Genomic DNA, 288,358 nt, shown 5'->3' with positions numbered 1-288,358 from the left:
TTGGAAGCAGACCACTGAGTTTTCAGATGCTCTGGAATGCACATCTCTGTGGCTTTGTAAGAAGGAGAATTTGGAGCCAGAGATGGGGAAGTTAGTGGGAGAACAACTAACTGAATACAATGGATTAAGGAATCCCACAAATTTTAAAAAGAGGAAAGATTTTAACTTGGGCAGCCAGACAAGGAAGTATGAAGAGAAAAACAAGCAAAGAGTTAGTGCTCATAGCTCCAGAGACTACAGCATTTGGGGCAGAGCTAAGGAAGTCTTTTTTTTTTTTAGGATATTACTGATTTATTTTGCTTGTTATTGCTCTAGGAGATCTGTAGGGCAGGGCCATTTGGAAGGAAAGAGAGTTAAGTATCTTAAGTACATTGTTGAAGAACTTGCTTTCACCTTCAAAGCTCATTTTCAATTCTGCCTACACTTGAGCATGCACCCTTAGGGTATTCCCCATCTCCTGACCCTCCTTCCTCAACTCTGACTTCATGGGTGGGAGAAAGAGTGGGAGGGGCAATGGCACCAGCAGCACCAGCAGCTGAACTTGGTGCTGTCCCTTTGGGGTGGAGGTTTGGGGATGGAGAAGAGGATTTTGCTTCTTTTTAGCATTTTTTAAAAAAAGATTCCCCATCAATCTATGGGGAAGATACTTTTTTTTTTTTTAAATAAATTTTTATTTACAAGTTATATGCATGGGTAATTTTACAGCATTGACAATTGCCAAACCTTTTGTTCTAATTTTTCCCCTCCTCCCCACCTCCTCCGCGAGATGGCAGGTTGACCAATACATGTTAAATATGTTAAAGTATAAATTAAATACAATATTAGTATACATGTCCAAACAGTTATTTTGCTGTACAAAAAGAATTGGACTTTGAAATAGTGTACAATTAGCCTGTGAAGGAAATAAAAAATGCAGGTGGACAAAAAATAGAGGGATTGGGAATTCTATGTAATGGTTCATAGTCATCTCCCAGAGTTCTTTCACTGGGTATAGCTGATTCAATTCATTACTGCTCCATTGGAAATGATTTGGTTCATCTCATTGCCGAAGATGGCCAGATCCATCAGAATTGATCATCATATAGTATTGTTGAAATATGTAATGATCTCCTGGTCCTGCTCATTTCACAAAGCATCAGTTCCTGTAAGTCTCTCTAGGCCTTTCTGAAATCATCCTATTGGTCATTTCTTACAAAACAATAATATTCCACAATATTCATATACCACAATTTATTTAGCCATTCTCCAATTGATGGACATCCACTCAGTTTCCAGTTTCTGGCCACTACAAAGAGGGCTGCCACAAACATTCTGGCACATACATCCCTTTCCCTTCTTTAAAATCTCTTTGGGATATAAGCCCAGTAGTAACACTGCTGGATCAAAGGGTATGCACAGTTTGATAACTTTTTGAGCATAGTTCCAAATTGCTCTCCAGAATGGCTGGATGTATTCACAATTTCACCAACAATGTATCAATGTCCCTGTTTTCCCACATCCCCTCCAACACTGTGCACTATCTTTCCCTGTCATTCTAGCCAATCTGACAGGTGTATAGTGGTATCTCAGAGTTGTCTTAATTTGCATTTCTCTGATTAATAATGACTTGGAGCATCTTTTCATATGGCTAGAAATAGTTTCAATTTCTTCATCTGAGAATTATCTGTTCATATCCTTTGACCATTTATCAACTGGAGAATGGATTGATTTCTTATAAATTAGAGTCAATTCTCTATATATTTTGGAAATAGGGCCTTTATCAGAACCATTAACTGTAAAAATGTTTTCCCAGTTTATTGCTTCCCTTCTAATCTTGTGTGCATTAGTTTTGTTTGTACAAAAACTTTTCAATTTCATATAATCAAAATTTTCTATTTTGTGATCAATAATGATCTCTAGTTCTTCTTTAGTCATAAATTCCTTCTTCTTCCACAGATCTGAGAGGTAAACTATCCTATGTTCTTCTAATTTGTTTATAATCTCATTCTTTATGCTTAGGTCATGAACCCATTTTGACCTTATCTTGGTGTATGGTAGTAAGTGTGGGTCAATGCCTAGTTTCTCCCATACTAATGGGGAAGAGACATCTTAAAATAGTTAGGAAACAATTAAGGACTTCTACTTTTTAGGCAGGGCTGCTGTAAAAGGCCTGCCAGTACTCTCACCTGTTCCCATTCAATAGAAAATTAATACACAGGTGTGGGTGAAACAGTGTTCCTTAATCAGTGAAAAAATTCAGGCCTATTGATACACACTCCTGAAATGCAATTTGATGATATTTAATTCAGATTTTGACTCCCAACAACAAATAGAGGATCAAGATAAAAAAAAAAGAGGGGGGGGAAGGCACAAATAATCCTAGATAATTTCTAAATTTGATTTTATATATTAATTTTTATTTTTTTTATTTTTGGAGATGCACTGACTCTGGCAGACAGGTTTTATAACCTGCTGGAAGGGCAATGTTCAGTGCAAGCAGCTCCACTATCTTTAGACAATCATCAGGTGATGTAGAGAGATCCAGAAAGCAATGAATGGAAGAGGTCAGATAGGTTAACTGCTTGGAGGAGAGGGTTTGCTTGTATCTCAACAGATGGAGAAGGAACCCTATGGATGCCAACAAACCATATCTGTCTTGTCACTCAAAGAGACAGAAAGTGAGAGGACCCTCGGGGCAAAGGAGAGGACCCGGGAGGTATTGGATGCTTCATTGCTGACTGCCCACCACTGAAACAGCCTATCAGTTAACCCTTTGTGTACTCATGAACATCAAAAATAATTCTCAATAAGACTGATGCAGGATTTCAAAACCTGCAGGAATCATTGGATTCTCTAACACATGAAGTGATAGACAATAGATTGCTTTTGGACTATTTCTTGGCTGCTGAAGAAGGTATATGTGTCATTGTGAATTGATAGTTATTTTTTTAAACCTTCCTTCGGGAACTCATGGAAATCTGTAGAGTATTTTGTTTATTCATATTGTTTGTTATGTTACTACTTACTTATATGATATGACAACTTGCCTATGTGATTCTTCCCGTGGTAACAGATTTAACCACTGATATATATCTGCTTCAATTAAAACAAAAGAAAGGACGGAGATGTAGAGGGTCCCAGTCAGTGGGGAAAATGATTAAAGTAGAAGATCCTTCAGCCCAGAGGGAACCTGCTAATAATGTCTGGTTCGGCTCCCCATCTCCCCTAGGGGCTCTCAGCCTTCCTGAGAAGTCAGGGGGCGGTGACAACCTGTGTTGAGATTGAAGAAGAATGATACCAGGTGGCAAACTATGAACAATAGCAAGTTATTTGTGTAGTCCCACGTCCACAGTGTTGTTTTTGTTACATTACAAAAAGGGGAAAGTCCTTAAAATAAATGGACTCTATTTTTCCACCTTCTTCAGGAGGTGGAAATTCAATCTCTTCTCCACTAGGAAAGTATACTTAATCATTCCAGCGTGGGGCTCTAGAAAGCAATGGTATGTTTAGTCATCCCAACTTGGGGGCTCTAGAAAGCAGGACACAATACATGCTCTTTTTCTTATCCCCTTTTTGGTTTCTATATCTAATGGACTATGCTTGTGTAATTCTTTCCTCTTTAAACTAATTCCAATGAAAGTGAGATTCAAGTGCTTTTCTTCCTCCAATTCCCCTGTCAGTGTAAAAATTCATCCTTTTGTGCCTTTATACATCACATAATTTCCTTCATCCTACCTCTCCTTTACTCCTTCTCCTAAGGAATCCCTTTTCCTCACCTTTTTCTTTTTTGAGATTATCTCAACATTGATATTCTAACTATTGATTCATCCATACTTTCTGTCTATGTAAAGCTTCTTCCAACTGCCCTAGTAAAGATAGCATTTTTAGGAGTTACATTTATCACCTTCCCATATAGAAATATAAATGATTTATTCTTATGATTTTTCTTTCATGTTTATCTTCAGCCATCTGTTTAATGCCAAATTTTCTATTAACCTCTGGTTTTTATATAAAAGTACTCGAAAGTCCCCTCTTTCTGCAGTATTATACTCAGTTTTGCTTGGATAAGTGATTATTAGTTTTAATTTATTTTAAGGCTTCTTTGCCTTGCAGAATAGTCTTTTAACATGGAAGCTGCTAAAGCTGTGTGATTCTGATTGTGGCTTTATGACATTTGAATTTTTGAACATTTTTAAAGTCCTTTGCAATATTTTCTCTTTGATCTGGGAATTTATGTTATTCCTGGGAGATTTCATTTTGGGATGTCTTTTAAGATCTTCCAGGAGGTGATAGTTGGATTATTTCAATTTCTAATCTGCCCCCTATTTCTAAAATAAATGTAGGTAATTTTCCTTGATATATCTTGAAATATGAAGTCTGGACTCTTTCCTTTATTTTGGTCTTCAAGTAGTCTAAAAACTCTTAAATTATCTTTCCTTGATCTATTTCTCAGGTCAGTTTTTTTGATGAGATAGTTAATATTTTCTTCTGTTTTTCATTCTTTTGACTTTGTTTTATTGTTTCTTGATAGCTAATGAACTCACTAGCTTCCATTTATCCAATGTAAAAAAATCTTTGTTATTAGTTGCATCTATTAAGAAATATTTTATGATTTCATCAAATGACTATTTGAATACTTATTGGAGGAGAAATTTTAGAGCTGTTCTTTTTTCTGTTGTTTTTGTTTTCATAATCATTAAACAAAGATACACAGAAGAATTGTGTATTTCTGTCACCATCATGTGACAGTCATGTGAGTGGTTTGCTGTGGAAAAGTTATACAATAAAAATCTCCCAGTTACCTATGATATTTTCATCAAAATTATATTTGACAGCTAAGCATGGGGCCTGCAATCAGAATGGACCTGAATTTAAATCCAGCTTCAGACTTTTATCAGTTGTGTGGTCCCAAGAAGTCACTTAATCTCTACTTGCTTGTTTCTTCATCTGTAAAATGGGGATATTATCCCTTACAGGCATAAAATAAGAGTGCAATTGAAATTCCTTCTATACTTTGAAGTCTTCTTGGACAATCTAGAAAAGTAATAGTATCAAACTCAAAAAAAAAAAAAAAAAAAGGAACCACTAATCCATATATAACCCACCCCTAAAAGCCGTATATTGACTTGGTTTTAAAATGTAATATTAGCTATATATTATTGTGTTTGTATGTGTTTTATTAAATACTTCCCAATTACATTTTAATTGAATTCAGGAATATGTGTCTGCATATCTGACGTATCTATTGTAAAGAACCTATAGAAAAAGGAAGCTGAACATTTGGAACAGTAATTCCTTGATCAATATTGTTGGTCAGCAGCATTCTGGGCCTGATTGATTGATTAGCAATATTCTAGTCCTTTTGTTTTGGTAATAACACCATTCATGATTTTTTTTATTATTCAGGTCAAATGGATTTTACAGACTTAAGATTTTACAAGTTTAAGCACTTACTGTGTTCAAGATGTTGTAACATGGTAGTGACACAAAGACATATACAAAATGTACCCTGTACTCAAGAAGCTGCCATTCTAAAAGGGAATAGTATTGTGCAAGGTAGTGGCCTCATGAAATACACAGATATAAGTAAAAATATCAAGTATATATAAAGTAACACAAAGTAACTTCAAAAGAAAAATACAAGTAAAGAGGGGAGGAGGGAAGCTAAAACAGGAACTCTCCATGTAATATACAATCCCTTCAGTGTTAGATGAAGGAAGATGAGGATGCTAAGGAATAAAGTAAAGAAAGTACATTCCAGACATAGGACAGCCTGTATAAAAACAGAGTGGAAGGACATGGGAACCTTGTACATGAACTAAACAAGTTTAGGTGGAATATAGAATGTGTGATGGGGACCAGTGAGCAAAAAGTCTGGAGTAGTAAACTAGAGGAATATTATGAAGGAATTAAAAAAAAATTATATTAAAGTCAGTTGGAAGCCATTGTAGCTACCTGAGCCAAGAAGTGCCATCTAATTTGTGCTTTAAGAATATCAATTTGTCTACTGTGTGGAGGATGGATTAGAGAGGAATGATAGAGATGAAGGTCTAGGTGGTAGGTATGTAAAAAGAAAGAAAAGGATGAATTGTGTAGATGTTGCAGAATAAAATATTTCTTGATGCCATCAGTTGCTATTCCCCCCTTAACATGAAAAATTACCTTTTATTTATTTTGCATTTGTTTATATATGTCTCTTTAAGGGCAGGGATTATTTAATTTTTGTCTTTGCATTTCTAGCCATCAGCCTAAAAAATGTTTCATAGAGATCTTAAATTAAAGTTGATAAGTAGACTGATTGATTATGGAACTAAATTAATAAAACTTGGCATCTGTTTTAGTATTAAGAAGGTCACAGAGAAGAAAGAGACAAAGATGGCTCCGAAGTTACATTCTTGGGTGGCTTAAAGAATAATGGTGCTCCCTCTCAGATTGGCTAAGATGACAGGAAAAGATAATGACAAATGTTGAGATGTGGGAAAACTGCGACACTGATACATTGTTGATGGAATTGTGAATGCATCCAGCTATTCTGGAGAGCAGTTTGGAACTATGTTAAAAAAGTTATCAAACTATGCATATCCTTTGATCCAGCAATATTACTACTGGGCTTATAACCCAAAGAGATCTTAAAGAAGGGAAAGGGACCTGTATGTGCAAAAATGTTTGTGGCAGCCTTTTTTGTAGTGGCCAGAAATTGGTAATTGAATGGATGTCCATCAATTGGAGAATGACTGAATAAATTGTGGTCTATGAATGTTACGGAATATTATTGTTCTGTAAGAACAATAAGGATGATTTCAAAGAAGCCTGAAGAGACTTACATGAACTGATGCTAAGTGAAATGAGTGCTAATACGTGGCAACAACAATGCTGTATGATGATCAATTCTGATGGACGTGGCTCTCTTCAACAGTGAGAAGATTCAAACCCGTTCCACTTGCTCAGTGATGAAGAGAGAGAACTATGGGAAATGAGTGTGGACCACAACATGGCATTTTCATTCTTTCTGTTATTGTTTGCTTGCATTTTTGTTTTTCTTCTCACTTTTTTTTAACCTTCTTTCTAGATCTGATCTTTCTTGTGCAGCAAAATAACATATAAATATTATATATATTGGATTTAACATATACTTTAACATATTTAACATGTAGTATTGGACTACCTGACATCTAGAGGAGGGGGTGAGGGTAATGAGAGGAAAAGTTGGAACAGAAGGTTTTTCAAGGGTCAATGTTGAAAAATTACCCATGCATATGTTTTGTAAATAAAAATCTATTTAAAAAAAAGAATAATGATGCTTTTAATAGAAATAAAGAAATTTTGAGTTTGGATTGTCCATACACATATGTATCCACATCCACATATTCTCTCTACTTATCCTTATAATGTAATGATTTCTGCTTTAAGCATGCTGAGTCTGTGTGAGTTTTAAATGAAGATTCCAGGAGATAGTTGGTTATATAGGAAATTACTATGAGGGCTCAGTAGGAAGGTATGGGCAATATTACTCCATATGTTGTAATTGGAAAACTAGATGAAAAAAGGATTTAAATTAGAGACTTGGGATATGCCTAAATTTATTCAATGAGAAAAAAGTGATAATATAGTAAAGGAAGTTGATAACTAATTGACTTGTAAAAGGAAAACAAAGAGACCAATATTCTGGAAGCCAGGAATGGAGAGAACATCAGGATAAGAGTGGTAAGTAGAATCAAAAGTTGTGGATAGGTCAAGTAATATATGGACTGGGAAAATTGCATTGAACTTAGCAGCTAAAAAATTATTGGCAAAGTGGAAGTTAACCACTTTCCAGTTGAATTCTAGAGTTGGAATTCAGATTACAAGGAATGGAAAAGCAATTGGGAGATAAGAAAGTGGAGGTGATGAGTCTAAATTTCTCTTTCTGGAGTTAGACTATAAAAAGGAATGAAAACAAATATAGATTGATAATTTAAGGGAATGAGGAAGTATTTGGTATTGGTTTTTTGGTTTGTTAGTTTAAAAAAACATAAGGGAGCATGTTCATGTTTGACAGAGAAGTTAGTGGATAAACAAACAATAGATTGACAATGAAAGAAAGATAATGATAAAGGTATAGTTTCCTTGAGAAAATGGAAGAATTTGAGATTAAGAGAAAAAATGGAGGATTTGGTCTTGGCAAAGAGATGTTTCTTCATCAGAAACTGGAAAAGAAATGGGATTCTAAGGAGTAAGGATAAAGATATTTCGAGTATTGAAAAAGTAAGGGTTCAGATCTAATAGTTTCATTGTTGAAAATTGCTGACAAATATGTTCCATTTCACACATATTGACCCTTTTCCTAGTTTCGTTTATTATCTAGGAACAATTTGCTATAGTTGAGTCTCGTGCCAACTTTCCCTATTAATTGTTACCCCCATGACTCATGTCAGTTTTGTAGCCTACCTTTAATATTTTGATATGGTCCTTTGGATTGGCATAAATAAAACTGTAGCAGTGATATCTAATATTTATATAATGCTTTAAAGTTTGCAGAGTGCTTTATGAATATTTTTGAATTTTATCCTCTCAATAATCCTGAAAGGTGAGTGCTATTATCATTATCCCCATTTTGCAAATGATGAAACAGAGGCAGACAGATTAAATGATTTACCCATAGTCATATACCTAATATGTGTCAATTGTGTCAAATGAGATTTGAATTCATTTTGTTCTGACTCCAGTTCCAGTATTCTATCCACTATGTCATCAAATGTTTGTATTTTGAAGAAGCATTGCTAGCTCTCCCCTTTTCAGGAGGTTATTTGCTGACTGAGAAAGTTTCTGGGCCTTTTTGACCTTTTTATTATGACAATTGCTTTAAATTGGTTAAATTCTCTTCAGAAATGGTGGTTATTAGAGTTGATTTTTACTTTTATCTTTTTCCAGTTTTTCAGTTGACAAGAGTTTGTTTAACGGGTTGAAAGCTATTGTAATTGCATAGTGTTATTGTTATTCTTTCTTCTAATTTGGTATTGAGTTTGAACTTTGCTTGAATTAGTTGATGCCTTGATTACATAAATAAAGGCAGTTCATTTTGAAATGACTTCTACTTTGATAAGTATTGTTTTTCTTTCTCTTAAAACAGTCAATTTCATTTGTTGATCAGTGTTCAATATTTCTAGCACTTTGGATCTCCTTTTAAAAAATTCTAATTTTAATGAAAACAAATATTCAGATAATATGAATAATTTCATTAGTAATTTCAATTTATTTCATTAATGTGGGGAATTATAGTATGTGAGAACTTCAATTCATATAGATAATGACCTTTCTATATCATAGATAGTAGATAAATCTAGGGAAACTACATTCCCCCTTCTACTCTCTCTTACCAGAGGATGTTGTTTCTTACTTTACCAAGAAAATAAAATGCTATGTTAGAAGTCCCTCTTCTCCCCCGTTCAATACCTTTTAACCTCTTGTTATTATTTCTCATTCTCTCATTCTTTGGTTGAGGCTCAATTGAAGGGACAGAGTTTCCTTTTGTCAAGGTCAACACATCTATTTTTATGCTTAATTCTAGTATTTCCCGTCTCCTTCAGGATTGTGCCCTCTCAATCATTTCCTTGATCTCTTTGTATTCTTTAATTTTTTTCTTTTCATTTTTTTTTCATTGACTGTGGTCTATAATTTACTTAGCTTTCCTTTCCTTAAAAACAGTCACCACCCTTTTTACCCTTCCCTGTCCCTCTCACTCCACCTCAACCAGCTATTTGACTCAGACATTTCTACTAGCTATCTCTCTTCCATTCCATAGCATCTATTTTCATTGCATCTGCTTCCTCATCTCTCACCAACTTCCCTGTCTCTTACACTCCAACTTCCAATTTTTATTCCTCAATTTAAATAATTCTCTTCATGTTAAAGTATAATTTTTTAATTATTAAATGAAATTACCATATATGTAAATATGCATAGCATTTATATATTAAAAGCATATAAATATGTGTATATGTATATATATATACATTTACACACTTATGCATATATAACTACATATATAAACACACACATACATGCACACACACACACACACATACACATATATATAGCTGCTATATGTAAATATAGCAATGAGGTGACACAATGGATAATGTACTGGCCTTGGATCCAGGGAATCTTATTCTTTGTGAGTTGAAATCCAGTCTTAGACAATTACTAGTTGTGAGGCTGGGGCAAGTCATTAACCCTGTTTGTCCCAGTTTGTCATCTATAAAATGAGGTGGAGAAGGAAATGGCAAACTACTCCAGCATCTTAGTCAAAAAAAAATCCCCAAAATGGAGTTACAAGGGATTAGACATGACTGAAACAATTCAACAATAATATATACATATATTGTGAATATATTCACATATGAACATATATGTATGCAATATACTCATGAATATATTTATATGCATATATATGTATATGTGTAGTCAGAATGTAGATTGTTAAGAAACATGAGTATAGAGAGATTAAAAAAAAAAGTCCACCCTTGTGAAAAGTTTGAGACATATGATGATTTCAGAAAGAGAACTACAAAGAAGTTGGAAAGGAGGGATAGTATTACAGAATCATGGCAAGTAGATAATATCCAGGAAATGGTTACTGATCAGCAATGTCAAACCATGCTACAAAATAGTAACTGTTAAAAACAATATGGTTCTGATTTAAAAAAAAAATAGAGAGATTAATCCATGCCTATGGAAGCATATATTTCTAAGACCTTACTATTTGATGAATACAGAAATACCAGCTCCTGGAATAAGGATTCAGTTAAAGAGGGAAGAAAAAAGAAATCACCAGAGAGTTGGATAGCAGTATAGTAGAGATTAGTTTTAGATCAACATCTCATACTTTATATACAAAAATAAGATCCAAATGTGTAAATGAGCTAGATATGAAAGGTCATAAATAAAAAATGTTTGAGAAACATAGAAAACAATTACTTATCAGATCTACAAATAGAAGAAAATTTTATGACCAAAAAAGCAACAGATCTCAAAAGATAAAATGACTAATTTTGATTATATAAAATTTAAAAGTTTAAAATCTAACAAAATTAAAATTTATAATATACTTTGCATAGCTATATAAAATATATATAGCAAATAATTTTAAATTGGAGAAACTTGCCTCAAATGTTTTCTCCAGTTAATTGTATTCCTTTGAATATCTATCTGTGGATACATACATAACTATATATCTATATATATCAAATTGGTTCAAATTCATAAAAAAGGAGTCATTTATTAGAACAATCCATAAGAAAAAATAAATGTTCTGAAGATGAACAAGGAGTTCTAAAGAGAAAAAATCTCATGATATTTATAGCTATATGATTAATTATGAGTTATGTAGAATCTTGTTCATCCTTTTTTTTTGTTTGTTTGTTTGTTTGTATGTTTGTTTTGCTGAGGCAATTGGGGTTAAGTGACTTGCCCAGGGTCACACAGTTAGGAAGTGTTAAGTGTCTGAGACTAGATTTGAACTCAGGTCCTTCTGACTTCAGGGCTGGTGCTGCTTTGTATTTTGTTTTGGAAAATCTTTTTGTTGATGGTCTTTGACCATTTATTAATTGAGAAATGACTCAATTATTTATAGATTTTGGATGATTAGATTTTATTAGAGATGATTAATGCAAAGGTTTTTATCCCAATCCATAGCATTTTTTTTTTCATTCTAGCTTCACTAATTTTGTTTATATGATAGCTATTTGATTTTATATAATCCTTTCCTATAAAGAGGATCCAGAGAATCACAGTCCTTGTCCTTTTGCCTCAGGGGAAACATTTTGCCTTTTGAGTAGTATACCTTCATTCTTCTCTCTCCTAGGGAGGCTTCCTTTTATGTGTTGTCCTCCCTCATTACAAAGTAATGTGTAATTTGAGGGTAAGGAGTATGTTTCTTCCTACTTGAATTTGTGTTTTCATGGTTTTGCTTAGTGCTTAACACACAACAGGATTTAACTCTCAGGCTGCCCCATCTCTCCAATAGGTTATGCTACTTTCTGAAATTTATCATACAAATATTATTTGTGACATACATTATGTAATGTGAAAATTGATAAAGAATGGGCAACACCACTGTTATATGAAGGATGCTAACTTATTAATGTCAAAAATATCAGTTTATAAATACACACCATTATAGTTATTTAATCAGACTATCATAAAATTATGGCATGGACAAATTTGGCTTGTATAGAAGCTTCCCAAAATGAGTTTCATTATAACTTCTAAAAAAGATTTCTAATTACGATTTGTTTCACCAAAAAAGAAAAAAAACAAAATGGTGTTAGGTATTTATGACTTTGACAAGATCCAACAAACTTCATTTATGTTTTGTGGTTTTGTGCTTTGTTTTTATTTTTACCATTTTTTTTCTTTTGCTATTTGTGGTTGTTGTTGTTGGATAAAAACAGGATTTTTGTTCTGGTTCTTATAAATATGTGTGTTTGTCCCTCTATCTTAGCAAATTTAAAATAATATAACGATTGAAAAGTTAAAAAATGTGTGAAAAGTTCACATGAAAATCTGAGGGAAAAGTTAATGTCTAATTATATTTGCAAATGTTTTCTTTCATTTTGCTTTAATTCTCCTCTATTAACAATTAAATTTGAGAATATTTAAGGGTAAAAAGAATTGATTTATTCAATTTGTCTAATTGTGGAACATATAACTCAGAGACATAGCTAATACATATGGTTTGTTTCTGTATCTTTTTTGAGCATTTACATCTTTTATTTCCTATGAGAAGAGTTACAGGGATATAGCAATCATCTTACTTGAACACTAGTCATGTACTTTTTTCTTTTTACTTTCTTCACCACCTTGTTTCAAGATTCCCACAGGTGCTGCCATTGACTCCTTTTTGGAAGGAGAGCCAGTTCCCAGCTGCCTGGCAAGCTCTGAGTCTACATAATGATTCGTTTTCCCTATTCATAAGTTCACCAAGAGAAATATTAGGAATTCTTTCATATTTCAGTTGCATACTAACATTTTTATTAAATGCGACAGGATCTAGTACATAGTAAAAACCGAATAAAAGCTTTATCTTTTTGCTATCTCATCAAAAACAGTTCCTAGTAAAAATTCAAGGCTCTTTTTAGTGATGTAATCATTTTGAACTAGTAATATATGTATAGACAATGAATAGCTCGGTCTCCATATGTAGTTTCCCTTATAATTTATTTTTGTTGCCAAGTATTAGAGGGAAGTAGAATTTTACTTCTTAAAGTTCTGATTAAATCAGCGGATGGAAAATTAAAACTTTGCATGTTAAAGAGAGAAACTAGACTAGCACCACTATATTTGATTTTAAAGGGGTGAAAAATTGTATCTAACATTTTTATGTTAAAAGAAAGTCAACAATAAATTCTTGTTTCAAAGTACTTAATACAACTAGCATTCTAGCATTCTTTCTACCTTCAATCTGTCTTTTGATTAAGTTTTAACTCCAGAAATTATCACAGACAGTTTTCAACTGGCTCAATCTCTTCTTCCACATTCTATTCTATTTCCATTATTTTTGAAGCATTCATTCTTTTTATTAGGAAAGTTGTTGCAAGTCACCCACTCTTAACCCTGTCCCATTGAATCCAAGTGTGGTAGGTCATAGTTTTAGGTTTTCCCCAAACCAAGGCTTGAAAAAGGTGTTCTGGATTGGGCTTGATTAAAGTCAGTTCCATGGTAGTTTAGGTGTTGGTAATGAAATAAGATGAGACACTTGTAGGTTATTTAACAAGAAGACATTTCATTAGCCATCACAAGAGAAGAATATTCCACAAAGATGTGCATTGAAGATAACCTCAGTTGATCTAGCGAAACAAATTCCTGTCATCAGCATCATTTATCACAGTGTACTAGTCAAGCATCAAAGAACTTGTAGAGCATGCCATAGTTATTTTGTGCTCCAGGAAGTGACATCAATATCTTGAGTTTCATGAGAATTTTTTCATCCTTTCACTCTTTTTAAAGAAAAACTAGCTTGATCTTAATGGCAAAATAGGGAAGACATTACTCCCACCACAAAAGGCCTTCAAACAATATTTAGATCTCTCCAAAAGAATGGATTAAATGGGTAGAAGAGAGAAGTTGGGTGTGATAAATTGTAGGATGCTGTTCAGCTGAGAAAAAAATTGTTACATAGAAAGATGAGTCTGTGTTGGTGGTAGAGTGCTATCTATATCTATATCTATATCTATATATAGACATATATAGATATATAGATGAGAGAATGATGGGTATTTGGGCAGGCAGAAAAAGGTGACTATGCAATGCTAACTAATGCATTGTTTCCTTATTTTGATAATGCAATTGATTCATCTTGTGTATGAGAGAAATAGCCAGACATCGGTAGGTGGGAGGGAGACTGGAAAAAAAAAAGAAAATTTGAAACTATTTTTAAAAAATTAATTAAGAGAATAAAAAAGAAATGCAACTAAATCATACTTGAACAAATCTGTTTGTTCCAGCCCTAGGTATTTTCTTTTACAATTTAGTTTTATCCAAGTTTTAGGTGCACTTATTTCAAGACACACACACACACACACACACGCACACACTTTTACAGACAGTTAATTTCATGAAAAATTTGAATGTTTAGAAAATCTATTTTTCCTACAAATACAGGGGTGTGGCTGATAAATGTTGAACAAGTAATCTCTCTGGAAAATATGTACATGGCATTTTAAGCTTAATTTTATTTAATTATTAATGTTTCTCCATAAATTTTTTAAGTTTAGACAATCCACAAAACAATAAATATAGTTCTGATTATGACATTTATCTAACTTTCATAAGCTGGTATGAACTGGCTCCAGCACACCTCTACCTAAAATACTTCAACCTAAAAAATGAAAAATATTTCTGTTACTCAATGTAAAAATCAGTTTCCTCTTAGAAAATTGTTATAATCAATTTTCAAAACTATAACATTATGACTCCTCCACTAAAGTTCTATTCAAACATTTCAGTGTGTCAACAGAGTCCTCTGAAGTCCTTAGTTAGTGAATCATAAATTTTAGCAGATCTTTTTCTAGTAATTGGAAAAGATTCAAGAGCTCAAATTATATATCTATAATATAAGGATAAGGTATATGATATCTTATCTGGATAAAATGTTGTAGATTGGGAAAAATGTGGTTACATCAGTCAAAAATGGAAAGGAAGCACTGTGGGTGAGAGAGTTGTTTAAGTAAAACGTGGCTTGGTCCATGAGGACCAAATTGTAATGTCCTAGATGTTATAAATGTTATAGAACTCTCATGGAGGCTGTCCTCTTTGAACAAATCTGAGAGAAATGATTATTAATAACCAATGATTTTGGAAGATTCATGCTTTCCCCTTTTTCTTTTACCCTTTACTATTTACCTTAAACATGATTCATGAGATGAGAAAATGAGAGCCTCTAGTGGATAAAGTGATAGGTTTAAATGGCCACACACATCTTTTTAAGAATTTAAATAAGAAGAAAAAGTACTTTGAGAAAAAGCAACCAACTGACTTTGACAGTATATTATGAATATAATTCAATACAACTGACTTATATTTTTAAAATTATATTACTTTATCTTTCAGAATAATTTCAAAGTTTCTTTTTTATTAAAAAATAGAGAGAGAATTATTCTCTGCATCACATTTATTAAAAATGGAAAGAAAATAAAAAGTCTACTACCCACTCCATAGGAAAACATACACATTGGGAAATATTCATTTTTTCATTTTTATTATTTTATTCAGTTTTTATTTGCTTTTAATTTTTTTAATGAACATGTCCTATTTTTGATGAATTTGTGGCTTCATCAACATGAGTATTCCTTCTTTTCATGCACAGTATCACCCATTCATATTTCTCTACTTATTAGACTTTTGTCATATTTACTAAGTATTCCACAAGTGTTCAGCCAAACTTTGACTTTAATAGCACTTAGGTAGACCCCAGATGATCTCCCTGACTAGTCTTCATTTTTATTGGAAGTCTGGCTTACTTCCTCTTTTTAAATTGATATAAGTCACTCAGCAAGCATTAAGCACTTATAATATAACAGGCACTATGCTAAGCACTGGAGATACTAAAAGAGGCAAAAAAGCAAACAGTTCCTGTTCTCAAGGAACACACAATTTAACAGGGGAGATAATAAGCAAATAAACAAAATTAAATATACTTTGCATAGGGTAAATAAGAAATAATTAAAAGGAGGAAAACACTAGAATTAATAAGGATTATATTAGGCTTCCTAGAAGATGGGCTTTTAGCTAAGAGTTCATCTTCTAGGAAGCTTGTTACAATCAATTGGCAAAAATAAGGATGGAGAACAGGGGACATTCACATGAAATGCCAAGAGATGGGAATATCTTGTTCATAGAATGATCAGGATGCCACTGACATTATATCAGAGTATGTGTTGGGAAATAAGATGTAAGAAAACTGGAGGAGGAGGGGTGGGGTTATAAAGGAATTTGAATGCCAAACTGAGCATTTTGTATTTGTTCCTGGAGCCAACAAGAAGACACTAGAATTAATAGGGATAAATGGGAGGGAAGTGGAGTGGGAGTGACAAGATGGATTGTAGGAAAATTATTTTGATGGTTGAATGGAGAATGGATTGGGGTAGTTAACTTGAGTATGGCCAACCTAGCAATAGGGATATTGCATTAAAGAAAGAGTAAAGTGATCAAGTTCTATATCAGAGTGGTTGCCTGATAAGGCAAGAAAAGAGGGACATATTTGAAAAATGTTGTAAAGGTGAAATTCACAGTCTTAGTAACAACTTGGATATGGGATGTGAAAGATAATGAAGAATCCAGAATGATACCTAAGATGTGAGTCTATGGGACTGAGAAGACAGAGCTGGCCTCTATAGAAGTAGGAAAGATGGGGAAGGGATTGAGGGGGAAAGATAATGAATTCTGTTTTGGACATGTTGAGTTTAAGTCTACTAGATATCCAAAAGGAAATATCTGAAAGGCAATTGACATTTCTACTTTAACTTACTTAAGTCTTTGAAAACTAAATATTTCATGATATCCATGATTTTCTCTATTCTTCCTTCCTCTTTTGTTTTGGCCTTTAGAGAGGCATTAGAGAGAAGGTTAGGATCATCACAAATAACATGCTATTTCTCACATGTTATTCAGCTGAATGATAAAACCCCATTTAGGAGGTTTAAAAAATTCTGTGATTGATGTAATCACTCTACAAATTCTACAAGTCCTACAAATGTAGTCTCTAGAGGGCCTCATCAGATTTAGGTAATGGTTTTCTATTTTACATTTAGAATGTTTCTGAACATCCTCCAAAATGGTAGCAAATATCACCAATGGGTGAACATGTTTGTTTATGATTATTTTGATATACTATTGAACATAGTTGCCACTCTCATTGAAACTTTCAAGGAATCTTGGTTTTAATGTATGCATAGGAGAATTCTTGTCAGAGGAGAGCCTTTAAGAAAGCAATTTGCCCTAATGAATATTTTTCAATAGTTCATAAATAATACACAATGGAATTTGTATTCCTTGTACCCAGTCAATCATGTGACTGTAAAGATACTCTAGAATATCAGTTGGGAAAACTTAGCAGTTCCTTTCTTATACATTTATCAATGATTCTCAATTTTTGTGTAGATTATGAAGATATTTTTAAAGATGCATTCATTCAGTATTGATATTATCCATTATTTTTTCTTTTCTCCAAGCATTAATTTTTCAAACACCCAGATCTTCTTCAGCAGCATCAAAACTATGTTACCTCTAGCATGGATCTCCTCTGTGTACACTTGATTTGATTGAGCTTTCCTTCTTGCCTCCATTTTCTTTAGTACCATTTCTAATCCTTTTGCATCAAATTAAATGTTTTGATATCATATTCTAAATATGCCTTGCCTTTATTATTGTAAAGAATAGTTTATTATATATTCTTGAAATATCTCCTTCATTTCATGGTCCTCTTTCCAGTTTCATCTTGGGATGGTTTTGCTCAATTAGACATTTCATCAAGTTTTCTGTACACTAATTTTTCCCTTTACCACTTTTCAGTATGTTGCCAAACTCTTCATTGCTGCTTCCAGAATGAGGAAGGCAAGACTTTCCCATGAGTATTCTAGGAATACATGAGGAGTTGGGGAATGTCTGTCTCAATTGCTCTCTGTTCAAGGTCCAGGTGGTATGTTCCTTCCAGAGTTGGGCACTAATGGATTTGTGTCTCATTTCCATTTAATCAATTAACATTACAGAGTGGTATTTATTGAAGATATAATAAGATAAAAATTATAAATTCCATTCCTAAAACTTTAGGGCAGTCTTCTCTATGTCACCTTGGTCTCAGAGAAGAGAAGGCTCATTGTTAATGTGGTTTCTATGCAGCATTATAGTTTGTTTCTGGATATAGTGTGGTCAATAGATGGATGAATTCACATCTTTGCCCCTGCAAGTCTAAATCAATTAAGTCAATAGTGCCCCCTCATCATGATTCTGCTTTCCACAAATTGTGGCTTTTCTGTAGCTCTTGAATTCTTTGGTTCAATCTCCTAACCTTTTAAAGTTTCTATCATTGAAAACATGAAAGAAGAAACATAAAGGGGCAAGAAGAGAGTCTCATATTCACAAGCCACATTTTAGTCTCAAATGGGGAAGGACTGATGCTGCTACTTTTTGAGTATTATATCTCTCACTGGAACACAATCAGATAAAGCAATACCTTGACTGAGTAGTACCTTTTGAAAACAGCCCATTTCTGTCCATATAGCCAGACAAAATGGCTATTCTTCATTATGTGGCTAGTAGACTGGAATCATTTACAAAATGTCTACACATGCTCCAAATCAGGAACAAGAACCTTCCATCATACATTATCATACTTTTCAGGAAACAGACTTCTTTAGTTGTTTCCCTGTGGCTAATACTAGATAGAGTAGATAGATGGAGATTCCTGATATCATAGTGGTAGACATAGGAAAACTCAAGTTCAAACTTTCCCTTAATCTAGTCTGTATTACCACTAGCCAAGGTTAGTAACTTAACCACTGTTTGTCTCAGTTTCCTCTTTTGTAAAATGAGTATAATAATAGAACCCACCTCCTAGAGATGTTGTGAGGATAAAATGAGATAATTGCAAAGCAGTTTTCAAACTTCAAAGTCTCATATAAATTCTATCATATACAGAAAAGTATTGCATTAGTTTCCTATTATTCAACTATATTATGAGATAAACTGCTCATAACCTTCTTCCATGTTCCTGCAAAAGACTTTACAAATGAGCTTAAATTTTAAATTGGAATTGCTCTTGGCTGCTACAACCTCTCATATAAAAACCATTCTTATATAAAAGATCAAATGAATACTCATTTTTAAAAAGAAAATATTCATAAATATCTCCCAAGTTTAAGCAGTCATTTTTTGGTCATTAGAATACAATCAAATTCATTTTTTGGAGACACATTATTTGATATTTACTATGTCCAGCATCTCCTGAATCTCTTCTTAAAGACTTGAGTCATGATATATATGAGTAAGGTTTTTGAGTCAATAAAAAATTTGATCCTTTCTTCTCCCTCATCCCCCACTTATGGATATCATTTTCCAATGTAACTTTTGCTGTGTCCCTTTACACTTATATTGTATTTGCATCATAATCATGGTGTATTTAGCTATATCTTAATGTAATTATGAGAGTCTTATCCAGTTCTCTACCTTCTCATTGTCTCTGTACCAAATATTATCAATAAACTCAAATTATTTTCATTTTTAAAAATGCTTATAATAAATCCTGAAATATGAGATTACCAAATGGTCCTTGAAGTGAAGCTATTTGTGTTGCCTTTGGGTTTGCAATCAAGTCAACTTACCAGCTCTTTTTTTTTCTTCTTTACAGAGAATCTTCTGGTCACATAGTAAGATTCAAGTGGTTTTAGTACTAAATACTTATACTGATTCTTGGCAGAGTATAACACAGTAGAGTTCCAACAGTTAAGTTATTTTTATATTTAATTATTTGTATTTATTTATTTTTATATTTAATAAGTTTCTACTATATGTCAAATGCTGGGTGATTGTTATGTACCCAAATAGTCTTGATTCTTTAAACTTTTTTGATCTTTCCTTTCTTCCTTACCTCTCAACTATGCTACTATGGTTACAAAAGCTAGAGATGGTAGCATAAAGCAAAAGTCCTTTTCTGTACTTGGTTTCATAGGTTGCCAGCATTATGTTAGGTACTGAGGATACAAAGTCAAAACAACGAAATAATCTCTGTCCTCTAGGGGTTTACATTTCACTCAGAGTGAAAGAGAATAATAGGAATCAGGGAAACTTTCTGAATTGAGTGTTGAAGGAAGGCAAGATTTATGAGAGTTAGCAATGAAGCCTTTTTTTCTAAGCATTTCCGGAGATATGGAGATGTGTAATGGAATGGAAAGTTCTATTATGAAAGTCATTTTTGCTAATTTCAGAAAACACAAAGGGAAGACATATGTAATAAGCTCAGAAAGACTTTTCTTTCTGTAGAAATATTATAAAGGTTTTAAAATTCCAAACTGAAGGATTTGTATTTTATCTTAGGGAAAAAAAGAGCTGCTCAAGATCCTTAGTCAAGGATGCTTAGACATGTCCTTTATTTTGGTAACTTTTGGAAAAACAAATTGAAGAAGAAAGAGACTGGAATTGGGGAGTCCACATAAAAGGCTGTCCCAATAGATGATGAGAACCTGAATTATCATGTTGGCCTTGTGAGTGAAGAAGTTTGGGCAGATATGACATCTGTTGTGGGGATAGAAGCATTAAGGCTTGGCAACTAACAGAACATAGGTGATGGGGTATGAAAAGGGGAAAAAAAACAGGATGACAATGTGAATACAGACTTAGATGACTAAATGATGAACTCTCAAAAGAAATTGAGAAGTACACAGGAGTGTTGGATTTGGAGGAAAGATAACAAATTAAATTTTGGACATATTTAGTTGTCTTATTACATAGAACCGGGGTTTGAAGAAAAACTGGGTGCTGAATAAATGAGCTTGAAGGTTATGTATATGGAGATAACAAGTTGAATTCAAGAGAGTTAATAAAATCACCCAGACAAAGGGTGAGAGAGAAAAGATAAAAATAAATATACACTCAATTTTTTTTTAGCTTTTTTATTAGCTTATCTATTTTAGTGGGCTGCATCAGTGAATTCAAAAAGATAATTTGACAATGTTGAATGAATAGATTAGATATTGAGCTTCTGTTAAAGCAGCTCTTTATTTTAATGCCATTCAGTAATTCATTAAATTTAGTGATTTATTGATAATCTAATATGTACCCAGTGATGTCCTAGGTACAATAAGGGAAACACAATAAATTTAAGACATAAAACATGCAAGCAATTTATTATGTTATGTCAGAGAGAAAATGCAAAAAGCATAAGAGATTATTAGATGAAATATTTTATGAAAGCTAATAATAGCTAATATTCATACAGCACTTTAATTTTTGCAAAGCACTTTGCATATATCATCCTCTTTCATCCTTATAATAACTCTGTCATGGACATGCTATTATTGTCCTCATTTTACAGATGAAAAAACTGAGTCTGGAAGAGGTTAATTGACTTGCTTAAGAACATATACCTAGAAATAATGGAAGCAAAATATGAATTCAGGTCTTACTGACTCAAAATCTAATTCTCTATTCACATTATTTTGCTTCCTACCTACTGGTATGTCCTAGGCAATAAATTACAATAGAAGTTGAAAGAAAACAGAGCAGATGACATAAGCAAATGACATTGAATGACTTGGACAAAAGTTAGTTCTAAAGGGTGAATAGCATGTGGATTGGGGAGGCACAAGGTAGAGAGAATTAAGGTGAGTGAGAGGAGGTTAACAAAAGCAAAATACTTAAGGTTGAATAGAAATAAAATGAATAGCTATTTTCTTATCCATAAAATATAAATAATATAAGATATAATATTAGAAAAGATAGTATTGGTGAAATTAGGGAACAATTAAAGTCATTTAATTTAAGCTAGTTCCCCCAATCAAGCTCTATTCACTTCTACTGTGTGTGAGAGTGTTGGGCCTAGAGTCAGGAAAACCTGAGTTTAAACTCAGTTTTAAATTTAGCCCCAGCCACTAGCTGTGTGACGTTGGACAAGTCACTTAATCCTGTTTGCCTCGTTTCCTTATCTGTAAAATGAGCTGGAAAAGGATATAGAAGACTACTCCAGTATCTTTATCAAGAAAATCCCAAATAGGGTCACAAAATATCAGATAATACTGAACAACAACATAGTTTTATTTTAAGTGACTTTAGGTTATTTCAATTTTTATAGGGTAATTATTTTTTTTATGAACATCCATCACCTTAATTTCAAATGTATGATCAATTATTGACAACAATGAGTGGGGAAGGAAGACCTGTGGATTCTTGCTTTTTAAAGAAATCGTATTTGTCATATTTGCTAATGGAAATCACCTGCTTGAAAAAGATAATCATCAAGATGGTGCAATGACCATAATCCCCATAGGTACATTTTGGAGAAATGGATTTATGACCTTGAAAAATAATTTAGATTTTCTTGAGTGCCTATATCATTTCCTTTTTTAAGTTTCTAAATGCCAATCTGAAAACAAAATTTTGAATTGTAATTTTAATGATGTTGCTATGATTTTATTTATCATTCATTTCAAGAGAATACAGTAACTCTGGGAATATTTGTGTATTAGATTGCTTTTGTGAAAGGGGGAACAAAGTATCTCTAAGGCTTGAAGCAATCATTTTTAATAATCAGTTTATATCATAGTATACAGATATAAATCAGCTTAAAAAACGACTTTGGTTACTTAGTAATAGCATTCTTTCAAAAACCAATATATTAGATGGTATTTTTTGACTCAGAATCTCAGATTCTCTTCAATATTACAATTTGGATACACTCAAGACATATTATTAAACCTGACCCTTACATAAAAGAAAATGTAAAACCACTTATTTCATTGTTACTAAAGTTTAACATTATGGTGATCTATTTAATATCCTTATTAGCCTTTGCTTATAGATCATCCATTATTCAATGCAAAGATTATCTTTCATTCTTAATAAGTGGCATAATATAAAAAAAATAAAAGTTGACTTTGAAGTCAGAAGAGCTTGACTGTTTCTGACATTATTCTGATACTATTTATGTGAGGCAAGCCATTTAACATCTGGGCCTGACATTTTTCTGTCTGAAAAGTAAGAGATTTTAATGAGATAATCTTTACTTTATGCTTTCTTCCAACTCTAAATCTAGATATGATACTATGATATTAGGATCTCTATAAGTATAATTCTCAAATACCAAATAGATCTGTGAATTCAGTGCTGAGTTATTGCCTCAAATATAACAATAAGTCAATAAACACTTATTAAGAATTTACTAAGTGTGACTTGTCCACAACCTGAAGTAATTTTTCTACTAGGGATCAACCCCCCAAAGGGAGGTCCTTTCCCTCTTTTCCCAACACTGTATCAGTTATACATGAGCTAATTGTTTTTATATCTATCTTGCATATTTAATTGGGGAAATAAATATTTGGGAATTGGACAATTTTCTAAAAAAATATTACTTGTTTTACTGAATGTTAGTATTTCAATCTAAATTAAGAACATATCTGTTTTCAAATCCATGCAGTTTTGACATAGGTGAGAATTACTTGAGATAAGAACTATTTTGACATGGTTTCATTTTCTGACAGGATTGGTCATTCATATGTGTTTCTACTGATACTAGGAAAACTCTGAACGTCTGGCCTTGATCAGGTAAAGTGGAATTGAACCTTCTGGTTAGTTCTTTGTTAAGTTACTGCTGACTAGGAATCTGTGTTTTATTTCACTTTTTGGTTCTGTTTTTCAATCTGTGTTTTTATGTGCACAAAATTCCAAAGTTGTGCAAAAATTGTAGCTCTTAAAGAATGCATATCAAGGACTACTAGGGATATAGCAGTCATTACTGATGTGGGTTTTTTATGAACAATAAAACCCAGAAGCAAGAGAGAGGAAAAGAAATTTCATTTAAAACGACAATAAACAATATAAAATACCTGGAAATCTACCTTTTCCCCTCCCTCAGTTTTTTTAGGAACACAATTACAAAGCACTTCACACAAATAAAGATAGATCTAAATTGGAGAAATTATCAGTTTTATATAATAATAGTTTATATAAAATATAAACTATAAAATTACTGTAAAATGACAATTCTGCCTTATTTTACTTATTCATTGCCACTACCCCAAAAATATCTGATAGAACTAGAAAAAACGATAAAATTCATTTGGAAGAACAAAAGGTCAAGAAAATCAAGAGAATCAAGGAAAAAACAATAGAAGTGTCAGCCGGATGATGCAGTGGATAGAACATCTTGAGTCAAGGGAACCTGAGTTCAAATTAGGGCCTCACTCAACTGCTTTTTGTCTTGACAAAAAAAGTTAAAAATTAGAAAGCAAAGTGACCTAGCAATTCCACACCTCAAACTATATTATAAAGCAGTAATCATTAACTCTATTTGATATGGGCTAAAAAAAAGAGTTAGAACACTGTGTTCAATGACTTTAGTAACCTGTGTTTGATAAAGTTATCAAACTGTGCATACCCTTTGATCCAGCAGTACTACTACTGGGCTTATATCCCAAAGAGATCTTAAAGATGGGAAAGGGCTCTGTATGTGCCAAAATGTTTGTGGCGGCCCTGTTTATAGTGACTAGAAACAGGAAAATGAATGGATGCCCATCAATTGGAGAATGGTTGGGTAAATTGTGGTATATGAATGTTATGGAATATTATTGTTCTGTAAGAAATGACTAGCAGGATAAATACAGAGAGGCTTGGAGAGACTTACATGAATTGATGCTGAGTGAAATGAGCAGAACCAGGAAATCATTATATATTTCAACAATGATATTGTATGAAGATGTATTCTGATGGAAGTGGACTTCTTCAACAAAGAGAAGATCTAACTCAATTTCAGTTGATCAATGATGAAAAGAAGCAGCTACACCCAAAGAAAGAATGTTAGCATTTTAATTTTTCTTCCCGGGTTACTTTTACCTTCTGAATCCAATTCTTCCTGTGCAGCAAGAGAACTGTTTGGTTCTGCACACATATATTGTACCTGTGACATATTTAATATGTATAGGACTGCTTGCCATCTAGGAGAGAGGATGGAGGGAGGGAGGGGAAAAGTTGGAACAGAAGTGAATGCAAGGAATAATGTTGTAAAAAAAAAAAGTACCCAGGCATGAGTTCTGTCAATAAAAAGTTATAATTATTAAATAAATAAATAAAATAAAGATACTTAAAAAAAAAATCTGATAAATCCAATGTCCCTGTCATTTGGGATAAGAATTCACTATTTGACAAAAACTGCTGAGAAAACTAGAAAACAATAGAACACAAATAAAATATGGACCAATAACATAAAATGTAGGTGCATGATTTAACCATAAAAGATAACACCATGAACACAATTAGAATAGCAAGGAATAGTGTCATCACTATCAGACCTATGGGAAAGGGAAACATTCATGACCAAACAAGAGAGAGAGAAAGAGAGAAAAAGAGAGAGAGAGAGAGAGAGAATATCAAAAAATACAAAATAGATAATCTAATTATATTAAAGTTTTTGTCCAAGCAAAACCAATGCAACCAAGATTAGAAGAAAAGCAGAAAGCTGAAAACAATTTTACAGCAAGCGTCTCCAACAAAGGCCTCACTTCTCAAATATATGGAGAATTGAGTCAAATTTATAAGAATACAAGTCCAATTCATAAATGGTTAAAAAAGAAAAACAGGAAGTTTTCAGATGAAGAAATTAAATCTATTTCTAATCATAAGGAAAAAAATCTTCTAAATCACTACTGATTAGAAAAATCCAAATTAAAACAACTCTGATACCATCTCACACTTCTCAGGTTAGTCACCATGATAGAAATAGAAAGTGATAGATGTTCTTTAAAAAATCAAATCTCTAACTCAACTGCAGAACCTGTTTATCTTTAGTCAGTCTCAACTTCTCTCGGTTCCTCAATTCCAAAAGCTTCTTGGTTTCACTGGCTTCTATGTTCTCTGTTATGAATTTTGCTTTTTCAGACAGCTTCCGTGTCTTCTCAGGCTGGTTTTTCAAGTATCCTCTGGCTTGGCTTCTGCTGAGTTAAATCGGGTTTCTACCCGAGGTTGTGGAAGCCTCAAACCATGTTTCTGTCAGATGTAATACAAATAGAATAAGTATGATTTTTTGCCAGTTCTCAACTTCGATATCTTCTCAATAATTTTATGTAAATTAATTTTAGGGGGAAAAATGTCTGTGAAATCTACTCATGTGATAATCTCAATAGATGCAGAAAAAGCTTTTTGACAAAATATAGTGCCTATTCCTATTAAAAATATTAGTGAGCATAGTTAATTCTGAAGTTTTTCACATAGTAGTAAAGAAAGGGAGCTTTTCTTAAAATAATAAACAGTATCTATCTAAAACCTACAGCAAGTATTATTTGTAATAAAGAAAATCTGGGTTCATTCCCAATAATAACAGGGATCAAACAAAGCTGCCCATTATCACCACTATTATTAAACACTGTACTAGAAATGTTGGCTTTAGCAATAAGAAGAGAAAAAGAAATTGAAGGAATTAGTTTCTATAGAGTCTTATGAAAAGGCACTCCAAATCATTATTGATCAGAGAAATGCAAATTAAGACAACTCTGAGATCTCACTATACATTTCTCAGATTGGCTAAAATGATAGGAAAGGAATGATGAATGTTGGAGGGGATGTGAGAAAACTGGGACACTGATACAATCTTGGTGGAATTGTGAATGAATTCAACCATTCTGGAGAGTAATTTGGAACTATGCTCAAAAAGTTATTAAACTGTGCATATCCTTTGATCCAGCAGTGTTACTACTGGTCTTATATCCCAAAGAGATTTTAAAAAAAGGAAAGGGACCTGTATGTGCAAAAATATTTGTGGCAGCCCTTTTTGTAGAGGCTAGAAATTGGAAATTGAATGGATGCCCATCAATTGGAGAATGACTGAATAAATTGTGGTATATGAATGTTATGGATTATTATTGTTCTGCAAGAAATGACCAGCAGGATGATTTCAGAGAAGCCTTGGGAGACTTACATGAACTTATGCTAAGTGAATTGAGCAGAATCAGGAGATCATTATTCACTTCAACAACAATACTATATGATGATCGATTCTGATAGACATGGCTTTCTTCAACAATGAGATGATCCCAACCAGTTCCAATTGTTCGATAATGAAGAGGATTAGCTACACCCAGAGAGAGAACTATGGGAAATGAGTGTGGACCACAACATAGCATTTCCACTCTTTCTGTGATTGTTTGCTTGCATTTGTGTTTTCCTTCTCAGGTTTTTCTCTTTCTTTCTAGATTCGATTTTTCTTGTGCAGCAAGATAACTATATAAATATGTATACATACATTGGATTTAACATATACTTTAACATTTTTAACATGTATTGATCTACCTGCCATCTAGAGGTGGGGGTGAGGGGAAGTAGGGGAGAAGTTGAAACAGAACCTTTTACAATTGTTGAAAAATTACCCATGTATATGTTTTGTAAATAAAAAAGTTATAATAAAATAAAAAAAAAAGGTATGCACAGTTTGATAGCCCTTTGGGCATGGTTCCAAATTGCTGTTTCTTCGATTATTTCTTGTGTTATTGTGTCTTGTAGTGATTTTTGGTGATAGTTTTCAAATAGTCCAATTATTTTCATATTTTTCTTCCTGATGTGTTTTCCAGAGCTTTTGTTTTACTTATGTTTCACATTCTGTTCTATTTTTTCATTCTTTATATTTTGTTTTGTTATTTCTTGGTCTCTTATAGCTTCACTGGCTTCTCCCCTTGTTTAATTTTAATTTTCAAAGTTGGTTAACTTTCTGTTCTCATAATCTTATTTTTCTTGGAAGGTTCTTATTTATTTGATTATTTATTTTTGTTTATTTTTACTTTTTCCTCAATCTCTTGCACTTTATTTTTAAAGTCTTTTTCAAGTTCTATAAATTTCTTCTGGGCATGTAGCCATTTAACATTACTCTTTCGAGTAGGAAAGGCTTTTTTTATTTCACTGTCCTCCTCTGAAGATGAAGCTCATTCTTCCCTATTTCCATAGTTCATTTCTTTCTTCTTTACCTGTTTATTTATTTTGATGGGAAACCTTAGTGTAAGCACTTCTAATCCTCTGTTTGAGGGAATGGTGCCTCTACCTTTACTTAAGCTTTGCCCTCTAACCTAGAACCCCAAATCAAAAGCTCCACCCTCCTGCGAGTGCCCACAGCCAGTAGGTCTCTGCCTCACTTATGCATTCATTGTGTGTGATGGTTCCATCTTGTACAGGTCTATGCAGCACAGCTGAGTCTGGCTTTCCTAATCAGGAGAAGTTCCCTCAGTTTTCCCTCTCTCAGACTCCCAACTCCCTACACTGACCAGAAGGTGAAAGTTCCTGTGCTTTGGACTCAGTCTCCAGCCAAAGCCAGCTAGCTTCTGGGCTCTGATGGATATTTCTGTGGAGTTTGCCTGGAGATGTTTGTACTTTGTACTGGCTAAAATCTATTCTAGGGTCTTTCTTCTGGTGTTTTTGAATTGTTTCAGGAGGACAATTTTTCTAACCCAAACCTCCTTTGTTTTTCACCAGTCTGCATTCATCCTGAGGTGTCAATTAGTTCTGTTTATGGGGGAAATCTGGAGCGCTTGGAAATTTCTGACCTACTCCGCCATCTTTCCAGAATCCTCCTCTACTTCTTTTATCACACAAATATGGTATTGATATTTAAATCAGGAAGAGCAGAAACAGAAAAAAGTTAGACCAATTTCCCCAAGGAATATTGATGCAAAAATTTCAAATAAAATATTAGCAAGATGATCACAGCAAATATCACAAGGATTATACACAATAACCAGAAATGCACATATATCAAGAATGCATGGCTGGTTCAATATTAGGAAAGCCATCAGCATAATTAACCATATTGATAATAAAACCAACAGAAATAATATGATTATTTCAATAGGGTATGAAAAACCTTTTGACAAAATCAGCACTAATTTATATTAAAAAACATTAGAGAACATTTCTGTTTATTCCTATAAAGGGAGCATTCCTTCAATTGATAAGCAGTGTCTATCGAAAACTATCAGAAGGCATTATATATATTGAGGATAAACTAGAAACTTTCCCCCAAAAAATTACTGGTGAAGTAAGTGTGACCATTATCATCTCTATTATTCAACATAATACTAGAAATATTAGCTTTAGAAACAAGAGAAGAAAAAAAGAAATAGGAGCAATTAAAATACGTGATGAAGAAACAAAACTATCACTACTTGTAGATATATAATGATATACTTTAGAGAATCCTAACGATCAGCTAAAATTTGCTTGAAATAATTAACAAGTTAAGCAAAGTTGTAGAACATAAGATAAACCCACAAACATCATCATTTTTTTTTCTATAACAAACAAAGCCCAGCAAGAAGAGATAGAAACATTGCATGTAAAATATTTGGAAGTCTACCTGCCAAGACAAACTCTGGAACCATATGGACACAATTACAAAACACTTTTTACACACAAATAAAGTCAGATCTAAACAACTGGAAAAATGTCACTTGCTCATAGGGTAGGTTGAGACAGTATTTAAAAAATGACAATTCTCCCCAAACTAATTATTCGATTTCATACCAATAAAACTACCAAAAAAATACCTCTAGCTGATAGAGTTAGAAAAAAATAAGAACAAAATTTAAATGGAGCAACAACATATCATGACTATCAAGGGAATTAATAAAAATACAAAGAAAGGTGGTATAGTAATATAGAGAGCCACAGATAGTGAGGGAACTCTGGGTGAGGTATAAGACCCTTCTGCCCAGAGGGAACCTGCTGACAATGTCTGGTTTGGCTCCCCATCTCCCCTAAGGATTCTCAGCCTTCCTGAGAAGTCTAGGGGCTGTGACAACCTGTTTAGTAGTTGAAGCAGAGTGATACCAAGTGGCAAAGAGTCATGTGCATACAACAGAAAGTTGTTTATGTGGTCCCACATGCATAGTATATATTTAGTGCATGCACAATGTTGCTTTGGTTATATAAGGGTATTAGGGTATATAAGGGTGATAGAATTTGGAATAAATGGACTCCATGTTTGACCAGCCAATGTGAGTGTCCTGCCTTCTTCACTCCTCCACTAAGACCAAGGATTTAGGCTGCTCCCAACATCCTCCAGAGAGCTAGTCCAGACAGTATATTTTGGCACCCCAGTGTGGGGGCTCTAGAAAGCACACAACATGTCAATACCAAATCACAGAATATATTATAAAGTAATAATCAATCATTATCACTATCTGGTATCGGCTAAGAAATGGAGTGGTACTCAATGAAATGGACTTGGCATACAAGACACCTGAGTGAAGGATCTTAGTAATCTAGTGTTTGATAAACCTCAAGCCCACAGTATTTGGGATAAGAACTCAATATTTGAAAAAAAAAAACTTCTGGGAAAACAAGAAAACAATAGATTGCAAATGAGGTATATATATCTCACACTGTATACAGTCAAAAGATGATAAAGTCAAAATGGGTGCATGATTTAGACATAAAAGGTGAAAATATAAACAAATTAGAAGAGCAAGGAACAATCTATCTGTCAGACGTATAGGAAGAGGAAAAATTTATGACCAAATGAGAGAGAGAGAGAGAGAGAGAGAGAGCAAGCATTATGAAATGAAAAATAGATAATTTTGATTATATTGAGCTAAAAAACTTTTGCACAAGCAAAACCAATGCAATCAAGGTTAGAAGGAAAGCAGAAATCTAGGAAACAATATTTGTCTCTAACAAAGGCTTCATTTCTCAAATATATAGAGAATTGAATCAAATTTATAAGAATGCAAGCCATTCCCTAAATGATCAAAGGATATTAACAGATAGTGTTCAGATGAAGAAATCAAAGCTATCTATAGAGAAATGAATAAGTGATTTAAATAATTTTTGATTAGAAAAATGCAAATTAAAACAACTCTGAGAATGCTTCCTCATATCTTTCAGATTGACCATTATGACCAAAAAAAGGAAAGTGAAAGATGTTGGAGAGGATATGGAAAAATTGGGACATGAATGCACTGTTGATGAAATTGTCAACTGTTCCAACCATTTTGGGGAGCAATTTGATGCTATGCATAAAGATCAAACAAACTGTGTATACCCTTTGATTCAGCAATACAACTATTATTAGATCTATATACCAAATAGATCATTAGAAAAGGGGGGGAAAGACCTACATGTGCAAAACTACTCTTTTGTGATAGCAAAATACTAAAAATTGAGGGGATGTGTTAAGAGACAGGTCAATTCTCTGAGAGTCTCCACAACTTTGGATCATAACATCTGAAGGAGTTGCCTTTGCTGACACAGTGTTGTTTACTGGGAATGAGATAAATTGGAAGAAAAGGGAAGAGGAGAGAGGTCAGGCAATGCAATGGCCTCTCAGTCAGAGAGGTCAGAAAACAGTAACTGCCTTTTAGTCTCTTTGTATCATTCTCTCACAAGAGGAGATCCATTCTGGGTTGGATCTCCAGTGGCTACTGTTAAGTGGCTCCCATGTGGTCCAACAGCTCTCCCATGTATTCCAACATATGGTTCCTGAACGTGGGGCATGAATTACAAGAACTAGAGCTGTTCATGAGAAAGATCCTTCTAGAGTTAAGAAAGAAGAATCCTGATAAGACTTTGTTAGTTGGGGTAATTAAATGCCCCAACACATCAAAGGACCAAGCCAAGAGTCTGATGAGAGACTTAAATGCCTGTTCTGGCTACAATCCTCTTCTCCATTTGAAAATTTGCCTCAATCAACCCCTGCTACAATCATCCAAAGATGATAGTGCTGCTTGCATTCCTCAGTGTGTGGACCATACTGTGGGTGAAAAATAACAGCAAAAAAACAAAAAATGGGGAATTGTTAAGGGACAGGTCAATTCTTCAAGAGCCTCCATAGCTGTGGATCATAACATCTGAAGGAGTTGCAGGGCAGCCTTTGCTGACACAGGTGTTGCAAACTGGGAATGAGATAAATTGGAGGCAGAGGGAAGAGGAGAGAGGTCAGACAATGCAATAGCCTCTCATTCAGAGAGGTCAGAGAACAGCAACTGTCTCTCAGTCCTTGTATCATCCTCTCATGAGAGGAGATCCATTCTGTGTTGGATCTTCAGCAGCCAATGTCAGGTGGCTCTCGTGTATTCCAATAGCTCTCCCGTGTCTTCCAAAAGGGATGCCCATCAATTGGAAAATGGCTGAACAAGCTGTGATATATTAAAATAATGAATATTATTATGCAATAAGAAATAATGCAATTTAAAAAATCTAGAAAGATTTGTACAAACTGATGCAAAGTGAAAAGAGCAGAATCAGGAAAATATTGTACTCAGTATCAACAATATTGTGTGATGATGAATTATGATTGATTCAAGTCTCCTTAGCAAAGCAATAATCTAAGACACGTACAAAGGATTCATAAAGGAAGATGTTATTCATTACCAGATAAAGAACTGATGAACTCTGAATGCAGATCAAAGCATATTTTTTCACTTAACTTTATTATTTCTCATGTTTTTTTCCCTTTTAATATTTTTTTCTTTAACAACTGTGATTACTATGGAAAAATGTTTTACATGATAACACATCTTTGAAAGCATCTTTGAAAGAAAGGAGGAAAAATAATTTGGAACTCAAAATCCTGTAAAAAATGAATGCTAAAAATTTTCTTGGCATGTAACTAGTTTTAAAAAAGCTATAAAAAAGAAAAGAAAATCCAGAACTTTGAGAGATTATTTCTCTCTCAAACAACCTAAAGCAATAGAAATACAGAACTAAATAAATATAATAGGCAAATTTAGTAGCAGAAATAGTCACAACACACTGTTAAGAGATTATTTTTTTCTAAATGGGACAAAGGCATAAATCTAAAGTGGCCAGAGGACATTATGGACAGAATTTGATAATACCTTGTCTTCAATGTCCCAGAATCACAAAGGTTACAAAACTAAGAAAAATATGGCATTAAAATTGGAATGAAAGATACAAAAAGAAATCATTCTGATTTTTTTCAGGCACATATTATGTGCTAAAATGGCTGAGGAGATTGAAATCATCCAACTCCTTAAGAAACTTCATCTCCTGGCCCAGACAAACGATACTCCAGGGGACTGAATGAGCTTGCAGATAAGATTGATGACCTGTTGCCAGGAGTTGTGAAGAATGTGATAAATACCAAACAACTGGAGATGGTCAGATATTGTCCCAGTTTTCAAACAGGGTGAAAAGGTGGACTTCGCAAAATAAAAACTGATTATCTTGACATAAACCCCAGCAAATACATATATACATACATATACATGTATATATACTTACATGTGGAATTAAATTTAATTGGAGCAGCCTGGGTTCTTCACATATAGATCATGTCAGACTAACCTAAATTTCCATTTGTGACATAGAAAATAGTTCTTTTATCTTTGTGAAAAAGATGAGAAAATATGAACTGTTTAAGAAAATAGTTGTAGTGTTTACAGCTGATTATAGCATGCTATAAGCCTGCCTCCAGGTCAACCTGGGTTAATGTTTTTATTCATTATTTGGAAGAATATTGAGAAAGTTTGCCCATTAAATCTTCAAATAGCAATATTTTTGAAATAAGGTTGAAATGATGGGGATCAGCAGGCACTTAGAGATGTGAATACAATATAGGGAAACTACAACAAGAGGAAATTTGAGTGCACATGTGAGTGCATATGGGAGTTGTGGAGTTGGTATCTAGGTGGCACAGGGACAGTGTTGGATTCAAAGTCAAGATGGACTCTGTTAAACTCTTGTCTCTCACTTGTTAGTTTAACTCTGAACAAGTCACTTAATCTTTCTCAGTCTCAGTTTCCTTCTCTGTAAATTGAGAATAATAATAGCATCTACTTCACAGTTATTTCAAAGATCAAATGGGATATAATGCTTTGCATATTTGAAATCAATATAAAGTGGTAGTAATAGTAGAAAGGAGACAGAGAAGAAGAAAAAGATGAAAAAGAAAGGAGGAGGAGGAGGAAGGAAAGAAGGAAGATAGGAAACAAAGGAAGAAAGGAAACCAAGAAAGAAAGAAGAAAAATAGAGAGGAAAGAGGGAAGGAAGGAAGAGAAGAAGGAAAGAAGCAAAGAAGGGAGGAAATGAAGGAAGGAAGGAAAGGAAGAAGGAAGGAAAGGAAGGAGGAATGAAGGAGTGAATGAAGGAAGGAAGGAAAGATAGAAGGAAGGAAGAGAGGGAGGAAGGAAGGAAACAAGGAAGGAAGGAAAGAAGGAAGGAAAGAAAGGAAAGGAAAGGAGAGGAGAGGAGAGGAAAAGGACAAAGGAAGGAAGAAGGGAAGGAAACAATGAAAGAAAGGAAAGAAAGAATATTAGAAAGGAAGGCAGAAAGAAGAAGAAAAGTAGGAAGGAAGAGAGTAAAGGAGAAAGAAGGATGGAAGGAAGGAAGAAGGGAAGGAAAGGAGGAAGGAAGGAAAAAGAAAGGAAGGAAGAAAAGAAAAAAAAGGAAGGAAGAGTGGAAGGAAGAAAGAGAGGAAGGAAGGAAGGAAAAAAAGAAGGGAAGAAGGAAGGAAGCACCTACTTGAGAAATGCTTGAATGTTGGAATAGCAATAGAGATGGAAGAATAAAAGATGAAATTGAAGTTGTAGACCTGATGGTCTACATTTGAATGATGGTTTTTTAATCAATAGAAATAGGGAAGATTGGAAAAGAAGTAGTATTAGCAGGAAAGGTAATGAATTCTGTTAAACTTGCTTATTTTGAGGACTTTGGGACTGAAACTATCTTTATATTTTTCCTTACTGCTACAGCCTTACGATTGCTCTTCCTGTCTCAGTTCTCTTCTTATTCCAATCTACCTTCCACTCAGCTACCAAAGTGATCTTTCTACATCTTTGGTCTCATCATGGAGTTGTCTTTATTCCAACTCATTTAAGTATATAGCTTCCTATTAATTTTAGGATTAAACATAAATCCTATTTGATACTTAGAACCTTTCACAACTTGAGCCGTACTACCTTTCAAATAGTCTTGTGCTTTCTTATTCCCAAGCACTCTGCAATCAATCTACCTTGGCATTCTTATATTTCCTGACTGCTTTTTTCACTGACTTTCCTCCATATCTGGAATTCTCTTCCTTATAACCCCCACTTTCTGGTTCCCTGATGAAGAATCAATTCAAATCCTTCCCTTACCCACCTTTCAGTGCCTTTCCTCTGAGATTATCTTCTATGTAGTGCATATATCTTGTATGTACTTAGATTTATTTGGAAGGGGGGGAAGGGTTGGCATGTTTTTTCTCCTTTAGAATAGGAGCTCCTTGAGAGTAGAGACCTTGTTTTTGCTTTTCTTTGTATCTTCAGAGCTTAGCACAATGTCTGAAACATATTCAGTACCTGGGAACATAAGGACTGTAGCTCATATCTTTATCTACAGAAAATCTAAAAGATTTCTACTCCAATTCAGTACTTTTATTAACAACTCATCAAAGATAGAACAGAATGGCTTTTGTTTCTGTTTTGAATTCTATAGCCTCCTAGATGAATCCAATAATATTAATCCAATTATCTTTTCATTTCTATTGAGGCTTATTACTTCAGGGACCTATCCAGTCCTTCAGATTTATAACACTACATTTTGACTGAGGATTCCTCTCAACAGGAATCCCTTGGTGAGCCACTTATCCCCAAATCTACCCAATGGCTGAAACTCTCTTGATAGTCAAACACACTTGGAATTACTAGGCTTTTAACCTCTAGATGTACACAGTCCATACAACTCATAATATAGGTGAAAGACAAAACACAACTTTTCTCATCATATTGTGCTTATATTCTTCCCTGCTCTCTGACTCTAGCTCTTAACTGCTATTAGTTTGTCCAGGTTTTGCTTGTCTAAGAATTCTTCTTCTGACCAGAAAGCAGGGTCCTGGAATGGATATTTTTCTTCCAACTTGATCTAAAAACTCCTTTTCTGGATCTGGATAGTTTCCCCCTGCCTTGCTATTTGCTGCCAGTTTATTCAATTTCTTCAGCAATGTTGCTCTCTAGAAAATTTATATATACATACTTTTGTATGTTCCTATTCTAAGAAAGGTCATATACTAATGGAAGAAATAACACAACTAGAAAATTTCATCTAAAGTCAGATGGAAAAGTCCCATGATTCTTAGCAGCAAAGTAGATGGTAACAATTTTTTTTAATCATTTCCACTGATAAACTTATGTGTTTCTGATGTTGACCTATTTGACAGTTCCAAGGACTTTGATGAAAAGGACATTCTTTGTTGGATCTTCAGTAATCACCACTGTAGCACCTCTAGGAGCAGTAGCCATCTGTAGCCACAGAGTTTGCTTCCCAGGATGATGGCTGGAGATTGGAGATATGAGAAACTGGGATGGGAGCTTTGTCCTTGACTATACTCATTGGGCTCTGAGGGGAGATGGTGATCAAGACAGTGATGATGGTGGTTTAATTTCCTTGTCTTTGGCTCTTCCATCAAGGTCTTGATACTTCAGTTTTGCTGGCCTGTCTTGTTGGTGGCATTCAATTGCTAGTCTATGGAGATAACTAATCCTTTCTCCAGAGGAATTGCTTCTCTGATTTTTAAAGATTAAGGTCTATCCATAATTCAATCAGTTATCCTCAACATAATATTGTGATAACATTGTGACTTAGTGGAGAGAGGGCTAAATTTAGAATTAGGAGGGGCTAGGTCCAAATCTATACTTTCAACTATGTGAATATGGACAAGTCAATTAAATTTACAATCTCATTTTCTCATTTGTAAAATAAGTTAATCAACCATTATTTACTTAGCACCTATCATGTGCCAGGTACTGTTGTTAGTCATTGAAAATAATGGGATTGTTTTGAGAATTGAATCAGGTGACAATTATAAAATTTTTTATAAATTGTATAGGATTATGTAAGTAATGGTTCTAACTTCACTATGGAGTTATGATCAAGTCTTGGACAAGATATACATTATCCAAGGAAAGATCTTCAAGGTCAAAACAAAATTTTATTTTCTCTAAAGGTGTCTGTCAAAACTATCCCTTTTCAGAGCTGAGTTTTTGCTTTTCTACTGATTTATGATGTGTTTTAATTAAAAAATGAACCAAAGAGCATTCATTATGCACACATTATGTGCCAGGCACTGTGCAAAATGTTAGAATTAAAGCGCATTTAAGAAAGCAAAATGATATGTTAAAAAAGCAATACTTGTTGTATAATTGAATTATATGTCTTAAAGTAGTATGTTCAATGACATAACACTTTGGTATGAGGCTTTACTTCCTAATAGAAATACCATGTTTTGCCAAATGGCTTTGCAGCTTTTAAAACAGAATTGAAAAATTTCAAATCCATCCAGATAGTGTATGTGGAAGGAATTCACAAAAGTTGTTCTGTCAAGGAGAAAACTAAGTTAATTCAGGGGAGGGTTTGCCAAGAGTAATGAGCATCTCTCAGGAAACTTGATCAACAAATTAGAGCAGAAGAAAAGACTTTAGAAAAATAAGACAGCTCCAATAATTTTTTCATAAAATGACATGCCACAGAGTATCCTGCTTCAAATGAATCATTGTGGAAAAAAAAAAAGATGAATGAGTATTGGAGACACCCTAACCTAAGATGCAGCCTGGGAATAAAGCTCTTTGGTTTGTACCAAGAATCCAAACTGTGCTGACATTTAGTTTCCTCCCAGTATGGGACTAACTGCACACCTGTCCTCTGGAGGTGGGGATAATGGTTGAATTTACATGGGAGCAGATACTCAGGGTAAATGCAGGCTGGGACAGGGCTTTTGACCTTTCCCATCCTTATGCACATAACTATCTTAGTCTAGATAGTTCTCCAAATGACTCCAATTGCTTAGAAGCATGGCTTGGAATTTCCTCCTAGCTTACATACACAAAGTACTTTGACAGCAAACCATTCCCTTCAGCCCACTGCTAAAGCCATCCTTGGTCTGGCAAAGACACCAGGAGTCTAGTAGCCAAGGATTACCTGGAAAGTGTACTTTCAAAACATCACAGAAGCAAAAACCATAGATCTTTCCTTTCTTTTCCAAACAGAAAAGAGTCATTCTAAGAAGCAATCAGATATTTTCATAAATGGAACAATCACCTATAGATAAGAAAAATATAATAGTTGTTAATGTTCTTGCCTTAGATTGGTCAGTATTGATAAAGTAGGGTCTGATTCAAATTTTTCTCTTAGGCAGTGAAGTATGTTACAAGAAAGATCTGGTCTCTTCTGAAAAATCTGGCATTGGCTTCTCTCCAAATCTTGTTTATACAGCCTACTTGTCAGTGCAGGACCACAGCCCTCTGCGGCTTTTAAAGGAGATATTTTGGTGTTCTTTGGTGTCCTATTTATTTATTATTCATGCTAAAGGAAAAGTTGTCCCAGGCCATCTGCTGTTTTCACAGGAAAGCTATAATTTTGACAAGAGGTTATTAAATATAAGGTTTTAGTTATTTATAATATGAAATTTATTCCAAGAAAAGCAGATGTCTATCTAGTGGTTACTGTTTCCTGAATAGGTTTCTCTATAGATAGGAAGATAGAGACAGATGTGTATCTATATACATGCAAATATTATGTGTGTATGTATATTGTATGTATTAGGATCAATCTTTCATTTCAGCTCTAGGTCATATTTGGAAAAAGAAATCTAAGAAGCCCAAAATTAATTTAATATTTTGCATACATGAATACTGGAAAATTCTAGGAGCATATTTTGTTTTTCAACTTAATTTTTCATACGCTATACATTTCTTTTGCAGATATTAAGCAATGTGGGTGTCATCTGGTGACCCAAATTATTCCTTTTACTTCCCATACTTTTCACTGGATATTCTATACTCAATAAAGAATGTAACTTTTTCAAGAGATTTTGGTTCAAAAATGCCTTTTCTTTCCCCTCCAAAAAAAAAAAAATTTGTTGTATTGTTCAACTTAGTATTGTTAAAAAAAAATAAAACAAACAAACAAACAAACAAAAACACTGACTTCCTCTCTTTCAAGATCCTTAAGTAAGCTTTCAGGAAGCTCATTCTGGACCTCATTAATAGATCAAAAGACAACATGAGGGGAAAAGAGTGTTTTCTCCATTTCCAAATTACTCTTCTAGCCAAAAATTAAGTTAAGAAAAAATAAAACAACTCACAATCCTGCTCAATATAATATAAAGGTACAATCATAAAACTAATTTATCACTTGCACTTTTCTAGGAATTCTTCATATTCTCCTGTCTGATCTTTTTTAGGCTGGGATATATAGTGAAAAGTAAACAGGCTGAAGAGTGAGAAAGAACTGGGTCAAAATTTGGTGTCAGACATATGTGAGCTTTATGATTTCAAGTAAGCTGATTAAATAAACTTCCAGTACTTCCATCACTTCTCTAAACTACTGATTCCAGAACAGTTATCAACTATTTTCATTTGTAGAGGGAGTTTCCTCATCGGGAAGTGGCCTATATACATATTCAATTAAAAACATATCATTCTAAGAATTCTCTCTTAAATATGACCTGAGCAATTAGTTCCTCATAATATAGACTGTAGTGGTCACTGAATAAACATTTGAATACATATAATTTATTCTATATTAAATTAGTCCTTGAACCTCATTATTCAATTAGTTACCAATTCAAGACATAATATTTAATAGTTGTTGAAATTTATTTGTAGAATAATACAACTTGACATTTAAAGAGGACTGTTTCTTATGAATTTCTACATTAGAACATTTTGTAATTAGTTTCCTTTATCATGTTATACATAAAGAATGTAAGTAGTAGTTTGTACTTGATAAAAAAAATCATATTTCCTTCACCAGCACACATTTTTCCAGTGACTCCTCTAAGAATGATTTCAAAGCAACAATTTCCTCTCCTATACATGGGAATTTTTTGTTGTTGAATTTTTGATGTGAGACCTGTAAGAGATTCCCCTTTACCCAAGACATTTTTTCATCTCATTCAACATTGTTTCCAACTGAATCCATGTTTCTCATGTCTTGCATTGATTCCTTGCTCGATTGCTCAAAAGATGATTTCATTTACTTTTTTTAATTAAAAAAATCAGGTATAGGATGTAAACACAAGATGTGTTGTAATTGTTGTGAAGTAACTCTATCAATTATACACTTTTTAAAGGACAAAATTCCATTCATATCTAAGTGAGGGGGGGATAAATTATTGCATTATTTAACAAATTAAAAATAACATCAAGCCAGAAATAATTAGTATCTCTCTCTCTCTCTCTCTCTCTCTATTTTTTTTCTCTCTCTCTCTCCCTCCCTCTCTCTCTTTCAATTTGTCTCATGTTTTTAAGTTGCAGAACTATTCCAGGGAGCATAATTAATAATAAAAAAGTAAAGTTTTACTAACTATAGAATGAGAAGCTAAGCTAAAAGGATATATGTACTATATGTTTCTAGAATAATTTTTAAATTATATATATATATTAAATCCCATTCCCTTAAAAAAATGGAAAATAGAAGTCAGGGAAGATGAAACAAGAGAAAGAGAGTGACAGAGATAGACACAAAGAGAGAAATAGAAAGTCAGAGAAAAGTTGAGGGAAAAAAGAGAGGGAAACAAATTCTAGATGTAGAGTGAATAAAGAAAAAGGGATAGGAGAAAGAGACAGACAGATATTGCAGGAAGAGAGGTTCGCCTCATAAGTCAGTGCTGTCACAGTGTAGCTATTGGCAGGAAAGCCATTCCCTGGCTAGCCTCATTCCTTTTACCTACTCAGCTTGTCTTCTGGTATCCCTAGAAATTAGGAGTTAGGGAGATCAGGGTTATCTTTCCCCAGAGGGAAGGAACTTGAGAACTACAAAAACGAAGAGAGGAAGGTCTCCTGAGCCTGCCTGGCCTTCCCTGAGTTGAAGGCACTATGTGTACCTGCAGATGAGTTTAACAGTTGTGTCTGCTCGGCAACAGAGAACTCGCATTCATTGTGGTGCAGCTGGAGGGGTTTGAATGCCTGGGGATTGAATAGGTTTTAGTAATGGAAGCTTACACGGACAAAGAGTTGGCTCAGCACAGCACTTATCTTACAGCTAATCCAGACTGTCATGGACCTATCCTATTGGAATGAGAGTGGCAGGATCATCTGACAAAAGGAAAGCTCAGAGTGGCTCAAGTCTTCAATTCCACTAGTCTCTAGATATATCCAAAAGCCACTTTGTGGTAACTCATCATGCCAGAAGAATCCAGATTCCCTTTAGTTTTCCTAAACTTAATAGCAAGAAATGAGCTATTAACTGAGACTCATAACTAAAATTAATATGGGGTATGGATAAGCAAGACTCTGGGGGAGTCATTATCTGTCTTCCAGATGCAGGGGGTGAGGAAAGTATGGGAGTAACTGTGCATCTTAAAATATTCATATTCTTTTGGCCTTGGGCCAGGTCCTGACTAATAATTTTGAAATGCTGAGGACAGAAGTTAAACAGGCATCTAAGTCCAGGTCCACCAGGGAGCCCTTGATCAGCAAGCTGCAGATCAGTAGTGAAGAAAGCTATGAAACTTGAAGCCAGTCCAGTCGAGGGAAACCCAGTGGGTGCTCACCTATCATAGGCATTAATGTAGGAAGATAGTACAAAGGAGGGTAGAGAAGAACAAAGCTTATGAAATGATGGTGAATAGAGAAACAAGGCATTCTCCCTGGGAGAAAACCAGTGGTGTAGGAACTTCACAGAGGAATCTTCTGGATAATGACTCAGGTACCACATGAAGCAGTAGACACATATTTGAAATCTGTAGATGAGTTAAATACTTTGGTAGTTTGAGAAATTAATGAGAGAGTGATGGTAGGGCTAAGTTAAGTATACCAGAAAGCAAAAATGGTAGTATAAAAATGATTCCTAATAGAAATATTTTGGAATTTGAAGGTAGTTGAAGATCATTAACAATTTTACCCTATAATTATTATAGGATCACCTATTTAGAGCTGGATGGGGCCTCAGAAGCTAATCCTCTCATTTTACACAGGCAAATAAGATTCAGTGATTAGCTCACACAGCTAGTAAGAGTCTGAGGCCATATTTGAATTTAGGAAGATGAGTTTTTCTCACTCCAGGCCTAGTACTTTTTCCATTGCATCACTAGCTGCCTTTTCCTATTATACTACACAGTTATACAATTAATTTTCAAGGAGAACTAAAAAGCATGTTTTATTTTCAAAACTTGCAAAAGCTTATTTTGTGATCAATTATATTTTATTTTCCAAAGGAAAGATGACTTTTAAAAAATGTAAGCATATTGACTAACATCAAGAAAATATATCAGAATTTTAGATTTTGAGTTACAGATTTCAATGATTTACAAATGGAAGAAGGTATGCTGAGATGCTTTCAGGCTATGGTGTCTGAGTATTGCCACATTTAAAAAGTGTCTCCGCCATAGCGATAATGAAGATCATGCATAAAATTCAAAGATTGAATTTCCTATCCTATGAGACACAGGGATGTGAGGAGATCATGGCAATATACTTGGGAAAAACACTATTAGACACCAGTCACAGCTGGAAGCACATGAGTGAAGGGAGACATTAAGAACATATAGCTTCACCTATGGATGAAAGTGAGATGGAGGCAGTGGTCTAAAATGATGCTGAGTATGCTGTTTGGACAGGCATTTGCTGCAAAGGAGGAATCTTTAATATTTTGTTCACCGAGACTAGAAACCAAAACAGCTGCTCACCAGAATGAAGGCCTATCCAAGCAAGGAAATAAATCAAAATGCCACAGGATTAAATAAAAGAAAGAGGACCAATCAGTCACTCCTGACCTAAAATAAAAATAGACCAATTTTCTAAACAGCTCTGCTCTTCTGTGGGCTGGGGAGTCAGGGCTCTGGTTTCAGCTTTGGCCCTTCCCCTGTACATTCTGGTTTGAAAATTTACATTTCAATTCCCAAATCATTGGAGGGAGATCTGAAGAAAAAATTTCTCATCTTGAGCCTTGCCATCCATCTCTTTTCTCTTTCTTTCTCCACTACTTTTCCCCAGTCAGTTGGTAGCTGAAAAGACCAGTTTCAAAGCCATTGATATAATGGCAAACCTTTGTCCCCATATAGGAAGGGCACTATTATGTCAGATAATTCAAAGAGAAAAATACATATAGAAATTAAAAAGAGAATGAATATTTATTAAACAATCACTATGTTCTAGGCTATGTGCTAAGCCCTTTACGGTTATTTTCTCATTTGAAACCTGAAGGATGATCCAAATAATTTAGGTAGAACAGAATTTTGCCTGACATTTCCATATAATTGTTTCCATACATTCTTCCATCCTTAGTGAATGATTCTATCCCATCATACTCCAATATGTGAATTTCAATTCCACAAATATTGTAGTGACTACTACATACAATCTACTGATGATTCTGGGGGAAAATTCATATAAATAAGTTTTTTAATCATATTAAGTATTTGTAAACTGAGAGAAAGTTTATAAAGTGCTTTTTAAACTGTAAAGAACTATATAAATTCTAGTTAAAATAATATTGATAATAATACAATTTTCATATAATGGATTATCATAATAATAAATTATCATTATTATTATACAAGGATTCTGTCCTCAGAAATGTTTCATTCTAGGAGGTTAAAATTGAATGCAGTGAAAAATGTGAGAATTGGATGGGAGTTTAGTTTCCACAGTTGTGAGAATTAAATTAAGAAAAATGAAACTTCAATTAGAAAAATAAAATTGAAACTTAAGAAATGGAGGCAGAACAAGGAAACAAAATTAATAAAATGAAAAATGTAATTGAGGTAGGAGACTCATAAACAATTTTAAAATGTAATCAGAAGTGGACATTTAGAATAAGAAATATAAAATATAATTAGAAGTGAGGATTTGAAAGGAAGGTGTAGTGATCAGAGGAAGAAACTATACTTATTCTTTAGTTAGGATAGTACTCAGTCAATAGAGAATCAGGAGAAATACTGAACTATATTGATATAAGGTGGTACTCACCTGTGGTACTCAGGCCTGTGGTACTCAGCCAGTGGGCACTAGGGGAGGGACTTGTGTTTTAGGTATCGAAAAAGATAAGTATAGAATCCAGGGGTTCCTATTCTATAGGCTACTCTCCTCTGCAGTTGTGTAATTAAAGCCCTTTAATTTTATCCCTTCTGTGTGGGACAGTGCACACAAATTAAAATTGGAGACTTTCAGAGTAAGAAAAGCAAAAAGGGACTCATTACAATCTCTTGAGAAGACAAATTCCATTTGACAATGTGTTTGTCAGTAAAAGAATGCGAAGCACAAACTTCAAAAAATAAAAGTAAACAGAAGTCCTGCCTCCTCCCTTGATCTTTTCTGTCATTGTCTGGGGGAGTCCAGCTTATACACTAAACTCAAAAATCTATCTCAGGAACAAAAGCATAAATTGCCTTTAAAAGAAGTACTTAAATGCTAATTAGAGGTAGTGGAAAACAGGAGAATATTTATTCAAGACAATCAAAGCTTTTTAGCTATAGCTTAACTTGTTATTGCAAAGTCTCAAATCAGAATTAAGGCAGTGGTCAAAGCTCTCAATACAGTTGTAAAAATCGAGTAAGACTTCACCAACCCAGAGTTGGTGTAGGCCTGAATTGTAAAGATCACAGATGGTTGGGAAACTCTGGGTGAGGTATAAGACCCTCCACCCCAGCTAGGTAACCTGCTGATATGTCTGGTTTGGCTCTCCATCCCCACCTAGGGGTGTCTTGACCTTTCTGAGAAGTCAGGGGGTATGATAATCTGTGTTGTAATTAAAGCAGGATTATACTAAGTGGCAAGGAAACATCTACACACAATAACAAGTTGTTTATGTGGTCCTGCATACACAGTACATAGTTAGTACATGAGTAGTGTATTATAGTTATCTAAGAGTATTAGGAGATACAAGGTGGAGGGAAATTTGAATAAATGAAATCCTGTTTTGACTATCTTCATGAGTTCTATCCCTTCCCCCCTCACCATGATCAGGCTACCAAATTTTCAAAATACTCTAGTGAGCAGGTCCAGACACTGACCCAACACCCATTAAGACATACCTACTTCCCTTTCTGGCTATTCTTCTATGACATCATTTGCTTCCTACCTCAACCTAAACCAAATATGGGCAGCTATGCTCTTATTGACCAAAGTTCAATTTCCTGGGGTAGATTTTAGAATGTAAGAACTTCAACCAATGAGGATGAGGGTCAGTGGTGGGAGAGATTTTTGTGTTAGAGACTATTTAATCTGCTATTCTGTCTCTATGGCGCCTCCTCCCTTTGATTGCTTGTTTGACTGGAATGATGCCTGCTTCTCATGAGAACATATAATAAAACTTCATTTTGCTCCTAGAGATATCACCACTTTTTTTTTATTATATGGTAGTCACTCACCTCTGTTTGAGCCATATAAATGGAACATGAATCTAGATTACTAGAAAAAATAATGAAGGTGGAAGGTCTTACTAAAGGAACAAAAAAGTGAGATCCATAAGACATGAGAATAAATAAACAGGAGGAATAGGATTTCTGAGAGAAGAATATTAATTTTAAAAAATGATAATAACTAGGAAAAAAATCCAGAATTCAGTGAGAGGGGAAATACTGAGAAGCAATGTATTACAAGAATAATAAAAAAGAAGTTATGCACTAACATCCTAGATTAAAGTTAGTAGATGTGCATTCAATTATTTAATAAGTTAAAACATTTTCCCAAACTGCTAATATTTATTTTTTCTTATTGCTTAAAAGTTCTGGCTATTGTTAGAGTTAGGGAGATTGCTAGCATGGTGCAGTAACCGCAAAACTTCTGAGCTAGAAGATGGCATTATTTTAATGCTTCTTCCTTATGTGACTTCAGGCAAGTTCTTATCTATGAAATACATAGGCATGCTCTAGATAATTTCTGAAGTAGTTAGATTCTAACAATCTAGAATTCAAATCAAGGTTATTCTTCAGTGAACTTAATATTATTTGATTTCCAGAATTATAAAAAAAAAAAAAAAAAAAAACTTGTCTTATCCCCAATATTATGGACATGTATTAAATTAAAAATATTAAATTTATACCTAGCATTGCATATCAATATGTATCTAAAATGTATTGTAATAAAAATTAAACTCAAACTATGATTATTGGTAGAGAATATTAAAACTAAATCCTCACTTAGGAAAAAAATCATATTTTATTCATTTCAGTGTTGAATTAAAGCAGCTTAACTTAAAGTAAGCTTCACACAATTTATAAAAAACACAAGTTTCTAACTTTAAATATTGTTTTTTAAGGTTTAAAACTCTTTTCTAATGAACAATGGTTGTTCCAGTGTTCCAAATTGTGTTTTTTCATAGCCAAAGTAGCCAGAATATTTATAAATAATTTGCCATTTTTTGTTGATGTTTTGTCCTTACAATCAGGTTTAACTTTTTGTGAAGCCTTTTGGAATTTTCTTGGCAAAGATATTGGAGTATTTTGTCATTTCCTTCTCCAATTCATTTTATAAATGAAGCAGAGTTAAGTGTCATACAGAGTCATATAGCTAATACACTCCCTGAATTCAGATTTGAAATCAACAGTATAAGTCTTCCTGACTCTAGACCTGCCTCTTTATCTACTGTGTTATCTAGCTGCCCATTTGCTTCTCTTTATTTTCCAGGAATGGCCCTAGAAAGGAGATAAAGTCTATTTGGACCCTTGTGACCACTGAGTTAGCACCCTGGATGCCTTAGAATCAGCTGGAGTCAGGATAAGCAAAAGTCCTCGGTCTTTATTCTTGGTCTTTAGGGGCAGAAGTGAACAGGATGAACGCAGGATCTCCATGACTTTCCTTCTCTTCGTCTACCACCAAAGTGACTCTGGCTTGTTTTACTCCACCCCCTTAATCCTTCCCACAATTCTCTGTATACATCAAAAGATTGAACCAGCATAGAATAGTGGGAAGGGCCATTTTCCAAGAATATGCTAATAGAGTATTGTCCAATCAGTAGTTAGCCTTAAGTGCTGGGACTTCAGTGCATGACCTCAAGAGTTTTAGCCCTTTACAGACCCTAGTGTGATAGTGATGAGGTCTTCAATGTTAGGTATGATTAGCAGAGGAATTGATAAAAATTAATCCCTTAGGCAAAAAGGAAGGAGGCTCTGATAATGGAGATCAGTTTAGTTCTTTGATCCCACCCTCTAAAGGTAGTCCAGTCAGAAATCCAAGTTATGTCAAGACCCTGAGGCTAAATTTTCCCTATAAAATAACTTATGGCTCATGGCTTTGCAGCTGTCTTCCTTTGGGTCAGCCCACCTTAGCCCTCCCCTTATTGTATCTCTCCCTTACTCCTTCCCCTTCCCTCGTGGCAGGGAGAGCATCTCATGGGATGCTCTCTTTCTATCTAGTAATTGTGAGTTCCAATGAGGAATTTGTCTTTCTTATGCTCTCCCAACTCTATTTCATATTTACCATTCTCACTGTTTACAGTATCCCTTCATTTGGTCTATAACCTATTCCCCTAAATAAATTTCCCTTTTGCCAAAGAAAATGGCCATTGTGAATGACCAAATCCCAAATTTTGGTGCCTGCCATCATTTGGTTTCAAACCCCATATCATAGATCACATCATTAAGACTTCATCTTTGTTGACACTGTTTTCCAAAGCTAAGAATCACTTTATAATGTTATGCCACAGTTTCTTTTAATTGTTCTGCCTTAGTTTCCTTGAATTGTTCTTCCTCGGTCTCCTTGTGGCAACTCTCCTTTCTGGCCATTAGGACAGAGATAATTAGGGCTGAGAGCCCTGACTACTAGCATTCCAAAGAGTTATAAAATGCAGATGGTTTACCTAAAGATACATGGGCATATCTTCTATCTCAGACATCCTGACTCCTTGTCTTCCCAACTTCTCAGAATTTATGATCTTTACCCCCCAACCTGTCATCCCTGGAAGTTCCCACTCACTAGTGCTCTACCCCCACCTTGCCTTTGTATCCCTTATCGCTGAAGCCCTGTAAGAATTCCTGGAATCCTTGGTGGATACTTTGAGACAATAGTCCAATCCTGCCAACTGGTCAAGCTCTCCATTAAAAAATATTGAAAACTTTCTAATCTCTATTTTGCCTCGGTTTCTCTGGCATTAAAATAATAGGAGACAAATTTTTGTGTGTGATTTTGTGAAAATGTCCTTAGATAGCCCACATTTTTATCTCTATAAAACTAAACTAAGAGGAAGAAAATGGCACATTGGTTAATACTAGAGACCATAATAATGGGGTCCAGGGATAAGTGTTTGCTTAGTAGAAAAGTTCACAATAGAAAAATGCTTAGAATGTCCCATGAAGACAACTTTTCTTTATAAGCCTTCTGCTTTATGGTGGAGTCCAAAAGAGACAGACAGAGACAAGAACAGGACAACTAGCATTTTTTAAGTGCTTATTAAATGTTTGCAAGATGCTAAGCACTGGGAATTCATACAGAAACTAAATGAAAGATAATTCCTACCCTCAGGGAGTTTACATTCTAATGGTGGAATTTACACATTTAAAAAAAAAAAGAAAGAAAAAGGTTGGGGAAAGGGAAGGCACTCTTTTAAAGAACTTCCAGAGCTGGTCCAAGAGGAGAGAACTTATGTTCCGGGAAGAATTGACTAGAGAAAAGTTCCATTGGAATGGAAAAATCTTTCAGGGTGAAAAAATAGAGAAAGAAAATGATAAAGAGACAGAGATAAGCAGAGGGAGAAAGAGGCACAGAAAGATAAATACTGGTCTAATGGAAAAGACAGTTATAGAAACAAAACTCAATAAATGTTTCTTGACTACCTATATATTTCCTATATCTATGTATGTGCCTAGGTTTTTCCTTTGATAAAATGAACAATTCTTAAAAGACAGAACCTATTTCATTTCTTCCTTTGTTTCACTAGCTTTTGAAGGGCTTGGAATTTAGGAGTATAAGAAATGCTTCTTGATTAATTAAGCACCTATTGTGTGTCCACTGTGATAAGTTGGGGAGGGGGAGAAGGAAGTTACAAACAAAGACAAAGGACAATCCCTGACCTCAAGGAGAAATAGGGTAGATTCAGAATGAAAGGGGATAGCGTCAGAGGAAAGGCATTAAGATTAAAGTGGATTGGGAGAGACTTTTAACTGAGACTTGGGCAAAAAAACTAGTGAAGTCAGGAGTTGTTAAAAAGTTTGTTCTTCCATTAAGGCAAAATCTTTCTCTCTTTCACCACCTTTCTTCCCTTGGCCACCCATCTTTGCAACTTAATCTCCTAGTTCTACTCTCTCTGGACTTTTGCACAAGAATAGTTGAAGATAATCCTTATATTCCTCATTCCAATTTACTGCTTCTTTTCCTTCATCAGACTAAACATTCCAAATTGCTCCAACTCTTTCTCATACAGCATTTTTCTCCAGGCCTCTACCAAATTCGTCTCCCTCTTCTGGATGCATTTCAGCTTATCTCAGTTTTCCCTAAAATGCCTAGAATGAAGGACACTTGTTCAGATGAAGCATGAACAGTGCAGAACATGATGAAGTGATCATCTTCCACAACCTGGAATGACTTCTTTAATGACTTCTTTAATGAAGGCTCTGATAGCAATAGTTTTATTGACAGCTTGTTAACTGTTGACTCAATTTGAACTTGAAAATCACAACCTCCTGATCTTTTTTTACAGGAATTGTCAAAGTCAAATCTCTTCTACCTTGTCCTTATGATTTTGAATTTTTGAATGTTTGATCTTGATACGTTTCTTCTTTTCAGATATGGTCAATTTTTGAAACCTCCTTGAAATCTTTTGTCAAATTGAGCTAATATGATTTTTTGAATACGAGATTCTAGAAATGTTGCTGATTGATTAAATGCTTTTTCACAGAATGAGAAAAATCATTGAAAGCGATTTCCATCTTGTCAAGCATCCATTTAAAAATATAGTCCCCATCTTTCTTTTTTCTCCCTTCTGACCTGAAACTATCCTGCAAGAATAATAATTCCATCTAGTTTAATCATCTTAGCATCTGGAAATACCATCTGCATACTGCTGTTCAAATATGTATCCTTGACAAATTATGTTGTAATTGATTCTTCCTCACTCCCCAGTCTTGTTAACTTTTTAGCACATATGTGTAAAGAATCAGAAAGTCAATAGCACAAAATTTTTTGTCTCAGAAACATGATTAAGAATTTTTGGTCTGCCATCTAATTTGTAAAGACCTACAAATATTCTTTTTCAGGGACAAAACATTGCTCTTTCATGATCAATATAAGATCATAGTATATGTAGAAGATAGCCATGACATCCACAAGAAGAAAGCTATACATTATTAATTTATATCACACCATTCAAAGGAGTAGCAGTTTCTTTTTCAAAAAACTATAGCCTTACTTAGCTCAGGGACAATCCTTAATTTTAGAGTAAGCTTACAAGCTCTTTAACCATTTTCTTTCCAATGTGACAATTAATTTTTCTCCTACATTTCTTACATTTTGTCTCTAAAAAGTCCCTATCCTATGTCCTTTGTCTCTAACCATAAACATTTCCCCTGATTATTTCTTTCTCTATGTTCTAAATTTTTCAATTAATGGGGGGAAACGCCTCAATTTACTCCTTCATTGTGTTGCACAAGAGAAAGAGTATAATGCTTTTTATGGCAATCTTATGGCTCAATTTGTAAAATTATGTCGTTGTGTAGGATATTGCAGGTAAATCAAAGAGATTCTTATTTCAATGCATTGTTTGATTTAGATTGAGTATTCTTAATTCTCTGGATTGGTCAATTACCTCATCTGTGATTTGAGGGAATTAACTATGATCACTTTTAGTTCTGAATCTTACGAATTAGTATTTGGACTACTGTATCCAAATTGTGGATTTGTATAGGGTCTTTGAATATAATTTTCCCTTCATCTGGAACATTTCCATTTTGTTGAAATTCCATTATTTAAAACCAACTCAAAAGAAGTCACCTCTTACAAGAAGCCCTCCCTAATTCCCAGTTTGTAACAATTTTCTCTTTCAGACTCACATAATATTTTGCACACATTTTTTGAATGCATTAATAATGTTTTATTTTATATTTGTTTATGAACAACATATTCCTCCTTCCTCCCCTCATTAGATTCTAAATTTCATGAGGACAAAACTGGCTTATTTAGAGCCTAGTTTCTCAAACTGTGGTTCACAATTCTATCTGGGGTTGTGTAAACTGAATGTGGGACTCATGAAATTATGATTTATTGTTAGTAAATGTTTTATTTGTATAACTATTTAATATGCTTCCATATCTGAGGTCCACATAAAAATTTTTCAGGTGAAAAGTGGTTGTGAGTGGAAAAAAGTTTAAGAAGCTCGGATCTGGACATCATAATTCCTCTGAGCAATTATCTAATATAAAACCCTGTGTACAAAAAGAGATTTATATATGCTAGATTTGAAGTTAAATGAGTGATTGTCACATCTTCTACAAGATGAAAGGTGGATTATTTACATGGAGATACAGTTTTAAATATGGACTTCAAAATAGAAAGCTATGCTTCATGTTATTTGTTCTTTACAATCTTGTTGACCTTGACAAAATATAGAGTAAACTAGGGTAGGAAAAAGGGAAAGGGAGAAGGGAGTAAGCATTTATATAGTGCATGACTGGGAACTGTGCTAATTACTTTTTTAAAATATTAACTCATTTTAACTTTACAACAAGTAGATGCTATTATTATCCCTTTTACAATTAAGGAAACTAAGATTTATTTTGTATTTAATTAATACTTTTACATATTTAACATATATTGGTCAACCTGCCATCTGGGGGTGGGAATTGGGGGAAGGAAGGGAAAAATTGGAACAAAAAGTTTGGCAATTGTCAATGCTATAAAATTACCCATGCATATAACTTCTAAATAAAAAGCTATAATAATTATAAAAAAGAAATTAAGATTAAGTGATTTGCTTATGGTTACATAGCTAATAAGTGTCTGAGGGCACATTTGAACCCAGGTCTTCCTGCCTCCAATGCCACTAGGTACTAGTTAGTAAGACATTCAGTTAGCAGCAGAAAAGAAATTTAAACTGTGGAGTTAGGGATGCCAATAAGAAAAAAAAAAAAAAAAAGGAATGAGACAAACAAACAAAAACAGACAGAAGCAGAAGCAGAAAAAGAGATGAGAAAGATGGTGGGGTGGGAGAAGTGATGTGACTAAAGTCTACTCCTATAGAAAGAACAATGACAACATATTTTCACTGACTATGACTTTAGTGTAAAATACATAGAAACACACATTTAAAATGAAATGAGAACCTGACTACTCATTTGTCCCCAACAGAATAAAATAATTTCTTTGAATAAGTTTGCTGTATTCTTTAAAATGTCTGAAAACAGTTAAAATTTCCAGTCCTTGAAATACCTTGTAAACATCAAAGTATAATGTACTTACTCATGCTCATGCTCAGGAAGAAATGACAGAGGAAGAGAAATATAAAGAAAACAACCCTGAATTGGAAATATGTAGAAGTGAATTTTCATCTTAACCCTCTTAGGGATTTAGGATTATAGACACAAAATCACAGGATCTGAGAGGTAGAAGGACCTCAGGAACAATCTGCTCCAACTTGCTTTTGGGTACAAGTCTCATGTAGCACAATGGCTAGAGCTCTGGATCTAGAGTCAGGAAGCTTAAATCTGAGTTCAGATATTTAAAATGTGACTCTGGGCACTGTCCACCTCAGTTTCCTCATCTGTAAAATGAGCTGGAAAAGGAAATAAAAAATGACTCTGGTATGTTAGCAAAAAAAACCCAAAACAAAACAACCAACAAAAAACCTGAAATGGGGATTATGAAACATTAGACAGAGACACAATCACAAGGACAACTATTTCTATTCCCCATCTGGGACCAAACAGATTGTCTATTCTTTTTTCCCCATTCCTATTCTTTTTCCCAAAAAAGACTGTGTTTCTCAGTCTTCTCCAAGTCAATTCTCAATACCTTTCATTTGGTCCTCATATGGTATAGTATCTAGTCCCTTCATCATCCAGGTCATTTTTGGATAAATAGACTCCAGACTCTCAAAAGTTCTTCCTGAAATGTGTCAGCCAGAACTGAACATAGTCCTTTCTAATTAGGGCTCAAAATAGGAGGTCTTGAATCAAATTCTTTCTGGAAGTCTTTGTTCCTCAATCACATAGTGAAATAGTTGGAGATGATATCTTAAGTCCTTTCTGTATTCTCTCTTCCATGTTCTACCAGTCTGCCTTAGAACAATAAGTTCAAAGAAGTATTCCTATATTAGTGGATTTCTTATGATGAAAAATAAGAAAAAAGAAGATTAAAGTACAAGAAAACAAAAAAAAAAAACAGGGGAATAAACAAATTGTGCAAGGGCTGGTGTTTAATCAACTTTTCCTGGAATAACTTGGGGTTGACTGTAAATTGCATGTGGGTGGCCAAACCACAAATAAAGAATGCAATTAATGATTAAAAGTATATATAAGATCTCATATGATTTTCAGAATACTTATCTTGGAGTCTGTCTTCTGTATTTCTTACAGCTTATAATAACATTTCCTTCTTTTTTCCATGAAGTACAAAACTTATCCTGAGAACAATGATATCATTTACAAAGATGAAATTTTATGAAATGCAATATAAAATTAGTATTAGTATCAGTTGTATTAAAAATTGAATATTCATTTATATATTCATTTATCTATATGTTCCTTTAATCTTCAATATCTGTATAGTCACTCATCCTTCAATATATATCAAAACCTTTATCTTCTTCATGAAAGTATGATCTACAGCTCCTTAATAAAATGTCTCATTAATGACCTTTTTATATGACAAACACTTTCTGACATATCTCAGTCCTTATGAAATCTTCCTTGAAACAAAGAAAAACAGTGAAACAAAACTAACACTGACAAAGCCCTACCTCTCAATTTGTTTTTTAAAAAATTGAAAAAATCCATTTTCTGACATTTATTACCTTTGTAACTTTTTAAATATATAATATATTATATATTTACAAAACATATGCATGGGAAATTTTTCAATATTGACCCTTTGCAAAATCCTCTGTTCCAACTTTTCCCCTCCTTCCCCCTACCCCCACCCCTAGATGGCAGGTAATCCAATACATGTTAAAGTATATGTTAAATATAATATATGTATACATATTTGTATACATATTTACATAGTTATCTTGCTGCACAAGAAAAATCAGATTTATACTCCTGATATTCATGAGTTCTGACAGTCCAGCACCAATTCAGAGGCTGAATTTCATAAATAGTTTGAGGGTAGTAGGGAAGCTCATAATGAAGCATATGTCCTCTCTGCCATCTTGGCTCTGCCCCCTACCTCTCCCTTTAGAAGAGAATTCTATACAATCATTTGTTCTCTGGGTCCAAGATTTTTATTGGCTGTTCCCTCAGCTTGGAACTTCTTGCTCCTCATATCCACCTTCTCATTTCCTTCAACTCTTTTACCTTCTGCAAGAAGTTTTTCCCAAGCTTCTCTCCATGCTCATGCCTTGTCTCTGAAGTTCCATTAATTTATCCTAGTTATCTAGTTTCTATTTGCCTAGTTTTTAGATAGTTTGTATGTTGTCTCTCCTGTTAGATTGTGAACTTCTTGAAGTAGAGAAATATTTTTGTCTTTCTTTGTATCCATAGTTATGAGCAAAGTGCCTAACAAGTGGTAGATATTCAGTAAATATTGACTTGAAATGAATATGATTACTCAGAGACTCAATGTATATTGACACGATTATATCATAAGACAGCTTGTTTTTCTGTTTCTGCTAACTGCATTCTGCCTCTGGTCATACAAATTGTTCTAGATATTACTGAATTCTTCATTCTTATCTTTTATTAAAGTGCAGCAATATTTAATTTCATACAAATTCCATAATTTATCTAGCCATCCCCCAAACAATAGACATTCTTTTTGCCCATGTTTGAGTATCGCATATAAAATATCCTCGTATGAATATTTTGATACATATTGGGCCTTTTCTATGTCACATGCCCAGTATTGAGTATGACAAATTATTCTTTAAAGGAAATTTTAATTAATTTTTATGTCTTATTCATTTTTTAATATATCTTTGCTCTACCCACCTCCCACCTATCCAGTCATCCCTTGTAGCAAAGAGTAAAAATAAAAACAGTTCAGAAAGCAACAGCAAAAGTGAATCAGCTATTTCTGAAAGCATATATAATAATGTTACATTCATATAGTTTCCTTTTACAGAAAAGGAAAGGAGGGAAGTTCATTTTCTTAGCCCTTTTCTGGGGCCAGGCTTGGTCTTTGTAATTACATAGTAGACATAGGAAATAAATTAAGAAAGAATTGCATTGATTGTGTGTTTGTTTAAATCATAATTCTCTTTAGCATACTTATAATAAGAACATTATAACAATTTCAGGTTGTTAGAAATGCTTGTTATATTCAAACAGATAGATTAAGAGTTTGGCCCTTTCCCACAATCTCTTGGACTTGACTGCCCAAAGCCCAGCCATGCTCACTAGGAGAGATGTGAAAGGGGGAAAGAATAGGGTTAGAGATGCAGAAAGCTGAACTCCATGCTGAGAAGCTATCAACCTCCTTGATTGACTGGAGATCTGAAGGCTTTTCAGAAGGTGATACCTATTTCTTTGCAGTCCCTAGCACAGGCAAGCAAAATTTCCTTACATTATAGTCCTTAGTTGGTCAGTTTCCATAAAGCAGCCTCTCCAGACTTCTACAAAATATGCTTGAAAGGTTCATTCAATTAGTTTGGATGGCTACACCACTGTCTTTACACTTCAGAGTTCTAGGGTCACTATTATTCCTTCCTAATAATTATGCCTCTAGGGATCTTAGAAAATCTTATCCACACATCCACATTTAAGTATCCCCTACTATGTTATAGTCTAACATCTTCATAGTACTTGAATCTTTGCAAAACAATATTATTTAATGTCCACAAAAGTCCTGGAAGGTAGGTGTTATTATTATTTCTATCTTATAGATAAGAAAACTGGAGGTTAAGTCACATACCTAGTGTCACAGAGCTAGTGTTTGAGGCCTAAGTTGAATTAAGGTCTTTCTGATAGCAGGAACCTCTCTAAAGTACAACCTAGCTCTCTCGGAACATAGGATTTAAGAACTAGAAAGAACCTTGGAGATCATCTAAAATATCTGATGTTTGCTGTCCTAATTAGCAACTTCCATTTCAGGAAAGCCTTAGCCATGCATAATTTTGTCTTCTGACTTTTGGCACAGATCTCTAGCCTTTGTTCCTCTCCTTTCTCCCTCTGGTTTCAGAACTAAGATCAAATTAAATGCCATTTTTCCAGGATGAGGTGTAAACTCTATCTGTCCCTTTCCATCTCCCCACCTTTCCCACACTCTTAGGATTCCATTAATCCCCTCTAAAAAGTCTATTGGAATTGGCCTGAATCACCTCATTGTTGCAAAGAGCCACATCCATCAGAATTGATTATCCCAGAATTTTGTTGTTGCTGTGCACAATGTTCTCTTGGTTCTACTCACTTCACTCCATCATCAGTTCATATATGTCTTTACAGGTCTTTCTGAAATCATCCTGCTCATCATTTCTTATAGAACAATGATATCCCATAAAATTCATATATCATAACTTATTCAATCATTCCCCAACTGATGGGCATCCACTCAGGTTCCAGTTCCTTGTCACTACAAAAAGACTTACTACAAACATTTTTGCACATGTGGATCTTTGGAATACAGGCCCAGTAGAGACAGTTGGATTAAAGGGTATGCACAATTTGATAGCCCTTTGGATATAGTTCCAAATTGTTCTCTTGAAGAGATGGATCAGTCCACAACTCCATCAACAATGTTATTAGTGTCCCAGTTTTCCCACATCTCCTCCAACATTTATCATTATCCTTTCCTATTATCTTAGCAAATCTAAGTGGTACCTTAGAGTTGTCTTAGTTTGCATTTCTCTGATCAATAATGATTTGTCTCTAAAATATTCAAAACAAAAATTCCCCTTCCTGATAATATTCCTTGCTTTTAAATATATTTCCAACACTCATTACTGAACTTGGCTCTTAATAAGTGCTTGACAAATGCTTTTCCATTCACTTATTCATCCATTTGTCCATACATACATCCATTTTTTCTATCCATTTACTACAGTTGTTCTATTTCATATTTACCAATCAGTATTTAGAAACCAGACAGATTATTTATCTCTTTGCTCCCTTCAAGGCTTAACTCATGAGTTATACATTCAACAAGACCTTTCCTGATTATTCCTGGTTTAGTGTCCCTCATCACTGAACTTATCTTATAGATATCTGATATAGTACATGCTTAACTGTGAGCACATTATATTTTCTAATAGAAATTGTCTCCTAAAGGGCAAAGAGCTGGAATAAACAAATAAGTCCAAATTCCTCATTTTTACAAATGAGGAAATTGAGGCCCAGGGAGGTTAAAGTGTTGGGCTAGAGACAGGATTTATATCTAGGATCTATGAATTTAGAGATAGGGCTTCTTCCACTGGAATTTCTTAAGAGTTGGTGCTTAATGAATGCTAGATAAATGATAAATAAATGATAAATGAAGAGCTCTTTGATAAATATCTGTTGATAGGCAGCTAGGTGAACAAGGAACTTGGAGACAGTAATCTTGGGGAAAGCATTTAATCTCTCTGTGCCTCAATTTCTTCATTTGTAAAATGGGGATAATATTAGCATTTACCTGAAAGAGTTGTGAGGATCAAGTGGGTTAATCAATGTAAAATATTATGCAAACTTTAAGGAGCCAGACAAATGCCAGGTATCATTATTTTTGTTGCTCTTAGGAGTAGCAGTTGTAGTTCAATCATTTTCAGTTGATCCAACTCTTCATGACCCCATTTGGGATTTTCTTGACAAAGATACCACCTTGGTTTGTCATTTCCTTCTCCAGATTTTTATAAGTGAAGAAACTGAAGCAAACAGGTTTAAGTGATTTGTCTGGACTCACACAACTCGAGTCTGAAGCCAGATTTGAACTCAGAAGGATAAGTCTTCCTGGCATATTTAGTTATTCCAAAGATTGTTGTTGTTTAGTCATGTCTGATTTTTCTTGACTCTGTGGACCATGACAAAGCAATATTGTTCATGAAGTTTTCTTAGCAAAGGTATTTGAAAGGTTTGACATTTGTTTTTCCATTGGATTAAGGTAAACTGAAATTAAGTGACATGCCCAGGGTCACATAGCTAGTGTCTGAGGTCAAATTTGAACTTAGTTCTTTTTCTTCTCAGGCCCAGTGCTTTATCCACTGTGTGACCTAGCTACCCTCAGTATTAGCAGTAATAGAATAAATTCTCTGAGTATTTGAGGAATTTTAGGATTTGGGTAAGGTACAACTTAATTCAAAAACAACTCCTTACAACAACTCTGGAAAGTAGTTATTATTATTTTTCCTATTTTATAACTGAGATCAGTCAGTAAAATTAGAAAATTTGACCAGGATCATATAGCTACTAAGTGTTTGAGGCTTGTCTTCCTAAATGACTGACTCCAGGTCCAGATCTCTATTCACTGCACCATCAACTTGGCTAATAATAGAGATATTATTTGCCAATTAAAATCCTCCTCCTTTTTCCAGCTACATATATATCTTTATGAGGTCAGATTTTCTTGATATATTTCAACCAAACATATAGAAACAGATTGAATGCAGAAGCAGCTATGAGAATCCATCTGTCTTCTATTAAGCTAGACATTAAAGAGATTTGCAGAAATATGTAAAGCAATATCAGTCTTCTTGTTAAAATTATTTTGTTTTTGAAAAATATATATTTTTTATTAAAACATTTCATTTATGTTAATATATAAAGAGTTTATTATTTTAAATGAATTAATGAATAAATATTTTTAAATGTATCTGTTTTAATTTCTAGTATGGTCAATATTGATAGATATAATCATCTATATTGATAGATATAACTAGGTATGCTCCTCAACAGAGATTTTTAGTGTGAGCAGTTACACCTCAGAAAATACTACAAATAAAGATTTGATTTATTGTTTTGTTGATTGTTTAGAATTATTAAAATATTGAAGAAAACCTTGACAATGCAGATTAAACTTAAAAATAAATTGTGACCACATTTTTTCTTTTGGAAGACTAGGTGTTAACATTTACCAGGATATCCTTAGATATAACCCACATAAACAAAAAGCTTTTGTGTATCTCCAAAAAATTTTAAGAGCATAAAGGAGCCCAAAGAACAAAAAATTTTAGAACTGTGGTTCTAGAGTATTTACTGTCTTTCACAAATTTATTTTCCAACTGTATATTGTTTGTGAGCTGTGTGTGACTTTATTCTAATTGTATTGTGGATTCTGAACATATACTATTGCCCTCTGCTGGACAATCATAAGTTACACTTAATTCTGGCTAGACATATTCTTCTTAATTTGCATGAACAAAAAGTAGTATATTCATAAATGATCATTATGAATATCTTGTGTTTTTCTTCTCTGAGAGCTAAATGTAAATTGAGTGAATGATAAGACTTTCTTAATTCTCTACTTTAAAGGACCAGAGAGTGACAAGCATTATGGACACTGTATGGTTAGGTCTTTTAAATACACAAATGCAAATGTAGATTATTTCAGAGTTTCCAGTCTGTGACTGGTTGTAGCTGATGATTTTTCATTTTTATAAAGTAAAAAGTTCTGGAATATTCTCCCTCAAAAAAAAAAAAAAAAGTCAACCACAGTAGCAGACCTGCTTCCTTTTAGTCTAAATTTTTATTTCCTTCATCTTGTATTATAATTAAAATATTATTTCCTTTATCTCTGTCAACTCCTTCAATCTACCTAATCCTCTAGTTTTCCAAAACAGTGATTACTTTTTCATCATGGAAGGTAGCTACACTAATCTGAAATTTTCCTTAATAGTAATGGGATTCCATGAGTTGGGCAACTGGATTGTTTTCCAGGTAAATCACATTTTATTAAAAACAACAACAACAACAAAACCAAACAGGTGACAAACTATTTAAGGGAAAGAAGTTTGAAAATAATTTTAATGATTATAGTGCTAAATCCGCATCTTGACTATCTGGTACAATGGTTAGAATGCTAATCTTAGAATCAGGGTTAGGCCTTCCTAAGTTCAAGTCTGGTTTCAATCATTTCTAGCTATGTGACACTGTATAAGTCACTTACCTCTGTTTACCTCAATTTTCTCATCTGTAAAATGAACTAAAGAAGGAAATGGAAAACCAAGTATCTTTGCCAAGAAAACCCCAAATGGGTTCATGAAGAATCAGACGCGACCGAAGTGATTGAATAACAATAAAGCTTTGGTTTCCTCATGTTTACAAATTAGGGAATATGAGACTAATAATGACAAATAGGGATAATAACAACTATTTAATAGGTTTTTATGAAGAAAAAGCATGATACAATATGTAAAATGCTTTGTAATCCTTAATAGGCAGCATAAATACCAGTTATTTATTATTTTGTATTGACTTACCATAAAGATTATCAATATAGAAATGTTAATTTTATTATCTTTTATTTTGAAGAATTTAACTGAAACATATCTGCATTTTATTACACTACAAGGATTTTTCTCCCAGTGGCTTATTTTGGAATGTCACATGCCAATGAAAATCCTTACCACATTCAGTCAGTTCAGTTCTATTAAAAAATAAATGATAATTAAAATGGACATTTTGAGCCTACAGCTTTGTTGATGAGTCAGGAAGCGATTAATGGATTTTATTATAGATGAGTAATATTCCATATAATCTGCCACCCTGTTTCTCACAATGTCAGAAGCTATAAATCTTAAGAGAAAAGTCCTCTTACATTAAAGATGAAGGCAGAGAGACCCCAAAAGGCCTCTAAGGGAAAAGGTAATGACTGCTTTCAAGTTTGCAGGGAAAAATAATGCCATAGGGAATGGAGAACAGTTGTTTCCACAGAAGGAGGGCAGGATACAAAGAAAGTTCTGCAACTGTTGTAGGAAGCAGTTATCAATCAATCAATCAATCAACAGGCATTTATTTATTAAATTCCTACTATTTGCCAGGCACTGTGCTAAATTATGAGGAATAAGAAACAAAGTGAATTAGATTGCTTACAATCTAAATGTCTTCAAATATTTGAAAACTTGACTTCTGGCCAAGATGGCAGAGAAAATGCACACATCTACTTAAGCTCTGCGTTTTTTTTTTTTTTTTTTTCCCAGAATTTATTTCATGACAAGCCTCAGAATTAGTGCTTGATTAAAAAAAAAAAAAACCCAAATAAATACCTACAGAAGACATCTTTGAAATTCATCAGAAAACGTCTGTTTTTTCTCGAGGGCAGGGATGGTTAGATGGGGCACAGGGTGAGGGCAAATGCAGCAGCAAGAGCACAGCAGGCAGTTCACACTGAGCAGAATGGAGGGTGGTGGGGTGTGATCTCAGCTGTCTCTGCAGGGAGAGTTTTACTACAGTATTGGCTACTTTACTCTGGCAGCAAGCCAGTAGACAAGCAGAGAAGCTAAAAACGCAGAAGACTATAACCCTGAAAAGCTAGGATCTCTCAGGACCTGGTCACATCCACCGGCAATGTCTCAGCATGCTCTCAGAGTCTCAGAGTGTAGATGCAGCAGCGCAGCCATTGCTGCCCTGCTAGTGCCTCACTGCTGCCCCCTGAAGTCAGTAGAGGAAGCTCAATAACACCATCTCTCTCCCTCCCTCCCCCCCCCAAAAAAAAGCACATTACATTTGTTTTTTGTTTTTTTTTGCTAGTTTGTCTTCTTTGATTCTTCTCTGACAAAAAAAGCAAAAAATTTAAATGGACCTTAACCATTGATTGCTTTTATATGGATAGAGAGCAGACTTTAAATCCTGAGGAAACTAAAAACAGACTGTCTCCAGATGAATTCGCAAGGGAAATATGATCTGGTCCTCAAAAGATAAGACTCTCAGAGAAGGAATTTAAAAGGTTCTCACAAGAGAGCTAGAAGAAAAATAGGAAAAAGAAAGGGAAGCTTGGCAAGAGAGTCTGGATAAGTCATCCCACTCATTTAAAGATAGAGTGGATAAAGAAATCAAATCCTTGAAAAGCAGAATTAGTGAGTTGGAAAAAAAAATAGCTCTCTAAAAAATAAAATTGGCGAAATGGAAAACAATTCCATAGGACAAAAACAACTCATTTAAAAACTCAATTGGACAATTAGAAAAAGATATTTAAAAAGTGAGTAAAGAAAATACTTCCTTGAAAATCAGAATCAAACAAATGAAATTGAATGACTCGAGGACATACCAAGAATCAGTCAAGCAAAACCAAAAATAAATGAAACAATGGAAAAAAAAATGTCAAATACGTTCTTGGGAAAACAACAGACCTGGAAAATAGATCTAGGAGAGACAATCTGAGAATTATTGGACTCCCTGAAAAATATAATGAAAAAAAGAGCCTAGATACTATCTTCCAGGAAATTATCAAAGGGAACTGCCCAGAAGTTATAGAAACAGAGGGTAAAATAGAAATTGAAATAATTCGTTGATTACCTACTGAAAGGGATCCTAAAATCAAAACACCAAGAAATATAGTGGCCAAATTCCAGAACTATCAGACGAATGGAAAAATACTGCAAGCTGCTAGAAAAAATCAATTCAAATATAGAGGAGCCACAATAAGGATTACCCAGGATCTAGCAGCATTCACATTAAAGGATCGAAGGGCCTGGAATATGATATTCCAAAAAGCTAAGGAACTTGGTATGCAGCCAAAAATAACTTACCCAGCCAAAATGAGCATCTTTTTCCAGGGAAGAAGATGGACATTCAACAAAATAAGTGAGTTTCATCTATTTTTGATGAAAAAAACTGGAACTAAACAAAAAGTTTGATCTACAAATATAGAACTCAAGAGAAATCTAAAAAGGTAAAAAGAAATCTTGGGAACTATATTTCTGCTATAAAGATATATAAAGAACACATGTATACTTTGTTCTAGAAACTAGATGTGGAAAGGAAATTGTACCTGGAAAAGGGTAAAGTGGGGGTACTACATCTCACGAAGAGGCAAAGGAAACCTATTATATCTGAGAGAAAGAATGGAGGGGGATAAACATAGTGTGTATCTTACTGCCATGAGAACTGGCTTAAAGAGAAAAATAATAGACATATTTGATTTATGGTGAAACTTCTCCCACCTCATTGAAAAGTGGGAGGGGAACAGTGAAAAGGGAAGGAGTAAGCTAAGCAGAAGGGAATACAGAAATTGTGAAGAAAAGGGGTAAGATAGGATGAGGAACTCTAAGATGGGAGAGGGATACTAAAAAGGGAGGATTATGAGAAGTAAATGGTGCTCACAAGTTTAATTCTGAGGAGGGAGATAAAGGGGAAGGAAAGGAGAAAAGCATAAATAGGGGTTAACAAAATGGCAAGTAATACAGAATTGGTAATTTTAACCATAAATGTGAATGGGATACACTACCCCATAAAGAGAAAGCGGTTAGCAGACTGGATTAAAAGCCAGAATCCTACAATGCATTGTTTACAGGAATCACATCTGTAACAGGGTGATACATACAGAGTAAAGGTAAAAGGTTGGAGCAGAATCTACTATGCTTCAGGTGAAGTAAAAAAAAAAAAAAGCAGGGGTAGCCATCCTCATCTTAGATCAAGCAAAAGCAAAAATTGATCTAATTAAAAGAGATAAGGAAGGGCACTATATCTTGCTAAGGGATAGCATAGATAATGAAGCAATATCAATATTAAACATATATGCACCAAGTGGTATAGCATTTACATTCTTAAAAGAGAAATTAAGAGAGCTGCAAGAAGAAATAGACAGCAAAACTATAATAATGAGAGATCGCAAACTTACACTCTCAGAATTAGATAAATCAAACCACAAAATAAATAAGAAGTCAAAGAGATAAATAGAATAGTAGAAAAGTTAGATATGATAGCTCTTTGGAGAAAACTAAATGGAGACAGAAAGGAGTACACTTTCTTCTCAGTAGTTCATGGAACCGGTACAAAAATTGACCATATATTAGGACATAAAAAACCTCAAACTCAAATGCAGTAAGGCAGAAATAGTAAATGCATCCTTTTCAGACCACGATGCAATGAAAATTACATTCAATAAAAAGCCAGAGGAAACTAGACCAAAAATAACTGGAAACCAAATAATCTCATCCTAAAGAATGATTGAGTGAAACAGCAAATCATAGACATAATTAATAACTTTACCCAAGAAAACGACAATAATGAGACATCATATCAAAATGTGTAGGATGCAGCCAAAGCAGTAATAAGGGGAAATTTCATATCTCTGAAAGCCTACTTGCATAAAATAGAGAAAGAGAAGGTCAATGAATTGGGCTTGCAATTAAAAATGCTAGAAAAGGAACAAATTAAAAACCCCCAGTCAAACACTAAACTTGAAATTCTAAAAATAAAAGGAGAGATCAATAAAATTGAAAGTAAAAAAAAAATTGAATTAATAAAACTAAGAGTTGGTTCTATGAAAAAAACAACAAAATAGACAAATCCTTAGTAAATCTGATTAAAAAAAGGAAAGAGGAAAATCAAATTGTTAGTCTTAAAATTGAAAAGGGAGAACTCGCCACTAATGAAGAGGAAATTAGAACAACAATTAATAGTTACTTTGCCCAACTTTATGCCAATAAATTCGACAACTTAAATGAAATGGAAGAATACCTTCAAAAATATAGCTTGCCCAGATTAACAGAGGAGGAAGTAAATAGATAAACAGTCCCATTTTAGAAAAAGAAATAGAACAAGCTATTAATCAACTCCCTAAGAAAAAATCCCCAGGACCAGATGGATTTACATGTGAATTCTACCACACATTTAAAGAACAATTAACTCCAGTGCTATATAAATTATTTGAAAAAATAGGCATTGAATAGTCCTATCAACTTCCTTTTATGACATAGACAGGGTGCTGATATCTACACCAGGTAGGTTGAAAACAGCAAAAGAATATTATAAACCAATCTCCCTAATGAATATTGATGCTAAAATCTTAAATAAAATATTAGCAAAAAGATTACAGAAAATCATCCCCAGGATAATACACTATGACCAAGGAGGATTTATACCAGGAATGCAGGGCTGGTTCAATATCATGAAAACTATTAGCATAATTTACTATATCAATAACCAAATGAACAAAAACCATATGATCATCTCAATAGATGCAGAAAAAGCATCTGATAAAATCCAACATCCATTCCTATTAAAAACACTTGAGAGTAAAGGAATGAATGGACTTTTCCTTAAAATAATCAGTAGCATCTATTTAAAACTATCAGTAAGCATTCTATGTAATGGGGAAAAACACGAACCTTTCCCAGTAAAATCAGGAGTGAAAACAAGATTGCCCACTATCACCATTATTATTCAATATTTTATTAGAAATGCTAGCCTCGGCAATAAGAATCAAGAAAGGGATGAAAGGAATTAGAGTAGGTAATGATGAAACTAAACTATCACTCTTTGTAGATGATATGATGGCATACCTAGAGAACCCCAGAGATTCTACTAAAAGGCTATTAGAAATAATCCACACCTTTAGCAAAGTTGCAGTATATGAAATAAACCCACATAAGTCATCAGCATTCTTATATATCACCAACAAAATCCAACAGCAAGATATGCAAAGAGAAATTCCATTCAAAATACCTGTTGATAGCATAAAATATTTAGAAATCTATCTACCAAAGGAAAGTCAGTAATTATATGAACAAAATTACAGAGCACTTTCCACACAAATGAAGTCAGATTTAAATAATTGAAGAAATTTTAAATGCTCTTGGATAGGCCGAGCAAATATAATAAAGATGACAATACTCCCTAAACTAATCTATTTATTTAGTGCTATACCAATCAGACTCCCAAGATACTATTTTAATGACCTAGAAAAAATAACAACAAAATTCATATGGAAGAACAAAAGGTTGAGAATTTCAAGGGAATTTGTTGGAATCCTTACAAAGTGCTAATTTAGCATGGTACTTAGCAAATCCTCTAGCTCACTAACGTATTTAAGTTCTCATTGGAGTTCACACGTTTGGGAGATTTCAGGGTTTAGTATGAGATATCTGAATTCACACTTCCCTTAATCCCTGCCTCCAGAAGGAGGAGTCCACCTTTGGGAGATCACATATAAAGAGGCTCTTAGCTTTGGGTTAGTGAATTACTTTGGAACATTGCAAGGGATCGGAGAGGAGCACTCTGGGAGGAAGCCCACAAGCCCTTTCTCGGAGGCAAGAGAGATTCATTCCATTTTCCACCTTTGTGTTGGCTGGAGGCTGAAGAAAGCATAGGCAGAAGCAAAGGACAAAGCTCAAGAGCTCTTGGAACAAAACAGAGAGATAGGCCGCTAAGAAAACTAACCAGGCTATTTTGGAAGGAGAAAACAAACATTTGGATTTTAATCAGCTGGCTGCATTTTGAGATGATTTTTACTTTTAAGTGAAACTAAGGCTGCCTCCAGAAAACCTCCCCAAGAAACCTGCTCCCAGAGAGAACCATTATATATTAAAGAAGACAAATACCACAGGAATTAATTAAAAAAAAAATCAAATGAAGGTGGCCTAGCTGTACCTGATCTAAAACTATATTATAAAGGAGCAGTCACCAAAACCATTTGTATTGGCTAAGAAATCGATTAGTTGATCAGTGAAATAGGTTAGGTTCATAAGACAAAATAGTCAATAACTATAGCAATCTAGTGTTTCACAAATCCAAGGTCCCAACTTTTGGGATAAGAATTCATTATTTGACAAAAGCTACTGGGAAAACTGGAAATTAATACGGCAGAAATTAGACATGGACCCACACTTAACACCATATACCAAGATAAGATCAAAATGGGTCCATGATTTAGGCATAGAACAAGATTATAAATAAATCAGAGGAACATAGGGCAGTTTACCTCTCAGACTTATGGAGGAGGAAGGAATTTGTGACCAAAGAAGAACTAGAGATCATCATTGATCACAAAATAGAAAATTTCGATTATATCAAATTAAAAAGCCTTTGTACAAACAAAACTAATGCAAACAAAATTATAAAGGAAGCAACAAAGTGGGAAAACATTTTTACAGTTAAAGGTTCCGATAAAGGCCTCATTTCCAAAATATATAGAGAATTGACTCTAATTTATAAGAAATCAAGCAATTCTTCAATTGATAAATGGTCAAAGGATATGAACAGACAATTCTCAGACGAAGAAATTGAAACTATTTCTAGCCATATGAAAAGATGCTCCAAGACATTATTAATCAGAGAAATGCAAATTAAGACAACTCTGAGATACCACCACACAACTGCCAGACTGGCTAGAATGACAGGGAAAGATAATGCAGAATGTTGAAGGGGATGTGGGAAAACAGGGACAGTAATACATTGTTGGTGGAATTGTGAATACATCCAACCATTCTGAAGAGCAATTTGGAACTATGCTCAAAAAGTTATCAAACTGTGCATACTCTTTGATCCAGCAGTGTTACTACCGGGCTTATATCCCAAAGAGATCATAAAGAAGGGAAAGGGTTAGATGCCCATCAATTGGAGAATGGCTGAATAAATTGTGGTATATGAATATTATGGAATATTATTGTTCAATAAGAAATGACCAACAGGATGATTTCAGAAAGGTCTGGAGAGACTTACATGAACTAATGCTGAGTGAAACGAGCAAGGCCAGAAGATCATTATATACTTCAACAACAATACTATATGATAATCAATTCTGATGGACCTGGCCATCTTCAGCAATGAGATGAACCAAATCAGTTCCAATGGAGCAGTAATGAACTGAACCAGCTATGCCCAGCAAAAGAATTCTGGGAGATGACTAAGAATCATTACAGTGAATTCCCAATCCCTATATTTTTGCCTGCCTGCATTTTGGATTTCCTTCACAGGCTATTTGTACAATATTTCTGATTCTTTTTGTACAGCAAAATAACACTTTGGTCATGTATACTTATTGTATATCTAATTTATACTTTAATATATTTAACATCTACTGGTTATCCTGCCATCTAGGGGAGGGGGTGGGGGAAAGGAGGGGAAAAATTGGAACAAAAGGTTTGGCAATTGCCAGTGCTGTAAAATTACCCATACATATAACTTGTAAATAAAAAGCTATTAAAAGAAAAAGAAAAGTTAGGCATGATAGACATTTGGAGAAAATTGAATGGGAATAGAAAGGAATATATTGGTTTTTCAGCAATACATGGAACCTACACAAAAATTGACTATATATTAGGGCATAAAAATATCACAATCAAATGCAGAAAGGCAGAAATAGAAAATAAGAGATACACACAAGCATACCAATAATGATCAGGGGCCCAATTTATTAGGGAAAAAAAGCAGAGGGAGTAGTCATTGTTTTCAAAGTTAAAACTAAAATAGATTAATTAAAAGAAAAAAAGGAACTTTACACTATGTCAAACATATCAATCAACATTGTTTTAGATTATTTAAAATAACTAAACAGTATTAAGTTGGAATAATATGTGGTATAGGAAATGATGAGTTGGTAGATGTAGAAAAATATGGAAAGACTTGGACTTATGAAGGCCGATGTTATTCATTTTCAGATAAACAGAGGACAAACAAGCATAGTACTGCCTGAAATACATGTATATGAATATAAAAGCATATATATGTATATAATTATAGAAATAAATGTATATGTATATGAATATATGTATGTATGTTTATATTACATATATGAACATATATGTATCGGCAGGTATATATATATGTATGTGACATGTATATATACATTTATGTGCATAAATGTGTATGTAATATCCCACATATAAATGTGTATACGCACATATATATATTTCACACATATATCCATTCTTAATTGTAGCATTCTTTGAGGAGCTAGGAGGAAGAAAGGAAAAAAAAATCAAGTAAGCATTTTGGAAAGCATGAAAAAATGGACATCTCTGAACACAGGTTATAGTGTTTATCATATAGGTTTTCTGGAAATGGATATTTATTGTTTCATATTTTGAATCCTCTTTTACAGTCTGCTGTGCACTTGGGATTTTTTTTTTCTATTTTGTATCTAAGTTTTTAATCAAGTTGGACATTCCATTTGCTTTTTTCAAACTCTCACATGGCTTGTCTTCTTCCTTTTCCAATTATATATTCTCTTGAACCTGCTATTTCTTGTACAGAAGTCAACATTATTAATATGCTTATGTCTACCATGCATCATTCCATTTCCATTTGAATTGCCTACAATTGTGCTTCTTTAGAGACTATTCCTTGATTCTCAGAATTACTGAGAAATTATTGGTGTACACTGGAATAATCTCAAAAGTGGTTTATTCTTATTTCTATATATTTTTTTGGTCCAGATGACTGTCCATACATGTCCATGACAGTACCTGTCAAAGACATACGTATTAATATATAAAATCAAGGGATCACATTGAATGATTTTCTTCACTGATTTTCTTTTTTTTGTTTTCATGTTATACTTAGACACATTCCCTGTGCCTATCGTTGGGAAAGCTCTATGGTTTGATGTAATCACTAGAGTGCCACAAATTGGAACATTTATATAAATTTTTTCAATAGTTTCTTTATCATTTGAACTTTTTATGGGATATTCTTCATAAAACTAATAAGTAAAATTGGTAAACTTGTCTGCTTGTTTGATGCCTTATTTGATCTGAATGTTCAATGGATTATTGAAAAAAGTTAGTTCCAGAGGGAGCTAGGCAGTGCAATCCTGAAGTCAGGAGGACCTGAGTTCAAATCTGGCCTCTGACATGTAACACTTCCTAGCTGTGTGACACTGGGCAAGTCACTTAATTCCATTTGCCTCAGGAAAAAAAAGAAAAAAAAATTAGTTCCATGATCACACTAGTCATGAAACTTATTGTGTGAATGTGCTACATTTTGTTTCAGGAGAGATTTTGTTTCAGGAGAGACTACGTTTTGCTTTACAGAGTCAAATGCAATTTGAAAATCCAATAAAAAACGAACTTGACAGTATATTATTATATCTAGTAGAGAATAATCTATAAAAGGCATCCAATATATCTGTCAGCTCAATATCTATTCTTATTCCCTTCTTTTATATATATATATATGTATAAAATATATATATATATAAAATATAATATATATATATGTATATATATATATGTATGTGACATGTATATATACATTTATGTGCATAAATGTGTATGTAATATCCCACATATAAATGTGTATACGCACATATATATATTTCACACATATATCCATTCTTAATTGTAGCATTCTTTGAGGAGCTAGGAGGAAGAAAGGAAAAAAAAATCAAGTAAGCATTTTGGAAAGCATGAAAAAATGGACATCTCTGAACACAGGTTATAGTGTTTATCATATAGGTTTTCTGGAAATGGATATTTATTGTTTCATATTTTGAATCCTCTTTTACAGTCTGCTGTGCACTTGGGATTTTTTTTTTCTATTTTGTATCTAAGTTTTTAATCAAGTTGGACATTCCATTTGCTTTTTTCAAACTCTCACATGGCTTGTCTTCTTCCTTTTCCAATTATATATTCTCTTGAACCTGCTATTTCTTGTACAGAAGTCAACATTATTAATATGCTTATGTCTACCATGCATCATTCCATTTCCATTTGAATTGCCTACAATTGTGCTTCTTTAGAGACTATTCCTTGATTCTCAGAATTACTGAGAAATTATTGGTGTACACTGGAATAATCTCAAAAGTGGTTTATTCTTATTTCTATATATTTTTTTGGTCCAGATGACTGTCCATACATGTCCATGACAGTACCTGTCAAAGACATACGTATTAATATATAAAATCAAGGGATCACATTGAATGATTTTCTTCACTGATTTTCTTTTTTTTGTTTTCATGTTATACTTAGACACATTCCCTGTGCCTATCGTTGGGAAAGCTCTATGGTTTGATGTAATCACTAGAGTGCCACAAATTGGAACATTTATATAAATTTTTTCAATAGTTTCTTTATCATTTGAACTTTTTATGGGATATTCTTCATAAAACTAATAAGTAAAATTGGTAAACTTGTCTGCTTGTTTGATGCCTTATTTGATCTGAATGTTCAATGGATTATTGAAAAAAGTTAGTTCCAGAGGGAGCTAGGCAGTGCAATCCTGAAGTCAGGAGGACCTGAGTTCAAATCTGGCCTCTGACATGTAACACTTCCTAGCTGTGTGACACTGGGCAAGTCACTTAATTCCATTTGCCTCAGGAAAAAAAAGAAAAAAAAATTAGTTCCATGATCACACTAGTCATGAAACTTATTGTGTGAATGTGCTACATTTTGTTTCAGGAGAGATTTTGTTTCAGGAGAGACTACGTTTTGCTTTACAGAGTCAAATGCAATTTGAAAATCCAATAAAAAACGAACTTGACAGTATATTATTATATCTAGTAGAGAATAATCTATAAAAGGCATCCAATATATCTGTCAGCTCAATATCTATTCTTATTCCCTTCTTTTATATATATATATATGTATAAAATATATATATATATAAAATATAATATATATATATGTATATATATATATTATCAAGGATGTATGCATTAGCCATAGTCATAAGAATGTTATAATAGATATGAGAAAGTAAGTATATGGTCAGTCAGTCAATAAATAATTATTAAATACCTACTACTTGTATCCTTGAAGCAGCTAGATAACTTGGTAAATAAAACACTGGGCTTGGATTCAGAAAGGATAGTAGTTCAAATCCAGTCTCAGCCACTTACTAACTTTGTGACCCTGGGCAAGTTACTTAATCCCATTTGCCTCAGGAAAAAAAAAGAAAAAGAAAAAAGTTAGTTCCATGATCACACTGATCATGAAACTTAATGTGTGAATGTGCTACATATTGTTTCAGGAGAGACTTGGTTTCAGGAGAGCCTATGTTTTGCTTTACAGAGTCAAATGCAATTTTATAACCAATCAAAAGTGAACTTGACAGTATATTATTATGTCTAGTATAAATCTCAAGTAATCATTGTGCAACTAAAGGTGTGGCTTGTTGTAGAGAATAATCTATAAAAGGCATCCAATATATCTGTCAGCTCAATATCTATTCTTATTTCTTTCTCATATATTTTTTTTTTACCAAGGATGTAAGCATTAGCCATAGTCATCAGAATGTTATAATAGATATGAGAAAGCAAGTAAATGTTCAGTCAGTCAATAAACAATTATTAAATACTTACTACTTGTATCCCTGAAGCAGCTAGATAACTTGGTAGATAAAAACACTGGGCCTGGATTCAGAAAGGATAATAGTTCAGATTCAGTCTCAGTCACTTACTAACTTTGTGACCCTGGGCAAGTCATTTAATCCTATTTGCTTCAGTTTCCCCATCTGTCAAATGAACTGGAAAAGGAAATGGTAAATGACTTCAGGACCTTTGCCAAGAAAATCCCAAAGGGGTCATGAAGAATTGGACAAGACTGAACTGATGAACTCTCCTATATATCTTATCCAGTCAGAGGAAGGGAGAGACCTAAGGGCAGGAGGTACAGAGGAGATATGAATTTTGGAACTGATGTGATCTTGCAGAATGATGAGATTTTAGATAATGAGGAGTCTAAATGTCTAAATGGAGGAGTGCAGTGTCCTGAGGAGTGCAGCCAGGTAGAAAACAATGAATATGGGTCAGTAATAACATATATTTTAATGATTTAATAATTTTTTGTAATAACCCATGATCTTCCCCCCCCCCATTTTTTTAGGAAAAGAAAGGCTTTATGATATTTTGAAAATTAACACCTGAATGTTTTTAAACTTATGTCACCCCAAGGTAGATTTCCTCTGTACATATTTGGTCCAGTTCCAGCTACTTTTTCCTGACTTTCTTTTCTTCAATGCCATTTCCATTTTCTTCTCTACTATGAATGGTGAATGACAAAGATACCATCAAGGAATTATTGATGGATCTGTTCCATTTTATATTTGTCTATTGGCTTCCTTCAACAGCCAATTGGCAAAGTAAATAGAGTACTGAACCTGGAGACAGGAAGTTCTGAGACAAATTCCTGCCTCAGATCCATGTAGCTGTGTGACCCTAAGCACATCATTTCACTGCTATCTGCCTCAGTTTCCTTGATTTATAAAATAGGAATAATGATGGCACTTATTTCCCAGAGTTGTCATGCAGTTCAAACAACATAATATTTATAAAGTGCTTTGTTAACCTGAAAATGTTATATAAATAATAGTTATTCAAATATATGCTTTAATGATCATTTCAGTTGGCAGTGATTCATTCCAAATTATGTAATTGTTTTTTTTTAATTAATTTTTTAGGTTATATAGGTGCAATCATATTAAACATATTTCCCCATTAGTCATGTTCTGAAAAAAAGAAATAGAAGAAAAAGGAAAAAACATGAAAAACAAAACAAAAGTGAAAATGATTTGCTTAAATCTGCATTCATATTCAATAATCTTTTCTCCGGATGTGGATAGCATTTTCATAGCATTTTCCATCAGGAGTTTTTTGGGATTGACTTAGATCATTTTAATGCTGAGAAGAGTTAAAGTTGTCATAAATGACTACCACACAATGTTATATGTACAATGTTCTCTTGGTTCTACTCACCACACTTAGCACCAATTCTTATAAATTTTTCCAGGTTTTTCTGAAATCTGCCTGATTATTGCATTTACATCAATGTTCCACCATATGTTTAGGCATTCCCCAATTAAAGGGTATCCCCTTGATTTCTATTTCTCTGCCACCATAAAAGAGCAGTTATAAATATTTTGCATTTAGGTTCTTTTCCTTTTTTTATGATCTCTTTGGGATCCAGACCTAGTAGTTATATTGCTGGATCAAAGGGTATATATAGTTTTATAACTTTTTTTGGGAATAGCTTCAAATTGATCTCAGAAATGGTTGAGTCTGTTCACATCTCCATATCTAATCCACGAGTGTCCTGATTTTCCCATATCTCCTCCAATATTTATTATTTTTCTTTTCTGTCATATTAGCCAATTTGATAGGTGTGAAGAATTATCTCAGAGTTATTTTAATTTGCATTTCTCTAATCAATAGTCATTTAGAGGATTTTTTTATATGACTATAGATAGCTTTAGTTTTTCTTATCTAAAACTGCCTGCTCATATATCCCTTGATCATATTTGAGTTGAGGAATGACTTGTATTCTTATAAATTTGACTCTGTTCTCTGTATATTTGAGAAATGAGATTTTTATCAGAGACACTTGCTATAAAAATTATTTCCCAGCTTTCTGCTTTCCTTCTAATCTGGATTACATTGTTTTTGTTTGTGTAATGTATTAACTTAATGTAATCAAAATTAGCCATTTCTCTATGCCTAGAATTTGACCAATGTTAGGGGAGTAGGTTGCCATTTCCTTCGCCAGCTCCTTTTAAAGATGAGGAAATTGAGGCAAACACAGCTAATCAACTTGTTCAGGTCACATAGATAGTAAGTACCAGAGGCTGAATTTGAAATCAGAAATCAGAAATCTTGATTCTAGCCCTGGAATTCTATATACTGTGTCACATATTAATGTGCATTCTGGAATAATAATGGTGAGAATGTTAGTGAAAATTGTAGCATAAGAGAATTAGATCTTAAAGATACCCTTAACATCATCTACTTTTACCTTTTTTTTTTTTTAATAAAGAAACAGAGGCACATAAACTTGCTTAAGAACTCACAAATGATGAGTATCAAAGTTAAATTTCTTAATTCTTTCTTTGACTCCAAACTCAATATTCTTTCCATGGCACAATTTATTGCTTTTCACTCTAGGTAACTGCTTAAATCTTCACAATTGATGCTTTGTCAAAAGCAGAGCCCTGAGAAAATTTCAACTTGCCTTCATAATACTGTTTTAAAAATTTTCAGATAGCACAGTTTCTTCCTCCTTCATTTAAAGATCATAGTGAGGCAGAAACTGCCATTTTGGTTGAAAAACCAAGAAAACCTTCATTCTTAAAATATCTAAGAAACAACAAGGGAAGATATTATCCTAGACCTGATTTAAACCAACCTAAATTGACTACTAATGATAATGTCAAATAATAGTTTACAAAGAGAAGAAGTAAGAATCTGGGCATTATTCAATAAAGTCCTTATATTTGGGAAGAGTGAATTTCAGAAAAATCAGAGAAAAAACAGATAGGATGTTTTTTTGTTCAGCTCTATGGATCCATTTGGGGTTTTCCTGGCAAAGTAGCTTTTCATTTCTTTCTCCAACTCATTTTATAGATTGCAAGAAAACCAGATTTAAACTCAATGTAAAAAACAAAACAAGGGCAGCTGGGTGGCACAGTGGATAAAGCAATAGCCCGGAAGTCAGGAGGACCTGAGTTCAAATATGACCTTGCCATTCTTCCTAGCTGTGCGACCCTAGGCAAGTCATTTAACCCCAATTGCCTTAGCAAAAACAAAAAAAGAACAAAACAAAACAAAAGATGCCTCAATTCCTGTTCACAGTTCATTTAAAGGAGTTAAAGGGTTCATAAATCTAAAGTTGAGAATGACCTCAGAGGTCAATGGATCTGAGTCCCTCATTTTAAAAACCACAACACTGAAGCATAGAGTTAATTGACCCTTTTACATCTTGTTGGTGTCTGAGATGAGACAGGAACACACCATGCTTTCTTTCCTCATCATTAGAGATTAATTATTGCTCTCAGTTTTAAATTTTGTCATTGATCTTGAAAGAAAGATAACTACTTGTTAAAGATATTGGGGAAAGGGATTTTTTCTTAGCCATTATTTGGATTATATATATATTTGGATCACCTCCGAGAATTCTCTCAGTCCTGAGATTCTATAATTCTGATTTCATTTATAGCTAGATTGTTAATAAAGATTCACTTGTCTTTAGACAAATATTTCACATTTAGAGTTCTGACAATATTTTTAGATGAATTTAAAACTGTGCTACTTTTATATTCTCTACTCCCTTTTGAGCACTATCTTATAAAAACAAATCAAAAAAAGTGGAAAGTGAAAGTGGAAAGGACTAAGGATATTGTTTTTATTTCTTCCATGGAGTTCTGTATCTTTGGCCTTGTTCATTGCATTACTAATAAACCCTGAAGAATTCCAAAAAACCATTCAGAGAAAGTGTCTAAAACTACTTAGGGGAATAATTTCTTAAAAAAAGAAAAAAAAAAAGATCAACATGATTTACTCCTCTCCATATATTGGAAGTCTACAGTTCTGCTCTATAGAATTTCTAAGCTTATTCATCACTTCTCCTTGTGGATTGTGGCATAAGGGCCACCAATGAAATCACTGGTTTCTCTAAGTAATCAATTTTAACTCTCCAAAATTAACATAGGCTTCATGGGGACCACAAGATAACTCCTCCATTCCAGACTCATATTAGAAGAGGGTCTCAAACACTATTCTTCCAAATGGTAACTGAGGGACCTTTTCACTCAGACCATCCTATCTGCAGTGGAAAGAAAATAAAAATGTGTCTTCATGGCCCATTTTCTCTTTAGATCAATTTTAACAAAGCAAATATTGCCAGTTGGACTAAAATTGAAGCTCTATAGTTGTATGCTAGAATCCTAAATTCTCTGGAAGCAAGGCCAGACCATCAGACTCAATGCATTCAAAATTTTTTACCATCACATCATCAGAATGAATTCAACTCCAGGTGGTCAAGATTGAATTGCAACCTAGATGCTTCAGGTGAAAAATAATTGATTTGATAATTAATTTGATAGTGTTAAGTGTTTTTTTTTTTTTTTTTAAATTTCACTGCTTCCTTTCATTTTAATTAGTGCTTGGATTTAGATATACTAATAAATGAAAAAAAATACTCACCTGTCCCCATCTTCTATGGCATCAGTTTACTCCAAGACTTTTTGATTCTTATTTAAAAAGATTCAGTTTTCCAGGCAAACTCTTTTGAAATGAGAGAATTAAGAAAATAGTTAGCATATGATGTCCTTGTTTTAAGTATGAACATAAAAGATCCTTGAACTCTAACAGGTTATTTAGCCTAGTAAGAAAAATTCAATTAAAGGTTGGATTTTTTTTGGATGTCTTTAGAAACTTGGGTGACTTGGTCAAAGTCAAAGAAGTAGAATCATTGATTACATAGAAGAGAAGAGTAAGACTCAAGGTTGGGATGCTAAGAAAAGAATTGAATCTGGAAAGAAGGAAGAAAACAAGAATTTATTAAGCACCTACTATGTGGCAGGTACTATGCTAGGAGCTTTAATCTTGTTTAATCCACAGAACATCACAAAAAGGTAGGTGCTATTATCTTACTTTACTATTGAGGAAATTGAAGCAGATAGAAGTTAAGCAATTTGCCTAGCATGACACAGCTACTAAAAGGTTAGACTTGAACTTGATTCCAGGCCCAGCACTCAATCAGCTGAGCTACATAGCTGTTTTGAGCTTGAGTCAAACCCACTTACTTCTATCCTTATTACCAATAGAATACTGAAGGTGTCACTTCATTTCCTGGACCTCAATTTTCAAATATGTAAGATAACCTTGATGGAATCCCACAGCATCAACAGCTCTAAATCTCTAATTCTATGCATCTTTCAAAGAGCCATTTCAAAAATAGTTCAGAAATGATTAATCCTAATTATTTTATAAATGGTGATAAAGTTTATTACTTTAAATTTAAGAGCCAAAAAAGACCCTGGAAGCATCTGAATCAGTTTTCTTCTTTTATAAAAAAAAGAATTGAGTTAATAATATGAAATGATTTTTGAATATCTCATGTGCTGTTTTTTTTCTCCTTCTTTTATGATCCTTCTACATTCCACTTAGGAAGAGATCAACTTTGATAGGAGTAGGACTTGCCAATCATCATTATTTTTATTGTCAGGTATTGATATTTGAGCTGTTGATCTGATTAAAGAACCAAATGGGACACTCTATACAGAAAGGGAATATTTTGTTCTTTCATTTGTTTTAAACATTAATCTGGGCAGCACCTGCTAAGCTAGGATCTTTGAACAAGGGCTAAATCAGTGAATGTAGAAAAGGGCCTTTGGGAAATACATAACTTTCAGGTAATAAGATTTTTTTTATTGAATAGGCTTTTGTCCTGGGCACTGTAAGTATCAATATAATTTGCTAAGGTGCATGCCAGAATTACATGATTTCATCTTATGTGTAATGGTGAGGCAACATATATTTATTAAGTCCTTCAAAGGAGAGGAGAGAGGAAAAAATTTAGGTCTTTTCTCTGTTGCTTATTTCATGTCACACATGTTGATGATCTGTGTTTTGGATTCCCCACTCAGGCATGTAGTGTCTTTTATTCTTGCTCCTGGACTTTATTTGAAAACCAGAAGCAACCTTTTGTCCCTAGTCCCACCAGGCATATCAATAGAGATCTTTTTTGGCATTGCTTCAACCAGTATTACAGAAGGGAGTTAGAAGGTGCCCAGAAGACCAAAGAGTTAACACAGTTCCCCAAATCCCTGGATTCTTCCCCAAGCATGCTCAATCTCCCATGAAAATAGGCCTTGTGTTTTCTTGTTAGAGCGCATAATAGAGATTCAAAGTTTCTGGCATTGATCCTTGGTTCTATCATTGAATTACTATGTGACCTTTGGTGAGTCAATCTTTCTGTCTGTGAAGTGTAGATAACTAGCTGTCCATATGCAAGGAAGAGTGGAAAGGCATGTTTAATGTTCTCAGAGAACTTTGAAATTGTTGCCTAAAAGGTGTTGCATGCCCTTTGAGAGAGCGAGATCAGTGGGATGATGTCATGGTCTCAAACATGTGCCTAAGTATGTCAAAGAAAAGTAATGAAATGAAGACATTTTCATTTTTTTCTTAAGGAAGGGATGTGAGTGTATATGAGAAAGGGTGCTCAAATAAGTAGGTTGCAGACCTCATGTTTATTTTCCATAATGCAAAATTTTTTCATCATGTTATTTTGGCATGCAGAATCCCAAGACCATTCCTATGAAGGCATCTTCTATGCTGGAAGCATTTGATAATAAACAAACAAACAAACAAATGAATGAATGAATGAAGATGAACAAATAAATAAATGAATGAATGAATAAATCCAGAAATAAACAAACAAATAAACAAATAAATAAATAAAAGAACATAGGGAAGTAATTGGGAATCTAGCAATGTGGATTTGATTTGAGCCATTGCAAGTAAACCTTCTTCTCTGTGTTGTTTCCATGACATGTAATATTATAATGATGACATTTGTATATTCCAGGCCAGGATTTTTGCAAATACAGGATTAACTATGGTGAAGTCAGAGCTTGGGTAGATGACTTAGGTCATTAGAGCATCACTAAGCAGATGATCTTACCTAAATTACAATGTGTTTTGCAAATTGTGTCAAGGAATCACACCAAATTATGACACATGTAAGGACAACATTTTTCTTCATACTAGACTATATCTCTGCTCTCAGCTTGAAGGAATCCTTGCCTTAAAATAATAATACCAGAGTAGTTCTCACAATAGAGATTACAACAAACCACTGACACAGATTTATGGTTTCATTGGAAACATCTCCTCCCAAACAACATTTATCTTGAATGATGAGCTACTGGTGGGGAGAGAAGATCTCCACTTACATATGAAAGATATGAATATTTTAGATGTCAGGAATGGATGATACACAGATACAGATATGGGAATCTTTCTATTATTTCAGCTGTCACTTAGGAATTAGGATATACTCTTCCAAGATGGCGGAGAGGAGGCTCACAGCTGCATAAGCTCCACGCTTTCTCTCACTATCCATTTCATTACAAGCCTCTGAATCAATGCTTGACTGAAAAAAACCCACAAATAGTTACCAAGAGAAGCCATCCTTGAGATCCGCCAAGAAAGGTCTGTCTTTACTGGAGGGCTGGGGCGGTTTTAGATCGGGCGCAGGCGGCGGGCAGTGGCAGTGAGGGCACAGGAGCAGACTGGAGAGGGGGTGGAGAGTGATCGTAGCCGTCTCTGCGGGGAGAGCTTTGCTACAGGTTTGGATACTTTCCTCCGGCAGCAAGTCAACAGCCCAGCAGAGAAGCTAAAAACACCGGGGCTGAAGAATACAACCCCAAACAGCTGGAGTCTTTCAGGACCTGGCCGCCCCCCCCTTTCCCCCCCCCTCAGTGACTCAGCACGCTTTGGGATCTCAGAGCGCAGGCGCAGCACAGTCCTGCTAGTGCCTCACTGCTGCCCCCTGCAGTCTGTAGAGGAAGCTCGATAACACACCCAGCCCCCCCCCCCCCCCCAAAGAAAGACTCCAGTTTTTTCTGTTTTTCTTTGGTAGTTTGTCTCTGATTAATAGACAGAATGAGCAAGAAGCTGAAGAGGACTTTAACCCTTGACAGCTTCTATACAGATAGAGAGCAGACTCTAAATCCTGAGGAGACTAAAAACAGGCAGTCCCCAGGTGAATCCCCAAAGGAGGAGATCGTCTGTTCCTCAGCACAGATGAACCTCATAGAAGTGATTAAAAAGGCTCTCACAAGGGAGCTAGAAGAAAAATGGGGAAAGCAGAGTGAGGCTTGGGAAAAGGAGAGGGAGGCTTGGCAAAAGAGCCTGGAGAAAGTTAAAGAGAGAGTGGATAAAGAAGTAAAATCCTTGAAAAATAGGATTAGTGAACTGGAAACAGAAAACAGCTCTCTAAAAAACAAAATTGGCGAAATGGAAAAAAAATTCCACAGAACAAAAGAACTCAATTGGACAATTAGAAAAAGATTTTAAAAAAGTGAGTGAAGAGAATACTTCACTGAAAATCAGAATTGAACAAGTGGAATTGAATGACTCGAGGAGACAAGAAGAATCAGTCAAGCAAATGCAAAAAAATCAAACAATGGAGAAAAATGTGAAATACCTTCTGGGGAAGACAACAGACCTGGAAAACAGATCCAGGAGAGACAATCTGAGAATCATTGGACTCCCAGAAAAACATGATGAAAAAAAGAGCCTGGACACTGTCTTCCAGGAAATTATCAAAGAGAACTGCCCAGAAGTCATAGGAACAGAGGAAAAAATAAACATTGAAAGGATTCATCGATCACCCACTGAAAGGGATCCTAAAATCAAAACACCAAGGAATATAGTGGCCAAATGCCAGAACCCTCAGATGAAAGAAAAAATATTGCAAGCGGCTAGAAAAACCCAATTCAAGTATCAAGGAGCCACAATAAGGATCACCCAGGATCTGGCAGCATCCACATTAAAAGATCGAAGGGCCTGGAATATGATATTCCGAAAGGCTAAGGAACTTGGTATGCAACCAAAAATAACTTACCCAGCGAGAATGAGCATCTTTTTCCAGGGAAGAAGATGGACATTCAACGAAGTAAGCGAATTTCATCTATTTCTGATGAAAAAACCAGAACTTAACAAAAAGTTTGATCTACAAATATAGAACTCAAGAGAAATCTAAAAAGGTAAAGATTAATCTTGGGAACTATATTTTGACTATATAGATGTATAAAGAATACATGTATACCTTGTTCTAGAAATTGATGTGGAAAGGACATTGTACCAGAAAAAGGGTAAAGTGGGGGTAGTACATCTCATGAAGAGGCATAGGAAACCTATTATATCTGAGAGAAAGAATGGAGGGGGATGAATATAGTGGGTATCTTACTGCCTTCAGAATTGGCTTTAAGTGAAAAATCTTAAGACATATTCAATCTATGGTGAAACTTCTCCCATCTCATTGAAAAGTGAGAAGGGAAAAGTGGAAAGGGAAGGAATAAGCTAAGCGGAAGGGAATACGGGAACTGGGAGGGAAAAGGGTAAGATAGGGGGAGGAACTCTAAGGTGGGGGGAGGGACACTAAAAAGGGAGGGCTGTGAGAAGCAAGGGGTGCTCACAAGCTTAATACTTGGAAGGGGGGGAAAGGGGAAAGAAGGGAGGAAAGCATAAACCGGGGTTAACAAGATGGCAAGTAATACAGAATTGGTCATTCTAATCATAAACGTGAACGGGGTAAACTCCCCCATAAAGAGGAAGTGGTTAGCAGAATGGATTAAAAGCCAGAATCCTACAATATGTTGTTTACAGGAAACACACCTGAAGCGGGGAGATACATGCAGGTTAAAGGTAAAAGGTTGGAGCAAAATCTACTATGCTTCAGGTGAAGTCAAAAAAGCAGGGGTAGCCATCCTGATCTCAGATCAAGCTAAAGCAAAAATTGACCTAATTAAAAGAGATAAGGAAGGACACTATATCTTGCTAAAGGGTAGCATGGATAATGAAGCACTATCTATATTAAACATATATGCACCAAGTGGGGTAGCATCTAAATTCTTAAAAGAGAAACTAAGAGAGCTGCAAGAAGAAATAGACAGTAAAACTATAATAGTGGGAGATCTTAACCTTGCACTCTCAGAATTAGATAAATCAAACCACAAAATAAATAAGAAAGAAGTCAAAGAGGTAAATAGAATACTAGAAAAGTTAGATATGATAGATCTCTGGAGAAAATGTAATGGAGACAGAAAGGAATACACTTTCTTTTCAACAGTTCATGGAACCTATACAAAAATTGACCATATATTAGGACATAAAAACCTCAAACTCAAATGTAGTAAGGCAGAAATAGTAAATGCATCCTTTTCAGACCACGATGCAATGAAAATTACATTCAACAAAAAACCAGGGGGAAGTAGACCAAAAAATAATTGGAAACTAAATAATCTCATACTAAAGAATGATTGGGTGAAACAGCAAATCATAGACATAATTAATAACTTCACCCAAGAAAACGATAATAATGAGACATCATACCAAAATGTATGGGATGCAGCCAAAGCGGTAATAAGGGGAAATTTCATATCTCTAGAGGCCTATTTGTATAAAATAGAGAAAGAGAAGGTCAATGAATTGGGTTTGCAATTAAAAATGCTAGAAAAGGAACAAATTAAAAACCCCCAGTCAAATACTAAACTTGAAATTCTAAAAGTAAAAGGTGAGATCAATAAAATTGAAAGTAAAAAAACTATTGAATTGATTAATAAAACTAAGAGTTGGTTCTATGAAAAAACCAACAAAATAGACAAACCCTTAGTAAATCTGATTAAAAAAAGGAAAGAGGAAAATCAAATTGTTAGTCTTAAAAATGAAAAGGGAGAACTCACCACTAACGAAGAGGAAATTAGAGCAATAATTAGGAGTTACTTTGCCCAACTTTATGCCAATAAATTCGACAACTTAAATGAAATAGAAAAATACCTCCAAAAATACAGCTTGCCCAAACTAACAGAGGAAGAAGTAAATATCCTAAACAGTCCCATCTCAGAAAAAGAAATAGAACAAACTATCAATCAACTCCCTAAGAAAAAACCCAGAACCAGATGGATTTACATGTGAATTCTACCAAACATTTAAAGAACAATTAACTCCAATGTTATATAAACTATTTGAAAAAATAGGGATTGAAGGAGTCCTACCAAACTCCTTTTATGACACAAATATGGTACTGATACCTAAACCAGGTAGGCTGAAAACAGAGAAAGAAAATTATAGACCAATCTCCCTAATGAATATTGATGCTAAAATCTTAAATAAAATATTAGCAAAAAGATTACAGAAAATTGTCACCAGGATAATACACTATGACCAAGTAGGATTTATACCAGGAATGCAGGGCTGGTTCAATATTAGGAAAACTATTAGCATAATTGACTATATCAATAACCAAACAAACAAAAACCACATGATCATCTCAATAGATGCAGAAAAAGCATTTGATAAAATCCAACATCCATTCCTAATAAAAACACTTGAGAGCATAGGAATAAATGGACTTTTCCTTAAAATAGTCAGGAGCATATATTTAAAACCATCAGTAAGCATCATATGCAATGGGGAAAAACTGGAACCTTTCCCAGTAAGATCTGGAGTGAAGCAAGGTTGCCCACTATCACCATTATTATTTAATATCGTATTAGAAACACTAGCCTCGGCAATAAGAGTCGAGAAAGATATAAAAGGAATTAGAGTAGGCAATGAGGAAACCAAACTATCACTCTTTGCAGATGATATGATGGTATACCTAGAGAACCCCAGAGATTCTACCAAAAAGCTATTGGAAATAATTCATAATTTTAGCAAAGTAGCTGGCTACAAAATAAATCCCCATAAATCCTCAGCATTTTTATACATCACCAACAAAACCCAACAGCAAGAGATACAAAGAGAAATTCCATTCAGAATAACTGTTGATACCATAAAATATTTGGGAATCTATCTACCAAAGGAAAGTCAGGAATTATATGAGCAAAATTATAAAAAAGTCTCCACACAAATAAAGTCAGACTTAAATAATTGGAAAAATATTAAGTGCTCTTGGATCGGCCGAGCGAACATAATAAAGATGACAATACTCCCTAAACTAATCTATTTATTTAGTGCTATACCAATCAGACTTCCAAGAAAATATTTTATTGATCTAGAAAAAATAACAACAAAATTCATATGGAACAATAAAAAGTCGAGAATCTCAAGGGAATTAATGAAAAAAAAAATCAAATGAAGGTGGCCTAGCTGTACCTGATCTAAAATTATATTATAAAGCAGCAGTCACCAAAACCATTTGGTATTGGCTAAGAAATAGATTAGTGGATCAGTGGAAAAGGCTAGGCTCACAAGACAGAATAGTCAATTATAGCAATCTAGTGTTTGACAAACCCAAAGCCCCTAACTTCTGGGAAAAGAATTCATTATTTGATAAAAACTGCTGGGATAATTGGAAATTAGTATGGCAGAAATTAGGCATGGACCCACACTTAACACCATATACCAAGATAAGATCAAAATGGGTCTATGACCTAGGCAAAAAGAACGAGATTATAAATAAATTAGAGGAACATAGAATAGTTTATCTCTCAGACTTGTGGAGGAGAAAGAAATTTGTGACCAAAGATGAACTAGAGACCATTACTGATCACAGAATAGAAAATTTCGATTACATCAAATTAAAAAGCCTTTGTACAAATAAAACTAATGCAAACAAGATTAGAAGGGAAGCAACAAACTGGGAAAACATTTTCACAGTTAAAGGTTCTGATAAAGGCCTCATTTCCAAAATATATAGAGAACTGACTCAAATTTATAAGAAATCAAGCCATTCTCCAATTGATAAATGGTCAAAGGATATGAACAGACAATTTTCAGAGGATGAGATTGAAACTATTACCACTCATATGAAAGAGTGTTTCAAATCATTATTGATCAGAGAAATGCAAATTAAGACAACTCTGAGATACCACTACACACCTGTCAGATTGGCTAAGATGACAGGAAAAAATAATGATGAATGTTGGAGGGGATGCGGGAAAACTGGGACACTAATGCATTGTTGGTGGAGTTGTGAACGAATCCAACCATTCTGGAGAGCAATCTGGAATTATGCCCAAAAAATTATCAAATTGTGCATACCCTTTGATCCAGCAGTGTTTCTATTGGGCTTATATCCCAAAGAAATACTAAAGAAGGGAAAGGGACCTGTATGTGCCAAAATGTTTGTAGCAGCCCTGTTTGTAGTGGCTAGAAACTGGAAAATGAATGGATGCCCATCAATTGGAGAATGGCTGGGTAAATTGTGGTATATGAATGTTATGGAATATTATTGTTCTGTAAGAAATGACCAGCAGGATGAATACAGAGAGGCCTGGCGAGACTTACATGAACTGATGCTAAGTGAAATGAGCAGAACCAGGAGATCATTATACACTTCGACAACGATATTGTATGAGGACATATTTTGATGGAAGTGGATTTCTTTGACAAAGAGACCTGAGTTTCAATTGATAAATGACGGACAAAAGCAGCTACACCCAAAGAAAGAACACTGGGAAACGAATGTAAACTATCTGCATTTTTGTTTTTCTTCCCGGATTATTTATACCTTCTGAATCCAATTCTCCCTACGCAACAAGAGAACTGTTCGGTTCTGCAAACATATATTGTATCTAGGATATACTGCAACATATCCAACATATAAAGGACTGCTTGCCATCTAGGGGAGGGGGTGGAGGGAGGGAGGGGGAAAAAAATCGGAACAGAAACGAGTGTCAATATAATGTAATTATTAAATAAAAAATTTAAAAAAAAAAAAAAGGATATACTCTTCCAATTAGGCATCAGAAAGTCACCCAACATCATGTAAAGATGTTATGGGTTGTTTAAAGCAAACTATTAAATGTTCAATATCATTAATAATAACAATACTGTACTAATATGCTCTTTCTGCTATTCATACATGTCATATACATACATATATACATATATGCTTTGCAAAGAGGCAAAAGAAACCTATCATATCTGAAAGAATTTAGGGAAAGGGAGGAACATTGTGTGAATCTTGCTCTCATCAGATTTGGCTCAAAGAGAAAATAACTGACATATTTGGTTTACAGAGAAACTTCTCTCACCTCATTAAAAAGTGGGGGAGGAAAAGGGAAAAGGAAAAGAGTAATAAGGGAAAGGTATAAGAAAGGGAAAGGGATTCAAAAAGGGCGGGAGGGATGATAAAGAGGGAGAGCTGCATGAGAAAAGTGGTGCCCATAAGTTTAATACTGGGGAAGGGAGTAAGAGGAATAAGAAAAAGGAAAGTATAATCTGAGGATAATAAGATGGCAGGAAATACAGAATTAGTAATTTTAATTGTAAATGTGAATGGGATGAACTCTCCCATAAATCAGAAGCATATAGTAGACTGGATCAAAAGCCAGAACCCTACAATATATTGTTTACAGGAAACACATTTAAAGCAGGGTGATACATACAGAGTAAAGGTAAAAGGCTGAAGAAGAATCTCTTATGCTTCAGATGAAATTAAAAAAGCAGGGGTAGCTATCCTGATTCAGTTCAAGCAAAAGCAAAAATTGATCAAATTAAAAGAGATAAGGAAGGAAATTATATCTTGCTTAAGGGTAGCATAGACAATGAAGCAATATCAATACTAAACATATATGCACCAAGTGCATAGGCTTGTGGTATAGACTCTAACTTCCTAGAGGAGAAGTTAAGAGAGTTGCAAGAAGAAATAGACAGCAAAACTATATTAGTGGGAGACCTCAACCTTGCACTCTCAGAAGTAGATAAATCAAACCACAAAACAAATAAAAAAGAAGTTAAAGAGGTAAATAAAATATTAGAAAAATTAGGTATATATTAGGACATAGAGACCTCAAAATTAAATGCAGAAAGGAAGAAATAGTAAATGCATTCTTTTCAGATCATTATGCAATAAAAACTATATTCAACAAAAAGCTAGGGGCAAATAGACCAAAAAGTAATTGGAAACTAAATAATCTCATCATAAAGAATGATTGGGTGAAACAGCAAATCATAGACACAATTAATTATTTCACTCAAGAGAATGACAACAGCAAGACATCATATCAAAATTTGTGGGATGCAGCAAAGCAGTAATAAGGGGGAAATGTTATATCTTTAGAGGCTTACTTGAATAAAATAGAGAAAGAGAAGATCAATGAATTGGGCTTGCAATTTAAAAAGCTAGAAAAAGACCAAATTTAAAAAACCCAATCAAATACTAAACTTGAAATGCTAAAATTAAAAGGAGAAATTGATAAAGAAACTATTGAATTAATAAATAAAACTAAGAATTAGTTTTATGAAAAAAACAATAAAATAGATAAACCTTTGGTAAATCTGATTAGAAAAAGGAAAGAGGAAAATCAAATTAGTAGTCTTAAAAATGAAAAGGGAGAACTTTCCAACAATGAAGAGGAAATTAGAGCAATAGTTAGGAGTTACTTTGCTCAACTTTATGCCAAGAAATTTGATAACCTAAGTGAAATGGATGACTACCTTCAAAAATAAAGGCTTCCCAGATTAACAGAGGAGGAAGTAAATTGCTTAAATATTCCCATTTTAGAAAAAGAAATAGAACAAGCTATTAACCAACTCCGTAAGAAAAAACCCCAGGATCAGATGGATTTACATGTGAATTCTACCAAACATTTAAAGAACAATTAATGCCAATGTTTTATTAACTATTTGAAAAAATAGGGAATGAAGGATTCCTACCAAATTCCTTTTATGACACAGACATGGTACTGATACCTAAACCAGATAGGTTGAAAACAGAGAAAGAAAATTATAAACCAATCTCCCTAATTAATATTGATGCTGAAATTGTAAATAAAATATTAGCAAAAGGATTACAGAAAATCAACTCCAGGTTAATACACCATGTTCAAGTAGAATTTATACCAGGAATATAGGGCTGGTTCAATGTTAGGAAAACTATTAGTATAATTGACCATATCAAAATAAAAACCATATGATTGTCTCAATAGATGCAGAAAAAGCATTTGATAAAATCCAACATCCATTCCTATTAAAAACACTTGAGAGTAAAGGAATGAATGGATTTTTCCTTAAAATAATCAGTAGCATTTATTTAAAATCATCAGTAAGCAGCATATGTAATAGGGATAAGCTGGAACTATTCCCAATAAGATCAGGAGTGAAACAAGGTTGCCCACTATACCATTATTATTCAATATTGTGTTAGAAATGCTAGCTTCAGCAATAAGAGTTGAGAAAGAGATTAAAGGAATTAGAGTAGTTAATGAGGAAACCAAATTATCACTCTTTGCAGATGATATGACGGTATACTTGGAGAACCCCAGAGATTCTACTAAAAAGCTATTAGAAATAATCCACACCTTTAGCAAAGTTGCAGTATACAAAATAAACCCACATAAGCCATCAGTATTCTTATATATCACTAACAAAATCCAACAGTTAGAATTACAAAGAGAAATTCCATTTAAAGTAACTGCAGATAGTATAAAATATTTGGGAATCTATCTGCCAAGGGAAAGTCAGGAACTATATGAGCAAAAGTACAAAACACTTTCCACACAAATAAAATCACATCTAACCAATTTGAAAAATACTAAATGCTCTTGGATAGATCGAGCAAATATAATAAAGATGACAATACTAGCCAAACTAATTTATTTATTTAATGCTATACCAATCAGACTCCCAAAAAACTATTTTAATAACCTAGAAAAAAATAACAACAAAATTCATCTGGAAGAACAAAAGGTCAAGAATTACAAAGGAACTAATAAAAAAAAATCAAATGAAGATGGTCTAGCTGTACTAGATCTAAAACTATATTATAAAACAACAGTCACCAAAACCATTTAGTACTGGCTAAGAAATCAACTAGTTGATCAGTGGAATAGGTTAGGTTCAAAGGATAAAATAATCAATAACCTTAATAATCTAGTGTTTGACAAACCCAAAGACCCCAGCTTTGGGGATAAGAATTCACTGTTTTATAAAAACTGCTGAGAAAATTGGAAATTAGTATAGCAGAAACTAGATATTGACACATACTTAACACCATACACCAAGATCAAAATGGGTTCATGATCTAGGCAATAAAGAATGAGATTATAAATAAATGAGAAGAACATAGGCTAGTTTACCCCTCAGACCTGTGGAGGAGGAAGGAATTTGTGACCAAAGAAGAACTAGAGATCATTATTAATCACAAAATAGAAAATTTTGATTATATCAAATTGAAAAGGTTTTGTACAAACAAAATTAATGCAGACAAGATTAGAAGGGAAACAATAAACTGGGAAAACATTTTATAGGTTTTGATAAAGGCTTCATTTCCAAAATATATAGAGAATTGAATCTAATTTATAAGAAATCAAGCCATTCTCCAATTCATAAATGGTCAAAGGATATGAATAGACAATTTTCAGATGAAGAAATGGAAACTATTTCCAGCCATATGAAAAGATGCTCCAAGTCATTATTAATCAGAGAAATGCAAATTAAGACAACTCTGAGATACCACTACACACCTGTCAGATTAGCTAGAATGACAGGAAAAGATAATGCTGAATGTTGGAGGGGATGTGGGAAAATTTGGACACTGATACATTGTTGGTGGAATTGTGAATACTATCCAGCCATTCTGGAAAGTGATTTGGAACTATGCTCAAAAAACTATCAAACTGTGCATGCTCTTTAATCCAGCAGTGTTACTACTGGGTTTATATCCCAAAGAGATCTTAAAAGAAGGGAAAGGGACCTGTATGTGCAAGAACATTTGTGGCAGGTCTCTTTATAGTGGCCAGAAACTGGAAACTAAGTGGATGCCCATCAATTGGAGAATGACTGAATAAATTATGGCATATGAATGTTATGGAATATTATTGTTCTGTAAGAAATGACCAGCAGGAGGATTTCAGAAAGGCCTGGAGAGACTTACATGAACTGATGCTGAGGGAAATGAGCAGGACCAGTAGATCATTATATACTTCAACAACAATATTTTTATATGATGATCAATTCTGATGGATGTGGCTCTCTTCAACAATGAGATAAACCAAATCATTTCCATTTGTTCAATAATGAATAGAACCAGCTATACCCAGCAAAAAAACTCTGGGAAATGAATGTGAACCACTACATAGCATTTCAATCCCTCTATTTTTATCCACTTGCATTTCAGATTTCCTCCACAGGTTAATTGTACATTATTTCAAAGTCCTATTCTTCTTGTACAGCAAAATAACTGCATGGATATGTATACATATATTGTACTTAATATATACTTTAACATATTTAACATGTATTGGTCTACCTGCCATTTGGGGGAGGGGATCAAGGGAAGGAGGGGAAACATTGGAACAAAAGGTTTTGCAATTATCAATGCTGAAAAATTACCCATGCATATATCTTGTAAATAAAATCTATAATAAAAATAAATAATAAATAAAAATAAATATAATAAATAATAAATAAACCATAAATAAAATAAATATAAATAAATATATAAATATATAAATATTTATAATAAAAATATAAAAAATAAAATATAAGATATTTTAAATATAAATAAAAATAAATAAAAAATAATTATAAAAAAGAATTTATTGGTAATTCACTTATAAGGCTTGCCATTTTCAAAATTGCTTAATATTATCCAGAGTAGTTCCTACTAAAACTTTTTTTTGGTAATTTAGCTTTGGTTAGTCCATTTCCCTACTTCAGTAGAAAAATGAGAGTGAGACTATATCAGCTTCAACAGAGGGGAGAATTTAAAAAGTAAGGCTCTCATGAATGAGCTTCTTGGTTAAGGAAAACCAGTATATTTCTAGTTATTCATTATTTTATCAGAAGTTTTCAGAACTGAATTATTTACCATCATATAAAGATATTGGCTGTTGTAAACAACTTAAAGTCTCATCATCTAGTGTTTTCTGAATGCAATACAAGGAATTTCAAATATTCACATGAGCTAACTTTCTTGGGATATTTTAATGACTTTAAAAATGGCAATGGACAAACCTCAGAATCTTTTCCCCAAGATTTGGTTCCTTTTAATTCAGAGACCCAGGGGTAGGATTGTAGAGGAATACTTCCTTTCATTAATGTCCTTTTATAAATCAAAAAAAACAAACCAAAATAAAACAAATAAAAAACCTTTGGCTCCAGTTCTTGCAGCTAGCTCATTTAATTCATAATTTTTACTCTATGCCTGCTATGAACCCACCATGGGGCTAGATGTAATAATAAGAATATTATGAAACTTGGTCCCTGATTGGAAAGACAAGACATTAGGTAAATAATGTGTTGTAATCTATCATTTACAATGATTTTTTATGTTAATGAGAATATGGTTCAAAGAGAGGGATAATTGGGGACCAAAATACTAAAAAAACATCATTTCTAAGTCATGTATTCTTAACTATCTGCTCCTTCCCATTTCTCCTACTATAAAGAAAGTCTTCCTTATATACTTCTTTGTAAGATAATTTCTTCCATTCTTCCATTCTTCCTCTCCCTTCTTTTTTGTCCCATCACATCATTCTTTCTCATCCTTCTTTTCTTTCTTTCTTTTTTTTTTTTTTGAGGTCATCCTAACATAATAGACTCATATTTATATCCTGTCTCTAAGCAAATTTCTTCTAACTGCTGTAGTAGGAGTTATATGTATTATCTTCCCCTGTAAACAGTTTAGTTTTATTAAATTCCCTATGATTTTTCATTCATGACTACTTTATGCTTCTTCTGATTCCTACATTTGGAATGTCAGATTTTCTATTCAGGTCTGGTCTTTTCATCAGGAAGGTTTTATTTTCATTAAACAAATCAAATTAATGTCATTAAATATTCATTTTTAGCCTTGTGGTATAATATTCAGTTTTGTTGACTAGGTTATACTTGGTTGTAATACTAGCTCCTTTGCCTTCTAGAACATTATTAACCATAGTCATCCACTCCCTTAAAGTGGTAGCTACTAAATCTTACATGATCCTGACTTTGGTATCTGAATTATTTTTTTCAGGCTGCTTGATGTATTTTCTCCTATATCTGGGAGATCTGGATTTTGGCTATGATATTACTGAGAAATTTTTTCAAAAAGTGGGGGTAGGGATATTAGGAGGTGATCAAGATTCCTTCAACCTTTACTTTGCTCTCTAATTCTAAGGTATCCAGTGGTTTTCCTTTGAACTATATCTGTGCTTTAAAAAAAAAATTGTGGCTTTCAAGTAGTCAAGTGAATATTAAGTTATCTCTCTTTGATCTATTTCCCACATCCAGTTGTTTTTTCCTATGAGAAATTGTACATTTTCTTCATTTTTTTCAAAAATTTTTGATTTGGTTTTATTGTTTCTTCATATCTCATTGACTTCCATTTCACCAATTCTTTTTTTTTTCTTTTTCTTTTCTTTTTCTGAGAAACTGGGATTAAGTGACTTGCCCAGGGTCATACAGCCAAAGAAGTGTTAAATGTCTGAAGCCACATTTGAACTCAGGTCCTCCTGATTTCAGGGCTGGTGCTCTATCTACTACACCAACTAGCTGCTCTCACCAATTCTTATTTTTAAGAAGTTACTTTCTTTTTTAAAATTATTTTATTTTCAAAAACAGAATAAGAAGAAATAAAAACAAAAGGAATACAAAACAAAACAAAAAAGATCCTTGTCACGTGTGCAGCATAACATCAAAGAAGATATATATATATATATATATGCATATATATATATATATAGAACACTATATTTAACCCATTCTAATATGAGTAGATTTTCAGAACTACAACCTTCCTCCCCCTTCTAATGCCTCTGTGTCTATTCTTCCTCTGCATCTCATTTATATAATACAATTACTACTTTTACTTTAACTCTACCCAAAACTTTCTTTTGAGCTACTCTATTACTGATGTCAATCATAAACATATAGTATACATTTCCCATGTAAAAAGAAAATAAACAATTTGTACATGATGTATTCCTTGAAAATGATCTTTGATGATGGTTCTTATGTGTTAATTTTGTATTAAGTTCAGGTTTGGTTCATAGAGAGTCCTGAAAATCTGCAAGTTCATTGAATGTCCACCTTTTTCTCATTCAGTATTACAGCTAATTTTGCTGGATATGATATTTTTGGTCACAAGATTAGTTCTTTTGATTATCCGATAGATACGATTCTAGGATCTGTGGTCTTTTTTATTGGGGCTGCTGATAAATCCTGTACAATTCTAATTGTCGTTATGGCCTATTTGAATTGTTTTTTTTTTTTTCTTGTTTCTTCTAAAAGTTTGTTTTTGATGTGGAGCTTTCAAAATTTGACAATAATATTCCTGTTTTCCACTCTTTAAAATGGTGATTGATTTATTTTTTTCTAGTTCTACTTTCCCCGATGCTGAGGCTTCGGCCAAACCCAGCTAACCTCAGGGCTCCCTACTTGCTATTTCTGTGGATTTAGCACTCCACGCAGGTTAATTCCCACGTGGGTTCTTTCTTCAGATATTCTTGGGTTCTACCAGGAAGACCCCTCATCCTAATGCACAAATTTGTTCTATTTGTGGAGGAAATCTGGAGAGCTTGAAATTTATCAACCTCCTTGGTCATCTTCCCAGAATCACTCACTCTTAAATATTTTTGAACCTCTTTTACCATTTGGCCAATTGTGATTTTTAAGGAGTTATTTTCTTCAATACTTTTTCTATCTCTCTTTTATCAAGTTGCTATTCTCTTTTCTTGCATTATTTTAATTTCTCTTCAATTTTTCCTCTGCAACTGTCATTTGATTTTTTTCTTATCTTTTTTCTTTTTTGTCTTTTGCTCTTTTAAAAATTCTTAAGCTCTTCTAGAAGTCCTCATTGATCTTATGTCCAATCTGCATTCTTTCCTCTGAGTCTTTACTCATAGACATATTCAAGTCATTGTCTTCTGAGTTTGTGTCTTAGCTTCCATTTCACTATAGTACTTTTTTATGGTTAGTTTTGTTGTTGTTATTGTTATTATTTGCATATTTTTTCTAACCTATTTCTTGACTTTGAACTTTATTAAAGAATTAAATCTCTAGGCATGGGATGGGGTAGATATCTGGCCCGAATATCTATCTTTTAAGAGCTTTTACTGCTTTTATAGCTCAGTGGGCATCTGCAAGTTTTTAGTACTTCCAAAATTGTTTGATCCAGGGAGAGATGTGGTCATTGCCATCCTCATCTTTATTCTAGTTTTTATACATGTATAGCCCTGCTCCCTCATAATAGCAATTGTTGCTCTCTGTGCTAGAACTGCAATTTAGAACTGATCAATGTGTGACCGAATTGCCAAATTATATCTGATCTAGTATCTAGTCCTAACACAGGGGATCCCTGAAATTTCTTTCTGATAAGCTTTTTAGTCCCCTTACTGTCACTGTGTCCTGGGTGCTATTAATGTCACTTTTGCTATACTCAGCTCCTGGATAGCCTACATCCCAGATTCTGTAATCCTCTCTATCCTCATAAACTGTCTTGGGATGAACAATGACACAGTGTGACTTTTCATTATCTTAATAAGAATTTGGTTTGATGCATTTGTTTGTTTGTTTGTTTTTTATTTTTTTAAGAGGAATGTGTTGGGGAAACTTGGCAAAAAATTCCCAATTCATTGTATCATCTTGATCCTACTCTATGATATGAAACCTAAATTGACTCTTATGCAACTGCTATCTATTTTTACAGATTTAACCCTCTGGTGCCCAACTGAATGTTTTTAATTTCTCTTTCTCATGACAACCCTACAAGGACTTCAAGACAAAAAGCACATCTTCCCTGAAACAATTCTTCTGTAAGATAAATGCTTCCCCTTATTTTTGTCTATTAAACCTAGATCTCCATAGTTAATTTCTTTCTGTTATATCATATCCCTTCCTTCAACTGACGACATACCAAAAAGGCTTCATGGATAAAGTGAGATCTGGCCTCTCCCTTGAGGAAATAGAAAGATTTCAACAGATAGAAGGGAGTATTTTTAAGGCATAATATTTTGTTTATATGAATGCACAAAGATAAGATAGGACAAAACAATCAGAAATAGTTATACATTCATGGGGGGCAGAGTTAGGTTACAGAGAGTACCTGATGAGGAATAGTGTAAAATAAGGTTGTAGAAATGGAATGGAACCAGGTAAATAAGGGTCAAGCTAAATCAAAATCCAAGATAAGTATCTATAGATTGCTTGAGAATTGGGTGGCTGTAAATTGTATTTATCCCTCCACAGAGATGAAATCTCTTCATATATATAAGAAACAGAAGTGAAAATAACTTTTAGGACACAACCACTCACGTGTCTCCAGGGATATACACATGACTGCCAAGTCTCTGGGTGGTAGAAAGGATAAACTATGGGGCTTGGGTTATTTAAGTAACTGGAGGGAGTGGAGCTAAATGTGTGGCACTTCTTAATGGGCCAGATTGATTCATTTGCCCATCCCTAATTAAATTTTGCTTGCATTTCTTACAAGTTTTGTGTGGTTAGTAGTTCCAAAGGAAGGAGGAGGAGTGATCTTTTATTGTTTATTTCTAAAAATTTTTTGTATGCATGTGTGTGAGGTTTCTACGCTTTTATCCCCCTTTCCATTGAAAAGAATACAACAATCCTGGAAGAGATTTTGGAAAAGAGTTTCAAGTATATGTTAATGGAAAAGAAATATTTCTACAGGAAAAATTCAAGGTTGTTTGAAAATAATGGCTTTGTAATTCTTTGTTGATCTTTTTTTATGTTCATGTTGATATATGCAGGCTTTATAAGTGTACTTTCCCTGATTAAGAACCCCCCATTACTCTAATTAAAATAACACATCTGGTCTTAATACTTTATAATAACTGACTGTTATACCCCCTAATCCCAGCTCTGGAGTAAATTTCACAATCTGGACCATAAGATATAGAGGTCATACAGTGTTCCTGAATTGACTGCTACAGTTTATGAATGTGTTGATGGGTCAGTGAGAAAAGAGAAAAGAAATAAGGTAGAAGGAGGGAAGTAAGAAGAAAAGAAAAAGGAGATGCTAAGGGAGGCAGAGGAGCATAGTGAATTGAGCTCTGGACATGAAGACTGGTTCAAATCCCAATACTAACCCAAAGCAGATGTGTGCTCATGAACATGACATTTAACCTCTGAATTGCAGTTGTTTCATGTGTAAAATGGTGACAAATGAATTTTCAGGATTGTTGTAAGGATCAAATGAGATATTATATCTAAAAAATAGCTTTTGCAAATCTTGAAGTACTATAGAAATGTGAACAATGATGGTGATTTTGAGTTGGAAGGGGACTTCAAGCCACCAATTGTAAGCCTTTGTTTTACAAGAGGAAGAAACTAAGGCCCAGAGAAGCAAAGTGTCTTGCCTAGATATTAATAGTCAGCAGTTACATAGCACTTTAAAGTTTTCAAAACACTTTACATACAATATCTCATTTGACTTTTACTATAACCCTCATAGGGAGATCTTATTATTATTTCCATTTTACAGAAGGAAGAAGTGAAGCAGACAGAATTTAAATGATTATTCAAGGTCATACCTTTAGAAAGTATCTGAGACTAGATTTGTACTTAGATCTTCCTGACTCTATATCTAATCTCTGTGCAACCTAGATTCCAAACACTGGAGAAAACATGTGAACTCTATAATTATTTCACTTTGCACTGTAGCATGGCTGATTGAGTTATTGAATTAAGAATCTGTGCATAGGCTTATGTATATATGAGGGGACAAAGTGTCTAAGTCAACTATTTTGTGTTCTTTGGCTTAGGTCACTGAATCTAGTGTCAGAGAACCTACCTAGTTTCAAATCCTACCTTTATCACTACCTGTGCAACTTTGGGCAAGTCACCTAAATAAGAGATGATCAGTGAAACAAAGAGGATTCGATAAAGCATTTCCATATTGTGTACTTTCACTGAAATTCATCCCAAAAGTTAAAGGTTATTTCTATTTACCTAAATCCTCTACTCACTTGTCTTTGGCTCATGTAACAACCTCATTTTCTTTAACTGACTTTCCCCCACCTATATACTTTTTCTTACTATTTCCATTTGAAGGAGAACATATAAAATTCACTTCTCAAAATTCCCTTTCATATCCTTGAAAAGTCACATTGCTTGACTAAATTGAAAAAGAAGCAAATAAAATAAAATCCTTCTAAGTCTCTCAATTTTTTTTTAAGTTCTTAGTTTATGGTTTACAGTGAGAATCACCACTTCACTGAAGCTGCAGAGTTTCCTAGGCTACACTTCCCAAACTAATGAGAAACATGGTAAGCATAAAAAGCTGTTAAAGAGGAAGCCTGACCCAGGGGTGAAAGCACAGGTGTGAATTTGCAGTATATTAGTTTTAGTCCTGGCTGAACCAAAGTCAGTTTCTTATTTTGGATCTCTATCTTTAAAAAGGGATGATTGGGAATAAAGATCACTTACATTTGAATAGGATAGACTGTGTACATGTGTCTGGCAACTCAAATGTAGTATATTTTGAAAACTAGTTTTAAAATAGCAGAATTAGCTAATGGAAAGAATGTATAGCTCATATTCAATTGTTTATTTTGTAGATTTTTAAAAATCACAGCCCAAATACCTGTATCTCCATTGAATTGTTTTTTTTTTTTGTAAAAAAAAGAAAAACTTAATCATAATTGACATTAGCAATTGTTGTTTACAACAATCCTTTCTCCCCATGCCTCTTTTTTGAATCTACCCTCTCCCATCCCCCACTGCTCTTTTCTGAGCACAGGGAAACAATCATTTATTCTCTAGTCATTGCAATTAATCTATTTTTGGTAGTGTTGGTTTTAAATCTAAAGTATCTTGTTTTAATATCCCCCTTCACTTAGTACTTAACCTCTCCAGACCTCATCTTTTTTCTTTTTTTTTTTTTTTTTAATCAGTACAATTAAGGGGTTTAGAATGAATTGTTTTTATGGTTGCTTCTACTTTGATAATTCTTTGAAAATTACAACTTTGATCTATAAGTGAAACTTACTTGAAACTTCTGGACTCTGTGGTATAATGAAAAGAATGTTGGGTCTGAATTCAAAACAACTGGGTTCACATTCTTGCTCTGCAATTTACATTTTATAAGACCTTAGGTAAGTCACTTCAATTGTTGGATCTGTTTTCTGACCTATGAAAGAGAAGTTTGCATTGGCTGGGTTCTAAGGCCCTACTGAATGGGACCCCATGGAGATTTCTCAAAAACTCTGTATAGAATAGGTTACAGTCCAGGGGTCCTCAAATTTTTTAAATAGGGGGCCAGTTCACTGTCCCTCAGACTGTGGGAGGGCCAGACTTTAGTAAAAACAAAAACTTTGTTTTGTGGGCCTTTAAATAAAGAAACTTCATAGCCCTGGGTGAGGGGGATAATCGTCCTCAGCTGCTGCATCTGGCCTGCAGGCCATAGTTTGAGGACCCTGTTAAAGTCCTTAGGCTTAAGTCACATGATCCCCATTCCCAGAGCCAGTCTTGGGCCTCAGGTTGCAGAAAGTCACATGATCTCTGGGCCTAGAGGTCTCTAAAAGTTTAAGACTAGGCCAGCTACAGGAAGTGACAGGAAGTGACAGTGACCCACAGAAAGCAGACATTGGTGACCATTGATCAAGGATGGTTACTTCCTTTTAGTCTATCCAATGAAAAGGATCGAGTCTTTTGCCATTTAACCCTGACAAGCTTCTTGTTTGTCAGGTCCAGGAGCACATGGTGGGAACTGGGATGCCTCCCAGGTGTGCTTGGGCCTCTCCTTACAGAGACTAAATACATCCTTTCTCTTTGTACCTGAAGATGTCTCTGATTAGTCACTTTGGGAAAGGGGGTCTAGCACTTGTTCCACACAGTTGTAACTCTAAGCTATGATCTTACTGTCAAAATACCTTCAGGAAATATGCAATATTGAGAGCCATTTCAGTTGTTCTGCTGGTGACTATATGCTTTTCCTTTTATGTAATTTAAATTTTCATGTTTTAAATATTTTCTAGAATCAAATATTGGAGATGGTAGTTTGTCTTCTGAAAAGATAGCATCATACTTTTGTAACAAAGCTGTTGGTCTCAGGCTGAGGTATCCAGGGTGAATTGTCCAAGCTTTTCCCACCACTCTCCTTGTACCTTAGGATAGCAAAAGGAAATGACTGGGGGAAAAATGGCATACAATGGGGCAGAATAGTACTTAACAGAGTGGATTATTAGAGCTAGTTGACCTTAATCTAATCCCCACGTTGTTGTTCATAGTTCTCTTTTATTATCCTGACTCAGTTTCCCTAATTATCCTGACTCAATTCCCCTCAATTGTCCTGCCTCGGTTTCTCTAATTGTTCTGTTTCAGTTTATAATTATCAGCTCAAAGCTCAGTCCTGCAAAACCTCCCCTCCTTCTTTATCAGAATATTTGATAAGGATAAAAGATCTTATGTTTTAGAATATCAGAATGCCTCTCCCCACTCCAAATTGTCTGAATGTCAGATACCGTCTTATCAAGATGCCTCTCCCCATGTCTGCACCGCTCTCAGCACCTGGCATCCACCTCTGCCTTGTTCTACTTCCTGAGTCTGAGCCATGTGTATATAGGTCATTGAGAACTCACATTGTTTTCTGGATTCTTGGAGATGATAGTCTCATTCAGCCCTGGGACCAAGTCATGGATCCATTTGGTCCCAGTTAATCTCTCCCTTTCAAATAAAATATCAAATACTCTCTAATTTCTATCTTCCCTCCATTTCTTCGGCATTACAAAAGGAGAAAACTGAAGCCTCATGAAATGAAACCTCTTGCCTTAGCAGGTAAACGGAAGAATCTGGATTAGAGCCCACATATCTTCCTCAGTAGAATGGAACTACTTGATCCTAATGGAATGGCATAATGAAAAGAGTCTGCAAATGAAAAAAAAAATAACTTGAATTCTTATTTTAGATGCCTAACTTTTCAGGCAAATTATTTACTCTGCCCATTATGATTTGCTTTCTTGAATATTGGATCTTCTGACAATAAAGGTTGTTGATGGGAAAATAATGCATATGAGAAGGATGCGGGTGAGCTCCATAAAAATTGTGTAAAATAATCACTGAAACTATGTCCCTTTTGATCTGCAAAAGAAGAGAGATTGGGGTCTCCCAGGCTCCAGAGAGTCTACCAAGAGCCATATTCTCTAAACTAGTATCATTCATTTGTAAATCTTGGGCAAATCACCCCCCATTGATCTTTGCAAGGTGGGGGACCAGATCCCCCATTCAGGCTGAAATAGTCTTCAGTGATTTTCATTTAATTGGAAGGTCCTGGTCTGATAATCAGTTCAAACTGACCCCAGATTTTCTCATAAAATAGGTTTTTGCCAATTCAAAAATGTGCCCGCTAAGAGAAAGCCTCTTAGTGAAAAATAAAACTTCCTTTTTTTGCCACAGATTTTGGGGTCCTCGAATTCTTTCACTTTTGAACCAGTGTCTTAGAGCAGAGGGGATCTCATTCCTGCACATCATCAAGAACACTTTTAATATAGTAAGATTGAATTCAAAATTACTGCTATTGTTATTAACATTACTTTTTCCAGTGGAACTCATACTCTGTAGATCTCTTTTGAATAAGATAGGTAGGCACTATATCTTCCTGAAGATGCTTGGAAGAAAGGAAGACAGAACCCAAATGAATCAAAATTTTGACTAGATTTCCTTAGTACCAACAATGATTTGTTTCTCTGAGATTTCCTTAAGACCAACTAGTTTTATTCCAACCGTATCCCTTTCTGAAAATGTTTCCTTTTCTTGGACTATTTCAAGCCAGATGTTGCATTCCTTTGAACCAAATGCATAAAAAAAAAAAAAAAAAAAGGAATTCTATTTAGTGCCTACCTCCTTCCCCTCTAGCTAGCCTCCCAGGATTGCCTTGATCAGGGCCATTTCTTTTCCTTCCCTTTTGTACATTTCCCCCCATCCCCATCCCCTAACCTATTCTTAACAGTGAGTGAGCTTTTCCTGTGCTTGTTTTTCAATGTAATTAACAAATACCAATTCTCTTCTGTAACATTCAGACAAAATTTGGAGAAACTTTATACTCATTAAAGAAGCAAATCCCACACGCTCTCCAGCTGTCTCCACCTCTTTGATTAAAAGGGACTTTTCTCATAGCATTCCAGCATTTTTCCACACCCAACATTTGGTTTTAAAGGTCCCATCCCAATACTTGTAAGTTTACCCCTACCTTCACCTCTGTATAATATTCAAGACCCCCTTAACAAAAAGTTTAAGGAGAAGTTTCAATGTGGGTTTCTCTTAGGCATTATAAAAGGCAGCATTGCCACATTTGGGGTTTGGGAAGTCAAAAGACATGTGTTAAACAGCTTGAATATTACTACATGAGTCTCAAAGATACTGCTGTGAATTTACAATTATCTAAATTTGATTTAACCATGGCCTAAAATGGGACCAAAGAATGAGTGACTGTTTGACATAGAGAAGAAGGCAGCTGGGAGGAGCAAGACATAAGGTAGGAAAAAAAGAACCAAGAAACCACAGTTTTTAAAATCTATAGCAGGAGCTGAAGACATTTTTAAAAATCCAAACCTAGCTAATCTGATGTCCTCCATCTGTTCATATCTTTTGAGGCTAACCAGCTATTAAATATAAAATAATGACTAGAGTAACAGGTGCAGGGAGATGGGAAGGTGTGGAACCAATAAAACAACTTTAGCATCTTGCAGAAATACTGATCCACAACAAGTTTAAAAAATTGTGCCCAGCCAGATTTCATGACGTGTGTGAGAGGCATGATGTCAAATAGATATCTTGTGGAAATTTAATTTACTTTCATATTTATATTCCTCTAGAATTCCCAATTACTTTCTGACACAGTAACTTAAGGCAAAAATTAGAAAAAGCTGACTTTAGCAAATTACCCTCTCAATACCATTCATTAGTTTGATGTCAGTCGGAGCCCTAGTCAAACACTTCTGTTAAAATAATTCCTGATACCCACTGCTGTGACTTTATCATTTTCATCCTTACAGGCTTCCTTTGGCTCTCCATTGCCACCTGTATCAAATTTAAACTTCTCATTTCATCTTGAAGTTTTTCCACTACTCTTCCCTGTTTAAAGCATCCACCAACTCTCTTGTTCCCCATGCTAGTAACTGAGCTTCCATCTTTCTCTTCATTTTCTTTCACCATTCTCTCATCCCAGTCTATCTTGTTTGTCCTTCCATCTAACTCCAGTGGTTTGGTAAAGAGTGGGGAAGTGGGGGGAGGAGAGCTTTTACTCCAAAGCTGTGTCAGCTTTCAGGTTAGGATACTTAGTTTTGAATTATTGCCTTGTCATGAGCTCTGAACTTGAATTTCCTTTTGCCAAGAATGGAGATAATATCTATACAATCTACTTCACAAGGTGCCATGAAAAATACCTTGTAGACTTCAATGTATTTTAGATATATCAACTAATATTATTATTTCATATTATTCATCATTTATTTCTTGACCCTTTTATTTCTTTGTGCAACCTTTTTCTGATCTTTAAAGTCAGTTGACATGAGAAGTTCATAACTATGTTCATTTTATTCTAGGTAATTCACACAGTTATTTCCTGAGAAGAATCTGTTCTTTCTCTGCTTTAGTTAAAAATCAAGCCCAATGAAGGAGAAAAACTATCTTACCATGTCTTGCATATTTTTTCATTGATTCTTTAAATAACAAGATAATATGGGATGGGATATTAGAGAGCACATAATAAAATCCTTCCATTTCACAGATGAGAAAATTGAGAGGCAGAGATTAAGAGACTTGCCTATGATAACATAAATAGTAAGATGCAGAGAGAATTTGAGTCCCGATTCTTTGACTCTTGAAGCAATGCTCTTTCCATGATGTCTCACTGAATTCTCCTAATTCTCTTCTTACAAATATAAATCATCATTATCATTATCATCATCATCATCATCATTCTTCTCCTCATCATCACTATCATTTTCTATCCAGGGAATTAATACCAAAGTAAGAGTTGACACATACATTTCATCAGTACTGGAGGCATATCAAACTTTAGCTGCTACCTTCTTTGAGGATATCCTTCCTTTTCCTAAAAAATGGATAGCAGGGATATTTGTCACTATTCATATAAAAGACAATCCATGGTTAGCATTCTGGTGAACTGGGGAGTGGGGAAAAACAGTCTAAATATTATCAGCAGCAACCATATGAAAACCAAAAAGCATTGATCTATGGGATGGGAGCATAAATAATCTATACCTATAATTTCATCAGTATAAGGAACTCTTAGTGTGGAAACTCTCTCTATCAATGTATATCAGTAACTCATGGGACACTTAGCAGTAGAATGACTTGTTCTCATGTTCATATAGTTAGTATAGTTAGTATGCCTTATTCAATTCTTTTCCTAAAAATCCATTCTCTACACACAAATATGTGACTCTCAGTGGACTTTTCTCAATATAGATAGCTCTAAAGGACAATTTAACTGTCTTCCAATGAGAATCATTAACATTTCTTTAGGCAATGATGAAATAGCTTTCTCTCTTGTCAGCTGATTCTCTTGCCATCAGTTTATTTACCCAACTCTATAAAAACTAATTTTTCTATATCCAGCCAAATCTTCTTTTGCTACTTGGGAAGTAACACCTTTCTTTACACAAATATAACCCACCTTTGCACTGTAAGGATTATGCAACAAACCCCATAAGCATGTTAGCACTGCTTTCAAATTTGTCCAAGTTTAGCCTAGAGAAGAAAATGTTGAAGAGAATATGATATCTGTCTTCAAATACCTGTCAGACTGCCACAGGTCAGATATCTTGTCTGTTGCTTATTGACTGAGGCAGGGCAAGCATTATGGGAAGAAATCAGAGGTAGATATATTTTAGCTTAGGACAATGGAGAATATCCTTGCCATTGGCCTTTGTCCAACAGAAGAATGGAAAACCTTAAGGAATGATGTATTTCTGCTCCTTGCGGTTATTGAAGTGAAGACCTTATAGTCGTCATAGCAAGCACATAAAGAAAGTACATGTACCTGAGCAGGAGGTTAGATTAGATAACCTCCAAAGTTATTACATGAAACATATTACATGAAAATGCTTTCTTTAATCAAAACACACAAAAATGTAGATGTGATATTTGAAAAAGAGAAATTTAATATATTTAATCTTATTTATACATTTCCCCTAAATTACAAAGTCAACAGGCTGCAAATATATTCTGCTACAAAGCTTTCTGTAAGAAATATCTCTATAAGAAAATACATCTCATTAAACATTCCCTATAAATAAATTACTTCAAATAATCATTTTTGAACAGTTAGGGTAGATCAGACACAAGGGGAGTCATGCAGAAGCCAGCATATAAATGTAATTGATACATAGGAAATATTTCATGGAAATGCTGCATTTTTTCACTTCTCCAAACTCACAGAAGCCTATTTGTACACACCCCAAATGTTATATAGATTGGCAAACAGTATATTATATGTATTTTTTTTTTATCAATTGTGTGGAATATTTGTAAATCTTAATCATTCTATTTAAGTGTGGGTGGGAACTCAGATTCCTAAGAGAGGAGGAAGAAGAGGAAGAGAAGAAGGAGGAGAAGAAGAAAGAAGAAAGAAGATTCTGACATCGGACCATGTACAATATTTTATCTAAAATTATGTACTTATGGACACTGGATTGTGAATGTAATTCAGATACTGTTTACCATTTATACCATTCCTCTAGTTCTTGTCATTTTCCAGCATCTGGCATGATACTAAAATAGACTTCAAGAATGATATTTCATATAAAATCTGGCTTCATAGAACTTCAATTTATCTACTGTTTCAATATCATTAACATCCTCATGGAAACCTGTTCTCTGGCACAGTCTAAATTTATGGGAAGACAAATGATAAATGTCAAAATTTTCCACTCCATGCTTTTTTTTTAATAGCATTTTCACAAATGTTTACATTATTTACATAAAGTATGCATAATGGAAACTTTCCAGCATTGGATGTTGGCCAACCATTCCAAACTACTTTGAAGGACTTTGGTGATTGGTTAGTTTCTTTTCATTTTTTGGTGATCTATAGAATCCTTATTTGAGCCCTTCAGCTTTGTTATCTACCTTTTCCACCATGGCATAAAGCATTAAATACACAAATTCACAGTCTTCTAGGGATGTTTTCCTCATTTCAAGTCATATTTTCTGACACACATGGAGTCTGGCTTTGGAGGAGTAGGTAGCATCTTTCCATACTTTGCAAGACAGGCCTTTTGCACAATCACACCGCTGAAAGATCTCCAAGCCATGAGAGCCCTTCTTCCGTTGCTTAGTGCACACCTCCCCTTGATGTAGCACTGGTTTGCAAATCTTGGTCCAGAAGTGACGGGCACAGCAAAATCCTTCCATGCAGTCTGAAGACCTTAAGCAGGGATCTCCTTCATGTCCTGAGGAGATAAACAGATGATTGCTATTTCCTCATTCTGATAACAATTTTTTCAAATCAGACAGCATGGTACAATGGCAAAAACTCTAATTCAAGAATAAGATTTGCGTTCAACTCCCATCTCTGATTGTTTCCTATCTGGGGGGTGGGGATGGGGGGGGGAGGAAAGGAGGGGAGCATGTTATGAATCTCAGTTTCCTCATCTTTAAAAGGAGGAAGTTTGAATAATGGTCTTTAAAATTCCTTCCAGCTCCAAACCTAGGACACTATAACATTAAATAAATTATTTTGGAAGCCTCTTAAATATTCTTATACACAATATTTTCCACATGAATATTTCTTGTTATTTAAATAATTTGGCATATTTTCCCCATCTTTACTCTTGAAAATCCATCACTGTCAGCTTTTGACTATAGAGCTGACAATTCTGTTTGTAAAATATTCAAGTCTTTACCCTATCCCACTCTTACTCCTTTTCCATATTGCTTTTATTCTTATCATTTCCTAATGTCAAAAATATAAAAAATAGTTGAAACTCAAAACAGTCAATGTTATGCTTCATTGGAAACTTCAATAAAAAATGAGACTGGCAAAACTTTAACATTCACAGATAATTCCAAAACTTCATTTCCAAATCATTATTTCCATTATTCATATCAGCTCTGTATTTCATGAATAAGGATGCTATATACCTATTATAAGAAAAATTTGGAAATATAGGGATGAGGCCAAGGGAATTCCTGAGGTGAAGAGGTGCCGTCCATTTAACATCACAACTCCTATTGTTGCCTTAAAATTTATAGAGCAGTTTTTCTCACACAAATAATGTGAAATATATAAAGTAAATGTCATTATTCCCATTTTACAGATGAGAAAACTGAAACTCAGTTAAGTTCCCATTTGACTTGGCCACAGAAAAAACAAATGCCATTTATGAGCTTTAAACCTCGGTCTCCTGACTCAACTTCTAGTGCTCAATTTGCTACATTACATGAAATCTTACCAGAAGTAAACCATCCTATAATATGGTTTAGGGACAATTTCCTGAAGAACTAGAAATGCTGCCAAATATTGTCACTTAAGAATATCTCTTCTCCCCACTCCTTACTTCCTACCCAGTACTGCACCCCCTCTATTTCTCTATCTCTCTATCTCAAAAAAGATATATATGAAAAATTAGGAAGTTTACTGAAATAAAAAAAATTCAACAAATGTTATTCTAGGTGGTCCTTACTTAGCTTGGAAAAAAGGAGAGTTACAGAGAAAGAATACGATAGCCTTTATTCAGCAATGCTTTGGCAAAGGGATGATCTATTGATGGAGCATGAGTACTGATTCCCCCTATGTCCAATTGTTATTGCTTATGTTTTGTAAATGGAAAATTAATATTAATAAAATGAGATTGAAATCTTGCCATTAGAAAATATCAGATGATCTTTATAAATTATGTGCTTAAATTCTAAAACAATATTTTTCTATAGTCTATTTTCAATTCAACTTAATGAAACAGACATTTATTAGTCAGTAAATACACATTTAACAATTTTTTGTTCAGTTATGTATTCAGGACCACACTCAGAATCTTGGCAAAGATATAGGAATGGTTTCCCATTTCTTTCAACAGCTTGTTTTATAGATGAAGAAACTAAGGCAAACAAACTTGACCCAGAGTCATAGAATTAGTAAATGTCTGAGCTTGGATTTGAACTCATGAAGATGAATCTTTTTGACTTCACATCTACCACTGTATCATATAGCTGTCTTAACAAGGAGACTCATTTTCCTGAGTCAATTCCAACTTCAGACACTAACTAGCTTTGTGACTCTGGATAAATCATTTAAACCTGTTTGCCTCAGTTTTCTCATATGTAAAATGAACTAGAGAAGAAAATGGGAAACCACTCTAGTGTCTGCAAAAAAACCCTAAAACAAAACAAATGGAGTCATGAAGAGTTGACCATGACCAAAATAATGTAACAATGACAACAAATTCACATGGCATTTATTCTGTATATATTTATGCATGCTATTATTGTCTTCTCCATTAAAATCTAAAGTCCTTGTGAATAAGAATTGCTTTATTCATTGTTTAAGTATCTCAATGCTTACACAGTTCCTGGCATATGGTAATTGTGTAATATGTGCTTCTTTCTCTATTTTAAGTAGTATTTTCTCTAATTACACATAATGACAAATTTCAACATTTGTTTAAAAATTCTGAGTTTCAAATTTTCTTATTTCTTCCCTCATTTTCTCTATCCCTAAGATGGTAAACAATATGGCATAGTAAAATTTCTCTATTAGTCATATTGTTTCAAGTTTTTTTTTTCTGAAATCATCATGTTCATCATTTCTTATAGCACAATAGTATTCCAATACATTTATATATAACATAATATTTTCTTTTAATTGATTGGTGTTACTCAAGATAACCAGCTAATACTATAAGTTGCAGAATAGATGACAAACTTTATTTCTCTACACTCATAAATGTCCAAGATACTAAGCTTGTCAATGAGGACATAAAGAGAAAACATAATACATTTTTTTCATTCAACAAGCTAATAATCAAGATGTTAGAACCTTATATGGCTATAAGAAAAGGTAGAATGAGACAAGTGAAAAGAAATTTAAACAAAGAACCGTGTGCATACTGAAGGAAGTATTACTTCTCACAGGCATAATAGCAAGAGAAGAAATGTCACTTCAGTTGGACCTTGAAAGATTTCTACAAATGCAAATCATGGGGACTGGTAGGAGAGGAAATCTTGTGCAGACTTGTAAGTGTTTTTTTATTTAAGTCTGATATAAAGTAAAAACAAACAGACAACCTATAACAAACTTTTGTACTCCAACCTTTTATGTGTGAAAGCTTAGAATTTGATCTTCCAAGATTCTGCCAGCCCAAGTCATGATGTGAATAGTGACCGTGATTGCGATCTTTATGGCGTGTGCCATCCAATGCTGGGATGTGAGGAGTTAATATACTTTCAGTAACTGGGATACAGATACCTAGAAAGAATGATGGGAGAAGTTAAATTAATTCATCTATACTCACTAGTGATTTTTTAAATTTCTTTATCAAGTCATATAATGTAGAGGGCCGCAGATAGTAAGGGAACTCTGGGTAAGGTATAAGACCCTTCCGCCCAGAGGGAACCTGCTGACAATGTCTGGTTTGGCTCCCCTATCTCCCCTAAGGGCTCTCAGTCTTCCTGAGAAGTCAGGGAGGGTGTGACATCCTGTGTACTATTTGAAGCAAGGGATACTTAAAGTAAGAGGAATTTACATATCAATATCAAGGTGCTTATAATTAACACATGTGCAGTGTGCTGTGGTGATGGGATGATGTAATGGTTCTACAGTTGTACACATGTAGTTGGCACTGAGAGGACTTGAAATAAATGAACTCCATCTTTGACCATACTCATGAGTCTTCTGCCTTTATCACTCCTCCACTAAGACCAAGGACTCGGGCTGGTCCGGAGTCCTCCAGAGAGCTAGTCCAGATGGCATATTTTGTCACCCCAATTTGAAGGCTCTAGAAAGCAGGATATTTTAATCATCCCAGTGTGGATGAAGATAGAAAGCGATGGTACATTTTGTTACCCCAATTTGGGGGCTCTAGGAAGCACACTACATTGTAACATTAAAAATAGGGGAGGGGAATTGATAAAAAAAAATGACATTCTTCATTGAATGAACAACAATCTCTTATTAAGCATATGCTTTTTGCCTAGATTGTGCTTTAAGGAGGAAATGAAAGAAGGGACAATAAAAAGGAAAGAAAGAAGAAAGGAAGGAAGGAGGGAAGGGAGAAAGGGAGAAAGGAAAGAAGGAAGGAAGGAAGGAAGGAAGGAAGGAAGGAAGGAAGGAAGGAAGGAAGGAAGGGAGGAAGAAGGAAAAGGAGGAGAGAAGGAGGAAGAATAGAAGCCTTGACAGAGAGTTTTATTCCAAATTTGCTCAATTGCCTGTCTTCTGCAAACAATATATGTCTAGTCTATAGTATGTTATAGACTAGAATGAGCTTTCTTTGGAGTCAGAGGATCTCACTTCCCAAACTTATGATTCACGTGTTGGACACATCATTTAATCTCTATAAGTCTCATTGTCCTCATCTATTAAGAGAAATTGGCTTAGATGTTCTCTAAAGTCCTATATGATCTATAATTCCAGGTCACTTTTCAAACTTCAGTGAGTGTATCAACAACTTTGTGAAGAATTTGTGCATCTCCTTCTTTATATTGACTATAGATGTTAGCAAAGCACATCATCCCAGATCACAGGGATAGCCATAGCATAGGGCTGTGTATAAATATGTTCATCCGTGTATGTCTTTGATTACTTTCCAAGGCCAAAGATGAATAATTTGTATATTATTGATTCTTATTTTTTGTGAGTCCTTTCCACTCCTTTAAATAGAATAGATTATCACAAAGGAAATTCATTGAGAAATATAGGCCTGGGTATTTTGAGACTCAAATGAGGAAATGAACATAAAACACTTTGTAAAGCTTAAAGAGATGTATAAATTACAGATGTTTATATTATTAATAATGTCAATTTTTATTCTTAATAATATTACTATTATTATTATCTTAAAGTAATCAGGCTTCTGATCTGGGAATAACATATATTGTGAGCCCTGTCCTATAATTTTTGCTGAGTTCAAGGAATGTTTATCCTTGAGCTCATTTATAAATCATTTATAAATGATTTCATCAGACCTTGCTTATTTTCTTTAATTTATAAATATTCTTAATCCTAGAAAGGATCTAGAAACCTAGATCCTTTGATTCTTCTCCACACATAACTGTTATTTAAGCCTTTTTAATTGAAAAGCACATTTAGCTGTGCATATGAAATGAATAATTAGAGAAGCAACACAAAGGGAAAGGAACAGGCATTTCTATAGTACCTACTATGTGCCAGGCACTGTGCTAAGTAATTTTTACAAATATTATCTCATTTGATCCTTACAACAATCCCGCAAGGTAAATGTTGTCATTATTCCCATTTTACAGTGGAGGAAACTGAGGCAGAAAGCATTTAAGTGACTTTCCCAGGGTCATACAGGTAGTATCTGAGGCCATATTTAAATTCTGTTCTTCCCATCTCCAGTTACCAATGTCCAAGAAAAGTAAATTTCAGGTAAATTCTTTCTAACACATTTAGACAAATAAACTAGGTACCTAGTTGGCACTGAGGAAAGATAAATGTTGGATTTGAGAGTTAGGAAAGCCTGAGTTCAAATCCTTATTCAGACACTAACAATATGTGATTCTGGGTATATTACTTAATTCACTCAGCCTGTTTTCTCATCTGTAAAATGGGAACAATAGCAACATCTGCCTTACAGAGCTATGAAACTCAAATGAGATAACTTATATGAAGTGTTTTGCAAACTTTAAGTACACAGGCCCCTCACTCACCTACCTACACACAAAGTTTTAGTGCAGTTTTAAGCTAAGTAAAAACTAATAGCTATAGCTATTGATTATATACTAAGAACAATATATTAATGACATACAATATTTACATTATATTGTATGTGTTATTTTATATAATATTTAATTTATAGAAGTATAATAACAATAATACATTCTATTTTTCCCATCCTAGGTTTTTGACTAAAAGGAGGAATTGCCCAACCTTTAAATCCATGATTCCTTAGCAATAAAATCTTTAGGACATGTGGAAAGAGAAGAGGAGTGCTAGGAGAAAAGCCTATTCATGTACCATTGTTGCAACGGGTGCTGGGGCAGCACATGCCATCTCTATGGCAGCGTTTCTTTTTTCTCCGGCACACTAGGCAGGCTGAAGAACCCTGGTGGGGACTGTTGCAATATCGTCCAACTTCACATTCTTTATCACTGCTACAAGGGTAGGCCTGTCAACAATTTTTTAAAAATTAGGAATTATGGTTAGATTATCAAATGCATCTGGGGAAGAAATAAAGTCAGTCAAATAAATAACCAAAACATTTCACGAATCAAACTAGAAAAACAATGTTAATATGGTATTAAATATATCTCTTATATAGTACTAATCACTCTACAAAACCTTAATGTTAATTATTGTTTTAATATTGAATAATGAATAAATAAGAATAATGAAGAATAATGAAGAAACAATGGGAAAAATTTCCATTTTTAGGAACTTTATTATTAGACATTAGAAAGACTATTGAGCAATAGACAAGTTTTAATGAGCTCTGACAAAATGGTAGTTGTAGCCAGGAACTCAAATGATTAGAAATTTTACTACATAGGTTTTGAGATCTCTAATCCCTAGAGTAGCTTCATCTATTTAATGATTGCCGGTAAGAATTCACTGAAAATCTATCCTGCTGAGATATGTCCAAAATAAAATAAAAGGAATGACTGATATTTCCTTGTTGGAACAAAAATAGGATACACATCATATTCCTGAATAGGAGGTACAAGCATAAGTTGTCTGAGAATATATGAGGCAAAATGTAATTCAAATAGAAATTTAAAAAGAATAGATTTGGACTATAAGATTGAGTTAAAGAAGCAGAGCTAGGAATAGCCAAAAGGCTATTAATCAATTTAAATCATCATGTTGTTTACAAAGACAAAAAAAAATATTCACTTGACAATTTGACCATTTATTGCACCTATATAAGAACAAACCCATCTTGTAGCCTAAAGTACTTTTGAGTCACTCAGTCAACAAGCATTATCAATGTCTGACTAGGCACTGTCTTAAACAAACATTGAGTTACAAAATAAGACAAAAATAAATAAATAAATAAAAAAGACTTTGATTACTATATAAATGACTTCTGAAATAGTTAAATCTGAATGCAAATTTGTATTTGCAGAAAAAAATGTTTTGTAGTTTCTTATATTATAATAAAATACAAAAACTTATTACTCTGACCCTTTATTATTGCATTTCACTTTTTTTCTGAGGTTCATTGAAAATAGGATTTATAGCACTTAAGAAATTCCTTATTAGTTTAATTTCTGCTAGTTAAAACACCAAAAGGAATTTTTAAAAATATTGTATTTTCTATCCTGAATTGAATTGCATATTAAGACACATTTCCAATCACATAAGGTTCAATGTCACTTCCCCTCTCTGCACCTCAATTTCCTCATTTGAAAACTAAGAGCTAGACAGAATAATTTCTAATATCTGTGATCTTCTAAGAAGATCATTTTTGTGCATTGCTTTAAGTAGCATGTGGTAGAAGGAATATCAGCCAAAGATTCTGAAGAGCAAGGATTTGAATCTCATTTCTCATACTTTTTAACCATGTGACCTTAACTTCAGTTGCATCATCTATAAAAGGTAAGTGACACCTGTGCTATCTCCCAAGACTCTCATGAATGGAAAGTGCTTGCAGCCAAAAAAACCTTATAATAAATTTGTGCTTTTGTCCATTTATCTTAGAATCACATTTCATGTCATAGTTGATGCTTTCTTGGCTTTCTCAGATTCAGCACTTCCTTCTTCTTTTCTATATCTTCCTATTTTTCCCCCTTTTTATGATTTTCCCCTCACAGATGAACATACTATCCAAGTCAGTCAGTAGTTTTTGTTGCCTTTAGTTTTCAAAGTTTTCAGAAATATTGGAGTTTTGCACTTTAGGAAAAATCATCTTAGAGCATCATTATAATTTAATTCTCCCTTTACCTCCACACATTACCAGCCTATCCCAAAAGAGAGCTCAAGTACACATGTAGATCTCTAATAGTGAGTGTTTTTTTAAACAATATATGGTGATAATTTCTAATAAGTACTTCTAGCTTTAAAGAGTAGTGATCTATAGAGCTAGAACGGCAATTAGTCTTTCTAGCCAGGAACTCTATCATGACAATTGGAAAAAATCTGCATGAGGTTTCTGACCATATATTGAATTTCCTTTTTTTCTGAACATAAAACAAAAGTACCCCCTTTCCCCCATTCCGCTCTCCTTCCTCCTCCCTACCCCAAATCCAGCTACTCAGCCAAGCACTTAACTCCTTTGGGAATAGGATTCACATTTTTCTTAATTTGTTAAATTGTTGTTTTGCAAGAGATATTTGATGTCTCTTATAACTTTTTGATGTCTCATTTCCCCCTTAAAATAGGGCATATCCTTCCAAAGAAAAACAACTACAATTACCTTCCCCCTTTAAAAAGAGATCATAATTATTTTTTTAATATATAAAGTTTTTTATTTTCAAAACATGCATAGATAGTTTTCAACATCCACCCTTACAAAGCTTTGTGTTCCAAATTTTTTTCCCTCTCCCTTCTCCCCACCATCTCCCCTAGACTGCAAGTAATCTACTATGTTTTTTTTTTGTTTTTTTTTTTTAATTTTATTTTATTTAATAATAACTTTGTATTGACAGAATCCATGCCAGGGTAATTTTTTACAACATTATCCCTTGCACTCGCTTATGTTTCGTTTTTTCCCCTCCCTCCCTCCACCCCCCCCCCAAGATGGCAAGCAGTCCTATATATGTTAAATATGTTGCAGTATATCCTAGATATAATACATATTCGCTGAACCAAACAGTTCTCCTGTTGCACAGAGAGAATTGGATTCAGAAGGTAAAAATAACTCGGGAAGAAAATCAAAAATGCAAATAGTTCACATTCGTTTCCCAGTTTTCCTTCTTTGCGTGTAGCTGTTTCTGTCCATCATTTATCCATTGAAACTCAGTTAGGTCTCTTTGTCATAGAAATCCACTTCCATCAGAATACATCCTCATACAATATCATTGTCGAAGTGTATAATGATCTCCTGGTTCTGCTCATCTCACTTAGCATCAGTCCATGTAGGTCTCTCCAAGCCTCTCTGTATTCATCCTGTTGGTCATTTCTTACAGAACAATAATATTCCATAACATTCATATACCACAATTTACCCAGCCATTCTCCAATTGATGGGCATCCATTCAGTTTCCAGTTTCTAGCCACTACAAACAGGGCTGCTACAAACATTTTGGCACATACAGGTCCCTTTCCTTTTTTTAGTAAAGAGATCATAATCATTGAAGAAACAACAATTTTCAGAGAATTTTGCATTTAGTTCAACAGTTGTATTCCTGTTTTCTTTCAGATAAAACTACTGATAACTTTATACTTTTATGATTAATGTTTTTATCAGAATGGATGATTCCTTGGATGATTCCTTTGCTGATCCAGATAAAAATTTCTTCCTGCCTTAGTAGAGCATAGACTTTTAGGAGTAAAGCTGAGGATTGAATTCATTTCTTGTGGCTCCAAATCTTATGTTCTTTCCACTATATAATGCTGATCTTCTACTTCTGGATATCCTTAATTGTTAATAATTTTTCTGATATCTAGCCTAAAATAGGCTTTGTTACAACTTTAGCCCATAGCTTCTAGTTATTTTCTCTGAGCCAAAAAGGACCATTTAAATGTAGACCTCCTTTACATTACAATCCTTTATGTAGTTGGACCATAGGTTTCAAGTACAGGTCAGACAATAGGCAATGTCAGACAATAACACAAAAGATTTGCCTGTCTAGGTGTGAAGAGACTCAATACCAAGATGACCACAGGGTAATATATCTCAGACATAGTACATTTTGAACAATTGTCTAAGTTATTGGAAGGTTATGGTCAATGTCCCTGTGTTGTGGTCAATGGCCAGGTTCTACTTGAAGTTCTGTGAGCAATTTCCATCTCTAAGAGACCATTTGTATTGGCTGCCATCCATCCCTTAGATCTTTCCTAGTCCTATCCACCTCAAGGGATAATAATCTTCCCTTCTCAGACTATTTTAGTTTTATTTCTTATAAATAATTAGAGCAGCTAGGTATTATGGTGGATAAAGCTAGGCCTGGAATCAGAAAGAAATTAGTTCAAATCCAGCTTCAGGTACTTCCTAACCATATGACAGTGGGCAAATATTTAACTTCAATTTCATCATCTATGAAATGGGGATAATAATAGCACTTACTTCCCAGGGTTGTTGTGAGAATCAAATAATATAATAATTGTATATGCATATTGTCTGGTATATAGTGCTACAGAAATGTTAGCTGTTATTATATTTTGTACATACCTGGTTATTTAGTCCTCCATTATTATGTATGCTCTTGGCTCTCTCTCCCTTTCTCTCCTGATCCCTATCTCCCTGTCTCCTTTCTTCTCCTGTCCCTCCCACAATTGGTCAGTTGTTTTAGGCAGTTGGCAGGGACGTGTCCTCATCTTGTCACTGTTAAGGTGCAGTATCCTTTAACATCCCTGCTGAGTAACTCTCTAAAGAGCTGGATCACATTTTATCTGGATAAAAGTATCTTGAGCATTATATGTGGACAAATTATTAAGAGCTACAGTGAAGAGAGTGAATACACCCAGGCAGTATATTCCAAAAATACCTTGGACAGAGCAAGTCAGAAAAAAAATCAGTTCAAATACAGCATCAGGCATTTTCTAGCTATGTTACAATAGTGATAATAATAGCACAATAAAACTACTACTGCATTTCAGCAGGGAAGATTTCCTCCCAACTTGTTCTCTACTCATCCATTATTATATATGATACTTGGTCCTCCATTGATGAGCTTCCTTCCTCATCTTATGATGGTGTCCATTTGCTCAGCAATGCCCCAACTTGACAGATAAAATAGAAAAAAATATAAAGGAACCCATTTCTCCGTTTTCTATTCTTTGTTCTATTTCACCAAAATATCATGGTGCTAGGTCTCAAGCATTCTTTTGCCTGCTACTTATCCTTTTGAAATGTTGACACTCTTATATTACTGTCATTTCCCCATGATTCCCCTTCTCCTACTATACTGGAAAGCACATTAAAAATAATTATACATTGGAAAAATCTAAATATTTTCCTTCTTCTGCATCTGTAATTTAAAACCTCTCTGCCAAAGAGAAGAAAACACTTTACTTGTCCTCTGAAGTCACAGTTGCATAATGCATTGATCAGAGTTTCGAAGTCTTTATGTTGTGGTGGTTGGGTAAGTTATTTTCTTGTTTCTGCTCTACCTTTAGTTCATACTAGCCTTTCCAAATTTCTGACTTTTCCATATTCATTTCTTACAGGCCAAAAATATTTCACTGCTTTCATGTACCAGATGTTATTCATTTGATGTTTGTCAATTGATGAGCATTGTTTGCTTGTAGTTCTTTGCTACTATAAAAAGTGCTGCTATAAATATTTTTTGCATATATGGGATTTCCCCCTTTATATTTGCTTTTCTTGTCAATAGTGGTATCACTGAGTCAAAGACAGGTAAGTTTTAATGACTTTTTAGAGTAATTCCAAATCACTTTTCAGAACTATTAGACAAATTCACAGCTCCACCAAAGGTGCATTGGTGTGCCTATCTTTTCTACTGTACTTCCATCCCACTGGTCATTTTCATCTTTTGTCATCTTTTTCAGTCTTATTGAGTGTAAAGTGGAACTTCAGAATTCTTACTTTGTTCTCTTTTGTAGAGTTAGAGCATTTTGTCATGATTGTTAGCTAGCAGTTTTTCTTTTTTTTCAAAGTGCTCCAGGGTCAGTTTTTAAACAGGTAAGAAGAAACAATTTAAAAAGGGCAAGTGGGCTGGAAATTCAGTTTATAGTTGTATTGTGGTGTGTAAAATAAAAGTATTGACTGTTTTAGCATTAAAAAAAAATGTATGCTCTCTGAGAACTGAAACTATTTTGTTTTGTTTTGAATTTTGATCTTTTTTGAAATTTCTAGTGCTTAGCACAATATCTGGCAGCTATTAATTGCTTAGTGAATAGGTAAGTAGCATAGGGAATACAGCATCAGGCCTAGACTCATAATTACCTGGGTTGAAATCTAACCTCAGACACTGACTAGCTGTATGCATGGACAAGTCACAACCCTATTTGTCTCAATTTTCTCATCTATAAAATAAAATGGAGAGGGAAAAAGCAAACCATTTTAGTATCTTTTTCAGAAAACTCCAAATGGGGTCACAAAGAGCTAGACATGACTTATACACTAAATAATAGCAATAATACTTATTGATTGACTGGGAATGAGGGAGAGAGAGATAAAAGGAGGAAAGGCAGAAAAGGAATAAATCTTCAGTAATGAAAATTAAAGATTCTAGAAGAATTGACTTCAATTTAATCTTATCTTGAGAAACTGTCAGACTATCTCTTTTCATGAAATCTTACATAAAATGAGAGTACCTCAGTACAAAGTCTCATATAAAATTAAAAGGGTCATGGTGAATAGACAAAGTCAACATTCCCTCTCTGAGAGCTGAATAACTGTCTTTTTTTTTTTAATTATAGCATTTTATTTACAAGATATATGCATGGGTAATTTTTCAGCATTGAACTTTGTAAAACCTTCTGTTCCAACTCCCCCCTCCCCCTTCTCCTCCCCCTTCCCTAGATGGCAGGTAGATCAATTCATATTAAATCTGTTAAAGTATATGTTAAACACAATATATCTATACATATCCACATAGTTATTTTGCTGTACAAGAAAAACCAGATTTAAAAATAAGGTAAAAATAACCTGAGAAGGAAATCAAAAATGTAAGAGGACAAATACAGGAGTGCAAATGCTATGTTGTGGTTCACACTCATTTCCCATAGTTCTTTTGCTGGGTGTAGCTGGTTCTCTTCATTATTGAAGAAATGGAACTGATACGGTTCATCTCATTGTTGAAGGGAGCCTTGTCCATCAGAATTGATCATCATATAGTGAAAGAGGCATATGTGTGACTGTTATTTACATAAAGTCTATGCTAGCTCCTTGGAGGCCTCAGGATCAGCCAAAGTCAGGATAAACAAAAGTCCTTGGTCTTTAGGGGGAGAAGTGAAGGAGATGGACAAAACTGCCAGAAATTTTGCCAAGGATCCCTCCTTGATTCTAGAGTCCAGAATCTCCACACTTTTCTCTTCCTAGTCCTCCGTCCAAGTGAAGTTCTCTGCCTCTCTCACTCCACCCCCTAATTCTTACCTACAACTCTCTTAACCCCAAACATTGAGCCAGCATTAACTGAGAGAAGAGCAATTCCAAACATATGCTAATAGAGTCATTGTCCAACAGTAATTAGCCTTAAGTGCTTGGTTGTCTAATTAAAGTGCATCTATTCAGAATTCCAGCTCTTTACAATATAGTATTGTTATTAAAGTGTATAATAATCTCCTGGTTCTGCTCATCTCACTCAGAATCAGTTCATATAAGTCTCTTCAGGCCTTTCTGAAATCATCCTGCTGGTCATTTCTTACAGAACAATAACATTCCATAACATTCATATACCACAACTTATTCAGCCATTCTTCAATTGATGGGCATTTACTCAGTTTCTAGTTTCTGGCCACTACAAAAAGGGCTTCCACAAATATTTTTGCACATACTGGTCCCTTTCCCTTCTTTAAGATCTCTTTGAGATATAAGCCCAGTAGTAACACTGCTGGATCAAAGGGCATGCACAGTTTGATAACTTTTTGAGCATAGTTCCAAATTGCTCTTCAGAATGGTTGGATGGCATTCACAATTCCACCAACAATGTATCAGTGTCCCACTTTTCCCACATACCCTGCAACATTCAGCATTATCTTTTCCTGTCATCCTAACCAATTTGAGAGGTGTATAGTGGTATCTCAAAGTTGTTTTAATTTACATTTCTCTGATTAATAATGATTTGGAGTATCTTTTCATATGTCTAGAAATAGCTTCCATTTCTTCATCTGAAAATTGTCTGTTCATATCCTTTGACAATTTATCAATTGAAGAATGGCTTGATTTCTTATAAATTAGAGTCAATTCTCTATATATTTGGGAAATAAGGCCTTTATCAGAACCTTTGACTATAAAAATTTTTTCCCAGTTTATCACTTCCCTTCTAATCTTTTCTGCATTTGTTTATTTGTACAAAACCTATTTAATTTGATATAATCAAAATTTTCTATTTTGTGATCAATAATGATCTCTAGTTCTTCTTTGGTCACAAATGTTCTTCTAATTTATTTATAATCTCATTCTTTATTGCCTAGATCATGAACCCATTTTGATGTGTCAATGTCTAGTTTCTGCTATACTAATTTCCAATTTTCTCAGCAGTTTTTATAAAACAGTGAATTCTTATCCCCAAAGCTGGGGTCTTTGGGTTTGTCAAACACTAGATTATTAAGGTTATTGACTATTTTGTCCTGTGAACTTAACCTATTCCACTGATCAACTAGTTGATTTCTTAGCCAATACCAAATGGTTTCTATGATCACTGCTCTAAAACATAGTTTTAGATCTGGTACAGCTAGATCACCTTCATTTGATTTTTTTTTCATTAGTTCCCTTGAAAGTCTTGACCTTTTTTGTCCTTCTAGATGAATTTTGTTGTTATTTTTTCCAGGTCATTAAAATAGTTTTTTGGGAGTCTGATTGGTATAGCCCTAAATAAGTAGATTAGTTTAGGTAGTATTGTCATCTTTATTATATTCGCTCAACCTATCCAAGAGCACATAATATTTTTTCCAATTGGTCAGATCTGATTTTATTTGTGAGGAATGTATTTTGCACTTTTGCTCATACAGTTCTGGATTTTCCCTTGGCAGATAAATTCCCAAGTATTTTATACTATCAGCAGTTACTTTAAATGGAATTTCTCTTTGTATCTCTAGCTATTGGATTTTGTTAGTGATGTATAAGAATGCTGATGATTTATGTGGAATTATTTTGCATCTAGTAACTTTGCTAAAGTTGTGGATTATTTCTAATAGTTTTTTTAGTAGAATCTCTGGGGTTCTCTAAGTATACCATCATATCAGCTGCAAAGAGTGATAATTTGGTTTCCTCATTAATTACTCTAATTCCTTTAATCTCTTTCTCAACTCTTATTCCCAAAGCTAGCATTTCTAATACAATATTGAAGAGTAATGTTGATAGTGAGCAACCTTGTTTCACTCCTGATCTTATTGGGAACAGTTCCAGTTTATCCCCATTACATATAATGCTTGCTGATGGTTTTAAATAGATGCTACTGACTATTTTAAGGAAAAGTCCATTTAGTCCTATACTCTCAAGTGTTTTTTTTTTTAATAGAAATGGATGTTGGATTGTATCAAATGCTTTTTCTGCATCTATTGAGATGATCATATGTCTTTTGTTAATTTGGTTATTGATATAGTCAATTATGCTAATAGTTTTCCTGATATTGAACCAGCCCTGCATTCCTGGTATAAATCCTACTTGGTTGTGGTATATTATGCTGGGAATGATTTTTTGTAATCTTTTTGCTAATATTTTATTTAAGATTTTTGCATCAATGTTCATTAGGAAGATTGGTCTATAATTTTCTTTCTGTTTTCAACCTACCTGGTTTAGCTGTCAGTATGATGTCTGTGTCATAAAAGGAATTGGATAGGAGTCCTTCACTCCCTATTTTTTCAAATAGTTTATATAGCACGGGAGTTAACTGTTCTTTCAATGTTTGGTAGAATTCACATGTAAATTCATCTGGTTCTGGGGATTTTTTCTTAGGGAATTGATTAATACCTTGTTCTATTTATTTTTCTAAAATGGGACTATTTAAGCAATTTACTTCCTCCTCTGTTAATCTGGGAAGCCTATATTTTTGAAGGTAGTCATCCATTTCACTTATGTTATCAAATTTCTTGGCATAAAGTTGGGCAAAATAACTACTAATTATTGCTCTAATTTCCTCTTCATTGATGGAAAGTCTTTTAATTTTTAAAATTTTTTTAAGTCTTTTAATTTTTAAGACTAACAATTTGATTTTCCTCTTTCCTTTTTCTAATAGAATTTACCAAAGGTTTATTTATTTTGTTAGTTTTTTCATAAAAGCAACTCTTAGTTTTACTTATTGATTCAATAATTTTTATACTTTCAATTTTATTAAATTCTCCTTTTAATTTTAGAATTTCAAGTTTAGTATTTGATTGGGGGGGGGGGTTAATTTGCTCTTTTTTTTAGCTTTTCATGTTGCAAGCCCAATTCATTGATCTTCTCTTTCTCTATTTTATTCAAGTAAGCCTCTAAACATATAAAATTCCCCCTTATTACCACTTTGTCTGCATCTCACAAATTTTGGAATGTTGTCTCATTGTAGTCATCCTCTTGAGTGAAATTATTGATTGTGTCTTTGATTTCCTATTTCATTCATTCATTCTTTAGGATGTGATTATTTAGTTTCAAATTACTTTTTGGTCTATTTACTCCTAGCTTTTTGTTGAGTGTAGTTTTTAATTGCATTGTGATCTGAAAAGAATGCATTCACTATTTCTCCCTTTCTGCATTTAATCTTGAGATCTTTATATCCTAATATATGGTCATTTTTTGTGTAGAGTCCATGAACTGCTGAGAAGAAAGTATACTCCTTTCTGTCACCATTTGTTTTTCTCCAAAGATCTATCATATCTAATTTTTCTAATATTCTATTAACCTCTTTAATTTCTGTTGGAATCCTTACTAACTGCTAAGTAATTAGAGTTGATCTAATCTTACAAGAAGTTGTTTTGGCCAGAACCTGAATCAAGGTACTAAGTAGAACTAATCAAGACAAGGCTTGTGTTCCCACCTTTACTCAAAGTCCACACCTTAAAGCTCTTTTGGCCAGAGAGCACTATGGGAAAAAACCCATAATCCCATTCTCTCAGAAGGTTCACATATAAAGCGAGACAGCCATTCCAGAATACATTTTTCCACGGTTGGCTCGGCTCGCGTCGCGCTCTCTCTCTGCATCCAGGAAAGATTTATATCCTGCATGTCCATTCACATAGTGGACTTCCAGGTCCTATTTTTGATGGAAATTCAAAGGCAGATAGCCTTTTAACTATGTTGGCCAGTACGCCTTTATTTCAGGAGGCCCAGGAATCCCATTCTAAATACCATCAGGCTGCTCGAGCTTTGCGTTTACAGTTTGGGATTACAAAAGAAGAAGCTAGGAGCATAGTGAAAAGCTGTACAGCTTGCCTTCCCTTCCACGCTCCTACACTGCCTCCAGGGAAGAACCCTCATGGTTTGAGACCCAATGAAATCTGGCAAATGGATGTGACTCATTATAAATCTTTTGGTCGTCTGTCTCTTATCCACGTTGTGGTAGACACCTTTTCAGGATTCACTTTTGCCATACCAGCAGCAAAAGAGACAGCCCGAGTGGTCACTGAATTCCTCATTCAAGCATTCGCAATTATGGGTGTGCCACAAGAAATAATGGACCGGCATATACCTCCAAGCATTTTGAACACTTTTGTGCACAGTATAAGATTCTACACACTACTGGCATACCCTTCAATCCTCAAGGTCAAGCAATAGTAGAAAGAAGAAACAGAGACATTAAGACACTCCTCCAAAAACAAAAGAAAGGAGGAGCCACGGGTAACCCTAGAGAACTTCTAAATTTAGTTCTCTATACCATTAATTTTTTAATCTTTGATAAAGATGCACTGGCTCCAGCAGACAGGTTTTATAACCCACCAGAAGAGCAGTGTCCAGTGCGAGCAGCTCCACTATCTTTAGATAATCGCCAGGTGATGTGGAGAGACCCAGAAAGTGGTGAATGGAAGGGACCAGATAGACTAACTGCTTGGGGGAGAGGATTTGCTTGCATCTCTACAGGTGGAGAAGGAATCAGATGGGTGCCTACGAGCCTCATTCGCCTTGTCCATCGCAGAAAGATGGAGCAGACCCTTGAAACAAAGGAGAACACCCAAGAAATATCGGGTGGTTCTGTTGCTGATTGTGCTCACAAGAATTATTAGATTCCTGGCACATGAACTAATGGACAATGGAATCCTATTGGACTGTTTCTAGGACTTATGGACATGTGTAAATTTTCAGATTGATTCTTGTTATTTGTTACATTACTACTAGCCTGTGTTATATTGCTATGTGCTCATGTAAATTATGTATAATGCCTCCCATATTGATGGATTTATGTATACCATGTATATCTGTTACAAAGTTCTGGCCCATATTGATGGATTTATGTGTACCCCCTCAGAAACCCCCTATGTTTTAAAACAAAAGAAAGGGGGAGATGTTGGAATCCTTACTAACTGCTAAGTAATTAGAGTTGATCTAATCTTACAAGAAGTTGTTTTGGCCAGAACCTGAAACAAGGTACTAAGTAGAACTAATCAAGACAAGGCTTGTGTTCCCACCTTTACTCAAAGTCCACACCTTAAAGCTCTTTTGGCCAGAGAGCACTATGGGAAAAAACCCATAATCCCATTCTCTCAGAAGGTTCACATATAAGGCGAGACAGCCATTCCAGAATACATGCGTCCAGTATTAGGTTTAACTACCAATCAATTGCAACCCCTATATGACATTTTAAGGGGAGGGGGAGGAGATGGCTCAGTGGGTAGAGCACCAGCCCTGAAGTCAGGAGGACCTGGGTTCAAATCCAGCCTCAGACACTTAACAAACAGAAAAAGTTGTCGAAAGCAGCAAAAGCAAAAAGAAGAAGAGAAACAAATCAGCTAACAGAGAGAGAGCGCGAAGCGAGCCGAGCCAACCGTGGAAAAATGTATTCTGGAATGGCTGTCTCGCCTTATATGTGAACCTTCTGAGAGAATGGGATTATGGGTTTTTTCCCATAGTGCTCTCTGGCCAAAAGAGCTTTAAGGTGTGGACTTTGAGTAAAGGTGGGAACACAAGCCTTGTCTTGATTAGTTCTACTTAGTACCTTGTTTCAGGTTCTGGCCAAAACAACTTCTTGTAAGATTAGATCAACTCTAATTACTTAGCAGTTAGTAAGGATTCCAACAAATTTCTTTCTTATTTGTTTTGTGGTTTGGTTTATCTAATACTGAGAGTATAAGGTTGAGATCTCCTACTAGTATAGTTTTGTTGTCTATTTCTTCTTGTAACTCTCTTAAGTTCTCCTTTAGGAATTTAGATGCTATACCACTTGGTGCATATATGTTTAGTGTTGATATTGCTTCACTGTCTATGCTACCCTTTAGCAAGATATGGTTTCCTTCCTTATCTCTTTTAATTAGATCAATTTTTGCTTTTGCTTAGTCTGAGATCAGGATGGCTACCTCTTCTTTTTTTTAACTTCATCTGAAACATAAGAGATCCTGCCCCAGTCTTTTACCTTTACTCTCTATGTATCACCCCGTTTTAAATGTTTCCTGTAAACAACATATTGTAGGATTCTGGCTTTTGATCCAGTCTGCTATATGCCTCTGCTTTATGGGAGAGTTCATCCCATTTACATTTATGGCTAAAACTACTAATTCTGTATTTCTTGCCATCTTATTATAATACTTTCCTTTTTCTTTCCTCCCTTATCCCCCTCCCCAGCATTAAACTTATGGGCACCACTTTCCTCATGCAGTTATCTCTTTTTAAGATCCCTCCCACTCCCTTTGAGTCCCTCTCCCTTTCTTAAAACTTTCTCTTATCTTTTTCTGTATTCCCTTCTATTTAGCCTTTTGTTTTCCTTTTCCCTCTTCCTCTTCTGCTTTTTAATGAGGTAAGAGAATTTTCTCTGTATGGCAAATATGTCTAATATTGTCTCTTTGAGACAAATCTGATTAGAGTAAGATTCATACAATGTTCCTCCACCTCCCATAATTCCCTCATAAATTTCCTTTGCCTCTTCATGAGATGTAATTTTGTTCTTTTTACCTCCACTTTTCCCTTTTTCTGATACAACCCCCTTTCCACTACTAATTCCTTTTTATATTATAATATTAAAATCAAATTATACATACACTCTTTATATATACCCATAACAGAAATACAGTTCTCAAGAGTTCTTTTTATCTTTTTTATGCTTCTTTTGAGTCCTATATTTGGAGTACAATTTTTTTGTTTAGTTCTGATTTTTTCATTAGGAATAAATGGAATTCACCTGTTTCATTGAATGTCCATCTTCTTCTCTGGAAGAAAATGCTCAGCTTAGCTAAGTAGTTTATTCTTGCCTGCATTCCAAGTTCTTTTGCCTTTCATAATATCAGATCCCAGGCCCTTCATCCCCTTTAATGTGGAAGCTGCTAGATCCTGAGTGATCCTTATGGCAGCTCCTTGGTACTTGAATTTTTTTTTTTTCTTCTAGCTGCTCATAATATTTTTTCCTTATTCTGATAGTTCTGAAATTTAGCCACAATATTCCTTGAAGTTTTTATTTTGGGGTTTCTTTTAGAAGGTCTTCGATGAATTCTTTCAATGCCTATTTTACCTTCTGATTCTATTTCCTGTGGGCAGTTCTCTTTGATGATTTCCTGAAAAACAGTGTCTAGGCTCTTTTTTTTCATCATGGTTTTCAGGGAGCCCAATAATCCTTAGATTATCTCTCCTAGATCTATTTTCTAGCTCTTTTGTTTTTCCAAGTAGATATTTAACATTTTTTTCCTATTTTCTTTCTTTTTCTTTTTCTTTTTGGTTTTGCTTGATTGATTCTTGATGTATCAATGAATCATTCATTTCCATTTGTTCAGTTCTGATTTTCAATGAGTTATTTTCTTCATGACCTTTTTAAAATTCTTTTTGTATATGTCTAATTGAGTTTTTAAATGAAATGTTTTATTCTATGGAATTTTTTTCCATTTCACTAGTTTTTTTTAATGAGTTATTTTCTTTTTCCAATTCACAAATCCTACCTTCCTGGAGTTCTTTATCTTTTCCAATTCACAAATTCTGTTTCCCTGGGAGTTCTTTACCTTTTCCATTTCACATTTCGGGAAGTTGTTTTCTTTTTCCATTTTATAAAATCTTTCTTTTAATGAGTTATATGCCTTTTCCATAGTCTCTTGTATAGCTTCTCTTTCCTTTCCCCATTTTTCTTCTCCCTCTCTTTTAAAATCTTTTTATAATTTCTTCTAGGAGAGCCCTGTGTGATGGGGACTAGATTATATTCCCCTTTGGGGTTTTGTCTAGAGACTGTCTGCTATTAGTCTCCTCAGGGTTGGAAATCTGCTCTCTTTCTGTATAGAAGCTATCTATAGTTGGAGCTCACTTTGCTATTTTATTCATTTTTTAAAAGCCCTTGGGGTTTGCCTTCAGGACAAGGAAGTTCCCAGCTTCCTCTACAGAACAGGGACAGATGGAGAGTAGCTGTTCTGTGAATGAGCTGCAAAGAGCAGCCAAGCAGCGGAAGTGTGACTGCCCGAGGCAGAGCCCTGAAGCTGCAGGTGTAGTTGTGTTATCATCATGCTGAGTCACTCCTAGAGCTGGGTGGGTGTGGCCAGATTCTGTTAAATTCTGGCATTTTGGGGTACACTCTGCCTTTGGTGTTTGTGTAACTTCTCTGCTGATCTACTGTTTTGCAACCAAAGCCAAGCAACCAATTTGTGCAAATTCTCCACCTGAGGAGACCTCACCTCACCCCTGGTCTTCTCAACTTTTGCTAGCCTCTGTGTTCTGCCTCTCTGCCTGCACTGGCCTCTTCCCACCTGATCAAGACAGACCTTTTCTTGTGATCTTCCAGATTATCTTCTGCTGGTAATTTGTTGCACTCCCAATATTCGCAGATTCTTCCAGTCAAGCACTATTTCAGAGGCTGAATTTGGTAATCAGTAGTGAGGGTAGAAGGGAGCTCAGAATGAAGCGTGTGTCTTCTCCACCATCTTGAGCTGAACTATTTTCACACCCTTTTGGTAATGGGATCCTGACATTTGTCATCTTCTGCAAATTTTGCTGAGTGAAATAAAGGATTTTATTTTTTACCTAGTTCAAAAGAAACTGCAAATTGGGAATTTTGTAAGGGAATCCTGAAGTTTGGAATGGGATATAGGACTGGATAAAGGGGAATGGTCAAATCCAGAAAACTTAGTGCTGATGTTCAGGGCCTTTTGGAAAGTTCTGTTAAATGAATGGCCTTTTATTAAATGTGTAATACAAACCAAGATAAGTGCCAGGGATACAAATGCCAGAGAAAAGACGAATGCTACCCTCTAGAAGCTTGCATTTTAAGAGGAGAGACAATACAATTAGAGAAATCAGGGTTAGGGAGAGACATTTTGGTCCAAAAATGTCCTAGCGGAGTAATCCATCCTGGGACACTAACAAAATTGATTTCTTGGTTCATTGTTCCAGACCTGCAAGCAATGAGGGAGGCAGAAAGGACAAAGCAGAGGCTATGCGGGACAAAGGCAATGATGGAAAGCACATCAGGGGCTTTCCCAATATAATCTTCAGGAGTATCTGTCATTTTTCAGGAAGGAGACCTGCATCCTAGGACAGGTGTTCCTAATGGCATAGAATTTTACTAATTGTGGGCAACTTCTTTAACCTCTTAGATATTCAATTTTTCTTAGTGTTTCTCCTTATTAGGTTGTGATTCTAGGACCACCCTTTGAGAAACTTCTGCCTTATATAAATGTCAGTTATGGTGATAATAACATCTTTCAGGAATGAATAACCATTTATAATTAGATATATGTGAGAGAGAAATAAAAATGAAATGATTCACTCTGATACTTTCTCCATTAATGAATATCTATTGAGTATTCCAAAATAAAATGATCCCAAGAAGTAGAAACATTGCTGTGTGCAGGACCAATGCTAAAAGTGACTTTGCTTAGCCTAAGAATAAATACTGAAATGATTCTTTCAACACAAAGTATACATCTATGCATTCATACATAACAAAACCTCAGAACTTTTCTACATGAACTATTGTCTAACTTGACATCTTATACTTGAGTAGCAGAATTTTTGAAGTTTAGCATGTAAAACTTTATATTTATTCTCATCAGATTTCATCTCCTTATATTTATACTATCATTATCTTTTGATCCTGTCTCTTTTATTCAAAATAGTAGCCATCCCTTGAAACCTTTTCTATCTTTACTATTCTCCCTTTCTCCTCCCTTCCTCCCTTCTTTGCTTCCTCCTTCGCTTCCTTTCTTCCTCCCTTATTTCCTTCCTTCCTTCTCTCTCTCTCTCTCTCCTTTTTCTTCCTCCTCCCTTTTTCTCCCTCCTCCTCTTTCTTTTTTCTCTTCCTTTCTTTTCCTTTTCTTACCACACATGTTTGCACCACTGTAAAGACTTCCCTAAAAAGGACTCTCTATAACCCAAGTAACCTTTGTTCTGCAGTTTATAGTCTCAGAATGTTATACAGGTTATGGAAAGATTAAAGTTAAGCAGTTTTCCCTGGGTCATAAAAGCATGAACAAAATTATGATTTTTTTTAAAAGTACAAACAAAAGTATTAAAAAGGTAGGCAGATTAATATAACATGCAAATTTGATAAGCATAAGAATAATTTTTATCAAGTTAAAGTCATTGATAAAAATATTTACTCTGAATACCAAGACAGTCACTATGTATCTTCCTCCAAATAATAATAACAATTAGCATTTACATAGTGTTTAAAATGTATAAAGCACTTGAAAAATATCTCATTTTATCTTCACAGTAATACTGAAAGAGGTGCTGTATGATATCCATTTTACATATAAGGAAACTGAAGGACTGAAAGGTTAATTGATTTACCCAGAGTCATGTGCTAGTAAGTAAGGTGAGATCAGTCCTATTCTTTTTAACTCCAGGTCCATTATGTTTACAGACACTTCTTCACTAAAGGTCCAACACATTCTCTGGATCGCCTGACTGATGCTGACCTATTAATCACTAATCTTTGAGTGTAATCATTCAACCAATTCTGAATCTATTTAGGTATACTGTCATGGAGTTTTTATTTCTTTGTCAAGTTTAGGGGGGTAATCATAATTTTCTTTAAAAGAATGCTACACACTTTATTTTATTTGCTCTCAATATCTTATGATATAAATTTATACTAATTCTTATAATTTTAGAAAATGGGCAAAGATTATGAGACTTTGGGAGAATGGATTTCCCATTAAAGTCAAAGCAAATATTTATCAGAAGAAGACATAGAACCCAGAGCCAGAACCAAAGCAGAGGGTTCTAAGTCCTTGTCTTACTATTAGGACAACATGTTCCACCTTTTAATGCAGAATGCTCCAGATCAGAGTTTTGGTACTCTCTCAGGTAACAGAGTTTTGGTGAATTTTTTTTTTGGGGGGGGAATTGGGGAGGATTTGAATCAAGTCATTAGGAAAAAAAAATGATTCCTTCATTATTCATTCCTGCCAGTCTCTGAATGTTAACAGTGTAAATTTGTGCAGCTGTTGGAGAGATTGGCAAAAAACATCAACATGTCTGTAAACAACATTTTCTCATTTTATCTCTCTATCTTGGTTTTATGTCTGATTAAGTTTAATACAAATCAGAAGCTCAAAGTGAAATTTAAACATTCAAACAATTATTTTGTATAATCTTATTGAACAAAGGGAAAACTTAGATTTAGTTACTGCATTTAATTTTAACTGATTTTATTTTCAATCATGTTCAGCACTCTATGGTAAAAAAAAAAGGGGGGGCTATTAATTCAAGTAAGACTTATATTTAGGATTTTAGGTTTTTCTGTGGTTAGTTTTGTTCCCCTTACCCCCAACTGCTGCCCATTATCTAGAACATATAATGTGTAAGAATGTGACAAGCTGATCAGAAGGAATAAAGGAGAAATAAATGTATTTCAAGTTCATAAGGATATTATGGATAGAGTCAGTTATTTCACACTTCTCCAAAATCTAGTTTAGCTATTGAATCAATTTGCAGGCTAATGAAACTGTTCAGGTTAATAACGGAAAAAGAAGGAAAGCCAGCATCATGAAAATGATCCTGTAGGATGACCACCCATCCAGACTCTTGCAAGATTGTCCTAGTTTTGTTTTGTTTTGTTTCTGTTTTTTTTTTTTTTAAATGGGGACAATCCCTTGTCCCACAAGTCCTTTTGTACAATAATTTGACAATCTTGGAAGCTTTCTGGAGCCAGAAAAACGTCATCCACTGGGCAGACAATGTAATGCCTGCAGGGGACAGTCCAGCTGTGGGAATAAAAAACATTCAAAAGATAATAAGGGAAGGGATGTGTGAAGGAAAGCAGACCTGAGGTCAGGATTGATTCAGATCTGAAGGCTCTAAGAGAGCATCAGTGGAAGGTCAGAGGTTGTCTTGGGAGTCCAGTTCAGATGTCCTCTCAGGGGCCTAATGAAAATTTTAATTTGTAGAGTCCTGGAATTCCTTTTAATCAATATTAATAATTATAATTATTCAAAAATTATGTTCCATTTAATAAACTTCTATTCACTCACAGGGCATTTCACCCACCAAGGGGAAAACTACAAAATCAAAATCACTTCAGATGATTTGTCCTGCTCTTGTTTAGTAACACATATTTCTTGCCTGATTGGTGAGTGAGCAAAATCTCACCAATACATTTTATTTAACAAGTCTGTACCCTTCTTCTTATTCCATCCAATCATCCACCAGGAAACCTATGACTACATGACATCATGCCATCCATGCCATTGCTATGTGTGTTTCTCTCTCTGTTCTCTTCCACCTTAACTTTTTATTCTAAGATCAATAATCACTGCTAATTAATATTACTCCTATAAAAGACATGATAATTCCTATACTGTGGTTACTGCCCTATATAATTGCCTAGATTAAAACTCTCTTCCCCCAATCACCACTTCCAATTGTTTCACCCTATTAGAATATAAGCTCCTTGAGGTTTTTGTTTTATATCCCCACTACTTTAAAAAGATTGGATTGGGGACTTGCGGTTAAGATGGCGGAGAGGAGGCACATAGCTGTGTAGCTCCACGCTTTCTCTCACTATCCATTTCATTACAAGCCTCTGAATTAATGCTTGACTGAAAAAAAAAACCCACAAATAGTTACCAAGAGAAGCCATCCTTGAGATTCGCCAAGAAAGGTCTGTCTTTACTGGAGGGCTGGGACGGTTTTAGATCGGGCGCAGGCTGAGGGCAGCGGCAGTGAGAGCACGGGAGCAGACTGGAGAGGGGGTGGGGAGTGATCGCAGCCATCTCTGCGGGGAGAGCTTCGCTACAGGACTGGATACTTTGCTCTGGCAGCAAGTCAGCAGCCCAGCAGAGAAGCTAAAAACACTGGGGCTGAAGAATACAACCCCAAACAGCTGGAGTCTCTCGGGACCTGGCCGCCCCCTCCTTCCTCCCCCCCCCCCCCCCCCACAGTGACTCAGCACGCTCTGGAATCTCAGAGCGCAGGCGCAGCACAGTCGGGCTAGTGCCTCACTGCTGCCCCCCGCAGTCTGGAGAGGAAGCTCGGTAACACCACCCAGCCCCTCCCCCAAAGAAAGACTCCAGTTTTTTCTGTTTTTCTTTGCTAGTTTGTCTTTGATTATTAGACAGAATGAGCAAGAAACTGAAGAGGACTTTAACCCTTGACAGCTTCTATACAGATAAAGAGCAGACTCTAAATCCTGAGGAGACTAAAAACAGACTGTCTCCAGGTGAATCCCCAAAGGAGGAGATCATCTGTTCCTCAGCACAGATGAACCTCATAGAAGTAATTAAAAAGGCTCTCACAAGGGAGCTAGAAGAAAAATGGGAAAAGCAGAGTGAGGCTTGGCAAAAGGAGAGGGAAGCTTGGGAAAAGGAGAGGGAGGCTTGGCAAAAGAGCCTGGAGAAGTCAGTTAAAGAGAGAGTGGATAAAGAAGTAAAATCCTTGAAAAATAGGATTGGTGAACTGGAAAACAAAATTGGCGAAATGGAAAAAAATTCCACAGAACAAAAGAACTCAATGGGACAATTAGAAAAAGATTTTAAAAAAGTGAGTGAAGAAAATACTTCACTGAAAATCAGACTTGAACAAGTGGAATTGAATGACTCGAGGAGACAAGAAGAATCAGTCAAGCAAATCCAAAAAAATCAAACAATGGAAAAGAATGTGAAATACCTTCTGGGGAAGACAACAGACCTGGAAAACAGATCCAGGAGAGACAATCTGAGAATCATTGGACTCCCAGAAAAGTATGATGAAAAAAAGAGCCTGGACACTATTTTCCAGGAAATTATCAAAGAGAACTGCTCAGAAGTCATAGGAACAGAGGAAAAAATAAACATTGAAAGGATTCATCGATCACCCACTGAAAGGGATCCTAAAATCAAAACACCAAGGAATATAGTGGCCAAATGCCAGAACCCTCAGACGAAGGAAAAAATATTGCCTGCGGCTAGAAAAACCCAATTCAAGTATCAAGGAGCCACAATAAGGATCACCCAGGATCTGGCAGCATCCACATTAAAAGATCGAAGGGCCTGGAATATGATATTCTGAAAAGCTAAGGAACTTGGTATGCAACCAAAAATAACTTACCCAGCGAGAATGAGCCAGAACTTAACAAAAAGTTTGATCTACAAATATAGAACTCAAGAGACATCTAAAAAGGTAAAGATTAATCTTGGGAACTATATTTCGGCTATATAGATGTACAAAGAATATATGTATACCTTGTTCTAGAAATTGATGTGGAAAGGACATTGTATCAGAAAAAGGGTAAAGTGGGGGTAGTACATCTCATGAAGAGGCATAGGAAACCTATTATATCTAAGAGAAAGAATGGAGGGGGATGAATATAGTGGGTATCTTACTGCCTTCAGAATTGGCTTTAAGTGAAAAATCTTAAGATATATTCAATCTATGGTGAAACTTCTCCCACCTCATTGAAAAGTGAGAAGGGAAAAGTGAAAAGGGAAGGAATAAGCTAAGCGGAAGGGAATACGGAAACTGGGAGGGAAAGGGATAAGATAGGGGGAGGAACTCTAAGGCGGGGGGAGAGATACCAAAAAGGGAGGGCTGTGAGAAGCAAGTGGTGCTCACAAGCTTAATACTGGGAAGGGGGGAAAGGGGAAAGAAGGGAGAAAAGCATAAACCGGGGTTAACAAGATGGCAAGTAATACAGAATTGGTCATTCTAATCATAAATGTGAACGGGGTAAACTCCCCCATAAAGAGGAAGCGGTTAGCAGAATGGATTAAAAGCCAGAATCCTACAATATGTTGTTTACAGGAAACACCCCTGAAGCGGGGAGATACATGCAGGTTAAAGGTAAAAGGTTGGAGCAAAATCTACTATGCTTCAGGTGAAGTCAAAAAAGCAGGGGTAGCCATCCTGATCTCAGATCAAGCTAAAGGAAGGGCACTATACCTTGCTAAAGGGTAGCATGGATAATGAAGCACTATCTATATTAAACATATATGCACCAAGTGGGGTAGCATCTAAATTCTTAAAAGAGAAATTAAGAGAGCTGCAAGAAGAAATAGACAGTAAAACTATAATAGTGGGAGATCTTAACCTTGCACTCTCAGAATTAGATAAATCAAACCACAAAATAAATAAGAAAGAAGTCAAAGAGGTAAATAGAATACTAGAAAAGTTAGATATGATAGATCTCTGGAGAAAATGTAATGGAGACAGAAAGGAATACACTTTCTTTTCAGCAGTTCATGGAACCTATACAAAAATTGACCATATATTAGGACATAAAAACCTCAAACTCAAATGCAATGAGGCAGAAATAGTAAATGCATCCTTTTCAGACCACGACGCAATGAAAATTACATTCAACAAAAAACCAGGGGGAAGTAGACCAAAAAATAATTGGAAACTAAATAATCTCATCCTAAAGAATGATTGGGTGAAACAGCAAATCATAGACATAATTAATAACTTCACCCAAGAAAATGATAATAATGAGACATCATACCAAAATGTATGGGATGCAGCCAAAGTGGTAATAAGGGGAAATTTCATATCTCTAGAGGCCTATTTGTATAAAATAGAGAAAGAGAAGGTCAATGAATTGGGTTTGCAATTAAAAATGCTAGAAAAGGAACAAATTAAAAACCCCCAGTCAAACACTAAACTTGAAATTCTAAAAATAAAAGGAAAGATCAATAAAATTAAAAGTAAAAAAAAATTGAATTAATTAATAAAACTAAGAGTTGGTGCTATGAAAAAACTAACAAAATAGACAAACCCTTAGTAAATCTGATTAAAAAAAGGAAAGAGGAAAATCAAATTGTTAGTCTTAAAAATGAAAAGGGAGAACTCGCCACTAATGAAGAGGAAATTAGAACAACAATTAATAGTTACTTTGCCCAACTTTATGCCAATAAATTCGACAACTTAAATGAAATGGAAGAATACCTTCAAAAATATAGCTTGCCCAGATTAACAGAGGAAGAAGTAAATAGATAAACAGTCCCATTTTATTTTTTTATTTTTATTTTTTTTTTAATTTTATTTTATTTAATAATAACTTTGTATTGACAGAATCCATGCCAGGATAATTTTTACACGACATTATCCCTTGCAATCACTTATGTTTCGTTTTTTCCCCTCCCTCCTTCCTCCCCCCCCCCAGGATGGCAAGCAGTCCTATATATGTTAAATATGTTGCAGTATATCCTAGATATAATACATATTTGCAGAACCGAACAGTTCTCTTGTTGCACAGGGAGAATTGGATTCAGAAGGTAAAAATAACTCGGGAAGAAAATCAAAAATGCAAATAGTTCACATTCATTTCCCAGTATTCCTTCTTTGGGTGTAGCTGTTTCTGTCCATCATTTCTCCAATGAAACTCAGTTAAGTCTCTTTGTCAGAGAAATCCACTTCCATCAGAATACATCCTCATACAATATCGTTGTCGAAGTGTATAATGATCTCCTGATTCTGCTCATCTCACTTAGCATCAGTCCATGTAGGTCTCTCCAAGCCTCTCTGTATTCATCCTGCTGGTCATTCCTTACAGAACAATAATATTCCATAACATTCATATACCACAATTTACCCAGCCATTCTCCAATTGATGGGCATCCATTCATTTTCCAGTTTCTAGCCACTACAAACAGGGCTGCTACAAACATTTTGGCACATACAGGTCCCCTTCCCTTTTTTAGTATCTCTTTGGGGTATAAGCCCAATAGAAACAGTGCTGGATCAAAGGGTATGCACAGTTTGATAACTTTTTGGGCATAATTCCAGATTGCTCTCCAGAATGGCTGGATTCGTTCACAACTCCACCAACAATGCATCAGTGTCCCCGTTTTCCCGCATCCCCTCCAACATTCATCATTATTTTTTCCTGTCATCTTAGCCAATCTGACAGGTGTGTAGTGATATCTCAGAGTTGTCTTAATTTGCATTTCTCTGATCAATAGTGATTTGGAACACTCTTTCATGTGAGTGGTAATAGTTTCAATTTCTTCATCTGAAAATTGTCTGTTCATATCCTTTGACCATTTATCAATTGGAGAATGGCTTGATTTTTTATAAATTTGAGTCAGTTCTCTATATATTTTGGAAATGAGGCCTTTATCAGAACCTTTAATTGTAAAGATGTTTTCCCAATTAAACAGTCCCATTTTAGAAAAAGAAATAGAACAAGCTATTAATCAACTCCCTAAGAAAAAATCCCCAGGACCAGATGGATTTACATGTGAATTCTACCACACATTTAAAGAACAATTAACTCCAGTGCTATATAAATTATTTGAAAAAATAGGCATTGAATAGTCCTATCAACTTCCTTTTATGACATAGACAGGGTGCTGATATCTACACCAGGTAGGTTGAAAACAGCAAAAGAATATTATAAACCAATCTCCCTAATGAATATTGATGCTAAAATCTTAAATAAAATATTAGCAAAAAGATTACAGAAAATCATCCCCAGGATAATACACTATGACCAAGGAGGATTTATACCAGGAATGCAGGGCTGGTTCAATATCATGAAAACTATTAGCATAATTGACTATATCAATAACCAAATGAATAAAAACCATATGATCATCTCAATAGATGCAGAAAAAGCATTTGATAAAATCCAACATCCATTCCTAATAAAAACACTTGAGAGCATAGGAATAAATGGACTTTTCCTTAAAATAGTCAGGAGCATATATTTAAAACCATCAGTAAGCATCATATGCAATGGGGAAAAACTGGAACCTTTCCCAGTAAGATCTGGAGTGAAGCAAGGTTGCCCACTATCACCATTATTATTTAATATCGTATTAGAAACACTAGCCTCGGCAATAAGAATCGAGAAAGATATTAAAGGAATTAGAGTAGGCAATGAGGAAACCAAACTATCACTCTTTGCAGATGATATGATGGTATACCTAGAGAACCCCAGAGATTCTACTAAAAAGCTATTAGAAATAATTCATAATTTTAGCAAAGTAGCTGGCTACAAAATAAATCCCCATAAATCCTCAGCATTTTTATACATCACCAACAAAACCCAACAGCAAGAGATACAAAGAGAAATTCCATTCAGAATAACTGTTGATACCATAAAATATTTGGGAATCTATCTACCAAAGGAAAGTCAGGGATTATATGAACAAAATTATAAAAAAGTCTCCACACAAATAAAGTCAGACTTAAATAATTGGAAAAATATTAAGTGCTCTTGGATCGGCCGAGCGAACATAATAAAGATGACAATACTCCCTAAACTAATTTATTTATTTAGTGCTATACCAATCAGACTTCCAAGAAAATATTTTAATGATCTAGAAAAAATAACAACAAAATTCATATGGAACAATAAAAAGTCGAGAATCTCAAGGGAATTAATGAAAAAAAAATCAAATGAAGGTGGCCTAGCTGTACCTGATCTAAAATTATATTATAAAGCAGCACTCACCAAAACCATTTGGTATTGGCTAAGAAATAGATTAGTGGATCAGTGGAAAAGGTTAGGTTCACAAGACAGAATAGTCAACTATAGCAATCTAGTGTTTGACAAACCCAAAGCCCCTAACTTCTGGGAAAAGAATTCATTATTTGATAAAAACTGCTGGGATAATTGGAAATTAGTATGGCAGAAATTAGGCATGGACCCACACTTAACACCATATACCAAGATAAGATCAAAATGGGTCCATGACCTAGGCATAAAGAACGAGATTATAAATAAATTAGAGGAACATAGAATAGTTTATCTCTCAGACTTGTGGAGGAGAAAGAAATTTGTGACCAAAGATGAACTAGAGACCATTACTGATCACAAAATAGAAAATTTTGATTACATCAAATTAAAAAGCCTTTGTACAAACAAAACTAATGCAAACAAGATTAGAAGGGAAGCAACAAACTGGGAAAACATCTTCACAGTTAAAGGTTCTGATAAAGGCCTCATTTCCAAAATATATAGAGAACTGACTCAAATTTTTAAGAAATCAAGCCATTCTCCAATTGATAAATGGTCAAAGGATATGAACAGACAATTTTCAGAGGATGAAATTGAAACTATTACCACTCATATGAAAGAGTGTTCCAAATCATTATTGATCAGAGAAATGCAAATGAAGACAACTCTGAGATACCACTACACACCTGTCAGATTGGCTAAGATGACAGGAAAAAATAATGATGAATGTTGGAGGGGATGCGGGAAAACTGGGACACTAATGCATTGTTGGTGGAGCTGTGAACAAATCCAACCATTCTGGAGAGCAATCTGGAATTATGCCCAAAAAATTATCAAATTTTGCATACTCTTTGACCCAGCAGTGTTTCTATTGGGCTTATATCCCAAAGAAATACTAAAGAAGGGAAAGGGACCTGTATGTGCCAAAATGTTTGTAGCAGCCCTATTTGTAGTGGCTAGAAACTGGAAAATGAATGGATGCCCATCAATTGGAGAATGGCTGGGTAAATTGTGGTATATGAATGTTATGGAATATTATTGTTCTGTAAGAAATGACCAGCAGGATGAATACAGAGAGGACTGGCGAGACTTACATGAACTGATGCTAAGTGAAATGAGCAGAACCAGGAGATCATTATACACTTCAACAACGATATTGTATGAGGACATATTTTGATGGAAGTGGATTTCTTTGACAAAGAGACCTAACTGAGTTTCAATTGATAAATGACGGACAAAAGCAGCTACACGCAAAGAAAGAACACTGGGAAACGAATGTGAACTATCTGCATTTTTGTTTTTCTTCTCGGGTTATTTATACCCTCTGAATCCAATTCTCCCTATGCAATAAGAGAACTGTTCGGTTCTGCAAACATATTGTATCTAGGATATACTGCAACATATCCAACATATAAAGGACTGCTTGCCAACTAGGGGAGGGGGTGGAGGGAGGGAGGGGAAAAAAATCGGAACAGAAACGAGTGCAAGGGATAATGTTGTAAAAAAAAAAATTACCCTGACATGGATTCTGTCAATATAAAGTAATTATTAAATAAAAATTAAAAAAAAAAGAAAAAAAAGATTGGATTGACCAATTAAGTAATCAAAGATGTAAATGTATAATATAGCAAGCTAATTTGGAATTTGTGCATCCAATAGCAAACTAGTCAAGTTTCTGGAGTTTCCAAATTCAAGAGCACCTTGAAGAAGGAGATCCTTGTGTCTGAAAACCAAAAGCAATAAGAGGAAAGTAAGCTCAAAAGAAGTTCATGACCATGATATGAATAAATAGGAAGCTGTGTATCCATAGGAACCTGAGACACATGGGGATAGAGGCTTTCAAAACTATGCAAAATTCCTGTAGTCTAATAGACAACTACACTAATGGGGATGATTGCATGAAGAAAGGGAAAAAAAAGACTTCCAATAACTTAAGAAGCAAAGCCTTATTAAACATCTACTATGTGCCATATTTACTATACTAAAAACATTACAAATATCTCATTTTAACCATATTGAGAGGTAAATGCTATTATTGACAATTTACAGTTGAGGAACCTGAGGTAGACAGAGGTGAAGTGTCTTGCGAAGGAACAAATGCCTAATATGTGTCTGAGATAGCATTTGAACTTTTCTTCCTAATTCCAGACTTAGCTGCTCTCTCTACTATGGTACCTAATTGCCTCTATTACTATAAATTATCATTTTGTCACATATGTATCTTTTATGCCTGTCTTACTGCCATGTTACTCTAAGTCTGAGCCCATTCTTCCCATAGATTTCTTTGTAAGTGAGTTGCCTGATATTTTTGCATGCCATTTTAGAAAATACTTTTTTCTAAGAGTTAATTAAATCTCACTGGGAGTTCATAAATAGCAATCTTGGACTCTTAGAACTCTAATAAAAAGAATTTGCTATTTGTCTTCAGGGAATCTCTAGACAGGGAGTATTATACATACACATGTATATATGCATATGTGTATAATTTGCATGTGTGTATGTGTATATGTGTGTATACATTCTTTGAAGTTATGGACTGGTTCATTGTTATCCTTGTATCACCAGTGCCTAGCAGAGTAACTAGCTATTGAACAGCTATTGTCATTATCATCATTATTATCAGTGGCTTAATTTTCCCCTTTGATATAACGAATATAGTATAAAAGACATCTTTATCTCCCCACCTCCAAATCCAGAAAGCAACATCTTAGTAAAGATTTTCTAATGGTCAAGTGTATTTTCAAACAAGGTATATTTTCACTTTTCTCAGAAAACTTGGTGGTCATCCTAAAGAGAGAAAGATGGATGATTATACAATCTATCTATTGTTGTTTGATCTTTGTTCTGGAAGAGGTCTATGATATCAGGTAGGTGACCATGACTTTTAAGGTTCCTTCGAATATCTGTATAAGATCCTATGATCTTTCATAGTACTACAATTGATGAAATATACGTTACTGCTGAGTGTAGTTGTCTTAGAAGCATACATTCCCATTTGCCCTATGGGGAATACCTCTACTAGTAAACTCTTCAGCACATTCAGAGGGTTCTAGCTGAGGACAAATGCTTTGACCAAGTTCCTGCTTTCTTTGTAGGACTTAGCTGTTGTCCTTTCCACTGTGAACACGAGCATTTCTAATGTTACTTATAAAAGCAAGATTAAATACATACCAGATGCATTGGTGCACCTTGGGACAAGCCCAGTATGGATTCAGAGCTGTCATCACACCTATTATAACCAGATTGGTTTTATGTATTCATGTGGTACACACCTGCATCTTGCTGGTCATGCAGGAGGTTACAGTTGCCTTAAATCTTCGCTCCCCTGGGTAACTTTGCAAAACCAATTCTCTTCCTTTCCTTACCAAGCACAAGGCAGAGTTGACATAGATTTTCATTATTTTTTCTCTCCAACATACCACATACAATAAGAAGTTTTCCTTCTTGAGGGAAGATGCTAGTGTTACAAATAGAAGACAGAGCTATTAACATTGCATTAAGTCTTGGACGAGTCATTAGACCTCCCCAGGATTTTATTTCCTCATTTTTAAAATGCAGGGAGTTGGCCTACATGATTTTCTTTTTCTTTTTTTTTTTTCTGTTTCTAACAATTCTGCTGAATGATTAGGTTATGGTATGTTAATTTTTTTATTATAGTTTTTTATTTACAAGATATATGCATGAGTAGTTTTTCAGCACTGACATTTGCAAAACCTTTTGTTCCAATTTTTCCCCTCCTTCCCTCCACCCCCTCCCCCAGATGGCAGGTAGTCCCATACATGTTAAATATATTAAAGTATATGTTAAATACAATATATGTATGTATATCTATACAATTATTTTACTGCACAAGAAGAATCAGACTTTGAAATAGTATACAATTAACCAGTGAAGGAAATCAAAAGTGCAGGCAGACAAAAATAGAGGTATAGCTCGTTCTATTCACTATTGGAACTGATTTGGTTCATATCATTGTTGAAGACATCCACGTCCATCAGAATGGCCTACATGATTTTCAAAGTTCCTTCCAACTCTAAGAGATACATGGATTAGATAAATTAAAAAAAAAATTGGCTTATTCTAAAGGTTGAGTTCTTCCTTTTTTTTTTAATTTTTGGTTCTTATCTGTGACTGTGGAGAAGCTAGGTGGCACAGTGGAAAGAACACTAGACCTAGAATCAGGAAGACCTCAGCTCAAATCTAGCTTCAGACATTTATTGTATCCAGGACAAGTCACTTAATCTTGTTTGCCTTGGTTTCCTCATCTGTAACATGAGCTAGAAAAGAATGGCAAAATAATCCACTATCTTTGCCAAGAAAACTCCAAATGAGGGTTATGGAGAGTCAGACTATATTAAAATGACTAAACAACAGAAATGTCTGCATAATACTTAAGTACTCAAAAAATTAAAAAAAAAAAGGAAAAGATAATAGCCAGAAGAAAGGCTGATAAAAGTTCAGGAAAATAAAACAAGAAAACTTCAACAACTTGAAATCTTAAAATAAAGTGACATTTGTGATGAATTCAATTTAATTTAACAATCATTTTAGCATCTATTGTGCTAAGGATAGATACTGTCCTTGATGCTAGAGATTTGAAAATGAGAGGACAGATATTGTACTTGATTTTAGAGATTTGAAAATGAGAGATGAGACATAGTACCTTGTTTCAAGATTATAATTTAGCAGAGGATATGAAACATGTAAATTTGAAAAGAAAACAATCCCCCAAAGAAAACCATATTGCAAATTAAAATATGAGTAAAGAATAAGCTCTTTTCCCTCATTCTTGCCTTTTCATTGGTTATCTCCCACATCTGGGATATTATCCATCTATCCTCTCCATTTAGTTGCCCTGACTTTCTGCAAGACTCAGACTTAGTTCAAATCCCACCTTCTATAAGAAACTTTTTTTGGTCTCCCCATTGCTATTATCTTCCATCTTGTAGTACTTCTCATTTACTCATTAAACAGCTATGTACATATATATACACACATACAAATTGATGTATCTATGTCTATATTTAAGATATATATATATATATACATATATATGTATACACACACACATACACACATATGTGTATACACACACACACACACACACACACACATACCTATCACCCTACAGATATTAGTGGGCACAGCACCCCTGCAATCTAGGAAATCCAATTAAAATTTTTTGGTCTTCCCTTTGTACCAAAAAATAATTATTATGGTATTGTATTAAAAGATAAAATATGTTGATATTATGCAATACTATATTTTATTTTATTCATATTTATGTGCATATTTTATTTGTATGTATTTTATGCATATATATTTATGCATTTCTGAGTTTCTAAACTTGTTCTGTGTCATCTATGGATTCTGCAAAATTTTCCCAAAATTTCCATTTAATTTGTTTTGCTGATCTATGACATATCAAAATCATTGTAGGGAAAGGCACAGTAGGAAGGGCGCGCGCACGTGCGTACACACACACACACACACACACACACAGTATCTCAAAAAGTCTTAGTGCAGTATATCTTTTATGTAAATAACTGCTTGTCTCACACACTAGAATGTGAGCTGGTTGAGGATAGGGACTGTGTTTGTCTTCCATTATATCTCCAGAGCTTAGAACAATACCATACACATAAGCCCCTAAATGCATATTAAATTTATTTGCAAATACTGCAGGTTTACAAATAAAGCCATAGGATTGAAAATGAAATTTTCTTGAGACATAGTCTCTCATTTTAGTGATAGGTTCATTTATGGTATGTGTTTATAATAACTTGACTTCTCCAAAGTATATCTTTGGAGGACCACTGTTTTTCAGGATACATAGTGAGAAAGTCATCTCTCATGGTTACAGATTTTTTATGGTGTTACAGAAATGTCACCTTATCAAAACCCAGCATGAAGCCAATTAAGACTGCCAACTCTATTTCAATGCCTGGCTTATGCCAACAATAATTGACTTGAGTTATTACTTGCTGTCCTGGACTGGGCTTTGTTTAAAGTACTCTAAGAATCTGTACAGACTAATCATCCAGTGGTTATTTATTAAAATATGGGAGAGATTTTTAAGGAAACAGATGACATGAAAAGATAATATTTGAAAGATGAATCCATTATGATAGGGGTAAATATTCTTCATCTCCAACCTGACTTGAAAATTCAGTTCTATTCAATAAATTTTATTAAGTGATTAACATATGCAAAGCATTTGAAAATATTTTGAGTATGTGATTAAAGAACACTTAGATTTTGTTTAAATATTTTCCCTGCCAGTGCTGTATTCTGAAATAAGCTTAGATTTGTAGCTAGAAGGCACTTTATATTAAGAAATGGCTTTTTCTATGTATAAATTGGTGGTATGGGATAAACTCATCTGAAGAAAAGAATCACCACATGTAAAAAGTAAGGCAGTCTAATGGAAGCGAGCTAGACAGCAGAAATGATTTCTTTCCTCTAAAAAATATTTAATTAAAATGAAGTGTCTAAGTAATTATCTCCTAAATGGAAAAATGTGGATACAAAGGCTTACTTATAAGACAGTAATTTCTCTTTTCTTTCCATATGGAAGAAAGACAGGGTACTTTTTTGGAAAGTCATCCTCTGCAGGAAATACTATGATCTTTGACCTTTACTGCTGAGAAGGAAAGAACTAATATAGAAGTTGGAGACATTTTTCTGTGAAATCCCAAAATCTAGCAGTGGCAATTATTTCAAATCTACTAAATGATAAAAAAGAGCCAAATCTTTTTTTGAAGACATAGAGAATCATTGAATTTTGCATGGGAAGCATGCATATAGATTGATGCCTTTTTTTTTTTTTTTTTTTTGTAAATGAGAACACGAAGAACCAGATAACCACTGCCCAAAGTCATACAAATAAAATGCTGTCAGAGGCAGATTTTTGAACACATGTTCAAAACTACAGTGCTCTTTGCACCATACAAGGCTGACTTAGAAAAAAAAAAGAAATTTTAACAGATAAGAAAGAAATGCATCTAAATATGAAGTGTTTTAAAATTTTCAATGTTTATAAAAATGTATATAAAAAAGAAAATGTATGTTAAAAAAAGAAAAAAATATTTTTAAAAAATTGATTATTTAAACAGTCATTTATTCTAGTTTTTTAAGGCATACATTGGAAACATGTAATATCTTATTCTTGATCACTAGTTAAATGAGTAACTTGCTATTTAAATCACAAACCACATTTACTACAAGACTCTCTAGTTGAGAGCTCTATTCAACTACATTTAGGATAATAACTCCTAAATACATATAAAATAGCCAAACAGGAAATAATTAGCCCTTTGGATACTAAAAATAAAATCATCTATTCTATGAAGCTATGAAAGCCAAAATAATTGTTGCTTATTAAAACTGTGAACAAGAAAGAAAAGTTGCAATAAGTAGGTACACATCAAGTTAAATGTCCAGAATCTCAAATAAATTGAGAAACTTCTATAAAAAGTTAAAAACTTAATATTTTCAACTTTAACTTTCTATTAAATAGATAGAAACATTTTTAAAGTTGTTTTTGTTTGTTTTACTATATGCAAAAAACTAGGCATATAAATAGAATAATAAGAAAATCCTTACTTTCAAATAATTTACATTCTAATGGGGGGAGACAATCAATTCATATAGAAGGTTTTAGCTACAAAGTTTTCAATGAAGTTTGGGTTTTTAGAGGAACTTAAAACCAGTTGGAGGTATAAGTTTATACTATCATAACAGAGTCACACATGTAATAGAGGTATGGTTTTCTGAAAGGAGGATGTGGGAGTATCAGTATGTAGTCAATCATTTTTCCATCTTTATGTTTTGTTATTATTCATACTTATTCTTGTAATGACTATATGCTTCGCACATGCTGCCATCATGATGTATAATTGATATGGATATATAACTTTCTTTCTGTTTGACTTATTTCAAACAGAGAAGTCTTGTAGTCAATGAGAAAGCATTATAAATAACAATATCTCCTCACCTTCCCAAACAGCAGACCCCACTATAAAACAGTAGTATGTTGAAGTAGCACTTTGATCTTTTTAGGCATAGATGGTATGGTTGACAGCTTGAATATCTCTGGCTTCAAAGAAGCATAAAACTTATTCTTAAGAATGTTTGGCCCCCATCTTCATATTCCTGGGCATGATGAGAAAATATGTGAGACATGGTGAAGGCTCCACAGTAACAAATGTGTTCACAGTTGGCAAGACTTAATTTATTTCAGAATCAATCATTTATTCAATCAATCAATGAATATCTATCAATACCTACTGTGTGCCAATTCTGGAAAGTCACACAATGAACAGGTTGAAGTGGGTCAACATTGTGGAACTTGAGCAGAGAATAGCAACAAAAATAACAAATAAGGTATAAGTAATAGTAACAGTGAGAGTGAATCGCATGGTGTTATGGCTAAAGAGCTGGCTTAGAAGCCTTGAAGGTTTGGGTTCCAAAGCAATTTCTGACTCTAATTCTGGACAAGTTATTTAGATACACAATGTCCTAGACAATTTTCTAAGATTATAAATTGTACAGAAGATGCCAATCTTCATCAGTAAAGGGAATTTACTCCTCTTGAGATTCTCTAAAACCAATGAAATCACACCACTAATCCTCATCCCTTCCATCACTGACAAAGTCACAATTGTTTAAGAAACTACCATTCATTTTCTATTTTCAATGCAAACAATAAACAATAATCTCCTCGTATACACATTAAAGTCACAAGCTTAACACTTCCCAGGCCTTTTCCCCAGTAAAACAATTTGAATTCTTATTGCGTGGCATATGGAAGAAAGGGTTAGAACACAAGGACAAAGGAAATTCATATAAAGTAAACAACATGGTATTGTGGAAAATACCACTTGTTGACTTGTGATTCAACATCTGTGCAAATTTCCAGACAAAAGCTGGGCTACTTCATTCAAAAGAATAAAAGTATCAGGCAAGAGGACAGATCACTTGGCTTCTTGACTATTATGCTAAAACCTCAGCCTTGCAAGCATGGTATATTTCGTGGTGACATCACAAATGTGTTAGTAATCCAAAAGAGAACAGATGAAAGGAATTGGACTCCCAATCCCACCACCCACTTTGGTGCAGTGACCAAATGCTTTGTGACAAGATTAAAACAAAATAATCTAAACAGAAACCGGGCTCAGAGTGTGTCACTTTCCCTTTATCCCATTGGCGTCTATATCCTGGCCAAAAAGTGAGCTCCCCTTTGCCTCTTGGTCTTGGCCTCTGTTCATTGCTAAGGAGCCCCAGATGTACTGGCTCTGGCTCCCCCTTTAACACCTCCCTGTCTGGCCTCACATTCCAACAGTCTTTGTAGGGAATATGGCCTTTTAAAATGGTAGAGGAGGGGGAAAGGGGAAAAGTAGATTATTTCCAAGAAAACTGAGTTCCCCCTAGGGAAGAGAACTAGTCTATCTTGGCCCATAGCAACTCAAGTGAAAGTTTGGTGACTATAAAGATTAAGCAATCAAATGGAGGAAAGAAAGGAGGGGGAGAGGGAGAAGAGAGAAGTTCATTTTTGAAAATGCTCTTTAGAATTATCTAGTTCAAAGTACATCAGTGCTTCTTGATTAAGGAAAGAAATCATGAAAAGATGACTAAAAATATATTCTCCTGCATGATGTATTTATGTTTTATACTGCAAAAATCCACATCAAAAAACTCCAAAGTCCTCTGGGAAGTCCAATGACCTGGAAATTAAGTTATCAAAATAGGCAAAAAGAAGGTGCACTATTAGGAAAGCTAGATGGATTCAATTGTAAAAAACAATTCAGGAAATAATTTGCATTGGACTGGTGGGATTTTATGATACACTGACTAGCTCTAGATAAAAAGTACTTAATGTTTCCCATTGCTTATCTTCTCTCAAATATACTTAATATATGAATCAGACAATAAGCTTTATTCTTCTAAGTGCTAAAACCAGTTTTATTTGTTTGCTTACTTTTCCCATTTGGCTAATTGAATGTCAATCCAATAGGCCAACAAAGTAGATAAATCATTTTCTACATTAAATTGTTCTTAGGAAGTAAATTAGGCATACTGGGTGCCTTCCTTAGTTAGTACATAGTTTTTGGACCTCTTTTCCTGTTAACTTACTCTTCATTTTCATTCCTTTTTCTTCCTCATTTCTACTCCTTATATAATTGCAATGTCTCTGAGACAGTATCATATTATATTTGGAGTCAGTAAGACTTAGATTTAAATCCTGCCTCACGCAGTTACTGGTTGTATCACCTTGGACAAATTATTTACATTTTTGTGCCTCGGATTCCTTTTAACTACATAATCCTATCTATGAACCTATGGGCTACTCACAACTAGAGAGTTTATGGAGAGTTACATGGCTTGTAAATGGAGATCCAGTTGAACACTGATGAAGACAACATATCAGAAAAGAGACAATATGGTAAATATCAATCATTCCATTAGACCATTTAGATAAGAAAGGATGGGTTAGAAGGCTCTTGCCCATCTCATTTTCTAAATCTATCTTGAAGCAGAAATATTCTAAACAGTACATGACAACCAAGGCATGTTTTTTTTTTCAGAATTTCAGTTTGTTTATTATCCTACCTGAAAAAAAAAATCAAATGATTTCTTTGTCACAGTTCCAGGAGAGGGTTATACTAAACTACTTACATGGAGTTCCTCAATTTCCCTCAATTTTCAAATTATTTTTTGCCACCACAAAAAGGGCTGCTATAAATATTTTTGTACAAATAAGTTCTCCCCCCCCCTTTTTTGACTTTTTTGAAATACAGACCTAGTAGGAGTATTACAGGGTCAAAAGGATATATACAATTTTATAAGCCTTTGAGCATAGTTGCAGATTGATCCAGAATGGTTAGCCTAGTTTACAACTCCACCAATTGTGCATTAGTGTCACATTTTCCTATGGAAATAAGTAGCTTATAGATCTTGATAAAGTATCTGTAGTCTTAAGAGGATGGGCAATTTTCATCAGATTAGGCTAAACAAAATTGCTAGTTGCTAACTTGTGAACTTCAAACACACACATATTTGTCATATTTGTTAATACATTATTAAATTTATCTATATCTATATAAACTTCATACATTCATGCATACATAGGATTAGTTTATCATGCCGATTTATAGCTGTCAGAGAAATAAGATAACATATATACCAGTAAAAGAGAGTTAGAAAAAGCGGCTTAAAAGTTATTTTCTAGAAATTCATCTTGCATTGCTTAGGGATTGGGACTGAGATAAGGATAGAAAGACATTTCTCAGATAAAGGAGCATTTCATAATATTTGTACATTTAAAGGTGAGATGTCAAGTGACTATTATCCACATGGTTGATGTTAGTGAATATTAGTGAGACCAAAAGCATAAATTATATCCTTTAAAAATTTACTTTATTAAAATTTATTTCATTTGTTTAAATCATTAAATTTTTCCCAATTATATATAAAACTTTTAAAAACAAGCTTTTAAAAAATTTGAATTCCAAATTCTCTCCCTCCCTATTTCTCCTTCCTTGAGAAGATAAACATTCTAATTCCAATTATATATGTAAGGTCATGCCAAACATATTTTCATATTAGAATGTTGCAAAAGAAAACAAATAAAAGAAAACAACAAAAACAAAGAGTTAAAAAGTATGCTTCAATCTGCATTCAGAATTCATCAGTTCTCTCTCTGGAGATAAATAGCATTTTTAATCATAGATCCTTTAAAATTGTCTTGGATCCTCGTCTTGATTAGAGTAGCTGAGGTTTTTCCAGAATGTCATCTGTTCTCTTGATTTTGCTCAATTCCTTTTGTGTGAGTCAAACATTTACCTCCCCCTCCTCAAAAAAAATGCTCAAGAAAAATAAATCTATATTCAAACACAATCAGTTCTTCTTTCTCTGGGTAAGGATAGTATTTTTTGTCATCAGTTCTTCAGAGTAGTTTTGGATTATTGCATTGTTGCTGCTTGTCTTTTCTTATGGCACGACAGTATTCCTTGACAATCATATACCACAACTAGTGTATGCATGCTCTAATTGATGGGCATCCCCTCAATTTCTAATTCTTTATCACCACAAAAAAGCTGCTATAAGTAGTTCTGTACAAAAAGGCCTTCTAATAATAGTATTACAAGGTCAAAAGGTAAATACAATTTGAAAACCTTTTGTTCACTAGGATGGATGGACTACTTCACAACTTCACTGACAATGCATTAGCATCCCAACTTTTTAATATGTCTTCCAACACTTGTTATTTTCCTTTACTGTCATGTTAGCCAAGCTGCTAGGCGTGAGGTGGAATATCAGAATTATTTAATTTATATTCCTCTAATGAATAGTAATTTAGATCATTTTTTAAAATGTGAGTATTGATAACTTTGATTTTTCTCCTGTTCTTATATGTTGACCATTTATCAACTAGAGAATAGTTCTTATTTTTATAAATTTGATTGTTCCCTACATATTTAAAAAATGAGACCTTTATGAAAGAAACTAGTTGCAATTCTCCTTCACCCTCAAGTTTCCTATTTTTCTTCTAATTTTGGCTTTTAGATTTGTTTGTGCAAAAGGTTTTTAATTTCATGTAATCAAATTATTTTGTTTCCTGTAATGCTACCTTTTGTTTAGACATAAACTGTTCCCTTATCCATAGATCTGACAGATGCATTTTTCTGTAATACTCTAATTTGTCTGTGATATCATACTTTAAGTCTAAATTTTTAATTTTGACCTTAACTTAATTTATGGCATGAATATTGGCCTATATCTAATTTCTGCCAAAATACTTCTCAATTTTCTCAATAATTTTTGTCAAATGTTAAGTTCATTTGGAAAATATGAATCTTTGGTTTAAATCAAACAATAGATTGTTAAGTACTATATATCTAATCTATTCCATTGATTCACTGCTCTATTTTTTATCCAGTACTAGATTATTTTGATGACTACTAATTTGTAACATAGTTTGAAATCTGGAACTTCGAGGCTTCCTTCCCTCGTTTAAAATATATACATACACATATACATATATTGATTCCTTGATATTCTTGATCTCATGTACTTTCAGACAAATTTCATTACTATTTTGTGTAGTCCTACAAAATAATGCTTTGGGGGGAAGTGATTGGTATGGCACTAAGTAAATTAAATAATGTAGAATTGCAATTTTAATTATATTGATTCAGCTTATCCAGAAGCAATTTGGATCTATCCTTGACTGTGTGAAAAGTGTGTTGTAATTGTATTCATATAATCCCTAGGTTTGTTTTGATAGATAGACTACCAAGCATTTTATATTGTCTGCAATTATTTTTAAATGGAATTTATCTTTTGAACTTTTGCTGCTGGGCTTTGTTCATAGTATATAGAAATGCTAATGATTTGCATGTATTTATTTTATATCTGGCAACTTTGCTGAAGTTGTTAATTGTTTCAGAGAGTTTTTTAGTTAATTTCTTAGGGTTATCTATATATGCCATCATATCATCTGCAAGTGATAGTTTTATTTTCTTAACTATTTTTCTTTCAATTTGTTTTTCTTGTCTTTTTGCTACAGTTTCATTTTAAGAAAGGTTCCATTAAATTTTATGTTTTCTAATTATTTTTTAGGAGGAATGGGTTTTGTGTTTATTTAAAGTCCTTTTCTGAATCTATTGATATAATCATATGATTTTTTTGTTATTGCTATTGATATGCCAATTATGCTGACAGTTTTCCTAATATCAAATCAGCCTTGTATTCTTGATGTAAATTCCACATAGTCAAAATAGATTTTTTTAATGATTTTCTTCATTAAAAAAAAGTTTCAGGCCTGATGCTTTGCTGCTCCCTTAAATAAATAAATACCTGAATGAATGAATAAATAAACAAACAAAAAAAAAACAAATGAATGAATAAATACATAAGGGGGCAATAAATAAATATACTTTGCATCAATATTCATTAAGGAAATTGATCTATAGTTTTATTTCTCTGTTTTTGCTTTCTCTGGTTGAGGTATCAAAACCCTATTTGTGCCACCAAAAAAGTTTGGAAGGATTCTTTTTTTAAAAATAGTTTATATAGTATTGGGATTAATTGTTCCTCAGATGTTTACTAGAATTAACTTGTGAGTTTATTTGGTCCTGGGGATTTTTCTTGGGGAACTCAATTATGACTTTTTCAATTTATTTTTCTAAGAATAGGGTTATTTAAGTATTCTGTTTCCTATTTTGTTAATCTGGGCAGCTTATACTATTGTAAACATGCCTCTATTTTATTTAGATTGTCAGTTTTACTTACATGTAATTGAACAAAATAATCTTTAATAATTGCTTTAATTTCACCTTCATTGGTTATGCATTCATCTTTTTCATTTTTTTGATACCAGAAAGTTGTTTTTCTTCTTCCTTTTTTTTTGTTTTGGTTTTTTTTCAGTGGCAATTGGGGTTAAGTGACTTGCCCAGGGTCACACAGCTAGGAAGTGTTAAGTGTCTGAGAACAGATTTGAACTCAGGTCATCCTGACTTTAGAGCTGGTGCTCTATGGACTGCATCATCCAGCTTCCCCTCTTCTTTCTTTTTTTAAAAAATTAAATTAACCAATGATTTATCATTTTTTATGTGCTTTCTCCTGATAAAACCAGGTCTTAATTTTATTTCTTAGTTCATTTTTTATTTTAAATTTAATTAACTTCTCCTTTGATTTTTCAGAATTTCCATTTTGGTGTTTATTTGGGGATTTAAAAATTGTTCCTTTTTAAAAGATTTTTGCCCCATTCCCAATTCATTGATCTGCTCTTTCTTTCTTTTACTGAAATAAATATTTAAACAAATAAATGTTCCCCTCAGTACTGCTTTGGCTGCCTCTCACAAATTTTGGAATATTATCTCATTACTGTCATTCTCTTCAATGAAATAGATTGTTTTTATGATTTGTTTTTGACCATTGATTCCCTATACTTAGATTATTTCATTTCCAATTAGCTTTCAATGACCTTTTATTAAATACAATTTTTATTGCATCACAGTATAGAAAGGTGCATTTAATATTTCTACTTTTCTACATTTAGTTGTAAGGTTTTTATGTTCTCATATGTGGTCAATTTTTGTGAAAGTGTCATGTACAACTAAGCAAAAGTTTTGCTATTTTATTCTTACTCACTTTTCTCCAGAAGTCTATCATATCTCACTTTAAAAAAATTCTATTCATCTCCTTGACTTCTTTCTTATTTATGGTTAGATTTCTCTAGCTCAAAGAGGAGAAAGATGAGATCTATCATTATTCAATTTTCTGCTCTGAATTTACGTTTTCCCACATTTTAAATTCTTTTCTATTTTTTTTGTTTGTTTTATTGTTTCTTAGTGTCTTGTAAAGTCTTTAGCTTCCACTTACCCAATCCTAATGTTTAAGGAATATTTTCTTCTATGAGCTTTTATTTCTCTCTTTTTTTTTGTATGTGGCCAAATAAATTTTTAAGGAGTTATTTTCATCAGTGAATTTTTATATTTTTTTCCCCATTTGGCTAATTCATTTTTTAAGGCGTTATTTCCCTTAGTGCTTTTGTGCCTCTTTTACCAAGATAATAATTGCTTTTTCATAATTTTCTTCCTTTGCTTTCATTTCTGTATCTCATTACCACTCTTATTTGATTTTGAAAATGATTTTTAATACTTCCAAGAATTCTTGCTGGACTTATGTTCAATTCACATTTTTCTTTGGTGCTTTGACTTGTCTTCTGAGTCCATGTCTTGTTCTTCCTTGTTACAGATAGTCAGATTCTCTATTTGTTGCTTGTCTATTTTTTTATGGTCAGATTCTCTATTTGTTGCTTGTCTATTTTTCCATTCTTTTTCTTGTTTTGGTACTTTCTCTAATGTTGGGGCTCTGTTTCTGGTATGAAAGAAAGGATCTCTGTCTCAAATTTCAAGATTTTAAGGATTCTTTTCAGAGCTAGTTTTTAGTTCTTCCAAGGTGGTGATCTGGAGAGTGGTGTAGTTACTGCTCTTTTAGTCTGAAGTATGGTTTTTATCCAGGAAGAGTCCCTGATCCCTTGTGAATATAATACATACTGCTCCTCAGGGCCCCTTTTCTCTTGGGATCTGAAATGATCCTGCCCCTCAGGATCTCTGATTCCTTGTGGTCAGAAATAATATTGTCCCTCTTGACTAAAAATGTTTCTCTTTGCCCTTGAACTATGAGCCAGAAGTGGAAATAGGCAATTGAATTTTCAAATTGTGCTCAGTCCTGCATCTATTGCTAGTACGAAAGAACTCTGTAATCTCTTTCTGACCAATTGCTAGGTCCCCTTTACCATCTCCAGCTTGAGAACTCCTGAGACTGCTGCTTCTATCGCCAGGACTGGTAACAGTCTCACCACTGGTGTTTCATCACATTGGTTTTGGGCCATCTTCCTTCCACAGATCTCTTTCTAACCTCCAGTGGCTGAAAGAATGTTTTCCTAACCTTCTGTTGATGCTGCCATTCCAGAACTTAATTTGAGACATTATTTGTAAGCTGTTTTGAGGGGAATGTTGGGAGAGCTTAGCTGAATGCTTCTCTACTGAACTAGCTTTAGAAGTCTAAATTTTATCTTTCTATAAGCCAAAAGACCTAGCATGAAATAATAATAATAATAACAACAATAATATCTAGCATTTATATAACACCTACAATGTAGTATGTTGAATTCCAGCATCATATCTATAGAATCACCCAACTGCTATAATAGTAGTAGTAGTAGTAGTATATATAGAATTGACCTTGAAGTCAAGAATATCTGGATTTAAGTACTGAGTCCCTTACATACAGATGGTGTGACCCTGGATATGTCATTTACCCTTTTAATTCTCCAGCCAAGAATCGAAGACTTGAAACTACAGAATAAGTGCTAATTGGAATGGGAAAAGGTAATTACTTATAAGGAATAATCTAAACAATAAAATATAGTTAAGTCCAGTAAAAAAACAAAGTTAGTGGTTGATTTTATTCTCTTCTATGATCACGCCCTTGTGATGTGTGTGCCATTAGTCTGAAAGAGTATCAGACTCTAGAATGTCAAGGGAGGAGTGTAAATCCATCACCATGTCCATAAAACAGGACTCAAAGTACTTTCCCTTCTCATAGTGTATTAGTAACATCCTTTGCATAAATAAATAAGAGAAAGTTTTAAGGATTACAACTAAAAAAATCTCAAATGTTCACATAGAACTCTATATGAAATTCCCTAAGAAGTGACTTGCTTGCACAAATAGATCTTTACAGCAATTTTTAAAATAGGCCCTCCTTGTTCTAAATTAGGTTCACATTTGATATTTATAATAAAATAATGGCATCTGTTTGGACAGACAGTCTAGTAATGTTGCTGTGCCTTCTAGCTTTGCTTTTCCTAATTAAATTTGCTTTCCCCACGTTTGAGATTAAGGCAATGATGTAGCTATGTATTTGAAAATGCTGAGATCTATATAAACTCTGTATGAATTGCAGCTGTATATATGAACTAAGCAACAAATGATTATATTCTGCAATGATAGGATACAACATCTGGGCATAGCAGGTAACACAGGGGATGAATTGTAGTAGAGCTGCAGTATTCTCTGTGTTTAAATTGAGATCCCCAAGATTTTATTTATTGTCACTCTTGAAGAGATGGGAAAATAACAAGTTATTTCAATACATTAGCATTCAGGAGAACAAATGATCATGATTATAGAATCTAGCATTAGCTTTGTACTGACCAAAACCCAAGGGCAAAGCAAAAATATTAATGGCTTAACCATGCTGTTTTTCATCTTTTCCTATTGTACATAAGACTGTCCAACACATGCTGATCAAATCATAATTGAGCTGGCAGAAAATCAGGATCCTTAAGTGAAATATTATGAAAAAAGCAAGCTCTGGCTACTAAATAAAGCTACGCACCTCATAGTTTAATGTGAGCCTAGTAGCACACTCAAAACTGTTCACAACTTTCAAATCATGCTTCCAAGAATTATTGGATGCCTCTCTTGAAAAGGAAAATTAATAAATTCCAGAAAATTTGAAAAAAAATTATTTTTCCAGATAATCTTTTAGAAATAAATTTCACAGCTTTAACAGTTTTGCAGTCAGCTTGCTACCAAGTAGTGAGATTATATAATGATAATTAATATGAATATTTCATATAGAGGTTTTCTGTTTTTAAAGTGCTGCACATCATTAAGTATTAATTATCTGTCGCAAGCTTCAAGAATCTGTTTTGGAAGTCTCTTGAGGGAATTTTTTATTTAATATTCATGTGCTTGGAGTGCTAATGTTTGTAATAAGAGACTTTGATAGGTAAATAATTCTGGATATGTAGAAATGAATGTAAAGATTCATACTTGTATCCCTGTTATCAGAGCCTCCTGTGGTTGATCTTCAACTTATCACCCTAATATAGGCAGAAATATGCTTCAAGGGAAATTCTAGAAGGGTTTTCATTTAGGCTGTCTTAAGAATCCAGAAATTGAATGGGAATTTGAGTGAATAATCTCAATATGGCAGGGGTGAGGTTTTTCAAATTTCTCATCTGAGCACTATAATTTTTACCAAAATTTAGCCAAAGATATAAATCCTGAATTCACTACTTCATCAGCCCTATAAAGCTTTTTCTGTACACAGATGCTATTGGGGACAGTCCTCGCCCTGAAACATATATGTGTATATGCATATTATACATACATATACATGTGTTTATCTAGCTTATCAATCTATCTTCAGAACAATGTTCGGAAAACATTCATGAAACACCCTGCAGATATTCCAGCCTCCTAGAAACTGCAAAACTTTTTAAACTGGTTGTCCAATTTTCTGGAAAACATTTTCAAAAAGTTGCAATCTTCTATGGGATTTGTGATTGTAAATTGTGACATTGAGAAAAAAAATTGTAAATTGAAAAAAAGACTAAACAACAGGCTGAATTTCTGGGTTGCAATAATTAGTTTTTGTTTATTTCAATAAACTGTGTAGCACATTTAATACACCATGAGTGTCTCACAATACCTCCATTCCTTCAGAACTGAGAAAATAATAGGTTCAGAAGTATAGAGCTTAGAAAGATCTCGAAACCATCTTTTTCAATACTTGCCACTGGCCCCTCCATTTTACAGATTCAGAAGTAGAGACCCAGGGAAGATAAGAGATTTGAGGTCTCAGAGGTAGTAAGCAGTAGAAAAAGAATTGAAACTGCCTCTTCTATCTCCAAACTAAATTCTCCTTTTACTGTACCAGAGGCAAATTGTAGAAGAAATTAATCAGATAGTTAATTGATTGAATCAAATCCTCTCACTCCAAATCCAGCACTTTTTCTGTTGAAGAAACTAACATTAACACTCTGCAACACCCAAACAAGAGAGAAAAATCTTATTTTAATATTCAAACCATGATGAGATTTTTTGGGGGAGTAGTTTTGTATTGTATCATGAAAGTTAGAAAAATTGACTTCTTAACTGTTCCCCATCAAGGCCTCTAACACATTTAGCTAACCCAATTTTTTTTCTTTTTTTCCCTCACATTGAGCAGACAGGAGTGTTAGACTGTAGTTATCCTCTTTAAAATTATCCAATGTGCAAATTATTCTATGAGTCAATGAAAAATACCCAAGCACTTTTTTTCCCCCTGAGACAATTGGGGTTAAATGACTTGCCCAAAATCATATAGCTAGGAACCATTAAGTGTCTGAGGCTGTATTTGAATTCAGATCCTCCAGACTTCAGGGCCAGTTCTTTATCCACATCCACTGAGCCATCTAACTGCCCTCCTCCCTCCCTTCCCCCAAGCACTTTTCAGGGAGAATCATTTATAAAATGAGATAATTGATTTTCCATATTTCCAAAGACTGAGACTCTTCAAATTTAAAGCAAGTGAGGGAGGAAGTTGATGAAAATGTACTAGGTATACATAGTTCTATTAGGCTAAAATACCTGATAAAAAATTTTGGCCAGGACTAACTGAATTACGAATGTCAACTGTTGGCTAGAGCTAGGAGAGGGATAATAAAGGTATTGTCTCTTCTTTGTTCATTGATTAGGTACTGCCCTTGGTACTGAGAAGCAAAATTATAGAAAGATGTCGCCCTCCATACCATTGTGACCTTTCTTGCATATCCCCTCAAACAATAGAACTATGCCTTTTCTCTTGAGTACTGAGCCAAAATTATAATTAAAATATATATTTATTTATTTCATTAAATATCTACCAGTTGCATGTAAAATATTTTTAACAATCTTATTAAAAAATTGAGTTTTGAATTCTCTCCCTCTCACCCATTCTTTCCTCTTCCTTCAGAAGGTAAGCAATTTAATATCAGTTATATATGTAAACTCATGTAAAACATTTCCATATTAGCTATGTTGCAAAAAAAAGCACAGATTAAAAAATAAAATAAGACATAAAATTTTTAAAAAGATAAGCTATAACGTGCATTCAATCTTCAGCTTTTGTGTGTGTGTGGAAGTGGACAGTGTTTGTTTTTGTTTTTTTAATCATGTTGACACATACAATTTGTAGTGGAAATCCTATAGCACAGATATGTGTGTGTGTGTGTGTGTGTGTGTGTGTGTGTGTGTGTGTGTCTGTGTGTGTGTGTGTGTGTGTGTGTATGTTTGTGACTCTCTTTCTCTGTATGTGTGTAAGGGGTAACACCAGTGCACATTACAATACAAGCAAGCGCATAGATATTCCAACATCTGCCTGCCAGATCCAGATGCTTACGTATGTGTTCCCTGCTGGTCATTTTTACTTGAAGGTGGTTGAGGGACGAAGCGAACAGTAGAGCTGACAATTACTTGTTCTCAGACTTCGGAGTTCCTTTAATCTCCTTTCTTACTTTGATGTCTAGGTTTCCTCTCTACATGCAGGGACAGTGGAACTAAGTACAGCACAAGGAAGCCATTTACAAGTAAATGGTGTGTGTTACAAACACCTTCTCTGTCTTTGGTGCCAGGTGAGTTGGATTACTCACATATTTCAAGGTCTCTGTTCTCTGAGTAGGTGGACTCTGCATTATCTTGACCTCTAGAAATATGAAAATAGGGAAGGGGAAAAAGCTCTGACCATACTGTTTTTCCAAATGTCTTTAATGTAAATTGCAAAAGTAAGACTTTGGGGAAAAGTTGTTGCCTTTAAAAATATGTGCAAGCAGCTAGAATGTTTTTGCAAAATGATTTTTAGATTCAGCAAAGAGCTGTCTACAACAGTTAGGCTGTGCACATTGAACTATTTCTAAGCTATTTCTCTATACTTTAAAAAAGGAACACATCTCTTTAGAAATGATTTTTAGTAAGGTCATGTGACATGGTAATATTCTTTTAAGTAGCAATAGGAACTTTAAAAAATAATAATAATTAGTACTTTAAAAGCATTTACTAGGTGCCAGACATTTACAAATAATATGTCATTTGAAACTCACAACCCTGTGATAGAGGTGCTATTAAATTCCCATTTTTCCATTGAAAAAATAGACACAAATTTATAAGAATACAAGCCATTCCCAATTGATAAGTTGGTCAAAGGATATAAATAGGCAGTTTTCAGATGAAGAAATCAATACTTCTGTAGGCTTATGAAGCATTTTTGGTTAATGAAATGCAAATTAAAACAACTTTGAGATACTTTTTGTGCCTCATTTTCTCTATATTCCCTTATCTTAAAATGAAGGGTGTGGGACTAGAGGGTCTCTAGCTTCCTTTCCAGTTCTAAATCCAATTAATATTAGGGAAGAAAATGAAAATGCTCATGTAGCAGTAGTGGGATACATTTAAAAGTATTTTCTTATTTTTTTTTAGTCACTAAGTACACACACACACACACACACACACACACACATGCCTATACACATGAATTTTTTTTTCCTTTCACAACGAAGTAGCTTCAAGCTTCCCCCATCCCTCTTAATGATGGTTTATTAGTAAACATTGCTTACAGAAATTATTCTTTAGGTTTTACTTCCCTATATTTCTTTAGGTCCCCATGGCATCTGATGCAAACTCCATGGATTTGTTTTTATTTTAACTTTTGTTTAAAAAAATGATCTGTACTTTTCCCCCAAGAACATGTTTAAAGGAACCTTTTGAATATGGAGATAGTTGCCACCTTGAAGGAGAAATGGAAGTCCATTGGTCAGACTCTTTGGGACCAAATAGTAACAAGTTTTCCTGCACCTAGGGAGATGAAGAAAATGAGGCTTTTTTTTTTTTCCATGTAAAGCATGCCAGATTTGTAGTCAGAAGGTACAGTGTTCAAAGCATGTCTTTCCTATTTCCTATACCATTAACTTTGGACTTAACCCTTAACCACTTTGGGTTTCAATTATTCCAGCTTTAAAGTAAGGGAGCTAGAATAAAACCTCTCAAAGGTCCCTCGCAACTCTCAACTTGATGTTAGCTGCCTATCCTAAATGAATAAAGTAGCATACAATCCCTGTTCTGTTAATCTGGGACTTATAATGTGAGATTTTAAACATTCAACATTTGTTTGCCCTTGTTTAGAAGTTTTCCTATAATTACTGTCATTAAAAACTCACACAATAATAGTTTGTGTGCTATTCCACAGCCAACAGGATATGGGAAATGTTTTGAATCTGCTTGACCTTTCTCCTGAAATCTTGGTGATGAAACACCACGGCTATGAATTTAATTATTTGCCAGTAGAGGGAAGTATATAGGTAAGGGCTCAAGCCTACTTTGACTTCTAATGTAAATTCTACAGGACAAAAATGACTAGAGAAGGAAATAACAAATCATTCCAGTGTCTTTGCTAAGAAAACCTCAAATGGGGGTCAAGAAAGAGTCAGACACGACTATGCAACCAAACAATAACAAAAAAGGGACAATTATAGCTATTGATGAATGAATAATGGTAAAAATGCTAATTCATTGCTAATAGTACAGTAAAATCTCACGATGCCAGCTCAACAATCATAGTTGACATTTAAATAAAATTGAAGGTTTACAAAGCACTTGATATGTTCTCAATTTGATGCTCACTCTCTGAAGTATATTTACATTTTTCATATGAGGAAATTTAGGCTGGAAGAGGATAAACAATTAGTGACCACACAACCATATTTGAAGAAATACTGGAATTTGGAATTTTTATGACTCCATTCCAGTGCTCTTTCAAATTTGTTCTATTGTTTCAATTATGTCTGACTTTTTGTTACTCCATTTGGAGTTTTCTTGGAAGAGATATTGGAATAGTTTTCTTCTCCAGCTCATTTGATATATGAAGAAATTGAGGAAAATAGGGTTAAAAGTGACTTGCTTAAGGTCACATGGCTAGTAAGTCTCTGAAGTCAGTCAATCTTCCTGACGGACTATCTACTCTCTCCACTCTGCCACGGTAAATAAATATTCTTAGGCATTCTTAGAAAATTATTACAAAATTAAAATGTATTATTTACTAATAGTATGATTCTGAACAAAAGTTATACATAATCATAGAGCTGAAACTTTTTTTCTATATTCCTAATTTTTTCATTTTTAGGAATTAAGGAGTATTAGATTGAGATAAACTAGATAAAAGAATGACTAAGCAGGTTTGTTAAGAACTTTTTGAGTCCTAAAGGAAGTATTTTATTGTATTTAAGAAGAATATATTGTCTATGACTGGAAAAACATTTAAATGGAAATCAATATAATGACGAATTTCTAAATGATACTGAACAAAAACATACTGATGTATCAGTATGGTATTGGACAAGTCACTTAATCCCCATGGGCTAAATTTAGGGAGTAGATTAGATCTGTAAATAAGGGAGTAGACGAAATAATCTAATGTAATTAGGAAGCATGATGGCTAGAAATGGTATCAAAAAGATCTGAGTGCAAATCCATCTTTGACATAGTAGTTTTTTGACCCTGGGCAAGTCAGTTAAACTTCTGTCTGCCTCAGTTTCTTCTTCTGTAAAGAGGGGAAGGTAATAACATCCAAGGGTTGTTGTGAGGATAAATTGAGGCAATATTTGTACATCACTTTGTAAACCATCAGGTGCTATACAAATTATTATTATCTTGTTCTTAAATAAATACTTTGTGAATCTCTAAAACTAAACAATATACAGTAACTTACATTAAATTTATAAGAAAGGAATCTCAAAAGCCTCTTTATTTGTAATAAAAAAGCATGATTCATGATGTACAGTATGACTGTGAGTAGAAAATTATAATTTTATAGAGTTAATATACTTATGCAGTAACACACACACACACACACACATACATACACACACACAAAATCTGATTTTGACAGAGACTCATCCATCCATACACTATATGCCACTCCAAAGGAAAAATCTTGACTCTGGATTAATTTTGAAGAACATTCTCCATGAGTTCTGAAAATGCTTGAGTGCTTGACTTAAATTACTTAATTTTTCCAAACTTCAAGTTTCCTCATCTGTAAAATAGGATTAATAATATCTACCTGACCAAGAAGTATAAGGAGTAAGTGAAGTATACATAAAATGCCTAATAAACTTTAAAGTGCTCTTCCTAGATAACTATCACTGATAGTATTCATATTAATTACTCCTTTGCCAGATCTTCAACTATTCTAATTCAATCTCCTTTTCCTATTGAAGTTTATTATATCTATCCTAGTTAACTATTTTAAAAATAAAAATAATCAACAAAGATTATTTTTTAAATGCCAAAATGTTATTGGTAAGAAGGAAGGAATGTTCTATTTTATCCATTTCTTGATGTTGATATAGTTATAGAAGAGTTTTCTACTTTCCTGTCTTTTTGAAAGTTGTATCAAATTTCTTGTGTTAGCTGAGCTATTTCTCCATGTTTGTCCAAAGTAACTACTTTTTGTAGTATTCCCATTTGTGTCAACCCCTTGTTAAGTTTTTTTCTTTAGGCAACCAGCTGTTAAGCCTAAAAAAAGCAGATATATGTGCTAGATTTAGAAATGTTGTTACTGGGGCAACAAGTTCTATGTGCCTGCCCTCGTCATCTTTCTGCTTCCTACTCTAAAGGATAAAAGCAAAAACAAAAAACCCAAAAACTGGACTACATCTTCCTCTGTGGAAATGAAACAGACCAAAGTGTATTTGAAACTCAAAATTTTTAAATTGAAGGGAAAAAAAAGAACCTGTTTTTGTGCGAATTTGTATTTAGTTCTTCCCCAAAGCTAAATGCACCTTCTTGGCTGCTTTAATGATTGAGGGTTTATTTGATATTACAACAACAACAACAACAACAAATTCACAACTTAATAAAGGTTAAAGTATGTTTAGATTAAAGGTAAAATAAAGTTAAATTGTGAAGTCTCACTTAAAAAAAGGTGAATCAACAAGCATTATATTAAATTGTTTTCTTAGGTGATAGGAAGACAAAGACAAAAGGAAGATAATCCCTGCCCTCAAGGAGATTGTAAACTATTTGAGTGTTCCATTAGATTTCTACAAAAGTAACTGTAGAACAAATGCAAAAATAAATATATAATGATAGAAAAACAATACTAACACATAGAGGAAGTAGGAAAGTACTCTTGAAGGAAGTTTTACTTAAGTTAAATCCAGAGGGAAGTGAGTTGTCTACCTATAAAGGGCATATCAAAATTTTCCATGAAGAAAAAGAATTTCAGGTAATAGCCAAGTTTGGAAGCATTGTAGTTTTTGGTAGTCTATTGTTCCTGACACAAAGAAGTTGCAAATGGTAACAGTGAGGAAGATAAAAATTCCAAGCATGGGAGATAAATTATAGTAGACACAGAAGTATAAAGTGCTATATTACACATTTTTGGAACTGTGAATGAGCTAGTTTGGCTGAAGAACAAAATATGTGAAAGGGAATAATTCATAATCAGCTTGGAAATATAAACAAGAGTCAGGCTGTAAATATCTTTAAATGAAATGTGAATTTAATCTTAAAGACAATGGGGAATCAATTTCCTGATGAAGACAGAACATTCACAAACCATGTTATTTTTAACATCACAGAATTGTAGGACAGGATAGGAGTTAGTCCAGTCCCCTTGATGAAGGGAGCCTCAAAACTCTCTCTCACTCAGACTTTTGGGAGAAAGCTTGGGAACTCCCTCAGAGAAGCTCTCACCTGAAAGACCCGCTCCCAGGGAATCAAGATAAAATGATTCTGTTATCTGGATGGGGCTGGTTGAGTCCAGGACCATTGAATTGGAGATAAGCCCAGAGACACTCATTCAATTCCAAGATTCTCTATTCCAATTCCAGCTCAAACTTCACCCAGCCCACATCAAGAGCTGCTAGCCTAGGCTTCTATTATAAAAAGAGCCAACTTGGAGCTCAGTCCTTGCAGAGGACCTAACATGCCATGTCATACTATGCCAAGGAACCTCTTTCTCCCCTTTGCATAGCAGCAACTCTCTGCCTGCTGAAATGATATTCTCTTTCAATGTTACCCTCTCTTTATCCTCACCTATTTCCCTAATAAGACTTTATATCTCTCGGTTGGGATTTTCCTGCTAGAAACTTTACTTCTCTGTCAGGACCTTGCCATCAAGAAATTCAGTCTTTCTATTCATGCATAGCAAAGGCTGACTTCCCAATGCCAATAATAAACTTCTTTTACTAGTCTAGCTTTTTGGGTTCATAAATTCCTTTATGAAGGACCCCTGTGCTGCCAGTAGGGGTTCCCACAAGTCCCTGCCCTGTGCTGAATCCTAGGGGAATCTAGGGAACCTTGAACTTCTTCATTTGATTTCCTGAACCCCGAACCTGTCACTAACCTCATCACCCTTATTTTTAGAAAAGGGAGCTGCAAATAGCCCTTAAACTCTATTTATTTGCTATTTCATTCTAGATGATTTACTTAGCTTTTTTCAAGTAATGTTGTTGTGCCACAGCTTCCCTAAATTGTCCTGCCTCAATTTCCCAAAACTGTTCTGCCTCAGTTTCCCCAATTGTTCTGCCTCAGTTTCTTTGAGCTGTTCTGCCTCAATTTCCCCAGTTGCAACCCTCCTTTTTTTGCTCATTAGAACTGAGATAATTAGGGCTGTGGAGATCTGATATTCCAGAAGATAAGACTCCAGATGTCCTATCTCAGATACCTAATTGGCATTGTCTGTACTCTAAATTTCAGACTTCCTGGATCTAGTTGGATACCTCCTAAGTCCTCCCAATTTGTAAAAATTTATGGTCCTACCCCAAACCTGTCAGAACCGTATTGATGGTCCCTACCTGGAGATTCTCGCTCATCAGAGTTTGGACTCCACCCCCCCCCCCCAACCCTGCCTTTGTTTAGGTACCCGAGCTTGGAGCCATATATATGTCATGGAGAACTAACATTTGATGCTGGATGCTTTGAGACATCAACCCTGGAGTCAACATGCCCCCAGCACAATCTCTCCTTCTCAAATAAAATATTGAAAATTCTCTAATCTTTATCTTGCCTCAATTTCTCTAGCATTGCTGTGTAAAGTAGTATTTTTTTTTCCTTTGGGGAGGAAGCCAAAGAAGTGTGTTTATTTAAAAGGTATTAAGGAAGAATAAATGTTTAAGATACATGCTGATTATACTTATGGACTTCTTCTATGGCAGCAATGTCATCAATGTGCCATATATGGACAACTTATATATAAAGGGCATGTGAAAGTCTGCCATGAAGAAAAGTAGTCTTGGGTATAATGACCAAGTTTGAAAGATCTATGGTTTGTAGTCCATTGTTCCTGAGACAAAATCAGTAGTGCTTCCTGAAATTTTCTACTTGCACTATTTAAAAATTCCATATTGGCAAGGAGGGATAACTGGGGAAGATTGAAGAAAGAAGGATGGCTATTATATGTAAACTTTCACTACACCATTTTCTACTATGACATGATTTTGAAAATGTCAATTTTATATTTTAGAGAAAGCAATCACTTGGCAGCTTATGTTGAGTTTAGGCCATGATCAATGATAGATAAAAGCAATGTTATATTAAACAAAGGGTCATAGAATAGACTTAAAGGTCCTTTGGGATTGTGGTAGAAATATTCCTGGACACTGAGAAAGGGGATTCCCTATTATGAAGTATGATCTCATGGGTTCATAATTTAATAACATTCCCCTCTTCTAAATTGAAGAGCCATGGGAAGTAGTTTAGTTAAGTATTTTCTTAATTCCTCTCAATGGAAAAGTATTTTATTCACAAATTAAAGCATAATGGGACAAATGAACTGTTCTAGGTTTCAGTCTTAATTTGTCTTAATAAATAAAAAAATGCTAGAAATTTGAAATTTGTGAGATTTAACTTTCTCTTCCAAAACCAATAATGGTGCTAGCTAACCTTTTGATCTTCTCTTTCTTCTCCCTAAAAGATTAAAGGAAAATAACTGTCCTTTATTTACTTTTCTGGAAACAGGTAGAATTGAGTTACTTCTCACAGTTTGTGTTTATCAATATTCTTCAAGGAAAGTAGTTAATATGACAATATAACTATATAGGAAAACTTTCAATAACTGTTTTTGATATCTCAACCTTAAAAAATATATATCTTGGTCTAGATCCCCATTCAGAAAATAGTAGAGGTAAGAGGGAGATGTCAACATCTGTCATTTGCTAGGTATAATAAGACATCAAGGAAATCTTCACACCATAGACTGCTTTTGTTTGTTTTTGTTTTTTAACTTCTACCTAGTAACTGACTTTCAATGACCTTCTTTTAGCCTTGTACTCTCAATTCTGCTTTTTCTCTTGGGTTTGATTAATTCATATCCTCCTAGCATAACCTATATATGTAATAGGCATGAATTTTACACATTTAATTTTTCCTAATATACTTTGAAATAGCAGAATTCTCTACCTTCCTCCACCTTCATACAAGTTGAAAACAAAACTAAATAGAATTTAAGACAATATGTCTAGAATTATGTAGTACTCATCTTACCTCTGGTCTCTTCCCTTCCCCCAGTTGATAATTATTTTCTTTTTCTTATTTGTATGTTTAGAGTTTTGAGTATCTGAAAGATCCTTCAGAGACCCAGAAACTACTATACTACAGGATGCCATATCATCACATAATGCCTAGAACCTTCAAAGCATCAGTCAAAGTTTTAAAAAATTCCTAGCCCAGTCCAATGGCCAGTTCTTTCCCTTGGCATGAGAACTAATAATATTAAGATTATTCCACTAGGACTGTGATATAATTTTATGAAGTTAAAAATGAGCAGTTAATGCTATAATAATTTCATTCTAATTTCATATGCAGAGACTGGAAGTTCTCAATCTTAAATAAATGAACTTTTACCTTTAAGCAGAGAAACTCCTCTTAGCAAACGAAAAATAAACACTAATAATAACAGCCAGTTCTTCCAAAGGATTCTACTTGATCTTGGCATGTTACTTGACTCTCACAGATCTCAGTTTCCTCATCTGCAAAATGAGAATGTTAAACTAGCTGACCTCTGAGGCTTCTTCCAATGTACATCTGTGATTTTATTATTCTAAACTAGAGAATCTGAATATATTCATGAGTTCACATATAATTGGAGAATTAGGAGGTCATCTTGTTTAACTCATACTCAAAGGGACACCTATTATGGTATTTGACAAATAATTATCCAGCCTCTACTTGAAGGAGAAAGACCCTTGTAAATGAGAAGGAGCTCACCACCAATCAAAAAATCCCAATCTATTTTTGGACAATTCTAATTTAAGAAGCTTTTTCTGATCATCAAGCCTTATTGTGACTTTTTGTAATGGCTGACAATTGCTGCCAGTTTTCTCCTTTGGATCAAATGAAACAAATCTAATATCTCTTCCACATAATATTCCTTTAAATATTTGAAGTCAGCCATCAGATCCATCTCCCAAGTCTTCTTTTCCCCAAATGATAACTTCAAGTTTATTCAATGATCAAAATATAATATACTTCAGAATGCCTTACCCAATTTTTAGATAACATGATCTAAGGAAAAGACTGGTTGTATCATATTGTTATATAATAAAGGACTTTACATAGAATAAGCTCATTAGCCCCTAGAATACGGCTACATCTCATTTATATTTCTTAAAGCAATACTAAACAACAAACCTTCAACTCTTTTATTTTTGGGTCAGACAAGAAAATAATTTAAATTCAAATTATGATATTCTCTAAGTAAGCATCATATCTGAGATCATACCTACTTTAAGCCTTTAGTTCTATTTTGTGAAATTCACATTGATGAGTAAGAAACCAGAATAGAGTCATGAATGCATTCCCTAGTTTATTTCTTGTTCTCAAAGAGCAAAACTTCATCATCATTAATTTTTTTAAAAGAATCAACATAACACTTCAAAATTTGTCAAGAGCATCCTATAAATGAGAGCCACATTGAGTATTTTGAGAACCCAGTATAGAAAAGTGGAATTCTGGTTACATCAAACAGAATTTTTGAAATAAATACCTTGTATCTAACCTTTATTATATGAAAATAAACAGATAAAAAACCGCAATAAATCAAAAAGCATTGATTAGATCTATACTATCACCATATATTGTATGGTATAATACAATATATTCCTTTTGTGACCAATATTATTCAACTTTCCCTGTTTTTCTCATTAGTTATATTTTAAAAATCAGGAATATAGAGAAAAGTGATAAAAGGAGCAATGCACCTAAAATAAAGAATTGTTCTCAATAGATTTTTTTTTCTTTATAATCCATTTATATTCTGTTCACTTTAAAAAGGAAATATGCCCAGTGACTGTCTACAACTCTCTGAAGACACCAGAGATTTTATTTGCTTGTGTGGGAAAATTTTCCAAGTGAGTAAAAAGGTTTCCCCAGTGAATTTGAGTTCAAATATTCAGTCTCTACATTACAAAATTCATTATGTTAAGCTATTTTTGTGAGTGTCTGATTGTCTCTCATAAGTTTATGTTCCTGATTGATCTCTTCTTTCTCTGGGACTCTTAAAATTTTGGCTTTGATAGTAGTAAGAGAGTTGGTTTGCAATGGCTTAGTTCAAAGATATTGCTCCTTTCCATTTCATGTAAATCTTTTAGTTGTTCTGGGAAGAACTCTTCATTCTGCTTGCCTTTTTCTTCAAATGTTTGTTTAATGAGGATAAAGAGATTAAGTGTGACTTAAACACAGAACAAAATTCCCAAATGTAATTTCATCTCAGAGAGAGTATGTCTGACAAAAGGAATTTTGAACTAGATCTATCTGGAAGATACTAAATAATAATAAGAATCACCCGCCCAAGGAATTTTACTCCTGGGCTTCAGCAGTTCTGAGCAGGTGCCCTTATATTCCTCTCCGTTTTCAAGACTCACATATTTTTCTCAGTATTTTTATTATCTGAGCTACTTTCTAAGATTGTTTTCATTACCCAAGATGTTTTTTTTGAAAAATATCCTTGCAGACCTTTGTGTACTTAACATACCTATTAAAGTAAAGCAAGACCCTACCACCTATTTAAGGCAGAAAATATAAGAATCAAAAAATGAAAACATGGAAAACTTAAGACTAGCAAAGTCCAACATCTGGTTGATCCTGACCTCAAAATCTGATAACCCTGTATGTGTATGTTTCTATGTCTGTATGCATAATGAACATATACATATATGCACACAAACATGCACAAGCACACATTTGCACACATACAAATCCAGCCCCCTAGAAAGACAGACAATACCTTCAAGGATATAATATTCCTATAATAATGCTGCAAGTCATATTATACTGGGCTTTCAAGCATTATTACCACAAAGGTTTTGCTTGAATTTTGACCCATTAATTCAAATAAAAATTGTAATTCAACCAATGTGTTAATTGGTTTTGCTTTTAAATATGAACTGATTTGTTGACAGATTTTCTTGATCAAAAAAGATTAAACCAGTTGTGGGAAAGACCAAAACTCTGACAATAGAGGTAGCCTCAGGGAGAGAATTTCATTTATAAAGAGTGATTCACATAGAAGTGGCCTATAAAAAGACATACTTCATTGAAGGATTATGTTAAAAGGCCACCCAGTACAATATTGAGGTTCAAATGTGATGAAGTGCTCATTACTGGTATCTAAATGCTTATGGCTACAACATATAACTGCCCCCTCTACAATCCTCAATCTTGGGAACTGATTAATGCTTATGATACTTGTGTAGATCTTAACAATACTAACCAGTTTAAAGAGAATTCAATGGAATAACCAACTTCTTTTGTCTCTATTTCCTTCTTTCCCACTGTTTTTTTCTTTTATTGTCATATATCTACTCTACTATAGGAAACTAGTTTAATAATAAACCTTAGTCACCATTTGATGAGGGAATAAAATTGGATAAAGGGCCAGCTTCCTTTTGAAAGGGCTAAGACAGTGCTACTACTGGGCTTATACCCCAAAGAGATACTTAAACAGGGAAAGGGACCTGTATGTGCCAAAATGTTTGTGGCAGCCCTGTTTGTAGTGGCTAGAAGCTGGAAACTGAATGGATGCCCATCAATTGGAGAAAGGCTGGGTAAATTGTGGTATATGAATGTTATGGAATATTATTGTTCTGTAAGGAATGACCAGCAGGATGAATACAGAGAGGCTTGGAGAGACTTACATAAACTGATGCTAAGTGAAATGAGCAGAACCAAGAGATCATTATACACTTTGACAACGATATTGTATGAGGATGGATTCTGATGGAAGTGGATTTCTTTGACAAAGAAATCTAATTGAGTTTTAATTGATAAATGATGGACAGAAGCAGCTACACCCAAAGAAAGAACACTGGGAAACGAATATGAACTATTTGCATTTTTGTTTTTCTTCCCGGGTTATTTTTACCTTCTGAATCCAATTCTCCCTGTGCAACAAGAGAAATGCTAGATTCTGCAAACATTTATTGTATCCAGGATATACTGCAACATATCTAACATATATAGGACTGCTTGCCATCTAGGAGAGGGGGTGGAGAGAGGGAGGGGAAAAATTGGAACAGAAGCGAATGCAAGGGATAATGTTGGAAAAAAATTACCCTGGCATGGATTCTGTCAATATAAAGTTATTATTAAATAAAATAATATAAAATATTAAAAAAAAAAGAAAGGGCTAAGAGACTCCACATTGGGTCTCATCAAACTAAAGAGTGATTTCTCAAATGAGACCTGCAAAGATCAATGTTTTGTTTTACTAGGCCTGGAACTAAAATAGGACACATGGAAGTATTCATTGCCCACTTTAGGGATGTCTATCCATTTCCTTCTGTTACTTACATTTCTTGTACCCCCAAATAAATATGAAGTCATCTTGGTAGAAAATTCCTGCACATGACTTTGGATCAATTGACTTTATACGCATACATACACATATATTGTGATTTTCTAAGAAAAATGCTAGAGTATTTTTGCCATTTCCTTCTCCAGATCATTTTACAGAAGAAGAACTAAGGGAAATAGGGTTAAGTGGCTCAATTGGTAAGTGTCTGAAGTTACATTTGAACCCAGGAAGATGAAATCTGGAAGATTCCTGAACACAGAACCAGTACTCTATCCATTGTACCGCCTAGCTATTTTGGGTATAAGTATATGTATATATGTATATAAAAACCTTCATCTTTATTAATATATATGTATGTAAATTTGAATGTATATATAGCTAAGTGTTTATGTATTTGTGCATATACATATACACTTAGAGTTTTCTACTAAACTCGACTATTCAGTATATAAATTATGATTTTTCCAAGTATCTTGCTTCAATTCTTGCACAGACCTATTTCATATATTGATAACACTTTGATTGGAGTATGAAAAAAGAGGGAAAAAAAAACTAAACTAAAATTCAACCATTTAGATGTTTATCAAACAGTTATCTGAAAAAGTTTTGGTAAAGAAGACTTGTTACTAAAATGAAATTTTTGCTCCCTTCACTTAATTCTTTTCTCTCCTCTCATTTCCAGAACTCCTCAAAATTTGGTTCTACTTTGGTTTCTCTTCTAAAACTGGAATTTTAAAGCTCATTAAAACATTCCAAAAATGGGTTCCATCTCGTTGACAAGCTAATTAATGTTGTGGGTTTTTCTTTTTTAGTTCTTCAGAGGTGGAAAAAATTCTCAATGTTTAATTATAGTAACCATGTTTTTAACATCATGTTAATTTTTTTCATAAATTTTCAATAATGTTAAAAAAAAAACTTCTAAGACTAGGCCATCATGTTAATAAAGTAGGATTCCATTCAAACAGATCCATTTGTCTGCAAGGCAATAAATCTTCAATTATTTTGTACTTGTGAAGGAATTGCAAACACTAAGAACTCTGTAGTCACCAACAGCCTACACTAAAATCTTTGTAGCTCATCATCTTCAAGACTTCCTGGTTTATCCTTAGAGTCACAGAGCTATGCTGGAAAAAAAAACAAAACAACTCTCTTTCATATATTTACTAAACATTAAAATTTAGTGCCACCCTTTGTAAATTGTAAATTGGTAAGCCTCTTACATACATTTCTGGGTGTATATAAAATATATTTCATGATATTCTGTTTTTTTTAAATTCATATAACCTTTTCCTGCTATAATAACTAGAATCAGAGAGAGTATCTTTATAGAGTCAATATTCCTATGTGGTTAAGAGGGGAAAGAGTAAAAGAGCAACATGATAGCTATTTCAACAAGAAGCAGCATAAGGAGAGGGATAGGATTGGACTTAGACTTTTCACTTGGCAAGTCCAGAATAAGGAAATTTCCTCTCTCAATACAGATTAACACCTTTGCACTTCAGAGTCTTAGAGTCTTGCTTAGAACATTGAAAAACTATCAGATCCTTCATCCAGTTTATGTCAGCAGCAGTGCTTGAAGTCATCATTAGAGAACCTGGGTTCAAATCCTACCACTAATACTACCTATGTCATCTTGGACAAGCTACTTAGGCTCTCTGGATCTCAATTTCTTTTTCTACAAAATGAAAAGGTTGGGCTAGATGGCTTCTTAAATTCCTTCCAGTACTTAATCTCTGATCAAATGTTCTTTTCAAGTTTCTAAAGGGTTTTCAAATGCAAGAGTCTTGTTAATCTAAGAATCTCTCTCTTTCTCTCTCTCTCTTTCTTATCTCTCTCTCTCTCTCTCTCTCTCTCTCTCTCTCTTCCACACACACACACACCTATTAAGAACTCTTCTCCTGCCTTCCAGAGGTGGGAAGAACAGTGTATGAAAGTTGAGACATGTTTTGGTTCATTCCAAAAGTTAGACTAGATCAGGAGATGCGGGTTCCTCTCCATTAGATATCTATAAATGAAACCTGGAAGAAAGATCACTAAGGTGGCAATATTGTAGGGAGAAGGGGGACACTCCTGTACAGGCATGGGTGGAACTAGACAGTCATTGAGGTCCCTTTCAACTCTAAGATTTTGTGATCTTATAAAACAGGAAGAGTATAAAAATTGATCCCACAAATAATCCCTAAACTTTAGTGAATTAAAAGTCTCTATTTCTTCTTAAATTATAGAGCCATAATACTGACAGCATAGTTAACAGGGATATCCACATGAGTCTTTTTCACTCATATCTTCTGGAAAAGGCAATGAATGTTGGTCAAAAGATAGGGAGCAACAATGAGAAGAACTGTGAAAATCCAAACTGAATTCAGGTTTTGTGTAATTAAGATATGATTTTACTTAAAAGTTGCTGGGGTGGTGGTGAATTTGTTGGCCAACTGCATGGAATTGGGCAGGATAAGGAAAGTTTCAATGGGGAAAAAAAGAGATTTTGATTTATTTCATTCATAATTTCAAATATAGTAAAGGGAAAGGAAAGATTTATCCATTTCCTCCTTCCATATCTATTCCTCTCAACTTTGCATTTAATTTCTGTGTTACAAATTTTCCCTTTTTTGTCATTTACATTTTATAGTGATAAACAGTGAACAAATAAGTATGAAATGTTTTTACTAGAGAGGAGTTATGTTTATGACATAAATACTTAATATTCCTAGAAACCTTTAGAATTCACCATTGGGTTTTGAATTTAAATTGCTCATCATTAGAGTTCTTTAAAAGTAATTGCAGAAAGCTCTGTAGGATTAGTCTATCTAAGAAGATCACAAGTCTTCTTAAAATATATAAAAGTCTTCTTAAAAATATAAATTAAATTAAATTAAAAGCAATTAAAATCTTGTAAAGAGGCAACCTTTCCTAATGAATAGAGTTGCCCTCGTTTCCTGCTTCATATTCCTTAGTATGTTGACTAGGCTACTTTGAGCAAATCACTTCACTTCTCAATGCTCTAGGTAGGAAAGTATCAACCTGCATGGACGGAGAGAATTTATTTCCTCATTAGGAACTCCTTAAACCAATGAAATCACAAGATTTTTATGATAGAAACTCTATACAACCATTAACAACATTTAATAGATGCTACCTAATTTGTAGTTGATCTTTTAATAATTCTTTCAAATTTCCTCCTAAATTTCTTATTTTCCAAGGCAATAGAGACATTCCTGATATATTTGAGGTTCAGCAGAATTCAGAAACAATATGAAAATTCATTTAGGAAAATATGACTGCTTATCTTATTGCTACATACATATGAAGGACAATGTATTCAGAGAAAGAGATATGAATTTCATATCTTTGGTTTGATTAAGTTTTCACTGGGTACTGATAATTATATAACCACTATGTAATATAGTTAGAAAAGCTACTCTGAGGTAGTTGGCTCTATGTTGCTTTAGAGAAAGTATTTAAAAAACTTATAAGTCCTTTCTTATCATCATCGCCATCATCATTTTATTATAATTTTATTGTTTACTTGTTATTGGATTTTATATAAAGATTTCCTACATTTGGATGACATAACATAGTGGAAAGAGCCCTGGAACTGGAGTCAGAAGATTAAGTCCAGTCTTTCTCTACCAAGTAATGGATGGCATAATGGAAAGAACAATAGACCTGTAATCAGGAAGATCTGAGTTCAGATCCAACCTCAGACACTTATGAGTTGCAAGACCTTGGGCAAATAATTTAATCTCTAATTGGATCTGTTTTCTCATCTATAAAATGGGAACAATAATAGCATCTACCTTCCAGGGTCTTTGTGAGAATCAAATAAGATGATATTTGTAAAGTTCTTAGCATAGTATTTGGCACATAGTATATACTATATAAATGCTGGCTATTTTTGTATTGTCTGACTTATTCTTAGGCAAGTAAATTATCTGTAAATAAGGAGTAAATAATTCTTAGGCTGCCTATCTCACTGCTATAAGGTCAAAATTAGAAATGAGAGATCATACATAACTATGAAGGGGAAAGAGAACTAAGAAGTCCTACTACATCGCAGTTTCCCACATGATAAAAGCATGATCTATATAGATGAAGTTATCTGCCCAAGGTCACATGGTTTGTGTCAGAGTTACTATATTGTTTTTATTTTAGTTAAGTAAAGACTTGCCCATGAAATTTTTAACTTTTGGGCAAATATTTTGTTTAGCTATATTTCATTTCTTAACTGAGAGGAAGAGAGGCACAGAGAAAGACAGACAGACAGACAGAGAGACAGAGAAAGGAAAGAGAAAGAAAGAGAATGCAGGAATGTTTGGCTCTAAAATAATGACTGCTTTGATCTTTTTACAAGTTGATGGGCTCTAAATTCAAAACTTAAAAAAACAGAAAATAAATAAGGTAGAATTCAAGACTGGTAAGTGGTGGATTATGATTAAGCGGTAATACAAGCAAATTTAATCCAACAACTTGGCAAAAAGCAATAACTAAACATACTGACTTTAGTAACAAGCTGACATCTGTAACATAACTCTCCTGCTGAACAAAATAGTGATCAAAGTTGCTTATTTCATGATCATGTGCTACATAAATAATGATTTTTTAAAAACAATGAATCCAAGTCTTTTGTTCCTTCAGTTACCTTTCACATGTGGAAGCAAGGGATTATACATGGGGAGATATGTTAGATACTAAAATTTACACATGACATATTATAATCCCTATGTACAAAATCTATAATTGTACCCAAACCTAGTTAATTTCCACAGGGTTTTCTTATTACCATTTGGCTTCTCAACCCTTCTAAACTTTCAGCTATTCTAATTTTCCTAAGAAAAGATTATGTTTTTATTTAACTCTCATCTGTTAGGAAGCAAACTAAACCCCTTGACCATTGTTAGCAACAGTCATGCTGAGGATGGCACATTGTAAAACCCTTTTTTATTCTTGCATCCAACAATAGGCATCTTATTAAGGAGCCTGGAAAGTGAAATCCTTAGGAGAAAGTCCTAGAAATCCTTTAAACCTCATCTATAGGCCTCTGTGCATTTTGTTTGTAATAAAATGCCAGTAGAAAAATGATCATAATTAAAAAGCTATTTTTGAAAGACTGCTGTCATTATCAACATGAACGTGCAAAGCATATGGGTCATTTCTTCAGGAGGAGCTATATATTTCATTTCTTTGTAAGCCATGAGACCACCAGCAGGGAGATGGAAGACTGACAGGCAAGTCCCAGCAAGGAAAGAGAGAGAGGGGAGTAATGCTATTTTCAGTACTCCCCTATCTGCTGAAATTTTTGGCAAACTCCTAAAGAAAGGGATCAAACATTTAATGTGACTGAGAGGGAAACATTTGTGCTGCAACTTTTACTCATGTTGCCTCAAAATAATTATCATTCCCATTCTAAAGGAAGGGAAGATTGAAACAAAAAAGGAAGAGACAGGCCCATTGCTTGGTTCAGATAGGGCAGCTCTAGTTGGAAATAAAAGGGCATCTTATTCAGCTTCTATTTCATTTCATCCTTCTTTGTATATATTTCCTCCCTTGTTTCTATAGAAGAGGAGATTAGTACAGAAGGAAAATACAGGTCCATTGCTTAAATCACACTGGGTGGGATTAATAGAAAATGGGAAAAAAAACACGTTTATTCAACTCCTATTTGATTTCAGCCTTCTCTGTACATATATCTTGAACAAGAAGGTGGCACTATCATGGTCTGTAATACTGGAGAGCTTGACGCAGGTGATAGCTTGAATTCAGAAATTCTGAGCTGCATCAGTGCTAAAGCTGATCAGATGTTCTTATAAAGTTAAGCATGAAGCCCTGAGAACAGAGAAACACCATGTAACTTAAGATATGGCAAACAACACAGATTAAGTTAAAATTTCCCTGATAAGTAACTACTGTTTTTCCAGCCTGAGAATACTAGAGAGTGATTCAGTCTCAAAACCAAACAATACGTTAACAACAGAGGGAATAGATGAGATTGTGAGAACTGTGAATTAATTTGAGTTAAATAGTTAGTTCATGGCTCTCAATTCAGCAAAGTGGAACTCTAGGCTACTGGAACTATAACACTCCTGTAGAAGGATATAGGTTCAAGAAGATTAGAAATAAATAGATGCTTGCTTTTTTAAAAGGGGAAGAAGTTAGATCCCCTGCACTCTGAACTGTTAAAATGCTGACAACAATCCCTAGCAAAGTTCTAAGATAGAATGACAATTAATGATTTGTGATTACCAGTTCCCAGCATTTGTACCAGGTGAATCCCATTTCCTCTGTTTTATGTTGCTGCTAACACTAGGAGGATTAAAATTTAAGTATACCTTGAAGGACCAAGCTGAGTCAATTGAAGTAGTATATTTTTTTAATCATAAAGCAGAGAAAATAGAGACAGGATATTTATTGCAAAATAAAATCAATAAAACATTGACAAATTGTTTTTCTAGTTCTAGATTATATTGATGGATCATAGAAATGTTGTCAAATTACATTCATGATATTTTGATATCCTCATGGAGGAGTTCAAGAAATATAGTCTTAATAATAATCAATAAGTTCGATTCATAACTGATTGAACAATTGCAGCCTATTAACAAATAGATTGGAGGTAGCTAGGTGGCATAGTGGATAGAGTAACAGACCTGAAGTCAGGAGGACCTGAGTTCAAATCTGCCTCAGACACTTAACACTTCCTGGCTATGTGACCCTGGGCAAGTCACTTAACCCCAATTGCCTAAGGGAAAAAATAGATTGGACAGAAGTTTTCAATGACAAAACCCAAGATTTTATATTTAGGTTTGTTTAGTTAAATATTATTATCAACCACTGGGTAAAGACAGTTAGTCTCCAATTAACTGACTAACAAAATCAGGATCCCAAAATATAAATTAGAATAATATGGTGAAACTAAAAAGCTAAAAATCTAATAGAACTAAATGTAAAGTCATATACTTTAACTTCAAAATATATTTTTTATGTGACAAATTAAAGTCCCTTCAAAATTTCAAATTCTCTATATCTAAGATCCATGGACTTCTTAGGAAATAAACCACAATGTAAAAGTTCTCTCTTCCTCCCTCCCAATCCAGTTCTAGGTTACTATATCCTGTGTGTAACTAATCTCCTTTTCCCTTTTCACAATAATAATAATAACAAACAATAACTAATATTTATATAGCACTTTAAGGTTTTCTATAAGCTTATACATATTAGCTCATTTCTTCCTCATTTCATTCATTCACTCATTCATTGCCCTAACAAGAATCCAAAATTTGAGGATCTAAGTACTGATGACCCATGTTAAAAGCTGTCCTTTCCCAAAAGAGCATTTGTCATAATTTATAATTCCAGATGCTCTTTGATATTTGGATATATTCTATTATTTTGACATATAGTCTTCTCTAATGAGTTGTTCCCTCTTTCATTCATGTTTCTCAGAACACTTAAGAACACTGAACAGCAAGGGAGGCAGTGTTGCCAAGTAGAAATAGTCTAGGCTTTGCAATCAGAGGATCTGGCTTCTAATTCTGTTACGTGGATATTCATATGATCTTATACAAAATAATGCAAGGCAAGAAGCATTTATTAAGTATCTACTATATGCTAGGCATTTTTCTAGTCCTACAGATACAAATAGAAGAAAAATGAAAGATAGTTCCTGCCCTTAAGGAGTTTAACCGCTATTATTATTGTTTAGTCATTTTAATTGTGTCTAGTTCTTCATGACCCCATTTGGAATTTTCTTGACAAAAATAATGAAGTAATTTGGCTTTTCCTTCTCTAACTCATTTTATAGATGAGAAACTGAGGCAAGCAGGGTTAAGTGTCTTGTCCAAAGCCACACAGTTACTGTTTGAGACTGGATTTGAATTCAAGATGAATCTTCCTGACTTCAAGCACAGTACTCCACTGTGACCCACCTGGTTGCTAGACTTAGAAGGGACTTTAGAAGCTGACAAATCCAACATTCTCATTTTCTCATTTTACAATTGAAGAAACTGAAGCAGAGAAGGATTAAGTTGATCTCAGGGTGACAGGTCTGAATCTGAATCAACATTTGAACCCAGGACTTCCTGATTATCAACTTTTCCACATTGCTTTTATATGGTGTGATGTGGACTCTAGGTCCAAAATAGTCTCAGAATACAACAATATGATCTAAAAAATAGTAAGGCTCAATAATGATGATAATTATAACTAGTTTTTATTTAATAATAATTTACAATGCTCTTTACATATTAAGCAATAATCTTAGTGCAGAACTGTTGTTGCTTATGTATACTATTTTACATTTATTTTAGTGTCATTTGATTTTTATTATGTATTTCTCATTTTTTCATATTGAAAGCAATATTCTTCATTAACTATATAATTAACTGGTTTTTTTTAATCCCAGATTTCTTGGATGCTAATCAGTGTTTCCTTATAAAAGCTTATTTCTTTATTCTTGGCACTATCAGTGAAAGCATTTATTGCAGCGTCTTTTGGGATAAACATTAAGGATTCAGTTTTTTTAGACAAATCATCCATATTTTGGGGAGGAAGTTAGGGAAATAAGGTCCATAACTGTACTTATGTACATATGTACTTAAGAAAAGCCAAATATAGCAATCTGACACATTTTTGACATATAGCCAATATAATGACCAGAATATGATTTATTACTTTTTGCTAAAACCGATGACTCAAGGACCACAATCTAGGAATTGCAGTTCTATTTCTGATAGTTGACATTTTCAGGGTCACTTTAAGAAAAGCACAATAGTAATACTGGTGAGAGATTTTTGAAATTTGCTTTCCAATTACACATGTTCACAGAAATGACGAAGTTAATGCTTATGTATCTATCCCTATTCAAACCATGAGTCTATGTTCCTTTTTTTGTTTTAAATCAATATACTAATAGGATTGAAAATTTTAGAGCTAAAACAGACAGGAATGGCATCTAGTCCAATCCCATCATTTTTCAGATGACAAAAGTGAAGCTCATTCAGGGTAAATGACTCCAAGTGAATTAGAATAGTAATGAATAGATGAGATAAAAACAAAAATCAAAAATTCTTATCCTCAATACAGAACTCTCCAACCACAGATTCTCTCAATCTGGACTTTTCTATAAAAGTTTTCTGGACTCTCAATAATAATAATCAATTAATCAAAAATATTTATTGAGCATTGCTCTGAATTACAATTTAGTTTTTCTTCTAAAAATTAAATTTACATTTATTTTCCCAAATTAAGCCATAATATTCTCAAAATACAGCTGTTTACATCAAATTTTTTCATAGCATCTTTTCATACAGGTTATCTTTTGAATAATTCTGTGAAGTAAATAGATGTATTATGATCCCAACTTAGTGAATGTATGGGAAGGTAAATGACCAAGGTCAAATTTGTAGCTAGGTCTTTCAACTTCAAGTAAACTGTTCTTTTTCATTGGATCATATTGTTACCCATCCCCAGAATAATTTTCTGCCCTGCAGATGAGTAGAAGATTCTATCATCTAATATTCTTAAATAGGAATATTTGGAAAAACTCTAAAATTATATTATAAAAGTAATACTTTTCTTCAAATGAATTGCCTTAAATAGATTATTTAATATTTTACAGAATTAGAGATAGTAAAGTGACCATGTCATCTATGCAAAGACATGTAATATACAGGATTTTAATTACTGCTGAGATTTAATAATTGTGGGAAACAAGCAAAGTATCCTTCTGTACACTACAAAGAGGTCATTTCCTTGTATATTATATGTTCCTGTCTTTTCCAAGAAGGAACTTCACATCTTAACAGGATGATGGTGCTGAACATGTCCAAAATCATGAGGACTTTCATATGATTGGGACCAGCTCTGCTGGGTGTGTGTGTATACATACATACATGCATACTATATATATACATATATATATATATATATATATATATATATATATATATATATTATACAAAGTAGATGTTACTCTACATCCAACTTTACTACTTACTAACTTAGATTTGAATTTGATATATAGACTCACCTCAAATTGTTTATTTTTTTTACATGTAGATCTTTTTTTGAATGCAATGTTTAACTGCAATAGACTTTCTCAAAATACAATAAATAAATCACAAAAGGGAATATTATCAACAGCTAGTCACTTTCCTGTATTTGATGCTAACTCACTCATATCCTGAAAAGACATCACATTCTTATAACACACTCTTGAAAGAATTTTGATGATACTTAGAGATGATTTACCTTGCACAAAACTATTTCTTCATTGGACACTCTAAAAGATGAATGTAATTACAACTATCTGAAGTAAATTGATTGGAGTTGATCAAAAAAGAATTTCATATCAGCAGAAGAGTTTGTTCTGAAACAACTCACAATAGATTTTAAAAATACATTAATAAACTCCCTCTCCTCAATAGATTGTAGATTTAAATCTTGGCCCTATGTTTATTTGACTAACTACTATTATATATGGAGGCAATTGGGGTTAAGTACCATGCCCAATGTCACACACTAGTAAGTGACTATCTCTCTATATCTGTGATTGTCTAGAATATCTCTCTACTTCTCCTTGCTTGCAAGGTGTCTTACTGTTCCAGTGGCTTCAATGACATAGCCTATAGTAGGGACTGGAGTGGAAACTGGAGTAGAGATGGAGAGGAAAGAAATGTCTTTCCCATTTAATGTCTTCTTGTTACAAGTAGAAAGGTCTCTTCCAGAATTGTCATTTGTTCTCCTAAACTCATCCAGGATTCAATCATGTCCCCAAAGGCACAACTGATCTCCTTGTTCAGATAATCATGATGTTCCTTTCTTGACCCAATCAGAGAAATGTTTGCATTTCATAGAGACACCAGGGTAGTATATGAATTTTGTTTACATGTTAAAAATCTAATAATGTTTGACTATCCTATGTGATTATTCCAGTAAATGGGAGATTTGGCAAACTTGGATTTGGGTTTTGAGCAAGAATATTTTCTTAATTTTCTCTCTCCAAGTTTGTTTTGAATTAATAAAATATATATTTTCCATGACATAATTTGACATGTCTTCTTTTTCTTGTTTTTCCCTTAGTTTTGGTTTGTCTTTCGTTATATGACTATTATGAAATAATGTTTAAAATGATTGTTCCCTCAAAATCTTACAAAAGTGAATGTTGAAAGCTATCTTCTTTCTAGTCTACCTCTCTACCAACTAAGAAATAACAAAAGAAAAACAAAATTCCTAGAATCAAACAAAATAAATTCTCAAATTGTCCTTGTCCAAAAAGAAGTCTCAGTCTGCTCTCTGAGTCTATTACTTCTTCACCAGAAGGAGAATAATATATTTCATTGTGAGTCTTGTGGAATAGTGGTTAGTCATCACGTTGGTCAGAGTTCCTGCCTTTCAAAGTTATTTCTCTTTACAATAATGTTTATAAACAAATTGTTCTCCTAATTCTGTTCATTTCATTCTGTATCAGTTTTCTCTGAAATCATGCCCTACATCATTTCTTTATTTTTTTACTTAACAGTGTCTTATTGTTTCCAATTACATGTAAATATAGTTTTCAACATTCACATTAGTAAGATTTTAAGTTCCAAATTGTTTTTCTCCTTCCCTCCTTTACCTCTCCTTCCCCAAGACAGTAAGCCATTTGCTTTAGGTTATACATGAACAATCAGTTTAAACATATTTTCATAATAGTCATGTCATGAAAGAAAAATCAAGACAAAGGGAAAAAAGAAGAAAAAGAAAAAAACAAAAGAAAAGATAAAATATTATACTACAATCTGCATTTAGTCTCCATATTTTCCCCCTGGGTGCAGATGGCATTTTACATCCAAGTCTATTGGAATTGTCTTGAATCAGTGTATTGTTAAGAAGAACTAAGTCTATCATAGTTGATCAAAAACTTTTTCTTGAATTAAAAAAAACAAATATTGAATTTAAATTCTACAACAAATATTTGACATTTCACAAATATAACTCATGATTTTCCATCAGAGTTCTTGCTTTGATCATTTATTGAAACAAGTAAATTTCAGAGATTAATTTTAAATGCTCAGAACCAAATAACCAGATGAAAAGTAAACCTTCAGTCATCCAGCTTTTTCCCCTACACATTAAAAAGCAATCAGTGCAAAGTGATTTCTCCCCAAAATCTGTGAGTTTATTACTGCATTATCTGAGGCAATTGCTGAGACAAAAACAGCCATATAAAATTAAAATAAGCAAATGTTCTGGTGCTATGTAAGTAAATTCTGTGCTCTTTCAGTCACAAAATTCATGTCTTTCAAGTAGGAGATTGTTAAGTGGCCCAGTAGATAGATCACAGTTAAATAATAGACAGAATCTTAAGAAAACCTGATTTTGAAGCCTGCCTCAGACATAAGCTATGTGATGCTGGGTAAACCACTTTTCCTTAATCAGCCTTCTCAGTTTCCTCATCTAGGGAATGAGAGATGATATGGGGATAATAATAGTCTTTACTTCACAAGTTTGTTATGAGGATCAAAGTATCATGTATAAGGTGGTTGTATGGACCTTCCTTATTTTCTCTCAACATCATGAGGGTTCTAATGGACTTTATGAGGGTTCTAAAGAACTCTATCCTTCTGCCATCCCTCATTCTCAACACTTCTTTTCTTTCATGCAATTTTTTGATGATATATCTTATTCCTATTCTTTAGAGTTCTTGTTGGTTATATGGCATAGTCTTCCACAATCTCTCTGTCAGGTAAGTCAAATGTTTGCTTACTAAGGTACTTTCTGGACTCTTCAAGCATCCTTTTTTGTTTTGTTTTGTTTTGTTTTGTTTTTTAGCAATCAGTTTGCAATGCTTTAACTTCCAGATGGAAATAATATAGTTGGTATCAATGTAGTTTCTGTTGCCCACTTTCTATTTTTGATTTTTCAATAATTTGCTTAAATATTTCCAGGCCAATTGTTTACCAATGCTTTTTTTTTTTTTAACACAAAGCTTAAACCTATGTACTTCAGTGAAGCTTCTACTAATTGTTCCTGACTTTTCCATCTGAAACCTGCAGAAAACGTCTAATCTCTTTTCCACTTAAAAGCCTTTCAGATACTAAAAACAGTTTTTGTGAAATTAATTTTTTTCCTCCAAGCATATATAGGCCTTTATGCTAATTTCTATTAAGTCCCATCTAATTAAAGTTGGTCTTTTCTTCTATTTTTTGTCAACATTTGTTACAGTCCATCATCCAACATATTTGTATATATTTCAGCATCACATAATTTATAAATTTGATAAGCATCTTCCCATGCTTTTATTCAAGTCATAATAAAAATTTTAAGCAATATCAGACCAAAACGTCCTCCTTAAAAGTTGATACTAGTTTGTCAATAATAACTCTTTGCATCTAGACATCCTAGCATTTCTGCCCTAACCTAAATATAGTGTTCTCTAGATTGGTCTAATGGACAGAGAACTGGGCCTAGAGTCAGAGAACATGAGTTCAAATGTCACCTCAGACATTTACTAGCTATGTGAATATGGGAAAATCACTTAATCCAATTTGCCTAAGTTTCATCATTTGTAAAATGAGCTGGAGAAGGAAGTGACAAACCACTCTAATATCTTTGCAAAGAAAATCCAAAATGGGGTCAGACATGACTAAAACAATTCAACAGCAACAATTAGGCCAGAAGTTGCAGCTACAAATGTAATCGCAAAATAATTAACAAAATAAATAAAATATAATAGAACATAGATTTATATTCATATATGATTTCCACAACTTATTCATTAAACTTAGACTCTATTGGCTCCCTATTACCTCTATGATCCAACATTAAGCCCTTTTTTTACTATCCATATTCTTCACTAACCGGCCCTTTTCTGCCTTTCCATTCTTCTCATACATTGCTATATACTAGCATATCCACATATACTACATTTCAGCCATACCAATGTGCTCCAACTTCTATCTCTTCCATTGTATTGGCTATAGCCAGTGCTTAGAATGCTCTCCCACTTCAAATTGATACCTACTTTCCTTGAAAATTCAGATGAAGTGCAACTTTCTCTAGCAGAAGGCCTTTCTTGAGATGCTAATGACATCTTTTCTAAAGTTACCTTGTATTTATTTTGTATATGTCTTTTATATATCTATCTAGGTCTATGTCTCTTCCATTACAATCTTAGCACTCTAAAAGCAGGGGCTATCATTTTGGCTAGCACCTAGTAGGTATTTCACATGTGCTTGTTTGTTGATACTGACTCTGCAAGTATGGGTGAATGAATACAAGAATGGAACACATTTGTAACATGTATGAAAAATATTTGAAGAGAATGAGTTCCAGTTCTTGCTATTATATATTAGATCAATTACTTGGTTTTACTGATGATCTAGTAAATTTTAACTAGTAAGTCTGCCTAGTTACCAGCTATATCAACCTTACACACTAGAGCAATAAGCCCAACAATCTGGCAAATTATTGAGTCAGCAGAAAGGTGAGGAATGCATAAGGCATTTCTCTATTCTAGTAATCCTAATCCCATTTTATTACAATTTAGCCAAAGGAAAATGTATTTTTAAAAAAAGAAAGTTCAAGCTGAAGCCTGTCCCCTTCTGGTTTCTTTTTCTCTTTCTCCTTCTTCCTCTTTCCCTTTTTCTCCTACTGTTTCTGCCTCATTTTCTTTCTTAGTTTCTTCATTTCTTCCCTCCTTTTTCTTTCTCTCCTTTTCCTTCTTTCTTTCCTTCTTTCCTTCCTTTCCCCCTTTTCAAAAATTAAAACAATAGTCTTTTAGGAAAGAATTTGTCCAGAGGTTTTTCTTTGATCAATTAACATTTGATTGTAATTCTTCCAAATAATTGTATCTACTTTAAATATGAATACTGGATTTTTAAGTAATAGACATGAACACTAGGCACAGCTTTGCTTCTTAACAATTGTGTGTCATTGAATAAATCATTTGATCTCTACAGTAATTCTTCATTTCTTTAATGAGAAGATTAAGAGTAGATACATTTCAATTCAACAAACATTGTTAAACCACCTATTAGGTGCAAGGCACTTTATTAGTTCCCAGGTTGCAAATAAAAACACAAAATGGTCACCATTCTCTGGAGGGAAAGAAGGGGGAGCACTAGGAGGAATACCATAGGTACATGAGTGATTCAATAAACTCCTCTACTAGACTGTGAGTTCCTGGAAAGCAGAAATTGCATTTTATATTTCTTTATATCTCTAGGGATTAATATAGTGCCCAACACATTATAGGTACTAATAAATCCTTATTAATTGATTGTTAACTGATATTCAAGGTAATTTCAAGAGAAATAAATTAGATGAATTCTAATTCTATCCCTACTACAATCAAGGACTGACCAATGGGCTCATTCCTCATGAGCACGCACAGAATTCTGCTAATATAGCTCTCACTTTGAAGAGACTGAGGAGGCAGTTTTGAGGGGAGTCATAATTGTATGTAGTAGAAGTGTTTTAGAGAAACTTTGGAGCATGTGTAGACATTCTGTAACTGGTTTTAGTCTGCTTACCATGTGGGAGACAGTAGCCCATTTGATTTATTACAGTTATGGAAACACAACTGTAGACACTTTCAGAAGACCTTAGTTGCCCTCAGCTTCTTCCTCTCTCACCATTCTAAATTTGACTCCATTGCTGACAGTGTCTGGTGAGAGACAGTACTGTGAAAAGGTCTTAGACTTTTTCTTTCTGAAAGCAACATATGGCCCCGGAAGTATTGTCCACAGTTCTTTCCCTGACTCAGAATTTGTTGTTTTTCATTTTAAATGAAGGAAACTAGGGGCTCCAAACTTGCAAATTTCCCAAAATCCAAAGAACCAGCCACATTGAAGTAAGAGACTTGGAAGTTTGGGAACCTAGGAGTTAAGTACATAGTGAGTTTTGTAGTCAACCAACCATGAGTATCCTGAGAACCTAGCTATCTTTGTTATTCAACTCAGTGGCAGTTGAAATAAGGACTGCTTCTGGTAGTGATGCTGCATTTCTACATGAATTCAGAAATATTAATATAAGGAAATTGTGCTAAGTCTGAGCCCACTCTCCTCAGAGCCTGAGGTGGTATAGAAGAGAGAATTGAGAAAAATATGTGTCCTTCTGTTCTTGTTATGTCTTCAAAATAAATATCCCTGTAAAAGCAAGTGGATGTTAATTGACTAAATGGAACTGGGGTGCTAGTCACTGGTTGCTAATAATATGTGTAATGTTGGGGCAATCACAATCAGAATGGGAGTGAAAGCCAGTGATAGTAAAAAAAAAAAAAAAGGTATATACTCCAACCCCTCAAGGGTATCTCTAGAATCCTATGAAGAAGATATAGAAATTCTAATAGCTAAAATTTATATAACATTTTAAAATTTGTGGATAACTTTGGCTTAAATTATCTCATATTCTCCTCACAAAATAAAATAAGTAGGTAATGCCTATTTTGCAGATGAGAAAATTGAGGATCAAGGAGGTTAAATGTTGCAGTCATGCTCTCTTAAAGTTAATTACTAGCAATAGCTTAAAAAAGAAAAAGAACACTAGGTCATCTATCCATGGTCTGTCTCACCCCCTCAAGCCCAAATTCAGACATAATTTCTTTTAAAGCCCAACTAATTCCATTCAAGTTTTTTTTTTATTTTTTTTTTTTACCTTCTAAATTAGCACAAACCAAATATCAAATTTTATAAGTGCTGGGTGATATGGGATAACAGTGTATTGGCAAATCATTTATCAAAGAAATAACTGGTACCTGAAGAGTAACCACAGCACATTGCTAACTGAAAATAAACTTTTTCCTAAACTTTTTTTTTTCACAGAGGAACAGGGTGACATTCACAAATAACTGCCACCAAACAGAGACCATATCAAAAGATTCTCCAAATTGTCTAATTTGAAACAGCTGGTGCCCTTCAAATATGAGGAGTTAAGACTTCTAGAATCATATGCACTACCATTAAGAACAGGGAGGCTTGATTTAAACATTCCAGACTATTCTATCTGTTGGGAGATTTATATCACATAGCTGTCAACTCTCCCACTATTGTTCCCAGACTGTCATGCATAAATATCAACAACAGCATATTTCACTCATGCACTAAAATTAAAACCTTCATCCCATAATTAGCTGCAATCACGATCACATACGATTGTGATTTAATATAACTAAAATAGATGGTGTGGGATTTATTGTTGGGTTTTGTTTGAAAAAGTGGTGGCATATCTTTAGGGAAACATATTGAAATGCCTGAGAAGTTCTGTGTAGAATTAATTAAGTAATTGCATGCTAACCATTTAGGGCATAAAATAACATTTTCTTTCTTTCTTTCTTTTTTTCTTTCTTTCTTCCTTCCTTCCTTCCCTTTTTTCTTTCTTTTCTTCCCTCCCTCCCTTCCTCCCCTCATTCATTCCTCCCTTCCCTCCTTCCTTCTCTCCTTCCTTCCTCCCTTCCTCTTTCCCTCCCTTCCTCTTTCCCTTCTTTCCTTCCTCTCTCCCTCCCTTCCTCTCTCCCTCCCTTCCTCTCTCCCTTCCTTCCTTCCTCTCCCCTCTCTCCCTCCTTCCTTCCTTCCTTCCCTCCTTTTCTTCCTTCCTTCCTTCCCTCCTTTTCTTTCTTCCTTCCTTCCCTCCTTTTCTTCCTTCTTCCTTCCTTCCCTCCTTCCTTCCTTCCTTCCCTCCTTCCTTCTCTCCTTCCTTCCTTCCTCCCTTCCTCCCTTCCTCCCTTCCTCCCTTCCTTCCTTCCTTCCTTCTTTCCTTCCTTCTTTCCTTCCTTCCTTCCTTCTTTCCTATTTTCCTACTTTCCTTCCTTCCTCCCTTCCTTCCTTCCTTCCTTCCTTCCTTCCTTCCTCCCTTCCTTCCTCCCTCCCTTCTTTCCTTCCTTCCTTCCTTCCTTCCTACCTATCTTCCTTCCTTCCTTCCTTCCTACCTTCCTTCCTCCCTCCCTTCCTTCTTTCCTTCCTACCTTCTTACCTTCCTACCTTCCTTCGTTTCTACCTTCCTTCCTTCCTTCCTACCTTCCTTCTTTCCTTCTTTCCTTTCTTCCTTCCTTCCTTCCTTCCTATTTTCCTACTTTCCTTCCTTCCTTCCTTCTTTCCTTCCTTCCTTCTTTCCTTCCTTCCTTCTTTCCTTCCTTCCTTCTTTCTTTCCTTCCTCCCGTCTTTCCTTCCTTCCGTCTTTCCTTCCTTCCTTCCTTCTTTCCTTCCTTCCTTCCTTCCTTCCTTCCTTCCTTCCTTCCTTCCTTCCTTCCTTCCTTCCTTCCTTTCTTCCTTACTTCTTTTCTTCTTTCTTCCCAACTCTCTCCACCTAAGTTGATAACAGATCTTATAAGTTAATTCCAAAATAGGGCTCAGGAGGCTGACACCAAAGTAAATTGATATATCCTTTGAAAATTCTTCCAAATAATTAGTTCAGAAATATTACCACACTTTTGTTCCTGAATGGTTCCTGAAGGAGTAGTTTATGAATTCTTCCATGCATCCTCTAAGAATTTTCATGAGTGTGACAAAAATCTCTGTTTATCAGACTATGTACTCATACATAGGATTGAACCAAATTATATTAGTAAATAAAGTGAATATAAAGGGAAATTAAAAAAAAAGTTCCATTTACTCAATACATCAAAAATGATTCATTTAACTATCAATTATTTTATTGCATTGTAATGAATGAAGAATACAGCATCATGATCAATTGTTCAGAAGATCTCTTTCATTCTCATTTTACTGGATGCTTCCATAGAAGTAGAGACATTTTAAGAAGGAATTTAAGTTCAAGTCTAGCCCCTCCCTGCATTTGCAAATACTTATGTTTCACACACAAACATACACATTTCACAGAGGAGCATTTTGGCTGTCATGAAGACCTATCCTCAAAGCTGAAATCAATGGAAGAGGGACTATTGTTTAAATAAGTTAGGGAGCATAGATTCCATGGCTTGCCCTCAAGGTCTTGGTGTTCTTATATTGGATTCTGATCATTATTTTTCCTGTGTTTTTACTGATTTTCTTCACTAGTTGAATAAGTCAACTCAGGGTTGTTCTCATGATATTGCCAACATCTCTTTGAATCCTTTCAGAATAACCAAGAGCTGGGCAGAGATAGTGTTATCTTTTGTACCATATAATCCAATGCTATTTAACACAGTTCATTTGTACTAATCCCTTAACTGTTTTCTTGCTACTCATCTAATTATTTTAAGCTGTTTAAAGTAGCTTCCATCTGTGAAAAGATATGTCAACTTTTTTAGATGATTTTACCCCTGCCATTTTCTTTCATACTATATCATCATCATAAAAATAACATAAATATATGAATGGATGGATAGATGAATAAATGAAACATTTATTAAGCTTTCTATTCTCAAGAACTGTACTAACTCTGAGCAAACAAAAAGAAAAGTAAAGACAGTTTCTGTTCACAAGGCATTCACATTCTAATGTGGGAGCCAATATATATGAAACACATATAATACTATGACTTTCAAATTAATACACATATATGTTATTTTGATTGTTATCTCAATTGTTATATTTATTTGATTTGGTTGAAAAAATCTTATGAAGTAGGTACTATTATTACTACATTTTGCAGATGAAGAAACTAAGACTAAACATACTTAAATGACTGGCCCAGAGTTATATAACTAGTAAGTGTTTGAGGCAAGATTTGACCTGATATTTTATTGACTTCATATCTGGCTCTCTGTTGAACATTTAGATGCTTATCACTTTAAATTTATGTTCACAGAACCATCTGAGAAATTTTGTATAAAAATTTCTATGATAGAATTTATGAGCTCTTCAGAAAAGAGTTCTGAGAAGCTCCTTTACCAAGGCAAGTTATGAAAATCATAGTTCTGTCAAGGAAGACAATGGTATTTAAATTTAAAGTGATGTCAAGCCAATTTTAAAGCTATTTATTAAGAGGTAAATGGTTCCATTTTAAAGAAAACTACGAATTCATGAATAGAGGCACAGAAAGTATTTGTAAAAATAAATGTTAAAATGTTAAGTATTAAAAATACTTTTAAAAGAATAAATTTCCAGATACATCCTTTTGAAGGCACTCACTCACAGAAAAGAGAAGTTCCATGAAATCTTCTCTAACTTCTTCCATACAAAAGGAAGAAAATCTCTGATGGAATTGAAAGTTATGGACAATGACTTTAACAGCAGGTTGGGAAAGAAGGTTATCCCAGAAATTATTCCTCATGCTCTTGACTCCAGTTACAATGCTGATATTTCAATGAGACCACCATGAATAACAGTCAAGAAGATAAATATAATTTAACAGTTGGAAAGTGTGTGAAATATAATTTACTTGGGTTTATTCATCCAACACTGATTCTATCATCTATCTCAGTTGAGAAGAATTAATTCTGAGGAGAGTTGTGAAAGGAAAAATAGATAGGAGTTGATAGTAATATTGTGGCTGATCAATGATGAAACTTCCCCAGAATAAATAAAAAACAATGATACTAATTCAGAGAAGAATTAAATGTCAGTGGAGTGGGAGATTGGTTTTTAGCATATAATTTAATATTACATTTATTTAGTATTATTTAACCCAAAGCATCTAAAAGTACCCAGTATTCCATGGAAACTGTTGTAGATAGTATAAGTAAGCAGTCACTCTATTATTCCTTTCATATACTACTTCTTGCCTGTTCATATACTACCCTTGCCTCTTTTTTTGGCATATTCAGACCATGTCCTCATTTTGAATGGAGGCTTTAAGCTAAAATTCAACTGTCATGGACTTCTTCAAAATAAAAGCCAAGTTCACAGAGTTGGTTCCTAAGATTTCCAAAATAAATAATATGACTACAAGTGTAGGTAAGTATTTATATACACTGAAAGGGTTTGAGGAACAGTGAAGTCTTAGCTGCAAGTACTTCAGTAATTTTTTCAGGGTCCAGTTAAAAATTTTGGCCCAGGACTTGAAATGTCCATTTCCCTTTCACCCAGAAAGCAGTCATCCATAAAACAACAACAAAAACCTAGTTTCATGATATATGCGTTATATTAATTGTGCATTAACTCTGAATTCAATCTTGTTTTTGGAGGACAAGTTGCATTGGGTGGACCTATTATTGCAAAGAAAGCCATACAGGAGGTCAACATTAATTCCCTCTCCCTACTATAATCCAAGAATAACAGTCCTTTGCCTGAATAACAGGAAGAATAAAGAAATTTACTAAATTAACCCTCTTGGTGCTACTACATCTGGGACACAGCTGCTTTTCTTTGAAGTTTTGTTTGCACCATTGAAATCATAATGGGAGGTCATGACGTACCTGATTCTAGAGGAAGCATTGGAAGTATTCTTTTTTTGTCAATATATAAGGCATTTAAGGCCAGAGTGATACTACAGTTACCTACATAAATGACTATAGATAGAATATAAAAATTGTTACCTCACTTGATTTTTCCACTAGATACCATTTTTTCATTATAGAAAACATCTTAGAAAGAATGAATGAACAGCTTGTAAAATTTCAAAAGCACTGGACACTTTTGACTCTGACCTCTCCTAACTGAATGCTAGTCACTCAGTCTTCTTGGGCCTCAGTTTCATCTGTAAAAAGAGAGGACTGGACTAGATGGTCTCTGAGTTTTCTTCCAACTCTAGAACTATAATTCTCATTCCATGATCTCCTCTTATCTTAACACAATTCTCTTTCAAAGTTACTAAGGTCATATAAGGTCAATGGAGAAATGACTTTTCTTTCATAATACTTGACTTCCACAACATCAAAATATAATAACAACACTTCTCATGTATTTAATATTTAATGTTTACATATTATACATATTATATAACTATGTCAGTCTGGGTTTCAAATCTTCATAATCTGGCTCCAGCTTGCTTTTCCAATTTACTCACTGCAATCTTTCACACACTCTTCACTCCAATAAAACTAGCTGGCTATCTATATGCTGTGCCTGGTAATCCATCTCTCAATAGGGATCTTGATGCAAATGGATCTCAGTCCATGAATGGATTATACTCTTTTCTCACTTCTATTCCATAGTATCCCTAGCTTCCTTCAAGGTAGAACAGCTCAAGTGCTACCTCTTTCAAAAAGTTTTTCCACTGTTTCCAATACTAAGCACTCTCTTCTTAAAATTACCATTATTGCTTTGTATTAAATTGTTTCTGTACACATTGTAAAATGTTAAATTACAAGATATCATTATCCCCACCATTAATAAACACATCTTCTTTGTATATGGTAGATTTGCAGTTTTTTTTTATTATTATACAGTATTATGTTAATGCTTGTTTTGTTATGTGAATTGAAAATAAAATAAAATTTAAAAATATGCTGGGCAAATTCAATTATCGCTCAATCACAACATTTCAATTAACTCATACCAATTTTCCCTCTCATAACTCCTACCAGGATTACCTAATTTCAAACTGCATAGATAATAGTAGAAGTTTTAGGTGAAAAAACTCAAATAAGGTATATTTTTCAATAGAATGTGCTCTTGGAATACATGTCATTTTTATCTTTGAATTCCCAGTGCATAGCAAGAAGTCTTTTACATAGTAAATACTTTAATCCCTGCTACTCAGAAAGTTATGGCTACTGTATTGCTTCAGGAAATCTGAGCATCAGCATGACTAATGCTAATTGGGTGCATGTACTAAGTCTGATAGGGTAAGTTCTTGACAGCAAAGGGGTGTGTGTGTGTGTGTGTGTGTGTATGTGTGTGTGTGTGTGAATGTGTGTGTCTGGGAGAGGGAAGAAAAGGAGGACTTGGAGAGGAAGGAGTCTTGCTCAGATCAGAGAAAAGAGCAAGTTAAAACTTCTATGCTATCATCAACTATGCTAATCATCAATGAGCAAGATAAGGAAACATATTTGAACTCAGGCCTTCCTAACTTTTAAATCTAGCATGTTAACATACCAAGCTTTATCTACATCATATTCTCAGAGAATGTATTATAGACAAATAATTTTAAACCACTGTAAAATGTAAGTTGGATGGTGATTGACAACCTTAAGATTTAAGAGCTTTCAGATAGTCAATATGACATTTTTTCCCCTATTGAATTTTTCTTTATATGGGGAAGGTTGAAAATAAGTTGTTCTGTAGCTTTGAAATCTTTGCTCCTGATTATTCTGCTACTTGTAAGAATCACACAATCATAAATGTTTAAAGTTGAAAGAAATCTGACTGGTCAATTATTAAACTTAAATCTTTGCTGCCTAGATTTTATCAGTGTCTCCTTTGTGGATCTCTGTCATTAAGGAATCACCCAGTTCTCTATTTTGTATATTGATTGGCATAATGTTTCTAAATTTACAATGCTTATTAAGATTGGTAGTATGAGTTTTCTTCTGGCAGATGTTCATTCAAGTCTGTTTCAGCAGAGGGAACCATAAGATTAATTAATAAGTCTTGCTTGCTTTCAAAGACAGAAACTGTGATTGACAGCTTCCTTATCAGAAATGTATGGATGAAGACTAATTATAAAGTGAGAATCTGAACCATTGATAGGTTGCTTTAAGGTCTTTTCTTATTAGGCACATGCCTACAGTTTTTAGAGCATTAAGCCTATAAGTGTTCAGTAATAATTGAGTTCAAATCCTGCATCAGACTTTTCCTAGTCATATGATTCTGGTACAAATAATAGTAGAGCATCTAAATGGTGCAGTGGATCCAGGTCCAGGAATAGGGGTAGAAACAACTCAATTAAAAATCTGGCCTCAGTTTCCTAGCTGTATGATCGTTTCTCATCTGTAAAATGCACTAGAGAAATTTCCTCAACTATGAACTAGAGAAGGAAAACAGCAACCAATTCTAGAATCTTTTCCAAGAAATATTTTCCCCTCCACCAAAGGTCACAAAGAATTGGAAACAACTGAAAATTACTAAACAACAAGAAGAATTGGTTCTTGAAATTGTTAAATCTTATATCTTTGCCTTATCTGTGACAAAAATGTCACTTAGAAAAGAAGAAAAGAAATAAAGGCATCAAATAAAGGAAACAGAAATTCACAATTTAGGCCTCTGAACTTTAAAAAAGAGTGTATTTCTATGTTTAGTTTGAAAATCTTTTATTTCATAATGAAATAAGAAAAACCCATCTTTGATTGTCTTGGGATCTTCAAAGGCACAGAGTCATTTAGGGAAGAATAGAAGCATTCTAAAGCAAATTGGTTTCAATTACAAACATTTCTGAGATAACATTCTTTTCAGAAAAAGGTCATAAAAGTCCTATTCCTTTGAGTACAGATTACAAGATCAGTGTCTTCCACTTTAGAGATTTAATGTTTGGATTTCATTCCTGAAGAAGGGACTAGATGATGGGATTGAACCAAAAATTAGAAATGGACTGTTATTGAATTATTCAAATAGGGTGATTGAAAAAACCCTGAAAGACAGATTTCCTCTATCCAAAACTTCTGGATATTTGATCTTACTCACAAAATTAAAGGATGATGGAATGAGGAAACATTTTCATACTCCCATTGTTGATTTTTCCTCTCATAAGTAAGAACTATTAGGACCAGGAAACAAAGGTCAATTCTTTTCTTCAATGATAGGACTGAAACAGGAGCACAAATTATAGACTTATCCTTTATTACACATTCAAAGGAAACAGGAAATTACAGTTATTGCTATTGCTGCTATGGGGATAACTCTTCATTCTGGGATTTTCTGACATCTCAGACATCTCATTTATCTTTGCTCTACACAACTAGTAGAGACTTTAAATTCTATAGATCAAATATTTTATTAAACAGATTTTTTAAAAAGTTTGATCAAAAACAACTTAACGTATTACTCTCTGGTCCAATGGAAAGAAGACTGACACTGTGCTTTCTACTTTGGTCAACTCACTTCATTTTTCCTGGGCCTCAATTTCCTTACATGTAGAATGAAAGGAATTAGTTAGCTTCTCAGGTCTCTTCCAGCTCTATGACCCTATAATCCTATCAATTGTTTTTTATCTTTCATAGTGATAGCTTTTCTGTAAATGAGGTCAATGTAATTAACAGTTCCTAATACCTCTCCTTTGTTATGATTTTGGAAGCATGTATGTAGTGAGGTATATTGGAACAAGGTGGGAAGCATGTTCCATGGGGGCTCAGGATAAAGCACATTGGTATTCATTGAGCTAGCTATCTCATTGTCCTAGTGGATAATTACATCTATACATAAAAGACATGTGCTGATACCTTTCAAATGAGAAAACAACACTTTCTTTACCTGAAATTAATGCTGTTTAAGAGTAGACTGGGGGGGGGGGAGGGATAGAGCCAAGGTGGCAGAGATGACACACTTCTTTCTGAGCTCTCCTCCTACCCTCACATAAATTACAAAATTCAGCCTCTGAAATAGTGCTAGACTGACAGAATTCACAAATATTGGGAGTAAAACAAATTACCAGCAGAAGCTATTTCAAAGATCACCAAAAAAGGTCTGTTTGGATCGCATGGGCACAGGAGGAGGTTAGGCAGGTGCAGACAGGGAGGCAGAGCATGGCTGCCAGCACATGCTGAGCAGACCAGGAGCAGGATATAGTTTCCAGGCTCTGTGCTGCAGAGAATTTGTAGGGAGGACTCTACCATAGTGTTGGCCACTCTGCCCTTGTGACAAGCCAGTAGATCAGCAGAAAAGCAATAAAACATCCAACACAAACGCAAAAGGTAAATAGTGTACAGGATCTCATAGGTTCTGGCCACCCACCCAGTACCAGAAGTGACTCAGCGCAATTCCAATCCCAGAGCAGCCACAGTTGCTTCCTGGTCTGCAGAGGAAGCTTGCAACCTCCTTGCCCTAAAAGCAGACCCCACTTTTTTTTTTTTTAATGAGTAAGACAGAGCAAAGCAAGCTCTAACTATAGGTGGCTTCTATAGTGAAAGAGAATAGATTTCAAACCCTAAGGAGACTGAAAGCAGATTGTCTCTAGATGAAACCCCAAAGGGGGATATAACCTGACCCCCACCACACAAGGCTCTCCTAGAAGAAATTTAAAAGTATCTTAAAAGGAGAGCTAGAAGAAGAATGGGGAAAGGAAAGGAAAACTTTGCAAGAGAGCCTGGAAAAGGTATATAACTCACTAAAAGATAGAATGGGAAAAAAAATACAACTCCCTGAAAAACAGAATTTGTGAACTGGAAAAGATAAAGATCTCCCAGGAAAACAGTATTTGTGAATTATAAAAAGAAAATAACTCCTTAAAAAAAGATTTGTGAAATGAAAAAAAAAATTCTATAGAACAAAACAACTCATTTAAAAACTCAATTGGACAAGCACAAAAATAAATTTAAAAAGTACATGAAAATAATTCACTAAAAATCAGAATTGAACAAATGGAAATGAATGACTTGAGACATCAAGAATCAGTCAAGCAAAACCAAAAAAAAAAAAAAAAAAGAAAAGAAAAAATAGGAAAAAATGTTAAATACCTACTTGGAAAAATAACAAACCTATAAAATGGATCTAGAAGAGAAAACCTAAGGATTAGTGGACTCCCTGAAAATCATGATTAAAAAAAGAGAGCCTAGACACTATTTTTCAGGAAATCATTAAAAGAACTGCCCAGATGTCATAGAATCCGAACATAAAATAGCCATTGAAAGAATTCACCGAACACCTCCTAAAAGAGACCCCAAAATTAAAACTCCAAGGAATATTGTGGCTAAATTTCAGAATTATCAGACCAAGGAAAAATTATTACAAGCAGCCAGAAAAAAAAAAAAAAACTATTCAAATACCAAGAAGCCACAATAAGGATTACTCAGGATCTAGCAGTTTCCACATTAAAAGATCGAAGGACCTGGAATCTGATATTATGAAAAGCAAAGGAACTTGGAATGCAGCCAAGAATAAATTACCCAGCTAAACTGAGCATTTTCTTCCGGGGAAGAAGATGGACATTCAATGAAACAGATGAATTCCATTTATTTCTGATGAAAAAAACAGAGCTAAACAAAAAATTTGAACTCTAAATATAGGACTCAATAGAAGCTTTTATAAAAAGGTAAAAAGAACTCTTGAAAATTGTATTTCTGTTATGGGTATACATAAAGAGTACATGTATATTATTTAGTTTATTGTTATAACATAAAAAAGGAATTGGAGGCAGAAAGGAGAAAAAGTCAGGAGAAAATAATCTCATCTTAAAGAGTGGATGGGTGAAATAGCAAATCATAGACACAAATAATCATTTCATCTAAGACAATGACAATAATGATACAACATACCAAAATTTGTGAGATGCAGCCAAAGTAGTAATAAGAGGAAATTTTACATCTAAAAAGGCTTACTTTCATAAAACAGAGAAAGAGAAGATCAATGATTTGGGCTTGCAACTAAAAAAGCTAGAAACGGAGCAAATTAAAAAACCCAGTCAAATACTAAATTTGAAATTCTAAAAATAAAAAGAGAGAATAATAAAATCGAAAGTAAAAAACAAAAAATAAAAAACAAAAAAACTAACAACTACATGCAATGGGCCAGAACGCTGCAGAAAGGTACTAACTCAGTTGAATTGATAAGACAATGGTTATCTAGTTTAGCCCAGTGGTTAATAGATCTTTAGTTCAGTATGATTGAGTTCCTTTTTTTTTAAATTTTATTTTAAGTTTTTATTGACAGAATATATGCCTGGGTAATTTTTTACAACATTATCCTTGCACTCACTTCTGTTCCAACTTTTCCCTTCTCTCCTTTCACCCTCTCCCCTAGATGGCAAGCAGTCTTATATATATTAAATATGTTACAGTATATCCTAGATACAATATTTGTGTGCAGAACCAAACAGTTCTCTTGTTGCACAGGGAGAATTGGATTCAGAAGGTAAAAATAACCTGGGAAGAAAAACAAAAATGCAAACAGTTTACATTCATTTCCCAGTGTGTTCCTTCTCTGGATATAGCTACTTCTGTCTATCATTGATCAGTTGGAACTTAATTATATCTCTTTGTTGAAGATATCTACTTCCATCAGAACACATCCTCATACAGTATTGTTGTCGAAGTATATAATGATCTCCTGGTTCTGCTCATTTCACTTAGCATCAGTTCATGTAAGTCTTTCCAAGCCTCTCTGTATTCATCCTGCTGGTCATTTCTTACAGAATAATAATATTCCATAACATTCATATACCCAGAATTTACCCAACACATACATTCATTTTCCAGTTTCTAGCCACTACAAAAAGGGCTGCAACAAACATTTTGGCACATATAGGTCCCTTTCCTTTCTTTAGTATTTCTTGTGCACTGGCAGACTATGACAGACATAGACGATGAAGGGCACAATAAAGACTTTGGACTTTATTCCTGACTATTCTCATGGTGATTATTCTGCTGAGATCAAGGCTCTCCAGAAAGCTAGCCCAGACATTGCAACTATTGAATTAATAAGTAAAACTAAGAGTTGGTTTTATGAAAAAACCAACAAAATAGATAAACCTTTAGTAAATTTGATTAAAAAAAATAAAAAGGAAAATCAAATTGTTAGTCTTAAAAATGAAAAGGGAGAAATTTCCACTAATGAAGAGGAAATTAGAGCAATAAGGAAAAGTTACTTTGCCCAACTTTATGCCAATAAATCTGATAATCTAAGTGAAATGGAGGAATACCTACAAAAAATAGGTTGCTCAGATTAACAGAGGAGGAAGTAAATTGCTTAAATAGTCCCATTTTAGAAAAAGAAATAGAATAAGCTATTAATTAACTTCCTAAGAAAAAACCCCCAGGACCAGATGGATTTACATGTGAATTCTACCAAACATTTAAAGAACAATTAACTCAATGCTATATAAACTATTTGAAAAAATAGAGATTGAAGGAGTCATGCCAAATTCCTTTCATGACATAGACAGGGTATTGATACATAAACCAAGTAGGCTGAAAACAGAGAAAGAAAATTATAGACCAATTTTCCTAATGAATATTGATGCAAAAATCTTAAATAAAATGTTAGCAAAAAGATTACAAAAAATCATCTCCAGGATAATACACTATGACCAAGTAGGATTTATACCAGGAATGCAGGGCTGGTTTAATATTAGGAAAATTATTACCATAATTGACTATATCAATCAAAAATCATATGCTCATCTCAATAGATGCAGAAAAAGCATTTGATAAAATTCAACACCCATTACTATTAAAAACGCTAGAGAGTATAGGAATAAAGGGACTTTTCCTTAAAATAATCAGTTGCATCTATTTAAAACCATCAGTAAGCATCATATGTAATGGAGATAAACTGGAATCATTCCCAGTAAGATCAGGAGTGAAACAAGGTTGTCCACTATCACCATTACTATTCAATATTGAATTAGAAATGCTAGTTTTGGCAATAAGAGAAGAAAAAGAGATTAAAGGAATTAGAGTAGGTAATGAGAAAATCAAATTATCACTCTTTGCAGATGATATGATGGTATACTTAGAGAACTCCAGAGAATTTACCAAAAAGCTATTAGAAATAATCCACAACTTTAGCAAAGTAAACCCACATAAATCATCAGCATTTTTATACATCACTAACAGCAAGAGAAATAAAGAGAAATTCCATTTAAAATAATTGTCAATACTATGAAATATTTGGGAATCCATTTGCTAAGAGAAAGTCAGGAACTCTATGAGCAACACTACAAAACACTTTCCACACAAACTCAGATCTAAACAATTGGAAAAATATCAATTTGGATATTGCATAGATCAAGTGAATATAATAAAGATGACACTATTACCTAAACTAATCTATTTATTTAGTGTTATATCAATCAAACTCCCAAGAAACTATTTTACTGACTTAGAAAAAATAACAAAATTCCTCTGGAAGAACAAAAGGTCAAGAATTTCAAGGAAACTAATGAAAAAAAAAATCAAATGAAGGTGGCCTAGGTGCAACAGATCTAAAACTATATTATAAAGCAGCGATCATCAAAACCATTTGGTATTGGCTAAGAAATTGAGTAGCTGATCAGTGGAATAGGTTAGGTTCATAGGACAAAATAGTCTATAATATAGCAATCTAGTGTTTGACAAACCCAAAGACCCCAGCTTTTGGGATAAGAATTCACTGTTTGACAATAATTGCTGGGAAACTAATACAGCAGAAACTAATACAGCAGCAACTAGGCATTGGCCCACCCTTAACACTATATACCAAGATAAGGTCAAAATGGGTTCATGATCTAGGCATAAAGAAAGAAAGTATAAATAAATTAGAAAAACACAGGATAGTTAACTATCAGACCTGTGGAGGAGGAAGGAATTTTTGACCAAAGAAGAACTAGAGATCATTATTAATCACAAAATAGATCATTTTGATTATATTAAATTAAAAAGTTTTTGTATAAATAAATCTAATGCAAATGAGATTAGAAGGGAAGCAATAAACTGAGAAAACATTTTTACATTCAAAGGCTCTGATAAAGACCTCATTTCCAAATTATATAGAGAATTGACTCAAATTTATAAGAAATCAAGCCATTCTCCAATTGATAAATGGTTAAGGGATATGAACAGACAATTTTCAGATGACAAAATGGAAACTATTTCTAGTCATAGGAAAAGGTGTTCTAAATTATTGATCAGAGAAATGTAAATTACGATAATTTTGAGATACCACTACACACCTTTCAAATTGGCTATGATGACAGGAAAAGATAATGAAGAATGTTGGAGGGGATGTGGGAAAACTGGGACACTGATATATTGTTTGTGAAATTGTGAATGAATCCAACCATTCTGGAGAGCAGTTTGGAACTAAGATCAAAAAGTTATCAAACTGTGCATACCCTTTGATCCAGCAGTGTTTTCTACTCAGTTTATATCCCAAAGAGATCTTAAGGAAGGGAAAGCGACTCACATGTGCAAAAATGTTTGTGGCAGCCCTTTTTGTAGTGGCTAGAACCTGGAAATGGATGCCCATCAATTGGAGAATGGCTGGGTAAATTGTGGTATATGAATGTTATGAAATATTATTGTTCTGTAAGAAATGACCAGCAGGATGACTTCAGAAAGGCCAGGAGAGACTTACATGAATTGATGCTAAGTGAAATGAGCAGAACCAGAAGATCATTATACATGACAACAACAAAATTATATGATGATCAATTCTGATGGATGTGGCTCTCTTCAACAATGAGATGATTCAAACTAGTTCCAATTGTTTAATAATGAAGAGAGTCAGTTACACTTAGAGAGAGAACTATGGGAAATTAGTGTGGACCACAACATAATGTTTCCACCCTTTTTGTTATGGTATGCTTGAAGTTTTGTTTTCCTTCTCTGGTTTTTTTCATTTTTTCTAGATCCGATTTTTCTTGTATAGCAAGATAACTATATAAATATGTATACATATATTGGATTTCACATGTATTTTTAACATATTTAACATGTATTGAACTACCTGCCATCTAGAGGAGGGGATGGGGGAAAGAGGGAAAAAATTGGAACAAAAGGTTTTGCATGGGTCAATGTTGAAAAATTATCCATGCATATGTTTTGTAAATAAAAAGCTATAAAAAATAATAAAAAATAAATTTTAAAAAGAGTAAACAGTGTGGTACAGTAAATAGAGACCAAGTTTTAGAGTTATGATAATCTGTGCTCCAATCCTGCCCTTGACTGATGAGACCCTCAGAAAATCACTTAACAACAATCTAAGCTTCTAAATTGTCCTGAAGATGTGAATCTGTATTGCTATAGGGAAATCTCCATTGGAAATTTCTTATAATAATGAAATCACAGATCTGGTCAAGTAAGTGTATAACTTATGTGAATGCATATATGTGTGCATGTGTGTACATGTAATTCAGTATATACATATACAGTATTTTCATTTTTATAAAAAGATTCAAGAAAAATATAGACTTGATATTAAATCATCATGGCAATTTCAACAGGTGGTTTTGGAGGGAAAGGTTATGTGGCCTTTCTGAGCAACTAATAGGATGGATAGAACACAGATCTGGAGTCAGGAAGACCTGCTTTCAAATGTAGCCTCAGACACTGTGTTAAGACTGTGTGTCACATTGGGCAAGTCATTCTTTTTCCTTAGCTGTAAAATAGGGATATTAATAGCACCTATTATTAGGATCAAATGGGATGTTTGTAAAGTGTTTTAAAAACCTTAAAATGACTAGTTATTATTGCTGTTATAGCTATATATTATTCTAGTCATTATTATTTCTTATTCCTATTGGGATTTTTCTTCACATTGCCTATTGAAAACCTGTGATTTTACTCTAAAAACCCAAAGAGTAATAGGACTAGGTAAGCTCCTGAAAACAAAGCCTCCTTTTCCATAATAAATCCGATAAACTTAAATTGTTTAAGATAGAATCAAATTGCCTAAGACTTCAGACATATTGCAATAAATTTTCAAACTCTGAAATTATGCCTGTGGGCACAATCAGGTTATCAACCTTACTAATTTAGAAACTTTAATAAGTATTGCACTTGACCCCCCTCATTTGAAATAATTTTCCTTTTTTTTTTCCTTTTATGGTCTACCAAAATTACATCTGACTAAATGTACCTATTTAGTGAAAATGCTTTCCTTTAGTGAGTAATTTCATCCAACTATTGTTTTCTACTTAAGTTAATAACAAACATTTGCAGATGTTTAATGTCAGATTCCTGTTTCTAGAATTACCATCTTCTGGGAGCCTCCAGCCACTGCTGAGAGCTGTCAGAACTTCTCTAATACGAGTATGATCCAAAGTTAATTTAGCATATTAAATGGTCTTTTATTTTTTTAAGCGAGTGAGGCAGAATATTAACTGACTGACAGAAAGATCTTAAAGTGTCCCAGAAAAGGGTTATAGTTTTCCTCTGAATTGTCAAGCCATCTTCCTTTCTCTCAAAAGGAATTGACCAGAATTTTCAGATCTTTTCTGAATGGATGAACCTCTCATCCATCGGGTCTCAAAATGAAAATGTGGTAGCATTCATTTTTTTTTTTTTTTTGCTTGAGTTTCTTCCGGAAAAATGACATATTCAATGTTTCCCATTATATCTCTTTTAAATTGTTTCAGCCATTGTGCTAATTGTGCTAAGCATCTTTTTGGATGATAGAGGGAAAATTAAATCATTTTTGTATTCCTCAAAGATCATAGGACTAGAAATGATCACGGACACTATTATGTCTAGCCCAGTTCCTTCCTTTTACAAATTAGGAAATTGAGTCACAAAGAGATAATATGATTTTTCCAAGTTAACATAAGTAACATTAGAGTAATATTTGAGCTTATTTCCTCCAAAAACTACTTTCCCTACCCCTACTGAAACATATTGCTATTTTAATATATAATGAAAGAATTCTTATTTTAGATAGCCTCTAAAATAGACATGGTAAAATATGTACTGTTGTCTTCTTCCTGGAATTACCTGAAATTTGCCCTGTATATATTTTGTTTGTATGTAGATGTTTCCATGTTGTCTCCTTAATTAGATTGCAAATTCTTTGATAGCAGGGAATCTTTTGATGTTTTTTACATTCTAGAGGCTTTGTATCTTTAGTACAAGCATAGAGTAGAAATTAAATGTATACTTGACTAATTAATGAATAGTTGACTAAATATTGACAGGCTAATTTACCTTGCTTTATGCAGGGTATACATTCTTTAAAAATCTATATCAATTTAATTTTAATTGCAAATTTAACTATTCAGAATATAGAAGATCTCCAAATATAATAAATTTTGGGGGGAGATATAATATGTGATCATATTGCATAATCAAGGCAATTATAATCTCCAAATATGCAATTAAGTTCCGATTTTCATGTTTTCCTAAAGTTGAGCTTAGCTTTAGTTTTTGCCTTGTATCTTTTTTTGTTTTGTTTTGCTATGGTTTTTTCTATTGCTGTTTGTAATGGGTTAATAGGAAAGAATCTCCTCCAAAAAAAAAAAATGCTTTAGCTCAGTAAACAAATAGTGTATTTTGAGTATTTGGCCATAGACTGTAAGCTCCTTGAGGGCAAGAGCTATTTTGTTTCTTGACCTTGTATCCAAAGTATCTTGTACATAGGCTTGGCAGATTTTTTTTTGCATTATATTAGGTACAGATCTGAGATAGTGAAGACTCAAAAAGTTGTTGTGAGTATGTAATTAGATACTTGTAAAAATGAGTTCTTATATCTTATGCTGCTGAACCAATAAGAGGCAAGAAACCACAGAACAGAACATTATGTCCCTTGGTTAAGTCTGAAAGAGACAAAAAATTGAAAAAAAACTAATTCCAGTTTTAGTAGAAAGGGTAATTAAACTCAACGAAAAACACTGGTTTATATTTCATCTTCCTATTGTTCTGACAAATTGGAGGTTTTACATTTTGCTCAAATTAACAAGAATTCTTAGGCACTTTCAGAAGGGGAAAATTACAAGGGAAATTGACCTATTCTAGCAGAGTGAGTAATATTTTTCTTCACTTTAATTTTTTAAAGTTTTTATTCAATGTATACATACATTCTTATGTGATCTGTGTTTCAGAACCTCAACTAAGCTCTAATCTTATTGCTCAAAATTGTACTTTTAAAATAATTTCTTTCTCTTAAACTCATTCTCAACAATTAACATGTGTTATGGGTTCTGTCTGGTTTGAATTGCTAAAAGATGAGAGCAAATAAGATTGATTGAAGAAGGTCTTTTAATATTTCCCAATACCATCTGGAGAAAGCCACATTGATATAGATGGTATTCCATGGATATGTTTCTTTATAAAGGTATTAACATATAAGGATCTCTTTATAACTCTTAACAACTTAACGATATTTCTGAGTGTCACAACAGTCAGGGAATTCTGAGGAGCTTTGATCTCACTGATGTGCTTACTTTCTCAGATAGTAAAGGCTCATTCCTCCTATATCTTCATTTCAGTTCAGCTCAATCCAGTAAACATTTGCTTTTATTTTATATTATTTATTATGATACAGCACAGTGCTTAGACCTGATTTCAAATTTGATCTCCTTCATAAACTGTGAGAGCTTGGGCATGTTACTTTACAACTCTCTTGTTTTCAGTTTTCTCATCTACAATATAAGTAGGACAATAATGCCTACATTGTTGCATTATTGCCTAGCATTGTTGCAAGAATCAAATGAGATAATATGCAACATAAAACACTTTGCAGATGTTGAAGAAATTTACATCTTAAATGCTAACTACATTACTATTATTCATTATTAAGCATCTATTATATGTCAGTCTGTTAAGCACCAGTTATGCAAATACAAAAATGACAATAGTCACTTGGATTCATCTTCTAATTTTATATAACTTTTGCCCCTGTATTTCCATTTTAGTCCTCTTCAAGAATGAATGGTACATAGCAACAACAACATAACTGTCCACAGGAGGCTTATTTTATGTTCTGTGGACCTTCATCTAGTTCTTTATTCATAATGTGCAGACCAATCACTATTGGGACATCTTTGATGTCCCATTGGTCATGTTTCCCTCTTGATTTATAACTGGCCTACCTCCTGTTATAAGCACACTTCCCCCTCTCCCTCATCTTTTTTAGTTCCTTCTTCACAATTCTTCATTGTTAATGCACTTTAGGTCTTTCATACTCTACTATGCATCTCTCTGTCTGCAGATAATTTCTTTAGAGATTATGATACTCTATGATCTACAACCATATACCACAACTAGAAGTATATTAGTATTAAAATTGATCTTTGTTCAAGGTAAAACTAGAAATCATTAAAAATACCAGAGACATACCAGTGGAGACACTGAGCACCTTTATTTATTTGTGTTTTAAGAATTTTTTATTTTTTTTCACCTCTGTTTTTAAAACTTTGAGTTTCAGATCCTCTCCCTTCTACCCATGCCCTCCCCATATTGAGAAGACATGTGAAGTTATGCAAAACATTTCCATAAAAGTCATGTTGTGAAAGAAAATATAGATCTTCACTCCCCACAAAAAAACTCAGGAAAATAAAATTTTTAAAAAATGCTTCAATCTGTAAGCTTTTCAAAGCATTCAAACTTTCCAGGTTTTTCTAAAAGCATCCTGCTTATCATTTCTTTAAAAAAAAATACTAATAGTTTTTTTTTAATTTTTGAAAATACACACAAAAATAGTTTTCAACATTCACCAAACCTTGTGTTCCAAATTTTTCTTCTTCCCTCCCTTTTTTCCCCACTCCAGACAGCAAGTATTCAAATATAGCTTAAGCATGTGTAATTCTTCTAAATATATTTCCACATTTATAATGCTGCACAAGAAAAATCAGATCAAAAGGGCAAAAATAAGAAAGAAAAAAACCAAGCAAACAAACAACAAAAAAGGTAAAAATACTGTTTTGTGATCCATATTCAGTCCCCGTAGTCCTCTCTCTGGCTCTCTCCTTCACAAGTCTATTGGAATTGGCCTGAATCACTATTGAAACGAACTAAGTCCATCACAGTTGCTCATCACATAATCCTTTTGTTGCTATGTACAATGTTCTCTTATTTTTGCTCACTTCACATTTATATCAGTTCATATGATTCTCCCCAGGCCTTTTTGAAAAAATGCTCACCATTCCTTATAAAACAATAATATTCCATCACAATCAAATATCATAATTTATTCAGTCAATCCCCAATTGATGGGCTTCCCCTAAATTTATAATAATACAGCTCTTTGGATCTAGATCATTTGCCAATTGGGGAATTGCTCATTTTTTAAAATAATTTTAACTCAGTTCCCCATACATTTGAAAAATGAGGCCTTCATCCAAGAAACTTGCTTCAAAATTCTTTTCACAATTACTATTGCTAATCACATTTGTTGCCCATTTATTTTATTCTCTCTCTCATTTTACTCTATCCTCAAAAAATGCTTTGCTTCAAACCAATGCAGCCAAGATTAGAAGATTAGCAGAAAACTGGTAAAAACCTTTTACATCCAAGGACTCTGATAAAAGCCTCCTTTCTTATGAGAGAGAGAGAGAGAGAGAGAGAGAGAGAGAGAGAGAGATATCAAAGGATATGGACAGACAATTTTCAAATGAAGAAATTAAAATCATTTCTAGTCAATGGGAAAAATGTTCTAAATCATTATTGATTAGAAAAATACAAATTAAAATAACTCTGATGAGCCACTACACACCTCCCAGATTGTCTAAGATGATAGGAAAAGATAATGATAAATATGGTTGGGGATGTGGGAAAACTGGGACATTAATACATTGTTGGTGGTTGTGAACTGATCCAACCATTATGGAGAGCAATTTGGAACTATGCCCAAATTCTTATCAAACTGTGCATATCCTTTGACTCAGCAGTGTCTCTACTGGCTCTGTATCCCAAAGAGATCATAAGAAAAGGAAAAAGAATCCATATGTGCAAAAATGTTTATGGCAGCCTTTTTGTAGTGGCAAGGAACTGGAAACCAAATACATGCCCATTAGTTGGGGAATAGCTGAATAAGTTATAGTATATAAATGTTATGAAATATTATTGCTCTAAAACAAATGATCAGCGGTATGATTTCAGAAAGGCCTAGAGAGATTTACATGAACCTGACACTAAGAGAAGTGAGTGGAACCAAGAGAACATTGTCTACAGCAACAATTCTGATGGATGTGACTCTTTTCAGCAATAAGCTGATTTAGTCCAATTCCAATAGACTTGTGATGGAATCATCTGCATCCAGAGAGAGGATTATGGGGATTGAATATGGATCACAACATATTATTTTCCCTTTTTTGTTGTTTGCTTGCTTTTTTTCATTCTTTTCCCTTTTTTGGTCTGATTTTTTTCTTGTGCAGCAGGATAATTGTGGAAATATGTGTAGAAAAATTGTACATGTTTAACATATATTGGATTACTTGCTGCCTAGGAGAGGGAGTGGAGGAAAAGGAAGGGAGAAAAATTCGGAACACAAGGTTTTGCAGGAATGAATGTTGAAAACTATCTTTGCATGTATTTTGAAAATAAAAAGCTATTATTAAAAATATTGTGATTCTGACCACCCCTCCCCCAAAATACCCTCTCTTCTATCATCTTCCCCCTTCTTGTATCCCGTTTCCATCTTGCTTTGTCTGCAAGATAAAACAGATTTCTATACCCATATTGAGTGTATGCTATTTCCTCTTTGAGCTAATTCTAATGAGACTAAGGTTCATTCATTCCTCCTCTCCTCCCTCTCTTCCCCTCCACTGTAAAAGCCTTTTCTTACCTCTTTTTTGGGCAGATAATTTACACCATTCTGCTTCTCCCTTTCCTTTTCTCCCAGTACATTTCCTCTCTCACCTCTTAATTTTATTTTTTTAGATATTATACCTTCATGTGAAATTCATAATTATGCTCTTTGTCTATATATACTCCTTCTAGCTGCCCTAATAATGAGAAAGTTCTTAGAAGTTACAAGTATCATCATCCCATGTAGGAATGTATATAGATTAATATATATTACGTTTCTTATGATTTCACTTTCCTGATTACCCCTTTATACTTCTCCTGAGTCCTGTATTTGAGAATTAAAATTTCTATTGAGCTATGATCTTTTCATCACAATGCTTGACTTCCTCTATTTCTTTGAATATTCACTTCTTCCCTTGAAGGATTATACTCAGTTTTGCTGGATAGGTGACTTTTGGTTGTAATCTTAGCTCTCCTGCTAAGCCTTTAATGTAGAAGCTGATAAATCTTGTCTCATCCTAACTGTGGCTCCATTATACTTACATGATCTCTCCTGGACCTATTTTCTAGATCAGTTCTTTTTCCAATGAGATATTTCACATTGTTTTCTATTTTTTCATTCTTTTGGTTCATTTTATTATTTCTTAATTTCTCATAAATTCATTTGGTTTCATTTGTTCAATTATATTTTTAAAGAATTATTTTCCTCAGTGAACTTTTGTACCCCCTTTCCCATTTGACCAATTCTACTTTTTAAGTCATTCTTCTCATTAGCTTTTTCTATTTTCTATTTCATCACTCTCATTTCTCTTCCCAATTTTTCCTCTGCCTCTCTCACTTTATTTTCAAAATCCTTTTTGAGCTTTTCCATGGCCTGAGTACAATTCTTATTTTTCTTGGAGGCTTTAGAAATAGGAGCTTTGAATTTGTTGTCTTCTTCTGAAAATTTTCCTTGTCATCATATATTTCTATAATCAGAATCTTTTTAATTGTTTGCTTCCACCCTTAGAGGAAAGGTGCAAATGTCCTAAGTGTTAGGGGTTTTATGCAGCTGTTTTCAGAGATCCTTCTAAGAACCTATATTGTAAATCGGTACTACAACCTGGTCTGAGTATGAGCAAAAAAAGAAAGTGCTGCCTTAATGCTAGCAAAGAGACTCCCCAATAATCTCCTTTTGGCCAACTGTTTGACTCCTTTATTAGTCAGCTGAGACCTCAGGAAGCTGAGCCTTTTGATGTTGCTGCCATTGCTGCCAATGTTGTTGATTCTGTGGCTTCCAAAAGCCCACTCTTGGTTTGCTGAGGCTCCCCTCATACCCTAATGCAACAAACCTTTTTTTTTTTTGACAATCTTCCAAGTTATTCTTGGCATGTATGGACTGAGAGGTATGGAAATCTCCACTGCTGCTATTTATTCAGAAGTCCCAAGGGCTAAAGCCTGGTTTGCTGAGGTGCAAGCTGTGCTTTTATATAAGGCCTGCATAGAGACTGTGCTCCAGATCCACTCTGGTGCAACAGACTTCTCTTATTGATTTTCATCTAGAAAATCCACAAAGAATTCTGATGCTTTAAAATTTGTTTAAAACCATTATTTAAAAGTATTTGGAGGGAGAGCTCTTGGCTTTGCCTTCCTTGTCTCCTGCTATAAGAATTACCACATGGTATTTGATCTTATCTAACCATTTGGATTTTCTGTACTTGAGGACTCTACTTATAATATTTGGTATGATGAGGAAAAAGCTGTCCCTAGGTTTTCTTTGTTTTTAACACTGATTTTGCTCCAACAAATCAATGGTCTGATTATACATTTACACCTAATTTGGCAAAAAAACTTCCATATCATTTCCTGACTATTAGAATATAATCAATTTCATGTTTTTGTATATTATTTAGTACTTATTATGTCTCATGATCCCCAATTCTAATCTTGAAAAAAGCATTTTAGATACATAGACACAAAGCTGGTATAATCTTATATTTCTGACTTCTGAAATGCATTTCCCTACATATTTCTTCCTTGCATGTCATGTATTGAAGTAACAAAATTCATGGATATCCCATTTTCCATGTATTGAAATTACAAAATACAAGGATGGAATCATGACTGAATGTATAATTTTTTGGCACAAAAAACTCCCAGGTGATGAAACTTTCTCTTTTAGTATAAGTTGTCACCTTTTCTGCAACTTAAAATTGCCTAGTGTACTGAAGTTGAATGACTTTCCCAGGGTCAAAAGTGGAATTTGAACCTATGTCATACTGGCTTTGAAGCTAGCTCTCTATCCATTATGTCAAGTTGCCTCTCAGTTTTAAAATTAATGTTGATTTATGTTCAAAGGTCTTACAAGAATTCTTTTCAGAATTCTACTCCCTTAGATGTGCCACAATTACAGTTTATAACATGCAATTGTCTTCATGGTAGTCTTGTTGCAAATATTTCCTATGAGAATGACACAGATGACCAAATGTCTTATGAAATGATGCTTCTTGCTATGCACAGATTTGTAACTCCCCCCCCTAAATACCAGTGTCTTCCCTCTCTTAAATGTCACTACTTTATTCTGTATAGATCTTGTTTATGAGTTGTCTGTTATATTTTTTATTGTAAGTTCCTTAAAAGCAGGGTTTGTCTTGTGTTTTTCTCTGTATTCCTAGTGCTTAGCATTGATTGCTTGACTGACAATAAAACCTAAATTTTTAACCCATTCTAAAAAGAACTTATTATTCATTTTGCATTTTAACTTTGTGATTTCATTTAAATTGAGATTGTTGAGATTAAAATGATACAATTGCTCTGAAGTAAGTACATATATTGGTCACTAGATATAATTCTTCCATTTAGTCCACAATGTAAAAGCTGGGTGATTCTTGAAAACTTTTTCCTACTTCTCTGCCACTGACATGGTACAGAAGAAAGGAGATTGGCAGAATTAAGAATTAAATTCTTTTTGATGAGTTGCCATGAACAAATAAGTCAGCAAATGGCTAAGCTATTGTTAACAAGTCCTATTCATCTGTGCTCATCCTCAAAAAGCAGTCTTTTACTAGGACCATGGAGGACATTTTTTTTCTTCATCTGATATTGCCAGATCTTAATTAGCCTCCCAGAATGATAGTCACTTCTACGACAGAATGAAATATAAGATTGGGACATTATGGGGGTGATATTTCAAAGTAAAATAAAATAATGAAGCCAAGCAGGAGTTTTTGAAAATTCCTGGAAAGGGAAGAAATCAGAGAGCATATTACAACCAGGAAGGATTAGTACCAAGATTTGACTTAGACAGAAGGGCAAAATAAAGGGAGAATTAGGTGACACAATAGACAAAGTTCTGGTTCTGGAGTCAGGAAGCTCAAAGTTCAAATTCCTCCCTGGACGCTTGCTAGTTGTGTTTAGTTGATTAACCTTTTGTACACCTCAGTTTTTTTTTTAAATCTGTAAAATGCAAGTAATAATAATACCCAATTCCTGGGGGTTTTGAAAATATAAAATTAAATAATATTTATAAATAGTTTGTAAAACTTAAAGCACTATATATAAACTTAGCCATCATAATTATAAATGTATTTATGATAGCTAAAATGATGAAGGCAAAATGAAAATAAACAGAACATAAATAATAAAGGGTATGGACATAAATTATTATTCTAATTTTTATTCATAAGTTGGATTTGAGAAATAATGCTGCTCAGTTGTGTTTGACTTTTTGTGATACCATTTGGGATTTTCTTGGCAAAAATGCTGAAGTATTTGCCATTTCCTTCGTCAGCTCATTTTATAGATGAAGAACTGAAGTAAATAGGTCTGATTTAAACTCATGAAAATGTGTTCCAATTGATTCCAAGCTTAGTGCTCTCTCCAACATGCCACCTAGCTGCCAAAGGAAGCTAGAACGAATAACAGCAGGTAGACAGTGGGAGTGCTCAAGTGGTACTTTCTTGATATTGAGAAATATCATATGGTATATTTTTGAGAGCTCATGAACCAGAATTAACACAGATTAGATAGATACAGTTGTTTTCTAATCTGCATTCTTGAAGAGAATTTCTGAATTCATGACATCCCAGACAAATTTGAATATTTTATTATATTTTAAGTTACATGTTTAGTTTTGAAAAATTTGAATCTTTCATAACATTAAGGTGTTACTACATATCCGCCCAAAACCTAAGTCTATATAATTTCAGAACAATTGGTCATTTCACTTTTTGTTTGGTTCTATTTTCTATTTTTCACTTTGTCTTTTTGTTATATAGGCAGTCTTGGTTGCTTTCTAATGCATAGGAAGCTAATGTTTTTCTTGGTATAAGGTATACTGATATAAATTTATTTAAAATTACAAATACATATTCAATAGCTTTATCACCCTGAGAACTAGTGCATAAAATATGAAATGTGAAAACAAGTATATAAAGATGTGATAATAAAGATTAACTAGTCTGAAAGGAAGTATGCAAACAGATGATAAATAAAAAAAAAAAGCAAACATCTATCAACAAAAATATTTAAAATAATGCTGATTTTCTTTAACACACATAGATTAAAACTACTAAATATAGTTCAAGGGGGTTTAGTATTTGTCACACTAAAAGAAATCACTTTTTTCTAAATGTCTGGCCCCTTATTAATATAAACGTGATCTTTTTATGAATTAGTTCTTACTAAGGTTATATACTGAAAAACCACACTTCAAACGATGTTGGAATGTTGTCAACAATCAGAGGTTAAATTACAGTCTTTCTGTTTAATCCATCTGCCATATAGCACTCATTTTAATTAGAATAAAGAATGTTACATAAACATTTGGATAAACCAATTATAAAATTTCAAACTAGGCAAAATTTAAACCATCAATTTTGTAACATTAGACACCATATAACTCACCACACACGAAACAATACTCATAATAGAGACTTCCAATTTTAAAATCAAAAGAGAGGCACAGCTCACTAGACTTTTCTTGGTTTGAATATGAATAGAAAGATGGCTCTACAGGTAAGAAGACTGGCTCAGTTCCCATTTCTGACACAAGCTGGCTATATGACCAACATATGCAGTATAAATCAGTACTTTTATTTATTTATTTATTTTTTAACCAGACTGCACTCTTTTTATCCCCCACCAAAACCAGTGATACTATGCAGGCCAATGACGGCTGGACTGAAAAGCCACAGACTAGTCAAATCAATGATAAGTAGGAAGCACCATGTCCTGTTTCATGAAAATCTTATTGTATGCTTAATTTTTTGCACTTGATACATAATAACTTTTCCATCTTCCTTCAAAGAAAAAAAAAAACAAGTTCAGTTTCAAAACCATGTGTTAGAGAAAAAATCTGTCCTGAATTATATCATTCTAAACTAGCTAGCAGACACTCTTTCTTCATAATGTCTGATTTTGACAGGGCATGGATACACAAACACATTTTTAATTTTTTTCAAGTCTTTACTTTTACATAAGGGAGAACGCTAAGTATCACTGTGGTGGCTCTGCTGTTAAATAGACCTATATATTCTCTCTGCATTTTACTTGCTGTTTTAGGAAGCATATGCTGGATCCAATTTTAAAATGAAAAGACATTGTATCGACTATTTATTTACTTACTTATACTTATTTATTTATTCATTTATTTATCTATATATCTATCTATTTGTTTGTTTATTTATTTTTACAAAGGATTTACTTTACAATGTTTGCTGTTTGGATTCTTTTATTCGGCTTTTTTAAAAATTAGTCTCTTCAAAATATGAATGGAAAATGTTTGTCTGCTTTAGGGCTTCACATGCTTCTGGTTTGCTGGCTTAATGTTGTCTACTGCCAAAAAAAAAAACAGGAGCGGGGGAGAGGGAGAGAGAAAGAAATAGAAAGAAATAAAAAAGAAAGAGAAAGACATAAAGGAAAGGAGAGAGAGAGTGAGACAGGAAGGAAACAATGGAGGGAGGAAGGAAGGAAGAGAGGAAGAGAAGGGAAGGAGAGAAAAAAGAAACAAGGAAGGAGAGGAAGAGAAGAAGGGAGGAAAGGGGCCAGGAAAAGAGGGAAGAAGGAAAAGAAAAATGGAGGAAGGAAGGAAGAAAAAAAAGGAAAAGGAAATTTTATTTCTGGTCAACAGGTATTTCCTTTTTATGACAAATATAAGAACAAAATCAAATTCTTTGTTATGCTTCAACATAGTGCTTAGAGGATGTGAAATAAATCACAACCTAGCTCCTAAATCCACATAGTGGGTGTTAATTCAAGAAGAAAGAGAGAAAGTCTTCTGTTGCTGGATAATACTCAAATAGTCTTGCAATAGCAGCATCATAGATTGAAAGGAGAATATAGTCCAACTTCAAATATCTCCTGATTTCCATTTCCACATTTTCAAGTATCTCCTGGACATTTCCAAAGGAATGTCCAATTAGCACTAAACAAAACTCATCTACCCAGCAAAACCTGTCCTTTCTAGCAAATTTATGCTGATAGTACCATCATTTTTCCAGGCACATAATCTTTATCTGTATAATCTTTGACCTCTACCTATATCTTACCCAACCTATTCAATAATTTCCTAAGTTCTTTCAAATCTGTATTTTTAATATTAAGTTCTCAATTCCATTACCTTTCTTCTACTTACATTGTTCTTAGTTCAGATTTTCACAATCTATCATCAAGACTATTATATTAGCCTCCTGATTTCTCTCCCTTCACTCTTTTCTCTAATTCCTAATGTATAGGTTTGATCATGTCATCCAAGAACTTTTTCTCTTTAGCACAAAATGCAAACATCTTGAAACCTAAGGCCCTCCACAGTTTATAGTTTTATTTTTGCAGACTTATTACATTACTAATCTTTTCATATTGTACATTTCAGCCAAATTACATGGATTACTCTACTGGAGCTTGCTTGGCACATTCTCACAAAAGACTCTTTATTCATGTGGGCTATTACCTATCCTCAAATTTTATTTTGTCTCTTGAAATCATTTTGTTCTTCTACTGAGCTACCTCAGATATTACCTTTTTATATGAAGTCTTTTCTCATTTCCTCAATTAATAATAATAGCTAGTATTTACATAGCACCGATTATGTTCCAAGAGCTATGCTAAGTCCTTTACAATTATTATTTATTTTCAACAAACCTGGAAGGTAGGTGCTAATATTATTCTCATTTTAAAAACAAAAAAAATAAGGTTAAGGGATTTACCCAGGTTAGCACAGCTAGTAAATATCTGAAACTGGATATGAACTGAGGCCTTCTTGACCACAAGCCAAACTCTATCCATTGCATCATCTAGCTACCTGCCTTCACTTGAAAGTAATAATGTCTTCTTGAATTTCTTAGACATCTTGATTTCTGCCTCTCCTTTTCACTTGATATTGTACTTATATTATACTTATGTCAGAGATTCTGAAATAACAAGAATGAAGTAGGTACAATTTGAAGAATTTCTTTCTGTGGTTTATTACTCCCTTCCAGATAATATGGTAACTTCAATATTTAACCTAATTGCTCATCGAGTTGCCACCATCTCTCCTTACAAATGATTATGATAAGAATCCCAGGGCAGACAGACAGCTACGTGGGGAAGAACACAGTATTCAGAGCAACTGCCAACAAATCATTAATTACTCTCCTAGGCTATTTAAAAAGCATCCTTACATTCCTTTTATGCTCGTAAAATCTAGCCCTTGCCTATCTTTCTAGCAAAATATAGACCAATTAAGTGATTGAAATAGAATTGGTTGTTTTTGAATGAGAGAAAACATGTGATATTTATTAAGTATGTGCAGAATGTGTACTGACTACTGGGGAGTGAGTATAAATCAGTGTCAACTCTATGAGCAGAGTATGTGACAACCCAGGAGCATCATGGTAAGTCTCCTAGTCTAGAAATCAATAGATTGCCTGGGTTCAACCCCTGGCTCTGACATGTAATAATTATATGACCTTGTCCATGTTTCAATCTTAGAGCGTCAATTTTCTTATCTATATGAAAGAGATAACAATAGGTTATATCTATCTCATAAGATATTGCCAAAAATCAAATATGACAGTGCTGTAAAATACTTCACAAATATTAAATAAGCTCATCTATATAAATGTCAACTATTATTATGAGGCGGAGGTCTAAACTGATTAACTTATAGACTGAATAATATAAATAAGGCTTAGACAAAGCTCATGATATCTTATGACATTGACCTATAGGAAGACTCTATGATCATGCCCTAAATAACACCTTAATACAGGCTTCCTTTGTGTGGTTCTTCAGTGCTACTGAAAACTCAGTAGACAATTATTGAAGCTTTCCACTGCTCTCCTTCTCACTTCTTTCTGATCAGTATTTTGTTCCAGGGTTTTTCTGGATATTAGTACCATTCTGCTCACTAATCTGTCTATAAAACCTACAGTTCCCAGCAGGTAAAAGAATAATGACTCATATAGACTTTATCAAATTGCCTACCATTTTAGGAATTGGGGTGAGGAAGGAGGCAGTGTACAAATAGGTATATAATTATCTCCTTCTTATGAGACTGTAAATCCTGATAGCAAACAGATATTTTTTAAAAATAGTTTTCCCCCAATTATGTGTGATGACAATTTTAGCATTTACTTTTAGATTTGAAGTTCTAAGTTTTTCTTCTTGCATCCCTCCCCACTCTTCTTCCTAAAATGAGAAGCAATTTAATATAAGCTATGTGTGTGCTGTCATATAAAATGTATTACCAAATTAATCAGAATTGTGAAAGAAACAAATCAAAAGGAAAAGAAAAACATGAAAAAAATTTAAGTGGCTCTTAATTAATTGTTACTGCTCATTTCACTTAGTAAAAATTTGTACAGTTTTTCCAGATTTTTTTTGAAATCTATTAAATCATCATTCCTTATTACACAATAGTATTTCATTGCTTTTATACCACAACTTGTTCCCCAATTTTTCCAATTTCTAATTTTCCAATATTTTGCCACTATGAAAAGGCTGCATTTCACAGGTAGTTCCTTTTTTCTTTTTTTATGATCTCTTTTAGAAACAGATCTAGTAATGGTATTGTTGGGTATGAACAGTTTGGTTGCCCTTTGGGCATAGTTCCAAATTACTCTCTAGAATGTTAGAGCAGTTCACAACTCCACCAATAATTGTATTAGTGTCCCAATTTTCTCATATTTTTTCTAACATTCATCACTGTCTTTTTTATCATATTAATCAATCTGATAGGTGTGAGATGTTATTATAATTTATATTTCATTAATCATAAGTGATTCAAAGTACTTCTTCATATATTATAGATAACTTTGATTTCTTCATCTGAAAACTGCCTGTTCATATCCTTTAGCCATTTATCAATGGGGAAATGACTACTATTCTTATAAATTTGACTCCATTCTCTATATATTTGAGAAATTAGATTTTTAATCAAAGACATTTCTTATAAAGACTTTCCCAGTTTTCTGCTTTCCTTTTAATTTTATTTGCATTAGTTTTGTCTATTCAAAAGCCTTTTAATCTACTATAATCAGGATTATCTTTTTTTACATGTTGTAATGTTCTCCATCTTTTGTTCAGTAATGAATCTGTAATTCACTTAAACATCCCCTTTAAGTATTTGGATACTATGCCACTTGATGCATATATGTTTAGTATTGATATTACTTCACTGTTTTATAGACTGATGAGAGAAAGCTTCAAACAATGTCCATCATCCATCTTCCCCTCTACTGTAATAGGCCTCTTCATGTGAAATACTTCAACCTTTTCTGCCTCTTCCTTCCTTCTGCAACCAATGTATTCTTCTTTCTCATTCCTTAATTATTTTATGTCATTTCCTCAAGTTCACTTTATACCTATATCTTTTATGTATATCCCTACTAGCTATAATATTAGTGTTATGATTCTTAAGAATCTTCCTTCCTATGTAGGGATGTAAGCAATTCAGCTCCATTGAATACCCTGTTTCTTTTCCCTTTTTATATTTCTCTCAAGTCTTAATATTGAAGATCAGTTTTTTTGTTCAGTTTTGCCCTTATCCTTATGAAAGCTTAAAATCTTTGCATGTCTTTGAATAACTATTTCCTCCCTTATATTATAAAGCTTGATTTTGCTGGGTAGATGATTCTTCATTGTAGTCCTAGCTACTTTGCCTTCTGGAATATCACATTCCAATATCTCTGATCCTTACATTTTGCAGCTGCAACATTTTCTGTGTAATCCTGATTGTGGCTGCCTAATATTTAAATTGTTTCTTTCTGGCCACTATTTTTTCTGGCTAGTTATTTTTTTCACTGATCTGATAACCCTGTAATTTAGCTACAGTGCTTACTGGATTTTTTTGGGGGGGATAGTGGGGAGGGAAGAGGGTATCTTTCCTAAGGTGAATAATGAATTATTTTAATAACTATTTTGCTCTCTAGTTCTAAGACATCAAGGCAGTTTGTCTTGATAATTCCAGGTCCTCCTTTCCAGGTAGTGCAGTGATTCTGACAATGTCTCTCCTGAAACTATTCCCTAGGTCAGTCATTTATCCATTTCCCATTTTTTTTTTGTTTTCATTCTTTTGAATTTGTTTGATTGATTCCTGGTGTCTCATGGAGTCAACACCTTCCACATGCCCAATTCTAACTTTTAAAGATTTCTTCCCAGTTAGTCTTTGTACCTCCTTTTCTATTTGGTCACTTGTACTTTTTATAGAGTTGTTTTCTTTGTTATATTTTTGTATCTCCTTTTCCGAAGTTATAAAAAAGAATACATTGTTATTCTCTTTTTAGTTTTTGTCTTGGTCTTCCCTCTCACCATAATAACTTTCTATGATCAGATTCTGTTGTTAGTGCTTTTTTGCTCACTTCTTTTGGCTCTTTTTCCTTTAAATTTTTTTTTTAAATTTGAACTCTGCTCCCAGAGTAAAAGAAGTATCCTCTCAGGTTTCTTGTGCCAGTGTCTGCAGGTTTGGGCTGTTTACCTGGTGCTGCACTGATATTGTCCTGAGACCCACAGGGGAACTTGTATGTGATATGGGATGGCTGATGCTGCTTGAGGCCATAAGTATCTGGCAGCTTACCTGTTGCTGAGCAAAAATCCTAATACTGGTATCTGGAGTATGCTAAGGCCAATAAGGATGTTTCTGCATTTTCTTAGGGCTACACTGAAGCATATTGTAAGTCTAGCCACTGGAGGATGCCCTTGGTCCAGCTGTGCTTAAGCATATAGTGGTTCTAGGAGCTGGAGTTTGCTGGTTCACTTGGTGATGCTGAGGCATCTTGCTGTTGGTGTTTGCCTGCTCCACCACACTGGAGATCAGGATCTCCTGCTGGCTTGCTGGGATGCTTCCTGTCCTGAACTGTGCTTCCTCTTTTACCAGAGTTAGAAACCTTTCTTGTCAGTCTTCCAAATTTCTTAGGCTAAAATCATTTCACCCAAACGTTTGCTGGTTCTGCTGTTTAAGGATTTGCTCATTTATGTTTGTTTGTTTGTTTGTTTGTTTGGTGGTGGTGAATATGGGAAAGCTACAGCAATTTACTGCTTATTCTACCATCTTGACTCCCTGAAATGACACTGTCATTTTTATCTTTGCATTCATGCCACTTCATAGTTTCTTGAACAGAAGTGCTTAGCAGATTTTGTTTGTTGAATTTAACAGAAAGTATATGCCATTAGTGCTCATTTATATAGTACTTTAAAGTTTGCAAATGCATGTATTTAATTTGATGCTTCCAATAATTCCTTGAGTTAAAGTGCTATTCCCACCCTATTTTCATTTATAGCTGAGAAAATAAAGACTAAGAATAATTAAGTGATATGACCAGTTTCACAAAGATAGTATCTGACATGGATTCAAACTCAGATCTTTTCAACTTCAAGTTCTGCACTATCCATTATGTAACATTGTCTCAGCACATCAAATGAAACTGTCAAAGGATTGTTATTGTTCAATCACCTTTGACTTCTCATGACCCCATTTGGGGTTTTCTTCAAAGAGTTACTAGAGGCGTTTGCTATTTCCTTCTCCAGCTCATCTTACAGGTGAGGAAACTGAGGCAAACAGGATTAAGTGATTTGCTTCAGGGTCACAGAGCTAGTTGCTCTCTGAAGCCAGATTTGAATCCAGAAAAATGAGTCTTCCTGACTCTAAGCTCAAAACTCTATCCATTGTGTCATCTTACTGCCCCTAGGCTAGAATCTGATTAGTTTCTAGAGACAAACATTTATGTTACTTGTTTGTGTCCATTAATTTTTTTTTTTTAAATAAAGTTGGTCTGGTGTTATAACTCCTACTTAATGATAAGCTATTGAAAGTTATTTTCTAAAAATCCTACTTATTTTTTTTAAATTTTCACTCTATTTTTATAATCTGTTATAAGTCAATGAAATGGTAGCAGAAATTATATACAAAATGTCATGCCAAATGAGCCACATACAAAGAACTGAGAAAAGCATCCCAACTTCCTGTTCTTAACACAGGTCAGTCAGAAGCAAACCATACTTTTTGAGCATAGTCATGCCCGAATTCAGAAAATATTTCTTCAGTTTATTTTTGGTTCTTTTTATAGGTGGCTCCCATTTGACAGTTACAATGCACAATTTTTTCTGAACACTTCATTGTTAATCTGAGGGGAAAAAAGAGTTATATTATTAGTCATTAGAAAGGGAGAAAAAATTTAGGCTGTTTTAGGAGTCTAAAAGTAATAGGACTTATTCTGTTCCAATCATTATTAGGACTTCAGTATCTAATTGTAATTTATCCACTAGAGTGACTGAATTATCACTAGGGCCCCATACCATAAATTTCTTCTACTGGTCTCAAAGAGGGATTACTTCATTTCTTGTGATGTAGCCACTTACTCCTAGAGAATACTTCATTTCCCCCAAGGCTCCTTCATAATTAATAGACTGCCTTCTGTTGGGACATATGCACTTTCCTCTTCATAAAAAGATCCCCTATTGCATTTTAGAGTAAATGGAAGAGAATAGTGTTGGAGATCTATGTGTGAAAGATATGTGTTGAAGAAAAAGAAGAAGAAGAAGAAGAAGAGAAGAAGAAGAAGAAGAAGAAGAAGAAGAAGAAGAAGAAGAAGAAGAAGAAGAAGAAGAAGAAGAGGAGGAGGAGGAGGAGGAGGAGGAGGAGGAGGAGGAGGAGGAGGAGGCAGGACAAAGATATCTCTCTGTCTCTGTCTGTGTCTCTCTCTGCATCTCTCTGTGTATGAATATATATATTCACACACACACGTACACACACAGATATGTGTGTGTGTATATACAGATACAGGTATATCATAAATATATATATCAACCTTAAAAGATCTAGCCTTATGGACTGCATTAAACTATCATGAATATTTAAAAATAAAATTAACTATTTGATATGATAAATCACCATAGCCAACCCTTTAGTTATAATTCTACTTCTAATGAAAATTTTAGAAAGAAAAATAACCTTTTCCATGTTGGGTAGGAGACCTGTTCATAACTTTACCTAATATCAGCTGCAATTTAAGATGATATTAGTTATGACAACCAAAAAGCTATCCCAGATTAGAGTGGGAACTTCTGATCACTAAGGAATTCACAAGGAAATAGATTTTTTTTTAAATAATCAGATTCCCTTTCCCACCCAAGATCTTAACGATCCAATCAAAGCTTTATATGGCTTGTAGCTCTGTGGCTAGAAGTCGAATATGACTCAGAACAAAAGTATTTCAGCACAGCGGTCATGTTTTTAAAGCAGACATGTTAGTTATGCACCTATGGAAACCCCAGAGAGCCAAGGAACCCCAGAGGTATATCCTCTTTCTATTCATTGCAACACCTGGTGTTGGGAAAAGGAGTATCCCCAAATACATAATCTTTTCATAACCAAGGGAGTTGGTCTAGGCCAAATTTCCAGAATCTGGGTGAAAATATTGAATGACTGAAACTCCATGTTATATCCATAGTGATTGTCAAATGATAAGATGAGTTTCTTCATTTGATTTTGTTTCCTGAAGTTTGGCTGATTGAAAGTTCAGATTTTTTTTTCCCCTCTGCTTTGTTTTTCAATCCACTCAGTCTCTGTCAGTTTGTTCAGCAAACATCACTACACTTCTATTCATCTGACTTAAGAGTTCTGCCTAGGCAGGTGGGAAATATGGCTCAGAAACCCATGTAATATGTTTATGAAAAACAAACACAAATTAAGGAAATATGAATTTGCTGCATGAGACTTTTTAGTTTGAAACAGTGCTCTTGGGCTTCACAGATTTGGAACCCAAGAAAACTATAGCCATCAAATTTAATTACTTTATTTTATATATGAAGCAATGGAGATGACAGAGAGAAGGGAGAGATATTAAAAGTTAAATCAGGATTCAAACATAGCTTTTCTAATTCCAAATCTAAAGCTCTTCCTATTAAATCACTCTTTCTAGTTTGATTTGGAAATAAAGCTTTGAAGTGGTTTAATTAAACCAAGAGTAATTTTGCTGTCCTTGAAAAAGAGGGGAGAGAGAGAGAGAGAGAGATAGAGAGAGAGAGAGAGAGAGAAGAGAGCGAGCACTTGCTTATTGACCAGAAGGAAAGAGCAGGATAAAGTGGGGATGAAGAGGAGAGCTCATCTGGGGTGTGGTCATATTGGGTTAAATAGAGAAAGAGCTATTTAATAGTCTTATTTCAGCTCTTTGTTGACAAAAACAAAACAAAAGAAAAACAAAAACCCAATTCTTTGTCCTGGGATTTAGAACCCTTTACAGTATGGCTCTCAACTACATTTTTAGCTTTACTTAATTCTATTCTCATTTATACAGTCTATGTAATCAATTCTCCATGTCTTGACTTTAAGTATCCCCATAAGTTTTCTCCCATGTCTAAACTACTGTTTGATTTAATCTCTACTTTTTCAGTATTATCATGTTTCTATAAGGTTCAGTTCCAGAGATACTTCTAGGATAACTTCCCTACTTCTCCATTCTCAATCCTTCCTCCATTTTCTTTATTATTATTACTGTCATCATCATTATCATTATTATATGTGAATGCATATTAAATCTACCTAGTAGGATGGAAGTGATTTTTTGTAAGATACAGTTTTTGCCCCATTGTAGCCTATCAACTGGACAAATAGGCCCTTAACCTGTCAAACTTGTTACACAGAACAGACTAGAGACAGGAGAATCAGGAATTGCATAGGAGTTTAATTTCAAAGTGAAGGAAATGGTTTGCAAGAAAGGAGGAAAATTAGACATGTGCTAGGGCTCCCCCCTAGTGGGGGAACCTGCTTTAGTGTAAGCAGGCCTTAATACTTGTACACGTGTCTATGCAGTGAATTGTAACCCTGAAGCTACAATGTGGGATTACAACAATATGACAAGTTTGAATTATAGCAGGGCTTTAGGACCAGAACTTGTCCTATGTCAGATCAGAGAACACCTGGTACTGATCAAATTAATCTAATAATCATGGAATTTTGCCAGAGAGTGAGATTATCCAAAAGGTAAAGCAAAGGATTGTTGTTATGCTAAGCTCAGGATACAGCTTGTTTGCTGAGTTGATAGCTCTGGAAAACAAGATGTCTCCTATTAGTATTTTGATAATCCCTAGCATTTAGCATTATGCCTTACTCATAGTAGGTATTTAATTTTAAAGCTTATTATTCTTGTTAGCTATAAGTGCTAAACTCAATTATTTCTGCTTTCCACCTAGTTGTAAAGGTGTTCTAAATTTTCATGCCCTTTCATACCAGTTTTTCTGATCTTGTTACACCTCTGAATATAACTACTCTATTACAACTCATGAAGAACTCATTCTTTTAGACTTGGGCCAAAAGGACCTGGCACTTAGAATAATGCTTTTTTTTCTGTTTTGCTTTCCTGCCAAAATCCATCCTTGTCTAAGTTCTCTCTATTGCTATTAGAGGGATTCCCATTAGCACCTCAGATCATGGTATCATATATTTAGAGCCAGAAGGAATTTAAGAGTTAGCTAGTCCAATCTCTTTATTATACAGAAAAAGAAACTTTCTTGGAAAGAAGAGGTGACTTTGAACTCATATTTTCTGAAATATAAATCCAGAATTCTTTCACACACACACACACACACACACACACACACACACACAACACACACACACACACACACACACACACACACACACACACACTTTTTTTTAAACCCTCTCAAATTAAAAAAAAAAGATTAAAAAATAATCTTCATTTTTTTCAGAAGTGAGTTTTTTTCTTTTTCTTTTTTGGCAAGGCAATTGGGATTAAATGACTTGCTTAGAATCACTTAGATATTAAGCGTTCAATGTTTGAAATCAAATTTGAATTCAGGTCCTCCTAACTCAGCCCCAGTGCTCTATTCATCATGCTATCTAGCTTCCCCAGTGAATTTCCAAGGTAAGGAAATGTCAGGATAATGAATTGTCCAGAACATTTTCATGAATGTGAATGTGATAAGATATACTACAAAAAATTTTTCAATTGCTGAGAATTCATTGACTAATACTTATTGTGTAGCATCAGGATTTTCAATGCTCAGGGCAGATGACGAATAACCAAGGAAGTTAGTAAATGTACTCAGAGTTTTTAGCTTGTTCCTACCATAACTTAGACAAGTTTATAAGAGTGCTTCCCAGCTTCTCAGGAAATATCCATGTTCAGAAGAAGAGAATGAGAATCCCCATTCTGAAACCGTTTTCTATTGCATGCAACCTGATGCCTTGGGCAAAATTGCTGCCAAGAAGAGCAATATGAAATATTGCTTCAATGAAGCAATGAAATAACTTCTTCAAATTACTCAATGAAATAATATGCAATGACATAAAAACACAGCACATAGAGTATGACTAATTGAGATAATTCTTTGTCTTATTCTATATTTTTTTATCTGTTTTATTTATGTTTTTGGAGAAGGGTTGTTTGTTTCTAGATTGTTTTGTTTTGTTTTTTACTAGTCTAATACATAATGAGCCCTGGAAATCACCTCTCATTAACCCTATCTCAGAACTTATTTTTATTCTGTTGTTGATCTGTAGCTGTTACCTCTTGCCTCTGGCTTTCTTAGCTCCGTTACTCAGCTCTTGAGTATTAGGTCTTAAATTTTTTTACATCAATTTTCTGACCCCTGGATATATGACAGAGTAAAAAATTTCTTCCAAGGCTTACATTTAAAGAGCCATCCCTTCAGTTCCTGCCTTCAATACTCTTTTCTTCACGTGACTGCTTTGGATATCTTTCCCTCCCTTCTTTTTCTTTCCTCCCAACCTGGCTTTTTCAGCTATTTTTTAAAGTGTAGTCCTTTCCCATTAAATTGTTAAACATCTTGAGGCATGGACTGGCTTTCCTTTTTTAAAATCGTATCCCTAGCACTTAGAACAATGCTTGGTACATAACAGGTACTTGAATTATTTTATTATTATCCTCTTTTCTTTCATTTGTTCAGGAAAAAGTTTCATCAGTACAATGGATCCTAATTAATCACAGTTCCTGAAATGTTGGGTCAAACTGGTTAAGCATATCCCATAATCTCCACTCTAGTTATAATTCTGGTAATCCATCTTTCTGTTGAAAACAACAACAACTATGTGTAAGAAAATAGTTACGTATATAGTAGGGTCAGTAAGTAGCACTAATCCATGGGAAGGTAACAGAAGAGGGAATCATAATGTACAAATAATAAACATTAATCAGAAACAACAAAATATCAATGAGAAATTTAACAAGTATTTATATTTAACTTATAGGAACCAGGTATCCAAAGCACATGAACTCATAATCCCTTAGAGCCTCAAATGGAATCTTTAAAAAACAAAATCAAAACAATGTTCCCTCATTAATTATATACCAGTTTCTTAGTCCTTAATGCCCAATATGCTGAATGAAAAGCAAGTTAGCCAAATCAAATGACATAAAAATTATAGCTCTTTGGAGATGGTTCAAGTTCCAATTCTATAATTAATTCACTATATAGTATGAAAAAGTCATTTAATCCCACTGGCCATCTGCTTCCTAAATGGCAAAATGGTTGGATTGTTTGTTTATTTTTTTTTTATTTATCAGTCTTATGATTATGTTCACAGCTTAAGGAGACAATGAAATAATATTGGGTGCTGATAAAGTTCATATGTGTGCATATGTGTATGTGTAGTTAGGTACTCAGTTAAAAGTTGCTTTAAAAGATATACTTGGAGATGCTCACATCACCCTCTAATCCTCCTCCTCTCTCTCTCTCGCTCTCTGTGCCTGTCTGTCTGTCTGTCTCCCCCTTCTCTCTTTCCCTTCCCCTTTCCTCCAATGGCAATAGAGAGTTTTTTTCTAGATTATACTCATAAATTACAGAAGGAAAAGAGAAAGAGAAAGAGGAGGAGGAGAAGAAGAAAAGAAGAAGAAGAAGAAGAAGAAGAAGAAGAAGAAGAAGAAGAAGAAAGAGAAAGAGAAGAAGAGAAGAAAAGAAGAAATATTGTTTCATACATATTCCTGTTAGCTTCAATGACATTTTGTCTTTAGTCCAATTATAATAGAAAGAAAGGTACAAAAATATTTTTAGCAGCACTTTCTGTCATAGGAACAAAAACAACTGGAAACAGGGCTAGGTAACCATTGACTAGAAAGTCAATACAAACACATAGTGATAGATTAAAAGGAATTAAGAGAAATATGGGAAGAATATTTCCAAGGAAAAAATATCAGGAGAACAATATGACTATGATAATGAAAATAAAAACAACACTAAGAAGAACTCTAAGAAAATGAACCCTCTTAGTCATAGACTGGAGAACAGATGATCAAATGTATTTTACCTCTCTTAACAGAAAGATGGCATGTTAGAATCCTTACAAGCTGTTAAATCATTAGAATTGATAGAGACAATAATTATCTAATTTAGCATGCTTCAGTATGATTGATCTGATCTTACAAGGAGATGTTATGGGCCAGAACTTGAAACAAGGTACTAAGTGGAACTGATAGAAACAATGCTTGTGTTCACACATTTAGAGAGCTCATATAAGCAAGAAGCTCTCAGGGCCAGACACAGAGCACACTGGGAGATACAGAAGCCCACTCACGGAGGCGGAGTCAGATCCATTCCATTTTCCACCTTTGTGCTGGCTGGAGGCTAAAGGACAAATCTTTGGATTTGGAGACATTCGGAGGGAGCTCTTGGAACCAAGCAGAGAAATAGGCCACCAAGAAAACTAACTGGGTTATTTTGGAGGAAGCAATGAAAGATCTGAACTTTTAACATCTGGCTGTTTTTGGAGTGATTATTACTCTGAACCGAAACTCTAAGGCTGCCTCCAAAAACCTCCCCAAGAAACCTGCACTCCCAGAGAGAACCTTCATATATTATATAAAAGAAGAGAACACCACAATGATAGACCATGGGCATGGAATTCCACAAATTCTCTAAGCTACAGTTGTTTTGTGAGTAGGTTTGTGTAATTGTTTTTCTTTCTTACCAGAGGAGATTCAATGGATTGAGAACTAAATTGAAAAATAGCTGTGTGTATTTTAAAAAGCCATCAATAAAACATTAAAATGAAAGGAAGGAGTTAGAGTATATGTATTTCCTAAGGTCCATCCCACATCAGAAATTCTACCTATCATTTTCTAATAAGATAGATTCTTTTCTATGCTGAAAAGTATATGTTGATATAATAATTTACTTTTTTACATAAATGTCTCCCATCCAAATACTAACCAGGCTCAACGCTGCTTAGCTTCCACAGGCATGTTCAGGATGGTATGGCTGTAGACTTTACCTAAATATCTTGCCTCTCTCTATTAACAAGAATACTTGATTAGTCAACATACTATTATCTGATCATTTCAGATAATAATGAATTCACTGTGCTTGTGTGGTTCTAATAGAATAACAAATATGTAGCTTAAGTGATGTAATAGATGGTATGCCACACCTGGAGTCTGGAAGACTTCTGAGTTTAATTCCAGCCTTAGACACTTACTGAATGACTATACAAATTACTTGATTTAGGTTGTTTCTGTAAAATGGGGATAGTAATAACTTTTCTACTTCCCAGGATTCTTGTGAGATTCAAATGAGATAATTACAAAGTGCATGGCATAAAGTGAGTTCTATATAAAGGTTGGATATTATTGTTTTTTTTTTTTTTTTTTTTTTTTTAGTTTAAGCCTAGCAAAGTGAAACCAATGATCACCCAAATAAATGGGGTGGTGCCCTGTGTTCTAGGGAAACAACAGTTCAGGAAGTTGGCTTCTCTTTTACAGTTTGCCTTGGCTTCCTCCTAGAGTTTTTCTCCTTGAAGAGAATCTCAATTCTCATGTCTTCTCCCTAGAAAATGGAAGCCAAAAGACCAACATCCCTCCTCTCTCAACCTCTTGCCAGATCTCCTCTTCCCATAGACAGGGAGCTTTGAATCAATTTTCACCAATGAGGAGAGTCTTATGCAAAATAGATTTTGAACTCTTGAAATTATATTTATTTGTGTGTTTGTTTTTTTCTCAAAAAAGAGTGGGCATGACCAAGGTCTGTATGATTATATTATGTGTGAAGATGTGATTAATCTGAGAAATAAAATAATGATAAAAGTAGCAACCTGAATAGCAATGTTTTTGATTTTGAAACAGTGCAACCATATCTATCTTTGAAGCAACACAAAAGTACTCCTGAGAATGTGACAACAGTGGGCTTGGAAAAAGATCCTGAAAGAATTTCAATTAAAAAAAATATCTGCTAAATATTTCTGTAATTTGGGGCCCGAAAAAAAACACGAAGGGATTGGAAATCTGCAGCTGGGAAGTAGAGGGCAGAGGAGAGAAAATGAGTTTTATTTTAAACATATGTATTAATTATGACTCAAAATAGGGTGAGAGTTTGCAGCTGGGAGGTGGAGGGCAAAAGGAAAAATGATTTTTTAATTTAAGAATAAATTTATTAAATCATAGTTCAACCTGGGACTTTGCAGCTGGGGGAGGGCAAAGGGACAGCAGTATTTTTCAAGCTAGTCTCTTTAATAAAATATGTGAGCTCTCAATTTGACACAGTGTTGGAAAGGGAGTTTCTTGAACTAGCATCAAAGTGGGATCAGACACATTTTGAAGCAATAGCAATTTTAGGATCCTTGGCCTTTTTCTTAAATAACTGCTTGCTAACCAGTTGAGCCAGATTCTCTTCCTGCATAATCATAGGCCATTTCTCCTAGGATTACATAGAATGAGAATTTGGCCCCATGTGATTTCCCTCAATTTCTGTACTTCAAAAGCATGTTTATCCTCTGAGAAATTCAAATCGTTTTGTATGTTGTGACATTTACTGCTGATTTATAACCTTATATTGACAATTTCATTTCTGAAAAGGCTTTTTTCCTCATGACTTTTCTTGCAATTGGGGCACAATACCACCAGGTGGTGGTAGCTGCTTTAATGTCAGTTTAAATTAGTACAGTGTGAGATTTCTTTAGACTGCCTTATCAAGTCCATCAAACTTATAAACAAATATTTCACTTAAAAAAATAACCCACTGCATCGTTGCTAAAGGAATTAAACATGAGATGCAGCATTGTGATAAAAGTCAGGAAATAATGTAAGTAGACAGAGACATCTGACAGACTTGTCTTTCTGAATTCAAATCTAGCCTCGGACAGTTGTTAGCTATGAAGTCCTGAGCAATCTTATTTCTGTCAGTTTCCTCATCTGTCAAATGTTCTGGAGAAGGAAATAGCAAACTACTCTAGTATGTTTGTCAAGAAAACCCCCAGTGCTATCACAAAAAATCAGACATGATTGAAATGATTGAACACTTCCACCACCAATATGAAGATGGGTTCAAATCCTGCTTCTAATATATATTAGCTGTGTAAGTTCCTTAACCTTTCACTGTCCCAGGAAATTCTCCAAGACTTAATGATAAGGTTATTAAACACATATACATAGCTCTATATACATATAAAAAAAATCTTAATTATACTGGTGTACTCTTGTACACCAGTATAATTAAGGATATTTTTCTTTGCCTTTGGGATAAACTTTCTCAGATTGAAACTTTAGAATTTTCATTCATGTCACTTTTCAACTTTGAAATTTTTTTTGCAGCTGCTAGAAATTTCCTTTTTAAAATTCCACTAATTCTGTGTCCAATTCATTTTTTTTAAAATTACATTTCTTTCTGAATTTTATGGAGGTTGAGTTTGTTTTTTTTCTTTTGATTGTATGTGTATGTGTGTGTATGGATGTGAGGTAATCAAGGTTAAGTGACTTGGCCAGGGTCACACAGCTAGTACGTGTCAAGTATGTGAGGCTAGATTTGAACTCAGGCCCTCCTGGATCCAGAGCCAGTGCTGTATCAACTGTGCCACTTCTTTTTGATCTGACTTGTGATTTAATTGGTCTGGAAAACTCTTTTTGACCCATACAGATTATCATTTATTCTGCCATATATTCCCTTGAAGAATGAAGTGATTTGCCCAGCAATCTCATCAAGAGATATGGTGAGAAGGAAGAAATGAAGTCATGTCCTTGATTTTGAGATAGCCCTCTATTCTGTAAACTCTGCTGTTTTAGCAGAGGTCAAAATGATCCAAATAAATACTTGTAATACTTGTCCACATGGTACTTACTCACTGACAGGTGCTATGTGAAATACTTTATGAAAGTGAAAAAACATCAGAAGACAAGTGAGCAGAATTAATAGCTTCTGGAACATGTGGCTACCTATATAAAAGTATTTATGAAAGCCCATATTTGCCTACAAAGAAGAGAACTTAAGAAATATTCTTTCCAAGGGCTCAGTTTAATAAGTGACACTTCACTTACTTCTTTGGCAGTCCCATGCTTGTTGATTTAATTTTTTTAATGTTACATTTCTGGGGATTTTAAAAGAAAATCTTTGTAGACATAGAAAACATCTAGATTATAAAATGCAGATATTTCTCCACATTTTTATGAGATTATTTTTCCTACAAAAGCCTGATCTATTTTACACTTCTCCTTTTTATCTCAATGTAAATAAGTTAAGTGAAAAGAGTAGATATAAAAATCATAGAAGAGCTCTAGAAATGGAAACAAGTTTTATGATTAACCAACCTATTTGTTTCATGATTTATAAGTAGAGTGTTGCTGCTGCTGCTGCTGTTGTTTTGAATCCCAATATTATTCTTTTAGTGGAGCTATATGGCTTTGATAATGACAACAACAACAATAATAGTTATTTCATAACAATAATAATTAACATTTATATGAACCAGGCACCATGCTAAGCAATTTATAATTATTAACTCTTGATCTTCCCACCAACTGAGGGAGGAAGGTGATTTTTATTGCCCCCATTTAATAAATGAGAAAATTGAGGCAAACAGATTAAGCGAGTTGTTTAGGGTTACATTGTTAATATCTGAGGCTTAATTTGAATTTCTGGACTCTAGGCTCAGTACTACATGCACTCTTAGTGCCACCTAGTTGTCCCTATTATTATTAATGAAATAATTAGAATCTCCAAAGAACCGAAAAGAGGTCCAAAAAGAAAAGGAAAGAAACTTCATAGGCATAAGTAAACTCCAGTCCATCATCACTCATTTAAGAATGTATAAGCAATAAGGTAGTGCATGCAATAAAGTATGTCACCCAGTGTTAGAATCCTAATGTTAGCTCAATGGAATTGATACAAAAGTTATTGGTTCACACATTAGAGCAAATCCTTACAAGATGTTAAATCACTAATATTAATAGAAACAATGCTTAAGTTAACACCTTTGAGAGTTCACACATTAGCTCACACATTAGTTCACACGTTTGGGAGATTTCAGGGTTCAGTATGATATATTCAAATTCACACCTCCTATGATCCCCTTCTCAGAGGAGGAGTCAACCTTTGAGTTTACATCTCTAAAAGAGAATAAAAACAGCTGAGCTCAGTCAGGAGAGTTCAGTTGAAAAGATTGAGAGGGGAGCATCAGTTGGAAATGGAGAAGCCACGAGTCGGAGTTGAGTTAGAAGCAGAAGCTGGAAGAGCTAAAAGACAAGAGCTTTTGGAACCAAGGAGGGAGAGAGGCCTCTAAGAAAGCTAACCGGGCCCAAGGAAAGAGACAAGACTTGGAAAGAGAAAATAAATGTTTGGATTTTATCAACTGGATGCATTTGAGGTGATTATTACATGGAACTGAAACTAAGGCTGCCTCCAGAAAACCTCCTCAAGAAATCTGCTCCCAGAGAACTATCATATATGTTATAAAAAAGAAGAGAACATCACAACCCAGGAAATATATGATTGGAAATGGAGACATGTAGGCATTTAGCATGTGTTAGGGATGCTCAGCCTATGAGCTGTTTTATTGGTACAAGCATAATATTAATCATCCCAGAGGTAAATGTTGGTGTATGTTGGTGGACTTTCTTCAGCTAATTTATGGGAAGACATGGATAAAAAGAGTTATTTCCACTAGAGAGAGTAACCACACTGATTAAACCACAAATCTAATTCCCTACTCTCCCCTATTATAAGGAGCAGTGGGAAGAACCACATACAGAGTATGTGGATTTAAAATCTGCTTCTGATGTTTCCTACCTTTGTGAGCTTGGAAAAGTTGATAAGCTTCACTTGGTCTTTCTTAGCTGTAGAATGATGAGGGTTGGATTGGATGGCCTCCGAGATCCCTTGGAATTCCTTCAATTTGGTATTTAACTTTTCTTCATTTTCACATAATAGATGCATAATGGTGATTATGCATCTATTATTATATTTTATTATAATACATGCATAATAGTGATTCACAATAATACACACACACACACACACACACACACTTTTTTCTATTTTAAAATTATTTCCCAGAAAGATCTCTCTGAAAATAATCATGGTGATTATGCATCTATTATTATATTTTATTATAATACATGCATAATAGTGATTCACAATAATACACACACACACACACACACACACACACACACACACACACACTTTTTTCTATTTTAAAATTATTTCCCAGAAAGATCTCTCTGAAAATAATCAGGATTTTTTTTTCTCCAAAACATATCCTAACATGACCTCACTACATTCACATGGAAAGGTTTACCTTATAAGGTTGTTGTCACTTTGCTCTTTGTCATTTTAAAACCTTTTATGACAATTACTCATATTTATTTAAAGCATTAAAAGTTAAACTTTCTTCACTAACCAAGTGGAGAGAGCCAAGTGTTCTAATTTCACAGATGGGAAAATAGTCTCAGAATAATTAATTGATTTGCCCAGGGTTACATAGCTAGTAAGCATAAGAAACAAAATTTGAATTTAAGTCTCTTCTATCTTCAGGAAAAGGTTCCCACTAGATCAAATTGTTACTCTTTTATAGTAACTAACAAAGGAGAGTAATGTACTACACCAAAGTTAGGAAGATAAGGGAGAAAAAAGGAACCTTTGAGTACTCTATATAACACTGAAATGTATAAGTGGAAACCAGGGTGAGAGACAGATAGACAGAAAGACAGAGACAGAGATGTAGACATGCACAGAGAAAGAGATAGAGAAATAAAGAAAGACAGAAAGACAAAGAGACAAACAGAGATAGAGATCCTTTGACCTTTGATCATGAAAGGTATTACCAGAATATGAATGTCCCAAAACTCTCTAGCCACAAACTAAAGGAGTCAATGTTTATATATGGCAATATGGAATATATAGAGTATATTCCACTTAAATATGGAAAAAATGGTCAGTCACTGAGCAATTTTTTCAGTCACACTAATTAAATATGAAGCTTCATGGACTCTGTGTATTTAGAATTAGCCATGAACAGAATACGAATATTGTCTGTAGGAGCAGGAAGGGTGAGTTCTGGTTATAATTGGTCTAATTTATCTCTTCTTCTTCCTCCTCCATTCTTAAACTTTTTTTTTTTACTAATGCAGGTCAACATCTTGTTTGCAATTTATAGTATTAGCAAATTGTCTGAGATTAAATGATTTGATCAAGGCCTATCTATCTGCCATGCCATGCTGCCTTTTCCATTACAGAAATTTTCTATATCTTGGATATCTTAGTTTATAGTAATTATAATAATAAAGTAACAATAATTTATAATAATAACTACCTATAATAATATATAATATATATGCAATATAATAATAAATAATGTCATAATCTCAAATGTGAAGCTGATATGTATTCGTGTGTGTCAAATCAGGAGTCTATATGATGGATGGGAAAGATCTGTACAGGAGCCAGTCCCACAGGCATCATTGAAGATTACAGATTCTCTATAACTTAAATATATCTTTGAAAGTTATTGAGCATAATCATCTTGTTATTATATCCCTCTCTAATTTAGACTGATCATTAGAGGGCAGGTTTAATATTTGACTCCAGATCTGACCTATGAGAGATGTGCTATCCTTATATAATCTTTGAAAATACAAAGTTAGATTATATAGATTACAATAAGGCCTTGGAATAAGACTTTAGTGGAGTACAATAATGTGTCTGTGAGGGATGGAGGGAGTATGTATATATGTGTGGGGTGGACAGAGACAGAGAGAGACAAAGACGGAGGGAAGGAAGGAGAGAAGAAGGTAGTGAGGGGGAGAGAGGGACAGGAACAGGGATAGGGATGGAGTGAAGGACAGAAGAAAGGAGAGGGGGGAGAGGCAGAAAGGGAGAGAGACAAAAAAGAGAGAGACAGAGACAAAAAGAGAAAACTCTAGATTATAGTAAAATCATAGATCTTCATAAACTTCCTTTTTCATACATGACTGAGCTGATTAAAGTGTAAGTTGACAAACAACTGTTTTAGTTGCCTGATACTCTCAGAAAACAATGAAATGAAAAGTCTTTAAATATTGTCTTCTATGAGGAAAATTTTTTCAAAACATCTGGGTTCTGCACTCTAAAATACTTTTGTTGAGACTGAAATTATTATGCAAAATAGTTTGCTGTGGGAATGTGGAAACTATAAGGGGGTTTCTTCTTTGTCATCTAAGTTTTGGAAATCTCTTTTACATTCATGGTTACTTGTTGGAACATTAAGAGACTCATGCCAGTTCAGTGATTTAGAAACCTTGAGAACTGTCTAACAGTGGAGGGAGATTTCCAACTTGACAAAAAGGGCAGAAGCCAAAAATGTCTATGTTTATTTCACAATTTTTGATCTTCAATATTCATCAATATTCATCCTTCCCCTTCTTGCTCAGGAACTTTCCCATCCACATGAAGAGTACCCCAGACAGTAAGAAAGAAGTAACAGAAAGAGGATTGAAGACAAGAGACTAAATAAAAGAAAAAAGACATAACCAGAAAGTTGGGCCTGGGTCCTTCAAGCATGACCCTTCACACACAACCTCCTGCTGAATCTGAATGAGAGAGTTATGCTAACAACACAGCTGCTGCTGTTACTGTTATGCTGGTGTATCCACTGTCACTAGGAAATAGCATGGCCAAATCATACTTCCCAGTGGAGAATAGCCTTGTGTCAGAATTTCAAGAAGACTAAAATCAGAACACCTGTGTACCAGATATGCACAGCTGTGTCTGTGGGTCGGGACTGCTGAGCCATATGCTGGGCATATGAAGTGCCAGCTGCTTTGCTCAGCGTGGGTTCTGGAGGAGGGATTCTTTAAAGAGAAAGCCCATAGCTCTATTTGTGACATTCTTATTCCGTCTCACATTTTAAAATAAACAATTTTAGGAAGAGGGGATTAAAGGATTATGTGTGAGAGATGACAAGAAGGGTGCATGCAGTGCTTGCTCCATCCAGAGCACTGGTCTCAGAAGTTCCTTTCCAGGTTTTTTGTTATGATGGCTGATGAAGTATGACTGAAATTTTAAGTAAATTCCAAGTGTTAAATTAAAAATGTATAAAAAAGTTATGGGCTCATTTCTATTGTGATTTGAATTGAAGGGGGAATGCAAAAAGTTGACCCTACTGAGGACCACACATTTCCACTGGGACTTGTTGCTTTGAGATGATGAAGTTGGAAGTTGAACAGAAAGAACTGTTTACTCAGTGGATGCTTAAAGTAAAATAACCCCACTTGCCTTCTTCCATTTCATATGGAATTGTATTAGGACTACATGTTTCCTATGAAGGAAGGCAACTATTCTGGATGCCAGGTAGCCACAAATACATGATATACAAAAGCAAGAGTCTTCCTCTACCTGGACAAACTGAGTCTGGATTTCAAGCTATCTCTTTTGTGTCAGTTCTTTCCTGACCTTAAGTAAGCAGGTCTGAAATAGATGTGTTTCATTTTGGAGGATTTGGAAGGAACTCTCCAAGTTCAAGAGGTTCAGAAATCTTGGGTCCTTTTGTTTGGAACTGAATGATGATGAGAAAAATGATCACTAATAGACGATGTGATAGACCCAAAGCTGACTGATTTTGCCCTGAGATAGGGATCTTGAACTGCCTGAACAGTGTAGAACCTAGGTGAAATGCAGTATGTTTATTTGGTAGCTCTACAAACTGATTTACATGGAGTTGTTAAATATGAATCTTCTGATATAATCGGAGTTTTAAGTAAGTTATCGAATACTTACAAAGTTGTTCTGTCAATGAGCACTTTCTGTAAAAAAAAACTTTTCCAAAAAATAAATACATTTGGGAACATCCAATTCAAACATACATTGACTACCTTTTTACTCTACATTTTGAGGAGATCAAGTCACAACTCCAAGCTATAAGTATCTCAGGATACAAAGTTGGATTTAATGAAGAACTGAAAAAAGGAGCCTTTTACTTTCATTAGACAGAGAAACTCCCAGGAGTGAATCTAGTAGGGAACAATTGCCAGGGTCCAGAGTAGAAGAACCCCTTTTGTAAAAGAGATTTCGTGTAATTCCTCAGACTTGTAACAAGCAGGGGTTATTTTTTTTTAATCCAAGAGATTACTTTTTAAAAAAGATGGAATAACAGCAATTTTCAGATTCTATTGTTTTTTAACATTAAAAATATCAAAATATTTATGAGTCTACGCAATTAATTAGTTCATTTATCAAACTTCTGAATAGCGTCTGACAAAATGAAACCACCTTCCAGTTCAAGATAGATTGGAAAAACATCAAAAAAGGTCAGTATCACTGGGGTGAAAAGAGTGTTCAATCCTGCTTAGATAGACCTTGGGAAAGCCAGAGAGAGGGTCTTATTAACAGCAAATCAGCAACTTTGACCCTCGATCATGGCTTAATAGAGAAACAGATCAATGGAGCAACCTACAGTTCCAGCTCTGTGAAACTATGCTATTTTCTGGAAAGAGCAGACAAAGTTACCCCCTGAAAATACAAGGGGCCCTTGTGCTCAAAGCCAAGGCTCAGAGCTGCACAAGAAACTTGGGACAGTGCCCTGTTTATCCCAGGAGCAGAGTTTGACCTTAAAAAAAAAAAAAAAAAAAAAGAGGAAACACCAAAAGAAAAGGAAAGAAAATGAGCAAGAAACAGAAAAGAACTTTGACCGTAGAAAGGAAGTATGGTGACAGGAAAGACCAAAACACCAACTTAGATAAAAACAAAATGTTCACAGAGGAGATCTCAAAGAGTAATATGAATTGATCTCAAACCTAAAGAGGCTTCTTAAAAGTGCTCATAAACAACTTTAAAAGTCAAATAAGAGAATTAGAAGAAAAAATGAAAAAAAGAAATGAAAGGTATGCCAGAGAGAATCAACAACTTGGAAAAGGAAAGCAATTCCTTAAAAATTACAATTGGCCAATTGCAAAAAAAAAAAAAAAAAAAAAAAAAAAATCCACGGAAGAAAGGTTGATCTCATCAGTTTTTACTCTATGAGGGAATAGCTTACTCCTTCAGTTGGGCAAAGAAATTTATCTAATAGGGGGAGGACTCTAAGGAGGGGGGAGGGATACTAAAAAGGGAGGGCTGTGAGAAGCAAGGGGTGCTCACAAGCTTAATACTTGGAAGGGGGGGAAAGGGGAAAGAAGGGAGGAAAGCATAAACCGGGGTTAACAAGATGGCAAGTAATACAGAATTGGTCATTCTAACCATAAACGTGAACGGGGTAAACTCCCCCATAAAGAGAAAGCGGTTAGCAGAATGGATTAAAAGCCAGAACCCTACAATATGTTGTTTACAGGAAACACACCTGAAGCGGGGAGATACATGCAGGTTAAAGGTAAAAGGTTGGAGCAAAATCTACTATGCTTCAGGTGAAGTCAAAAAAGCAGGGGTAGCCATCCTGATCTCAGATCAAGCTAAAGCAAAAATTGACCTAATTAAAAGAGATAAGGAAGGACACTATATCTTGCTAAAGGGTAGCATGGATAATGAAGCACTATCTATATTAAACATATATGCACCAAGTGGGGTAGCAGCTAAATTCTTAAAAGAGAAACTAAGAGAGCTGCAAGAAGAAATAGACAGTAAAACTATAATAGTGGGAGATCTTAACCTTGCACTCTCAGAATTAGATAAATCAAACCAGAAAATAAATAAGAAAGAAGTCAAAGAGGTAAACAGAATACTAGAAAAGCTAGATATGATAGATCTCTGGAGAAAATGTAATGGAGACAGAAAGGAATACACTTTCTTTTCAGCAGTTCATGGAACCTATACAAAAATTGACCATATATTAGGACATAAAAACCTCAAACTCAAATGTAGTAAGGCAGAAATAGTAAATGCATCCTTTTCAGACCACGATGCAATGAAAATTACATTCAACAAAAAAGCAGGAGGAAGTAGACCAAAAAATAATTGGAAACTAAATAATCTCATACTAAAGAATGATTGGGTAAAACAGCAAATCATAGACATAATTAATAACTTCACCCAAGAAAACGATAATAATGAGACATCATACCAAAATGTATGGGATGCAGCCAAAGCGGTAATAAGGGGAAATTTCATATCTCTAGAGGCCTATTTGTATAAAATAGAGAAAGAGAAGGTCAATGAATTGGGTTTGCAATTAAAAATGCTAGAAAAGGAACAAATTAAAAACCCCCAGTCAAACACTAAACTTGAAATTCTAAAAGTAAAAGGTGAGATCAATAAAATTGAAAGTAAAAAAACTATTGAATTGATTAATAAAACTAAGAGTTGGTTCTATGAAAAAACCAACAAAATAGACAAACCCTTAGTAAATCTGATTAAAAAAAGGAAAGAGGAAAATCAAATTGTTAGTCTTAAAAATGAAAAGGGAGAACTCACCACTAACGAAGAGGAAATTAGAGCAATAATTAGGAGTTACTTTGCCCAACTTTATGCCAATAAATTCGACAACTTAAATGAAATAGAAAAATACCTCCAAAAATACAGCTTGCCCAAACTAACAGAGGAAGAAGTAAATATCCTAAACAGTCCCATCTCAGAAAAAGAAATAGAACAAACTATCAATCAACTCCCTAAGAAAAAATCCCCAGGACCAGATGGATTTACATGTGAATTCTACCAAACATTTAAAGAACAATTAACTCCAATGTTATATAAACTATTTGAAAAAATAGGGATTGAAGGAGTCCTACCAAACTCCTTTTATGACACAGATATGGTACTGATACCTAAACCAGGTAGGCTGAAAACAGAGAAAGAAAATTATAGACCAATCTCCCTAATGAATATTGATGCTAAAATCTTAAATAAAATATTAGCAAAAAGATTACAGAAAATTGTCACCAGGATAATACACTATGACCAAGTAGGATTTATACCAGGAATGCAGGGCTGGTTCAATATTAGGAAAACTATTAACATAATTGACTATATCAATAACCAAACAAACAAAAACCACATGATCATCTCAATAGATGCAGAAAAAGCATTTGATAAAATCCAACATCCATTCCTAATAAAAACACTTGAGAGCATAGGAATAAATGGACTTTTCCTTAAAATAGTCAGGAGCATATATTTAAAACCATCAGTAAGCATCATATGCAATGGGGAAAAACTGGAACCTTTCCCAGTAAGATCTGGAGTGAAGCAAGGTTGCCCACTATCACCATTATTATTTAATATCGTATTAGAAACACTAGCCTTGGCAATAAGAGTCGAGAAAGATATAAAAGGAATTAGAGTAGGCAATGAGGAAACCAAACTATCACTCTTTGCAGATGATATGATGGTATACCTAGAGAACCCCAGAGATTCTACCAAAAAGCTATTGGAAATAATTCATAATTTTAGCAAAGTAGCTGGCTACAAAATAAATCCCCATAAATCCTCAGCATTTTTATACATCACCAACAAAACCCAACAGCAAGAGATACAAAGAGAAATTCCATTCAGAATAACTATTGATACCATAAAATATTTGGGAATCTATCTACCAAAGGAAAGTCAGGAATTATATGAGCAAAATTATAAAAAAGTCTCCACACAAATAAAGTCAGACTTAAATAATTGGAAAAATATTAAGTGCTCTTGGATCGGCCGAGCGAACATAATAAAGATGACAATACTCCCTAAACTAATCTATTTATTTAGTGCTATACCAATCAGACTTCCAAGAAAATATTTTATTGATCTAGAAAAAATAACAACAAAATTCATATGGAACAATAAAAAGTCGAGAATCTCAAGGGAATTAATGAAAAAAAAATCAAATGAAGGTGGCCTAGCTGTACCTGATCTAAAATTATATTATAAAGCAGCAGTCACCAAAACCATTTGGTATTGGCTAAGAAATAGATTAGTGGATCAGTGGAAAAGGCTAGGCTCACAAGACAGAATAGTCAACTATAGCAATCTAGTGTTTGACAAACCCAAAGCCCCTAACTTCTGGGAAAAGAATTCATTATTTGATAAAAACTGCTGGGATAATTGGAAATTAGTATGGCAGAAATTAGGCATGGACCCACACTTAACACCATATACCAAGATAAGATCACAATGGGTCTATGACCTAGGCATAAAGAACGAGACTATAAATAAATTAGAGGAACATAGAATAGTTTATCTCTCAGACTTGTGGAGGAGAAAGAAATTTGTGACCAAAGATGAACTAGAGACCATTACTGATCACAGAATAGAAAATTTCGATTACATCAAATTAAAAAGCCTTTGTACAAATAAAACTAATGCAAACAAGATTAGAAGGGAAGCGACAAACTGGGAAAACATTTTCACAGTTAAAGGTTCTGATAAAGGCCTCATTTCCAAAATATATAGAGAACTGACTCAAATTTATAAGAAATCAAGCCATTCTCCAATTGATAAATGGTCAAAGGATATGAACAGACAATTTTCAGAGGATGAGATTGAAACTATTACCACTCATATGAAAGAGTGTTCCAAATCATTATTGATCAGAGAAATGCAAATTAAGACAACTCTGAGATACCACTACACACCTGTCAGATTGGCTAAGATGACAGGAAAAAATAATGATGAATGTTGGAGGGGATGCGGGAAAACTGGGACACTAATGCATTGTTGGTGGAGTTGTGAACGAATCCAACCATTCTGGAGAGCAATCTGGAATTATGCCCAAAAAATTATCAAAATGTGCATATCCTTTGATCCAGCAGTGTTTCTATTGGGCTTATATCCCAAAGAAATACTAAAGAAGGGAAAGGGACCTGTATGTGCCAAAATGTTTGTAGCAGCCCTGTTTGTAGTGGCTAGAAACTGGAAAATGAATGGATGCCCATCAATTGGAGAATGGCTGGGTAAATTGTGGTATATGAATGTTATGGAATATTATTGTTCTGTAAGAAATGACCAGCAGGATGAATACAGAGAGGCTTGGAGAGACCTACATGAACTGATGCTAAGTGAAATGAGCAGAACCAGGAGATCATTATACACTTCGACAACGATATTGTATGAGGACATATTTTGATGGAAGTGGATTTCTTTGACAAAGAGACCTGAGTTTCAATTGATAAATGACGGACAAAAGCAGCTACACCCAAAGAAAGAACACTGGGAAACGAATGTGAACTATCTGCATTTTTGTTTCTCTTCCCGGATTATTTATACCTTCTGAATCCAATTCTCCCTATGCAACAAGAGAACTGTTCGGTTCTGCAAACATATATTGTATCTAGGATATACTGCAACATATCCAACATATAAAGGACTGCTTGCCATCTAGGGGAGGGGGTGGAGGGAGGGAGGGGAAAAAAAATCGGAACAGAAATGAGTGTAAATATAATGTAATTATTAAATAAAAAAATTAAAAAAAAAAAAAACACCTCTCTTAAATTGAACATATTACTCAAGATACAGACTGGTCATGACAAAAGATACAAGCTTTGTTCATTTCTATAAAGGCAGTTTAAGATTACCTTAGTTTCTTCTCCTGCTCTTTTACCATGCTCTAATTTTCCTTCCTTTAATGGATACTTATTGGCTGCCTGGATTATATAAGGCACTAGATGCCCAAGTATATTTATATCTGTCACATCATCAATTATAAATGTTGATGAATTTCTTAGAAAGCAATAATAACTTACATCTATACAGTGCTTTAAGATCACAAAAGCTTTGGATATATCATGTTTTATAATATCACATAATCTAACCTTTAGATATTACTGCAGTTGTTATTATCTTCATTTTACAGAGGAGTAAACTGAGGCTGAAAGGAGGCAAATGATTTGTTGAAAGGGGACTAGAAAGAAATAATCATTTAATATAATCACTTAATCCTCAAAACAACCCAGGTGGAGGCCAAGTTGGGGAGAGGGTAGGTAATGTTTTTATCTCCATCTAATACTTAAGAAAACTGAGGTCAACAGGAATTAAGTGATTTGCCCAAGATCACATATCTAGTAAGTCCTCAGGTTAGATTTGAATTCAGATCTAGTACTCTATCCACTAGGTGCCCTTTGGATCACACTGTGACAAAGCTAGAGATTTAGAATTAACTTCACCTTTCTCCAAGTCCTAATTTGGAAAGCAGATGTCTTCCTTTTAAGACCCAGCAAATTCAACTTCCTTTTTTTTTTTATAAACAGTATTTTTTAAATTTTTAATAGCTTTTTATTTGCAAGTTTTATGCACGGGTAATTTTACAGCATTGACAATTGCCAAACCTTTTGTTCCAATTTTTCCCCTCCTTCCCTCCACCCCTTCCCTTAGATGGCAGGATGACCAATACATGTTAAATATATTAAAGTATAAATTAAATACAAAATAAGTATACATTTTTTTAACAGTATCTTAAAACATATTCAGTTTTTCAGAGGATAATTTCTGTTCCTTCTTTGTTCAGGGTCTGACACTTGGAATATCAGAGAGTCTGGGCTGTGCACAAGAATGCAATGAACCATGGATTTACTGCCTGGATTCTTCTTTTTGCTTCTAGCTGAGTCATATTCATCTGTTCATTATGAAATGCATTTAATTTCCTCTCCATTAATCTTTTCTCCAGATCATTGCTTTTTCATGTTAGTGCATCACTTCATATTAACTATAATCTTTGAATGCAACTTCCATCTGCTTTTGGTAGGGAATTTTCTATGTTGTCAGACTCTCACTAAATATATGAGCCATACCAATGAATTCTCTAGAATGGAACAATATGCATTAACTAAATTAACTTATCTTAAAGACAAGTGAACCATGTGGGTGAATTTCCTAAGAATCATTTTCTCGACCTTCCATTCCTTCCTTCCCCCTCCTCACCTTTTCCCTTTTCTGACACCTTAGCACCTGTCTTAGGAGATTCTAAAATACATCTTTATAAAGAGGCTGATGGTAAGATTCACTATCTCAGGAAATCCAAATTCTGTGTACTGTTTGGCTTTTCTCCAGTTTCTCTCAGCTACGCTCTTGGGAATAGAATCTTTAAAAAATTAAATTGGGAGGAAGGAGGAAGGAGGAAGAAATCAGAAACAGAATGCTCTATGTGAACTGAGTTATTGTAAAGAATACAAATGTATATCTAGAAAGAATTCAGATGGGTAGAACTGTGTGGACTGAAATAGACATATATGGAGGAAAACATCTATCAAATGCTATGGCGGCAGGAATGATGGTGAGATGTATAGAATAATATCCCATAATTGCTATATGGGACTGCCATAATGCATATTTCCCAGTTTCAATGTAGGTTAAATTAATTTACACCAGTTCATAAAGTTGGAACTTAAGGGAAAAAACAAAAACAAAAACTTGACCATAATGTAGCATAATGAAGTGAGTTAAATATTATGCTTATACCATCTCATTTGTGCCTGAAGTCATATAAGGTAAGTATACCCTACCTAGCAGGTAGGTAATATTTGTGAGATAGGTACAAAGCAATTAAGTGTCATAGTAGAGTACTATCTGGAGTCAGGAAGACCTGATTTCAAATCTAATCAGAGACATTAACTGTGTGATTCCAGGCAAGTCAGTTAACCCTGTTTGCTTTAGTTTTCTCATCTGTAAACTGAGCTGGAGAAAGAAATGGCAAACCACTCTAGTACTTTTGCCAAGAAAACCCCAAATGCAGTCACAAAAACTCGAACACAATTGAACAATAATAAAAGGACTACAGGTACTAAAAAATGAATGCACAGAGGATCTGCATGATTTTCTCATTATTATCAAACTAAACAAACTAAAACAATATCAAGGACAAACTTTGAACCCAGTTATTTCTAACCACAGAGCCAGCTCTCTACACCATGATGCCTATGGTGGCACAGCAGAAAATAATGCAAATAGTAGAATCCCATAACTAAGGACATTGATTGCTATTCCTATCCCTCCAATCAATATATTTGTCTCAATTTTGTTTAGTGATATAGAATTAAAAATCATATCTTTGTATTCCAACAGAACCACAACATTCTGATACTAATATAGCAGGGATTGAGAATTCATTAGCATCTGGGGATTTCTATTTCAGAGAGATACTGAGAGCAATTTGGACTCTCTAAGAGTCTGAGTTCTAAGAAGGAAATTCCCTAAGAGCAATTTCTCTCAATCTCTGAATCAGAAGGTGAACTTGGGTCATATCTGGGAGCTTTTAAGTCTGGGACTTAATTTTGGGTCCATGAACTTTTATTTATATTTTTTTTAACATTTCTGTAAGTATATTTTGATTCAATTTGTTTCCACCATAATTCTATGTTTTGGATTTTATGCATTTAAAAGCATTGTTCTGAAAAGGGGTTCATAGGATTCACCAGACTGCCAAAAGGATACATGACACAAATATTGTTAAGAACTTTTCCTTTAAAGGAATAGCACAATCTACAAGTTGGCAATATGAGAAGGAGAAAAGACAAGCATAAGCTAAGTAACATCAATGGTGATAGAGTCAGTATTTTTAATTCTGATTTCTGTATAATGAGTAAATTTTAAAATTTGAGCAGTACAGGAGTGACAAGCAAAAGGGGAAACTGAAAGGAGAGCTGAAGTTCAAAAGAGAAGAGAGAAAGAAGGGTTATTGTGGGCATTTTGGAACAGAAGATTTGAACCAAAGTGACTGTAATTCTTAAAAAACTGAAGAAAGCCCTCAAAGGTCCATTTTCCCCTTTTAATTTCTTCTCCCTATGTCTATCTGGTAGCAAGCATTGTAATGTTCTGCACTTGTTTATTTTATCTATTTCCTAGATTCTGATAGAAGACGAGTTCAACTGAAAATATATAAAATGCTAATTATAGAAAGTCAAAATAGCTGTCTAAATGTTAAGATTTTTTTTTCTTTACCAGGGGCTCTGAGCTACTGTGATTGTACTAATAATTTTCTATCTAATATAAGCCCTTTAAAATAGAAGAAAAAGTGACCATCTAGATCCAAAGTCCATGATATTGCCCTTTGCTAAGAAAATATCACATTTTTAATCACCATTGCTTCCCTCCAAGAGAACTTTGGAAAGACCTGGAAATAATTGCTCAGATAATTTTCACATGGGAGAAAGGAATAGAAAGGTTTAAATATTGGCTGGCCAACTCCACCCTCCACTAAGTAACCCAGTAGTATTGTATTAGAAATCTATTTAGATACACTGTTCTGTTTCCAAGTTCTTCCATTAGATGTGAGCTTTTTGAGAACCTTTTGTCTTTCTTTGTATCCCCGACATTTAGCACAGTGCTGGCCCAGGGTATTTAATCAATGCTTCTTAATTCTAATTTCTTGGTGTCCCTAAGTCTTTAGGTACACTTTGTTATGTTGCACTGAAGATTTCTGAGAAGTAATTTACCCATTAATTCTGTCAATAACTATAAATTCTTTTTCTATTATAGTTTTTTATTGACAAAACATATGCATGGTTAATTTTTCAACATTGACCCTTGCAAAAACTTCTGTCCCTACTTTCCCCCTTCTTCCCTCCATCCCCTCCCCTAGATGGCAGGTAGTCCCATACATGCTAAACATGTTAAAATATATGTTAAATACAATGTATGTATACATATTTATACAGTTATCTTATTGCACAAGAAAAATTGGATTTAGAAAGAAGGTAAAAATAACCTAGGAAGAAAAATAAAAATCCAAGTAAACAACAACAGAAAAAGTGCAAATGTTATGCTGTGTCAATGGGTGTAGCTGATTCTGTTGATCACTGATCAGTTGGAACTGATTGGGATCCTCTCATTGCCGAAGATAGCCACTTCCATCAGAATTGATTCTCATATAGTATTGTTGTTGAAGTGTATAATGATTTCCTGCTTCTATTCATTTCACTTAGCATCAATTCATGTAAGTCTCTCCAGACCTCTCTGCAATCATCCTGCTGGCCATTTCTTACAGAACAATAACATTCCATTACATTTATATACCACAGTTTACTCAGCCATTCTCCAATGGGCTTCCATTCAATTTCCAGTTTCTAGCCACTACAAAAAGGGCTGCCACCAACATTTTTGCAATTCAAGTCCCTTTCCTTTCTTTAATATATCTTTGGGGTATAAGCCCAGTAGTAACACTTCTGGATCAAAGGGCATGCACAGTTTGATAACTTTGGGGGCATAATTTCAGATTGCTCTCTAGAATGGAGGGGATCCATTCACAATTCCACCAACAATGCATCAGTCCCAGTTTTCCCACATCCTCTCCAACATTTGTCATTATCTTTTCCTGTCATCTTAACCAATCTGACAGGTGTGTAATGGTATTTCAGAGTTAATTTGCATTTCTCTGATCAATAATGATTTGAAACACCTTTTCATGAGTAGAAATAATTTCAATTTCATCATCTGAAAATTGTCTGTTCACATCTTTTGACCATCTATCAATTGGAGAATGGCTTGATTTCTTATAAATTAGAGTCAATTCTCTATATATTTTGGAAATGAGGCCTTTATAAATAACTATAAATTCTTAAATCTAAGTCTTAAAAATAAAGGCCCTAAGCAGGGACAGTCTCATCAATACATTCTCTCCATAGATCAGTCTATTTCCTGACTCTTTGAACTTTCAGAACCAGATGATTTCAGACCATAGTTATAACAAATAAACCAGAATTAGGCTTAAAAGTTATCATCCCTCCAGCCTATTTAGCACATTTATTTAGGCAGACAAACTTTAGAATCACATTCATTCAAATGTCAAGTCTCTGAAAAATAGACTTTTGTGCTGAAATCTTGAGTTTCCTAACAAGAAAACGGACACCACATACTCCAGTCTAATTTGTCATAAATCACCCACTACAATGCTACAATGCAAGTCCTCAGTGTTGGTCACTTACACTTTTAATGAAGAGAATGAACAGAGAATCAAGTTCACAGGCAATGTGTTGCAGCTACTATAGCCAGGACCCACCTTGGAAATGCAATTTTAAGAGGATTCTTCTCATTAAAAAGCCATTTCCTTCTAAGGGGTGTCTGGTAGACAGCAGTGGGGATAAAAAGGCAAATGAGAAAATTTATAAGCATTTCCAAAGAGCATTTTAGAAATGTATTCATTTAAACAATAGTAAAACATTTTCTTATTTTTTTTCTTTTAACTAAGAAAGCAACTTAATCATTCTTCTAGAACTTTTATCTTAGAAAGTTTGTGGTCTTTTTAAAAAATCTTAACTTTTGATAGACATTTTTTTCTGGTCTTGGTGATTATATCACATATTGGAAGGTGCACATAAATAAAGAGACAAATTGCCTGACCATATTCTAGAGGCCAGTTAGCATTTGATATGTTCTTTCTTTTTTCTAATGAAAGAAATAGGACCTAAAATGTGGAATGTGCTACCAACTTACACCCTTTTTTAAATATACTCATTTCCTCTGTGCAGTCCCCCAACTTGGGTCACATTCCAGATAAAAGTATGGCTATAATGTCATGTCATTGCTTCTGATAACTTTTTATTTTGTTGACTCTGCCAGTAGTCAAGACATTTTAGAACTGTTCCCAGAATTTCAATCTTTTCATTTTGAACCTTTATCTTTGGATGAGAGATTTAGGGAAGAGGAAGGTGGGGAAGATGAAAAGTCCAATGTCAATCTATCCATTAACAAGAGTAAAGCAATTAGTCTGCACCAGGAAGTGTAAGGATACCAAAAAAAAAAGCAAAAATAAACTCTGTTCTCAGGAACCTTACATTCAAAAGGGGAAAATTACATATACATTAATGAATATATATATATATATCATGCATATGAAGATGATATGAATGGATGGTATTACGAGTTGGGAGAAATCATCCCAAACCTTATCTAATTAATATATAGTACAGCTAGATTATCAAATTTTGGTTCAAAATCAACTAGAAAATAATGAGAATGGGCTTTCCTGACACCAAGCCTGATTGTTTATCCACAATACTCAACTGCCTCTCATACATCATGTTAACAGAACATATAGTTAAGGACCAATTCCCTTCAAAATTCAAATTGGCCACACATTGATGAATTATGCAGATTCCTCCAAAAAGTCTGTCTCTCAAGGCATAAAGAAGTCATAATCCATTTTCACAGTGACAAGAATCTTGCTTCTTTTAGGTTTTTTGCAAGGCAATTAGGGTTAAATACAGCTAGTTAAGTGTTAAGTGTCTGAGACCAGATTTGAACTCAGGTCCTTCTGTCCTGATCTGTTACCCCCAACAGATCCTTGAAATACTGAAGGATAACTGATTAGAACACAGTCAATATTTGTCCACTACAGAATCACTAGCAGGTTCCCTTTGAACAGATGCCCTTCCTTTTAAACTTTACACGAGTCTTCCCTTCCTAATATAAAGAACTGGCCTCTACATTTGTTCTCTTCACTACAGTATTACAGAAATCTGATCCCTTTAATTTTCTTTTCTGCTTCCTAGTTCTCAGTTCTATATGTTTCCATCCAAAACTGGTCTTCATTTTTTGAAGCCATGGAACCAGGATCAGACCTCCCAAGAGAGACAGTAAGTGTGTGCCCACTGATCTAGGAAGTAGCTAGCATTTCTCTAGGATGGGAAAAAAAAAAAAACCCACCACTGTACCTCTGGACAATTTGCTTACTACCCAAACTTCCATTAGAGAAATACTTTGGCCATGTATGGAAGAGTATGACAATGAGTCAGATTGACAGGGCTTAAATTATTCATTGGAAGGAAATACACACACACACACACACACACACACACACACACACACACAGAGCCATTATGTGATTTTTTTGTTCAACAGCTTTCTCACTAGGTTCATGAATGAAAAGACATTATCAAAAAGAGACAAGTTCAAAAGGAGTTCCTCCTTCTTGACCATACCCAACCAAACTTCCTTTTTCTGTCTCCATTCAAAATCAGAAAAAAAAAAAAAAAGGAAAGCCAGAGAGGGGTTAGGGTAGGGGTGGGAAGGGAGGAGGGGGAGAGACAGAGACAGATAGAAATTAAAAGTGGTCTTATTTCACCAAAATTTGATCACACTTAATATTCTCCATCTGTTTTGTGCTAGATACTTAGGAATCACGTTTAGGTGGCTATTAGCTAAAAATGTATTGTGGCTGATCCTGTCTGCTACCTCCATTAAAACACAGGTTTGCTAGAGACTGAACTTTCAAACCCCAACCCCTCACCCATTCCCCCTTCCATTCCAGAAACCATGTCCTTGGAAACAAAGAGCTAATGTGATTAAATTCCTGAGACAAGATTATGTGTATCCCAGGAAATTGGCCCTACCCGCCCAGGACGAGTATGCCCCAGGATGTCAGCCACACCTATGGTCTGACATTCTTTACATTGCAACCCCCCACCCAGAAATCATATAAAACTAGACCCTCTTCATTCAATAAAGCAGAGACATTCACCATCCTAAATCTTGAGTTGCCTCTCTGTCTCTCCGATCCTGTTCCCAGGCACAACGTGCCTTACAGACTGTTGTCTTACGGAGCCTTTGCTCCTCCTCGGCCCCAGCTCCCCTCGATGACCCACTGTTGATGTCCTGCTGGACAGGACACAGGTTGAAAACTTAAAATATAATGTAGATATTAAGAAACTGAAGGGAAATCTAGAGTAAAAAATAAAAACAATTTTTTAAAAATGTAAAACAAATCCCAAAATAATGGGAGAAATCTAGAAAACCAAAAAAGCAAATATGATTGAAAGATAAAAATCAGTTTAAATGGCAAACAAATTTTTATTACTTGCTTTATCATTAAAAATATCAGGCTAAGGGTATGGGTTAACAATATGGCTATTGCATCTTAGAATTCTTTGTTTCTTTCACAACATAGTTCAAACCACTGAAATATTTTCTGATCACATCCAGATGCAAGGGTTTAACTACAACAACAATGCCTACTTACAACCATCACCACCATCACTACTACCATCATCTCTACCATGACCACAACCATTACTAGTACTAATACTAGTAGTAGTAGTAGTAATACTACTACTACTACTACTATTACTACGTTTTCTCCTCTTCCTATTACTCCTCTTTCTTTCTTCTCCTAATACTACATTCTTGTATTTATTTGGTAAAGGAAGCAATAAATGTTCTTGAAAGCCAGGGGAATCTGGCTTCAAGTATGACCTTTAACATATTCTTGTGATATTACTTCAAGTCATTTATCCTCTCAGTGTAGCTCTTGAATACTACAGTTATCTTCCAATGAAACCAAATAATAAATCCTGTGATGTGGTTACATTAATTAGAATTCTCATTACTTATTTCCATTCTTCTACCCATTGCTCAGCATGGGTAAAGGAAACTTCTTACCAGTATCCTTAAGCTAGTAATATCACAAGTCCAGTCTCTACTTACTTTGCAAAAAATTATTTATGTATCTGTTATGTATCTACATAAATGTTTTTATGTATCTGTAATCTCCTTGAGGAAAAAAAAAAAAAAAAACAACTTTTATTTTTGTCTTTTACAAAGTGCAATGCCTGATGCATAAAAGAAACATTTTTCCTGATTTTTTGATTGATTGGATGAGAAATGATGGTCATTCCATCCTTCTATCAACTGAAGCAAGAAAGGCATCTAAGACTATGTTCTATGCTTTTGAAAAGGCAACTGCCTATCATGGAAAGATTGTGATATTCAACGTCAGGACAATGTTTGAGGACTGGCCCTGGCACTAACTTGCTCTGTGATAATGGGTAAATCTTTTCATTCTTTTCAATGTTTTCATCTGTAAAACAGATATATTTAATAGGTAAGGAACTACTTCCCTATAACACTTAGAAAACTTGAAAACATGGGTCATAATAGTAAATAATGTAGAAATTTTATTAAAAAGTGGGGGGAGGAGAGGGAATTCATTTATCTCCATAATTCATGATATCTTAGAAGCAAAAATGGGAATAGAATAAGTAATTATATAGTACTTAACTACATAAAAGGTACTATGCTAAGCATTTATTTCATTTGATCCTCAGGACAACGCTGTGAGGTAAGTATTGTTATTATCTCCATTTTACAGTTAAGAAAACTGAAGCAAAGCGAGGTTAAGTGACTTGCCCAGGATCAAACAGCTACTATCCATTTGAGGCATAAGGACTCAAGTTTTCCTAACTCTAGGCTTAGTACTTTATCCCATTTACATTATTTCTTGGAGGTTTCTTCCTGTTCTTTAATTGATTCTTTGAAAGAGGATCAACTTTTAAAGCATGGGATAATAGTTATTGTATTTGCCATTAGATCACCACATCTTATTATTTCGGGGAAAAGAATGGGGAAAAAAGTATCTCTGAATGCAGTAGGTAGATTAGTAGTTGGAGTGCTTCACCTAGAGTAAGGAAAACCTAGCTTTGAATGCTGCATTAGACACTAAAGAATTGTATGATTGGTCTTGGGAAAATAATTTTATTTCTCTCAGCTTTACTTATCTGAAAAATTGGACCCATTTCCCAGAATTATTGTATAGCAGAAACAAAATATGTATGAAATACTTTGTAAGTCTTAAAATACTATATAAATGTTACCTATCGTTATGACTATAAATATATGATGTGATCCGAATGTGCCTTTTCCAGTTATAAAAAGGAAGAACTAGAAATTTACATTTAAATTTAATTTAACTCAATACAAACTATCTACCTCACAGCATTTGCTAACCTTAAACAGTCTACTTAAAACAAACCTTCAATAACCTACCTCATAGATTTTGCAGATTAATTATTAAATTAATTAAAGTATAAGTTTAAAGGAGTGAGTGCTATAAACCATCAGGTTAGTGACATTGTTATTTATTTTATTTAGTCTACTTAAATATTGACAGACACAAATACTATGGCAATCCATGGAGGCCAATGGACAATTTATTTTGTCTGTTGTGTCTGGAATGCATACTCTTTATATGCCTTTCAGCTGAAAGCATCTGGAAAGGTTTTTATGGAGGAATTGTATCTTGAAGGAAGGAAAGGATTTGAATAGTTAACAGTAAGGAAAGAATATATTTTGCATGCAAGGAATGAAAAGAATAAAGGCATGTTTAGGGAAGAGAACAGGAGGTTAATCTTATTCCATTTATTCTTGAGTATAGTCCATGAAAAAAGTAGTGCCACAAAGGTAAATTGGAGAAATGAGTTGTTGCAAACTTTGAATACTGTTCAAATTTGTATTCAGTTGGTCCTATGAGACCATTGGAGTGTTTTGAGTAGGGGAATACCATGATTATTGATTGATTAATCACATCAAGAATGGAGAAAATAGAAACTGAAGTCAGGAAAACCAAGTTAGCATAACACCAACAGTTGGTACTCCAGGTAAGAGGGGATGAAAACTAATACAAAGATGGTAAACATGAATGCGAAATGGAAAAGAGATATGGGAGGAAGGTGTAGAAGTAGTATCCATAGAACTTGGTACTTGATTAGATGTGAGGGGAAGAGAAAAGGAAGAGTTTTTAAGTTCTGAGTCTATTTGACTGGGAAGATTGAAGTATCTACAGAAATAAAAAAGCAAGAAGGCAGAGAACTTGGGGTCAAGGTGAGAAATGTGTTTTGAGTTTGAGATGAAGTAGTATACCCTTTTATGTAAGATGTATCAACAAAGGAAATGAATGCTTTATTTACTTGGAATAATATAGCCAATCTGAACTATTATCTCTTTGATATTTTTAATAATGAGAAGTGTGAAATGATCGAAAATTTTCTTCTCCTTTTAAAATGGTCTTTCTAATCTTATTTTCCAGAATTTCTATTCATGAAATGAAAAAAAAAAATCAGGATCATCTGAGTGCATAATGGATTTTAAGATGGGAAGACAAGTTTGAAAATTGCTTTAGAAACTTACTAGCTGTGTTCCTGGCCAAGACACTTACCTCAGTGTCCAATTTTCCTCATCATAAAATGGCAATAATAATAGCACCTGTCTCCCAAGTTTGTTACAAATTTCAAATGAGAAAATATTTTAAAGTATTTTAGAAATATTAAAGTAGTATTAGAATTATTACCTATATATTATCATTTATTATTACTATTATTTTTCTTGCCCACTGAAATATTAATTTCCTATTATAAGCCATCTACATCTCTCCATTTTCCATCTTCTTGGTTTGAACCTCAAGGAAAATGATAGTCCAGGGCTAGGTGCTCACTAATAGCCCCAAACCTTCTTCCCCTTGAACTTTCTTTTTCATATTTATATGCTAAACATATGGCACAATCTTGGCACATAAGTGATTAATATGTTCATTGGATTGAATCAGATCTATGGGTTTCATTTATATATTTCCATCATTATATAATAAATGGTGTTCATCTCAGCATTAATTTTATTTCATGTCATTTCATACTTTTTATACCTCAAGTTATTCAAAAAAAATTTAAAAAGAGGCTTGAAGGTAACAAAATTAGGAATATTTGCTTCAACAATGAAAATTAATGTGGTTTGAAAAAAATATGATAACAATTGCCTTGAATACAATATTTTTGCTCTAATGGTTTCACATGTCCATTTACCCAATATAACACTTCTGAGATTCCCAAACATGTAACATGAATAATTGGAATTATTATGTTGCTTCTTGGGAAATGCTGCTTAGTAATATAGAATGTATTTTCAACAGCTGTGTAAAATACCTCCAGTTTTGTTTGAAGCAGTTTTGACAAAATCTATTTTCGCTGTGTCAGACTATGTGATTTCACGCTCATAGAAGTTGACTTTGTTACTGGATGCTGCTCAGAACTTTATCCATTATGAACCTTGTGGACTTCTAAGAGTTCAAAGCATGATCCTCCAACCTAATATTACTGTCTGGAAAGTTGACTGGTTTTCATGAGAAGCTGTACCTTCACCACCTCTCATCCTTGTCATTTTTTTTCAGAAGTGACTGAAAAGATATAAAGAGTATGCATTCCAGACACAACAGACAAAATAAATTGTCCATTGGCCTCTATGGACTGCCATAGTATTTGTATCTGTCAATATTTAAGTAGACTAAATAAAATAAATGACAATGTCACTAAAAAGAATGAAATGGTTGTTTCTGGTTATTACATTCTGAAGAAAGAAAAACATATCAAAGTTAGGTCTTTCTTGCTTTTTTCCTAACTCTCTAATTACTTTGGTCCTATATTAGTGATTCATGAAAACAAATCTGTTTTAAATTTAATTTTAATTTTTAATTTTAAAAATGTTACTAATAAATTTCATAATAATTAATATCTGGAAAATTCAGTTACAAATAGATTAATCCATTCCTAAGTAAATTCACGACAAGTAGATGGTACAGTTGAGCCTGGAGTCAGGAAGATTTGAGTTCAAATCTGACCTCAGACACTAGCTGTGTGAATTTAAGGAAATCACTGTTTGCCTCAGTTCCTCAATAATAAAATGAACTGAAGAAAGAAATGGGAAAACATTACAGTATTTTTGCCAAGAAAATGTCAAATTGGGTCATGGAGAGTCAGACACATAAATGAAATGAACAATGAATGACAACAACTACAAGCAAATTAATATTAACAGTGCTAGATTTCAGCTTCAAATGCATCCAATCAAAGTTAAATTTGGTGGTCCTGAATTTATCTTTTTAGTCATAGCCATACACAGTAAGTTGATTCATTCTAAATTAATAATTATAATTTATCTATTATAGCACAGTAGTCTACCATGAGGCTAAGTATAGCTCATTGGTAATATACACAGACTTAGAGATTTAGAGTTGAAAGGGAAGTTAACGAAATACTTTACATACCACAGGTTTATTCTCTATCTTAATATTAAAATCTTCTCAGCTAAATTCAATTCCTCAACTAAGGTTGAATAAACTAAGATAATTTGTTTTATTTAACCAAATAAACAAAACCCAAATCCCCATTTTAAAAAATCATTAGTATTTCTTTTTGTAAAATGAAACAGAAGATAGTTCATTTACACTGAAGGAATCATAGATTTTCCTTATATCTCTTCTTACTACAGAAAAGTAGGAAGGACAAGTATTCATTAGATAGTAAATTTCTCTACCTTATGTATTATTATGGCATGGAAATGGCAAAAAGGCTATGGCAGTAGAGCACTTGAGTCAACCCTACCAAATCCCCAGACCATGGACTTTTATCTTTCATCTAAAGATCAAGTAATTCATTTTTGTTTTTAGTCATAGCAAGATCTCTGAAACAAAGTTTAAAATCTAAAGCTGATAGCTCAGCAATGAGTTACACAATCCAAAATCTGCAAAGAGTATATTTGGTCTAGAATCAGCATGTAAATCTAATCAAAAGAACTTGAAGCTGAAAGGGAAAGGAGAGAAAGGATCCTATTTATGTGAATTCATTTAATCAAAAACACAGACAATTAATATCATGGTTGAAAAATAAGAATAGATACCTAAAAAAAGATTAAGGAGAGATCTGGACATAAAACCCATTACTTTAGGTGAGTCTACAGAAATTCACAAAGAAGGGGCAGTACACAGGGTAATTTACAGTGTGAAATGCAAGAGAATAAATTTGACTTCAAAGGTTGCGACATAGTCAGATAATATCTATGACTTTAATATGGTTTTAGAGAAGATAATTGTAATAATAATGATGATGACAAAGAATGCAGTTGTGGAGTGCTTTATAAATATTATCTTATTTGGTTCTCACAAGAGTCCTGAGAATTTTTTTAAAAATTTGTTTTTTTGTTTTTTTGCTGGTTTTTTGTTCACTTGTTTTAGTCATATCCAATTCTTTATGACCCTGTTGGGGATTTTCTTGGCAAAGATTACTGGTGTGGTTTGCCATTTCCTTCTCCAGTTCATTTTACAGATGAGTAATTGAGGCAAATAGGGTTTAAGAAACTTGGCTAGGGTCATACTTAGTAAGCATCTGAGGCTATATTTGAACTCAAATCTTCCTGATTCTAAGCCCAACACTATTCAGCATTCCAGTTAGCTATATCAATAATAGAACAGGTTGTTCGAGTTAGTTAGGATAGGACAGAAATAGGATCAAATATTAAGAAGATATTTTAATATGAAAAATTTCAGGAAATAGAAAAGGATAATCTGGTGAAAATCAGAAATAGAAGCAATTATAATCATCGGAGTACACTATAGACCTGAGATTCTAAAACTCTGGGTTGTGATCCTATATGGGGTCTTATAATTAAATGTGGGGATTGTGAAATTATGATTTAATATCAGTAGATGTTTGGTTTGTATGCCTTCTTTATATACCTATACTTAGAGTCATATAAAAATTTCTCAGACAAAAAGGGGTCGTAAGCAGAAAAAGTTTAAAAAGCACTGCTACAGACTACCTATGTAGAAAAAGAAAGTACAAGTGTTGCAAAAAAGAATGGCAGAATAATCATTATAAGGGCTTTAATTTTGTGAGCATATGTTGGAGTCCTATATGTTTTTATCCATTAAAATAGGACTTCTTTGCAACACTTGTATAGTTCCCTAAATGCCTTTATTTTCTTTTTCTGCATAGGTGATCTATAGCAGGGTTTCTTAAACTTTTTCTGCTCACAATTTCTCTTTACCTAAGAAATTTTTATGTGACCCCAGGTATATAGGTATAGAAAAGAGGTATACAAATCAAACATTTATTCAAAATAAATCATAATTTAGTAATACCCACATTCAGTTACAAGACCTCACATGCGATTGTGACCAGTTTCAGATAGGAACAGTGTTGCTTGCTTCTATTTCTATCCTCAACACTTAGCACAATGCCTGGCACATCATAGTCACTTAATAAAAATTCTATCTAACTAACTATATTATCATTTTTATCTAGCTATACTATAATCTACCAATTATTTTATCTATATATTTGTTATCAATCTAATATCTACTAATCTATCATCTATCAATCTTTCTACCTATCAACTGTCAATCTATTTTTCTCAAACATCTGCCTTTCATCTATCAATTTACCATCTATCTCCTATTATCATTCAAAATATGTCTCTACCTACCTTTGTATCTCCCTATCATCACTCTATCTGTCTATTCACAAAGAAGCAAAAAATATATTCATCGTTTTGAAAATGATTAAAGAAATTATAGTCTGTGAATATAATATAGTTACTGTGCCATAAGAAGTAAAGATATATTAATTCATAGAAGCATCAGAGTAAAATTGATGCTAGCTAATGTAAATAGAACTATAAACTTAATGACTAAAACAATGTAAATGGAAAGAACAATGATAAAGAAACTGACTGTCCTGAACTTATAATTACTAAATTTGACCCTAGAGAAGAGTTGAGAAATGAGTCATTAAATGAAAAAGCAGTTATCAAGCACCTTTCATGTTAGATGCTGGGGATACATTTTTTAAAAAGAATATGCTGTATAGAGAGAAGTGTGCCCAGATAGGAAAATTAACTATTGAAAGCCAAATAGATGTCCTTTCTACCCCATTGCTTAGATGGAGGAACTATGGATATGGAATATCCATACACTGTCAGATATGGTCAATATGTTAGTTAATCTTTGTTAAACAGAACTGACTCCTGGATTCGTAAAGGAGAAAGAATGTGTTTGAAAATTAATATAATATAAAAACAAAAGGTATCAAAATATTTTAGTTAATAGAATTAAATGGAAGCCAGGAAGAGGTAGTATTGGAGCTGAGAGATGGTCAATTTTGTCATATTCTGCAGGAGTCAAGGAGAATAAGAAATGTGGAAACCTTACAGAACCTTACACAAAGATGTTTCAGTAGGATGAATTTATACTGTGATTAAAGAAAGTGAATATAAGAAGTACATAATGCTTTTAAAAGTTTGTGCCCATTTTTATAGCTTTTAATGGTAAAGTTTACATTTTTCCCCTTTGAGGATCACTTGAGAGGTACCTGAAAGGAAGGAAGCTAGCACAATTCCATAAAGCACACATATTCATCAAATCAGAAAGATATAAGTATGAATTTGATCTCAGATTCTATCTGTGTGACCCTGGGCAAATCTCTCTGTGCCTTGTTTTACTCATCTGTAAAATGAGGGTAATAACAGCACTTAACTCACAGGGATGTTATGAGTATCAAATGAGCTAAAATAAGTAAAGTACTTTGCAAAACTTAAAATACTATCTAATTAGGAGTTGTTTGTTATTATTATTTGAGTAAACTGAGAACACTACTTGCAATATGTCCATTTCTAAACATGGCATGTTATACATATAGAAACATAAGTCTGTATCATCAATAATTTTCATTTAAATTTCAAATAGTTTGAAAAGGCTAATAATAACTTCCAGGTGATGTGCATCAGGGAGCAAAATAAAGAAGAAAAATAAGAAGGAATTGGATTAGAAAGAATCTATGCCCAGTTTTCCAGTTCAAAAGAAGACAGTTACTCGGCCATCCACATACCAAGAACGTCCACAGCTATCCAAACTCACAGCAAGATGTCTGGCTTCCAGGCACTCAATGGAAAGTGCAGAGAGTACTGTCCTTTGGGATGCTATCGAACTTCAGAGGATATCAAATTAGTGCTCTTGGCAGTGGTCTCTAACTGCCAGAGTTAAATTATTTTAGTTCTTGTGGTTAAATAATTAATGTTGCCTTGGTTGTCAGAACTCCAAATACTGTGGTTAAATTCTTAGTGTTTGGGGTGCCCTCGTTGTTTCTGTGATTTCTAGATAATTTGACTAATTACTGAATTGCAGGCTATTTTGCTTAATTTCCATCAGACAATACTGCCTTAGTATTTCTTTTAATGGTAAAGAGAGGGTTGATAATATCCAATTCTAGGTAGTGAGCAACAGAATATTATATATTTACTACTTTCATATCCATGGTGTACATAGGTTTAACATGACAGTTTACAAAACAATTTGACTCCAATTATTTTTCTTACCTATTCTTAACAGTAGAAAAAAAGACTATCACTTCATATCCAATACTGTGTCCCTTCAAATCCTCCTAATGATACCATGTACCAGAGGCCACCCACAAAGCTTCATAGCTCTATGGTGAGACTTGAGTTGTATAGATGGTAGGGCAAAAGCAAAGGCCAAGCCACAAAGCATATGTCTGCGATAGTTTTCTGAGAGGTAAAAATCAGTTTCTCCAATCCTTCTGGAGATCTTATCATTTGTGATTGTGAGCAAAAACTATAGGAATAAACATAAAGTTGATCCCACAGCATCATAAAGTTAGAGGTAGGAGGAATCTTTGAAATTAAGGAACTCATTTTATAGATGAGAAAATGGAGGACTAGAGAGAATTGGTTCTTTTTTAAGACCACCTAGTGATTTGGTGGTAGAATCCAGATTATAACAGTTCAGAGAGTTACAGAGATAATTACTGTGAGGAAGGTGGAGGCTTTTGCTGATAGTGATTCCTTTATCTTTTCTGCCACCACACCATCTCATCATCTATCAGGAGGAATCTTTTCCTATTGTCCTTGGAATTCTACACACCTACATGAATACTGTGAAAAAGGAAAAGGGGAAGAAGTTGAAAGACAGAAGCAAAGATAATAGTGGATTGGGTGGGGACATAGCCTTTCTTCAACTACTTAAAATATTTATTCCAACTTTGAGAGGGCAAAAAAGTAGCTACTTTTGGGGCTGGTGTAACCCAGTTTTCTGAGGCACTTATATTTAAAGCCATTGCACTGGAGAAAGTAGGGAGGAGGAAGAGACTAGAGGAGTAGAAAGAGGCTCTTATCACTAGATTTGGAGGAGAAGGGCAAAAAGAAGAGAGTAGAGGTGAATAATTTATTAAAGGAAACATAACAAGGATATCAAAAAATTCTTCATATAGTAGATTGTGCTGGGGGGTGAACTTTGAAGGAAACTAGAAATTCTAAATGACAAATTTTGGTATGAAGGACATCTAGTCATGGGGACTAATAAGTGCAGAAAAGGGTGATGAATATATTTGTTTATGTATATACATATATGTCTATATTTATATGATATGTACATACATATTATGTATGTCTATTCACATACAACTTTTGTATCCTTTAAGAACATGAGAAAAATTAAAGGTTGCTTTAAGACAAAGGTGTGATCACTAAAGAAGATAGTCAATAATTTTGAATAATCCAATGAAACTGCTTATAGATAATAAAGTAGAGAAGTAGACCCAAGTGATACCAAGGAGTATGGATATCAAGAATTTGGATCAGTCTACCTAAGGCAGATCATGACTTTCATGTAGTGACAGACTATGGGAATCCAAAAAAAATAAAGCTAAGTGGTGGCAGTTAAAGGCCAGAAGAGGGCACCAGTGAACCAAGTGAAATTTGCCTGTAGGTGAGAAAGAAAAAAAGATGAGTTGGAATATTTAATAATATAAGAGGGTGATAATAAGATGTGTCCTCGAATCTCTAATGAATGACACTATCTCATCGTTTCCTTTGATAGCTCATGATGAATATCTCATTGATATTCCTTTGTGGAAGCTGTTGTAGTAAGACTTCCACAACTTCCTTTCTCTATCCACTGTGATTATGGATTTTTCTCCTTTTCTGCATCTAAATTAATGAGATCATGGATCAATTGAAGTATTTTAAGAATTGAGCATCTGCTGCATTTAGAAAGATGCATGGTGACAAATATTTCAAAACATTTTTATAACAAAACTATGGTAAAGAATCAGCTACTCTGCTTTTAGATTTCTTTGGAACTGACTGTCCTGCCTTCCTTCCCCAGGAAACTCATTTTTCGGAAATCTCATTAAGTTGTAAGATTGAATCTGCCTGGAACTTACATCTCCTTAGTACCCTTTTTTCCTCATCCCCTCACTCTTCCATTCTACTCCTGGCCTATTAGACTGTGACTGAAGAGCATGAAGATGGGCTTCAGGATTTCTAAAGAAAAGTCTCATCTTTGCATTTTCTATCAGCCACACTGTTTTCCATCATGCCCTCACTGCTGAGCACCTTCTTCCCAACTTCCTCCCTTTTAGTTTCCTTTAAGTATGCTCTCTTCTTTTATTATATTGTAAGCTCCATGAAGACAGAAGGTGCCTTGTTTTTAATTGGCATTTATATCCTTGGTACTTAGTACAGGGCCTGGTACATAGTAAATAAATGGGTCTATTTATTAACTGCTGACCATTGATGGGAAATGGCTAAAAATAGTGATACATGACTATTATGACATACTTGTATTATAAGAAATGAGAAATATAATAAATTATAAAGAACCATGAACAGATTCAAAATGAATTAAGCAGAAGCAGGAAAACAATCTGAAAAATTCTATAACAATATAAATGGAAAAAACAATCATAAATTAGTTGAAAATGAACATTACAAAAATATAAGGAATAAGCAACATTACAAGAGATATGCAAAGATATCTTCACCAATTTCTTTCTAAAAATGGGAATTCCATAAATGTAGAATATTGCATATAATAACAATGCGTTAATATTTTCTTTGTATTTATCAGTTTGGTTTTCTTTTTTCTGTCTTTCTTAAAAACTATTTGTTATAATAGAGCAGTGGGAGAGTTACACAAAGAAATTTAGGCAATGTGAAAAAATCAATAAAAATATTTATGAAAAAATGAAAGGAGCAACTAGATGGCGTAATGAATAGAGTAGCAGCCTGAAATCAGGAGGACCCAAGTTCAAATATGACCTCAGACACTTAACACTTCTTAGCTGTGTGACCCTAGGCAAGTCACTTAATCCCAATTGCCTCAGCCCCCCCCAAAAAAAAGAAGAAGAAGAAGAAGAAGAAGAAGAAGAAGAAGAAGAAGAAGAAGGAAATATGCATGATATTGTTGGCTGTGAATGAAAGCTACAATCTGAACAAATACAAGAGACAGCATCTTTAGAGTCAAACTAGATAGCAGCAAGAGCATCCAATGAAAATGCTGCATATCCTAATGACTATGAGAGAATATCATGACATGACACCTAGAAGGAAGTATGCTGTAAGTTTGTTTTAAGGATTCCATCAAAGGATGCTGAAACAGCATTCCAACTAGTGCATCAGGAGCTGCAGCTGAGGTCACCAGAGACATGAATGCAGGGAGCAGAGCAGCTGAGAATTCTTGACTTTCCTTGCTGGGAATTTCATCCTTCAGAAATTGGAAGAAGTGACAGTTTGACCCTGATTCTGACTAATAGAGGAACTGTGTTGAGAGGTAAATTTAATGGTAACCTCGGGAGAAAGTAATCATGTCATCTTAGAGCTTGTCACAGGTATAGAAGGAGAACATAAACTGAGGAGAACAAGTTGAAACTTGTAATCACTCAGAAAAAAAAAAATGAAAACAATTTTCTGCCCGAAGAATCTATAGGAAAGGTAGCCTCACCACAAAGCTCTCTGCAATGGAACTGTGGCTCCTTAATTTATAGCCAGTGCTGTCCAAAGCACCCAATGCAGATGTACAAAGAAGTCAATGATCAACTAAAACTCCTTAAAAAAACATACAGAGGAGAAAAAAATAAGACAGATTCCAGTAATGCTGAACCTCAGAATTAGGCGAAGCTGGTAATGAATACTAAGGAAACAAAATGAACTTTTTTAAAAAGTTATTTTGGGGTGAGAGGACTATAAAAGAGGAAAAGAGTTAATGTTGGGAATGTGGTTATTACTAGATATCAGAAAGAATATAAAACTATTCAACTCATTTTTGTTTCCTTTTCTCTAGAAACATGATCTTTTAACTTAGAAGTGTGAAAGAAAGAAAAAAAAAATGATTGTGAAAGAACTAGAAACCAAGATAAGTCCTAAACAATAGAAAACAAAGTATTATCATTGAGTTCAAACTGCTAATTTATACAATGTAATTTTTTAAATTACATTGAGACTTCGGACTATACATATGTCCCAAACTTCTAAAAAAAGTTAAAGACTGATTGACGAACTTTTGAGAAATCTTAGAGGAATATAATAAACATTTCTAAATATCTGAATGGTTATGATATGGAAGGGTTAAATTTACACTGCCCAACCTCAAACAGCAAGACTAAGAGATAAATGGAAGCTGAAAAGAGACAAATTTAGTGCTTGAGGGAAAAACAACAGTAACAAAAACAAACTTTCTATCAGTTAAAATTGTATCATTGTCGAAGGGAAGAAATAATGAGTTCTATATCTCTGGAGGTCTTAAAATAGGCGCTGAATGACAGCGATAGTGCTCCTTCTTCAGGTGGAAGTTGGGTTAGATGACAATAGATGTTCTTTCCGACTCTTTAAGATACTGTGCAATATTGAGGCCCAAGTTAAGGTCCAAACAGTGCTGTAAGATTTCTTACTGGCTAAAAAGTTGTACTCCTGATTGGTAGATTGTATGCTGTCTTGCACAAAGCAGCTTACTGAGTTTCTTGAAATTATATTTGCTATGTCTGTTCAAGTATATCTAAGTTTTACCTTGAATGCCCCTTTCCTGATTCTGCTGGTTCACTCCTGACCCCACACACCAGAAAAATATATAATCTAATGTTGCTACTTTCTGTTGTATATCTTGGGGCAAGACACCACCCCTTTAGAAAAAAGAGGTGGGAAGAGTCCCCTTTCTTTATCTTTGGAATTAGGGGATTGGATTAAATGATCTCCAAAGCAAACTCCAACTCTGAAGTCTATAATGCAAGTCTGGCAGAGTAAGGACCTTAGTTTAAGAGGATGCTTCAGACTAGGAAAATAACAACAGTAACAACAATAGTAATAATAATCAATATTTATATAATGTTTTAAAGTTGACTGTTATGGACCAGAACTCCTGTACTTAAAACAGGGATTCTTACAAGGAGCTAAGTGGAATTAATAATACAATGGTTATCTAGTGTAGCATGGTGCTTAGTTCTCTAGTTCAGTACGTGTACTTAGTACTTAATATAGTTCTACAAGATTCACACTTATGAAGATGTAATTATAATAGAGTATATAACAGTCAGCAGGGACTGAGAGACAGATTCATTCCATCTTTCACCTTTGTGGTGGCTGGAGGCTGAAGCACAAGCCCCGGGAATCAGAGCCAGATTCATTCACTTCATCTCACACTACAGTGGTGGCTGTCCTCCTGCATTTCCTCCATTGAGACCAAGGCCCATCTGAGAGGCTCTCCAGAAAGCTGCCCTGCCCCAGTCAAGGAGACAATAAAGAATTTGGACTTTAACACGTGGCTATTCTTGGGGTGATTACTCTGATGAAACAAGGCTGCTCCGAGACCTCCAGAAAAGCAACAAGAATTCTACAATTTACAAAGCACTTTACAAAATATCAACATTCCTGGAAATTAAGTGGTAATATTATTCCCATTTACAAATGAGGAAACTGAGGGTAAAAGGCTTTAAATGACTACCCAGTACCTTACAACTTTTCCTGTCTTTCTTACTCATGACTTTTTTTACTCTATATACTATGCCACCTAACTGTAAGTAAGACTTTGGGGAAATCAGAGCTGCTTATAATACATTCATGTTCTTTGATTCTTTGGTACCAGTCTACTGTTCTGCCTATTAATATGATTTCCCCAGATTTGTGAGTGAGAGCTCAAAAGGAAGAAATTATAACACTTGCCAAAATTATTCTAGGCCCTTCTTGACACTGGGTATTACTGACACAAAGGTAGAGGTAGTTGAGTTTAATGGAAAGAATCTGGGTAATGAGGAAGCCTGCATTTGAATCATGTCTCTAACATTGCCTACTTATGTGATGAATGGACATGTGAAAATTTTATTAGACTTCATTTCTAGTCTCTTTAATCTTCTATAGTTTCCTCTTTTATAAAAAGGATACTCAATATTGCAAATAGCTATTTCACTGGATTATTATCAAATGTATCTCAAAATATAATATTGTAGTGTGTTATTGGTGCACATGTAATGTTTAAGTGCTTTTATCAGAAAGCTTAGAGGATCTGTCTATGGAAAGGCAAACTTTCCCTCATGATGACATTTTGTTTTGTAGTAAATTGCTTTTAGTTTTATATATTTCTGTACTTTAAAAGAATGAGAAAAATAATGGTGGTTATTCATAATTCCAAAATTACTAAGTTATTCTACTTTGTTAGGTATTAGAATGGTCACAGCTAGAGTGGCCAATATAATGTAATGTTATATATAATATAATACAATATAAAGTTCATTAGAAAGAAAAACAGGACTGTAAATATAAATTTGATGTATATATGTACAGGCTTTATGGCTTACAAAGTCTTTTTCTGAGTTTCTTGAAATTGTATATGATATGTCTGTTTAAGTATCTCTAAAATCAAATGAATTAGGTCTTTCAAGTATCATTTACAAATAAAGAAACAGACTGTAAACATCTGGATGGATTTTGAAGTGGAGAAGAGAAGTTATGATTTTTTGTTTTCTGTGTTGATATTTTAATCTTATTGTTTTATGATATTTATACTTGGTGTATATATTTAAAGACCTTGTGGATATCAAATATGATATCTAGACCCATTACATGATCTCAGAATGGACTTTATAATAAGTATTTTGTAACTGGTACTGCATAAATGAATTGTTTTTGAAAATGTAATGATACAAATAAGATTTTGGCTCCATTCTGCCTCAATTTTTTAGAATTCAAGTTACCGTTGCAAAAAATATGAATTATGAAATGAGTTATCTCAAAAGATTAGTCATTGTTGTTAGTAATGACCTGTAGGTCATTGATTTGCATCCACTCCAAGAAGGTAGTGACTCAAGCTATTAATATCATTTAGCTAGTGGGTGAACATTATTCAAAATGCATGGTTAGTTAAATTTCTGTTTGTTTATGGACAGATGTTCATTCATATCACATAATGCCTCTTACAATTCACATCTTATTTGACCTACTTGTTTGAGAGAACAGCTGATGTTTGCTTTAACAAAGCTGAAAATAGCCCTAAATGTATTAAGCCAGTCTCTTACTAACAGCGAGAAACTTCAGGAAAAAAAAAAAGTCAGATAGATAACAATGAAATAAAAATGGCATTTTATCATATTAGAAACCTAAGTATTCATTGATACTGTCTCATACTCTTAATTATCCCATAACTGATGGAATACAAGTTTTATCATCTCCATTTTACAAAAGAGCAAACTGAGTTTCATAGAGGTTGAGATATACTCAGCATCTCCCTGCTCACAAGAGGTGGACCTGGAATTTAAATCCAGGTTCCCTAACTTCAAAATGCTTTTTCCATTAAACCAGGTTAGTAAAACTCAACAGCATAATGCAACACTGATATACTTTTCTTGCAATTTACTTGTATATACAATACCAACTATCAGTTGGATTCAATTTCTAAAAATTGGTCAAATCAGCTTTTGCTGTTTTTGTCAAACAGACATAATTTTTGATTTACTGATTTTTAAAAATATTTTAAAGTTTTTAGGCATAGTGTGTCCATACAAAAAAATCAGCATTTCTTATTCTCTCTAATAACCCACAGAAATAATCAGAAAGAAGGTTAGCAGCATATCATTCCCTGTTTTATAGACAACTAAATACAAACAATATAAAGGGAATCAACCTTGTATAAAACAACTACCTCAATGAGCTCCCACAAATCACCCTAGTAGTGAGGCTTCAAATTCAGGCTTCCTCACTCCCAATCCACTTAACATTCTAATAACAGGACAACATTATATCTCTGGAGAAACTATAATGTATGTGAGTCTAAAAATAAGAATGCAATAAGTAGCAGAGTTAATCTTTGAAATTTGGTATATTATTAAAATGCACATTTTCAATATTAATATTGCAGAGGAAAGATTCCAAGATTCTCCCAGAATAGTTCACTCTAGTTAGGCCTACAAATGGTTTCCTTTCACTAGTTGAAAAAAATGCAAACTTTGCCTCATTTTGTAAAGGGGAAAAAGAGGGAATAGATGACCTCTGAGGGGAATACTAAGGGAGAGTGTGACAAAGTCAGAACAACAGCTGGAGTGCATTCCAGCAACTTTGTCCCCTTTGCGTTATTGGACTACAACAAAATGAAATATTACTAGTTACTTGACTAATTCTACGCAAAGTAAATTTCTTCTCATTTCAAGTTTCAACTCTGTTGTCTACTTTAATGAAACACTATAGTTGTACTAATGACCCATGCCATGGATGAACCCATTGTTATTTATAATTATTTTGGGGATGCATTTTATGATTCTTTCACCCAAAACCTATCTGGAAGGTTGTCTCTTCACAATAGCTATCATATTTTAGTTCAATGGATTCAGTTGACAAGGGAGACAACGTAATTTGTTTATGTTGATGACAGAGATGCGACAGAGATATGGACTACAGCAAAAGCAGACAAATGTTTTAAAACATTGCCATGGAGTACTTCACAAACTAGCCACCTCCTCTTTTGCAAGTCGTTGAGGGTAAATGCTGTAGCAAAGCTATCCTTCCATTTGTTTATATCAATAGATGAATATGCAGTAGTGTGTCTATGTACAAATATATAAAATATATATGTATATACACATACACACACACAGACAGATACAATATTTGCATATTTAAACAATTGTATAAATATGCATGTTCTCTCCAGGAACCTTCTGTCTTAATGCATATGGGAGTACGGTATTCATTTCATGAAAAGTAATTTCATCTAAATCATAGTGCTGTAAGAATCCAAATTAAATGAGGAATCATGGAATATGAATAGAACAACCTCATACATTTTTATTTTTAGAGAGGCAAGGACCAGGAAGTCTTTCTGCACTTTTAAATCCTAAGTTTTTTTGCTTGCTCTTTTTTTTTAATCATATTTTTGAATATTTCAAAATCCCATATCATTGCATTCAAATGAATCTCAACTGTAAAAATATCAAAAATATAAGGTAAGCAACAAATAATACAAAGAAGAAATAACAATTATTAGTTCAAAGTTTATTTTTGATGTGAAAAATATTTTAATTAAACAAAATAAATAGGTAATTTTAGAGAAAAACTCTGCTTATAAGGGCAAAATATATATTCTAGTTCAAGTCTTTAAGAAGAGCAATCCTAATTAAATATTTTTCCTGTAAAATAATTTTGCAGAAGCCTAATTTGTTAACAGTTATTTGTATTCTTTTGTGAAAATCAATTGGTCTTTTTGGAATTCTGAGTGAAATAAATGGTGTGTAACAATCAGCAAGGCAAAGTACTTTCATTTACTTTGATATATATGTGGTGCAATCTTTTTTAACTTGTCTAAATATCGAAAGTGAAATGAAAACATCCTCCTGCTCCAAATAAAAGTAGTTTTGTTTTAGTAACTTGAATATTTATTTCCTTAATTTTCTACCTTATATATTGGATAACATATAGTGAAATTATACATAAAAATTTATTTGTCCAAACCCTAGAGAATACCTATAGATATTTAAACAAAAAGAAAGACAATTTTTCAAGATTTTTGCAACTATTAATCAAACTAGCTGTGTAAAAAAGTGTCATTAATATTTGTCATTCTTGTAAGTAACATGCTTCAATTTGCCAAAGTAAGAACAGATTTCAATACATTATTAAGCTAATTTTAATATATAAGGCTAGTTTCCTCTCCAAAGACACATCCGTTTTCCATTTTTAAATAATCTTTACTTAAAATAAATTTGGAAAAGAGTTATCTAATCTAAGTTTCATACAAAAAAAACCTAAAAAATTATCTAAAGACTTATTCTGTTTCCTATCTACACATTTATTTTAAAATAAATAATTTTTAGATTTTTAAAAAGATAGTTTTGGAAGACAGGTTGTTTCCCCATCCCACTCCCCTCTATCTAGAATGAGTGATCTTAATCGATTTAACTAAATTCTTTCTGTAGGAGGCTGCCAATATTACCATTAAGGGAAATTTCTTTTTTCTCCTTACTCTCATTATCAGGACAATCTTTTTCATTAAACGTGCAATTAACTATTTTCTGCTTTGAAGATGATTGATAATATCAAATAAATTGTGGTTCATAGTTCCTTTCATAAAGATATCTCTGTTTGCATCAGGTAATGACAGTGTTCAAAAGCATATGTTTCCTGGTTTGAAAATTCAGTATTTCCAAGGTATGGAGGGCCCATGCCTAAAAAATTATGGACTGTTGGAGGACTGAATTTAGTAACAGTGTTATGCTCTTATCACATGTTTCTAATCATCAACATAGGGAAAATGAAGCAGTGTAAAGCAAGCGTAACAATGAACTGCATTAACAGTGGAGTTTAGCGTATTCAGAAGTTAGTTACATCCAATTTATTCCATGATATTGCATATTCTAACTCCTCTGTTGAACAAGTGAAATGCTGGAGTTTATTAAAGAAAGCTCTCATGTACATAGATGACTTTTGGCTGAACAACTAAAAGTAGTTTAGGAATTCACCTGTTTTGATTTCCCCAGAAATTCTAAATGGAAAGTACAGATGAAATATTGTATATTAGTACATATGATTGACTATAGTTCTATGTTATTAGCTTATTTGGCTTTTATACATCATGTATTATGCTTATTACATATATTCATCCTGTAGCTATATACATATATAATATGCTTTTTAAAAAATAAATACTAATTCTTGGAAAATGTTAGTCAATGAAAGTTTTCTTGCACTAAATCATACTCTGAAGCCTCTTGACCAGAGTAAGGATATTACCAGGACTTCAAAGATCATACCCAGTGAAACACCAAGTTTTTTTTCAAGTTTCATGAACTTAGAAGGTCTTGACCTTATAACTTACTGTATGCCTGTCATCTGAGAACCAGCTTGGCTATGTAGGTTCAGAGAGGCTCCTCTCCATTTTGGGTGCACAGTGATGAATTAGTATTATGTGTACATCAATAGCACCTCAAATATATACATATGCATGTGTGTTTGTATATATGTATATATAAGTATACATATATATTTCACAATGGGCAAGTGAGGGCTGGGTTTATGCACTCCTTTGGTGGAGGCAATATCCCTACCAAAGATTTTTAATCTTTCAAAACAATTATAAATAAACTATACATAATAGAAAGCCAGCAGAAGAAATAGGATGTTATTTAGTTTTGTTGGTTATTGTTGTTTCAAATCACAAAGTCCTATGGTAAATAGCCAAATCTGACCTCAATAGCTATCATATATTAGTTCATGGATTCAGCTGACAAAGGAGACTAATATGAATAGTCGCACCATCTCAGGAGTGAGACTAGAGAAAGTGATCATTAGAGGTCATTTAGTCCTTCCCTTGCCTTTGCCAAAAGTAATTTATCTTAGACAGTGAATGACACTGACCTGAGGCTATAGTTAAGAAGTAGAGAAAATAAAAGATCAGACTGCTATAAGAACAATCTCTTCAATACACTCTTTTCCACAATCAGGGAGAATGTAGGTCCCATAAATATATTCTATACATTTTTATATGATGTTTCAAGGCGATAAATTGAGACAAATAAGGGAAAAGATTGATGGTGAGAATGAGTTTGTATTTTGTGGAGAGAGAAAGGTCTGGTGCTCTTCAGTGTAAATAAGGGATAGTGTGTCCAATTAGGATAGTTTTCATTGCTAGCCTTTTGTTGTTTAAAATATAAAAAAAGAAGGTGGGGAGAATCTAAGAACTGAGAAATATTTGTTTTAATTTAGTTTGGGGAAATGGGCTCCTCAAGAAACAAGCAGCTTTCCTGGGGCTATTAGTTTTTTTTTTCAAATCAAAATATGTCCAAGAGAAATTTAGCATAGGGTTAGACTCAGAGCAGTAACTCACCCCCATCTTCATTTCTGTTCCAGGTGTCCCCTTTTCCAAAGACTTGAAAAGAGCAACAGTTTCAGTCAGGCAAATGTGCCAAGAGCCCACAGAGATCCTGAGCTTAGCAGTGTTATAGTTTTACTTCAGGGAAAGAGCTTTCTCACCCTAGCTAGATCTGGTTGTTGGTTATCTCTGTGTACACTGGTATGCTTATGCCCCCTAGAGACTTTAATTCTGCTTCGGTTTCTAAAATTCAGAATCTGGGCTTGCACCTTCCCCTTGAACTTCCCCATCCCCCTGAAGGCCCCCTTCTCCTGGCCAAGCAATGTCAAGATTCAGGAAGCTTAGGAAAATCTCTCTCTCTCTCCCTATCTCTCTCAATCTCTCCCTCTCCCTTCTCCCTCTCCTCCCTTTCCCTCTTCCTCCTCTCTCTCTCTCTCTCTCTCTCTCTCTCTCTCTCTCTCTCTCTCTCTCTTTCTCTCTCTCTCTCTCTCTCTCTCTCTCTCTCTCTCTTTCTCTCTCTCTCTCTCTCTCTCTCTCTCTCTCTCTCTCTCTCTCTCTCATTCTCTCCCTATCTCCCCCGCTCCGTGTGGGTGTGTTTTTCTGTGTATGTCTGTCTGTCTCTCTCCTTTCTTCCCTCCCTCCCTCTCTCTCTCTCTCTCTCTCTCTCTCTCTCTCTCTCTCTCTCTCTCTCTCACTCTCTCTGTGTGTGTCCCCTTGTGTTCGTGGGAAGAGCTTTTGTCTGCATGTGTATAAGACACAAACAGTGGCACACAGAGACAGATGCTGAAAAAGTGACAGTGAGACACAGAAATAGACAAGGGAAACAGAGCCAGCCAGCCAGCCAGGGGCCGAAACTTTCAATATATTTCAGGCTTTTTGATCTGTCCTGTAATAATGTATATGTTGATGTAGTTTATCCAGTATACACAGGCATCATCCTTTTATTGTTTTCCTTAAAGTTTTCTTCTCAGGAGTGAGGAACCACAGAACTTTAGAAAATCATTCTCTATCTATAAAACATATTCATGATCCACTTGGGGGAGGGGGACGGGAATGGAAGAAAGGCAAATATATGTCATCTCTATGACTAAGAGGAGGTTTTTGGATTCTGGAAAATAAAACTAATCAACAAGTGTGTGTGTATATAATTGAAGTTCCGCCACCCCCCCCCCCAAAAAAAAAAATTCCTGTACTTGGCAAAAAAAAATATGAACACACGCTCCTGCACATTCTAGCATACACAGGCTTTCACATCTAGAAGACCACGGCTTAGGGACAGCTGTGCGAACATAACCCAAATGCAACAAGCACCTGATCTAATGGCAACACAAACATAAGCAATGTTTTGGAAGTAGAATGGTCCCATACCTCTCCTTGCTGACTGTGTTTTGAAGATTTTCCTACCTGCCCCAGGTTTTTGCCCTTCTTACTGCTGCCGAAAGTCAGTCCTTGGTAGATGGCCGCAGATCGATTGGTTGCCTGAGTTGGGGTCTCCCCGCCCAAGACGGACTTGATGGAGTTCAGTTTGGATCTGGAGCTTCCCAACTGGGAGCTCTCCACCATCAGGACCGCGGCTAGTAAAAGGAGGCAGCGGGAGGGCTCCTTATTCCACATCATAAGGGTCATCTCTCCAACAAAGCAAGAGGGGACCCCAAGAAAGCTAAAAATCTAGGAGGAGAAGGAGAAGTAGCAAGAAAGCAATGAAACCCAAAACTTGTCTTCCAAAAAGAGAGCAAGCAAAGAGGAGGAAGAGAGGGGAGTCTCAGTCACTGTCCCCCAAACTTTGAGCGACTTCTGGAAACGAATCTAGAAAAGTGCAAACTCGGTCTTAATCATTCAGGCTGGGAGTTTCGAGACTAGAGGTCACTTCACCACAGCGGTTTTCTTCACCAGTTGGGAAAATTCTTCAGGCAGTAGGATGCGAAGCGCCTCCCCACCCCAGAAGGCGTGCCCCAAGGTGATGCAGAATCCAGAAGAGCAGCCCTGCTCAAGACAAGTTGGGAAGAAGCTTCGAAGTCCGCCCTCCTTCGTTCCTGCCCCCAATCAGACAGGGGGAGAGAACGAAAATCAGCCCGCATTCAAGGACCCCAGAGGGTTGGAAGAGTCGGGTTATTTCCCCCACACGTATACACCCACACCTCCTGGTTTAATTGTCTGGGTTTTGTTTTTCCTCCTGTTTTCTTTCCTTCTCCCCTTGTCTTTCTCGTCTTTTGTCTGAGTCCCTGCACTGTGTCAGAGCACACGTCCTCCAGTTCCAGGTTAGTAGGCGCTAGTTTGGGGAGCCAGTAGAGCAACCCAGGAACTGGAGACTTAGAGTCAGAGGCCGAGCCAGGGTTGTCCACACACACACACACACACACACACACACACACACACAGGAACACGCTCACTCACGGCCAGACTTTTCTTCTGGTACACTCAGGGAAGACACAGACAGTCAAAGGGTGACACTGTGCTCTCTCATCACCGGCACGAGCTGTTGCTGCATAGTCTCTCTCCCCTTATTTTCTTCCCCTCTCTCTCTGCTACATTCTCTCTCTTTGCTTTCTTTCCGCTAATCCCTTTTCTTTTTATAGCTTGCTGCAGTGGGTTTTCTAGATTCCTCCGCCCCCAATTCAAGAGTGACAAAGAGTGAAACCGATTCTCTTATTCTCAGCGCGTACCCTTGCTCCCCCTTCTCTCGCTCCCCTTCCTTCCTCCTTCCTTCCTTTCTCCCTCCTCCTCCTCCCGTTCCCTCCCCCTCCATCCCTTCTCACCTCCTCTCCACCCCCTTCCCTTCTTTCTCCAGCTTTTTATCTGCTTCACGTGGCCACCAGCAAAGTTTCTGGGCTTCAGCTCTGGAGGAATTAGGGGGTTCAGGACAGCAGATCTTGTGAGGATGCAAGAGAGAGAGAGAGGAGAGAGAGAGAGAGAGAGAGAGAGAGAGAGAGAGAGGTGGGCAAAGGAGATCTCATCTGGAGGGGAAACCGGTGTAAATGGGGTTTGGGGACCGGTATTTCCTACAGCTGACCAAATCTAGAATCAGAAAAGCTACAGAGGATTGTTGCCCAGATTGAAGTTTCAAAAAAAGGCGTTCCTGGCTGGAACTCTGGCCGGGGACAGACACCCTGCTCTCGAATCTGACAACGTCCTGCAGCTTTTCCCCCCTCAGGTCTTGAAATGATCACACACCCACCACTCCCACTACGCCCGTCAGTGTGAATAGTGTGTACGAGGCAGATTACTGACATAGTGTGTTCGGATGCATTCTGGGTTTGAATGTGTATGCATTTGTGTTGGCGCTTCTGATTATGTGCTCATGTGAGGGTGTATCTATGGGCTTGTGTATGTCTAACCCGATGAGAGCATGGTGAGAGCGTGTTTGTGTGTGTACATGCATGTGCCTGTGGGGAGGAATGTTTGTGCTCCTCTGGTTGTGTGAGAGTATTATGGACGAGTGAATTGGTTTGTGTGTGTGTGTGTGGGTATGCTACTTCATATATGTGTGTGTGTGCACCCGGGTATGTGTGAGCATCTTTTGAATATGTGTAGCGGCATTTCCAAGGGGTGCATTGAGAGCGAGCCCCGTGAACAATTAGGAAGAGAAGTGAGCCCAGGGGTGGGGGTGGGGAGAAGGGGAAGAGGAAGGCACTGGATTTTGCCCTCAGGAGGTATTTGAATCTTTCCACATAGATGCCAGATCCACTTCTTTAGCAAGGTGAGGCAAATCCACGCCGAGACCGTTGCACACAGGACCTCCGACGGCGGACAGATAGGCAGTATTTCACTCAGTTCACCTTGTCTGAGTCAATGCTTCCAGGTTTTCTCAGTTGTTTTATCTGGAAAGACCCAATCTCGATAAGGAATGAATGGAAGCAGCTATGCTCTGGACCACGCATCTTTTTTCTTTCTCCCGGACAGGCTCACAGGTAGTCCTGAGGAAACTTTTCTGTTCTGGGTTCTGGTATTTTAAGGGTCAAGAATTCATCTGGAAGTATTAGAGTATGTTTTAAAGATTATATTAGTAATAGCAATAACAATGTTATTCAGATTAAAATCTCCAAGAGCACCCAGTGGTCCCTAGAAGGGAGGATAGCATTGAAAGATAATTACTGGGATTGAGGATATGAGCTGAATCTCTATTCTAAAAAGACAGTGGATGGCCATTCTCCAGAATTTTACGTTTAAGGGAGAGGGAATAACAAAATTTCTATCTAAGACACTTTCACAGTGTTATGGGAGACAAAAACTATCCTTTTAGTGGTTTAGAATTTAAAGATTTCCCATTCTCATTCTCTTCTTTTAGAATACAGTTTACTTCCTCTGTGCCCTACTCTGCTCTCCTCCTTTAAAAAAAAAGGTCAAAAATAAAGAACAGAGAGAACTTCTCTAGGCAAGTTATTAGAATCACAAACTAATCACTTCCTTAGTGTCTGTAAAAAAACTTAAGGACCCATGATACAGTTTATAATGTTGAGTTCCCTGACAGTTTGCCCATGCCTCAGAGATTTCTCCTTTCAGTAGCTTCCTCTTCATGCTGAAATTTGTCATTTTCAGTAAAGACTGGTGTGTTTTCTCTTCTTTCTTGGATTGCATTGTTATTGTCGTTCTTTTTGGGGAAGGAGAGGAGTGGAAGATCTTCACATTTTAGTGATTTCCCTCAGTTTTATTCAAGAAAGGAGTTCATAAGAAAATCAGCATTACTGGTTCTTTAAGAAGAACTAACCCTTGGAACTAAGTGGGCTAACACTTTGGGGAAAAAAAAATTGTTGTTGGGTCAATACACTGGAGTACCCAGAGAAGAAAATTATACATTTAAAAGAGAATTAGCTGAGAGATCTTGATCAATTTACCCTTTTGGACTTCAATTTTCACAATTATAAAAATGAAGGCATTAGACTGGATTATTTCTAAAGTTTCTTTATAGATCAAATTCCTAAATTTGCCCCATATAATCTGCTTTGGAAAATTAAGATGAAAGATTGAAAAGTCAAGCAAATTATTAATCTACTTATTGGATCACAAAAGAAAATGTATTATTTATACAGCACTTTAAGATTTGCAAAACTCTATATATGTTATCTCATTTGATTATCACAACAGAAACCTTGCTATTATCCAAGCACAGAACCATAATTCTACTCTTGCATATTTCTGAAAAGAAAAATTATCATAAAATACTTATATATGCAATAAAACTATCACCTGGATGAATAAACTAGCTCCAACAGAATATCTTAGATACTAACATGGCATTGTGTAGAGAAAAAATAAAAGCTAATCAGAAATTCAATTGCTGAATCATTTTCCTACCAAAAAAAAAAAACACATATAGAATCATAAATTAATCCATTCACCAAGATAGTTTAGTCACAAACTTAAACAAAAGCAATCAGATTCAAAAGCCAGTCTTAAGTTTGTGATTATATTGTAATACAACCATATGAAGACATACAAATATTTCTTTAACATTAAAAACATGTATACATGTCTAGACTTCAGTGATGCCAGGGATCATTGACTTGATCATCTTTGAACATTTCATCCACTGGCACAGATCAAAATCCATCTATAATTTGATAGTCTTCGTGAGTTGCTACTGACGAAAGAAATCACCCCCATTTTCCAAACTTAGCTAGAAAAGTCCTCAGATGATAGACATACAGTATGGCCCTGGGACCCATTCTTGAAGCCTTTCCAGTTGCTGGTATGTGCATTCTGCTGGCATAACTTTTGTCAATGCAAGGTCACCTCTACAACTTGCTGAGAAGAAAGTCTTTAGTAGGGAATCCCTATCTCCTAAAACAAATAGATGCCCAAATGTAAGATTATCTCTGCACAAATGAATATGATCTTTTAGGGACTTCCAGCCAAGATGATGGAGAGGGCGCACACATCTATTTAAACTCCGTATTTTCTCTCAGAATAATTTAATTCATGACAAGCCTTGGAATTAGTGCTTGACTGAAAAAAAAAACACAAATAATTACCAAGAGAAGATATCCTTGAAATTTGCCAGAAAAGGTCTGTTTTTGCTCATGGATGGGGATAGATTGGGCACAAACTGAAGGCAGGCAGGTAGCAGCAGAGCAGACAAAGTAAGGCAGACAGCTCACAGCTGAGCAGACAGGAAGGGGGTGGTGTGTGATCTCCACCATTTCTGTGGAGAGAGCTTTAACACAGTATTGCTTACTTTGCCCTGGCAGCAAGCCAGTAGACAAGCAGAGAAGCTAAAAACACAGGGGGTGAAGACTATAACCCCGAAAAGATAGGGTCTCTCGGGACCTGGCCACACCCATCCACAGTTTCTCAGCATGCTCTCAGAGTCTTAGAGCACAGATGCAGCACAGCCATTTCTGTCCTATTAGTGCCTTGCTGCTGCCCCCTGCAGTCTGTAGAGGAAGCTTGGTAATATCACCCAGACCCCTTACCCCCCCCAAAAAAAGAAATAACAGACCATTTGTTCTTCTTGTTAGTTTGTGTTTTTTGACTCTACTTTGACAAAATGAGCAAAAAATTAAAGCACACTCTAACTATGATAGTTTCTATATGGATAGAGAGCAGACTTTAAACCCTGAGGAGACTAAAAACAGACTGTCTCCAGATGAATCCCCAAAAGGGGATATGATATGGTCCTCAACATATAAGACTCTCATAGAAGAAATTTAAAAGGCTCTCACAAGAGAGCTAGAAGAAAAATGGAAAAGGAAAGTGAACTTGGCAAGAGAGTCTGGATAAGTCATCCCACTCATTTAAAGATAGAATGGATAAAGAAATCAAATTCTTGAAAACAAAATTAGTGAGCTGGAAAAAGGAAATAGCTCTCTAAAAAATAAAATTGGTGAAATGGAAAAACATTCCATAGAACAAAACAACTCACTTAAAAACTCAATTGCATAATTAGAAAATGATATAAAAAACTGAATGAAGAAAATACTTCATTGAAAATCAGAATCAAACAAATGGAATTGAATGACTCGAGGAGACACCAAGAATCAGTAAAGCAAAACCAAAAAAAAAAAAAAAAAAAATGAAACAGTGGGAAAAAATGTTAAATACCTTCTTGAGAAAACAACAGACCTGGAAAATAGATCTAGGAGAGACAATCTGAGAATTATTGGACTCCCTGAAAAATATGATTAAAAAAAAAGACCTGGACACCATTTTCCAGGAAATCATTAAAGAATACTGCCCAGAAGTTACAGAAACAGAGGTTAAAATAGAAATTGAAAGAATTCATCAATCACCTACTGAAAGGGACCCTAAAATCAAAACACCAAGAAATATAGTGGCCAAATTCCAGAACTATCAGATGAAGGAAAAAATACTGCAAGCTGCTAGAAAAAAATCAATTTAAATATAGAGGAGCCACAATAAGGATTACCCAGGATCTAGCAGCAGCCACATTAAAGGATCTAAGGGCCTGGAATATGATATTGCAAAAGACTAAGGAACTTGGTATGCAGCCAAAAATAACTTATCCAGCCAAAATGAGCATCTTTTTCCAGGGAAGAAGATGGTCATTCAACAAAATAAGTGAATTTCACCTATTTTTGATGAAAAAAAATGGAACTAAACAAAAAGTGTGATCTACAAATATAGAACAGCGAAACCTAAAAAGGTAAAAAGAAATCTTGGAAACTATATTTCTGCTATAAAAATATATAAAGAACACATGTATACTTTGTACTAGAAACTAGAGGTGGAAAGGAAATTGTACTTGGAAAAGGGTAAAGTGGGAGTACTACATCTCATGAAGAGGCAAAGGAAACCTATTATATCAGGAGAAAGAATAGAGGGGATAAACATAGTGTGTATCTTACTGCCATCAGAATTGGCTTAAAGAGAAAAATAATAGACATATTTGATTTATGGTGAAACTTCTCCCACCTCATTGAAAAGTGGGAGGGGAAAAATGAAAAGGGAAGGAGTAAGTGAAGCAGAAGGGAATACAGAAATTGTGAGGAAAAGGGGTAAGATAGGGGGAGGAACTCTAAGGTGAGAGAGGGATACTAAAAAGGGAGGGCTGTGAGAAGCAAGTGGTGCTCACAAGTTTAATACTGGAGAGGGGGGTAAGGGGGAAGGAAAAGAGAAAAGCATAAGCAGGGGTTAGCAAGATGGCAAATAATACAGAATTGGTAATTTTAACCATAAATATGAATGGGGCAAACTCCCCCATAAAGAGAAAGCGGTTAGCAGCCTGGGTTAAAAGCCAGAATCCTACAATATGTTGTTTACAAGGAAACACATCTGAAGAGGGGTGATACATACAGAATAAAGGTAAAAGGTTGGAGCAGAATCTACTATGCTTCAGGTGAAGTAAAAAAAGCAGGGGTAGCCATCTTCATCTCAGATCAAGCAAAAGCAAAAACTGATCTAATTAAAAGAGATAAGGAAGAGCACAAAGAGTAGTATAGATAATGAAGCAATATCAATACTAAACATATATGCATCAAGTGGTGTAGCATTTAAATTCTTAGAAGATCACTTAAGAGAGCTGCAAGAAGAAATAAACAGCAGGAATAAGAATAGGCAATGAGGAAACCAAATTATCACTCTTTGCTGATGATATGATGGTATACTTAGAGAACCCCAGAGATTCTACCAAAAAGTTATTAGAAACAATCTACACCTTCAAAGTTACAGGATATAAAATAAACCCACATAAGTCATCAGCATTCTTATATATCACTAACAAAACCCAACAGTTAGAGTTATAAAAAGAAATTCCATTTAAAGTAACTACTGATTGTATAAAATATTTAGGAATCTATCTGCCAAGGGAAAATCAGAAACTTTATGAGCAAAACTACAAAACACTTTCCATACAAATTAAGTCTGATCTAACCAACTGGAAAAATATTAAATGCTCTTGGATCGGGCGAGCAAATATAATAAAGATGACAATACTACCTAAATTAATCTACTTGTTTAGCGCTATACCAATCAGACTCCCAAAAAACTACTTTGATGAATTAGAAAAAATAACAACAAAGTTCATATGGAAAAACAAAAGGTCAAGAATTTCAAGGGAATTAATGAAAAAAAAAATCAAATGAAGGTGGCCTAGCTGTACCAGATCTAAAATTATATTATAAAGCAGCAGTTACTAAAACCATCTGGTATTGGCTAAGAAATAGAATAGTTGATCAATGGAATAGGTTAGGTTCAAAGGACAAAACAGCCAATAACTTTAATAATATAGTGTTTGACAAACCCAAAGACACCAGTTTCTGGGATAAGAATGCATTATTTGACAAAAATTGCTGGGAAAATTGGAAATCAGTATGGCAGAAACTAGGTATTGACCCCCACTTAACACCATACACCAAGATAAGGTCAAAATGGGTTCATGACCTAGGCATAAAGAATGAGATTATAAATAAATTGGAAGAGCATAGGATAGTTTACCTCGCAGACCTGTGGAAGAGGGAGGAATTTATGACCAAAGAAGAACTAGAAATCACTATTGACCACAACATAGAAAATTTTGATTATATCAAATTGAAATGTTTTTGCACAAACAAAACAAATGCAAACAAGATTAGAAGGGAAACAATAAACTGGGAAAACATTTTTACAATCAAAGGTTCTGATAAATGCCTCATTTCCAAAATATATAGAGAATTGACTCTAATCTATAAGAAATCAAACCATTCTCCAATTGATAAATGGTCAAAGGATATGAACAGACAATTCTCAGATGAAGAAATTGAAACTATTTATAGACATATGAAAATATGCTCCAAATCATTATTAATCAGAGAAATGCAAATTAAGACAACTCTGAGATACCACTACACACCTGTCAGATTAGCTAGAGCAACAGGGAAAGATAATGGGGAATGTTGGAGGGGATGTGGGAAAACAGGGACACTGATACATTGTTGGTGGAATTGTGAACACATCCAGCCATTCTGGAGAGCAATTTGGAACTATGCTCAAAAAGTTATCAAACTGTGCATACCCTTTGATCCAACAGTGTTTCTACTGGGCTTATACCCCAAAGAGATACTAAAGAAAGGAAAGGGACCTGTATGTGCCAAAATGTTTGTGGCAGCCCTGTTTGTAGTGGCTAGAATCTGGAAAATGAAAAGATGTCCATCAATTGGAGAATGGTTGAGTAAATTGTGGTATATGAATGCTATGGAATATTATTGTTCTGTAAGGAATGACCAGCAGGATGAATACAGAGGCGAGACTTACATGAATTGATGCTAAGTGAAATGAGCAGAACCAGGAGATCATTATATATCTCAACAACGATACTGTTTGAGGATGTATTCTGATGGAAGTGGATCTCTTCGATAAAGAGAGCCTTAATTGATCAAAGATGGACAGAAGCAGCTACACCCAGAGAAAGAACACTGGGAAATGAATATAAACTGCTTGCATTTTTGTTTTTCTTCCCAGGTTATTTATACCTTCTGAATTCAATTCTCCCTGTGCAACAAGAAAACTGTTTGGTTCTGCACACATATATTGTATCTAGGATATACTGTAACCCATTCAACATGTAAAGGACTACTTGCCATCTGGGGGAAGGGGTGGAGGGAGGGAGGGGAAAAATCGGAACAGAAGTGAATGCAAGGGATAATGCTGTAAAAAATTACCCTGGCATGCGTTCTATCAATAAAAAGTTATTAAAAATTAAAAAAAAAGAAAAAGAAATAAACAGCAGAACTATAATAGTGGGAGATCTAAACCTTGCACTCTCAGAATTAGATAAATCAAACCGCAAAATAAATCAGAAAGAAGTCAAAGAGGTAAATAGAATATTAGAAAAGTTAGATATGATAAATATTTGGAGAAAACTGAATGGAAACAGAAAGGAGTACATTTTCTTCTCAGCAGTTCATGGAACCTATACAAAAATTGACCATATATTAGAACATAAAAACCTCAAACTCAAATGCATTAAGGCAGAAATAGTAAATGCATCCTTTTCAGACCATGATGCAATGAAAATTATATTCAATAAAAAGCCAGGGGAAAATAGACCAAAAAATAATTGGAAACTAAATAATCTCATCCTAAAGAATGATTGGATGAAAGAGCAAATCATAGACATAATTAATAACTTCACCCAAGAAAATGACAATAATGAGACATCATACCAAAATGTGTGGGATGCAGCCAAGTGGTAATAAGGGGAAATTTCACATCTCTAGAGGCCAACTTGCATAAAATAGAGAAAGAGAAGGTTAATGAATTGGGCTTGCAACTAAAAATGCTGGAAAAGGAACAAATTAAAAACCCCCAGTCAAACACTAAACTTGAAATTCTAAAAATAAAAGGAGAGATCAATAAAATTGAAAGTAAAAAAATGAATTAATTAATAAACCTAAGAGTTAGTTCTATGAAAAAAAACAATAAAATAAAAATCTGATTTAAAAAAGGAAAGAAGAAAATCAAACTTGTTAGTCTTAAAAATGAAAAGGGAGAACTCACCACTAATGAAGAGGAAATTAGAGCAATAATTAGGAGTTACTTTGCCCAACTTTATGCCAATAAATTTGATAACTTAAATGAAATGGAAGAATACCTTCAAAAATATAGCTTGCCCAGATTAACAGAGGAAGAAGTAAATTGACTAAACAGTCCCATTTTAGAAAAAGAAATAGAACAAGCTATTAGCCAACTCCCTAAGGAAAAATCCCCAGGACCAGATGGATTTATATGTGAATCCTACCAAACATTTAAAGAAAAATTAACTCCAAAGCTATATAAACTATTTGAAAAAATAGGGATTGAATGAGTCCTACCAAATTCCTTTTATGACACAGACATTGTACTGATACCTAAACCAGGTAGGTTGAAAACAGAGAAAGAAAATTATAGACCACTCTCCCTAATAAATATTGATGCTAAAATCTTAAGTAAAATATTAGCAAAAAAATTACAGAAAATCATCCCCAGGATAATACACTATGACCAAATAGGATTTATACCAGGAATAGCTCAATATTAGGAAAATTATTAGCATAACTGACTATATCGATAACCAAATTAACAAAAACCATATGATCATCTCAATAGATGCAGAAAAAGCATTTGATAAAATTCAACATCCATTCCTAATAAAAACACTTGAGAGTATAGGAATAAATGGACTTTTCCTTAAAATAGTCATTAGCATATATTTAAAACTGTCAGTAAGCATCATATGTAATGGAGAAAAACTGGAACCTTTCCCAGTAAGATCAGAAGTGAAATAAGATTGCCCACTATCACCATTATTATTTAATATTGTATTATAAATGCTAGTCTCAGCAATGAGTCGAGAAAGAGATTAAAGGAATTAGAGTAAGCAATGAGGAAACCAAACTATCACTCTTTGCAGATGATATGATGGTATACTTAGAGAACCCCAGAGATTCCACTAAAAAGCTATTAGAAATAATTTATAACTTTAGCAAGGTTACAGCATACAAAATAAATCCACATAAATCCTCAGCATTTTTATATATCACCAACAAAATCCAACAGCAAGAGATACAAAGAGAAATTCCATTCAAAATAACTGTTGATAGCATAAAATATTTGGGAATCTATCTACCAAAGGAAAGTCAGGAATGATATGAGCAAATTATAAAATACTTTCCACACAAATAATGTCAGATTTAAATAATTGGAAAAATATTAAGTGCTTTTGGATAGGCTGAGCAAATATAATAGAGATGGCAATACTCCCTAAACTAATCTATTTATAGTGCTATACCAATCAGACTTCCAAGAAAATATTTTAATGATCTAGAAAAAATAACAACACAATTCATATGGAAGAACAAAAGGTCGAGAATTTCAAGGGAATTAATGAAAAAAAATCAAATTAAGTTGACCTAGCTGCACTAGATCTAAAATTATATTATAAAGCAGCAGTTACCCAACCATTTGGTATTGGCTAAGAAATAGACTAGTTGATCAGTGGAATAGGTTAGATTCACAAGACAAAATAGTCAATAACTATAGCAATCTAGTGTTTGACAAACCTAAAGATCCCAACTTTTGGGATAAGAATTCATTATTTAACAAAAATTGCCTGGGAAAACTGGAAATTAGTATGGCAGAAATTAGTCATGAACCCACACTTAACACCATATTCCAAAATAAGATCAAAATGGGTTCATGATTTAGGCATAAAGAATGAGATTATAAATAAATTAGAGGAACACAAGATAGTTTACCTCTCAGATCTGTGGAAGAGGAAGGAATTTATGACTAAAGAAGAACTAGAGATCATTACTGATCACAAAAGAGAAAATTTTGATTGTATCAAATTGAAAAGTTTTTGTACAAACAAAACCAATGCAGACAAGATTAGAAGGGAAACAATAAACTAGGAAAACATTTTTACAGTCAAAGGTTCTGATACAGGACTCATTTCCAAAATATATAGAGAATTGGCAGTAATTTATAAGAAATCAAGCCATTCTCTAATTGATAGGATATGAAGTCAAAGGATATGAACAGACAATTCTCAGACGAAGAAATTGAAACTATTTCTAGCCATATGAAAAGATGCTCCAAGTCATTATTACCAGAGCAATGCAAATTAAGACAACTCTGACATACCACTACACACCTGTCAGACTGGCTAGAATGACAGGGAAAGATAATGTGCAATGTTGGAGTTGTTATGGGAAAACTGATATATTGTTGGTAGAATTGTGAATACATCCAGCCATTCTGGAGAGCAATTTGGAATCATTTATCAGTTGGAGAATGGCTTAATTTCTTATAAATTAGAGTCAATTATGGATGCCCATCAACTGGAGAATGGTTGGGTAAATTGTGGTACATGAATGTTATGGAATATTATTGTTCTGTAAGAAATGACCAGCGGGATGAATATAGAAAGGCTTGGAAAGACTTACATGAACTGATGCTGATTGAAATGAGCAGAACCAGGAGATCATTATATACTTCAACAATGATACTATATGAGTTTGTATTCTGACTGAAGTGGATATCTTCGACAAAGAGAAGATCTAACTCAGTTCCAAGTGATCAATGATGGACAGAAGCAGCTACACCCAGAGAAGGAACACTGGGAAATGAGTGTAAACTGTTGGCATTTTTTTTCTTCCCAGGCTATTTTTACCTTCTGACTCCAATTCTCCCAGTGCAACAAGAGAACTGTTCAGTTCTATATACATGTATTTTATCTAGGATATACTATAACATATTTAACATGTATAAGACTACTTGCAATCTAGGGAAGGGGTGGAGAGAGGGAAGGGAAAAGTCAGAACAGAAGTGAGTGCAAGGGATAATGTTGTAAAAAATTAGGCAGGTATATGTTCTGTGAATAAAAAGTTATAATAAAAAAAAGAAAAAAGAATATGATCTTTTAAAAAGTTGCAATTATGAGATAGGGAGATCACACATTTCATCATATTGTAAAGAAGAAAAACCATGGTCTACTCTTCTTTTTGTAAAAGCAAGGATGCACTAAAATTATGAATATGTTTCTTATCTACACACATTACTTTATAATCTTTTTCTAAATCTTCACCTCATAACTCCTGTTTATCCATTAGGATTAATTCATAATGAAAATCACTGAATTTTTTTATAATTTCCTAATACAGAAAAAAGAAGTTTAAAGTCACTTTCCTGCTATACTATAGTCTCATTATTTCTACTCATTAAAATGTTGATTATATGACTTCCTAGTTTTTGAGAATGCAGCATGGTCTAATTTAATTCTTGTGCCAGGCAGAGCAAATATGGCTAAACAAACAGTAGCTTTATGGCTACTGTTTGATAAGAAGCTTACTAGGTGGCGCTATGGATATAGTGCCATGTCTCCTCTTCCCAAGTTCAAGTCTGGCTTCAGATACTTACTATCCTAAGTAAGTCACTTTATTCAATTTGCTTTGGTTTCCACATCTGTAAAATGCATTGGAGAAGGAAATGGCAAATTACTTCAGTATCTTTGCCAAGATAACGTTCAAAAAGAGTCACAAAAAGTCAGACATGGCTGAAATATGATTAAATTTATCATCAAAATGCTGTACCAATGTTGCATTAATGTGGATGTGAAAATAGAAAGCACTCTTGTCCTCTGAGAAATTATCACATGACTGGACATTTTTGTCTTTTTCTTTTCTTTCTTTTTTCTTTTTTGGTAAAAACTGAATTTCCTTTTTTTGTTCAGACTAGAATTATAAGGAATCCTTTGTGATATACCCCATCACTTAGAGTCATGGGAGTTTTGACATTTTCAGTTTCCAATCTGGGTTTGTTTGCCCTTCCTTAAGCAACCTGGTATGATCACCCCTATTCCTATGGACTTACTATATTGATATTTCCAATCAGTATCGTTCAATGCATTTCAGAACTCTCAAGCTCAGAAAATTGACAAGCTTCAGCCTTCCCAGTAATTGGGATTATAGGTATGTGCTATCTCATATAATCATACATCTTTTTTTACTCCTAGATATTAGAAATATCATTTCTCAGGGATTCATTAGACCCTCACTACACTTGATACTCTCAGAATATTTGCCAGTCACTTGGAAATTATCACCTTCGTGCTTCTATGAAATCTTGATCTCTACCCCTAAACATATATGTCTTATTCAGTTAGTAAAATGTACTTTATTTAATTCCCTCTTGTCCAGAGTCTGGTTTTTCCAAAGGATCAATGAGCTCATATATTAAATGCATCTTTTCTAATCTACTAAGGAAATTTAATGAAGGCCCCTGAATCTTCCCTCCTCTTTCTCCTTTCTATACCCTCAATATCAACTAGATCTATGATATTCTGTTATGCCACAGTTCTGTTTTATTGTCCTGACTCAGTTTCCCTAATTATTCTGATCCAGCCCTGACTCAGTTTCTCTAATTGTTCTGTGTTGGAATCCTTACTAACTGCTAACTAATTAGAGTTGATCTAATCTTACAAGAAGATGTTTTGGGCAGAACCTGAAACAAGGTACTAAGTAGAACTAATTAGTACAATGCTTATGTTTACACCTTTACTCATTGGAGTTCAATGAGTCCACACCTCCCTTGAAGCTCTTTGGGCCAGAGAGCACTATGGGAGAAAGGAGCATAAATAGAGCTTTAATGGGCCAGTCGAAGAAGTTCTTCAGAGTGAAGAAGCTACAAATCAAGATTTCACTGGAATGACATGAAGAGTGGTGCTGGCTCTGGAGGCTGAAGAAAGCAGAGGCAGAAGCAAAGGACAAAGCAGCAAGAGCTCTTGGAACCAAGCAGAGAGATAGGCCTCTAAGCTAACCGGGCTATATTGGAGATAATAAAAGATCTGAACTTTTATCACCTGGCTGCTTTTTGAGAAGAAAAAGCTCACCACATTTTGGCGCCCGAACAGGGACCGATTCAGATCCATCTGAACTAGATCACAACAGTTCTGCTTCAATTTATAACTATCAGCTCAAAGCTCCGTCCTGAAAAACCTCCCTTCCCTTTTTATCAGAATATTTGATAAGGATAAAACATCTTATGTTTTAGAATATCAGAAAGCTTCTCCCTATCCCAAGCTATCGG

The 288,358-nt window shown here is 34.3% G+C and overlaps 1 protein-coding gene across 2 annotated transcripts; it reads right to left on the bottom strand.

The window, feature by feature from the left end:
- Nucleotides 1–104,552: 104,552 nt before the first annotated feature.
- Nucleotides 104,553–274,223, bottom strand: DKK2 (dickkopf WNT signaling pathway inhibitor 2). Of its 2 annotated transcripts, none has more exons than XM_051965261.1 (4): nt 273,230–274,223; nt 111,604–111,754; nt 108,721–108,876; nt 104,553–105,865 (listed from the first exon to the last, which is right to left on the bottom strand). In XM_051965261.1, exons 1-4 carry the CDS (start codon nt 273,485–273,487, stop codon nt 105,615–105,617), a joined length of 816 nt encoding a protein of 271 aa, XP_051821221.1. In that variant the 5' UTR covers nt 273,488–274,223; the 3' UTR covers nt 104,553–105,614. The 2 variants fall into 2 exon arrangements, with proteins under 2 accessions (XP_051821221.1, XP_051821222.1); XM_051965262.1 differs by having other exon boundaries at nt 273,266–274,223.
- Nucleotides 274,224–288,358: the final 14,135 nt, after the last annotated feature.

Source organism: Antechinus flavipes, chromosome 6 (assembly GCF_016432865.1).
Source record: "Antechinus flavipes isolate AdamAnt ecotype Samford, QLD, Australia chromosome 6, AdamAnt_v2, whole genome shotgun sequence".
In the NCBI taxonomy this organism is placed as follows: Eukaryota; Metazoa; Chordata; class Mammalia; order Dasyuromorphia; family Dasyuridae; genus Antechinus; species Antechinus flavipes.
Note: the sequence above shows the minus strand (reverse complement) of the source record. Positions and strands in the feature narration are given on the sequence as shown.

What these genes read in the sequence shown, in the direction of transcription:
- DKK2 (XM_051965261.1), bottom strand. Translation starts at nt 273,487, where the DNA reads ATGACCCTTATGATGTGGAATAAGGAGCCCTCCCGCTGCCTCCTTTTA. An exon ending in AACACAGTCAGCAAGGAGAG is followed by an intron (nt 111,755 to 273,229) that starts GTATGGGACCAT and finishes AATTGTTGACAG; the next exon opens with GCCTACCCTTGTAGCAGTGA. An exon ending in CAGCACCCGTTGCAACAATG is followed by an intron (nt 108,877 to 111,603) that starts GTACATGAATAG and finishes CATTCTTTCTAG; the next exon opens with GTATCTGTATCCCAGTTACT.